This window comes from Scatophagus argus, chromosome 24 (assembly GCF_020382885.2).
Source record: "Scatophagus argus isolate fScaArg1 chromosome 24, fScaArg1.pri, whole genome shotgun sequence".
Taxonomy (NCBI): domain Eukaryota; kingdom Metazoa; phylum Chordata; class Actinopteri; family Scatophagidae; genus Scatophagus; species Scatophagus argus.
The window spans coordinates 5,001-270,000 of NC_058516.1; the positions used below are offsets into that span (position 1 = coordinate 5,001).

The following is a 265,000-nucleotide window of genomic DNA, read 5'->3' on the forward strand; positions in this document are numbered from 1 at the left end:
TGCCTCACACTCTCCCTGGCCCACTCTCCCTGCCTGCCTGCCTCTCACTGCCTCACACTCTCCCTGGTCCGCTCTCCCTGCCTGCCTGCCTGCCTCTCACTGCCTCACCGGCTGTCTGCCTGCCTGCCTCTCACTGCCTCACCGCCTGCCTGCCGGCCTGCCTCTCACTGCCTCACACTCTCCCTGGCCCTTATCCTAACACTCTCCCTGGCCCACTCTCCCTGCCTGCCTGCCTCTCACTGCCTCACACTCTCCCTGCCCCACTCTCCCTGCCTGCCTGCCTGCCTCTCACTGCCTCACCGGCTGTCTGCCTGCCTGCCTCTCACTGCCTCACACTCTCCCTGGCCCACTCTCCCTGCCTGCCTGCCTCTCACTGCCTCACTCCCTCACCGCCTGCCTGCCTGCCTGCCTGCCTGCCTGCCTCTCACTGCCTCACACTCTCCCTGGTCCACTCTCCCTGCCTGCCTGCCTCTCACTGCCTCACACTCTCCCTGCCCCACTACCTGCCTGCCTGCCTGCCTCTCACTGCCTCACACTCTCCCTGCCCCACTCTCCCTGCCTGCCTGCCTGCCTGCCTGCCTCTCACTGCCTCACCGCCTGCCTGCCTGCCTGCCTCTCACTGCCTCACACTCTCCCTGCCTGCCTGCCTGCCTGCCTGCCTGCCTCTCACTGCCTCACACTCTCCCTGCCCCACTCTCCCTGCCTGCCTGCCTGCCTGCCTGCCTGCCTCTCACTGCCTCACCGCCTGCCTGCCTGCCTGCCTCTCACTGCCTCACACTCTCCCTGCCCCACTCTCCCTGCCTGCCTGCCTGCCTGCCTGCCTCACACTCTCCCTGGCCCTTATCCTAACACTCTCCCTGGTCCGCTCTCCCTGCCTGCCTGCCTGCCTCTCACTGCCTCACCGCCTGCCTGCCGGCCTGCCTGCCTGCCTCTCACTGCCTCACACTCTCCCTGGCCCTTATCCTAACACTCTCCCTGGCCCACTCTCCCTGCCTGCCTGCCTCTCACTGCCTCACTCCCTCACCGCCTGCCTGCCTGCCTGCCTGCCTGCCTGCCTCCCTGCCTGCCTCCCTCTCACTGCCTCACACTCTCCCTGGCCCTTATCCTAACACTCAGAATCAGAACCAGAATCAGAATCAGAATTCCTTTATTTATCCCTGGAGGAAAATTCTTGGAGGGAAACTCCAATCCTAACCCTAAAGCCTAACCCTGCCTGCCTCTCACTGCCTCACCGCCTGCCTGCCTGCCTGCCTGCCTGCCTCTCACTGCCTCACACTCTCCCTGCCTGCCTGCCTGCCTGCCTCTCACTGCCTCACACTCTCCCTGGCCCACTCTCCCTGCCTGCCTGCCTGCCTGCCTGCCTGCCTGCCTCTCACTCCCTCACCGCCTGCCTGCCTGCCTGCCTGCCTGCCTGCCTGCCTGCCTGAGCCTCACTGCCTCACACTCTCCCTGGCCCTTATCCTAACACTCAGAATCAGAACCAGAATCAGAATCAGAATCAGAATTCCTTTATTTATCCCTGGAGGGAAATTCTTGGAGGGACACTCTCCCTGCCTGCCTGCCTGCCTCTCACTGCCTCACCGCCTGCCTGCCTGCCTGCCTGCCTGCCTGACCCTCACTGCCTCACACTCTCCCTGGCCCGCTCTCCCTGCCTGCCCGCCTGCCTGCCTGCCTCTCACTGCCTCACCGCCTGCCTGCCTGCCTGCCTGCCTGACCCTCACTGCCTCACACTCTCCATGGCCCACTCTCCCTGCCTGTCTGCCTGCCTGCATTCCTGACCCTCACTGCCTCACACTCTCCCTGCCCCACTCTCCCTTCCTGCCTGCCTGCCTGCCTGCCTCACACTCTCCCTGGCCCTTATCCTAACACTCTCCCTGCCCCACTCTCCCTGCCTGCCTGCCTGCCTGCCTCTCACTGCCTCACCGCCTGCCTGCCTGCCTGCCTGCCTGACCCTCACTGCCTCACCGCCTGCCTGCCTGCCTGCCTGACCCTCACTGCCTCACACTCTCCATGGCCCACTCTCCCTGCCTGCCTGCCTGCCTGACCCTCACTGCCTCACACTCTCCCTGGCCCACTCTCCCTGCCTGCCTGCCTGCCTGCCTGACCCTCACTGCCTCACACTCTCCCTGGCCCACTCTCCCTGCCTGCCTGCCTGCCTGACCCTCACTGCCTCACACTCTCCCTGGCCCACTCTCCCTCCCTCCCTCCCACCCTGCCTTTATTGTCATTGTGCAAGCATAACGAAATTTTGTGAAGATTCTCGGCTTAAAAGCACACTTATAAATAGCAGCAGAAAATAAAAATTGCACACTTAAGAAAATAAAAATATAAAATACAAAATGAGGTAGATAAAGTGCACTTAGTGCCAGTCTGTGGCATGCTGTGTGTGTGTGTATGCGGCTAGGCGGGGGAGGGTCTATGTGTGAGGTCCTGTAGACGGGTGGGGCGTGAGTGTGTCACTGTAGGGTGGGCTATTGCTTTTACGGCTCTGGGGAAGAAGCTGTCCCTGATTCTGTTCGTGCTGAGAAAGAAGAGCCGTTGTTGGGCCTTTTTCACCAGGTGTGAGGTGTTCACTGACCAGGAGAGGTCAGAGGAAATGTGGATGCTCAGATTTTAGCACACTAAAAAAGAGGATTCAAGGATTCAAGGAACTTTATTGTCATACCAGCTCACATTCACATGTTTATGGTACAAAATTAGGACTCAGGTCCCGGGAGCAGCAAATGGACTAAAAAAATATAAAGTAGGAGGTAACAAAGAATATAAGCTAAACAGAAAATAGAATATAAAAGAATATAAAACTAGACATTTAAATAAGCTCAACAAAAACTTAAACACAGGCTTGTCCATACTTGGTTGTAGGACCTCAAACAAGACATCTTCAAAAAGTCTTCTGTATATCCAAAGGGTTCCCTGAGAAACAAGAGAATTTGTTCAATACAGTGCAAAAAACTGGGTCAGAAAGATCCTATATGATCTTGTGCATGCTATACATTTATAACATGTGATTTCAGTTTAAGAAAGCATTAAAAATGGTAAAATATGACATTGTAGCTTAAATTAGGCAAAGGTAAAATTTTAATGTTATATACATTGAAACTTGGAAATAGCAATAAAGTTAGGCAAAAATACCAATTTATTATTATATACATTTAAATTTGGAAATAGAAATAAAGTTAGGCCAAAAATGCCAATTTACTGTCATATACGTTGAAACTTGGAAGTGGCAAAACTTGGAATTGGAAGGTGGAATGTTGGAATGGTGGAGTACCACTACCACCTAGTGGCCACTTCCAACTTCCAAAAACCCACTTCCAAATTCCAACTTCCAACTTCCAGCCTCAATATTAGCAGATTGAAAAGTGGGTTGGAATTATGGAAACACCCAATTTCTAATTGACGCGCCATTCAAAAACCCTATCCCTAACCCTAACCCTAACCCCCTAACCCTAACCCCTAACCCTAACCCTAACCCTAACCCTAACCCTACCCTAACCCTAACCCTAACCCTAACCCTAACCCTAACAAACACACACAGACGCACACTCACACAAAGACATGCACACTCACATAGACATGCACACTCACGCATAGAGACAAAGGACCTGGTTTCATCTCTCTACCACCTTCCTAGCCCAAGTTATTCCAGTAAAAGAGGATGGCAAATTTTGCGATCCTGCTTTTATCCCCTTAGTCTCTAACAACCAACTGCAAAAAAGGATGCTAACCCTAACCCTAATGGAGTATCCTCTAACAACCAACTGCAAAAAAGGATGCTAACCCTAACCCTAATGGAGTATCCTCTAACAACCAACTGCAAAAAAGAATGCTAACCCTAATGGAGTATCCTCTAACAACCAACTGCAAAAAAGGATGCTAACCCTAACCCTAACAAACACACACAGACGCACACTCACACAAAGACATGCACACTCACATAGACATGCACACTCACGCATAGAGACAAAGGACCTGGTTTCATCTCTCTACCACCTTCCTAGCCCAAGTTATTCCAGTAAAAGAGGATGGCAAATTTTGCGATCCTGCTTTTATCACCTTAGTCTAACCCTAATGGAGTATCCTCTAACAACCAACTGCAAAAAAGGATGCTAACCCTAACCCTAATGGAGTATCCTCTAACAACCAACTGCAAAAAAGGATGCTAACCCTAATGGAGTATCCTCTAACAACCAACTGCAAAAAAGGATGCTAACCCTAACCCTGATGGAGTATCCTCTAACAACCAACTGCAAAAAAGGATGCTAACCCTAACCCTAATGGAGTATCCTCTAACAACCAACTGCAAAAAAGAATGCTAACCCTAATGGAGTATCCTCTAACAACCAACTGCAAAAAAGGATGCTAACCCTAACCCTAACAAACACACACAGACGCACACTCACACAAAGACATGCACACTCACATAGACATGCACACTCACGCATAGAGACAAAGGACCTGGTTTCATCTCTCTACCACCTTCCTAGCCCAAGTTATTCCAGTAAAAGAGGATGGCAAATTTTGCGATCCTGCTTTTATCCCCTTAGTCTCTAACAACCAACTGCAAAAAAGGATGCTAACCCTAACCCTAATGGAGTATCCTCTAACAACCAACTGCAAAAAAGGATGCTAACCCTAACCCTAATGGAGTATCCTCTAACAACCAACTGCAAAAAAGAATGCTAACCCTAATGGAGTATCCTCTAACAACCAACTGCAAAAAAGGATGCTAACCCTAACCCTAACAAACACACACAGACGCACACTCACACAAAGACATGCACACTCACATAGACATGCACACTCACGCATAGAGACAAAGGACCTGGTTTCATCTCTCTACCACCTTCCTAGCCCAAGTTATTCCAGTAAAAGAGGATGGCAAATTTTGCAATCCTGCTTTTATCCCCTTAGTCTAACCCTAACCCTAACCCTAACCCTAACCCTAACCCTAAACCTAAATAAAAGGAAAAAGAAAGATCATACTTACCTGGAGGTCAGTTGGTCCGGATCTTCGGAGTGGAAGGATCGTCAAGGGGGTGCCATGGGGGGGACCTAGCATGTTGAAGCCTGAAGAAGACAAAACAAAGTCGAAACGTCGTTAATCAACATGCTAAGGAAAAATAAACAAATAAACAATAACAATACAACTAAGAAAGCAAGAAAAGTCAAGAAAGACAGAAAAAGTCAAGAAAAGACTAAACGAAATTCTAAATTAAGAAAACCAACTCAAATTAGAGAATAATTCAAAGGAAAGTAAGGGAAAGCTAAGGTGAAAGACAAAGACTAACTGAAGGAAAGAGTGAAAGAAAAATTTATACTTCATATAACCAAGGCGAAACTGACGCAGGGGCTGGGGCAGTGGTCATTGCCGAGTGATGGACCGTGCATCTCTGTCTCCCAGGAGGGAGGCAGTTCAGTCTTCAATCCTAACCCTAACCCTAACCCTAACCCTAATGCTAACCCTAATGGAGTATCCTCTAACAACCAACTGCAAAAAAGGATGCTAACCCTAACCCTAACAAACACACACAGACGCACACTCACACAAAGACATGCACACTCACATAGACATGCACACTCACGCATAGAGACAAAGGACCTGGTTTCATCTCTCTACCACCTTCCTAGCCCAAGTTATTCCAGTAAAAGAGGATGGCAAATTTTGCGATCCTGCTTTTATCACCTTAGTCTAACCCTAATGGAGTATCCTCTAACAACCAACTGCAAAAAAGGATGCTAACCCTAACCCTAATGGAGTATCCTCTAACAACCAACTGCAAAAAAGAATGCTAACCCTAATGGAGTATCCTCTAACAACCAACTGCAAAAAAGGATGCTAACCCTAACCCTAATGGAGTATCCTCTAACAACCAACTGCAAAAAAGGATGCTAACCCTAACCCTAATGGAGTATCCTCTAACAACCAACTGCAAAAAAGAATGCTAACCCTAATGGAGTATCCTCTAACAACCAACTGCAAAAAAGGATGCTAACCCTAACCCTAACAAACACACACAGACGCACACTCACACAAAGACATGCACACTCACATAGACATGCACACTCACGCATAGAGACAAAGGACCTGGTTTCATCTCTCTACCACCTTCCTAGCCCAAGTTATTCCAGTAAAAGAGGATGGCAAATTTTGCGATCCTGCTTTTATCCCCTTAGTCTCTAACAACCAACTGCAAAAAAGGATGCTAACCCTAACCCTAATGGAGTATCCTCTAACAACCAACTGCAAAAAAGGATGCTAACCCTAACCCTAATGGAGTATCCTCTAACAACCAACTGCAAAAAAGAATGCTAACCCTAATGGAGTATCCTCTAACAACCAACTGCAAAAAAGGATGCTAACCCTAACCCTAACAAACACACACAGACGCACACTCACACAAAGACATGCACACTCACATAGACATGCACACTCACGCATAGAGACAAAGGACCTGGTTTCATCTCTCTACCACCTTCCTAGCCCAAGTTATTCCAGTAAAAGAGGATGGCAAATTTTGCAATCCTGCTTTTATCCCCTTAGTCTAACCCTAACCCTAACCCTAACCCTAACCCTAACCCTAACCCTAACCCTACCCTAACCCTAACCCTAACCCTAACCCTAACCCTAACCCTAACCCTAACCCTCATGTTCTAACCCTAACCTTGGGTGTTTTTGAATGTTAACCCTAACCCTATTGTTGGCCCTAACCCTAACCTTGTGTGTTCTTTGGATGTTAACCCTAACCTATTGTTGGCCCTAACCCTAACCTTTGAGCTCTAACCCTAACCCTCTTCCCTAATCTCAACCTTTTGTACTACCCAATATTCAGTCATACCCCTAATCCTAACCTTATGTTATAACCCCAACCCTAAGTCTTTGTATTACCAGTATGTTAACCCTATCCTTATTTTTGGCCCTAACCCTAACTTTAACTCTATCCAGTCCTAATTGTAACCCTAATTGTAACCCTTAACATTAACCCTAATATTAATAAATAAATAAATAAATAAATAAATAAATAACATTAATATAGAGATTGCATGATTTAAAAAGAATAAATTAATTAAGATAAGTGATAACTTCAGTTATTACTTGATGTACTAGAAATAGTAATTTCATTTTGTTCACTTAAACATTGAAAATAATTTATAACAAATAAATACATACTTACTATTATTAAATAAATAAATACTTAAAAATATACATATATTATAAGTTCTTTATAGTTCATTTTCTTTGGTTTGATTTAAAACTGTTAAAAAGGAATGATAACAAACCCTGTCTGGCTTTTTTGAGTTCATTTAAAAAGTTAAAAAGGAGCAGGATATATTGGAGCGCAGGGTAATTTTCCTCACTTTGAGTTTGGAGAGCGAAGAGGCAACATCACGCACTACTTCAGCAACATTGCCTCTCTTGTGCCACAGCCTGAGGAAGACCTACGGAGGTCGAAACGTCGCTTTTGTTTTGTTTATTGGCACATATTTAATTTCATTTTTTTCTTTCCTATTTTTTGGAAAGCACTTTAAGTTTACATTTTGGATAAAAACAATTTCATTTCATTTTATTTTATTAAAAAGAACAATTAAAAACATTTTTCACTTTCCCAAACTTTGGGGAAAGCCTTCCTTAGTTGTTTAAAAACATAAATAACTTTTATTAAAAACAACAATAAATATATTTGATAAAAAATAAATAAATAAATAAATAAATAATCTAAAAATGGATCAGGGGTGGACAACGGTGCGGTATGGCCGTAGGCGCCAACGCACTGACCCACCCCAAAGGGATCGGGGTTATGGAGGGTCTTCTGGGTGGATGGACCGAGCACCTCCCTCCTCTTTTCAGAGGAGGGTTCAGTTTTCTCTCCCTAACCCTAACCCTAACCCTAACCCTAACCCTAACCCTACCCTAACCCTACCCTAACCCTAACCCTAGGAAAATTCTTGGAGGGAAACTCCAACCCTAACCCTAAACCCTAACCCAGCCTGCCTCTCACTGCCTCACCGCCTGCCAGCCTGCCTCTCACTGCCTCACACTCTCCCTGCCCCACTCTCCCTGCCTGCCTGCCTGCCTCTCACTGCCTCACACTCTCCCTGGTCCACTCTCCCTGCCTGCCTGCCTGCCTGCCTGCCTGCCTGCCTCTCACTGCCTCACCGCCTGCCTGCCTGCCTGCCTGCCTGCCTGCCTCTCACTGCCTCACACTCTCCCTGGCCCACTCTCCCTGCCTGCCTGCCTCTCACTGCCTCACACTCTCCCTGGCCCTTATCCTAACACTCTCCCTGGTCCGCTCTCCCTGCCTGCCTGCCTGCCTCTCACTGCCTCACCGCCTGCCTGCCGGCCTGCCTGCCTGCCTGCCTGCCTCTCACTGCCTCTCACTGCCTCACACTCTCCCTGCCTCACACTCTCCCTGCCTGCCTGCCTGCCTGCCTGCCTGCCTCTCACTGCCTCACCGCCTGCCTGCCGGCCTGCCTGCCTGCCTGCCTGCCTGCCTCTCACTGCCTCTCACTGCCTCACACTCTCCCTGCCTCACACTCTCCCTGCCTGCCTGCCTGCCTGCCTGCCTGCCTCTCACTGCCTCTCACTGCCTCACACTCTCCCTGCCTCACACTCTCCCTGCCTGCCTGCCTCTCACTGCCTCACCGCCTGCCTGCCTGCCTGCCTCTCACTGCCTCACACTCTCCCTGCCCCACTCTCCCTGCCTGCCTTCCTGCCTGCCTGCCTGCCTGCCTCACACTCTCCCTGGCCCTTATCCTAACACTCTCCCTGGTCCGCTCTCCCTGCCTGCCTACCTGCCTCTCACTGCCTCACCGCCTGCCTGCCTGCCTGCCTGCCTGCCTCTCACTGCCTCACACTCTCCCTGGCCCTTATCCTAACACTCTCCCTGGCCCACTCTCCCTGCCTGCCTGCCTCTCACTGCCTCACTCCCTCACCGCCTGCCTGCCTGCCTCCCTGCCTGCCTCCCTCTCACTGCCTCACACTCTCCCTGGCCCTTATCCTAACACTCAGAATCAGAAGCAGAGTCAGAATCAGAATTTCTTTATTTATCCCTGGAGGAAAATTCTTGGAGGGAAACTCCAACCCTAACCCTAAACCCTAACCCAGCCTGCCTCTCACTGCCTCACCGCCTGCCAGCCTGCCTGCCTGCCTGCCTGCCTCTCACTGCCTCACACTCTCCCTGCCCCACTCTCCCTGCCTGCCTGCCTGCCTCTCACTGCCTCACACTCTCCCTGGTCCACTCTCCCTGCCTGCCTGCCTGCCTGCCTGCCTGCCTGCCTCTCACTGCCTCACCGCCTGCCTGCCTCTCACTGCCTCACACTCTCCCTGGCCCACTCTCCCTGCCTGCCTGCCTCTCACTGCCTCACACTCTCCCTGGTCCACTCTCCCTGCCTGCCTGCCTGCCTCTCACTGCCTCACACTCTCCCTGGCCCACTCTCCCTGCCTGCCTGCCTCTCACTGCCTCACCGCCTGCCTGCCTGCCTGCCTGCCTGCCTCTCACTGCCTCACACTCTCCCTGGTCCACTCTCCCTGCCTGCCTGCCTGCCTGCCTGCCTCTCACTGCCTCTCACTGCCTCACACTCTCCCTGCCCCACTCTCCCTGCCTGCCTGCCTGCCTGCCTGCCTCTCACTGCCTCACCGCCTGTCTGCCTGCCTGCCGCTCACTGCCTCACACTCTCCCTGCCCCACTCTCCCTGCCTGCCTTCCTGCCTGTCTGCCTGCCTGCCTCACACTCTCCCTGGCCCTTATCCTAACAATCTCCCTGGTCCGCTCTCCCTGCCTGCCTGCCTGCCTCTCACTGCCTCACCGCCTGCCTGCCTGCCTGCCTGCCTGCCTCTCACTGCCTCACACTCTCCCTGCCCCACTCTCCCTGCCTGCCTGCCTCACACTCTCCCTGGCCCTTATCCTAACACTCTCCCTGGTCCGCTCTCCCTGCCTGCCTCTCACTGCCGCACCACCTGCCTGCCGGCCTGCCTGCCTGCCTCTCACTGCCTCACACTCTCCCTGGCCCTTATCCTAACACTCTCCCTGGTCCGCTCTCCCTGCCTGCCTCTCACTGCCGCACCACCTGCCTGCCTCCCTGCCTGCCTCCCTCTCACTGCCTCACACTCTCCCTGGCCCTTATCCTAACACTCAGAATCAGAAGCAGAATCAGAATCAGAATTCCTTTATTTATCCCTGGAGGAAAATTCTTGGAGGGAAACTCCAAACCTAACCCTAAACCCTAACCCTGCCTGCCTCTCACTGCCTCACCGCCTGCCAGCCTGCCTGCCTGCCTCTCACTGCCTCACACTGTCCCTGCCCCACTCTCCCTGCCTGCCTGCCTGCCTCTCACTGCCTCACACTCTCCCTGGTCCACTCTCCCTGCCTGCCTGCCTGCCTGCCTCTCACTGCCTCACCGCCTGCCTGCCTGCCTGCCTGCCTGCCTGCCTCTCACTGCCTCACACTCTCCCTGGCCCACTCTCCCTGCCTGCCTGCCTCTCACTGCCTCACACTCTCCCTGGTCCGCTCTCCCTGCCTGCCTGCCTGCCTCTCACTGCCTCACCGCCTGCCTGCCGGCCTGCCTCTCACTGCCTCACACTCTCCCTGGCCCTTATCCTAACACTCTCCCTGGCCCACTCTCCCTGCCTGCCTGCCTCTCACTGCCTCACACTCTCCCTTCCTGCCTTCCTGCCTGCCTGCCTGCCTGCCTCTCACTGCCTCACACTCTCCCTGGCCCACTCTCCCTGCTTGCCTGCCTCTCACTGCCTCACTCCCTCACCGCCTGCCTGCCTGCCTGCCTGCCTGCCTGCCTCTCACTGCCTCACACTCTCCCTGGTCCACTCTCCCTGCCTGCCTGCCTCTCACTGCCTCACACTCTCCCTGCCCCACTACCTGCCTGCCTGCCTGCCTCTCACTGCCTCACACTCTCCCTGGTCCACTCTCCCTGCCTGCCTGCCTGCCTGCCTGCCTCTCACTGCCTCACCGCCTGCCTGCCTGCCTGCCTCTCACTGCCTCACACTCTCCCTGCCTGCCTGCCTGCCTGCCTGCCTGCCTCTCACTGCCTCACACTCTCCCTGCCCCACTCTCCCTGCCTGCCTGCCTGCCTGCCTGCCTGCCTCTCACTGCCTCACCGCCTGCCTGCCTGCCTGCCTCTCACTGCCTCACACTCTCCCTGCCCCACTCTCCCTGCCTGCCTTCCTGCCTGCCTGCCTGCCTCACACTCTTCCTGGCCCTTATCCTAACACTCTCCCTGGCCCACTCTCCCTGCCTGCCTGCCTCTCACTGCCTCACTCCCTCACCGCCTGCCTGCCTGCCTGCCTGCCTGCCTGCCTGCCTGCCTGCCTCCCTGCCTGCCTCCCTCTCACTGCCTCACACTCTCCCTGGCCCTTATCCTAACACTCAGAATCAGAACCAGAATCAGAATCAGAATTCCTTTATTTATCCCTGGAGGAAAATTCTTGGAGGGAAACTCCAATCCTAACCCTAAAGCCTAACCCTGCCTGCCTCTCACTGCCTCACCGCCTGCCTGCCTGCCTGCCTCTCACTGCCTCACACTCTCCCTGCCTGCCTGCCTGCCTGCCTCTCACTGCCTCACACTCTCCCTGGCCCACTCTCCCTGCCTGCCTGCCTGCCTGCCTGCCTGCCTGCCTCTCACTCCCTCACCGCCTGCCTGCCTGCCTGCCTGCCTCCCTGCCTGCCTCCCTCTCACTGCATCACACTCTCCCTGGCCCTTATCCTAACACTCAGAATCAGAACCAGAATCAGAATCAGAATCAGAATTCCTTTATTTATCCCTGGAGGGAAATTCTTGGAGGGACACTCTCCCTGCCTGCCTGCCTGCCTCTCACTGCCTCACCGCCTGCCTGCCTGCCTGCCTGCCTGCCTGACCCTCACTGCCTCACACTCTCCCTGGCCCACTCTCCCTGCCTGCCCGCCTGCCTGCCTGCCTCTCACTGCCTCACCGCCTGCCTGCCTGCCTGCCTGCCTGACCCTCACTGCCTCACACTCTCCATGGCCCACTCTCCCTGCCTGTCTGCCTGCCTGCCTGACCCTCACTGCCTCACACTCTCCCTGCCCCACTCTCCCTTCCTGCCTGCCTGCCTGCCTGCCTCACACTCTCCCTGGCCCTTATCCTAACACTCTCCCTGCCCCACTCTCCCTGCCTGCCTGCCTGCCTGCCTCTCACTGCCTCACCGCCTGCCTGCCTGCCTGCCTGCCTGACCCTCACTGCCTCACCGCCTGCCTGCCTGCCTGCCTGACCCTCACTGCCTCACACTCTCCATGGCCCACTCTCCCTGCCTGCCTGCCTGCCTGACCCTCACTGCCTCACACTCTCCCTGGCCCACTCTCCCTGCCTGCCTGCCTGCCTGCCTGACCCTCACTGCCTCACACTCTCCCTGGCCCACTCTCCCTGCCTGCCTGCCTGCCTGACCCTCACTGCCTCACACTCTCCCTGGCCCACTCTCCCTCCCACCCTGCCTTTATTGTCATTGTGCAAGCATAACGAAATTTTGTGAAGATTCTCGGCTTAAAAGCACACTTATAAATAGCAGCAGAAAATAAAAATTGCACACTTAAGAAAATAAAAATATAAAATACAAAATGAGGTAGATAAAGTGCACTTAGTGCCAGTCTGTGGCATGCTGTGTGTGTGTGTATGCGGCTAGGCGGGGGAGGGTCTATGTGTGAGGTCCTGTAGACGGGTGGGGCGTGAGTGTGTCACTGTAGGGTGGGCTATTGCTTTTACGGCTCTGGGGAAGAAGCTGTCCCTGATTCTGTTCGTGCTGAGAAAGAAGAGCCGTTGTTGGGCCTTTTTCACCAGGTGTGAGGTGTTCACTGACCAGGAGAGGTCAGAGGAAATGTGGATGCTCAGATTTTAGCACACTAAAAAAGAGGATTCAAGGATTCAAGGAACTTTATTGTCATACCAGCTCACATTCAGATGTTTATGGTACAAAATTAGGACTCAGGTCCCGGGAGCAGCAAATGGACTAAAAAAATATAAAGTAGGAGGTAACAAAGAATATAAGCTAAACAGAAAATAGAATATAAAAGAATATAAAACTAGACATTTAAATAAGCTCAACAAAAACTTAAACACAGGCTTGTCCATACTTGGTTGTAGGACCTCAAACAAGACATCTTCAAAAAGTCTTCTGTATATCCAAAGGGTTCCCTGAGAAACAAGAGAATTTGTTCAATACAGTGCAAAAAACTGGGTCAGAAAGATCCTATATGATCTTGTGCATGCTATACATTTATAACATGTGATTTCAGTTTAAGAAAGCATTAAAAATGGTAAAATATGACATTGTAGCTTAAATTAGGCAAAGGTAAAATTTTAATGTTATATACATTGAAACTTGGAAATAGCAATAAAGTTAGGCAAAAATACCAATTTATTATTATATACATTTAAATTTGGAAATAGAAATAAAGTTAGGCCAAAAATGCCAATTTACTGTCATATACGTTGAAACTTGGAAGTGGCAAAACTTGGAATTGGAAGGTGGAATGTTGGAATGGTGGAGTACCACTACCACCTAGTGGCCACTTCCAACTTCCAAAAACCCACTTCCAAATTCCAACTTCCAACTTCCAGCCTCAATATTAGCAGATTGAAAAGTGGGTTGGAATTATGGAAACACCCAATTTCTAATTGACGCGCCATTCAAAAACCCTATCCCTAACCCTAACCCTACCCTAACCCTAACCCCTAACCCTAACCCTAACCCTAACCCTAACCCTACCCTAACCCTAACCCTAACCCTAACCCTAACCCTAACACACACACACAGACACACACACACACAAAGACATGCACACTCACATAGACATGCACACTCACGCATAGAGACAAAGGACCTGGTTTCATCTCTCTACCACCTTCCTAGCCCAAGTTATTCCAGTAAAAGAGGATGGCAAATTTTGCGATCCTGCTTTTATCCCCTTAGTCTCTAACAACCAACTGCAAAAAAGGATGCTAACCCTAACCCTAATGGAGTATCCTCTAACAACCAACTGCAAAAAAGGATGCTAACCCTAACCCTAATGGAGTATCCTCTAACAACCAACTGCAAAAAAGAATGCTAACCCTAATGGAGTATCCTCTAACAACCAACTGCAAAAAAGGATGCTAACCCTAACCCTAACAAACACACACAGACGCACACTCACACAAAGACATGCACACTCACATAGACATGCACACTCACGCATAGAGACAAAGGACCTGGTTTCATCTCTCTACCACCTTCCTAGCCCAAGTTATTCCAGTAAAAGAGGATGGCAAATTTTGCGATCCTGCTTTTATCACCTTAGTCTAACCCTAATGGAGTATCCTCTAACAACCAACTGCAAAAAAGGATGCTAACCCTAACCCTAATGGAGTATCCTCTAACAACCAACTGCAAAAAAGAATGCTAACCCTAATGGAGTATCCTCTAACAACCAACTGCAAAAAAGGATGCTAACCCTAACCCTAATGGAGTATCCTCTAACAACCAACTGCAAAAAAGGATGCTAACCCTAACCCTAATGGAGTATCCTCTAACAACCAACTGCAAAAAAGAATGCTAACCCTAATGGAGTATCCTCTAACAACCAACTGCAAAAAAGGATGCTAACCCTAACCCTAACAAACACACACAGACGCACACTCACACAAAGACATGCACACTCACATAGACATGCACACTCACGCATAGAGACAAAGGACCTGGTTTCATCTCTCTACCACCTTCCTAGCCCAAGTTATTCCAGTAAAAGAGGATGGCAAATTTTGCGATCCTGCTTTTATCCCCTTAGTCTCTAACAACCAACTGCAAAAAAGGATGCTAACCCTAACCCTAATGGAGTATCCTCTAACAACCAACTGCAAAAAAGGATGCTAACCCTAACCCTAATGGAGTATCCTCTAACAACCAACTGCAAAAAAGAATGCTAACCCTAATGGAGTATCCTCTAACAACCAACTGCAAAAAAGGATGCTAACCCTAACCCTAACAAACACACACAGACGCACACTCACACAAAGACATGCACACTCACATAGACATGCACACTCACGCATAGAGACAAAGGACCTGGTTTCATCTCTCTACCACCTTCCTAGCCCAAGTTATTCCAGTAAAACAGGATGGCAAATTTTGCAATCCTGCTTTTATCCCCTTAATCTAACCCTAACCCTAACCCTAACCCTAACCCTAACCCTAAACCTAAATAAAAGGAAAAAGAAAGATCATACTTACCTGGAGGTCAGTTGGTCCGGATCTTCGGAGTGGAAGGATCGTCAAGGGGGTGCCATGGGGGGGACCTAGCATGTTGAAGCCTGAAGAAGACAAAACAAAGTCGAAACGTCGTTAATCAACATGCTAAGGAAAAATAAACAAATAAACAATAACAATACAACTAAGAAAGCAAGAAAAGTCAAGAAAGACAGAAAAAGTCAAGAAAAGACTAAACGAAATTCTAAATTAAGAAAACCAACTCAAATTAGAGAATAATTCAAAGGAAAGTAAGGGAAAGCTAAGGTGAAAGACAAAGACTAACTGAAGGAAAGAGTGAAAGAAAAATTTATACTTCATATAACAAAGGCGAAACTGACGCAGGGGCTGGGGCAGTGGTCATTGCCGAGTGATGGACCGTGCATCTCTGTCTCCCAGGAGGGAGGCAGTTCAGTCTTCAATCCTAACCCTAACCCTAACCCTAACCCTAATGCTAACCCTAATGGAGTATCCTCTAACAACCAACTGCAAAAAAGGATGCTAACCCTAACCCTAACAAACACACACAGACGCACACTCACACAAAGACATGCACACTCACATAGACATGCACACTCACGCATAGAGACAAAGGACCTGGTTTCATCTCTCTACCACCTTCCTAGCCCAAGTTATTCCAGTAAAAGAGGATGGCAAATTTTGCGATCCTGCTTTTATCACCTTAGTCTAACCCTAATGGAGTATCCTCTAACAACCAACTGCAAAAAAGGATGCTAACCCTAACCCTAATGGAGTATCCTCTAACAACCAACTGCAAAAAAGAATGCTAACCCTAATGGAGTATCCTCTAACAACCAACTGCAAAAAAGGATGCTAACCCTAACCCTAATGGAGTATCCTCTAACAACCAACTGCAAAAAAGGATGCTAACCCTAACCCTAATGGAGTATCCTCTAACAACCAACTGCAAAAAAGAATGCTAACCCTAATGGAGTATCCTCTAACAACCAACTGCAAAAAAGGATGCTAACCCTAACCCTAACAAACACACACAGACGCACACTCACACAAAGACATGCACACTCACATAGACATGCACACTCACGCATAGAGACAAAGGACCTGGTTTCATCTCTCTACCACCTTCCTAGCCCAAGTTATTCCAGTAAAAGAGGATGGCAAATTTTGCGATCCTGCTTTTATCCCCTTAGTCTCTAACAACCAACTGCAAAAAAGGATGCTAACCCTAACCCTAATGGAGTATCCTCTAACAACCAACTGCAAAAAAGGATGCTAACCCTAACCCTAATGGAGTATCCTCTAACAACCAACTGCAAAAAAGAATGCTAACCCTAATGGAGTATCCTCTAACAACCAACTGCAAAAAAGGATGCTAACCCTAACCCTAACAAACACACACAGACGCACACTCACACAAAGACATGCACACTCACATAGACATGCACACTCACGCATAGAGACAAAGGACCTGGTTTCATCTCTCTACCACCTTCCTAGCCCAAGTTATTCCAGTAAAAGAGGATGGCAAATTTTGCAATCCTGCTTTTATCCCCTTAGTCTACCCTAACCCTAACCCTAACCCTAACCCTAGTCTCTAACAACCAACTGCAAAAAAGGATGCTAACCCTAACCCTAATGGAGTATCCTCTAACAACCAACTGCAAAAAAGGATGCTAACCCTAACCCTAATGGAGTATCCTCTAACAACCAACTGCAAAAAAGAATGCTAACCCTAATGGAGTATCCTCTAACAACCAACTGCAAAAAAGGATGCTAACCCTAACCCTAACAAACACACACAGACGCACACTCACACAAAGACATGCACACTCACATAGACATGCACACTCACGCATAGAGACAAAGGACCTGGTTTCATCTCTCTACCACCTTCCTAGCCCAAGTTATTCCAGTAAAAGAGGATGGCAAATTTTGCGATCCTGCTTTTATCCCCTTAGTCTAACCCTAACCCTAACCCTAACCCTAACCCTAACCCTAATGGAGTATCCTCTAACAACCAACTGCAAAAAAGGATGCTAACCCTAACCCTAACAAACACACACAGACGCACACTCACACAAAGACATGCACACTCACATAGACATGCACACTCACGCATAGAGACAAAGGACCTGGTTTCATCTCTCTACCACCTTCCTAGCCCAAGTTATTCCAGTAAAAGAGGATGGCAAATTTTGCGATCCTGCTTTTATCCCCTTAGTCTCTAACAACCAACTGCAAAAAAGGATGCTAACCCTAACCCTAATGGAGTATCCTCTAACAACCAACTGCAAAAAAGGATGCTAACCCTAACCCTAATGGAGTATCCTCTAACAACCAACTGCAAAAAAGGATGCTAACCCTAATGGAGTATCCTCTAACAACCAACTGCAAAAAAGGATGCTAACCCTAACCCTAACAAACACACACAGACGCACACTCACACAAAGACATGCACACTCACATAGACATGCACACTCACGCATAGAGACAAAGGACCTGGTTTCATCTCTCTACCACCTTCCTAGCCCAAGTTATTCCAGTAAAAGAGGATGGCAAATTTTGCGATCCTGCTTTTATCACCTTAGTCTAACCCTAATGGAGTATCCTCTAACAACCAACTGCAAAAAAGGATGCTAACCCTAACCCTAATGGAGTATCCTCTAACAACCAACTGCAAAAAAGAATGCTAACCCTAATGGAGTATCCTCTAACAACCAACTGCAAAAAAGGATGCTAACCCTAACCCTAATGGAGTATCCTCTAACAACCAACTGCAAAAAAGGATGCTAACCCTAACCCTAATGGAGTATCCTCTAACAACCAACTGCAAAAAAGAATGCTAACCCTAATGGAGTATCCTCTAACAACCAACTGCAAAAAAGGATGCTAACCCTAACCCTAACAAACACACACAGACGCACACTCACACAAAGACATGCACACTCACATAGACATGCACACTCACGCATAGAGACAAAGGACCTGGTTTCATCTCTCTACCACCTTCCTAGCCCAAGTTATTCCAGTAAAAGAGGATGGCAAATTTTGCGATCCTGCTTTTATCCCCTTAGTCTCTAACAACCAACTGCAAAAAAGGATGCTAACCCTAACCCTAATGGAGTATCCTCTAACAACCAACTGCAAAAAAGGATGCTAACCCTAACCCTAATGGAGTATCCTCTAACAACCAACTGCAAAAAAGAATGCTAACCCTAATGGAGTATCCTCTAACAACCAACTGCAAAAAAGGATGCTAACCCTAACCCTAACAAACACACACAGACGCACACTCACACAAAGACATGCACACTCACATAGACATGCACACTCACGCATAGAGACAAAGGACCTGGTTTCATCTCTCTACCACCTTCCTAGCCCAAGTTATTCCAGTAAAAGAGGATGGCAAATTTTGCAATCCTGCTTTTATCCCCTTAGTCTACCCTAACCCTAACCCTAACCCTAACCCTAGTCTCTAACAACCAACTGCAAAAAAGGATGCTAACCCTAACCCTAATGGAGTATCCTCTAACAACCAACTGCAAAAAAGGATGCTAACCCTAACCCTAATGGAGTATCCTCTAACAACCAACTGCAAAAAAGAATGCTAACCCTAATGGAGTATCCTCTAACAACCAACTGCAAAAAAGGATGCTAACCCTAACCCTAACAAACACACACAGACGCACACTCACACAAAGACATGCACACTCACATAGACATGCACACTCACGCATAGAGACAAAGGACCTGGTTTCATCTCTCTACCACCTTCCTAGCCCAAGTTATTCCAGTAAAAGAGGATGGCAAATTTTGCGATCCTGCTTTTATCCCCTTAGTCTAACCCTAACCCTAACCCTACCCTAACCCTAACCCTAACCCTAACCCTAGTCTCTAACAACCAACTGCAAAAAAGGATGCTAACCCTAACCCTAATGGAGTATCCTCTAACAACCAACTGCAAAAAAGGATGCTAACCCTAACCCTAATGGAGTATCCTCTAACAACCAACTGCAAAAAAGAATGCTAACCCTAATGGAGTATCCTCTAACAACCAACTGCAAAAAAGGATGCTAACCCTAACCCTAACAAACACACACAGACGCACACTCACACAAAGACATGCACACTCACATAGACATGCACACTCACGCATAGAGACAAAGGACCTGGTTTCATCTCTCTACCACCTTCCTAGCCCAAGTTATTCCAGTAAAAGAGGATGGCAAATTTTGCGATCCTGCTTTTATCACCTTAGTCTAACCCTAATGGAGTATCCTCTAACAACCAACTGCAAAAAAGGATGCTAACCCTAACCCTAATGGAGTATCCTCTAACAACCAACTGCAAAAAAGAATGCTAACCCTAATGGAGTATCCTCTAACAACCAACTGCAAAAAAGGATGCTAACCCTAACCCTAATGGAGTATCCTCTAACAACCAACTGCAAAAAAGGATGCTAACCCTAACCCTAATGGAGTATCCTCTAACAACCAACTGCAAAAAAGAATGCTAACCCTAATGGAGTATCCTCTAACAACCAACTGCAAAAAAGGATGCTAACCCTAACCCTAACAAACACACACAGACGCACACTCACATAGACATGCACACTCACGCATAGAGACAAAGGACCTGGTTTCATCTCTCTACCACCTTCCTAGCCCAAGTTATTCCAGTAAAAGAGGATGGCAAATTTTGCGATCCTGCTTTTATCCCCTTAGTCTAACCCTAATGGAGTATCCTCTAACAACCAACTGCAAAAAAGAATGCTAACCCTAATGGAGTATCCTCTAACAACCAACTGCAAAAAAGGATGCTAACCCTAACCCTAATGGAGTATCCTCTAACAACCAACTGCAAAAAAGGATGCTAACCCTAACCCTAATGGAGTATCCTCTAACAACCAACTGCAAAAAAGAATGCTAACCCTAATGGAGTATCCTCTAACAACCAACTGCAAAAAAGGATGCTAACCCTAACCCTAACAAACACACACAGACGCACACTCACACAAAGACATGCACACTCACATAGACATGCACACTCACGCATAGAGACAAAGGACCTGGTTTCATCTCTCTACCACCTTCCTAGCCCAAGTTATTCCGGTAAAAGAGGATGGCAAATTTTGCGATCCTGCTTTTATCCCCTTAGTCTCTAACAACCAACTGCAAAAAAGGATGCTAACCCTAACCCTAATGGAGTATCCTCTAACAACCAACTGCAAAAAAGGATGCTAACCCTAACCCTAATGGAGTATCCTCTAACAACCAACTGCAAAAAAGAATGCTAACCCTAATGGAGTATCCTCTAACAACCAACTGCAAAAAAGGATGCTAACCCTAACCCTAACAAACACACACAGACGCACACTCACACAAAGACATGCACACTCACATAGACATGCACACTCACGCATAGAGACAAAGGACCTGGTTTCATCTCTCTACCACCTTCCTAGCCCAAGTTATTCCAGTAAAAGAGGATGGCAAATTTTGCGATCCTGCTTTTATCACCTTAGTCTAACCCTAATGGAGTATCCTCTAACAACCAACTGCAAAATAGGATGCTAACCCTAACCCTAATGGAGTATCCTCTAACAACCAACTGCAAAAAAGGATGCTAACCCTAATGGAGTATCCTCTAACAACCAACTGCAAAAAAGGATGCTAACCCTAACCCTAATGGAGTATCCTCTAACAACCAACTGCAAAAAAGGATGCTAACCCTAACCCTAATGGAGTATCCTCTAACAACCAACTGCAAAAAAGAATGCTAACCCTAATGGAGTATCCTCTAACAACCAACTGCAAAAAAGGATGCTAACCCTAACCCTAACAAACACACACAGACGCACACTCACACAAAGACATGCACACTCACATAGACATGCACACTCACGCATAGAGACAAAGGACCTGGTTTCATCTCTCTACCACCTTCCTAGCCCAAGTTATTCCAGTAAAAGAGGATGGCAAATTTTGCGATCCTGCTTTTATCCCCTTAGTCTCTAACAACCAACTGCAAAAAAGGATGCTAACCCTAACCCTAATGGAGTATCCTCTAACAACCAACTGCAAAAAAGGATGCTAACCCTAACCCTAATGGAGTATCCTCTAACAACCAACTGCAAAAAAGAATGCTAACCCTAATGGAGTATCCTCTAACAACCAACTGCAAAAAAGGATGCTAACCCTAACCCTAACAAACACACACAGACGCACACTCACACAAAGACATGCACACTCACATAGACATGCACACTCACGCATAGAGACAAAGGACCTGGTTTCATCTCTCTACCACCTTCCTAGCCCAAGTTATTCCAGTAAAAGAGGATGGCAAATTTTGCAATCCTGCTTTTATCCCCTTAGTCTATGCTAACCCTAATGAAGTATCCTCTAACAACCAACTGCAAAAAAGGATGCCCTTTCATCTCTTCCCAGGAGATTCAACAACTTAGCCTCTAAGAACCACTGCCATTCACAAAGGACCCCATGTGGCTCTAACGACTGTCGTTATAACACAATCGAGCAGTAACGAAGTCGAAACCAACTTCACCATCCCCAACGACTGTGTCTCAACGACTGTCGTTTGGCACAATGGGACACTAAACGAGCCTATGACACCACTGGCCATGTGAATGCCTCCACAGAGGTTAAATACCTGGGTCTCCACACCAGCTAGTTGGACTAGTCCCAGCCTAGTCAAGCGAGCATGAACTGATGAAGCCTCTTGGATGAGAGGTGAAACAACTTCAAAGACAAATAACTAAGTCCAGTTACTTTCGATTGAATTTCCTTGAGATAACCATGACCTGGATGAATGAGAATATTCACAGGCTCTCTACACGACATCACCTCGTGTGACCCTTTGCCACCAATTTTCTAAAATGGCTACAATCAACATAAAAAAGAAAGTTGACTGTCAGGGTTGACGCTTCAAGGATGGATGGAAATTGGACTATTTCTTCACTGAAATACGCAACAACTGTGTCTGCCTCATTTGCAAAGAGACAATGGCTGTTTTTAAAGAGTACAATCAAGCGACATTACTAAACGAGATACGCTGACATGTACAACAAGATTACAGGGAAGGAACGCAGCGAGAAATTGAAACAGCTTGAAGCTAATTTAATCTCACAGCAGCAATATTTTGCAAGAGCCCGAGAGTCAAATGAGAACGTCACAAAGGCTAGTTACGAGGTAGCAGCACTGATCGCAAAGCATTCCAAACCTTTCACCGAGGATAAATTTATCAAAGATTGCGTGATGACTATGATGAAGAAAATCTGTCCTGAGAAGCAACAAGAGTTTGCCAAAGTATGCCTGGCACGTAACACTGTGGCACGCAGAATTGAAGAAGTGTCATCAAACATCAAAAAACAATTGAGAGTCAGAGGAAAGGAGTTTGACTTTTTTTCACTGGCTTGCGACGATAGCACAGACGCCTCGGACACTGCTCAGCTACTTATTTTTTGAGGGGAGTGGACAATGAAATGAACGTTACTGAAGAACTACTTGACCTCCAGAGCCTGAAAACCCAAACGAGAGGAACAGATTTATTCTCTTCTGTTTGTGCTGCTGTGGATGACATGAAACACCCGGGAAATAAAATTTCTGGGATTATTACGGATGGCGCACCATCCATGACTGGCGAACGAAATCGATTAGCAACACTTATAGGTAACAAAGTAAGTGAAGAAGGGGATAAAGCTGTAAAACTCCATTGCATCATTCATCAGCAAGTTCTGTGTGCCAAACATCTCCAATACGAACATGTTATGAAACCGGTGATAAAAACTATTAACTATATCCGCTCCAGAGTGCTATGCCACCATCAGTTTCAACAGTTTCTAAGCTGAAGAGTTCAGACAACGCTTTCGGGATTTTGCAGCTATCGAGAAGAGAAGAGAGAAGAGATCGCTTTTTTTTCCTCACCTTTTTCCGTGGACACAGATGATGTTCCAGACCATTTGCAGCTGGAGCTCATTGAGCTGCAGTGTGACGCCAAGAGCCGCAGTCGACACCAGCAGCTTTCTCTCGCCAACTTTTACCGACAGCTGGATAAGGACAGGTCTCGAGAGATTCGAGCGTTTGCGAAGAAAATGCTGAGCTTGTTTGGGTCGACGTATTTGTGTGAGAAGACGTTCTCAGTTATGAACTTAAATAAGAGCCGTGTGAGGACACGGTTAACGGACTCTCACCTGCGAGACACCTTGCGCATCAATACCACTGCCTTCGAGCCAGACCTGGCCTTTGTGCTGCAGTCCAGATCTCAGTATCACCCATCACATTAATGCAGGCAAGTCATTTATCATTTACAATAATCAGAATCAGAATCAGAATCAGAATTCCTTTATTAATCCATGGAGGGAAATTCTTGTTTCTACAGACAATTGCACATGCAGTATTCCCGACCAAGAAAGGAGAAAAGTGCAGAGTATAATAAGTCTCTACATTAATTTTTGTTAAGATAAAACCAGTCATAAATTCAGACAAGTTGTCAGTTTTCACACAGCATAAACTTTTAAAAGTTAAATCAACATTTTAATTTACTGATATGTCATATTTCAAATGATCCCTGCACTTGTGGATATGTCTATTGCTTGCTCATTTCTCCTGTTATTTTATTCAAAACTTCTGTGAACATTGAACATCCATGGTGATACATTTCATGTTTCAAATGTAATTTGCACTCGAGACTTCTGTTTAAGAAAAAAAGTTAAGTGAATATTCAGTTGCATGTGATATGCATGTTTCAAATGAACCAAAAGACATGTTTAAGATTGTTGAAATTAAAATAAAAAGGCAAATGTGAAACACAGAATGGCTTGCTAAAATTTATTTAAATATATTGTTGTTCTATGTAAAGAAAGTCAGCCAAGGTCGGCCCTCCCACATTTTACCACATCAAATCTGGCCCCCTTTGCAAAAACTTTGGACACCCCTGCTCTAAGAACCAACTGCAAAAAAGGATGCTAACCCTAACCCTAGTTTGATGTTGCAAAAAATCTAAAAATATAACTAAATAGAAAAATCTAAGCCAAAGAAATACTAAACAAAACAAGCTATATTTAACCTATAAAAAGGAAAAACACTTACCTTCAGTTGGTCTGGATCATTGGAGGGACAAGACGGAACAGTGTGTGCCATGGGGGTTGTGTGCTTGGCCTGAGGAAGGGCAGAACAGCACACAAATAAAAAGGGAAAAAGAACAAACAGATGAATAGACAATGAATAAATAAAAACATCCATCCATCCATCTTCTTCCGCATCATCCAGAACCGGGTTGCGGGGGCATCAGCTTGAGCAGGGATGCCCAGACTTCCCTCTCCCCAGACACTCCCTCCAGCACTTCCGGGTGGACCCCAAGGCGATCCCAGGCCAGCTGAGTGAAATAGTCCCTCCAGCGTGTCCTGGGTCTTCCTCGGGGCCTCCTCACGGTGGGGCATGTCCGGAACACCTCCCCAGGAAGGCGTCCAGGAGGCATCCGAAACAGATGCCCGAGCCACCTCAACCGGCTCCTCTCAGTATGGAGGAGCAGTGGTTCTACTACAAGATCCTCCCAGGTGACAGCGCGCCTCACCCTATTCATAAGGGACCGCCGCGCCATCCTGCAGAGGAAGATCTCGTTCTTCCGGTCATGACCGAAAGTTGATGACCATAGGTGAAGATAGGAACGTAGATTGACTGATAAATTGAGACCTTCACCTTACAGCTCAGCTCCCTCTTTACTGTGACAGACCAATACAATGACTGCATTACTGCTGTTGCTGCACCAATCTGCCTATCAATCTCACGCTCCCATCTTCCCTCACTCGTGCCCGAGATACTTAAATTTCTCCACTTGAGGCACTCCTCCAACCTGGAGCATCCAGAGCCTTATGGTACCCAGGACACATCTCATCCACTCCAGTACTCTGCCACTGAGGAGCTTCCCAACTACCTCAGAAGCTTCAGCTTGGGTGATGAGTGGATGAGTCCTCCAGCCTCTGCTTCCATGATGGAAGACGCGTCAGCAGGATAGAGGAGATCCTCGAAGTATTCCTTCCACCTTCTAACAATATTCACAGTCGAGGTCAGTAACTCCCCACTTTCACTCTAGACAATATTAACAAGGCACTGCTTACCCCTCCTGAGGCGCCACTCAGGCTGCAGCACGCTTGGCCCTCTGATACCCGTCAGCTGCCTTGGGGGTCCCACAAGCCTTTACTTCCGGTGCCCACCACTGGGTTTGGGGATTGCCACCACGACAGGCATCGGAGACTTTAAGACCACAGTTCTGAGCAGCAGCTTCCACAATGGAGGTGGAGAACATGGTCCACTCTGACTCAATGTCCCCAGCCTCCCTCGGGATCTGGTTGAAGTTCTTCCGGAAGTGTGAGTTGGAAACCTCTCTGATGGAGGGTTCCGCCAGATGTTCCCAGCAGACCTTCACAATGTGTTTGGGTCTGCCAAGTCTGTTCGGCTTCCTCCTCCTCCAGTGGATCCAGCTCACCCCCAGGTGGTGATCAGTTGACAGCTCAGCCCCTCTCTTCACCCAAGTGTCCAGAACATATGGTTGAAGGCCAGGTGACATGACCACGAAGTCGATCATTGATCTCTGGGCCCAGGGTGTCCTGGTGCAATGTGCACTGATGGACACCCTTATGCATGAACATGGTGTTTGTTATGGACAATCTGTGACTAGCACAGAAGTTCAACAAAAGACCAACAAACACCACTTGGGTTCAGATCGGGGAAGCCGTTCCTCCCAATCACGTCTCTCCAGGTGGCACTGTCGTCGCCCACGTGGGCATTGAAGTCCCCCAGTAGAACTATGGAATCCCTGGTCAGAGCACCTTCCAGTACCCTTTCCCAGGGATTCCAAGAAAGCCGGGTACTCTGCTGTTCTCCCTGCTGTTCGGTCCATAGGCCCAGACAACAGTAAGAGACCTATCCCCGACCCGAAGGCACAGGGAAACGACTCTCCCGTTCGCTGGGGAGAACTCCAACACATAGCGGCTGAGCTGGAGAGTTATAAGCAAGTCTACACCAGCTTGCCGCCTCACAAAATGGGTGACTACAGAGTAGAAGAGAGTACAGCCTTTTTCCAAGAGTTGGGTTCCAGAGCCCAGGCTGTGCGTGGAAGTGAGCCCGACTGTCTCTAGCCGGTAATGCTCAATTTCCCACACTAGCTCAGGCCCCCCCCCCCCTCCCAGTGAGGTGACAATCCATGTCCCCATAGCCAGAGTTTTTGTCCAGGGTTTGGGTTTCCTGAGATCCCCATCCACAGCTGTCACCCAAATCATATTGCACCAGCCCCTTCTGAGTGGGCCCACGTCGCTTGTTCGGACTGTACCCAGCTGGGTCCCATGGGCAGAAACCCGGCCACCAGACGCTTTCCTGCAAAGCCCAACTTCAGAATAAATAAAAACAAATTTTTACAACTTCAAAGAAAGAAAAAAGTCAAATAAAAAACAAAAGACAGAGCTCAAATTAGAAAAAAAAACTAGAAAGGAAACTAAGGGAAAGAGAAGGGGTGAAAAAGACTAACCAAAGAAATTTATTTTAAATTTGTTATAGCAAAGGCAAATCCTGCAGAGCGTGGGGGGCTGGGGCAGTGGCCATACCCGAGGGTGGAGTGTGCATTTCCTGTCTCCCAAGAGGGAGACAGGCTTACGTTAAATCTTGACATCCCTTGACATCTTTGCCAGACTTTCAGACCAACATGCAAGCTCTGGCAAAAGTGTTTGGCACTAGGAAACAGTCCTTCAGTGAAAGGTCCTCGCAAAGAGTGTCAAGAGGCCAGGCACCCGTCAGCCTTCCAGGTGGATGTATTGATGTCAGAGTTGACATGGGTATGTCTGTGTTCTGCTTGTACAGATCTCCTAGAAGCACTCTGACAAGAGCAGCCCTTGCCACTGATGGTGCTGCATCCAGTGTCTGACAGAGAGGGAGAAGACACTCGATGCACATCTTTTGGAGGTCCTTTCTGGTCCAATGATGAAATAGTGGTGGTGTTTCCTCAGCACTTGCACTTGAATGAGGTACCAGGCCAAGAAACCCTCTCTGTTTGCTGAGACTCTTGTCACTCACCGTACTCAAGGACACACTGAGTTGGAAATCCAGCGGTGATAGACAACACCTATATATAAGCTCCACTAGGGCAAGCTCATATTGGAATGCCTTCCATGTGGCATCGTAGCGTGCCACTCCAACATTGTCGCGATACACTTGTGTCAGGTTATCCACCAGAAAATGCAGCACATCACTGAGGACTGACAACAGATCAGCATTTTAATTGTCCTTCAGTGGCACAAGGATTGCATATTCTTCCAAGAATTAGGCCAATCTCTCCAAACTTAAGTGTTCTGATGGGTCGAGGCTACACAGCGCTCTACCCTCAAACCTTACAACCTGTTCGATCCGGCATCCCAGTTGACCCACCATCCTGTCATGTAGGTCCACTCATGCACCTCAGGTAGTTGCCTGTCTGTGAAAGAAGGACTGTTTGGTAGGATTAGACAAATCGCATGTCACTATAGCACCACTTACAGGATGCTTGTGTGATATCTGAATGTGAGTATGTGATGAGTCCACATACTGCTTAACCCTAGAACACTAACGTCGGGTGATTTTCACCCACACAATTTTGAAGTGATCGAATTTTACAACCAAATGAAGGGATGTGTTGATACTTTCGACCAAATGTGTGCTCAGTACAGCTGTGAAAGAAAAACCAAGAGGTGGCCACTGTGTGTCCTATATGGCATGATGAACGCTGGTGTGATAAACTGTATTTTATCCAAGATATTATATCGGGTAAAATATACCCAACGTTAGTGATGGTGTTACTAATTTTAACGTTAGTGTTCTAGGGTTAAGTAAGGTGAGCTTGCCATCTTGAAGAACGGCCATCAGTGTGTACAAGTCTTTCTTCAGCAAACTAGTGTCTGGGTTTGTTTCACTTGCTTGGATCACGGTTATCAGGAGATGGTATCCATCATCTACATAATTAAGCAGTCAAAGCACAAATAACACAGGTTCAAAGTTAGCGTTTCACTTGAATAACTCACGATAGGAATGTGCTAGACTTGAAACCAAGCTCTATTACCTGTTATCTATTCCGGGCTTACCAACAGTGGCAGCCCCTTCCCCATGCAATGTTGGAAAGTGAGCATAAATTGCGAAAAAAATAAATAAATTTTGGCCGTATCTCAGGAACAGAAGATCGTAGAGACACGGGACCAAGACTGCCGTGTTCAACATAGCCGAATTAAGGCACATGCCACCCACTCCCAAGTCTCTAGTAGAGAGAGAGAGATGAGACTAGGCACAAATGGAAAGCTTGTATCTGAAAATGGGGGGTAATTCAAATTCCCATCTCTCTGTCTCACTCCATTCTAAAGTGATCAATTTTGATCTAGGACATTAACCCTTCCCTTTAATTTTCAATCCTAATCCCTTACTCCCAAACATATACCGATTAAGTATGTAGAAAAGTAATAACATAACAATCCTGATGGGTTTCATTTTTTGATATATAATCTGCCTGGGTCTTCTCAAAATAGTAGGACCAGTAGCAAATCAAAACTTAGGCAGAGAATGAATAAGATGAAAAAGAAGAAGGAAAAACATGCAGGATAACAGGAGTGCCACTAATTAACACATTCACTTGGCAGTACACTTGACAGTTGACAATGCACCTTCACATTAAGAAATACAAAATAGTTACCTAATTTTTCATTTGGCAATGAGCTATCCAACACACAACACTATCCACACTCCAATCAGCAGTACTCTAAATTCATTCACATTCACACAATTCCTTTACATTTCACCATACAAAAGAAAAGTGGAGAGTTATGATATGACAGAGCTTGAAACATTGGCCCAGTATGGCAACATTGACGACTTCCTACACACTGATTTTCATATCCCTGTGCACCCAACCATTTTGACACACTCCTGGACTTACCTTGCCTTTTCATTTGATGTTGACAGTATGGTCATCCAGTTAGACCGAATCCAGGCAGGTGTGCACAGACTCTCCCTCCTCATACTAGTACCAGTAACTGAAGAAACACTTGGACGTGACCGTGTATTCTGATGATGGCATGATGGCCCTCAGAAAATGTGTTGACCATAAGCTGGCAGATGTGGATGGTGGCTACATATTGACTGTGACAGTTGTCCCTACTGACACCACCAATACCAACAAGAGGCTCCTGAAACAGCACCTGTACAGGATTTTGGCTGCAATGTTCCTGATCACCATTGGTGACAACTTCAGGTTTCTCTGTGGACTTTCTAAAAAAATGAGGCCAACCATCCAAAGACAGAAGACCACCAATCTGGGAAACTTAAAGAGTCCTCAGTCAAGAAGTCGTCTTTATCCTGCACCTGCTGGATGAAGCATTAGCACAAACCAGCTGCCACCACCTCAGGTTGATGGTGACCCTCAGCTTGTTTGAGCATAAGGACAAGGAGCCACTGAACCTCACTGACGTGGTATCTGTCTCCGTCCACGTGGCTTGAAAGGCAATGAGCAAGGATCCCACATACACCCCTTGATTTCATGTTACAGTTTGCAGGACCTGGTTGGAGAACGGGGGTGCTGTTTTCATGCCTGGGTATGCATGAAGCAGCAAGAAGCAAGAAATTCTGGGCGTGCTGTCATAGACAGGCAAGGTGACATTTCGCCAGCTTTATGTTGACTACCCACATGCACATGTTCTTCAGACACCCAATGAGTGGGGCTCTGGTAACATGTGGATTGTCACACCCTGGATTCTGTGATTTCAAGGGTAGCTAAGTATATTGCACATACATTGCACATAAGCTAAATTCATTCATATTTTCATCTAAACCAAGAATATGCCTCTTAGACTCCATCCCAACTAAGCTGCTCAAAAACATTTTACTCTTACTTAGATATGACCAATCTGTTCCTAATAACTGGCTATGTACCCCAGTCCTCTAAAGTAGCTGGAGTCAAACTTCTCCTTAAAGAGCACACACTTTACCCGGAGGTTTTAAGCAACTATACACCGATATCTAACCTTCCATTTCTTTCCAAGATCCTTGAAAGAACAGTCGCCAATCAGCCATGTAACTTTCTTTATAATAATAACTCATTTGAGAATTTTCAAGGAGATGATGCAGGTGGAGGTTTGTGCCGGTGAATGGAGCTCTGGAGAAATCTGTGAAGACACAGAGAGAGTGGAAGACACCAAGGCCAGACTACACAGCATAACAGATACAGACGGAACAGCAAATGTATAGAAGGAGAGGAGAGGAGATGGCTCCTTGTATCCTGATGAGTCCCCCAGCAGTCTAGGCCTATGGCTGCATAGCTCTAAAATGGTTCAGTTACCTGAGCAGCCCTAACTATCAGCTCTATCATAGAGGATTTTTTTCACTCTGGACCTAAAGCTGGAGAGAGTGTCTGCCTCTCTGAGCCATGGAGAGAGTTGGTTCCACAGTAGCTGAACAGTGGTGAAGGCTTCACCTCCCAGTCTGTTTTTAGAGGTACTGGGAACCACTAGCAGATCTGCATTCTGGGAGTGAAGTGTTCTACTGGGGCAATAAGGAACAATGAGGTCCTTGAGATAGGACGGAACTTTATTACTGAGAGCCTTATCAGTCAATAGAAAGATTTTGAAGTCTATACTATATCCTACAGGAAGCCAATGGAGGGAGGCTAAAACAGGTGAGATATGTGCCCTCTTAAAGCCAGGGATGCTGCGTTTAGGTCAGGTGATAGAACGGCACTCAGGGCGGCAAGAAGAGAGCTGACGGCAGGAGTGAAGAGGGCCAAGACCGCATACGCCCAGAGGATCCAGGGACACTTTGCGTCCAACGATCCACGGAGCATGTGGAAGGGCATTAAGTGCATCACAGACTATAACACCAAAGATGCACAATGCCCCAGGGACCCCTCTCTGCCTGAAGCTCTCAACAACTTCTTTGCCCGCTTTGAGGACCCGGACGCCCCCCTCAGCACCAAACTCACCCCCCCACCTGGTGAAGAGCCCCTCAGCGTGACCTCAGCAGAAGTGAGGAGGACCCTCCAGAGGATAAACTCACACAAAGCTGCAGGTCCCGATAATATCCCGGGGCGGGTGCTGAAGGGCTGTGCACATCAGCTCACAGAGGTACTGACGGACATCTTCAACACCTCTCTCCAACAAGCGATGGTCCCCACCTGTCTGAAGACTGCTACAATCATCCCCATTCCCAAGACCTCCACAGTGACGAGCCTGAATGACTATCGGCCAGTAGCCCTCACTCCGATAGTCATGAAGTGCTTTGAGAGACTGGTCATGGCCCGCATCAGAGACTACATCGACGTCACTGTGGATCCACACCAATACGCATACAGGAAGAACTGATCCACAGAGGATGCCATATCTTCTGTGGTCCACACAACTCTCACCCACCTAGAGAATAAAGACTCCTATGTCCGCCTTCTCTTTGTGGATTTCACATCTGCCTTTAACACGATCATTCCGCAGACACTGATCCACAAGCTCAGTGCTCTCGGTTTGAGCTCCACCCTCTGCAATTGGGTCCTGGACTTCCTGACAGACAGGCCCCAAACAGTGAAGATACATGACATCTCCTCCTCCCCCATCACCCTCAGTACCGGCTCTCCCCAGGGCTGTGTGCTGAGCCCCCTCCTGTTCACCCTGCTAACACACGACTGCTCAGCGCAACATCCGAGCTGCCTCATCGTGAAGTTTGCGGATGATACAGCTGTGGTTGGACGCATCGCCAACAGCGACGAGGCCGACTACAGGCAGGAGGTGGAACGCCTGGAGGGTTGGTGCAGAGAGAACAACCTCTGCATCAACGTGAAAAAGACCAAGGAGATGATCGTGGACTTCAGAAGGGGCAGACATCTCCCCCTTCCTCCCCTGTACATCGGAGGGACAGCGGTGGAAGTGGTCTCCAGTTTCAGGTACCTGGGCGTCCACATAACGGACGACCTCACCTGGAGCAACAACACTTCCTGCCTCATCAGGAAGGCACACCAGCGCCTCTACTTCCTCAGGAGGCTGAGGCGTGCCGGACTGGGGAGTTCGGTCCTCACATCCTTCTACAGATGTGTGGTGGAGAGCGTCCTGTGCTCCTGCATCACTGTGTGGCACAGCAGCTGCTCTGCAGCAGAGAAAAAAGCTCTGCAGAGGGTGGTGAAAGCTGCACAAAAGACTGTGGGACACAGCCTATCCACCACCACAGACATTTACACCTCCAGGTGCAGGAAAAGGGCCTCCTGCATCATGAAGGACTCCACCCACCCCTCACACAAACTGTTTGCCCCTCTCCCCTCAGGCAGGAGGCTGCGGAGCATCAAGAGCAGGACCACCAGACTGAGGAACAGCTTCTTCCCAGAAGCTGTGAGACTGTTGAACTCTGGTGGTCCTCTGTAGCCCCTGCTGCCAAACTCACACTCCACATACCAACAAACACACAAACAACCACACATGGAACATTTTGCACAATGCAGCATTTGCACAGAACTTTGTCATTTGCACTACCCTGTCAGCCATTTGCACTACTGTCTATACTGTTTACACTGGTGTTTATATCATCTACTGTTTTCTTTTTATATTCCACTGCTCTTATATTATATAGCATTGTGTATATTTATATTTATTTTTTTTGTTAGGCAATTTGGGCTTATGCTGGGACCGGGGAAACTAATTTCGTTCCACTCATGTTCTACGTGTGTGAAATGACAATAAAGCTGCTTGAATCCTTGAACTCCTGTCAATACTCCAGCTGCAGCATTCTGGACCAACTGGAGACTCTTCAGAGAGTTTTTAGAACATCCTGACAAGAGAGAATTGCAATATTCCAGCCTAGAAGTGATGAATACATGGACCAACTTCTCAGCATCACTCTGAGAAAGGATGTACCTTAATTTAACTATGCTACAAAGGTGAAGGAAAATAACTCCAAGGTTCCTCACCGCTGTAATAGAGTTAAAGATGATGCCATCCAGGGTGGCAGCCCGGGTAGAAAAAGAGTCCCTGAGATGTTTAGGTCCAAATACAATAACTTCTGTTTTTTCTGAATTAAGTAATAAGAAGTTGAAGAACATCCAGAATTTAATGTCCTCTGGCTAAGTAAGCTAGCGATCTGACTACATGAATATAGACCGGTCAATGAATACAGAGGCAGTTTTCTAACAAGCTTGTGGACTAAGCTCAGGTTGATGTAGTGGCGTTAGACGCTATAAAAGTTACAAAAAGCACAAAATATGTGGAGAGTGTTTACTACACAGCAACAGAGCTCTACATGCACAAACAAGGAATAAATGATGCAATATATACTCACTGTGAGTCAGAGGAGGAGGAATCTCAGTCGGAGATGGTTTAATCCTCTGGAGTCAATGGACGCGCCGGCGAATTTTGTTAATGTGTCAAATAAAACCCAAGTTATGATAAACAATGTATGTGAGGCTATTTCCTGAACATTGTCATCTCATGTTTGATGCGAGTTTTATGCAGGAAGACACAGTAAACACCGGCCATTGTAAGGAAACACCCTCGACATGACACCCTCTTTCCTGTTGGTGAAAAAATGCACCACAAGAACCAATCACAATGGGTGTATGACAACACATGGCATTTTGCTGCTAAGGAAAAGTTGTGGGAGAAATGGCAGCGAACAAGAGAGTGTGATGATGACAAAGTGTTTTGAGATTTGAGAGATTTGTGACAGTAATTTTTCTGTTTTTTGGAGTAACCAAATAACGTGTCGTTTATTTCATTGTGACAACTGATTGTGTTGTAAATAGTTGTAAATAAGCTATACAAAAAACACCTGAGGCATTTCCTGCATTTTAAGGTAAATAGTTGTAAATAAATTGTTTGCTAAATTTGTACATATATATTTTTTTTTAATTTATAATTTATATTTGCATTTCAAGTCATAAAAATGGTTTGTTACACATTTGTGGTTTTCACAGTAAAAAAAAAAAAATCAAACTTTTTCCCACTCAGATTTTATATTTTTTGTGTGATTTTAGGTCCAGTGTGTTAATACAGCATTGTCAAAATGAAAAAAAACAAAAAAAACAGTAAAGTCACACTTGTGAGGTTGTGAAAAAGGTTCCCAAACAAGGCAAGGTAAACTATTTTTAAGGTGAAATATAAAGGTAAAACCAAAAGTAGTCAAAAATGGACAATTGTACACGACTCCATGTCCGTGTCCTTTAACTCACACATAACACACATTTCAAAGACTGCATTCTTTCTCTAACCCCCGAATGGAATTTAAAATTCTTCCCCTCACATATAAAACCGGAGCCAGAAGGATTTGCTCAAGGAATGAAGTCATCTCAAGGAAATTCAATCGAAAGCAACTGGACTTAGTTATTTGTCTTTGAAGTCGTTTCACCTCTCATCCAAGAGGCTTCATCAGTTCATGCTCGCTTGACTAGGCTGGGACTAGTCCAACTAGCTGGTGTGGAGACCCAGGTATTTAACCTCTGTGGAGGCATTCACATGGCCAGTGGTGTCATAGGCTCGTTTAGTGTCCCATTGTGCCAAACGACAGTCGTTGAGACACAGTCGTTGGGGATGGTGAAGTTGGTTTCGACTTCGTTACTGCTCGATTGTGTTATAACGACAGTCGTTAGAGCCACATGGGGTCCTTTGTGAATGGCAGTGGTTCTTAGAGGCTAAGTTGTTGAATCTCCTGGGAAGAGATGAAAGGGCAGCATTGTAAATTGGAGATAGGTGGTGTCACAGACCTCCTCCTCTGTTGAGAGACGGTTTTTCTAATTTCACACAGATGGCTTCTTTTACTCCTCTTTCAAACCATCTATCCTCTCTGTCCAAGATGTGAACATTGTTGTCCTCAAAGGAGTGAGCTTTCTCCTTCAGGTGTAGGTAAACGGCGGAATCTAGGCCTGAGGAGTTGGGCATCCTCTGCCGATACATGCACTTGTGTAGTGGTTGTTTAGTCCTAGTCAAGCGAGCATGAACTGATGAAGCCTCTTGGATGAGAGGTGAAACGTCTTCAAAGACAAATAACTAAGACCAGTTGCTTTCGATTGATTTTCCTTGAGATAACCATGACCTGGATGAATGAGAATATTCACAGGCTCAAGGAATGAAGATTTCACAGAAGCTATTCAAACCGAATTCAAGGCATTAAAACAAAGAGGGTACTCTTGAATGTTTTTGAGAAATTCACTCATAACATTCTTACAGAACAAAAGGCAGGTTTCAAACTCTTTCACCATTCTTTTACCATTCATCTCAACATTTTCATCAATCAGTGTGCAACTAAACAGATTGGTTTTTGTTGAACAATATGTTCACAGATTTTTACAAAACACATTCTTACCAATATACAACGTTCAGCCTACAAGAGGAACCAAAATATTAAGGACTTCTTAATCCGTAAACCAAATTGGCAAATTAACAGAATTAAATGCTATAGTTTCTAGAAATACTTTCATCCACTAAGGTGGGTAAGAAACAATAAGACGTTTCAAATTCACGGGATTAAATACATTCAAAGTTCAAACCTCTTAAGCAGTGCTTGTCTTATCAAATGAAAAGTTTTTGCCAAAAAAATATGTGGAAGAGACTAAAAATACAATTTAAATCAGGCTTAGTCAACATAGATATAACATTAAAAATTGAAAGGAAACATACACACACACATTGTCCAACACTTTTTCAACAATGATTTGTGTCACCTTAAGGTTTCATGTCTTGAGCACAATTGGTTTTGGTCAACAAAACGACACAAAACAGCTGAAATATGCTGGGTTAAATACCAAGTATTCTGGGGTCTCAATGACTAGAAGGCAGTGCTGACTCAAGCCAGAGAAGGACCGTGCCTAACCCAAGCAGGTTATTCTGTAACCCTGGACTGGGATCTTTTTCAGTCCCCTAACCCTAATCTTTGGAATAAAAAATGCAACAGAATTAGAAATCTTTAAATTCCTGATTAAAATTAGTCACACAGCTGCTGCAAAGCTATGCATTCAGGCATAGCTTCTGCTCATTTTGCTCACTCTATTTTCCAGCAAGTCACTAAAACTGCAGCACCATCTCCTGGCTAAATAGCATACCTGCATATTCATCACTACATCCATAACAACACCACAGTAACCTCTCTGTCACTCATATTTATCGCTATACTCTTACCCTGACTCAGTCATGGTCAACTTCTTAAATGCTCTATGGGCAAACATACCTGAAAAGATTTCTGGGAGGGTTTCAGATCCTGCTGGCGCTCCTATCTTCCGTAACCTTTTGACATAGAACAGAATAAAGGAAATTTTTGAATTAAATAGGAAACTGAAACTCACCGTCACCAGATGTCTTTCAAACAAATAGGTTTGCTTTTCTTAACAAAGTGTCATCAAGAAATGCTGTCAATTGACATGTGGCCTAAATGTGTCCAACCTCCACATATTGACCTGTTGTTTAAACTCACATTCTGTTGAAAATGTTATCTTCAATCTATATTACTATTGTTCAAATTATTATTGATGTGTTTCTTTCACTTTTCCATTGATTGTATAAATTGGTACACTTCACACAAATGGTAGTGTGCTAATGTTGAAAAAAAAATAACCTTTGTCACTCTTCCTTTTCAATAGTGATTCATCATTTGCAGATATGGAGTTTACACCTGTATCATCAAGTCATTCTTGAGGATCTGCAGCCTTGTTGACAGTTTGCAGCAATCAATAACAAATACAATGCAATTGACTTAGTTTTAATTTTTGCTTAGAGGTTTAGAGTTTTGGTGTCCAGACCTCTTACATTACAGGTGTGTTTGATACACCTGCTCCACCCTCCTCCACCTGATCATGCTGTCAGAGCTTTGACCTCCCTAACATAAAGACAGCAAGACACACACATATCTGTATTGCCCCCTGAAGCTTACAAGAACCAGCATTAGCTAAATGCTTAAATTTAAATTTCTTCTCCTCAAATATAAAGCCTTGAACGGTCAGGCACCATCATATCTTAAAGAGTTGATAGTTCCCTATTATCCCACCAGAGCTTTACGGCCCCAAGAGGCAGAGTTACCTGTGGTTCCTAGGGTCTTCAAAAGAAGATCGGGAACCAGAGCCTTTAGTTATCATGGTCCACTACTGTGGAAGTATCTTCCAGTTTCAGTCCAGGAGGCGGACACCCTCTCTACATTTAAGAGTAGACTTAAAACTTTCCTTTTTGATAAACTGGTTAGACTGGTTTAGGCTGGCCCCTAGTTATGCTGCTATAGACTTAGACTGCCGGGGGTCCTCCCACAATGCACTGAGCTTCTCTCTCCTCCTCTAACTCTCCTTTTGCACACATTTATGTCCCATTGATGCATGTTTCTAACTCAACTTCTTCCCTGGAGTCCTTGTGCTTTTGGACCTTCTGCTGCAGTTCGGCTTGAAACCTACTGCAATTACTACTGTTTGGTCATAATTTATTTTTATTCTTTTACTACTCTGTACAGCTACTACCATTACTATTGTTACTACTATTGCTATCATAATCACCATACTTCATTCTGTATACTTCATTATCATTATCTACAACTTTTGTTGTGAATTGGCACTATATAAATAAACTGAATTATTCAATTCAGTTTATTTATATAATGGCAATGAAGCTGAGAACCTGCAGGAGAGTGTAAGATTGTTCACGTGCACAGTCATGTACTCACACTACATTACTCGTAGTTCATCTGGCCTCTAATCAAACACCATGTCCTTCAAACATTTTGTCTGTCGCCTTTTTACTTATTTCCACAGTCATAGAGCAATGTTCAGGCTCCAGAACATGCCACACATTTCCATTCTTGTCTTATGTGAAGCTTCCACAAAAGTTAAGCATTTTTGGTCAACACAATCACCAAAAAACAAACTGAACTGGATGAGCACATGAACTTCACATTATCCGTCTGCTCTGACCCTAAACACTGCATTGACACTAACTGCTTGACCTGCAGTTCCGTTTTATGGATTTAATTATGAACAGTGTCATAAAGACCATTCTACTGGGCAGCTCTTCGTGTCTGACATCTCAATTTTTTAAAATCCACATAAAGTTTGTCTAAATCAGTTCAGCACACACGACTCACGATGTTTGATACAAGGTGAACTTCTGATAAAACATTAAAACAAATCTTTTATATGCAATACTTACATTTAATCCAACAGCACCTTCAGTTGGTGAAAAAAAAAAAACTTTTGTTGCATTCTTTCAGCCACAAAAATTAAAGAGAAAACAGAACGACATTCCACCTGGTGGTATCCTCTCCATGGGCATCTGCACCGCCCACTGTCAATTAACGCCAGACACCCATGAAAACATTCCAAATAAATTAAATAAAACAAATAATAAAAACAAAATCTTATTAAACCTGCAACTGATGTAAACTGTTAAAACATAAAAAATGTTGTGTCTTAAGTGCATAGGTATTTATCACTTAAGTACTGAGTACATAATCTGCCCAAAAAGTTAAAATTAATCAGAAATTATGACCTTCAAAAACACAAAAGAAAGTAAATACAACTGGAACTCAACAATTTTAAGTTAGCAGAAATTCCATTCAAAAAGTTTTCACTAATCAATTCAATTAATGAATTTGAATTTTCAAATTTACAGTGACCTCTATTACTTACAAAAAAACCAAGCCATGATGTGGTGGTGACTCACCGCAGTGACAGACACACATGCATGCACGCACACACACCCACCTGTGGTTTCAATTTCACACTAATTCCATCTTCTGTGAGCAGAATGTCTGTTGAATGATTCTCTGAAAACACAGTGGAGACCACGACCGTCAGTTAAATGATGGTAGACATTCCTGCAGCCAGCAGACCAGCCAGGAAGCAGCTTTCAGAGGAGCCTTTCATTGTGATCAGCACACCTGTTCAGTGATCAGGTTGTTTACTCACCATACTGATATGCCACACCTGTCAGGTGGGTGAATTATGTCGGCAGAGAATAAGAGCTCACTTGCCACATTTGACCAAACTAATCCTTAATTAATTCTTATTGCTTTTGTGTGAATAAAAAAGTGAAGTTGAAAAGCTGAAGTCAGCCAGCCTCAATCAGCAGCTACAATCAAAATGTGTTTTCTATTATTGCAAAAAATCTTCACAGAAATTAAACAGTCTAGATTATTTTTACACAGCAAAACAGACTTAACCCTAGAACACTAACGTTAAAATTAGTAACACCATCACTAACGTTGGGTATATTTTACCCGATATAATATCTTGGATAAAATACAGTTTATCACACCAGCGTTCATCATGCCATATAGGACACACAGTGGCCACCTCTTGGTTTTTCTTTCACAGCTGTACTGAGCACACATTTGGTCGAAAGTATCAACACATCCCTTCATTTGGTTGTAAAATTCGATCACTTCAAAATTGTGTGGGTGAAAATCACCCGACGTTAGTGTTCTAGGGTTAAGAGGGACCAAATATGCAGTTGTGGCTTAGTAGGACAGGAGACATAAGAAAACAGTAAACACTGAAGTGTTTATGTCAGCATTCTGACTTCCATATAAAAACACTGGCACATTTCAGCTCACTGATTGGTTATACATTCAGCATTCAAACAAAAATACAAGAAACAGAAAACAGCTGATCAGCAGGTCACCTGGTGATCAGCTGATCACGGCTGCCCTGATTTTATGATCAATCTGTGGCTGCGGTCAGTGAACAAACAACAGCCTTTTCCTTGACCTACACAGAAAATGACTTGGAGTTCACCTGTAACCCTGTAATGAAACAGGCTGTCAATGTCACAAGATGATGTTTTGTTTTTATAAACAGTAAAATGGTGTCACAATTTAAATGTCATGAACAATGAATCATAGGTTAAAGGAGACAAGCAAGGAAGACCCGAAGCACCTTTCGTTTGCCTTTAGAGAGCTCGAACAGCTCGTAGGACAGCTGCTACGTCAGTACTTCAGGGTCACTTCACTCAGTCAGAAACCTTTCTGCAGAAAAAAAGACTATTTGACCACAACCAGTCAGGGAGTGCAAGTACATTTCCCAGAATGCATGAGTCATAATAGCCAGATCTCAGCTGCATTCTAAACCACCTGCTTTTCCTTTTTTACTTTAAGTACATACAGCAGCTTCCTCTGCAGACTGTACACCATTGCATGCACTTTGCATATGAAGACATGAAGTAAAAACACAAAGTATGTCATCAGGAACATGGCTGAGGAGTCTGTGTTCTCTCTGGAAGACTCAGTCAGTGTCGTGAATCTTCCACTGTGTGAGAGGTTGAGCGTCAGAAAAACATGCTGACTTTCATACTGCAAAATGCAGCCAGACGCAGTAGGATGGTCCTGGTATGTTAGCCATACTGCATTCAAATACTGTGTACTGGGATTTAACAAATCCTTTTCTGTAACACTTAACAGTATGGCAGCGTGGGCACCACGACCACAATGACTACCAGCTAAAACTGAATAACACATGAAGCTTTCCTCTGCTACTAAACTTAATAAGGCTGGACATTATGTGTGAGGTTGCCATGGTAACAATGGTACAATCAGAAGATACTGCTGATTTTGTTTGACAGCATGCAGTTAAAGTGAGCTAGTTTTCACATTTCAGTCCGTCTTGGACAGGAGTTCAAAGGTCTGCCGGTTTACATTCAGACCTCAGCAAGTCGATGGCTGCTGGCAGAGCCTCAGTTACAAACACCGAGGTTTCTGCTCTTAACGATCCAGATCCTCAACTCGGTTTCCTCCATTGTTTTCCTTCTCCTGCTCCTTCTCTTCCTTCTGCTTAATCTTTTCTCTGTCCTCATCCTCATTTTCCTTTCCTTTCTCCTGCTGCTCCTTCTTCCTCCCTGTCTCCTGCTCCCTCACTACACCCTGGTTCTTCAAGTCCTGAAAGAGCTCAGTGAAGAAGTGAGGGTCGACATTGATTCGCAGCATGTCAGCACTCAACCGGTTGATCAGTTCCAGCGCTCGTTCCCAGAATGCATCACGACTGGGCTCCACCAGAAACGGTTTGAGGGGATACGAGATCTCATTGCCCAAGTAGGAGTAACCCAGGTAGAGACAGGTGAGGAAGGTGGCATGGAGCTCCTGCTCAGAAGATGTGTCCTCATCCACAGCCTCTCTGCACAGCAGGTACACAAAGACGAGACTGGCAGGACTGATGAAGCACTGGTCCTGCAAGGGGACAGGACAACTAGTACTACAGGGAGAAGAGTACTAGTACTACAGAGAAAGGACAGAAGAGAACAACTCCTCACAAAGAGAGAAAAAAAACAAGATAGAAAATGAGTACTGATATTGTGAAGTCACATTTTAAATTTATTTACATGAATTCCGCAGAAACTTTAGTCCAAAGTGTCACAGAGTTAATGTCTTCAAGATCATCGGATTTTTTCACACATGAACTTTAAAAATGTAAAGAATAATCTTGAAGGCTGTAAGGATTATGTGGTTTACAGCCAGTGTGGAAAACAAGCAATTCTGCTGTCCTGACATGACTGGAGAGCACATCCATCCCCATTTGGGTAAGAAAAATCATCTGGACCCTGAAGGAGACACAGATAAAGAGTTCTGGGGACTGCATGCATTTGTCTGGTTTTAGTAACAAAACACTGACCTGCCAACCCTGAACCAACAGTGCTCTGTCGACGTTCCTGAACCACACAACGATCTGATTGGACGACAGATCCTTCAGTTTGACACAACGACGGCACAGAAAGTCAGAGAGACAACGGAGAAGCTCACCTGTGGATGCCTGCATAGGAGACAAGAAAAAAGAGACGAGGAGAAAGGAGAGGAGAATACGACCATGACATTTAGCATTGGATGCATCATATTATTATAGAGAGTATTCAGAAGTCCTGAAAGTATGAGTTTGAATACTGCAACTGATACACTAATACTGAGATGCTTCATGTGACCTCAGGAAGTTAAGTTATTGCAGTTTGGCATCTAATTTCACTCCATCCTAATATAACCTCACTATCAGTCAGAGACGAGTACTACTTTTGAAATGAATTCCTAACATTATGTTCACAATGGCCTGAAACACTGATAAAGAACTGATTAAAGAATTTCCCCTCGGGGATAAATAAAGGAATTCTGATTCTGAGTCTGATAACTGCAGTATGAAACTCCTATAGTTAGGGCGGGCCTAGGCCGGCCCCCAGTTATGCTGCTGTAGGCTCAGACTGCCGGGAATCTCCCATGATGCACTGAGCTTCTCTCTCCTCTAGCTCTCCTTCTGCACACATTTATGTCCCATTAATGCATATCACTAACTCAACTTCTTCCCTGGGGTCCTTATGCTTTCTCGTCTCGCAGGTTCCCATGGATCGTGGTTGGACCTCCTGTTGTGGTCCTGCTCGAAACTCGATTACTACTGTTTAGTAATAATCTATTTTAACTATTACTACTCTGCTGCAGCTGCTACCATTATCACTGTTACTAATAATAATCATCACAGTACCTCCTGTATACTTCATTATCTACAGTTCAAATATTTCTAGTATTATTACTGCTGCTATGCATCTCTGCTTGTGTGCTCCTTCTCTCACCCCCCTCCCCCCTCTCCCTCTCTCTCTCACTTCTGTTCTCTCAAAACCCAACTGGTCAAGGCAGATGGCCGCCCATCTTGAGCCGGGGTCTGCTCCGAGGTTTCTGCCTTCTAAAAGGCAATTTTTCCTCTCTACTGTCACCAAGTGCTTGCTCAAGGGGGAATGTTGGGCTCTCTGTATTACAATTTAATTAAAGAGTTTGGTCTAGACCTGCTCTAATTGGAAAGTGTCATGAGATAACTTTTGTTGTGAATTGGCGCTATATAAATAAACTGAATTGAACTGAAATAAATAAACTGTCAGCTTCACAGTGGGATGTTGAGTTGGCTGACGTTTACCTGCTCACCCACAGCTCGAAATTTATCTGTAACTTCACACAGTTTCACCCTGTTTTTATTTACCATACTTCAATCATCTTTGTTCTTCCTGCCAGGAGCCTTGAAAACATCAGCTCATCCTGAACTTGGCCCTCACAACACATGGCTGCTGGACCACTAGCCATCGATCATTCAGACTCTCCACCTTCAGATCCCATCTGAAACTTTTAAACTGACACACGGTCCCATCCTGACTGCTGCAGGTAACCTTGCGTTAAGGATTGTACTGATGTTGATGTCACTGTGTTTATTTGTTATTGGACATCACAGTCCAGTTTTACTCTATTTTATACAAAGCCACTTGTTTTTAAATAGGGGGCTCGTGTGCTGTGAATTATTATCATTATTATTGTTTTATTATCCTGTCATCTGCTTTCTGTTAACCCTGAGAGGAGTTCATCAAGCCAGCGGTGGAAGAAACATTGAAAAAACTCAAAGGTGTTTGATCATGAGGGTGATCTGTCTGTCTGTCTGTCTGATCACATGAACAGCAGTGGGTGGTTTATACTACCACTACTGCAGTATGTGATGTAGAATTTCTAAACTCTGATCAATGAACACTGAAAATAAAATACATCAAATTATGAATATGAGAAAATAATTAGTCATGTCAGTGGGCCTCCACTGCCTGCAGTTTAAACGTGAGGCAGGTGTGAAGAGCAGACGGTACAGCACTGAAAGCACAACTGACAAAACAGAAAAATACATCAAATCAAAATAATTTTAAATACAACTTAAACAGAAAATTGTAGTTTGGTTGGTGGAATTTGAAGTCAAAACTAAAGAAACTGCATCTTTAAATGTTTTACCGACATGAACGTGACAACCGAAAAGTCATCACTATCATCGTCATTATGAACGAGGCGAGTTCATATCACAACGATCGTCTCACAGACTGTTAAAACGATTCAAATCTGTTTTGATGTTGATGCTTATCAGTCGTCGTTACACTTGACGAAGTCCCAGATTGTGTTAATAAAACATTACTATTAATAAGTTAATGTCACCGGCGGTCGGAAGCCTTTTTTTTTAAAAAAACCTTTACATGACCGACTCGCACACCCACCTGCACCACCACCCTCCGCGGTGAGAGGACCACGTCCGGTCGGCCCTGGTTTTGGCTTTGCTCTGGCACTGTGGGCACAGGTACCGCGATAGGTCCGTGTCTGTGTGCGGCCTTCGGCGCTCTGTGGCGGGTGTCTGTGGTCACCTGCTCCCGCTGTACCTGCCCGGGCTCGGACACCGCAGGCTTCACCTTCTTCCCGCCCTTCCTCTTGGCTTGTGCAGCTACGAGGCGTTTTTTCCAGCTGAGCGCCTGCAGCAGCACCGGATGCCGCTTCTTCTTGTTCTTCTTCTTCCCGTCCTTCTTCTCCTCCTCTTCCTCCTCTCGCGGCTCCAGAGGCTTCTGCACCGCGACCTCCGCGGGCTTCTCCGGCCCTCCACGAGCCGCAGACTTCCGCGAGCCCGGAGACAGAGACATCATCGTTCCCATGACGACAACCGGGACCGCCCGGGACGAGCCTCTCTGCAGTACCGGAGGAGCTTGTCTGCCTGTCTGTCTGTCCGGTCCGACCCTTAAAACCTTAAAGATAACAAGTCATCGAAAATCTGTCGGCAGCTCCATCACTGTCCTATAGCCTGTCTGTCTGCTTCAGTGTGCCTCTACTTGTTTCTTTCTCTCTCTACCTGTCTCTCCGTCTGTGTGTGACGCAGCCTGGTGGTCTGAATCAGAGGGGGAGGGGCTCCTGCTCAGACTCTGTCCACGGTCCTGAAACAGGTCAGAGCTGGGGAGGTGCTGAAAGCATCATCTTTACCACCATCATCAACATCACAATTATTATTATTTTTATCTATGAACCGTTGTGTTCACAGCTACAACAAACACATGAATCCATGTAGCACGAACGCACATACAGTCTGACCTTACCCACAATGCACCTCTCTGGACAAGGATGTGTTGTTGTAGGCTGGAGGAGGACCAGACAGAAGGAACTGAGAGGAGGTTTGGTTCACATCTTTCCGACGTCCTCTGCGTTTAGCTGCGAGCCTTTAGGTGTCAGCAACAAACTGATGGTTCTTCTGTCTGACTGACTCTGGATCAGTCCTCAGAAAATAAAAACTTTAAACCTCATTGATTCATTTGATCTCTTTTGTCCTGAGCTGTTTGGTCTCATATTATTAGTACTGAACTCAGATTGGACTATTGTATTATAGTCTGCCGCACTCACACTATAAAGTATATACAGTATAAATACTGCATCCTCTGTGCTTTACTGAAGAACACTTTACTGAAATGTTTTATGGCAGCTGATCCAGAATCAGATTATACACACCTTTCTTGCTGTCAGTTTGTGTCTCTTTCCTTGTGTGTGTGTTTGTGTGTGATGGGGGCGGAGCCTGTGGCAGCAGAAGGCTCATTGTCTGAGGAGGCAGAGAGGGAGAGAGGGAGGAGGGAGGGTCGAGCGACTTAGACAAAGACTGCAGCTGCGTGAAAGAGAGAGAGAGACAAAGAGGAGGGAGGCCGACTCGCTTTCTTTCTTCATGTGGGGGAAGAGAGGGGGAGGATTAACCGGCTGATCTGCGACACATACACATTTCATATGAACACGAACACACACACACACACACAACGACACAGTATCAGAGCTTCATCTGGATCATCATCATCATCAGCAGCAGCAGCAGCATCGGCGGCGGCAGCAGCAGCAGCAGCAGCAGCAAAGAAGGGAGACAAAGAAACTCAGACAGACAGAGAGAAAGACCGGACGTGGAAGAGGACAGTCCTCACTGTCTGACACGAGACAGGAGCAGAGAGGGACAGACAAGAGGAGAGAGAGTAAGACAGACAGGCCTTAAGCAGCTACGCCGCCTGTCTGTGTTCAGCGTGTGATGGCCGACCACATGTTCCTGCTGCTGTGTGTCTGAGTGTGTGTGTTGTTGCAGGTGGGTGTGTTTGGTGTGTGTGTGTGTGTGTGTGTGTGTGTGTGTGAGAGAGAGAGAGAGAGAGAGAGAGATGGGGAACGCAGAGAGCATGGAGAGTCAGCTGGCGGTGATCCGGTCCAGAGCCGCTCCGGTTCGACTCCCAATGCCCGACCCGGCTGAGCTGGAGGAAAGGTTTTCCATCGCACTGGTAAATAATACACAACACACACACACACACACACACAATACACACTGGACACACACATACTCAGACAAGAGACAGGTTATATAGTACAAATGTGACTTTAAGTGATTTACAGGCTGTCAAACAGAAACTGAATGAATGATGGACTTCAGGTCTGTTAGCATCGTGCTAACAGGCTAACATGGGCTAATTGTCAAAGAAGTCAAAGTGCTGCTGAGGCTGATATGAGCTTCATCAGCTCAAAGTGTTGGACTCATGAACAGCTTGACCTGAAGGTGGCACTAAAGTCATAGGATCACCAGAGTTACTGCAGTTCATCCTGAAGGGATCATGAATCAGTCTGGATCAGTGCAGAGGACCAGCAGACTCAAAGTGAGCTCTCTGAGATTCAGAATCAGAACTTTGTGTCTATATTGTGGCCTCTATGAGGATGATGTTGGACTATGTGTGAACCTGCAGAGATGGACCTGAACCGTAAAATATCCCTGCAGGTGTGTCTGCACTGATCAATCTGGTCTGGTTCTGGCCTTGTTCTTTTTGTTGTTCCAGTCTTTTCTTCTTCTCTGATGTTTGCATCCTTCACGGGGCCACAAATGGTCAGGATTAATCACAGCATCTACAACAAAACATCAGAATCACTGGTGGTTCCTGAAAGGTTATCTTTACCAGGACATATATGTGAAAGAGGTGACTGAGAATCTGAACAGAGGTCTGAGTCTCAGGTGGGCTCAGGATTTGGGTTCATGTCTGTTGTCTGTTCTTGCTTGTGGTATTTAAACTGTGTTGATGCATATAATCTCTTGGTAAAATGTGAGTCTGTTTGATTTAATTTCATCTTTCTCTAAAGGAAAGCAGTATAAAAAAATCAGGTTTTCATGTATGGATAAGGGGGCAGTCTACTCCTGTCTGGTCTGTGGAGAAACTGGTGGAAGCAGTGTTTCCTAGCTGAAGCTAAAATGTCACAGTGTTTCCTAGCTGTGTTTCCTAGCTAGGAAGCTAAAATGTCACATGAGAAGACATTCTGACATCCTCTGGTTCCACAGAGTGGACAAGATCATTAGTTCAGAATCAAAAAGCGTTGAACCTGCTTTCACTATGGTGATTTGGTTCATTCAGTCTGTAGTGGTCTTTGATTCTGGTCTTGTTCATGTTCACGCAGAAGCTCTGTGGATAATCTGAACTCCACAAACTTTGTCACTTATACAGACTGACAGCTGACTCACTGATTGCATAGTTTTGGTGATGTCATCGTGACATGATCAGGACCATAATAGGGTAATCAGAGTAGGGTGACTGACAGCAGGGCAGTCTTGCCTTTAAACAGGAAACAAGAAGATCGTAGCGACCTCAACACCTCAGCTTAACTGATTCTGTCTAACGAATACGCTAGCTATCACACAATTTCCATGAATGTACAGTTCAAGTACCTCATACTCAGATTGATTACAAGATGGCTGATCAGCAGACTGATTTATTAGTTATCACACATCAATCACCAACGCTGTTTGACCCCATATGTCCGGCCCTCACTGATTCTAAACTTGTTCTGTGTGTGTGCCAGAATTCGATGAACCTGCCTCCTGACAAGGTGCGTCTGCTGCGTTCCTATGACAACGAGAAGAAGTGGGAGCTGATCTGTGATCAGGTGGGCGGTGTCAATAAAGTTACTGAGTCTGAATCTTGTCCTACCTGAAAAAGCAGAACTTTATCTCATCAAGACTCTACAGGAAAGATCAGACACGTGTACCTCAGCTACTACACTTCATTATATGTACTATATTTCAGTATATTGTACCTTATTCCAGGCTCAATGACCAACTAAACAAAGTGGGAAACCCTCAGGGGCCACAAACAACCCAGATATCTGTCTTTGCTCAGACTGCAGATCAGATCTGTGTCATAAACCAGAATCTTTAGAACCAACTGTCCTCACTATGAATTTAAAGTGATCAGACTGATTTCATTCTGTGAAGTTTGAGAAAGCAAACTGAGCAGGAAGTTCAGCAACATTAATCACGTGTTTACGATGGTGAGGAAGAAAACTGTGGAGTGCTGAAGACTGAGTGAAGACATCAGTGTTTGGTCACATTTGATCATTTTTCCGTTTCTGATTTAAACCAGAATTTCCTTGAATTTGGAGAAAAACAAAGTAAGCTATTGTTTGAGTATCAACTTTGTACTGTGACACCACCTTTTGTTTATGATGAAGTTCCTACAGGTCTAGTTGTGGGAGGAGTTTCCTGTCTGATGTCATCATATTGTGTGTGTTTGATGTAGGAGAGGTTTCAGGTGAAGAACCCTCCACACACCTACATCCAGAAACTGAGAGGCTTCCTCGACCCAGCTGTTACTCGCAAGGTGTGTCGATGATGTACAACAGCAATGATGTCACACTTTAATAATGACATCACAGGAAGTCCAGTCTCACTATGTTGAATGTAACCTGTCTGTCTGTCCGCAGAAGTTCAGAAGAAGAGTTCAGGAGTCAACTCAGATGCTCAGAGAGCTCGAGATTTCTCTTCGCACAAACCACATTGGGTATTATTTTGCATTTCGCTGCCTACCTGTCTCTCTCTCACTGTCTGTCTCTCTCTTTCTCACCCATCTGTCCCTCTCTTTCTGTCTGTATATAGGTGGGTCAGAGAGTTTCTGAACGAGGAGAATCGAGGTCTGGATGTGTTGGTCGAGTATTTGTCTTTCGCTCAGTACGCCGTCACGTATGTCTGAGTTTTAATCAGAATTAAATGTTACTTTGAATTGTCTCAGTTTGAACATAAAACTAAAAATAAACTTCACATGTTCAGTGTCTTTTTCCATGACAGATTCTGATTTTTAAAGTTACATGTTTAATGTATCAGCGGCTAGTCAAACAGTCTTGTTGTCACCGGTAAAACAAGTGGATCTGGACTATGATGGATCCACAAACATTTCCACGTGGTTTCAGATGTTTGTTGTTTACTTTATATCTTGTGAAACACTGTGAATCCTTCATTCTTATACAGGATGTGGTCACACACACTATTCACAAAAATTTTAAACATCATTTGTGTATTCAGGTTTGATGGCGAGCAGTCGGAGGCTGGAGGGGAGGTCTCATCCATCGACTCTCCCTGGAGTCGTTCCATAGAGGATCTCCATGGCGACTGCAGCCTCCCCTCACCATCCTCCTCCGTCCCCCGAGCAGCTCGACACTCCATCAGGTAACAAATCTATAACAGGTAAACTCACAAGTTAAAGTCCTCCATTTCTCTGACGATGTCTCGGTATGTTTGTAGTTCGACTCTGGTGACTCGATCCAACACTCTGCCAAGTCGTCGAACTCTGAAGAATTCACGACTCGTCTGTAAGAAAGACGACGTTCATGTTTGTGTCATGTGTCTGAGGGCCGTCATGAACTACCAGGTAACACTTTAATGTTTTAATGCATGTAGAATGCAGAACACACACACTCACTGTGTCCTATCAAGTCTCCAATCACTGACAGGTTTGTCCCATGTCCCTGTTTACCCTCAGGACAGCAATGAGACAACCTGTAAAACCTTTTTGACAACAACACAAAGAGAATATTAATCTTTCACCTCATCAACATCACTGAAAAATCTGTTCATTCTGTCTGATAATAGCAACATGTTTCAAAACAGTCAGCTGTGGGGCCGCCCTCAGGTAGACTGGTTCACAGGTAACAGGTGATGAAGGATGTCATCACATGGGCTCAGGAAGATTCAGAAACTGTCAGTATACACAGTTTGTTTTGGGTTTACAAAGCATCACAGTTGAATCAGGATCGTGTCTTTCAGTTCTGTCACCATTTAAGACGTCATGTTAGAGATCACAGGACGAGAAGACAAGACATGAGAGAATATCTTATGAATTCTGACAGGAAATGATTTCATACAGATTTAAATTAAGATTTAGTGAAGGAGTTTCAGTCTGAAGTTTGGGTTCGGGTTTACCCTGACCCCGTACTTCATGATGAGTACGTACCCCAGTCAATGAGGAAGATGATGGGCGTGATCTTCATCTGTGTCCTCCTTCTCCACAGTATGGATTCAACATGGTGATGTCTCATCCTCACGCTGTCAATGAAATCGCCCTTAGCCTCAACAACAGAAACCCCAGGTCAGCACTGCACACGGGTACTACTGGCTAAACATAACTACACAAAAACTACAACTACTGTAGAATAAAAAATACAAAGTCAAAGAAACTGAAGATCCAAACTACAGTGGAAAAATTAAAAGTAAAAACTAAAAGTATGACAGAAAACTGCAAAATACAACTGCAGAGAGAGAGTAAAATCTAAAGAATAACTACAGACATGTTTCTCAAAATGTTCAAAAATGAAATTCAAATTCAGAATTGTTGGGCCCTAAAATGTCATTCTAGAATATTTAACCCTGATTACCTGTCTTTCCACCTGTCCATGTCTCTTCATCAGGACAAAGGCTCTGGTGTTGGAGTTGTTGGCAGCAGTCTGTTTGGTCAGAGGAGGACATGAGATTATCCTGTCAGCCTTCGACAATTTCAAAACCGTAAACATCAACACACAGACACACACACAAAACTCATAGCATATTTAAAATCAAGTAATGAAGCTGAAATACACTTCATCAGACCAGAGACCAAGTGAGCCAGGTGATGTCATGCTGCCAGCAGACAAGTCCATGATCTGATTGGAAATCATGGACTGACTTATCACACTGCCATCAGTTGACCCGTTAAGGCCAATGAAGCCAGAAACCAGAAAGAGGCTGATCTCACTTCGCAGTGCAGGCCTCTGGTCGTACAAATCTGAAACAGAGTCATATATACAGGATACTACAGACTACTGCATTGTACTGCAGTACAGTACACTACAGACTATGATACAGGTAAAACCAATGAAACAGCTGGCTGATTGATTGATTGATTGATTGATTGATCTGTTGCAGGTATGTTCAGAGTCAATGCGTTTTGAGAAGTTGATGGAACATTTTAAGAACGAAGACGACAACATCGACTTTTTGGTATAACTTTATCAGAACTTTATTTTGTAAATCAGCTCACTGTATTAATGTTCGTGTACTTCATGTGAATGACTTCAGTGAATTTTTGCTTCTGAGTCAATCTTCCTCACCTTGAAACAAATTTGATTCACTTGAAGCTTCTGTTTTGATAGTTTCAAATCAAAGTTTAAGCTTGATGTGTCACTCGACAGTCACTTCATTTTAAGCTATTTCATTTTTTAATATAATCTGGGCTGTAGTCAGCTGTTACAGGTCGTTATTTACCTTAAACAGATATTTATCTGTTGTACGTTCGAGGTATTTGATTGATTACCTGGAGAAAACCCACATATCATATCTAAAAATGTAAAGGTCCAGTGTGTAGGACTCTGCTGAAACTTAATATTCATTATGATGTTAGATAGATAGATATTTTATAGATCCCGAGGGAAAATCAATCATCCAGTAGCCCATTACAGCAGTGTGGCTTAGTCAAAAGTAAGCAAACAAACAACCAAATAAGGCCTAACTGTTAGTGGGAAAAATAGACTAAAAGTATACTAAATAAACTAACATGTGCTACATAAAGTACAACAGAGTGCAGAGAAAGCAGGTCGACCAGATTGACTGTGTGTATAAAACCAGAGACTAAAGAGCCACAGTGTGAACATGTGTAAACAGATTGTTACTCAGAAATGAGTTATAAAGTGCAGGTTAACTGTGCAAAACAACATAAGGTGCATAGTGGAATAAATGTGATTTTTACACCTGATGACTGCTGCTGGGATCGTGACCCCTGAACACCCAGAGATGTGCTGTGGAGTCTAATGGCCAGGGGGACAAACGAGTTCCTGAGTCTGTTTGTGGAGCAGGTCAGAGACAGCAGCCTGGTGCTGAACACACTCCTCTGACTGATCAGAGTCCTGTGCAGAGGGTGGGAGGCATGGTCCAGGATGGACAGGATCTGATCCAGGGTCTGTTTTTCTGCTGCTGACACTACAGAGTCCAGCTCTGTGCCCACCACAGATCCTGCCCTCTACACCAGTCTGTCCAGCCGTGTTGTGGCCCTCTTCTTCTTCTTCTTTTCATCAGTGTTGGATCGAGGAGCTGCTGATGAACCTCCACAGAGAAGGCAGCTCCTCCTCCTCCTCCAGAATCCATCATGTTTTACAGTAGCCTAAGAGGGACAAATCAGTCATTGTCTCATAGGAACCTTCATGTTTTTAGTGGTTCATGCAGGAGAGGGTGAGATGACGGCTGTTCAGTCAGCTGCAATCTGCAGCATCACCACTAGATGGCACCAATGACAGCTTGTTAACAGACTGTCTGTCTAATTGGTCAGGTGGCCTGCATGCAGTTCATCAACATCGTGGTTCACTCAGTTGAAGACATGAACTTCAGAGTCCACCTGCAGTATGACTTCACCAAACTCAACCTGGATGAACACCTGGAGGTAACAGGGTCACACAAGGGCTGATGAGAAACAAGAAGGCTGTGAAAAAAAGACAAAGTGCACTGTACATTGTTAACCTGTCTCCCTGCTTGTTTCTCTACCTGTCTCACCTCAGAGGCTGAAGCACACGGAGAGCGACAGGCTGCAGGTTCAGATTCAGGCCTACCTTGACAATGTGTTTGATGTGGGGACATTGCTGGAGGATGCCGAGACCAAAACTGCTGCTCTGGAACGAGTTGAGGAGTTGGAAGAAAGCCTGGCCAGGGTGAGACAAATGGGCGGACAGGTAGACGTGTCATATTAAGATCTCTCTCTCTCAGTTCTCAGATGAGAGACCATCTTCTGCATTCAGAGATGGAAGTTAGAGACAAATAGAGACAGAAGTCGAACAGAGAGACGTGTTGTACTGATCTTTACCTGTCTCTGTCTCGGTCCACAGATGTCTGAGCGCCTGTTGGATGTGGAGAATGAAGCAATGCTGAAGATTGTCGAACTGGAGAAACAGCTGATGCAAACCAACAAGGAGCTGGACCACATCCGGGTCAGAACCAATGCAAAAATTTGATCACCATGGAGACAGAAAATATTTTGTTTGATGATGCGAACTAGAAGTTATTCTGTAGGTGTAGGCTCTCAGTCATCCAGGTCATGGTAGTTACAGTGCTAGAAGCAAAGACAACCAGATATCTTTAGGTTGTTGAAGAACCTGAACAACCTAAAGACATCAGACCTTCACTTCTAGTACTTCAACTAGAAGTTATTTTCTGTTTGAATAGTCTGACAGTGTAGAAAAGTCAAATCTGTTGAGCACAAATGTTTCATGAAATATTGTACTGTTTCTTTAATGCCTGTTTTAACATTATTTCTTAAATCTAATCCCACCTGCCACAAACTCCCCACCTGTTACATGTGCATGGGGGTGTACTCTAACTGTGCACTTGTTCGAACATATTCTATTGTCTCTTCAAGTTCTGTTACCTGCATGGTAAACTGTACTGTTTTGAATACCTATCACCTGGCAGGAGGTGTATGCAAATGCCAACTCTCAGGTCCACACCTTGAGGCGGATGGTTCGGGAGAAGGATCAGACAATACGACGCCAGAGCCGTCTGGAGCGCCAGGCTCAAGAAGTCCAGCAGGCTGGAGGACTTGGGGCTCCTCAACCCCAGAGAGGAGAGGGGGATGGAGGGGTGGCTGACTCCACTTCCCCCTCACCTCCGCCCTGCCCTAACCTGTCCCCCAGGTGAGGGATGTCACTGCAGCTGAAGAGACGGATGGTACCCTCAGGAGCTGGTGGAGACCAAAACTTAACAAAATCATAAATAGAGCTTAAAGAGGGCAAAGAATGAACTCTCATTCTTCAGGTTGAGTCCAGGCTGTTCTTCTGTTCTTCAGGCTACACATCATGTACCTGGGCATGGGGCAGTGTTCACTAACACAAAGTGGACAGAAAAATCAATTAATATATTTTTGACCAAGTAGTTACAAAACAGTAAGCAGTGAATGATGTGGTGCTGACTGACTACCTGATTGATTTCAACAGTCCGGAGACGGTAGCCTATCACAGCACGGGACCAGGCATGAGTGGCACTCCCGGGATGCCAGCACCACCACCACCCCCTCCTCCACCACCAATGCAAGGCACAGGTGAGTTTCAACTCCACATTCACAAAGCTGATCTAGATAATTAATAATGAGCTGCAACAAAGAGAACCAAAGATTTCACTGAGATCAACAAACTGAAACAACACGAGGACTTCCAGATATCACTGAAGGGTGAAAACACAGAAAACACTTACATACTTGTTTCCATTCTTCTTTGTCTTTCAAGTGTCCAATGGGTCGTACCCTATACCGCCTCCTCCCCCTCCCCCTCCTCCCCCTCCTCCCCCCTGTCGGAGCAGCGAGTTGTCCTCCTCTGTCCCCATGCCACCCCCTCCTCCTGTAGCTCCCCCACTCCCAGGGTCTGGAGGATCACCCACAGTCATCTTCAACTCTGGACTCGCAGGTAAGCCTGAACGAGGTTTTAAATGAGTCAGGTATCTGATCATAGTGTCTGGTTATAACAGTTATTCCACACCTTTCAGACAATCAGGATGCAGAATCATCAGTTAATATTAAGTATAATCTGTTCTGAATTGAGTTCCATTATACTAATGTATTCTTTTTCTCTTTTTTGCTGGCAGAGGGTCCTCTCAAGTTATTCTGTACGTTCACTTTGACTTACATTTCAGCACCAGGCATTTTCCTGCTTTGACCATCTTTCTGTGTTTCATCCTTCAACATCACCCTCTCCAGGGGCAAAGATGTGATATCAACTTTACAGGCAGCTTTCTTCAATATGATTCCTAAGGAGGACACCAAAGTGGTGCCGTAACTCTAACAAACCTGGGCAGCTTCAGGACAGTGCAAATTTCTCCCTCTGGGTCTAATACAAACACCTCCTAGCACTAGGTTGATATTACTGTTAAAAATGTTCACTAACAGCTAACGAACCATTTTCATTTGGTTCTTCATTGGGTCTTGGCCAAACAAAACCACCAAGCAGAACAATGGACAACCAGCTGTACACCATAGCCGCCTCTTTCTCTTTCTGTTCTTTCGTCCGCCATCATTGTCTATCCTGTCTCCAAGCCTCGCTCATCCCTCCATCATCCGGAAACTAAAAACCCAGTTGTCTTTCATTAATGTCATGTTTGATTGCACTGGTCAACGCCTTTAATGTGTGTTTAGACTGAAAGTGAAGGACGTTTTAGCACAAAGACACAAGACCTCAGCTTCAATCATGATTTACACCTTTGTGAGTGTGCAGAGACAAGTGGAAAAACTGGTAGGAAATAAGAAATCAGTCGTAATCTGCAGAGTCCATATAAAGGTCAGTGTATCTTGTTCAGTCCTGCTTAGCTTCCACCACAAGTCCTGTTCATTGCTTATGACGATGTTGGTTTAGAGTGACTGGTGAGGGGAGCAAAAAGGAGTAGACCTGGAGAACACCAGCCACTGCAGCCCTGGGTCTTAGAAACTCAGCTGTTTAAAAATAAAGTAATTATCAATGTTTAAGGTTGAGGTTATCGGTCTGATGTCTAGACTATTCAGTTGATATTTTGGACCTTTGTGGTAAACAAACAAACTGCATTCAAAAACAACCTGAAGAATTCACTTAATTCTCAGTCTGAACACACCTGCAGACTTTAAACCTTCAAATAAATCTGACAATCTGACTCCATGCTCTTCTCTCTTCCTTCCTGCTGTGCAGCGGTGAAGATAAAGAAGCCAATCCAAACAAAGTTCAGGATGCCAGTGCTGAACTGGGTTGCCCTGAAGCCGAGTCAGATCAACGGGACTATCTTCAACGACATTGACGATGAATCCATTCTGCAGGTCAAACACACATATTTTAAATATTTCATTTGAATCCGACAACTAAATTCAAACATTCAAGATTCAAATATGTATAAACAGATTTCAAAACACTTTAAGGAGGCCAAAGAATGCAAATACTATATACCTATAACATTAATTAAACAAGACAAGAACTTGGGTCCTGGTGAACAGACTGCATCCAACTGTGAAACTGATATATGCAAAAAAAAAAAAAAAAAAAAAAAAAAAAAAAAATTGGATAACAAAAAAACATACTTCAAAACTAAGCTAGTCAAGAAAAAACAAAATAAGAGAAGAGAGTAGCTGCTGAGAAGGAGCTGAAAAGTTATTACATCTTGACCTGTTAATGTGCAACGTGGAGAGAACAAGTTGTGGAATTTTCTTTGCCTTTGTTTATGCAGAATTTAACACCAGTGACTGATAAGTTCTCTGTGACCTGAAAACACTTGATCCCTTCATCCAAGCACAAAGATTGAAAATATGTTATTGAGAAACATGAAACTAATCTTTTCCCTTCATTCCATGAAGCAAACACTGCATCAGAATTTGACACACAAACAGGGACTGAGACTTCAAGATGCAATCAAGTGCACTTGACCTCACCAAAAATAAAAAACTTCAGTTGAAGGTTGGGTTGAATTATTCAGGAGTCAAAACTCAAAGTTTAGGACTGGACTTGACCTCAGACTTGTCTGTCTAGACTTGAATGTAACATGGGACTTCAGTACAACGACTTGAGACTTACTTCTGCTGTTTAGCTACATGTCCCTCTCTGTACCTGTCTCTCTCTCAGGATCTGGATGTGGAGGGCTTTGAGGAGCTGTTTAAGACAAAGGCTCAAGGTCCAGCGGTGGACTTGACGCTCTCCAGACAGAAACTTCCTCAGAAGGGTCCATCCAAAGTTTCTCTGCTGGAGGCCAACAGAGCCAAAAACCTGGCCATCACTCTGAGGAAGGCTGGTCAGGGGTCAGAGGTCATCTGCCGTGCCATCCAAATGTAGGTTGAAGTCCTCCAGTTGCAGCAGAAACAATAACACTAGTTCAATAACCTCCACCGTAATTCCATGAGTAAGAACCCGTTCCAGTACACAGGTGATTGATCAGTCAGGTGGCTGACTGACAGGTGTGGGCAGGCTACTGATGAGCTACCAGAGGAGTTAAGGTCTGTTTAATGTCTAAATTATTACCTGCTCCCCCCAACACTCTGCTTTGTCTTTCCTCAAGGTTTGACTTGCGAACAGTTCGTGTCGATTTTGTGGAGTGTCTGATGCGTTTCCTGCCAACGGAGGCTGAGGCAAAACTCCTACGGCAATATGAGAGGGACAGAAAACCTCTGGAGGCTCTGAGCGATGAAGATCGCTTTATGATGCAGTTCAGCCGCATTGAAAGACTCAATCAGCGCATGTCAATCATGACTTTCATGGGCAATTTCACCGACAATGTCCAGATGTTAACTCCGGTAAGACAGACAGTCAAGGAGAGACAGACAGGCCTGTAAAGAGTCAGACAGCTGTGCTGACAGACAGTTGTAGCAACAGACCTGTCTTACTGTGTTGTGTTTTCTTTCAGCAACTCCACGCTATGATCGCTGCTTCAGTTTCTATAAAATCATCTCAGAAGCTCAAGAAGATCCTTGAGGTTAGTTTATGTTTGTTTACACAATGTGTATCTCATCTGCAAAGATACAATATGTACATTACATGTACTCCATAGATACAGTACATACAGTACATGTTTGTAGTTTTCTGTGTGTGTAAACACATCAATATTATCTGACTTTGACTGAGTGTCACAACTGTTAACTGTCTTAACTGTTTCTGTTGTTGCTGCTTACCCAAAGTTTTTTTAGGTTAACTTTAAATTAAAAAAGACAATTTAATATATACTTAAATAATTTTGAAAAAATCATTGAAAAATAGGTCTGTGTCTACAAAAGTAACAGAAATGAGTAAAATAAGAGAGATATCTTTGTTCATCTGTAAATGTGTTTGTTCCAGATCATCTTGGCTCTGGGGAACTACATGAACAGCAGCAAGAGAGGAGCTGTGTATGGGTTTAAACTGCAGAGTTTAGACCTGGTGAGACAGACAGACAGACAGACAGACACACACACACACACACACACACACACAGGGTCAGGTGTGATGATGTTAATGTGTTCTGCTTTCAGCACATTTAGTTTAAACCACTACATGATTAACTGCAGTCTGTTCATCTGTGTTGAACACTGAAGTTCTCAGGATGAACTCCCTCATGTAGGAAAGGTGAGGATGTGATAAAAATGTGGGGTCCTGTTTGTGTACAGCTGCTGGAGACCAAGTCAACAGACAGGAAGCAGACACTGCTTAACTACATCGCCAACGTGGTGAGAGAAAAATATCCTACAGCATCCCTGTTTTACAATGAGCTGCACTACGTTGACAAGGCTGCTGCAGGTGAGTCTGTTCACCAATCAGATCGCTGCTGACAGGTCAGGCTATGGGACACTCACCTGTGCATCTTCACCTGTACAGTGAGTCTGGAAAACGTGCTGTGTGACGTGAAGGAGCTGCAACGTGGCATGGAGCTCACCTGGAGAGAGTTCAGCATCCAACACAACAGCACACTGAAAGACTTCATCAGCAGGAATGAATCGAGACTCAACAAGCTGCAGGAGGATGCACGCATTGCTCAGGTGACACACACACAGTCATTCAGTCAGAGAGCAGAGACAGACTTGTTGTCAATCACATGACTAAATACTGAAGAATAACTTCTTAATGATACGTCGGAGTCCTGACTACACTGTAAAAAGTGATGAGGTGATAAAATTTGTTCCGACTCATTGCAGGATGCATTTGAAGACGTGGTGAAATTTTTCGGGGAAAGCTCCAAGACGATGCCACCGTCCGTCTTCTTCCCCATCTTTGTTCGCTTCATTAAAGCCTACAAGGTGAGTGAACATGACGCAGTTCAGACTTAGCGCTGACGGCATGGCCTGAGTCTGAAGCAATGACTCAGCACTTATCCTGACGCCAAAACACATCAGAGAGAAGTGCATATAGAGAGTGTTGTGTCTGTTTGTGTTCAGCTGGCAGAGGAGGAGAACGAGCAGAGGAGACGCCAAGAGCAAATGCTGTTGGAGAAACTGGAGCAGGAGGAGCAGCAGGAGGAGGAGGAGGAGACCAAGGTGAGACTGTGACCACTGACCTCTGGGGGCTTGGGTTCAATGTAGACCTGAGGCTCGAATATCCAGGTGAAACACCTGCACGCTATCTGGCTGAGCTGCATCACATCTCAATGGGGTTTTGGTGAGCTTCTGGTTGATTTGGGGATGTCATGACATAATTATCATAACATTTCAGAAGTGTGGCTCTTGAGATAACAGACATGACGGACATGATGGTGAATTTAATGATCAGGCTCAACGCTCTCCCCCCTCCTCCCCTCAGTCTCCTTCCCACAGGGGGAAGCGGCAGCAGCAGGAGCTGATCACTGAGCTCAGACGGCGACAGGGAAAAGACAGTCGCCATGTTTACGAAGGAAAGGACGGCGCAATCGAGGACATCATTACAGGTAAATCATTATCTTTTGGCTACATGATTTCACTTACCCTAACAATTGCAGTGATGGTAAGATGTCATGTGAAGCTGGATGGCAGGATTTTCCACAAAGCACACTGACAGCAAACAGGAACTGTTGGCAGCACATCACCAACAGAAATACTGCAGAGAACAGACAGATGAAATTAAACACGATTTAGGTTAAAAGCAGAAAAAACATATCAATATATTAATTATTAAAGTGGAATGTCATTGAATGTTTTGTTTCTATCTGGTGCAGCGCTGAAGACTGTCCCCTTCACGGCTCGATCAGCCAAACGCAGCTCTCGATTCTTCTGTGACCCTGCCCACCCCGAGGAGCACTACTGAGACAGACAGACAGGCAGGGACACAGAAAGAGTTTATGCGAGTTGAGGATGATGACATGTCCTCTTCAGCTGGCCATGCCCACTTCTATCTAATGGGACCAATTAGCACTTTGAACATTTCCAATCTTTAAGAGCTGATGACATGTTTTGTATGTTATTAGTCAGTTTGAACACAGACCAAGACATCACTTGGCCTTTGACCTCTGAACTTTGGGTTTTGTTTCCAGGTTACATGTTCTTTATTCCAGAGGTCATGTTATGTTCCACTCTGGCCTGACTGCTGCACCAAACTCCCTTCAAAAATTTGCCAAATGAAAGTATCTTTACTGACAGAGCTGGAGAAGGATGCCATTACCATCTTGATCTTTTATAACCAGAAATGACCATATTTGGACAAGAGGGAGGGGCTGGTGAGGACATCCTGATTAGATCTAACCATCCTCTGAGTGCACGCTGTGATAACGACTTGAAAGGTGGCCCTGCCCTAAAGCGTCCCCAACACTAAGGTCTGTGAGCACCTCATAACAACGGCTGGAAATCACCGGCTAAAAACTTAAAAGAAACCTCCGGGTCAGTCAATTCCATGGGGAAACTGCAGGTCTTAAAGTGCCTGCCCCCAATAAAAACAAAACCCAAGTCCTGGTTGTGGTTCAGCAGGTCTGTGCTTCTGGGTTCCTTTTGGTCTGTGTCGACCTGTGTCTGTAAGTGGATCTTGAACAGGGTTCTACTCTTTCACTACATTGTGCTCTACTGTGTTCTGCTGTATTTAGTAGCCTTACCAGAGCCTGACATGCACAGAGTGTGACACCTTTCTAAGGGGTCCAGGTTAACTTTTCCTTAAATGTTGAACAGAAAACAATGCCAGGATGAAGCTTTCCAGTCACACACAGAATAAAGTGTCAAAATGTTTTGTCAAACTCTAGTTATCTGTGACCCTGAATCTACCCGACTGGCTTCCCAGGACGCCTTCTTTCTGTGCATCCCTGTAGCCCTGCTGGCTCCAGACGCACACCATTGGGAACAGCAGGTTTTATCTGGGAACATGTGAGCGCAGACAGCTAAAGCTTGTCGACTGCGTCTCAGGTGTGAGGCATAGTTTGATGAGTCACAGTGAGGGGGCACTTCTGCTGACAACAGAACAAGTAAACCCTTTAGATTGTTTGCCCAGCTTGTCTCCATCTCCCCACAGCTGGTTCACATGTTTCAAGTTCAAAATAACAGACAACAGACTGACCTGAGTGCTGGTTTACTGATGAAACTGTGGAGGAAAACTTCTGTCTACAGTTTGTATCATGAAGCAGTGAACGTGCGGTCAGTCTGCTGGTGAAGCACCTGGACAAACCTACAAGACATGGACACACCTGTGAAACATTAGACAGACCTGGAAACACATGTAAAAATATGGATAAACCAAGACAAGACCTGGAGACAGACGTCCTCTGGACAGTGCAATAGTGTTGTCCTGTATTGGTTCTAGAGTCTCTGTTAGCCAACAGTCCAGTCTCAAACTTCAGATTGTCACTAATGTGTCCAGTCCAAGCAGTCCTGCATCACTTCTTCTCTCTCCCCCACCTTCATCTTCATTTCAGACTGAAATCTCAAGTAAAGACAAAAAAAGTGAAAGAGCACAACGTTTTCTACATGTACATACATTTTCTAAGCAGTCATATTGCATTTGCTTGTCTCTGTTTGATGTTTGTTGGTTGTTGGTGGTGATTCTTCACTTGGTGGTGTAAATAAAACACACTCTGACAATATGCTACTGTCTCTCAGTCAGTTAAAAGTCACCCAACAGGTTGGTGAAGGTGAACAGGAACACAGGAGTCAGTCAGGATGGAGAAACTTCCTTACACAACACACAGGCTTACTGAAGCAAGAATAAGAAAATTTAGTTCCATCTACTGTTGAGTTGTGTACACACAATAAGATTTGTTGTGAGAGAGTCTCAGCTGGGACACGTTTCAAGAAGGAGGTTCAACAAACTCTGGGTTAAACTGTGAACTCTGAGTTGATTTACTAGGAGATCGAAAATTCTGAGTTTCCAATTTCAGAACAGCTGATCTGAGTTAGTTCAACTCTGAGTAGGTTGACCGTGCATGAGTGGAGCCCCAATGCTCAATTCATCATGGCAAAGGCCAGTGAGAAAAAGAGCGCCTCCTAGTTTCTGCCCATAGAACTACAAGTCCTCATGCAGGCACATGTCATGGATAAAGCAACATAGGAAGAGAAACAAGAGAAAGACACCAAGGAAGAAAAATTGTACTGCTTCACTAAGAAGTCGTCAGCGCAAGACAAACAATCCGGTCTGGCCTCAAAATCCTCTTCCAACTTAAATGCAACTCCATGCAAACTAAACTAACTTCCTGCCTCCTAATCTACAGGATCCTCAATAAAAGAATCTGCCATTTCAATAATAATTACTCTGTCGCTCTCCGCTGAAATGTGTGACTGACTGAATGAATGAAGAAATGAAGCAGCAGGCGCTGTAAAGCGGAGGAGATGGACAGAAACTCTGGGTTTATTGAAGAAAACCTGCTCCTGACCAGGTTATGTTCACAAACTAAGTTACTAGCCTGTTACTAAGACTGTTAATTACTCTAAGTATAAGTAACCTTCTTTGTGAAACGGACTTGAGTTACTCTGTCTCAGGTTTGACTTACCTTCCTTACTGAAACGTTTAACCCAGAGTTTCCCTCATTTCAGGCTTAACTTTAAGTTAAGTACTTAAGGTTTCATTAAACCTGCTTTCTGAAACGGGCCCCTGGAGGTCACCTGGGAACACCTGGTGGTTGGCTGTCACCTGTCACCTTCATACCACGTTGCTCTGTATGCTTGATAAAGCTACACGAGATTCTCCGAAGCTGAAACTTTCTCTTTGTAAATTAGACATGCAGAGGATTGGGGCCTCTGAATGAAAGCCGTCTCTGAGATGGTCAAACAAAAGGCAGCTGCGGGTCCATGGATTAACTTAACGATTTATTAACTGAAATTACAAACCCTTTTGGTTTCGTTCTATAAAGAAAACGGTAAACACAAAAATCACTCCCCACAGTCTGCCTTTGCAGTCAAAAAACTGTTCTACTTCCCTGTCTGACCAGCGTCTCCCAGGTGTCACTGACTGACGCACTAAATACCTGCACGTAGCCGTTCTCAGGAGAGGAGGGTGAGGGGCGTGGCATCATAACACAAGTCATCACAAGGAACAAAGTGAAAACTGTAATTCAAGATAATTTGGCCCCAACACAGAGCATCTTTGAATTTTACAAAAACATTTTGTTTCAGGTGCTGCAGTCTTTTTATACAATAAAATGATTCAACTTAAATTAATAAGTCACATGAAATAAGTTTTATTTTATTTCCATATTATATATAGTTCCATTTAAGAATTCACTGATTTTGTTTAGCTGTTGAATGTCTGTGTCACATATTTTTTTTGCTTTTAATTGGCTGTCAGTCTCTCCATTTATTTATCTGCAGTTGAACACATGGAAGTTTCACCTGACTGTTTACTACGTCTTATCATTAGTGACCCAATTGAATGATTATTGATTGCTAACAGCTAACAGTGAGCTAATCAGTCAAACTGTTCATTTTCTGTAACTAATCCGCACTCTGATTGGCTGGTTGATTCTCCTAAAGATCATCCAGAAAACAAGTTTGAAGGACGACCTTTGACCCCAAGTCCTGTCACCTGTGGACAAACATATACACACTGTCAGTATTGCCATGTGAGTCAGTGAATCAACAGGTGAGTTGATGACTGAGTCTGACCCTGAAAGTATCTCCTGCCAGCGGCTGCCGGTGCTTCTCTGATTGGTCAAGGCCCATACTGGCTGAGGTTACATAGAGGTCAGTGTAGTCCGGACCTCCGAAACAACATGAGGTGGTCTTCGTCACTGGCAGTGAGATAGTCTGGAGCCGCACACCTGAAAAAAAGAAAACAGGTACTTCCATCTTCAGCAGTTTAAAATAAGTGCACATACTGCGACCTGACCAGCTGAACCAGAACCATCTCCATCATCTACACAGTAAAACCAGGAGAACTGACCAGTGGCAGGGTCAATATTGATTACTCTTCCTCCATTGTAACAGGCCACCCACAGACGACCTTCAGCATCAACCGTCATCCCATCTGGAAGCCCCTCGCCCTCCTCCATGTGGTACACCACACGCCGGTTACCTAGGCAACACACACATGAACTTCTTCAACATGTACCACAGCGTACTCAAGTACAAATACACATACATTCAGAAAGTACTGAAGGGTAAGTTTACCCATGTATCCTGTGTTTGAGTCATAGTCGAAGGCATCAACAGTCTGAGACAAACTGTCGATGTAGAAAAATGTCTTCTGGTCCAAAGACCAGTCCATCCCATTAGAGATGTCCACCTGAGAGTGAGACAGACACAGACAGGACAACAGGTAAAGAGAGAATCGCAGGTACAGACCGACCAACAGAGACAGGTGACGTTACCTGGTCAAAGTGTTTGGTCACAGTGAGGTCAGAGGTCACAGAAAACAGGGATCCTTGTTGTCTCTGAACCTCGGCGGGTCGCACCTCCTTCCCCATCGTACCTGAGATATCACAAATGGTTGTCATGGCAACATTATGTCAGACAGACAGGTAAACTGACAGATAGACAGGTAATTCAATTCAATTCAATTCAATTCAGTTTATTTATATAGCGCCAATTCACAACAAAAGTTATCTCATGACACTTTCCAATTAGAGCAGGTCTAGACCAAACTCTTTAATTAAATTGTAAAATAGAGAGAGCCCAACATTCCCCCTTGAGCAAGCACTTGGCGACAGTGGCGAGGAAAAACTGCCTTTTAGAAGGCAGAAACCTCGGAGCAGACCCCGGCTCAAGATGGGCGGCCATCTGCCTTGACCGGTTGGGTTGAGAGAGAGAGAGAGAGAGAGAGAGAGAGAGAGAGCAGGAGAGCGACAGAGAGAGCAAGGGAGAGAGGCAGAGGGGGTGGGGCGTGAGAGAAGGAGCACACAAGCAGAGATGCATAGCAGCAGTAATAATACTAGTAGTAATCAGTTACCTGCCAGCAGGCGTCCAGTAGGATCCACCTTCCCGTCGTTTAGACGGTTGTTTGGTTTGTCCTCATCAACTTCTACTAGTGAGGTCACTGTTTGAGTCGACCAGTCAACAGTCACAATGCTGCGGCCCACACCTGCAACATAACCACCTGACATGCAAGGAACTGTGAAGCCCACTGTGTCACCTAAGGACAGACATACAAGTTGCAGGTAAGAGTGACTCATCAATTTATTTCTCATGGATAAACTCTGCAGTTTTCTTTGTGTTGATTGGTCAACCTGTCTCCACAGACTGGATCTGATTGGTTGCTGGACTCCAGCGGTGGATTTTCCGCCCAGCAATGTCAACAAACAGCAGCGTCTGTTCTGACTCCTCCCACACTGGCCCTTCACCAATCAGAGCATTCGTCTTCACCACACACTCAATCCTCACTGATGACATCACTAAAGGCCTGGACAGGAACACAGGCGGAGCAATCAGAAAACTGTTGAAATGCAAACAGCCAATCATATCCCTTGATACTGAAGCGTGCCACAAGTGACAAATAGCCAATCACGAACTTGGACATGAACATGCAGGGTGGGGGGTACCTGCTGCCATGTTTAAACCTCCATCTCAGCTGTCGCTCAGTATGTTATCTATTTTAGTGGCAGGTTGTTTGGTTGTGTTCCAGTAACATGAACAAGTCAATTAAAACAAACACCCAAGTTTTAAGCCCTTAAAATTAAAAACAGTTGTTTGATTACATTTATAATCACAGAAATTTTTCTCCTGGTCTTTCTGGTAAGTCAAAACGATCAATTATTATCAATATCAACTGGAAAACAAGAAAACAAACATTTAATCATGATCAAGTTTTCAGCTGTCTCGCCCATGTTTGTCCCAGATCACCGACGGGTCAACAAACTCTGTTTCCATGGATACAACAGGAAGTCAACTGGAATTTGAACTGCATTAAAACTGCTGCATGTTGCACTAGTATAACTTATACTATTGCATGGTCAGGTACTACAGAGTAACACAAAATACTGTGTCAGCTCATCATAATAATACACGTACACAACATGAGTACTACATATGTGGCTGCACACTAGCTACAACATGCAGTACTGTGGTAAATGTTATACCACTAAAGGATATGATCTAATCTGAGTGCTACACATTACAAATCACTCAGTTAAACTGCATGTTCAGTTTAATGTAGCCTGACACAGGATAAATACTGCAGTATTCTGACACTTTACTGTTTCTGAACTAAAGCGAGTCACTGAGTTGCGTTTCTGTCGCCAGACTCGAACAATCGGTCACTTGTGTCTTTTCTTATCGACAGTTCACAGACCTGCTGCAAACTCTTTAAAAAAGTTAACCCTTCTGTTTACCGTATTCGCCTCTCAAATAGCACAACAAAACTTCACAATGAATTCCAGATTTTTTTGGAACATGTTGTATGTTTTCTGATGTCAAAGCGCAGTAATATTTTACAGTAATTTAGCGGAATTAGGTCCAGTCTGGTGGATTGATGAAACTCGGAATCAAGAGTCTCGGCGACTTACAAAATAATTTCTCTTCAATAACTTCGACAAACGGAGAGACGCCATAAACTGACTGGTATCGAAATGGACCCTGGCTTCTTCCAACCGCTGTACTTTTTAACGCATGTAGTACAACTTCAGGTTGCTTTGCAACTTTACAGCCGCATGCGGTACAACACGTAAAGTATACTTCTTGTACCCGACACAAGAAACAGAAGTAAATCCCACCTGTGGTACTTACACTACTCCACTCCTGGGTGTTTTGGCTGTAGTGAAGTACTTGTACGCGGATCCAACACGTTTCTCGTGTAACTTCGTTCCTCACCGCGACTGGAACGCCCAACCCCTAAATCACCCGACACTGAACGCACCATACCAGATTAAAACGCTGCGTCAGCAGTGCGTGGACACAGATTTAAAAATAACGTAACAAACTGAATTTATGAACTATTATTAGTCATACTGTGGAACAGATTATATCTTTTCTCATTAAAATTTAAAACTCAAACAGTTTCTGCCACCTTCAGTCACAAACAAATGAAATAATTAAAAATGTTTCAGGTGAAGGAGATTGTATTCAGTTAAATAATAAATCTGAATGAAAGTCTCCAATGAAAATTATTTACACAAAGTTAAAGTGTCCCAACTGACCTTCGTCAGACCTAAATGGAAGACAAACCTGACATATAAACTTACTTTCATTCCTGGAAAAATATGTTATTTGTTTAGTACATAGTACATATAAATATATAATTATCTATATTTTACATAACTGAATGATAACTTATTTTGACTCCACATGAGCTTAAAACCAGAAAAGTCTGATATGTTGAACGTGACATGTTTTTAATGACAGTTAATAATTTCTGCATTCATTTATATAATAACCTGGTGTCGGATTTACAGGCTGTTCAATGACTGCAAACACACTCAAACAGGAAAACAAGTCTGACATGGACAGGAACCAAACTCCACATCTCAGAGACACAGTAACCCCAACTGGGACCCGACCCCAAGACTCCGAGACACAGCTCTGTTACATTTTTTCTGTCCCTGTTACTGCAGCTCCATGTATATCATGAGGGACAGATGGAGGTCAAGTTCAGTTACTGAAGGGCTTGCGGCTTTTTATTCCAACCTCACAAAGACACATTTTAAATCAGCTGGGTGATCAATAAATCACATCACTGATAATATGATGATCTGTTTCAACTCTGACATTAAAGCATATGGTGAAACTGCAGCTCTGGTTGCTAAGGTAACGACTGTCCACTGAGACCATAAATTGAGGATTGTTTTTTGGCTGCTTAACCCTCTATTCTCTTCGTGCAGATCCTGACTGGAGTATCACTTTTTGGCAGCAGAAGCTCTGGCTCGGTTCAACCTGTCAATCAACAGCCGATCGGCGGCAGAGCACCTGGAGAGGACCGCCGCCATTTCTGAGTCGTTCTTGCGTTCAATCGCAGCATCTGCTGCCCCCTCAAGATCACTGGGAGGAAGAGGAAGAGGAGAAGAATGGTTACCTGAGCGGTCAGCTCTCACCTGTCCGATGATGTCACCAGTGCTCTGAGTCCTACCTGATGGCCAGGTGCGCTTTGACCTTCTGCTCAGGTGTTACCTTAGAAACGTACTTCTTGGCCTCATACTTGTTGTTATTCTTCATGCAAACTTCAACAAAAGCCTGGAGAAGAGACAGTGATAAGGATCATGGGTAACAGTTCTGTATTTATTTCAGATAACCAGTTTTACAACACAAAAAAGTTTAAATTTTTATTTAAGGGGTGGGCTTGTTTTTACCAAGTAGCCAATCGGAGACTTCCTGCTCTTTGAGAACTTCTCTAACTCGTCCCACTCCTCTTTCTCTGCAAGAGACTTCAGTTTTAACCACCAGTACCTGCACAGGTAGACAGACTGTATGTGAATTGGACGAAGAGTGAAAGGAGCTGAAGTGAGTGTGATGATGTCGCCATTCAACACTGCAACAGAAAACACAATGTGCTGAAAATAAACAATATGAGCTGGTTAACAACGTTCTGAATGTGTTACCTGAAAGCTTCAGCCAATCACAGCAGAAAGACCAGTGAAATTACTTCCTGAATGTCTCACCGTTTGTCTGGAACTTTAAAGTCTCTGTAAAGTTGTTCTGCTTGTTTGTGAAGTCCTAAAGCAAGCAGGGCCTCCATCGTCGCCTGCAGAAACCGACACACAGGAAGTACGGTGAACCGAGCTACAGCACCAAACTCATGTTAGTCCAGAATTCAGCTACAGTCCTGAACCCCAGAGAAACCACCCAGAGCTGAACAGCAGCAAGAAGCACATGTAAGAGTAACAGAGCTGGTGGAGTTATAATTACCTGCAGTACCTAAACTATATACAATGAGTCCCAGTAGCCACGGCCCTTTACGTACCTGTAGGGACAGTCCCAATAGCCCCGCCCCTTTCTCATCATCCAGTTTTCGTTGGAAACGAAGGAGGCGCATCTCGTCCTCTGTGGCCTGAAAACAAAATATTTCATTTAAAGGTCTTACAAAAGGAGGACCAATGAAAATTTTTTCCAGCTGTCTAATTCAAACCCCAACTAGAGCAGTGCTACCTGTGAGGTTCATCATTGAGGTAAACTCAGTCCACCTTAGAGGAGCAATTACATTCTTCAGTAGTCAGTAAAACGGTATTACATCAATCATTGATCCTGGTCCCAGAGACAACAACCCCCCCCAAACTATGAGGCCTTACAAAAAAACACATTATGTTAGTGAACGTGAGTCGTGGTAAGTTACAAATGCAACCACATTTCTATGACACAGGGGGTCCTCAGGTAAGAGCAGGTGGCAGACAGAGCTGAGAGCTGACAGTTTAATATATTACACATTTCAGAATCAGAATCAGATCAGAATCAGAATTCCTTTATTTATCCCTGAAGGGAAATTCTTGTTCTTACAGACACTGCACATGCAGTATTCCCGACCAAGAAAGGTGAAAGGTGAGGAGTATAAAAATAGGATAAGCAATAAAAATAGAATAAACACAAACTAAAATCTCAAACTACAGGTATTTACAAATGTGTTCAAATTTTTTAAGAAAATTTAAAAATACAGGTATGTGCAAGTGTAAAAACCCAATATATACATACCTTTGATCATTTTAATATGACAAGTTAATATTACTGGTGAGTGAGAGTTTTACCTTAACAGCAAACTCATTCTTTGCCTTGTTGTATTCATCTACAGCATTCTGCAGGAGAGACAGGCGGCTCTCTAACCTCTGCAGAGAGAGACACAGACAGTCAGTCAGTCAGTCAGTCAGACAGACAGTCAGCCAGGCAAAAGAAGGTTTTGTGTCTAAGAAGGCTCCTGCTGTTCTGTAGATCTGAGGTCCGTGGGTGTCTTAGTCCGTTTTTTCAGTCCTCAGAGTTTTCTCACACGTTTCACACCAAATCAACCAGGTTTGTTACCTTTTCTCTGTAACTGACAGTCATGTAGTAGTTTGCGAGTTCCTGGTGATCATCATCCTGGTTGTAAAGATCCTTCAGGGTTTCCTGTTCCTGCAGTTTACAGAACTGACAACACACAGATTGATAATCCAGATCACTAAACCACATGTCAACAGTGCGACACGTTCACTTCATATGGAACAAGAAAAAGATTTTCAAACATTTACTGTCATATCAGAGAGGCCTGATGTGGACTAAGAGAGACCCCATCAGCTCGGGTCTTTACCTCAGATCAGAACAAAGACTCTGATTATCTCCTCAGTGGTGGAAAAAAAAGGTCTGATCCTTCAAATCTTTCTGAGGTGTAATAGCAGGACTGAACCGCTGAGTTTAGAGTCTGATGGTTAAAATCTTTTAGCCAATTAAAACCTAAAGATAAAATCAGCAGGATCTAAAGACATGTGAAAATGTGTCTTAGAAACTGCAGAAAATCTCAAATTATGACAAATCCTTTAAAGAATTTACATGCTTCAGTTTACCAGTTCATCATGGGATCTGTGGAGGCTGAAGAGGAGGAAGATAACGGAGAAGATGATGATGAAGAGTACCTGTCTGTAGAGGCTGAGTGCGACTGGTTGGTTCCTCAGTGTCATGAAGAAGTCTCCACGGTTCATTTCATTCTTCAGGTACGTCACCACTGTGTAAACTGAAAACGCAGGAAACCATCAGTGTGACATCATCCACCTGAAGAACAGGACTACGGATGGAGCAAACAGACTCACCCAGGTCTGTGTCTCCACTCTCCACAGCTTTACTGAGAGCCAACTGACTCCTCTTCATCTTCAGCAGCAGAGGAACCTGTTCACCAGACCGAGCCTCAAAGTCCAGCAGCTGAAACAGAGACAGAAAAGAAATCCTGTGAAGTATGAAACAGAAGTTAATATTCAAATAGCAACTGAGTCCAGGATCACAGAACTGAAGCAGGAAGTCTGAAGGGTTCCAACAGGAGGAACGCAGTCAGCAGGTTCAAACTGGATGCGAGAACATATTTCATGTCTAAGTCATTAACTGCTGGTCCTCTACAAGTTTCTGGTTGCAATGGAGCTTCAGTCAATCTGTCTGAGGCACCTGAGGTGAGGTACAAGTCAACAGGTGTTCTCAGCCCGACTTGTGGTGCTGCTCAGGACTTACAGTAAAGACCCATTCAGCAGTCACATTTTGAAGACAAATAACTTACTGCATACGCGTATTTGATAGAAATATTGCATTTGTGAGAGTTCCAATTGAGCATGTGAGAGAGTGAGCCACAGGGGGAGGATGATTATTTTTCACAGCTAATATTTCTCACACATAGTTACACCTCCATATTATTATTTTTAAAGTTAAACTTTTTTTTTTTTTTTTTACTGAAATGGCATCAGAGAAGCAGCATCAGAACAAGATTACTGTCACAGCTGTGCTTGCTACTAAGAACTCTGAGCATGCTAGCACTTCATCTGCAGCACTTCTCCCCTGTTAAGCTACCAGTGGATTTGGACTTCTTCGTTCTGCTTTAATGTCTGATCTAACATCTGCCATTACTGTTCAACTTAAAGTGGCAATAGACACTGCTCTGGCTCTGATTCTCAAGACCGCCACATTGTTGATTTGGAGGAACACCTTGGCTCTTACAGCAACAGAGTTGTGATGCTAGAAAGAGCAGTGGAAGATAAAGCTAACCAATAAAATGGAAGACCTAGAATCCCGCTCCCGCCGCTGCAATCTCCATGTCATTGGCATACCTGAGGGGAAAGAAGGAGCTGATGCTGTGGCGTATATGTCCAGTTTTTTGCCGACATTTTGGGGACAGATGTATTCCAATCACTACCACTTCTGGATGGAGCTCATCGCATTGGCCCTAAACCATCGAACCTCAACACCGCAGGGCTAAAACCGAGGGTCTTCATCGTTTGGTTCCACTATTATCAGGACAAGGAGCGAGCCTGGCGCTACGGGATTGTCAACAAGAAGCAGCTTACTCATGACGGTCGTAAGGTCTACATTTTCCCGGACTTCAATGCCAGCATCGCTAAGAAGAGGGCTGCTTTCACCAGTGTGAGACGCTGTCTGAAGGAGAAAGATGTGCATTTCTCCCTGCGTTTTCCTGCCCAACTTCGTATTGACCATGGCAATGAGAAACGGGACGCACAGAACTGGTTTGACAGCAAATTTCTTTATTCTTTATTTCTATTATTCTAGTTTAAATACCAAATGGTGTGTATTTTTGCCGGGGAGCCTCTCTGTTCAGAAGAGGTGACTTGTTTTGTTTAGATACATCGGAATCAGATGAGGAGTTTTTCCGCAATTTCTCTCGATTGGGGAGGGGGATTTAGGGACTTTGGGAGGGGAGGTAAAGGGGGATACTTTTATCTGTGTGCATATGTGACTTTGTTTCGTTTTCTGGATGCGTTTATTTCTTCTTTTATTTGTTTTGTTTTGATATTTTTAACCTTACAGTTTTTTGTTTATATAGCGGTTGCTCTGAAATTACGCCTCCTAGCTGAGGTCCTTTGGTTTTTGCCAGGTGTATGGGCTGTATTTCCAGCTTATTTTTCATACCCATCTTGCTTTTTTATTCACCCTGATTTAAGGTATGGATGATTGTGTTAAAACTGATTCATCCTTGAGATTCTTGAGCTGGAACTTAAAAGAGATGAACAGCTCTGTGAAGAGATTTAGAGTGTTCTCTCACTTACTGAGGGTGCATGTGGCTTTTCTTCAGGAGATTCACCTGCGTGTTAAGGACCAACACAGGGTAAAACTCCCTTGGGCTGAGCATTATTTTCACTCTAATTTTGATTCCAGGTCCAGAGGAGTTGCCATTCTAATCCACAAAAACTTACACTTTTCCCCAGCTAAAGTTGTAGCTGATAAAAATGGTAGATATTTAATCATAGTGGGCTCTATTAACCACAAACCTGTTCTTCTGGTGAATGTATATGGCCCTAATTTTGATAATTTGGAATTTAGGAAAAATATTTACTTCTATTTATTTATTTCAGGTGACGCTTCTTTGGTTCTTGATATCGACTCAAATTCCCACCATGTGGACCGAGCTCCATGGAGCCTGATCCCCTTACTTTAATCTGACCCTTCTTTCTGTGAATTAATTTCTTCATCCATTGACACTTTCCTTTGGATAAACAAAACTCCTAACACTTCTTACTCTTTACTATGGGATACCCTCAAAGCCTACCTTAGAGGATACATGATATATTGTTTCTGTCCGACGAAAAAACGTATCTCCACTTTTTAAGTATTGACATTTTACATTGTACGGCATGTCCGCATTCCTCCCTAGCAACTGATGTGTTGGGTATTTATACAACCAATGAAAAAATGTCTAAGCTGGCTAAGCTGTTAGCTACCCACACTGAAAATGTTGTTCCCAGTATAATATCTGATGAGCAGATTGGTTTCAAAAAAGACAGACATTCATTTTTCGATATCAGAATGCTGTTTAATATTATCTACTTCAAAGACACAAGTCAACTCCCTGAGGTAGTTATCTCTCTGGATGCTGAAAAGGCCTTTGATAGGGTCGAGTGTGAGTACCTTTTTACTGTTCTGAAAAAGTCTGGCTTTGGGAATACACTAATATCTTGGATACGCCTCTTGTACACCTCACCCCTAGCCTCTGTCAACACCAATAATATCAGGTCTGGGTATTTCAATTTATCTCGTGGTACTTGCCAGGGCTGTCCACTTTTTCGCTTGCTTTTTGCATTTGCTGTAGAGCCCCTCTCCATAGCTATCAGAAATTCACCCTCATTCCTGGGGGATAGCCCGTAGGGGCGTTGAACACAGGCTTGCATTGTATGTGGATGACTTGCTTTTGTATATCACCTACCCTCTTTCTCAACTACCCAACATCCTATCTTTCTGGGTACAAGCTCAATCTACAAAAGAGTGAATGCCTCTCTATTAACTCAAAGGTTCTCCTGTTTTCTCAGTCTGATCTACCATTTCATCTGAATAACAGTAGCATCAAGTACACTATCTGCTCAGACGCAAATTTTACCCCCCTACTCAGCCATATGGGGGCTGCTTTCCAGAGATGCCGTAATCTGACCCGGTCTATGCTTGGTAAAATTAATGCAGTTAAGATGAACATTCTTCCAAAATTTCTATATCTTATTCAATGTATCCCCCTATTTCTGCCAAATTAATATTTTAAATCTATTGATCAAGTTGTCATTTCCTTCATATGGGGAGGAAAGACTAGGATTAGGAAGTCCCTTTTGCAGTGGTGCCCATTCAGTGGAGGGCTCTCGTTGCCAAATTTTATGTATTATTACTGGGCAGCAAATATCCATAAATTTCTGTTTTGGGTACATAACCCCCAACCTCCATGGTGCCAACTTGAGTTGAGGTCCTGTGTGTCATCTTCTCTTTCTGCTCTTCTCTTCTCACCACTCCAAAGATCTCTCTCTCATTACACAGATAACCAAATTGTCTGTACCTCCTTGAAGATTTGGTATCAATTCAGGTGCCATTTTCAGTCATACTCCCTCCTACTCTGATGCCCATAACCCACAATCACCTTTTCCCACCTTCTTTTTTAGACCCTGCATTCTGCTTGTGGGAGAAAAATGGCATAGAGATGTTCAATGAATTATACAAAGGCAGTTTTTGGTAGTTTCACAGACCTTTCGGTTTCACATGATCTGCCCACAACACACTTATTTAGATACTTTAGATTTAGATCATTGTGTCTAAAACATTTTTTCTGACTTCCCCTCTCTACCCGCTAAGCAGCCACGGGAAGACTTCTTTAAGATCAAACCCAGTCTGAGATCACTTGTTTCCCAACTCTATCAGGCTCTCTTGTCATTTAACACAGAGCACTGCTGTAAAAGCACTGCTGCCTGGGAGAAGGAACAAGACGTGGAGTTTGAGGAAGACTTCTGGGAGAGAGCCATCAACATTTTTTGTTTTTCATTTTTAATAAATTTGCAAAACATTCAAGCAAACTTGTTTCACTCTGTTACTATGTGGTATTTTGTGTAGCATTTTGAGGGAGAAATTTAATTTAATCCATTTTGGAATGAGACTGTAACATAACAAAATGTGTAAAAAGCGAAGCGGTGTGAATACTTTCCAGAAGCACTGTATCTATTCTCCTCAATGGATTAACTGTAAAGTCTTCTAATTCCTCACTCAAGGGCCTCTAATGACCCTCTGGTTAGATTATCACAAACGCACCATAACTGTGACTGTTATGCAGCCAACCACCAATGACCTGCTCACCAATGACCTTTTCAATATTTACACTGTTAAATTTGGTATTTGTGCTTTAAAAATTTAATTTAAAAAAAGAAATATTGAGTTTGTGACGTCAACATGAAGTTACCTTGATGGCAAGCTCAGTGCGTCCACACTCATAAGCTTTAGCTGCAATGTCCGAGTAAGAAACACCAGGTGAGTCTCCCACCTTCACACACACGGCTCGGGCTATGGCCTCGTCTGATAGGTCTTTCTGCTGCACCTGGACACAACCACATCGCACAGGTGAGTTCAGCAGTTGAATCAGACTGAGAAAAAGCCAGGTGGGATAGGTTAGGTGGGAGGAGTCAAGACGGGCAGGTGAGGTGGAAGGAATCAATTGGACAGGTTACCTTGCATGAGGCCCAGTGTTTGAGGACTCTGCTGACTCCTTGATAATCTGGAATCTTCAGGTAACGACAAATTTCTATTGCTAATGGATAAAACTGTCGATACACCAATCTGAGAAATAGACAGTACAGAGAGAGGCAGACAGGTGAGAAAAACAGACAGGCAAAGTGTGCATGCGTCGATATGTGTGCACTCTGTTACAGACATTCCCAATTTTCTTCACCGTTTTCTATTGTATTTTTATTATATTACGCTACTCTTTTTACTTTCTATTACTTTGGACTACACTTTTTCCTACCCACCACACGCCAGGAAAGTTGTAGGTCTTTTTAGTGTTTTTGTTCATCTCTGAACTACTCTTTTTGGTGCAGCGATGCAACTCCTCGCTGCCCGCATTGTTTACATTCGGGATTAGATGACTGACCTGAAGCCGGCCAAAGCTCCAGGGAAAACACCGAGAGTAATCCCTGCTGAATGCTGGTTCAAAACTCATAGAGGATGCAGGGGAAATAAAAAGCTACGGAGGACGGGGGAAGCTTTGAAACAACGGAGGCTTATGACTAGGAAGTTCAAGCCGTGTCTCCCCTCTATCGTCATGGGAAATGTGAGGTCACTCGCGAACAAGATGGACTCACTGACGGCTCACTGACTGTCGCAGAGTCAGAGGGAATACCGGGAGTGCAGTTTGATGTGCTTTACGGAGACATGGCTGCACCAGGACCTACCCGATGACAATGTGACAGTAACGGACTTCCATACGGTCTGTGCGGACAGAGACTGCGCTGCTAGCTGTAAGCACAAAGGGGGAGGGCTTGCCGTGCTCGTTAACAACCGGTGGTGTAATCCAGCCCACATTAACAGTGAAGGAACACATCTGCAGCCCAGATGTGGAACTGTGTGCCGTTGGACTATGGCTATTCAGGCTATTCAGGCAATAGGGAGGGAAGTGAGAGCTATTCAGCGAATCCTGAGATTAAAAATCAGGGAGGCCAAGGAGAGGTACCGGAGGAAGCTGGGGTGGAAACTCCAGCCGCACATGAGAGGTGTGGCGTGGCATGAGGATCATCACAGGTTACGGGCCAAACAGCGTAGGGGGAGTTGATGGCGGTGTGGACAGGCGAATGAGCCGAATCAGTTCTTTAACAGATTCGACACAGTGACCTGAACTCACGCTTCAAACGACTCCTCAGCAGTATGGCGGCAGCAACTAGCCACTCCACTCCCCCCCCCCCCCCCATCTGGATGGCATCAACAGAATCCTCAAGAAGGCCGCCATGTTGTGGGAGATAAACTGGACTCTCTGACAGTGGTGTCTGAGAGGAGAATGTTGTCCAAAATAAGGGCGATACTGGACTTTCCCTCTCACCCTCTCCACAATGTGCTGATCGGCTACAGGAGCTCGTTCAGCTACAGACTCTGACTCCCATGATGCACCACAGAGCGACACAGGAAATCATTCCTGCCTGTCGCAATCAAACTGTTAAACTCAGCACTGGATGGATGGACACGCATACTTTCATATATACAATGTATATATGTACACATGTAAATACTTATATTTTTAGATTTATACTTATCTTGTTTTTGTTTATCCCATTTTTATATCTTTCACTTTCTTTCTTGGTAGGGAAAACTACAAGTGCAATGTCTGTACAAAAAAGAATTTCCCCTTGGAGATAAATAAAGGAAATCTGGCACAAAGAGAGACAAACAGGTTGGATGAGCTGACTCACCTGTCGATCAGGACCTGCACAGTCATCTGTTTGAATCTGAGGTCAGGTGTCAAGGAGCTCGTCGAGTGAGATTGATTATACTGAAATGCAAAGACAAGAGACTGATCTGACATCTGATTGGTCGGTAATCAAAAATCAGATGATGACATCACAATCACATTAACTGCAGATTAAAAGCAGACTGAAGACATTTCCCACGACTTTGTGAGGATACTGAGTGTGGGTCAGCGGCAGCCCGACGCTGCTCTCTCGGACAGCATTCAACACTCGCAGTTCTCTGCAGGTCAACACGAATGAGTCCGGACTGAAGTCAGTCAGAAAACACTTCCCAAATGACGCCGCCTGGTGGAAAAATCATAGTGTTACAGCAGGGAACACTGACACAGAACCAACTGAGAGAACAGATTGTTCTCACCCTCAACAGGGATTTCTGAATGTTGGTGTCATATTCGTGTCCTGCTGCCTCCACACACTGTCGCACTGCCTCTCCCAGCATGTTTTGCTCCTTGATCTCCCTCAGGTACTCATCAGCCTTCTGACTCGACTTCTGCTCAAAGACAAGCATACAAATGATCTGCCTGTGTGAACCCGCAGACCTTCTTCAGATCAACAGTTTATGATTCAGTCGGAAGGCAAGACAGACAGGTTCTCACCTCATACTCCCTGTGGGCTTCCAGCAGCAGCGCTCCAGGAGCCATGGAGGCAATCTTGAAGATGTCCTGACAGACCAAAGGAACCTCCTGAAGCAGCTCCTGATTGGTCGAACTGATGAGTCGGACTCCGTCCAGCTCACCGACCAAAAAACACTGATCCTCTATGGGGAACCTGAGATCAAGGGTCAAGGTTCAAGGTTCAACTGTACTCAAACTAAAAAGAGTTAACCTAAAAGAAATGCACAAGATTCTTTATCCTGATACCATAATGTGCCCTGGAAGAACCATAACAAATTTCAGTAGCACCTAAATGAGCCTCAGGAAGATCCTAAACCATGACATGATCCTAGAGAACCTTAACAAACCCCACAAGAATCTTAACAAGTGAACTTTCACAAGACACACTGGAACCAGATTCAGGAGAACCTTATGTAATCTGGTTTGACTGTGGTTCAGCCTGAACTGGTTTAAAGGATACTGGATCATGTCATTACAGACACCGGCCACAATGAGCAATCTGTCCCACATCAGCACCACAGACGGCTGCTGACTTTTTGGTCTGCGACACCTGGACAGGTAAAGAAGGGTCAAATGGGTCAGTGGACAGACAGATAAGAAAGAAAGACTCAGTACAAAGCTGTGCTGCGACACCCTTTACTTCGACTCTGCCAAAGCTCACTAAGTCGCCTGCTGGGGCAGAACATGACGGACAGATTAATCACAAAGAGAAACAAACTCATCACTCCGGTTTTAGCTAAACTTCACTGGCCAGCAGTCAAATTTCAAATTCGTTTTATTGGGAACTTGTATAGCTCTTCATGGGCTTACACCTCGCAACCTCATTGAGCTTTTAACCCCACATGTTCAGGTCGTCACTTAAGGCCTTCAGACAGGGCTCGACTGGTTGTTGCCATTACATCATTGCTGTTGCTGTTTGAACGGGTAGTCAGATGACAGACATCTAAACATGTGGACCAGCAGACAGATCTACATACCAGACCATCTGTTTGGGAGGCGTTGACTTTTTAGTGTCAATTTCACTCAGTTTGTCCTGCAGAAACAGAATCACGTGTCAATCATCCAACTCCACCCCTTCAGGTTATATCAAACAGCTGATCGGACACAGGCTCACCTGGAGCTGGGAGGAGCCCGTCCACAGGTGCCCAGTGTCCGTGAAGAGAGCCAAGTATTTATAGCTGAAAGACACTGACATGTGGATGATGCTGCCGGCCTGAGGACTGAAACCTGGTGGACACTGAAGACAGACATGCAGATACTGTTAGAGAGCTGTCTGTCTCTCTCTGTCTACATATCTGTCGTTCTCATTGTCTCACCACAGCAGTGCAGGATGTGTTGTCCAGAATGTAAAGTTCAGGTCCGTTGGACAGGAGGACTTTAGTCTGTCTGTCCTGAGTGAGGACGGCCCAGCAGGACGGCTTCCCCTGCAGGCCTGAGGACAGACAGGTGATCAGAGAGACAGACAGAAGGATTTCAGGAGGTTCAAAGTGAACCTCGTGAAATCAGAGGTGTTACCTGGGACTTCAGGTAATCGCCGGAGCTTCAGGTCATCAATGTTGGTCGCCAAGGTGAAGCGGGAGGAGCCAGTTACTATGGCGACACCAGTTCCATATGGAGAGTGGAATACTTTGGCTTCCAATACTTGACTCTGGACAACTTCCTGTAAAAAACAACAACACCTGAGAGGTGTACTACGAAGGGACATACATGTGTTAGTTGTGTGTACGGAGCACAAACAATAACCTCATCACCACGGTAACATACTGCACACCTCACCTGGTCCACAGAAGGTTCTGTTAGTTTCAGATTAAAATCTGGTAATATTAACATTTTCATTTTAAATGCACGAAAGAACAAAGGCACCTGACTCACCCGACCCACACTGTACTGGTCTGTTGACAGGTTAACTAATAGACAGTTTAACATACTCACCTGACCCATGCTAAAGTGTCTCTTGAAGGATCCAAACAGGTCGTAGATGAGAACTGATCCATCTTCCTGGATACACAACAGTTCATCACTGACCGTCCAACCCAAATGTACCACAGGACCGCTCTTCCACTAAGGAGACAGACAGACAACTCTTTACAAACTGTCCAACTGGACTGTCTTATTAGAAGAAGAATAATCAGCTTTATTGGCAGTATATATATATTTTTTTTTTTACATACACTGAATTTTTCCTCTGCATTTAACTCACTGAACACACATTCAACACCAAGCAAATTACATGCATTGAACACACCCACAGGAGCAGTGGGCTGCCATGTCAGGCACCTGGGGAGCAGCTTGGGGGTTAGGTGCCTTGTTCAAGGGCATGTCTACCATTACTAATGGAGGGGGAAGAGCACTGATTATTAAAGTACTACAGAGTAGATACTATACTGCCAGCTGTGCCACAGGCTGTCTGGGGGTGTCTAGTTGAATTTGGACACCCCCAGACATTATAGTACAAAATACGACATAAACATGTGATGCCAAACATTAACATGTCTTTATTGTATTCATGTGGCACAAATTCACCCAACATGTGACGATTGAGGACAGAATCTGATTGATTAACAGTGAGGTGAATATTTACCGGAAAGCTAGTGATGGTGACTCCAGACGCAGAATACATCTCTAACTGAGGACGAGAACTGGGAGAACGTCTGTGAGGTTCTCTGAGGAAAGCTGAGAGAGAGACAGACACACTGAGAGGCAGACAGACAGTTCTTGTTTTATTTGAGATTTGGGGCTGGTTGATCACCATCAGAAATGTGTTTTAATGTTTGATATGTTTCTGTTGAATGTGTGTGTGAATATGATACGGATCGGAAATTTGTGTGCATGTGGACTGGTTTTGGTCAACAGAATTCATAATGCCTTGCAATACTGTGTGTGTGATGTGTGTACCTATGGGTCCTCCATATGGAGCTGCAGCCACCAGACAGTCTCTAAATCCGTCCCTCAGATTCCAACACATCTCATACAGCTCAGTTTTACTGAAGAGACACACACATAAACAACATTAGCACATACCTCAAACACACTGCGTCATAATGCATGTTCATTTCAATCCCTATAAAACTTTCTGGATTCTTGTTGTGTTTCACCAGCCTCCATTAGAAGTTCTACCATTTTAAGGTTTCTGTGTTTCTCAGTGAAATTAGCAACACTTGTTAACCTGTTTGAACTCAGATTCTGATTGGCTATATGTCTCTGCATAATTCGCCATGAAAGTTACTCACTTGTTATAATGTGTTGTAATTAAATGAAGATTACATACTTCGAGCTTGCATTAAAGACACTTTGTTGCCATACAGAGACACGGAAACTACAAAAGCTAGCGGAAAGCTAACGTTAGCAGTGTCACATGATCAGTAGGACAACAATGCTAAAACCGGCGGCTAGAACAATTCGCACTCTGTTCACACGTTAAAACACAATAGATTATAACAGATCTTTTCGTAGATTTTATGTAAACTGCAGTGAGCTAACAACTAACGCTTGATGTCTGACGGTTTGCAGCCGCAGGGCTAACGTTAGCTGTCGACGCCACCAACTGTCTGACCGGTAAACTAGAGATAAACTGACCGATAAAATGCTTCTCCCAGTGGGTTCCAGTTGGCTGTAATGAACGCCATGTTGTTTCCGGCCGGAGAGATAAAATGTCTCCAATCTGATGATGATTCTCTGCTCGTTTCAGCTTTAAATCATTCAGCTGATCATCATAACAGCAGATGCTTCTTGTTCTACGGTCACGTTACAGTCTTCAATAGCATCAAGAGTCTTTGTCGCCTCCTAGTGTCTGCTGCTCGACAACCTTTGAAAACAATATAAAGAGAGAAATAAAGTCATGAAAACTGAATAAAATTAATAAACCAACAATAGACCAATAAAATTAACAACAAAAAAAACTGTACAAAAAACTGAGATCAAAGTCAATCCAAAATAACATTTCATTAGTTATGCGGAGGAGAAGTAGCTGTGACTTCCACAGTCAGGTGGTCTCCAGCTACAGGTACCTTGGTGTGCACCTAACCGAGGACCTCACCTGGAACACCAACACTTCCCGGCTGGTCAGGAAGGCTCACCAGCGTCTCTACTTCCTCAGGAAGCTGCGGCGAGCTGGGCTTGGGAGCTCAGTCCTGAGGAGCTTCTACCACTGCGCGGTGGAGAGCGTCCTCTGCACCTGCATCACTGTGTGGCACGGCAACTGCACCGCTGCTGAGAGGAAGGCTCTGCACAGAGGACCATGGGGGGGCAGCCTCCCCACCACTTCAGACCTCTACGCAGCACGATGCAGGGGGAGGGCCCTCCGCATCATGAAGGAATCCACCCATCCTGCACATGGACTCTTCCAACCCCTCCCCTCATCTGGAGCAAGACCAGATGAGGGGAGGCTCAGAAACAGCTTCTTCCCCGAAGCTCTGAACTGGTTGTTCCCCAAACTAAACTGTGTGTGTGTGTGCGTGCGTGCGTGTGTTGTTTCTTACAGACTGTGGAGGGGATTCTTTATGTTTCAAAGGAACAGTTACAGGAAACCTCTCCTCCATACATAACAGAACACACTGATGAGTGTATTGTGTTTTTATGAATCCCATGATGTTAGCGTCTCTTCCTGTTTCCACCTCATTACCCTGCGGCAGAACAGTTCTCTGTGTTCTAACACATTCTCAAGGATTCAAGGAGCTTTAATGTCATTTCACACATGTGGAAACATGAGGTGGAACGAAATTAGTTTCCCTGGTCCTGGTATAAGCCCAATAACCTACAAAATACGTAAAATAACTATAAATATAAAACAACACTATATAAATATAAAAACAACCAGGATTCAAGAATTTCCCTCCAGGGATTAATAAAGGAATTCTGATCTGATTCTGATAAAAAAGATATAAACAGTGACAGGGATGGCCACAATATTTACAGCGGTATTGTACAAATGAAAGAGTAGTGCAAATGTGAAAGAGCAGTACAAATCTGAAACGAGTAGTGCAAAGTTCTGTGCAAGATGGCTGCACTGTGCAATGTTCCATGGGTGGTTGTCAGGGAAGGGAGAGGGAGGGTGATGTGTGCTCCAGAGCAGAAGAAGCTGTTCCTCAGTCTGGTGGTCCTGCTCTTAATGCCCCTCCTGCCTGAGGGGAGAGGGGCAAACAGTTTGTGTGAGGGGTGGGTGGGGTCCTTCATGATGCAGGAGGCCCTTTTCCTGCACCTGGAGGTGTAAATGTCTGTGGTGGTGGACAGGCTGCGTCCCACAGTCTTCTGTGCAGCTTTCACCACCCTCTGCAGAGCCTTCTTCTCTGCTGCAGAGCAGCTGCTGTGCCACACAGTGATGCAGGAGCACAGGACGCTCTCCACCACACATCTGTAGAAGGATGTCAGGACTGAGCTCCCCAGTCCGGCACGCCTCAGCCTCCTGAGGAAGTAGAGGCGCTGGTGTGCCTTCCTGATGAGACAGGAAGTGTTGTTGCTCCAGGTGAGGTCGTCCGTTATATGGACGCCCAGGTACCTGAAGCTGGAGACCACTTCCACTGTTGTCCTCCAATGTACAGCGGAGGAAGGGGGAGATGTCTGACCCTTCTGAAGTCCATGATCATCTCCTTGGTCTTCTTCACGCTGATGCAGAGGTTATTCTCTGTGCACCAACCCTCCAGGCGTTCCACCTCTTGCCTGTAGTCGGCCTCGTCGTTGTTGGCAATGCATCCAACCACAGCTGTATCATCTGCAAACTTCACGATCAGGCGGCTCGGATGCTGTGCTGAGCAGTCGTGTGTTAGCAGGGTGAACAGGAGGGGGCTCAGCACACAGCCCTGGGGAGAGCCGGTGCTGAGGGTGATGGGGGAGGAGGAGATATCATGGATCTTCACTGTTTGCGGCCTGTCCGTCAGGAAGTCTAGGACCCTATTGCAGAGGGTGGAGCTCAGTCCGAGAGCACTTAGCTTGTGGATCAGTGTCTGTGGAATGATTGAATTGAAAGCTGATGTAAAATCCAGTCTTTATTCTCTAGGTGGGTGAGAGTTGTGTGGACCACAGAAGATATGGCATCCTCTGTGGATCGGTTCTTCCTATATGCGTACTGGTGTGGGTCCACAGTGATGTCAATGCAGTCTTTGATGCGGGCGATTACCAGTCTCTCAAAGCATTTCATGACTATCGGAGTGAGGGCTACTGACCGATAGTCATTCAGGCTCGTCAGGTGGTGGTGGAGGTGTTGGGGATGGGGATGATCGTAACGGTCTGCAGACAGGTGGGGACCGTCGCTTGTTGGAGAGAGGTGTTGAAGATGTCCGTCAGTACCTCATGCTGAGGGGCTCTTAACCAGGTGGGGGGGTGAGTCTGGTGCTGAGGGGGGTATCCGGGTCCTCAAAGCGGGCGAAGAAGTTGTTGAGAGCTTCAGGCAGAGAGGGGTCCCTGGGGCATTGTGCATCTTTGGTATTATGGTCTGTGATGCACTTTATGGCCCTCCACATGCTCCATGGATCGTTGGATATAAAGTGTCCCTGGATCCTCTGGGCGTATGCGGTCTTAGCCCTCTTCACTCATGCAGTCAGCTCTCTTCTCACCGCCCTGAGTGCCAGTCTGTCACCTGACCTAAACGCAGAATCCCTGGCTTTCAGCAGAGATTGGACCTCCGCGTTCAGCCAGGATTTCTGGTTTGGGTAAGTGGTTACTGTCCTGGTACTGGTGATATCCTCTGCACACTTGTGGATGTAACGGAGGACAGCAGATGTACAGTCCTCCAGGTCCACCTCTCCCTCACGGACAGATGTGGTCAGAGAAGCCGTGTTCAAGGTGGGGGACAGCTCTGTATGCGTACACCAACCTTTGTTAACGTAGACGTAACGTAACGTAGGTAGAATTGGCCTTTAGACCGACACAAAAAGTACAAAAAGGGTGCTTAAACCCAGGAGAACAAGAAGCCGCTGCACTACTGTGCGCCGCCATCTTGGACTCAGTGTGAAGACACACACTCTGAAGCTCAATCTGGTGTATTTGGGTTCAATAAACAGAACATGGTCTCTCTGGAAGAGAACATTTCACTGGAGCTCCAGCACTTCTGATGTAAACCAGAAAAGAACCAATACTCCCCTCAAACAAGGGTTCCTCACAGATCCACAGTGGAACAGTGAAAATCTGAAGGCTGCCTAAGGCCCTCCTCAGTCCCTTTCATTCTCTTGAAATTTCACCGTGGTTCCCCTAGAATTCTTTAATATTAATTCTATAATTCCTTCAGCATAACGGAGGATGCTTCTTGTTCCTCCCACAGTTACCCTGAAATTCCACTGTTTGGAACAGTTCCACCCGTTTGGTTCCCTGATAACTCCTCTGAGGTCTTTACACCAATTTCCATGTTTATAAACCTTTAAAGGCTCTGGATCAACTAATCACAACTCATAACTCGTCAATCCTCAGACAGCCAGACTGTGTACCAGATCCCATTCAAATTTGTCATGTTTTAAGACCTGATCTTTACCAACAAACAGACAAACCAGCAGAACTGAAAACCTCCACAATGGAGTCAACAAACAGCCAGTACAAAAACCTCTTTTCACTTTTAACATCTGCTGTTTCTGCATTAGCACTGTGAGATTCAGTCAAAGAAGCTTATAAGAAGGTTATAAAGAAGGTTATAAAGGTTTATGAATGTCAGTGCAGTTCAGTGCTTTGATGAAAACAAAACAGAGGGCGAGAGACATTCCTACAAAAAGAGGAAGAGAGAGAGGGGGGAGGTTTCCTTCCAGATGACTTCACTTTAAAAGCATGACACTGTGTGCGTGTGTGTGTGTGTGTGGAGAGACACGCACACAAACACACACACACACAGAGCGTCGTCATAGCAACAGGCGCCTCCCCTCTGGGTGTGGCCGATAGACACTTAGCTGCACAATCAGAGTTAACCCCTTCAGTGCCTGATTAAAACTGCGTCATGTTGAAGTTGTTATTAATTCAAATCGGAATGTGATGAAACTTTCACACATTCATTATTTGTTATTTTATTAGAATTCATTTATTCTGTAATTCTAATTTATTTATTTATTTTACATTAGATTTATAATATTTATGTATTCATTTTTTTGTTATTAAATTTGTGTTTTGATATTTCTGTAATTTGTTTTAATCATTTTTTTATTAAAAACTCTATAAGCAACATTAAATTCTAGTAAAACTCATTTTATTATTATAAAACTCACAAACATTTAAAGTTTCTTTGTGTTGAGTCAGATCAGTAAAGGTGCCGTCCGTCAATTTCCAAAGTTACGAACAAAGAGCCTCTCAAAGTTTTACTTTACTTATGGGAGTGAAGGAGTTAAAGGTGTGGACGTTTCCACAGTCTGAAAGTTTTCCAGCCAATCCAAACGCAACACACACACACATACACACACACACAAGCACTCAGAGTGGGCAGGCGAAGTCGAGTTTCCAGAGTTTTTTCTGCAGCAGGGAAAGTTTCTGGTGTTTTTGCTTCGACTTTTGAGTCGTTGTGTGAGGACGGAGTCATCATGGTGACAACAGAGACCCACCAGAGCCAGGACCTACTGGTCCCCCCACAGAACCAGGACCAACAAGACCAGCAGGACCAGCAAGAGGAGAACCAGACCTCCCCATCATCCTCCTTAACAGGTTTCAACCCTGAAACCATGAGTCAGGGTCCTGTCAACGCCATCACAGTTCTCACTCTGCTGGACAAGCTAGTCAACATGCTCGATGCAGTGCAGGAAAACCAGAACAAGATGGAGGTGAGCCAGGGGCGGGGCCACACCCTGAGACCAGGTCTGAGTGTGGGAGTCTAAAACGGACACGTTTCCAGGCTCAGAGCCACAGAAAATTTATCCAAACCAAAGTCAACAACAAAAATAATATTAATACTACTTCGACTGCATAAAAGGAGAGTACAGACAAGTTCAGTATACATAAGTACATTGTAGTATTACAACATTAGCGACATTATTCCACTAAAATTGTTTATTTGAAAATATTTTTCTGTCATTGTACTCCTGTCAGTTGACTTTGACTACACTTCACTGAAGAGACAAACTGGTTTGAACTGATTTCCAGGTTGAGAAATTCCACTTAAAAAACTTACAATTTAGCTGTGAGTGTAACAGCTGACTTACTGTAACATTTATCATTAATTTATTTACTGTTCACTGGAACATTTTCAGTCTGTTTTCCTCATAATCTTGAGGACAAAGATCTAATTTAGTCAGACGCCACATGAGCCACAGCAGCACTCAGTGTTGCAGGTAAAATCAGCTTGTAAGCAGGAAGGTGAAGCTTCTTGACATATTTGTCATATTCAAACTCTCTGGTGCCTGAACTGCCCAGAAAAACAACTGAATTTATAACTTTGGCCTTTGACTGAATTTAGAGCAAAAGTGTTTTGGATGAAAACTAAAACTCCTGAACTACTTCCCATTCCTGTTGTGTCGTAGTTTACAGTTCAAAATGATCTTTAATAGCATGTTAGAACAGGTTTTCTGTCAAACTGGCTCTCACAGCAGCAGGCTGATTTTCTTCTATCAGAGTTTAAACTGCTGCACAACAAAGATGTTATTTTCACAAAGTTAGGGGACGACAAGACATCGTGCGGTTACAATTTTCAATAATCTGACAACCGAGCAACAGGCTAAGCTAATAAGCTACCAACTCTGAAGTATAAGTATTCTAAACAGAAGAGGAAGATATTCAGAGACAAACAGACTGAAGCAGCACAGCTTCGTATTCCCTCAAGATGTTCTTCCCCACCGCAGTAAACATCACACTTAGAGTCACAGCATCCAGGCTGAGGTCTGATTGTTGGCTGGATGTGTTCCAGGTGCATCAGGTGGAAATGGAGGGCGTAGTCAGAGGGATCCAGGCCGACATGACAAAGCTGTCCAAGAGCCACAGCCACACGTCCAACACTGTGAGCAAATTGCTAGACAAGAGCCGCAAGCTGTCTGTCACCATGAAAGAGGTAAAGACTTGAGTTTCACTGCCTGTTTCATCACACCTGGAGCCACACCTGGTACTTTAAACGATGCTGTTTCTGCAGGTTAGGGATAAGATGGAGCGTCAGGGGGTCCAGGTGAAGAAGCTGGAGGCAAACCATGCCCACCTAATCAGCAGAAACAACTTCAAGGTCCTCATCTTCCAGGTCAGAGTGATGAACACACAGACAAAGTCAAGAGTCAGAGGTCAGGCACAGGCTGATTATGTGAACCAGTACTCTATGGTCTCCTTCAGGTCTGATGGGCCCTCATCAGACAATCATAAATCAGAACTGCGGCAGATTTCATCCAAAATCCAGAAATGTGAGACGTACAAATGAAGACTATTTCACAAGCTTCTGCTTCAAATAAACTTTCAGTCTGAACTTTAAAGCCAACACACAGATTTGAAACACAAGACATCCTGACTTTCTGTCATGAAATACTGGATCTTACATTTCCTGCTAAAAAACCACGTTTAAACTACATACCTCCAGCTTAGATGTAGAAGTCGTAGTATTCATACTCCTTGAGATGAGAGAACTGAGCTGAGGAGACGTGTGAACTAACATGGGAACAATGAATTATATTAAACTGAATTAAAGAAACGTTTCAGCTCTGACAGTCCTCATCAGTAAAGTGCTCCATCAAAGTGGAATGTTTGTTGTCTGTCCTGGTGTGCTGGTGATTTCCAGTCTGTGATCATATTTGGTCATGAGCTGCTGTAGGAACTGAACTGGAAAAGCTTTATGGAAAACAGACAGAGCTCAGACCCTGTACTGACGTGGTCTGATTCTGAGTAAATCAACTGTTCTCAGGTCTGTACTGGACTGGCCTGGTTCACACTGAGACCACAGACCTGCTTAAATACGATCAGCAGTAAATGAGCCACAGGCTAACAGGTCAAAGTGAGTCTCATCTCCTCCCAAACAAACAAGCTCAAACAAGAGAAAGAATATAATTAAATGTTCAATATTGCTCGGTTTGTCCAGTGTGAAATCTGAAACTCACAGACTGACAGAACGATGAGCATAGTCTGCAGGTCAGCTAGTTAGTAACTGCACAGTCAGAGCTAACAGCGGCTAACAGAAGCTAATAGGGGCTAGCAGGAGTCAATTTCCTCCTCTCAGTCAAACAAACTCTGCAAGTGTAGTAAAACTGTAACAAGAAACCAACCCCTCTGTAGTACTGCAGTGTCAGTGTGTGCATATGTGTTTTCTGTCTTGTCTCACTGACACTAAACATTCCTGTCCTCCCTGAAATACGCAGCATTTCTCAGTGGGTGTGGTTCTCTGGAAGCTCTGCTTTTTAACCCCCTCAGCTCTACCTTCCAGGTCTTTATCCTCCTTTGTGTGTTTGAGCCAGTGTACTGAGCCAGTGTGTGTGTGTGTGTGTGTGTTGACAGCCTCATTCACATACTTTGCTGAACTTCAAAGAGAGAAATCTTAATGATGTATCTCTTAAAAGATATTTTAAAAGATAAAATAAAAACTGGTCTGCACAGAAGCCGGACCTGAACCCGTTTACATATTACACTCACACATCAAGTGTTCAGCTGTCCAAATAGTCCGCATCCCTCTAAGGTTCTTAAGGTTGCTGTTGCACCCCCCTAGAGTTTCTTCAAAGCCCTCATAATATTATCCTGTTGTTCCTTCAATGCTCTCCTACTAAGGACTCTGTTTTCAAGGTAAGGTTCTTCAAATATTTACAAGCTGTTTCTCCTCTTCTGTCCTTCAGGAAGAGAACGAGATCCCATCCAGTGTTTTTGTGAAGGATCCTCCTCCTTTTCCTCGTGATGAGATTTTGGCAGAACGTGATGAATCAGCCCCAGATGCTGTTGACGGTAGCCGTTCCCTGGAGGGAGGACTCCACACCATCGACTTGTCATCTGATGAGGATGTCGGGCTGGAAGCAGAGCTGGAGGAAGAGGAGATGTGGCCTCATGATCTGGAGAATATGGAGAAATCCAGAGCTGAGAAGCTGAAACGCTCCAGTCTGAAGAAGGTGAGAACCAAACACAGGTGTGCTTTCAGACAGTCAATGTGAAAGGCGTGCAGTCAGAGAAGTGTGACTGATTATCTCTCTGCAGGTTGACAGTCTGAAAAAGGCGTTCTCCAGGCAGAACATCGAGAAGAAGATGACAAAGATTGGAACAAAGATTGTTTCTCAGGAGCAACGAGAAAAGATCAAACAGAAAACTTCCAGCCTGAAGGTTTCACCGTTGACGTTCAACATCAGGAAGGTACAGGGATTTTTTCTGTTTTTTATTAAACTCCATTAATCTGAATATGATGGAAAATTCAATGTCTTACCCCAAACATAACCTCGGTAAGCCCAAGGTTCTCAATTTGTTATTTACATTCCCACAGATTTACCATAAGGTTCACCTAAAATGACATTTGTGCACTGAGATCCCTCCTTGGTTCTGCTGACATTCCTATTATATTCTTGTAAGGTTCTCAGATTTCTCAGATCTCAGATTTTCTCAGATCTCAGATTTTTCTGACACACCTTTTGAGATAACCTGAAGTTACTTCACAAGTTTCCTCCAATGCTGATGGTCCACTGATCAAACAAATCCAAACAAAACAGTGAATCAGACTTCAGTTAACGCCTCAAAGTGGTAAGCTAAGAAGACATCTACTGCCGTTTCGATTGTATTTAATAGTGTCAGGATGTCTTCAAACACACAAAAAATATCAGAAGACAAACAGCATGAAGTAGTGCTTGTAAAGATGACAAGAGGAGGGAGCTTTAAATGTTTGTTGTGAGATGACACATGAGGACAGATGTGATATTGCACCAGCAGTCCTGCTTTTTACAGCCATCTCTTTGATCAGCTTCGTCCAGCTGCTTTGTTTCTAGAGTCACAGAGATTATCCATCATGCAGCTCCGTTTCAGCTTTCAGGAAAATTACAGCAAGTTGATCAACTCTCATCAAACACAGATTAACATGTTTCTTCTTACCCATCTCCAGATGACTCCAAACAGACCAAACCAAGCCAGCGCCTGTGTTTGTTGGTTGTGTTTTCCTGTTAATCCACCTTCCATGACCTTTGGCTCCTGATTATCTCTGTTCTCAGCCTCGCAGCAGCTCTGACTCTCAGCTCCCTGAAACTTCCATTCAGACTCAGGAGTCGGTCACTACTGAGGCAGACGTCCAGCTGTCCCCACTGGGCAGCACTGACCTGGAGGTCCCCTTCACCGAGGTCCATGCCCAGCTGGCTCCAGCTGAGCAGGAGGAGAAACAGGAGGTGAAGGAGGAGGAGGTGGAGACGGGGGGTGAGGAGGCCTCCGGTGTGGAGGTGGATTTGTCAGTGGTTTCTGAGGGAGTGGGTGAGGAGTACGCACTGTCCTCCACCCTGCGTCATGAGGATGAAGGGGAGAAGGAGAAAGAGGAGGAGAAAGAGGAGGGGTCCTAGACAGTCATCAATATACTGATTTATGGAGATTCACTGACTACAAATCTGAGCAGATTAATAAAGGAACAGGTCAACAGTTAGCGAAACTTTCTCTCTGACAGTCAGTTCAGACGGAGCTGAAGTCAGTGAGAGCATTTCACCAAGTGAGCAACTGTTCCTTCAAACTTCAGAGCTGTTTTGTTATTGATAAATATTTCTTTTCTGATAAACCACACACACACATACAAGTTAATTCCTGAGTTAAGATTTCTATTCACGTGTGCTGAGAACTCTTGTCTTTACAAGTGACCCTGAACTTTTTATCTCCAAAATGACAACTTTTAAAGACAAAACAAACATTCTCTGACCTGTTACATCTCATTTTAGGTCATAGTTTTGTATGAAGTCAGAAAATTTAAAATTTTCAACTGATCTCAAGACTTAAAAAATGATCACACTCCAGTTGTTTTAACTGGACAGCAAGTATTTTCAAGCTAAACGTTCCTCTTATTTTTTGTCTAATGCTTACTGACATTGTAACTAATAATCAACATATTTCTAACATTAATGTAGTGTGAAAATATTTACATCAGTGCAGCCCAACAGAGAGTCTGAACTTGATGAGGCTCTCAGACAGAACACTCACAACTCAGGGACTACTGAAGTGAACAAGGTGCTAAATAGATCCCTGAAAAACCCATTGTTCCATTCTTCTGATATTCCTGTTCATAACTAACTAACTAACTAACTCAAGTCATACTCGCCTTGAGGTTCCTCTGAAGTTCTGTTTGCCAAACATGCCCAAAGGGTTGTCTGAAATGCTTTGATCATCTGATTGTTAAGTTGACCAGTTTAGATCCTCTGAGGGTAAACACTGAAAAATAACCAGCCTGCTTGTTAACCACACAGAAGTGTTAAGAACTAATAGTAATCGTAAACTGATCAACAGACCTGATCAAACAAACTGCAAAACAACCAGAAACACCCACAGTTAAAGAAACTGAAATATCCATAAATGCTGAAAACATGCATTCTTTATATCATGTTTCAGAGTGTTTCAACTCTTTGTTGTTTTCAGGTTTAAGTTGCTGTTTTTCTTTTATTTTAATGCACATTGAAACTTTCTGCTGCCAAAGAGCACTTTCTGTTTGACTTATGTTACCTGTGAGATCAGTCACCCAACAGGTGTGTGAGAATCACCTGAAATCTAAAATAAAGTGTAACCACATTTCTGTGTCCTGGCTCTCATTTAAACTTGATCTTCTGTTAGATCACCCTGGTCATCTGTACTGCATGTCAACATGGATTGTCAGTTGGAAAAGGAAGGACAAAAAAGGAAGTTTGGACTGATTTGCCTTGCAGACTGCTCACCTGTCCAAGATGTGTTCAGTGGTGGAGTGTGTCTCCCCCTGCTGGACAAACGTTGACATTGACTCTGTCCCTCTGTTTCAGCTGCTTTAATTTCTCAAACTCAGTTTTTATTTATTTAATGTATCATTTTAATATTGTTTTCTTTGGAACTTAGACCAGGCTAAATATTTATGTAGACATTTTTCACAGCAGATGAATTTCTGAAGAAGAGAAAACACCCTGAAAATCTCCAAAGTAAAAAATATTTTACTATACGATATTTTTACTTTAAAACCTAACTGAAACAATCACTGAGTTATTAGAACTGTGGTTCTGTTTATATGTCTGTTTCTTTGTCTCTAGATGAGACATAAGCCGTCACACAAAAGTAGAAAGCCTTGATTTCAAAATGTCTGGTTTCCACTGAGACTTTTGACCTCTGCTGGAAGGGGGCGGGACCATGGAGTGGGATGTTCTCCTCAGAAGCGAATCAGGGGGCTTGGACCGAACATAGCCAATAGAGGAGAAGGGGCGTGACATAAGATGTCTTTCCATATTCACAGTTTGAGTCCTGAGTCCTCATCCTGAGTACTGCTCTGTTTGAATAGAGTACCGCCCGGAGCGCTACCTGTACTGGGTGTAATATTCTTGCCTCCACATTACCACATCCCTCTTCTTCTTGAACAGCAGATGGACTCAGTAGCACCCCCCTGCCTCTCTCTGGTCTCTGTCGTGTCTCTTTTGGCATGTAGTGTCCAGGTGTTAGCAGCCGCCCTACTGACACACAGGTATGGTAGGCGGAGTTCTGCAGTGGACAGATGGATCCTGTTGTGGCTTTTCTATGATGTCATTGTCCACCTGACACTGGTAGGATCAACTGACACTAGTTTCATATGTCTTCAGTTTTTACTTTCTTTTATTGCTGTTTAAGATAAGATGTTTGTCCTCAGGAAGGTCCATTTGTCTACATGTCCCTGGTTGGGACGGTGGAGACGTCTGAAGGTCCATTGGCTGAACTCTGTGAGTTTTTTTGACTTCTTGTACTTTTTACTGATAGCTGGAGTACTTTTGGAAAGTACTTCTGTAGTCCTATTTAAGTGAATTTTAAAGGTAAAAGCATTTCCGTCTGTGGTGCAGTTTTGCTGTCTTTTTCACAACCTGTCTCTTTCTTGACTTGTCTTTCTCTCCACCCGTCTTTCTGTATCCAGGGAAGGAATATGGAAAAGCTGACAAACGATGGCTGATTTCTGATCCGACTATTGTGTCCATCGAAATTCTGACTGTCATCCTTGACTCTCTGCTGGCTGTGCTACTCATACACGCAGTACTGAAGGACAAATACTACAGGTAGTACAACAAATGCTACAGACCGGACTCTGCTGCTCATATAAGCAGTACAAATACTATAAGTAATACCACAACAGTTACAGTCAGTACTGAATGAATGAATGTACTGTATATTTACAGGCACTTCCTGCAGATCACTCTGAGTGTGTGTGAGCTGTACGGCGGCTGGATGACCTTCTGTCCTGATTGGCTGGTTGGCAGTCCCCACCTGAACACATCCAGCTGGCTCTACCTGTGGCTCTACCTGGTCTTCTTTAACGGGCTCTGGGTCCTGGTTCCAGCTCTGCTGCTGCTCCAGTCCTGGCTCTCTCTGAGGAGCCTGCACGCGCTCAGACCAGACAATGATGTAAACAGGAAGAAGATGTAGAGACAACTGCGTTGAATCGGTGTCTGCCTGATCCCATGACGTTTTGATCACCAATCAGTGATTTCTGCTTTGAAACTCGTTAATGTAAAATCTGATGTGAGATCAGCAGGAACATTAATCATATTTGTCTTCGTTGATGTTCATGAGCCCAGTTGTAAACGTGTCATTCAGTATGGGACAATTAATTTGTAGACATTTCATATTTCAGCTTTGTTTCTATGCTGATCTGAGGTCATTTTCACTCCTGTAGTGAATCTGGTCCAAAGACAAAATGGATTCCATTGGATTCCAGACACAGGAAGAGACAGGAAGTGAGACCAGAAGCTGATGGATCTGATCAGGACGTGTCACAAGACCCAGGGAGACGTGAAGTCACATGACTGACTGCTGATTCAGTCTGGTGTCTGACAGAACACACCTGAGTTCACCTGAACAGGTGTTGTGTCAGGCTTTGTGATTAAATGTCTTGTTCAGCTGCAGGATTTTCAACTTGAATCAAAATCACTAACGACAAATACAATCAATTTAATGATCAGATTCATGTTTTTAACTTTTAATTTATGCAACCTACCAATTTATTGGTCAGAATAAGACAATTATTGACAAGTTAGGATTACTGTCACCAGGCAGACTTTAAAAAGTAAAATGGTGCATTTTGAATGGCTGGAAAATATTTGACAGACTCTGAATTAAAACAAGGGAAAATCCTTGAAATTATCCTTTAAACCTCCTTAAAGTGCAGTTATCAAACAACACACTTAATAGTATATTTATGATTACGTTCAAATAGTTTTATTCAGTATAAATAAATGTTTTAAAAAGTTTTAGTTTTAATCATCTCCTTCCCATCATTTCCCCCTCCCCCTCCTCCTCCTCAGCTCTTATTGATTAGTTTGTTGACAGACAAGAAGGCCTGCTGCAGGCCGAGTCCCTTCAGAGCACTGCAGGCCTGAATCTCCCACAGCCGGTTGGTGTAACTGGGCAGATCCAGCTGGTTGGAGATCTGGAGGGGAGGAGGAGGTACAGAGAGAGAGAGAGATGGAGGAAGAAGAGGATGAAACATCTCTGTCTCCTTCATCCTTGTTCCCTCATTAGGGAGCTTCTTGTGTCCTTGCCTCCAAGTCAATCCCCCCATTGCTTCTTCCATCATTCGTCCCTTAATATGAAGACTGTTTGATTTATGTGACTTATGTGATTTGTGGGTCATCTGGACCAAGATGGACTGGTTTACTCTAAATTGAATCAGTGTAAAATTGTAGAGCTTATCTTTGGGTTCTAAATCTTTTAAAATCTTTTACGTTTTTTCCAGCCGTTTAAGAAGTCTAGCGATTCAGGGTCATGTGGGCTGGGTTTCCTACCTCTCGTATGGTCATCGACTTTGGCAGGTCCTTTTTGTTGGCCAGAACCATCAAAGGGATCCCTTGTAACTTCTCATCACCCAGGACCTTCTTCAGGGCTTTCTGGGCCTCCGGCATCCGGGTTTGGTCACTGCTGTCCACCACGAAAACCAGAGCCTTACAGTCGTCCAGGTAGTGCCTGAAGAGTTCGATTTATTAGTAACAACAGAAGATTGATTTGTTTGTTTATGTTGCTCAATTCTGTTCTTGTGAGCTGCCATGACAAGTGAATTTCCCCGCTGTGGGATCAATAAAGTTCATCTTCTCTTATCTTGTTTGCTCGGAGGGGGTGTGGTTTATATTTACCTCCAGTTGGGTCTCATGCTCTTCTGTCCTCCAACGTCCCACACAGTCAGAGACGTCTTCTTGTCCAGGTCCAAAGTTCCCACGTTGAATCCGATGGTTGGCGATGTTTTCATCACCTTGAAGTTTACAGACGGTCACACTTAGTGATACTGATGTTAACATCCAACATGAGATGTCTGCTTGCTCAGATGAGACTCACCTGTCCTGTTAGCAGTCTGGCCAGTAGAGTTGACTTTCCAGCTGAGTCCAAACCCATCAGGACCACCTAAACAGACAAGCACATACATGTTCCATTTCTATTCCTGTTTGAGGCCAGATCCTTCACAGATACACTAAGGTGTGTCCCTGCCACCCTCTCAGGTGAACACTGACCTACACATAGAATCAGTAACATAAAGAGGTGATCATCTAATCTGCTCCTGTACACCTGGAACAGACTGGAGCCTTTAACAGAGAACATTTAATGAACACGTTAAAAAGGATGAAAATGATCATTCAGATCACTGATGGTGGAGGTAAAGAGAGTTTAATGTCGGAGTCTCCATCCATACCTGGTGTTAACACCTGATCTGTCGTTTAACTGCGACCTGTGGTGTCATGTGACTTGTTTCTGCAGACCTCAGGTTAGTTGCTGATCTGTTACAAACTAGAAATACTGATTCATATCCATGTTGACTGAGACGGGTGAGACCTGGAGGACATCCCTGTCAGTCAGGTGAATTCAAGCGTGTTCCGATTTACCTGAGTGGAGGTTGAGCTGCGAGCTTGACCCATTGTTCTTCTTCTGTCCTGAAATCTTCCTGCTGGTCAAAACTCAGCCAACATCGACCTTCACACCCACTGATCTGAGCTATGAGTCTGACTGAAACTCGTCTGTCCAACATCTCTCAGGTGTGTTCAGGTTCAATCAGGCTGTCAGCCAATAGCACAGCAGGTCATGCAGCCCTGTGACAGGTCTGGCTGCATTGTTTCGTTCAAGGCAGGTCCAGCAACCATAGGCTGTTTTTAGCAAGAAACGTCACAGTGTCACGATGCGTGTTGGTTTTTATTTACATCAAATAAAAGCCTGAAGACAAAGACTTCCTGTGCGGTGATTTACAGCAGCTGTTGGCAGACTGCTGCTCGTTTGGAATCAAAGTTTAGTAGTAATAATGAATACTGCATGTGAGTTAAGTTGTGTCACAGACTGTTGTAATTTTTTTCATTCCAACCATTAAAAAGTGTTTCTCATATTTTTGTCTTTTATATTTTTATTTCAAGCCTTGTCCAACACTGTTTTATCTTAGTGTTACAATGAAGATGAACGAAGTATTTAACAATAAAAAATATTCTACCTAAAGTGGCTTACCATAGATTTTAGTGATTGTATTTTTTTATTCAGCATCTATTTTAATTTTTAAATTTCTATTTCAAATGCGTTAAATTAAGTTAATGAAATAAACAGAACACCTGTTTGATCCCCCTGGCTTTGACTTTTGTTACAAACAGACGTTTCCAGTTTTATTTATTTTGCTGTGCATTAAGAGTTAAAGAGAAACAAACTGAATCTCCACTTTTGTGCTTTAGGGTTAGGGTTAGCCTTCGCTTCTCCACTTTAACCTGAACTTTAATTTGAAACGTTTCTTTGAATGCGGACTCTTACTCACCATCTTCCTCCTCCAAGTCAGCGCTGAGGAGGAGGAGCGGTGTCCGCTGAGGAGGAGTTTGTCTCCGGGTATAAAACTGTCTCCCGTCTGCTCTCCCCTCCTTCTTCTTGCTCCTCCGCCGGTGTCTGCAGCTTTCCTTTCATTATCATGGGTTTCGGTGACCTGAAATCGGCCTCCGGCCTCAAAGTACTGAACGACTTCCTGGCAGAGCGCAGCTACATCGAGGGGTCAGTACATTAGAGACCACGATAGAATCCAGTAGAAACTTTAGTTCTGCGCTGCAGCTGCCGCCGCCGGCGCCGCCATCTTGGCTCCGCGTAGAGCTAACAGTTAGCTGGCAGGTGGTTAGCGGCGCAGAGAGTTTAAATGGAAAAGTGAAGTAGTGTTTCCGGTTCAGATTGTTAAAAAAGGATGCGAGCCGATAACTGAGGGATTCAGTAGTAGTTTGATTCGTGATGTTGCTACATGCTGTCGTTAGTTAGCATCGAGTCACGTGGTGCTAAGCTGCTAACTGCCTCCACGCTGCGTGTCGCAGAAAAGCTGCTGTTGTTCAGTTTTCACTGGTAGTTTTCAAAACTACGTTCACTAATAGTGAATCAGTTAAACTCGGACAGAAACATCCTGCAGATCGATTCTTTAGCAGTGATTATAGAAGTGTTGAAATGTAGATTATATACATGAATACTGCAGGTCATGTTTTAAAACGAGATGTTCATATGACAAAAGAGGTTAACAACTTGTGTGTTGCAATGAAAACAAGCAAAGCGTGTACACAGTTTGTAACTGAAGAAAGCAGGAGAAAAATGTTGCCAGTCGTGTTAATTTGTCCCTGATTTATCATTTGCTTTCAAATGTCAGAATTTGCAGAACATGATAATTTCCCAGAAGACCTGACATGCTGGAGAAGCTGAATGTTTGGGAGGTTTACGATCCCGATGCTGTCGTCCACAGATGTAACGACGACCTGTCAGGTGTTTCCATAATCCTCAGAGGTGTCGTTTCCTGTCCTCAGGTATGTCCCTTCTCAGGCCGACGTGGCTGTCTTTGAGGCCATCTCATCCCCGCCCCCAGGTGACCTGTGTCACGCCCTCCGCTGGTACAACCACATCAAGTCCTATCAGAGCCAGAAGAACAGGTGAGGACGATGATGTTACCAGAGTGTGGGCACACAGGTGTGTGTGTAATCGGTGGAGTAAGCCCTCCCTTCCCCTGTCAGTCTTCCAGGTGTGAAGAAGCCTCTGGGTCAGTATGGCCCTGCAGGTGTGGCTGACACCACCTCTGGCTCTGCCCCTGCTGCTGCCTCCAAGGATGATGATGACGAGGACATCGACCTGTTTGGTTCAGACGACGAGGTGAGGACACGGAGACTTCTTCATTGTGCGTAATTATTCTGTTGGTCTTTATGGGAATATTCCCTGTTTGTTTTTTTTTGTCTTGCAGGAAGATGCAGAGGCTGCCAGGCTGAAGGAGGAGCGTCTGGCAGAGTATGCCGCCAAGAAGTCCAAAAGTACGTGAGAACACACTGATCACAACCAATCACATCAGCGTGTCACATGGTGACCAACAGGATGTACACTGATCACTGATTTCTTGTCTGACCTCAGATGATTTCTAGGCCTTAATTTTAACTAACCTGATCTGGGAGAATGTTGTTTTTTTTTTCTTTGTCAGTTAAATTTTCTGTCTGAAATGTGAACCATTAAGTTCTAATTTGGACATCAGTTTTCTTACAACATATTTTAATTTAAGAGACTCGATCCTGCCCGGTGGAAGTTTTTCAGTCTGGAAGCAGTGACGGTCTGAGTACCTGCACAGTCCCTCAGTCAGTCAGATGTCACTGAAGCAGCAGCTGAACACTGATGGAACCAGTGACAGTCGCTGAGCGGCTGCCACCTGGCAGTTGATCTTGTCCTCTGCTGCAGTCAGACTGTAGAACAGGTGCACTTCAGGGCGGGGCCTCGGCTGACTCTTCATGATGATTAACCAATCACCATCTTTCGGCTGATTGCCTGATGGACACCTTGTTTACCTGAGAGAGTCTCCAGCTTCCTGTTTGTGTTCTGTAGTTGTTTTCATGGTGACTGACTCTGCCCCTCCCCCCCAGAGCCCGCCCTCATTGCCAAATCTTCAATCCTATTGGACGTCAAGCCTTGGGACGATGAGACAGACATGGCAAAGCTGGAGGAGTGTGTTCGCAGTATTCAGATGGATGGGCTGGTCTGGGGACAATGTAAGAATACTACAAAGTACTACATTCAGCAGTATATCCAACACCTGACTCTACACAGTACTACTACGTATAGCATGGTGTACAAGAGTGTTCGCAGTATTCATTCTGTTCCATTGAAAACATTTTGTTGAAGCGACATTTAACTGTTTAACACTCGAATGAACCGCACTAAAGTCAACAAAGTCCGAATTGCCGCCGTGCTTCAATCTGTCAGGATTGTCCTGAGGAACACGATGAGAACAGGAGGAACCATTACAGATCAATAATGATTAACTATTGAGTCTCTGCAGACTTGAGGATGATCTAACTCACCATCTTTCGGCTGAACATGAGATGAGACTTTACGATCTGAAAACTCTGCAGAGAAATATTATGCTCAAAGTGACACGTTTGTTTAGATCTTGACTGACTATTGTTTAGTGATCTGAAGTTCGACCTGTTTAATGATATATATTTCCTTTCTGTAGCCAAACTGGTTCCAGTAGGTTATGGAATCAAGAAGCTGCAGATCGGCTGTGTGGTCGAAGACGACAAGGTGAGCAGATTTCCTATGTTACCTGTGATTTTTGATTTGTCCTGCTGTAACCTCATTCTCATCTGTGTGCTATCAGGTAGGCACAGACATCCTGGAGGAGCACATCACGGCCTTTGAGGATTATGTTCAGTCGATGGATGTCGCTGCTTTCAACAAGATCTGAAAACGGCAAAAATCATGTTAATAAAATGCACTTGAACAGAAAATTGTTGTTCCTGGTTTATTGTGAGACTCAACGAGCAGGACACGTTTGTTTAGAAATCAGTCTTAATGTGAACGTGGAAAGCCTGTCGGTCTGAGATCAATGATTTTACCAGTAAAAGTTGACGGGAAAACCCGATGGTTCAATGACTGAAATCTTTTTAACTGCAAAATGTAACCGTGTTTGAGTTGACAGAATCAGTTTGTGAAACTCTCAGATAATTTCCGCAGTTCTTCCTTTCCAATTAGTCAGTATTTTCTCTGTTCGGCTACAAGAAGTCTCAAACTGTCAAAATTTTAAAGCAGAAGATGGAATTTTAGACTAGTTGTGAAAATCCTCATTCATATGGAGTCCAAAAAGACCTTAAATTTGAGGTTTTATGACATCAGTTGCATGTATGTTAGTTGTCAACCACCATTAAATATATTTAGAATTTAAGAAGGTCCAAATGTGGCCACAGAGTGAAGTCTGTGTCACAGCAAAAGATAAAACTTAAGGTGGTTGGGGAAACACAGGATGTCAGTTTTTTCGCTGTTGTCCCCGCTCTGGCCTGTCGGAGGCAGCAACACTCTGCTGTAGTGTGACTGTTTCCCGCCCGGCCGGAGATAGAGCAGCAGAAGAAGACTCAGACCGGAAACTAAACAGAGCGGCGGAACAGCGCGCGGCGGAAAAAGACTTTAATCTGTGTGAAAATAAAGAGCAAACAAACAGCAGCAGGTAATCAGACAGATCCAAGATTGTTCATTATCTGGGTCATTACCCGAACCAGCCAATCAGCTTCTTTGTAGAACAGCTCCCCTGCTAACTGGCTAACAGTATGCTAACAGATACCCGGCTGCTAACGCTAAGAGCTGCTGAAACGGCGGAAACACGTCACCATCAGCAGCGTCACTATAGTAACCGTGGGTCCGTTTTAACCCGGCGTTAATCCAGTTTTTATGAACCGGTTTAGACTGGAGCCATTAGCGCTGCTGACAGTAAACCTCACTCAGCTAGCCAATCACAATCCGGTGTAGAGCCCCATCCAATCACAGCTGAGTTCCAGCTGTAGTCTGATTGGTCTACGTCAGAGCAGGTTCCGATTAGATTTTTATAAACAGCTTCATTTTAGTTGGAACGTTTTATTTTCATTTAATTTCAATTTAATTTTCAATTTTACATCAGGTAATTTCATGTGTAACAATAAAAGGTTTACAGTTTGTTCAGTTATTTTTTAGCAATTTATGTGCAATTTAATTTTTTTAGCCTTCCTCTTGTTATTGTGTTGATATTTTTACGTTTTTAACGCAAATACCTTGTGTTTGACATTTCTCCTTGCTGCTTGTTAGTGTGTCGAGTTTAATAAAATTGTGTGACACACTGCGGCTGTGAGTGAGCCGATCAGATAGTTTGATAAGGCAGACATACTGACTTGCTGTCCCTGATTGATCAGGATTTCTGACCCTAACCTGGTTTTGTTCAGATGGCCACTGATCCGGTTTTCTTTACTTTGGCTGCATTGACTGATTTTTATAAACCAACAAATGCGACAAACATCAGTGATTTCATGTCTCACATACGTATTTCAGTTTACATGACTGAACATCAGACTGACATAAGGTCTCTGCTGCTCCAGCTGCCTTCAGTTTGTTTGTTTGTCTTCAGGCTCATGGACTCTGCACCTGAAACACTCACCTGGTTACCGTTGGTTACAGGATGGAGCACTCTGATTGGACGGGGCACCTACTGAGCGCACTGCCGGTGAGCTGCCAGGTGAGCTGTGTGAACATAATGAACGTCGTTAATATGATGGTGCGTTACCATGAGTTTGAACAGAAATGAATCAGACCTTCAGCCATGTTGGTTTGGATTTCTGTTTCACATTCTGTTATTGACGCTGATATTTTGAATCTGAGTGTTGATGTGTTTCAGATCTCCAGTCAGCAGCAGGATGTCAGACTCCTCCAATGAAGGTAAAACACACACACACACACTAGATACTTGAGTTTGTCTCATTCACTGTACTCATACTCTGTGTGTGTGTGACAGATGACCAGAAGAAGGCAGAGTTTACCAGCAGGTGAGTCTACCTGGTGCTTATTTTCATTATAGATCAGGGAAGTTAAGTCCAAAGGTCATGAGTTCACATTCCTCCACCAACCAAACTCTGTTCAGTTCATTTGTTCATTTAAGATAATTTGCCACACACATTCTGAATTATCTGATCATTTATTTGATCAATAAAACGTCACATACCATCCAATCCTGACATCTGTCTGACAGGATGTGGGCAGAGTCTCAGCCGGGTCCGTCCAGGTGTCCGCCCAGCCGACAGGGTTACTGTGGATACTGCCGAGTCCTGTACAGCAACCTGGACCAGGTACAACTGAATGTGACATATACTGATACTGAGCTGCTGTAATGTGACCTGAGATGTCCAATCAGAATCAACAGCATATTATAACAACATTATACATCTCCTGTATCAGCACCTGTCCAGTCTCAAACACCTGGATTCTGTCCGGGCGTCGTCCCGAGGCTCCAGCACCATCTCTTCTGTCAGGAGCAGCAGAACCAAACTAACCCTGCTGGAGCGATTCCTGCAGGACGTCCTGCAGCACCACCCGCACCGCTACAAGGACCCCAGGTAGCTAAAACAAGCATACCTGTCCTGCCATAACAGACACCCTGCACACCCCCCTGCCTCATGTGTGGGATTCAACTCCAACTTCAGGCTCACTGACAGCATAGCCGTGGTTCACATGTCAGCAGAAGGATGTGGAGGACAGGATCTGAACTGCTCCCGGACCCCCACCCCAGTCCTACACAATTGTTACTGACACCATCACAGAGTTTGAATCAACTGTTTTCAGTTTTCATGTCACTGTTATAACTGACTCACAACTGCTTTTCTGTCAGGCCATCTCATGCCGACCTTCCATCAGTCTCCGCCCCTCCGCTGCCCAGGGAGGTGCTTGATGAGCTGCGTTTCTCTGACAACGACAGCCGGTCATTCGGCACCCGCGAGCACCTGCCCAGCTCTGACGACCTATCCTGTCAGCTGACCAATCAGGAAGATGACCGTCAGCACAGCCAATCAGGAGAAGGAGTCACAGAGGGGGCAGTTCAAGAGAGGGTGTTTACGCCAATCAGAGAGCCGGAGGAAGGAGGGGCTGCCTTCGCAGGCCACACACACTCCTCACACACACAGGCTCCGCCCCCTCACGTGCAGGCCACATCCCCTGTCCACAGGAAGGCCCACAGGAAAACAAACAGGAGGAAAACCAGCGATTCCTCATCCACTTCACCGCCCCACGGTGGTCTGCACCCCAGGCCCCAGGCCCCCTCAGAGCTGAGGCCCTGGCTGAGCTGGCAGAAGGAGAGGAAGGAGGCTCAGAAAGAGGAGGCATTCTCCTCAGACCGTAGCGACCCTCTGGACCAGACCATCGAGGAGGTTCGTCTTTCTGTCACTCTGTGTTGTTTGTCTTCAGGTGTTGCGTACAAAATATCTGGTGTTGTTTACACAAGTTATTGTTAGTTTTCATCTGATCAGCATTAGATATCATCTGATCAGTCAATCGTGTTTACATCAGGTGATCCAGATGTGTTGCTATGGCATCAATTCCACTACCTGCCAGCAGGGGGAGACAGAGAGTGTCCACTTCAGCCTTCCTGTCTCCATGGAAACACAGAGTGATGACTGGGACTCACACGTACAGGTAAAAGTTAGTGAGGATGCAGTACATGAGAAGACATTGTTTAGATTTGTTCTAAAGCTGACATGTTTCTCTGCAGGTGGTTCTTCAGCAACAACAAACACTCAGTGACACACCTGTCCAGGTGAGCCAGACGGAGGAGCAGGACCTCAGCCGTCTGATGGACGTTCAGGTGGACCTAGAGGACCAGGCGTACTCACACCAGCTTGACTCTGCCCTCCATGGCAAGCAGCAAGCAGGGGGCGGGGGGCAAGACGACGGCTTCTGGACTCTGCCAGTAGAAGAGGTTTTGCCCGCCCCGGCACATATCCCACAATCGTTTAGGGGGAAGACCTGGGCCCAGATCGAACAAGAGGATGAGGAGAAGGTGGACAAACTGGTGCAGCAGTTCAGAAAGGAGACATTCATCTGCTACTTTGACAGCGAGTCTCTCGCCAGGTAGACCAACCTGTTTTAACCTGTCGTCCAACATCTGCTGTAATCACATGTTTAAGCTCTTCAGCACTAAACATTAATCATCAGACAATCATTTAGTTCACTTTGTCTGCTTCAGAGCAGTTTGAAAAGGCTCCACATGATGTTCTCAGCTCTACTAACCATTTTCATGTTCACTTAGATTGTATACAACATCACTGTGAGCGAATGAGCCTCTGTGCGGGCTCACTGCTGGACCTGCTGACTGCTGGACCGGCTTACATACATCAGTTCACTGAGTTCACCGAAATGAAATGCTCCTTAAACAAGCTCATCTTATATTTGGACTCTTCGTGTGTTGTTGATATTTTACCGCTGATGTTACCTCTTGTTCCTGCTGTCAGCACTGTCGTCTTTCTGTTCTCTTATGTATCACAGACTCACAGTACTTCTTCGTCCACCCTACAGTCCTTCACTTTACGTCCCCCATCCACGGCATTGTGCATCACGAATCATCTCCTGCGTATTTTGATGTGCTTTTTTCTGACATCACTGGCGTTTCTGACCTTTTGTTGTTCTCCTGATGTCACCGTTTGCAGGTATGGGAGGAGGAGCCGAAATAAAAAGATGCATGGTGAGAGCAAGGAGGTGGAGCCACACACCGGCGTCCTGTCCTTATTGGACTGCGATGAAGAAGACTCTCTGTACATCAGGAAGAGAAGAAAGAGGCAGGCCTTCAGAGTGGCATCCAGGTGTCAGGTGAAAACACTGGCAGCCTTCACTAGGTGGGCTCTCATTGTGTTGGCAGAAGACTGTAACCTGTTTTTGCTCTTTCAGGTGGTCAAAGTTAGTCACAGCACTCAGACTGTGCGATTGGTCGTCCCAGCTGTTCATCAGTCAGTTCCTGAAGCCCCTCCCGTGAGCATTCCTACAGCCAATCAGGAAGCAGCAGAGAGAACGCCTGATGTGCAGACGTGGCGCTGCCTCCCTCCGTCATACTCAAACATCATCACGCCTCTGCAGCCACGCACCTCTCTGGTCTACCTGCTCTGTTCCCCGTCAGGCCCTGCCCCCACCTACACACCTGCAACAGGCTCCACCCCCAAACGCTGCAGGAAGAAGAAGCGGCCGCTGGACCTGCAGGGGTTAAAGGTCAAATATAAACAACTTCCTGTCCGGTTTTATGACCCCAGCAGCAACCGCATCCTGAAGAACCCCCCAAAAGGCTTCCCGTGGCGGCGATGCTCCACTCCCTCCAGCCTCCCGCCACCCTGCGTCCGTCAGCTGTTCAGAAGTCTGAGTCCAGACCTGAACACTGACCGGCCACTGGAGGAGGGGGCATCAGGGTCCTCCAGGGTCAAAGGTCAGAGGTCATCAGACACAGCCTTCAGCCATGCCAACAGTTTCCTCCTGACCACGCTCAGTAGGGACTCGGCACAGACCAACAAACAGGACACAGTCAGGAGGCGGAGCAGGCCGTCTCAGGCCACACCCCCCTCACCTCAAAGCAGGTCAGAACGGGGAAGAGGAGGGAGAAGGGAGAGGACATGCCCACCACCCTCCAAGAGAAGAAGCAGGGCTCAGGCCCTGCAGCCCAGGAGGGAAGGCCTGCGACGGGCAGGACCCAGCAAGAAAGTCCCCAGCTCCACAGGCCTGCCTCACCCTCCCTCACAGCGCCGGGGGAGAGCCCGCAGGGGGCGGGGCTGCGACAGGTCTCGGAGGTAACACGATGCACCTGGGCAGGTAGCAGCCTTGTTTATACACACGTAAAGTCAGGAGATTCGGTGAACACTGACGATTATTTAAGCTGGTAGGATCAATAATCAGATTTATAAACAAGGCTGCTGGACTTAATATGAACAGTCTGCTGATGTCAATAATAAAATCAAATCCTCTTACTTTATATTTATATGTGCAAGTCGGACCTTGTTTTCATTAAAAAGTTTCATCTGACACGTTCTGGTTAAATGTCAACACTCAGCTTCAGGTTTTATACACCACAAGGTTAAAACTACGACTAAAAGAGTTTAGATTAATGCAGACATAAAACATCATGAGCATCTGAAAAGAATTCTATCTGATAAGTTGTCATACATCTCAAAATTAAATTTTTTAGGTAAAAGTCTGAATTTTAAGTTTATTAGGAATCATTCAATTATTGAAACAAGTTGATTTGAATCTTCCATGTCATGAAGATAACCATTAAAATTGGATTTTACATTTTTTAAAGTAGAAAATGTTTTTTGAACACATGTACACAAATGGAAAATGAAACTTGAATTCAATAACTTTGTTTGGCAGCTATGACTCCAGGACACTGAATACACCTGAGGCTCGTGTGTCAGGTGAGACAGCCTCTCGTACCTTTTCTTCAGGTGCTGAATCTGTCATAACTTTGTACTTACACTCGTTTATTTAACTGTCAGTGCGTTCACGTTGAATAAACTTTTATAACCTGAATGTGTTGGCTGAGTCTCATTTCACTCTGAACACACCTGATGAGGACCACCCTGACAGGACGAGCTCACCTGTACCTGAGCAGCGTGGAAACTAGCTGAAACTCAAGATGCGTCCGACAAGTTTCAGACCAGCTGTTTCCTCTGCATGCAGAGACAGGAGAGCCTCTTTGGCTGGACACGATGTCACCACCTGCTCCTCTTCATCACCTACACACCTGACTGTCTCCAGGTGTCGTTTCCTGTGTGGTGAACTGTTGATTAATTCGTTGCGTCTTGTTGGACGTTCTTTTTTCTTTCTAATCCTACTGCTGCAGTCTCCACCCACAAGCTTCATCTCTCATCATTTTCATCTTCCCCTCCCTCCAGCTGCTCCCTCCAGCTGCTCCCTCCAGCATCTCGGCGGCTTTCTTCATTTCCAGGTGCGCTGTGATTTAGGTGGTGCCTGCAGGTGCGCTTCCCCGTCATCTTCCTGCGAGACTCCTGGTCATTTCTGAGTGTTTTTCCTCACAGCATCTACCAGCTGGTGTATCGAGTCTCCCACCTGATCTGCAGACTGCAGAAGCTCCGCCCTCCTCCCCTCACCTGGACACAGAACAATAAAGATGATTTTATGGTCCTCCAGCATCAGGGTTTGTTTTAATGACTCGAGTGACCTTCAGGGCACATACAGACAGTCAGTAAAAACCAGCGTCTCTGTCACTCATGAACGTGTTGAATATTCGCACTGAGACCCAGCTGATCAATATCAAAGTGATCAATAAGTCCAACAGAATCCTTCCTGTTCACACTGAAAACTGATTCAGAACCAGTCGATTTCTTTTCATTATCTCTGCTGACTTAACGATATGATTTGATAATTTACTCATTTCTGTTTATTGTCATAATGTTCAGTTCACCATCGGTGAAGTTTTCGTTTGATTTTCTCTTTCAGTTTCAGGTTGTTTTAACTTTTATTTCCTGTCCCGCTGATGAAGTTTCCATTTTTTAATGTGATTTAATTTGATTCTGTTAATTCCAATATTTGTGACACTCACCTGTCTGTCTCCATCGCCACCTGCCTGTCTCCATCACAGTCTTCAGTCTGTCCACAGTCTCCTGCAGCAGCTCCTCTGGACTAGACATCCCACAATGCCCTTCTTCAAACAGACAGGTGTCCTCTTCCTGTGGCCACACCTCCTCTGGTGCTTCCTGTTGTCCTGTTGGACCACAGAGGAACCTGTCACCTTCACATTCCTCCTCTTCCTCACAGGGGATGTCATGTGACAGAGGTGTCTCCTGGTGCATTGTGGGAGATGGAGTTCGCTGTTCTTCCTCACTCCACTCATCCGCTGTCTTTGGCCACACTTCTTCATCCTCCTCTTCCTCGTCCCCTGTGTCCAAGGATGGCGTGACGTAATTTCCTCTCTCGATGTCAACACTCTGCAGTGTGTTGTTGGTGTGTTGTTGAGCCTCCATCTTGGTGAGAGCCTAAAGGAGGAACGATGAACAGCTGAAGTCCCAGGTGCCTTTGACTAACAAACAGCCAGTCACTGAGCTTTCAGCTAACTAAGCTAAGTCACCTAACTGACAGCTTTTGCACCTGACTTGAGACCTGCAGGCAGGTGAGCCATCTGAACAAGAGCCCGAGCAGATGAATCTCACATTTTCGAGCTTTATGTGACCGTGTCCTTCAGTTTGGTTTTATTTTGATGTAATCTCGACATGAAGAGAAAAACTCAAACTAAAACTTTTCCCAGCAACTTTAAACACGTTCAGTTCGTTACAAAACAAACTCCATCTGCGGATGTCATCACACCTCACAGCCGGACTCAGTGTGTCCACCTGTGTGTGTGCGTGTGTCTACCTGTGTGAGCATGCTCTGCAGACAGACGTTGTCTTCTCTCAGCTTCTCCATGTTAACCTCCATCTCAGAGCACCTGTCCTCCAAAATGCCCTGATCTGATTGGACGGTGAGCCTCCAGGCCTGCAGCTGCTGCTCCAACAACCTGAAGACAAAGAAGAAGATGATGATGAGGTGTAACACCAGACCGGTCTGTGATTGGCTAATTTTGACTTCTCACCATTTGTCTCTCTGCAGGTTTCTGACTTCAGCGAGCAGAGCTGACGCCGTCGACTGACCAGCAACAACACCAACAACACATCATTATTAGAAATCAGCACACATTTTATTTTATTTTATACACAAGAATGACCCATAGTGAGATCACCAGGGGTCACCAGAGGTCACCTGCTGAGCCTGCGGCTCCTCATCAGTCTGCAGACATTTAAAGGAAATTGAGCCGGGAGGAGGTTGCACTGAGGCATCGTGGGAAACGTCTCTGTCTAAGGAGGGGTTGTGATCGATTGCTGAGACAGTCAATCGTGTTGAGGGATCACTGGGGGGCGGAGCTCTGAGAAACAAAAGAGTGTTTCATAAGAACCTTAAACTGATAAAAACTGTGTTGACTTTAAGTCAAAATGTGCAGGTCACCCCTAACTCACCTGTCCTGAGTCTCTCCAGGTTCCGCCCACATCAGGACCCTCTTCCTGTCAGCCTCTCTCTGAGTGTATCGCTGCGGTAACAGGGCATGACGGGTGACGTGCAGTAACGAGGACAGAGACTCTCGCCAGGTGGGCTGACAGGCACAAACCCAAGATTAAAAAGTCAGTCTGAAAGGTAACAAGCTGTCTGTACCTGTCTGTTATTTTGCACCTGTCTATCTGTCTACCTGTGTGTTCCTTACCTGTGTGCAGAACTCAAGCACTGGATGGTGAGTTTTGTGTTTCTTTGTCTGTCTGTCTGTCAGGAAGCAGCTCTGACACACATGGATGTTCACACACTTCATACAGCGATACCTGAACACACACACACACACACATCATCACTGGTTTAACTTCAACAGAGTCCAGTTAAAGCTTTAATAGAACCACCTGAAATTTTAGTAAAAGTTTTTTGGCTACATTCTAAAGAAGTGCTCTGATAGGACGATGCCGGGTCACCTGAGTCCAGTGATGGGGAAGGTCTTGCAGGTGTGGCAGCGGACACCGTGACTGACGCTCTGACTGATAGACAGGCGATACAGAGTGGGCAACCATCGCAACAGGTGTGGCTCATTCTGCAGCCATGACAACACATGTTCTTCAGCTGCTGTCTGGGTCAACACCTGTGAATACACAGTCAGTTTATCGCCATGACAACCACCAATCATGCGAAGCTGAGATTTTGTTGTTTTCGCACCCCATTAAAACACGACTTCACTGCCACCTCCACGCCACCAAAAACTCCTGCTTCCAGTACCGCAGCAGGAACCTGAACACACACACACACACACACACACACATTAGAGTGAGGGATGGGAGGACAGAGGCATGCTGGGAAATGTAAAAGTTTTTACCTGGCTGACATTCTGCAGGACAGACCTGAGTCCAGATCTGCTGACTGATCCTGAACTGTTCACTGCAAGACTAACCAGAGCTGCAAGGTACGAAGAAAGACTGTCAGAAAGACAGGTAGACAGGTAGTCAGACAGACAGGTAGTCAGACAGACAGGTGATTACCTCTGTATTTCACCAGCAGGGTTTCGGCTGACAGGGCAATGAGTGCAGTTTGAAGAGAAGCAGCTGACACACAACCAGTCTGACTGCTGACATGTAAACAGATAAACACAAACAGGTGTTTACAGGTAAACATCTACAAATATGTACATTGTGTACACACTCAAACACACACGTCTGTACGCACCTGTCGAACAGTCTGAACATCAGACTGCACATCTCCTCAGGGGCCTCCGCAGTCACATGACCTGGCACTTCCTGTGACACGAAGTGAAACATCCTGTTCAGAGTGCAGCTCACCTCCTCCCTGTTCAGCCACACGTCCTGCTGCAGGTGAGCTCCGCCCACTGACGAGAGGGCCGCCAAGATGTGTCGAAGAGCCACAACATCCACTGAAAACACACACACGCTGCAGTCACACACGCGTGTTTAAACGGACACGGGAACTAAAGAGAGGACGCAGTTCTGTGACTCACTGCGATAGAGTTTCTGCAGGGACAGGAGCTTCATGGACACCCTGTAGACGGAGGGACGGATTTCATTCAGTCCTTCTGAAGGAAACCAGGAAGAGAAACACAATGTCTTCATTTGTGTCCTCACAGTCAGAGCAGGACGTCCACCAGCTGTCCGTCTCAAATGGTTTTGTTAGCTCTGTTTGATACTCAGACGTGGGTCACATTAAATCAATTCTGTTGTGATAGCACGCAATCATCCAAACGATGAATTAGTGATCTGTTTCACACATGTAAACTTCAACACTGTTTTGTATTCACTGCAGACTTTAAAAGTTTGTTTAGTCCTTTCAGTGTGGTCTCAAAAAGTCAGACTCAGGTTGGACAGGAACACGTTCACCACGTGCTGCTCAACAGAAGGCAGTAGAGGACAGTGGAGACGAGCTTACCGATGCTGTCCAGATCCATGATGAGCCTCGTCAGCCTGAAGGCAGCAGGAAACAACACAATCAGTACAAGATGATGTGAGCTGTGTGTTCTCTGAGGTTCTGAACAGAACCGTCCTGGTGTCTGGTTCTGTACACACAGCAGATTACAGTCCATCTTCTCACATGTTAGAATCCACTAACTTCAAACATCTGATGGTTTCAACACGACCTCTGAAGACTCTCACTCTGGGCTCCTCTTTTCTGTTTTCTCATTCAGTGAGATTTAATGATGAAAATAACTTTTCATTTTTCTGTCTGAGTTCTAAAAACACGTTTCTGCCAACATCGAGACAAGAAAGACAAACTGACCGACTTTCATCTTACCAAGCAAACCGCACAAACCTGAGTGTAAGTTGGACAGAAAAACCACATCTGACCTCACCTGAAGACGGAAAACGTTCAGAAAACGTTCAGAAAACAAACTCCAACAACTGAGTTCAGTAGAATCCAGTGGAGACAGACTCACCTCCTTCCTATAAGAGTTGAAGCTGACTAAGTGAAGCTGCTGAATTATGAACAAGGTTTCATTTATCACCTGAGCGGCCTCTCACCTGTTACCTGTGAACCAATCAGCAGCAGGCAGAGTGCTGGCATCACTGTCATTGTAAAGGAACATTTGGACTTTGAATCAGTCTAAAACATTCATGAGGTCTACAGCAACATGTTCATCTTCAGGTGTTTTCACCAACAACACACTCAGAACACGTGAAGAAGAAAAAGAAACACAGATGAGTCGAATAAAAGAGTTTCACCGAGTTCACACAATTTTCTGCTCTCATGTTGTTGGTTTCCCGGTTTTGTCCAAATGTGTGAGTGTTGTTTGGGGTAATCAAACGGTCTGTCTCTGATTTCTGGTCCCGACGTGTTGTTTTCTGGGTTTGGGTTTGGGTTGCAGCAACTGAGAGGCTGACTGTGAGGGCGAGTGGCCTGATGATGATGATGATGAGGCTGTGAAAGCAGCCTCTGTGCTCTTTGTTTGTCCTCACACTGAGGCCGATTGTCTCTTTGTTTCTGAGCTTTCTTTGTTTCTGGATCGTCCAAGGATTCGACACTGCAGCGTTTCTTCTTCTGCACTGAGACAAACGCTGAAACACAGAGCCTCTCATCCACCATCATCATCATCATCTTCATCGTAGCTGCACCCGGACTAACAGGCTGCAACCGTCAGCTCTGTGAACCTGGACATTAGCACACTAACAGGTTAACAGTTAGCCTGTTAGCATCATGCTAACATGAGCTAATCATCAGTGAAGTCAGACAGCAGCTGAGGCTGATATCATCAGCTCAAAGCTGACCTGAAGGTGGCGCTAAAGTGAGAGTATCACCAGAGTTAATACGGTTCAACCTGAAGGAAACATGAATTGCCCAAACCACGTCTCATCACAGTCCGTCACACACGCAGACAGGGAGAGAGAGAGACATGGAGACAGTCTGTCACACAGACAGACAGACAGGACACTGCTGATCTCTGATCAGTTTGTCTATGGGTGGTGATGTTCACCATCCACCTTTGTGACATTCCAACAGGTTGTTGCTGCTCTGTTTTGTGCAGATGAAACAGGACGTGAGGGTGTGGGTGGTCCAGGTGCGCTGGCCCTGCCCTCACAGGTGAGTTACACCTTTTTCATTTTGTCAACATCACCTTAGTAACAAACATTTAGAAAATTGATTTTTGATATTTGTGAATCCCAGAATTAATTTTTCCACCACACAAGGACACAAAGCACAATGGGAGGCGACAGAGGACCAGAGTCCAGAGTCCTGGACACGCTGCTGACTGTCCCGCATGTCCTGCAGGGTGACAGTATTTAACACTGAGCTCATCGTTACAGTCTTCTGACTTCAAACTATCAGGACAATGAAGACAAAGACAGCGATTATTGTCAAACACGTAGAGATGGGCTCCTCCTGGTGGGCGGGGCCTAACGTGGGCGGGGACTCCAGGGGCGAGGCCTCACAGCTCCAATCTGCTGTCAGTCAGAGACAAACCACTTTGTCTCCTCACTTCTCAAACACAACAGTACTGCTGAGCTGCAGTATTACTGCTGCTGCTGCTGGGTGAGTACACGCTGTGTCGATGTCAGCCAAACGTTTGTTCAGCGTTTTGTCTCATCTGAATGAATGTGCTGCTGTGGACTGACTGATTCCAGATGAGTGTGTGAGCTGTGCTGACGTGAAAATGAAGCGCTCTCTGGGGATCTGTCTGCTGATCTGCTTCGCTCTGATCGGGCTCGGTATGTTTGATTTCACCTTTTGCACCTTCTATGTACTTCATACGTACTACAGGTACACTTGTGGTGTGCTCGAGTATCCACTTGTCGAGTCTCAGGCCTCAACATCTGCCAGGTTCTGGTTTCTGACTTGTGCCAAGGCACACAAACGTTTGTTGTTGGGAGACTGTGGGCCAGACTTGTTTTTCATGACCTTCATTCACACATCAGTTTATTTTTCACACAGACTGTGAGAATCACTCTCTAAAAAACAGTCAAATTTCTGTTTGGAACAAAGAATTCAGGCATCGGCCAAGCAGACTGGTGGTCTTCTAATGACCTTGTCAGCCTGTAATCAGTCGGGCAGCACCACCAAAACCTGTGATGATATGCTCTGAACAGAAGAAGAGGAGGGTGAAGGTCCTCACCCTCTTTTGTCTCTTTGCTCTCATCTCATGACGTCCACGTCCTCCTGCCAGTTTGGTCGTTCTGATGAGAAACATTAAACATTGAATCAACTTCAGCTAACAAACTCCTTAAACTTCGAAATGCTAACGTCCTCGCAATCTTGGGCGAGGAAAACTTAAAAATCAGTTTTAGTTTTTATCTGTTAACAACAAAATCAGTAGAAAACATCTGGGAACTTATTGACTGCTGATCAGAAAACTAAAACAGATTTCATGGTGTGTGTTCAGGATCGGCCATCCGGTGTTACAGCTGTAAGGACTACACGGGCAGCTGCTCCAAACAGCGAGACTGCAGCTACGACGATGCCTGTCTCACACTCTATGAGAGAGGTACCTCTGCACTTGTACACCTGGACACCTGTGCACCTGTAGCATAACCACACTGTACTACATTCTGATTTGACTGCCAAACCCATCGTGGAAACTTCTTCCAGAGATCCACAATCGGATCAGTCCGTTAGCTTCAGGGGTTGTACTGAGATTCTGCTGTTTGTCCCGCAGGTGGGATGACTTACCGTCAGTGTCTGAAGTACTCAGACTGCGAGTACAGCCGACTGGCCCAGATGTTCCCACAGGTAACAGCTGCCCTCCCCTACCTGCCACCTGCAGACACACTGAGAGCCCCGCATACATGAAAAATAATCAGCGAACATCAGCTGAACGAAGCTTCAGGAAACATTCAGCCAACAGTAAGCTGAACGTATCCCAATATGACGGAAATATTCTACGACTTCAGTGTTCCTAAATCTATCTGAAAGCTAACCAATCAGCATCAAGCAGCAGGTACCGTCAGATTACAAACGAGGAAGTTTGATCAGCTTTACACATTAACAACACGTAAAGAACACACGAACACTTCGTAACTCTCAGCATGTTGACAAGTGAGTCGGGATGTTTCGTGTTGAGCAGCCACACATTACCGATTCTGTGTGTGCCTCCTCGTCAATAACTCTGTTAATCATTTCCAGGTTTCCAGCTTTACCTTCAAGTGCTGCAACTCTGACCTGTGTAACTCCGCCCCCTCCTCTGCAGCCAGCTCTGTGATTGGCCTGCTGTCCTCGGTGGCCATCATGTGGTGGTGCGCCCACTGAGGAGTGCTGCTCTGTAGCGCCTCCTGTGGCTGCTGTCAGATCCTCTAACGCCTTCATCGCTTCACGTCCAGCCGTCATACTGAACATGAGATAATTATTTATATGATGTGAAGAAATATGAACAGTTAAAATGTCTGAGCAGTTTAACAAGTTCTCAACTTTCTCACTTTTTGTTTGGGTTTGAAAGAAATAACAAACAACACATTTTACAGGTCCAGTCACTAATCAATTAAAAAGTTTCCTGGACAGAATGGAAAACTTTTTATTAAATTCATTTAATTTTTAAAAAATTATTATTGTTGTTAATAATTTGAACTTTTTTTCTTCTGTTTTAGTCTCTTCATGTTTTTATTTTCAGACTAAATTTACGTGTTGTTTTCAGAGACGAAGTTTGATTCTTGATGCAAACATTTCAAAAAGAATGTCTAATTCAAAACTAATTTGAATCAACATAAATATTCATGTGTTTATTCAAATCTTCTTAACGTACGTTTGTCTCTAATTGAAACCACACAGGAACAGGAAGCTGCTCATTTAATGACAGACCTGTCAAAGTAAAGCATTGATCTCTGAGAGCTTCACTCTGTGACTCATACGATGTGTGTGAATGAACATGACATGAATAAACGTTGACAAACTGGAAACACAAAGACTCTCTGATTGGCTTGATTGAATATTGATCATTGGTAATAAGTGTTTGTATATCACATAGAAACCTGCGGTTTCAAACAGCGGAATAAAGAAATTATTATATGTTATTGTGCTGCAGGAGATTACTGATTATTATTATTGGTTATTAAAATGTAACTCTGAAGAAAATGTTGATTAAAATATCATAGAAGAGCTTAAGTTGGAGCAGCTGGACTTCAGTTTAAAAGACAATTCACCTCTCATGTATACACTATATTGTCCATTGCACTAGTGATTTATAGCTTAATTTAACATCTGTAAATATCATTTGTAAATTGTGTTATAGTTTCCGCCTACACTGGATGCACATTAAAGCACATATCCATCTGTATAGGATGATCATAGTACTTAGAATCCCTGTATATTATGACAACTACCTGTATATCATGTTTATAGTATATCTGTAGCATAGACACCTGTACATACCCTGTACATACTGTAAATTATTGTATATCTGGCACTTGCTGCTTATTGCACTTCTGGTTAGATGCCAAACTGCGTTTCGTTGCATTGTACTTGTACATGTGTAATGACAATAAAGTTGAATCTAATCTAATCTAATCATCCAAAAGGGTTCTTCAGCCGATTAACATAATGAATCAAAAAATAACAGGAACTTATTTGGCTAAAGTCATTATCTTAATTACGCAGTTCGAGTCACATTTCATCCAGAAGAACAAAGTGATTCTGACACACCTGACGAGACAGAGAAAGACCTGTCAGCCAGTGAGGACACGCCCACGACCAGGTTACCCAGGTGAAAACACCAGAGTGAAGGGAACCAGGAAGGCAGATTTTTCTGAACATGAATGCATCAGCAGCAGTGTCGTCGGGTTATTTTTACAGTGCATGTTTTCAGGAAACGCCTTCCTGCCCTCAGGGATCCGTGTGGAAACTCCTCAGCTGTTCCGGGTGTCTGATGTCGCTTACGTCAAGTTTTCAGGTTAAAACGTTAAAATACAGGAAAGCGGCAAACACGTTCAAAATAAAAGCACCACGAGTGTTTCTCGACGGGAACAATGTGGCATTAGGATTACTGTCATGTTAGTGATGAAATGTCTCCATTTTTTAATTGTTTAATTTATTTCAATGCATTGACAGAGAGTAAGAACAAACGTTTCGATTGTTTTGTGTTTTTTCTTTTCAAATCTGTTCAAATATCTCGGAACAAGCAGTGCTTTTATTGTGAAATCACACACAGGAAGTCGCGTGAGTGCGGTTCTAAGCGCGATGGAGAAGTTCTAGGTGGATCGCACAGAAGCAGACAGGATGAAGCCTTGATCAGAAATCGAAGTTGAGGACGTTATCATGGCTGTGAAGGTAAGTCAGCTCACCTGTGACGGATCTTTTGACCTGTGACCTTCACCTGTGACCACCTGCTGATGTTGATCGTCGGGCGGACGGCAGATCCGAGCAGCAGCTGCCATCTCCTAACCAACGGTCGGTCCGTTCAGGGCTGAAGCATCGCTGAAGTGACAGAACTTTTGTGCTTGATGCTCTCAGGCTTCTTCGTGAAACAAAACACAAAAACTACAGAAACTCGCTTTTGACAAGACAACATGTGGGAAAAAACACGTAAAATTCCACAGGAGTCTGGTGGGTGTCGTCCATCTGCCGAGCGAAGGACAACAACGAAACATTCTGATAAACCTGCACAGAAAATATCAGACAGACATTCAGAAACCTTCACTTGGGATGTCATGGATTTTGTTTTTATATTGTTACATTTATAAGTAAGCTCATGTAACAACACTAAAATGAGCCAAATATCCAAATATTTTCCAGGTTGTATGGATTTTCTAAATAAACCAAAAAAACGAACTAAAGTGATAAATAATTCAGTAGGAATGAAGAATCGGTACAATCAAACGCAGTCAGGTTTTTACTGCAGATGTGTGCACAAACATTATAAAGTCCAGCTGTGCTTTAAAAGAAAAAAAACTTTATGCCTAAAACCAAACTGAAAAACAAAACTTCATCAGAGTTTGGTTGGATTGTTTGAAAACTTGAGGGAAAGACAAAAACAAAAACAGTTTGTTAGGACAGACAAACAAACAAACATCTGAAATCAAACAGAAGTCTGGTGGAAAGCGCCTGAAGCTGCTGACAGTTTGGTTTTCTGGTCCGAACAGGAAGTCCTCTGGGTGTTCTGGTCCGAACAGGAAGTCCTCTGGGTCTGTGTGTCTCTGATAAGCAGACTCTCAGAGAGACGTTCTTCTATGCTACTGAGGACACGCCTTCAGGTTTTGTTTGTTTTGTTGTGTTTCAGGCTCAGGTCCTGTACGACTTCACGGCTGAACCGGGAAACAACGAGCTGTCGGTCAGACAAGGAGAGACGCTCACTGTGCTTGACCAGGTACTCACTCGCCTGTACAGGTGATATGCACAGTGTACAGGACACACACTCAGCCACAGTGTGTGTGTGTTGTGTGTGTGTCTGTGCAGACTGTGGGTGGAGGCTGGATCGAAGCCCAGAACTCCAGTGGACAAACCGGACTGGTACCTGAGGGATATTTACAGGTGAGCCCTTCATTTCACCTGACGTCATCAGGATGGTCCTCTCAGAACCAGAAGCCTGCTGACATTTCTGCTGTCCGGAATCGGAACTCATCGGCACGTGTGGAGGTTTTGCCTTCAATAAACCACCGCAAGGAAACTGTTGATGACTAAATCCAGTACCACCTGGAAACCCTGACCCACTGTGGTCGGTGGGGGGGTCCTGATGTTGATGTTGTGTTTCAGGTCAGAGGCAGCGGTGGTGGTAGCGGCGAAAGAAGTGGAGACTCTTGGTCAGGGGGCGGGGCTTATGTCAGCAACACACCAGAAGTATGGGACGATCAGGGACATTCACACTCACAACAAGGTAACACGTGACAATTCTGTCAGAACCTGATGGTGGTTCTGTGATCAGTTTCTGGACCTGACAGAAATCTGTTTCTTGTCTCCAGTGGTTGTCGATGATGATGACGCCGAGTGGGATGATGACTGGGATGTCGAGTCTGTGAGAGGTTACCGTGTAGACGATCGGGTGGATGAAGGTGCTGGGGCTTCAGGACGGAGCGCCCACAGTCCCTCCATGAAGATCTCCCTGAACAAGTAAAGATATGAGCAGATCTCACAGTAGATTCCTGTAGGTAGAGCAGTAGACACCAGTAGATCACAGCTGGTCCTGGTGGGTAGAACACATCCACATGCCTGAGTGGATCTCAGTGGATCCAAACAGGTCGCGGTAATCAAGTCTAACCGGCTGCTGTGTTGTCAGGTTCTCTTTCTCAAAAGGTCCGAGCCCCGAAGTCTTCTTGTTAGCCAAACCTCCAGCCAACAGCAGTCTGCCTGTCTACGTGAGTACTCAGCTTCATGCATCACTGTATCACACTGCACTGCCCATTGCCACACTCTGATTGGCTCCTGCTCATCCTCCAATCAGATGGGGGAAGTGGGTCCAGTCTGGCTCTACCCGCTGGCTCCTCTGGACTGTCTGATCGCTGATCCGAAGAAAGAATCCAAACTGTATGGACTGAAGAGCTTCATCGAGTATCAAATCACCTCCAGTGTGAGAAGTCACAACAGTACACGCAGTACACGCAGTACACACAGCGTACAGTAATACACATTCTGTCTTTCAGTCCACCAACAGACCTGTCAATCATCGCTACAAGCACTTTGATTGGCTGTATGAGCGTCTGCTGGAGAAGTTCGGCTCAGCTCTGCTCATCCCCCCACTGCCTGACAAACAGGTGACAGGTGAGCATCGCACCTGTGTGTATCAGGTGTTATCAGTGAAAGGCTGAGTGTGTACTTGTGCTCTCAGGCCGCTTCGAGGACGACTTCATCAGGATGAGAATGGAGCAGCTGCAGGCCTGGATGACTCGAATGTGTCACCACCCCGTCGTCTCTCAGAGCGAAGTTTTTCAGCTCTTCCTCACCTGCAGAGATGAGAAGGCAGGTCAAACTCCGCCCTCTATAGATGTACATCTGTCCTGATTGGCTGAAGCCATGTTCTGATGTTTCAGGAGTGGAAGGTGGGGAAGAGGAAGGCGGAGAAAGACGAGACGGTGGGACCGATGATCTTCAGTCTGGTTGAACCTGAAGCGCCGGAGCTCAGTCCTGCTGAGGTGTAAGTTATTCAACCTCTGAACCAGCATCTTCTGCCTGACCTGCTTCCAAAACCAGATCAGGGTCCATAAATATGTTGATCCGGTCACCGAATTCATCAGGCTGTCTGATGAGCAGCACAGAGTAAAACACGGTTCAATTACCCTCAGTTCTGTCTGTCAGGCTGCCTGCTTTACCCTCCCATTGGTTGAACCTGTTGGTGCAGCCTGACAGGAAGACCTGAGGACCAAAATCCCACCAGCAGGACACCCAGACGAGTCTGCTGGGGTTCAGTCAACTCGTCATTAACTTATCAGATGAGATGGTGTGAAGTGAATCAAAGGAAGTGTGTTGATTGGCGGCTTTAGTCTGAAAATAATTTTACCCCAAAATGTCAGAAAGAGTCACGATGAGTGTGCGTTAATGTGTTTCTGTGTGTGCGTGTGTGTGCGCAGTGAACAGAAGTGTGAGCTCTACAGTCGGTTCACAAAGTCCATGGATGACGGAGTCAGAGAGCTGCTGAACGTCGGACACACACATTGGAAACGCTGCATCGGACGTCAGTAGATACATGAGCACACGTTTAAATACACGCTGAAATGTCAGCACACACACACAGATGTAAATACACACGTGTACTGCTGTGTGTGTGTGTGTGTGTATGTGTGTGTGTGCAGCACTACCTAAAGAGTACAAGCGAATTGGTCGAGCTCTCAGGAACCTGTCGACTGTCTTCATCAGCAGCAGGTATCCAGGTGAGAAGGGGGGAGGGAGGAGGGAGGAGAGGAGACAAAGTAGTGGTTGAGCCTCATCCTGCTCGTTGCTCCAGCGCCCCCTTCAGGCGATCACGTGTGGATGATTTCCTGTGTTTCAGGAGAGGAGACGCTGACTGACGCTCTGACAGCTGCAGGACAAGCCTATGAGGAGATTGCAGAGATGGTCGCACAACAGGTACATAAATACTGCAATACTATGATATGTTAAAATGATACTCCTACACATTGTATTCTGGTTTAAAGTTATTTTACTTCTGTTAAATCTGCCGACACCTCCAGGACCTGAAGTCCAGAAATCTGAAATCCATCTGTTTCACTTCAGATGATTCAAACAAAATACTGATATGATGTATTTATGTGCAATACTTTAATTGTGTTGTATGTGTATGTTAGACTAAGGTATTTTAAATACAATAATTATAATACCTGGTGACCTCTGATGGCCTCTGCTCAGCCTCAGAAGGACCTTCACTTCCTGTTGGAGACAAACAGCGAGTACAAAGGCCTGCTGGGATGTTTTCCAGAAATCATCACCATACACAAGGTACTGTAGTACTGAAACATGGTATGGTATTTGGTATTGTGGAATTTGTTTGTATGTTGTGTAGAAATAACTTTAAACCTGTTTTAAAAGGTTCTTACATGAGACCTGGCCACCTGTCAAAGGGCAGCTCAAAACTAACAGGGCAGCACATCGTCACCACTTCCTGCTGTTAGCTCGTTAGCTCACTTAGCCCTGTAGCGACCAGGCTGTTAGCCCACCAGGTGAGTGCAGTCAGTTCAACTCAGGTGTAAAACAGGAAGAACAGACAACTGACCTGAGAGGCAGGTGAGCTGATGGCAGACAGGTGTGTGTGATGAGCACAGCCAGCAGAACGAGGAGACCATGCCCACCCAACACACACACACACGACAGCCAGGTTAGCTTTTAGCAAGGATACACACTGCTGTGTCTGCGCTCTCTGTAGTCCTGACAGACATACTGAACCTTGATGAGAGGGGGTGGGGCATCAGCCGTGGTGGCGATGTCACCTGATGGGTGTGGTCTCACCTGTGTGTTCAGGCTGCAGTGGAAAAGGTGAAGGAAGCCGATCGTCTGGTTTCTGCAGGAAAAATCAGCAACAACGACAGGACGTGCATGAACCATCGAATCAGCTGCATGAGCTACGCGCTGCAGGGTAACAGTACACACAGTACAATACTACAGTACAGTACTACACACAGTACCACATAGTGTATCATTGCAGTAATGGGGCTCTTGTGTCTCCTCCAGCTGAGATGAATCATTTCCATAGCAATCGTATCTATGACTACAACAGAGTGATGCAGCTATACCTGGAGCAGCAGGTGACCTTCTACCAGCAGGTGAGCAGTGGGGCGAAGGGGCAGAGCATAGGATTGGTGAACAGCTGTGTGATGTCATCTCCTGTCTGGTCTCTAAATGGTCAGATTGCTGACAAGCTGAGAGGAGCTCTGAGGCAGTTCACCACACTGTGAGGATGACATCTTTGATGACTTCACAGCCCGATGACATCGTTGTTACATTTTAATTAAAAAAGTTTTAATGAATGAACACATTTCGATTATTATTAACGTTTCATATTGTATTTGACATTGAAATAACAAAACGCTTTGTGTTGTGAACACACTCGAATTATTAATAAACTTGTCTTCATTCCGTCTGTTTTAATATTTATGATTCATCTTCATCATTTATATTCAGCACTGAAGACTGAGCTGAGGGTCAGGTGGGTTACCTGGTCATCCAGGTGTTGTAACAGTGTTTGCATTCAGAACAGGAATACCCTGAAAGGTTTTCAGGAAGACCCAGTTGATCTCTCTGTCCCTGTGAACATCAGCACCCAGCAGAGACCATCTGAATCTGGCAGAACTTCAGACTGAACTTCAGCCCACCATGAGACCACAGGTGGGCAAGTAAGAGCACGTGGTCTTGACGTGGTCTGGACCCAGCTGTAAACGAGTCACAATCAGCACACAGATGAGTTTGTTCAGATCTGAGCCCATGACTGACAGCACAGTGAACCAGCCAGTCGAGACAAGTTCAGAGAGATTCAGTAAAACACTCTGATCAAACTGCTGTTGGTGTTAAAACATCTGAGCCTCTGATCAAAGCACACAGACAACGTCAGAGTTTGGCTGCAGGAAGAAGAGGAGGAGACTACTTCCTTAACTCAGACATCATCAGCAACACGTTTGTGTGACCAGGTTCATTTTGATCCCGACTGAGCTGCAGACCGGACGATAGGTCTGCCTCCCCAACACTCTCATCCTCAACAATACGGGCCAATCAGCAACCTGAATGTGCGTGTGTCATGACGTGTCACACCTGGTAACATCACTGCTCTGTTTTTAACCTGCTTTCATTCAATCATAGCTCATTTTTATTTACATTGCGTTTATGTTGTGATAGAAATGACTGAACTGCTGATCTCATGGAAACTCAAAGGCTGACTGTGAATCAGCTGCAGGAGGTCCCACTCTGATCCAAACTGTTAGAACAAACCTGAACCTGAAGGTCAGGACTTCCTGCTGAGTTAGCATCTGACTGTGACCTCTGACCCTGAGGCAGGAAGCAGAGAGGCTCCAGGAAAACTTCATTATCTGCCCTGATCAGACTGGTTGTATCAGGTTGTGTTTCAGAGAATTTAAATGTGAAAACACTGGACAACAACAAGCTGTGGTTTTAATACAATCCTTACCTGACAGACACGCACCTCTTTATTCAAACTGTCACTTGTCAACTCCAGGAAGCACAAACACCTCAGTCCAGTCTGCAGACACAGAGCCATAAAAAATTTCACCTCACTTCACGCCAAACTCCATTTAAAAATTCTGTCATTTTACAGTAGCTAACTTCAGTGATCAGGAAATTCTTTTTCATCAAGTTTTGTTGTTAGTATTTAAACTCTTTATTGAGGGTTTGGGCCGATTACCCCGATTCATCAACAGAGATGTTCTTTACACCAACCACCAGAACTCCATCCTCCATTTTAGGAGCTTCTCCTAAACCCCAAACTTGAGAAAAGAGAGAAAGATTTAATTGTTGCCCTGACGAACCAGTTCCAAACCAGGAGGAGTCCAGTTTAAACTTAGACCAGCTCAGCGTCAGTTTTACTCTGTGGCCTTATTCAACAGTCACAAGTTTTAGGTAGAAAACTTATTTTCTTTATCTAAAAAAATATTTAGAGATATGAATTTAGTTTGGTTCCATGAACATGTAAGTTGCACTGTGTAAACTGTAGATTTTATTTAGAAATATTAAGTTGTATTTTTAGACTTCCAGGATTCACTTGTATTAATTTTACCACATCCCTCTTTAACAGTAAACCTCTAAGGTTGTTTCTTTTAAACATTTTGGTTATGAAAGTTTCCATCTTTAACTCTTAAATCATATTAGAATTTAATATCAGTCTTCTCTAAAGCACTGCATATTAAAATGTTCAATGTGATGCAGCAAAACAGCCAGTAGGGGGCAGCACATATTTAGCTCTTCTTTTGCCTTTAAAAACACTGGAAACCTCCACCCAAATCACATATGGCTGCACTTCAGCTGCTACCTGACAGGAGGCAAAAGATGGACTAATCAGGGTCCAGATACTCCAGGCTGTTGTAAGGTGTTTTCCATGTAGAAACAGTTCTGTTCCAGACTGTCTCAGGTTTCAGGGCATGTGAGGCTCACCTTGAAGATCAGGTGCAGCAGGTAGACAGCACCTCGTCTGCTGGGGCACCTGGTGCTCAGGTGAGCAAATGGCATGAACCAACATCCTCTTACCAACTCTGGACGGACCAACCAGCAGCAGAGTCTTATCTTTAATGCCAGGACCTTCTCCAGGATCCTGGAGGGGAAATCAGGGACCATGTTAAGTGTGTGTGTGACATCACAGAAGTGAAGGATGATGGGAAATCTCCTCCAACAGGTGAAAGAGAAGTTCCAACATCACAGCACAGATATTAACAAATATTTTTTAAAAAACACCAACAGCCTGTATTGATGAGTTATCGATCAGTTAGTGACTCAGAGGGAAGATGGATAACAGATCAATATTCACCTGTCTGAGGGCGGAGCCCAGGTGTTCACCTGGCCAGACAAGTCAGACAAATGAGACAGACAAAGACGTGAGGCAGATTAATTTAAAGCGCTGAAAGTTACAGTTTAAACAACAAACTGTCGCAAATAATATTTAAAACTCAGTTTAGGATTTAATGAAAACAGGTTCAACTTTAAAACCTTCTGCAGTTTCAGCTGTTGTCCTGTAGAGGGCACAGTCAGTTAATGATCAGCAGGAAAAACATCACCAACGAGTTGGAGTGCAATTGTTCTGGTTTCAGTGAGTTACAAACACAAGAAGAAATAATAAGAATCAATACTTTTATGTTGTTGTTGTTACTGATGTAGTCAGAGAGTTTGATATTCATTGGCTGGATGAGGAATCAACTCTGACTGACTGTAGAGACATGAGAGAAGAACCAATCAGAGCACAGCAGACAGAGACAGGAAACAATCACAGCTCTGAGAACCTGTCAATAGGAAAACTCACCTGTCTGCTCACAGGTACTTCTCTGTCTTTTTATTCTTGGCTATCAGCTACAACAACAAACACACTGATCTCATTAAATTAACTATAATTTTTCACAGTAAGAGGAGCCAATCAAAGACGATCTTTCCGTTTCCTCTCCTTGTCATCCTCTTTGTTTTGTGTTTTGTTAACAGACAGTTTAAGGTTTTTCAACTCCACTCTCATCAGCTTGTCCACCTGTTAATAAAAAAATCAAATGCACCCACAGCTTCTGAGAACAGAGACTGCACTTTGAAATTATTCCAAAATACTCCAAAACCTCAGCCTGTAAACCTGGAAACTGACTAATAAGAGCAGAAGAAAAATTTGTTTATAGTTTAATACAAACCAGAGGACCCTGACAACCACCAACAGCTCAGACATTTGGACATGAAGTTTAAAAGGACTTTACTTCCTGTCTCTTTGCCACGACACGGGCTGAACACACAGAAACAGGAAGTGTCAGGTGTGTGAGAACCTTCTTTTTCTCATGATAAGACAGGAAGTGTAAAAAAAACACATGAGCTGATCCAGGTGCACATGATTGTCCTCACTGGCTCCCAGGAGCAACTTCCTGCTGCTAGCAGCTCCACTTCCTGTCTGGAAGTGTGTAATTCCTGCATGAGCAGCGGGCTCAGAGCCAATCACTGAGCAGCTGGTCAATAAAATCATAAACAAAATCAGTAAAGTGAAGCAGGTGTGACATCCTCAGATGAACTTCTTCATTAGTTAAATTGATATTTACAGAGATAAATCTCAGTCAGTCATTAGCCAGTCAAAACTTCTCCGATCAGTTTATAATCCTTTCTCTGGAAGTTTTTGTTTCTCTGTGACTCAGTGAACCTTTTCAGTCTGCTTTCAGTTGTTCTGCTGGAATTCCACTCTTCATACACAGAATGTTAGCTGCTTATGTTAGCTGCTTATGTTAGCTGCTTCTGTTAGCTGCTTATGTTAGCTCCTCCTGTTAGCTGCTCCTGTTAGCTGCTTCTGTTAGCTCCTCCTGTCAGCTGCTCCTGTTAGCTGCTTCTGTTAGCTGCTTATGTTAGCTGCTCCTGTTAGCTGCTTCTGTTAGCTCCTCCTGTCAGCTGCTCCTGTTAGCTGCCCCCCTTAGCTGCTTCTGTTAGCTCCTCCTGTCAGCTGCTCCTGTTAGCTGCTTTTGTTAGCTGCTCCCCTTAGCAGCTTCTGTTAGCTGCTCATGTTAACTGCTTTTGTTAACGGCTTCTGTTAGCTGCTTCTGTTAGCTGCTCACATTAGCGATGTAGCCATGGATGTACAGACAGCCATCACTGGATTACTGTGATACTGAAGACAACTTAAAACATGGAGATGAGTTTGATTCCTCACTTTATGATAAAAGAAGGTGAAGAATTCAAACAGCATCACATGTTCACCAGAGTCTTCGTCTTCTTCTTCTTGTGTAATAATGACAATACAGTAAAAACAAAGAAGATATAAACTTCAGAAAGGAAATGGCTGAGAGGATGCATCAAAATGTCATCTTCCTACAACAGAACAGACCACAACAGACCACAGAAGGCCGCAACGATTGAATGACCTAAGATTTTATCGGTTTATTTGTAAACCAAACCTCTCTTTGCTCTATCTTTCTCTTCTTTTCTGTCCTGTGTTCTTTTTCTTCTTCTCTGGTCCTCCTGTCTTCTCTCACTCTCTCTGTTCTTTCTTCTTCTTCTTCTTCTTCTACTCTCTCCTCCCTCACTGCCAACTCAGCTGAAATCTGGTGACACAAAAACATCACATTTATTTCTCGTGTATTTGTGAAAAAGCAGCAGAATAGAAATGTTTCACATGAAGAAGACCTGTGGATCACCTGTTCAGGTGTTTTCTGGGTGAATCTAGAAGCTGATCGTCCAATTTTCCTTACATCCCTGCAGACAAAAAGAGATAAATAAATAAATAAATAGTTATTTCAGGGGCTTTTATTCATCCAGACAAACTTAATTTTAGGACAAATAATATAATCACCTGCAGAAATAAAATTAAATAAGTAAATGAAAAAAGAACGAGGAAGAAGGAAGAGATTACCAGTAGGAAGAGGAGGAGGAACATCAGAGGTCTTCATCAGCTCTAATCTATCACGCTCCTAACGGTCAAAGGTCAAAACCTTACGTGGGCTGAAAGCTTCCACAGAAAACTTCTCCTTGAGAACTTCCTGGAGGACACCATGAACCTCCACTCACTTCCTGTTAGAGGAGCCGAGGCCCAATCAGAAAAGATTTAAGATGCTGAGGTCAGAGTGAACCAACTTTAACCAAAACTCAACAGATATCGAGTCAGTACCAGTTCTCAAATAGATCCAAGAGATTCTGGCTCTGCAGGAGATTAAACAAGAGGGACCAGCTGGACTTCACTGTTTAAAGGGGGGAAGGTACGTGGGTGGAGGAGACCTGACTGATCTGAGGACATTTACAAAAGAAAAGAGAGAAAAGACAAGCAGAAGTGTGAAGCTCTCAACATGAGCAGGGTTTACTGAAGGTTTCGGTCTGATCAACACATTATAGCAACAAACTGTTCATGAGTGTTCATGTACAAAAATATTTTCCTCAAAGCATGAAGTTAGATAAATTAAAATCTTTACATATTCATCCATGAAGACATATTTGACACACTGTGGTTACCTGTGTGATGTCATCACATGAAGCAAACAGCACCTGTCGGATGTCACTGGTTTAAACACAGCAGATCAGATGGTCAGAGAACAGACTGGGGCCTGATGGTCTTCTTCTTCTTCTTCTTCTTCTTCTGTCTGTGCGGCAGGGCGGAGCCACAGGAAGAGGAGTCCGGCCCTGCCTCCGTTTCTCTAAATTTTATTTAAATGATCTGAACTATAGTTAAACTCTGAAGGTGTTGAACTTTATTTATACATATTTCAATATTTTTATAAATTACTTTAATTACTTAAATTAATTATTAATTACTTTCACAAGTAAACTTATTCAGACTTGTTTGTTTGTTTGTTTTATTCTATTCAAACATGTTTATTCTTATCTTTATTGTGCATCTCATTTTTTACTTGTCAGCCTATTTTATTTTTCATTACATTACTGATTTTAAATTCAGTATAATTATTTGTCTGTTTTTATCGAACACAAATAATTAAATGAGAACACTTCAGGTGAAAAACAAATCAAAGTTAAGATTCTTTAATCAGTTTAGACTTTAGAGTGAGGTTTAAATGACGACAAATAAAAAGTTATGACAATATAAAACGAATTAAAGTCACACCGTCGCTTATTTGAAACTCTGAATGAGTCTTTGGATATAAAATCTCGCTGAAGCTGCTGATTTAAACTCTCTTTTCTTTTCTTTCAGTCTGTTTTCCGCAGGATTTGGACGTCACGCATCTGTGACGCTTTTGTTTGCGGTTTCAATGGAAATCCGCACATCCTTCAGTTGTTTTGTGCCGCAGCTGAAGGCGCAATAAATCACTGCGGAGCAGCCACTGTGGGCGTTTCTTCATCTCCGACTGCAGCTCATTAAAGTGCAAGAGGAGGAGGAGGACTCGGTCAGTCCGGCTCACTCTCTCCGCCGGACGCAGTGGACTTTAGCTCGACTCGGACCCGAACTCAGCCCGATCAACATAAAGTCGCCCGTTTGCCCTGTAAGTGTTTTCAAGTCTTTGAATGCTAAAAAACGAAGTAGAGTTTGGTTCCTTCCCATCTCGCATGTTTATGCAGGCAAAACCGAGTCGCTCTGCGTTTAAAGACTTCAACCCAGACTCCCTTCAGAAATGTGTCATTTGTGAAGATTTGACATACAGCAGATGTACGAACTTTTGTAGGAAAATCCTTGGATGTAATTATTAAACATCAGTGACAAGTAATGAGTACGGCAGATCAATGATATGAAATCTTAACTTCTTTTAATTGATTATGTTCCTCCGACGTCCCCATGGAGGAATTACGACAGCACATCCTTCAGCCTGATTTAAAGAGTTTTCATGGATGGACGTCCTGTGATGGTGTTTCAGGTGGGAGCCGAACTGAAGAAAGCACCACGACTGGTCTTTCAAATCATTAATTATTGTGTTATCACTTGTAAATATTTGACGGTTAACAAAGAAACCCCAATATGCTGTTTCTTCCGACTGTGTTTGAACCTGTTGTAGTTCACATTCTTTAATCTTAAGATTCTGAATCAATTATGGAGCCTAAATAATGACATTACCTAAACCAAGAACCACATCCCTTTGTGTTGCATTGAAGAGACTCCAAGCCAGACTCTCCATAAAAATACGTTTTACGCAAAAATTACGTTTTCTTAAGCAGGCAAATGGTTGTACTTCTGCAGCAGAACTGCTAAATGTAATCAATGCTTTCTGGTGGATTCGTCTCATTAGACTTTATAAGTCTCCTACCAAACATCACGTAATGACATCTCATTGTGTTCGTTGTTTTTGGTCCCTAAACTTCCCACAGATCAAAGTTGTGCTTGAGGTTCACTGTGTGTGCTGCACTGTTCAAATGTCTGTGAATGAGGTGAGATCCCTTAAATCTTGAGATTTTCAGGCGCAGTTCAGCGACTTGTTCATGGCGGCGTACGACCGCGGCTGTTGACGGTGCATTAAACGGGAGTCAGACTTGTTTTTGTGGCACTTTGAGAGCACTCAGCAGAGCTGTTATGTTTGATGGTGCGTTCAGGCGCCTCTCAGCTTGTGACCAACACTGTGTGGTGTAACACTGTGTGGCAGATCTGGTTTCACTGTACGTGTGAGAGCAGAACGGACTGATTAACATGAGCCCGAATGAGTCCGTGAACGCACCAACACTGACTTCGGGCTTCAAAATAAGTCAGATTGACAGATAAACTGGTTTCACTGGAGAACATATTTGACTTCTGATGCTCAACATCAAACGATTTGGTTTGTGAGTCTGAGCAGAAACATAAAGACTTTAAACTCTTCATCAGTTCTCTTTTCTTCTCCGCCTCCTCTTCTCTGTCCTCTGACTGAACCACTAATTGTCTTTTTGTTTCAGCTCAACAGTAAACCTTTATTTTGAAGGTCGTGACCTTTCAGTTTGAAGTCTCCAGTTGGGTTTTTATTTCAAACTGAAGGTTCAATAAAACTCTTCCTCTTTGTATCCTCCTCCTCCTCCTCTTCAGCAGATACTAAATCAAAATTATTTTATGAGATTAGAAGGAAACTTTAAAACTTTAAGACAAGTTTATGAGAAAATTTGTTTTGACTTTTTGAGTAAAAAATTATGAGCTTGTGGAGCTTTTTAAAATATGTATGTATGTAAAATTAAATGAAATTTTAATTTTGTACATCTCATATTACTGAATAACTAACTGCTTTGTCATTTAAATTTGTTGATGAGTTCATAGGAAGGTCAGAAAAACGCTGATTATTTTCATGTTCCTCCTGCTGAAGTGATGTCATTAACGTTTAGTGAATTATCTGTCTGGCATGTTATTGATTTCTGTTGAATAAACCTGGAAACAGGAAGCTGAAAAGTTTTGGTCCAACAGATTGCAGCTCTAAAACCTTCAGTATTTTATCTCCTCTGGTCTTCAGATTTACGTCCTCACTGAGAACTAAAACTAAAAGCTGATTTATTTCAGTATTGATCTGTGATCGTCACACACTTCCTGCTTATTGTTCATCTGTCTGCTTCCTGTCAGTTAAAAAGTTTGACTTTTTTAATGATGGCTGGAAGGTTTCACCTTCTGTGACCTCCACACATCCGTCTGTCCATCTGTCCTGTGTGTGTGTGAGTGTGTGTGGTCTGTGTGTGTGTGTGTGAGAGAGAGTGTGTGTGTTCAACTGAATGGACAGTCTCTATAATGACAGACAGTCTGTGAGTTTTATGACCCGCAGCGACACGAGGCAGCAGCCTGGGACTCAGATCAGTTTGTTGTTTGTGTCAGTAATAAACATTTTGTTTTATGGTGTGTGTGTTTGATCTGTGTGTTATGTTTATTCCTGTTAATCAACAGACAAACAGAATCTTTAATTTGAGCAAATGTTCCATCGGGTCTGGCTGGTTGTTGACTGAGATTTAGTTTACTTTTCTTGTATTTTCTATTTATTTTTGTGTGACTGATTTATTATTCATTAATTTAAGTCCAACAGGTCAGAAGTTTTTAAAAAGTCCGACAAACATCAGGTATCAAGACGTGTCGCTATTAATGAGGTCCTCGTTTAGACCAGACTTTGGTCCTGATCAGGTTCTGATCCATCCCTTCCTGTTTTCCAGGTGTGAAGTCAACCTCACCATCATGAGTCTGAGCACAAACGACCTCACCGAGCTCATGGAGCTGTGGGCGGAGCTAAACCTGACCACCGCTGAACACTACAACCTCTCCCATGTGGAGACGCTGCTGTGTTCAGGTGCCGTCAGCCATGCCACCTTCCTGCAAGTCCTCTCCATCCTCTACATCTTCATGTTTCTGGTGGGCCTGGCTGCCAACAGCCTGGTGGTCTGGATGAACCTGCGCTCTGTCAGGAACCACTATGAGACGCACCTGTACATCCTGAACCTCGCTGTGGCCGACCTGTGCGTCGTGGCCACTCTGCCAGTGTGGGTGACCTCGCTGCTGCAGGGCGGTCGCTGGCCCTTTGGAGAGGCTGTTTGTAAACTTACTCATCTGGTCTTCAGCGTCAACCTCTTCAGCAGCATCTTCTTCCTCACCTGCATGAGTGTGGACCGCTACCTGTCCATCACACTGCTCGCCGACACCCCAGAGAGCCACAGGAAGAAGGCGGTGCGACGGCTAATCTGCATCCTGGTTTGGTTGCTAGCGCTGGTGGCGTCCACCCCTGACACCTACTTCCTGCGGGCGGTGAAGTCGTCACACCACGATGGCTCCGTGTGTCGGCCAGTGTATCCACCTGACCACCCTCGAGAGTGGATGGTGGGCATCCAGCTGAGCTTCATTGTGCTCGGTTTTGCTATCCCTTTCCCGGTCATCGCTGTCTTCTACCTGCTGCTGGCGGCGGCCATCCCTCCCAACTCGGATCAGGAGCGGCGCGACGGCCGCCGGATCATCCTCACCTACATTGTGGTCTTCCTGGTGTGCTGGCTGCCGTTCCATGCTGTTCTCCTGCTGGACACCCTGTCGCTACTCAACCTGCTTCCCTTCAGCTGCCAGCTGGAGAACTTCCTGGATGTGGCGCTGCACCTGACACAGTGCTTCTCACTGGTCCACTGTTGCATTAACCCAGTCCTGTACAACTTCCTCAACAGAAACTACCGCTATGACCTCATGAAGGCCTTTATATTCAAGTACTCCACCAGGACGGGGCTCGCTAGACTCATCGATGGTTCGCACGCCTCAGAGACTGAGTACTCGGGGGTGGCCACAGAAAACAGTGTTATGATGTGAACTCATCTTCAGACTCATGAATACTTTTCAAGACTTGGTGAACCTTCTCTGTCTCTGTCCTCTGTCAGTGTCCCTGTATGAACTTTGAAGACCTGGGAACACTTCTTAGTACTTATAAACTGTTCCTGGTGGTGGCAGTCCAGCACCCTGATGGTCTGTGGTTGGGCTGATGGACTTTTCAGATGGGGATGCTTGACTTGCAAAAACTTAGTGCTTCTTGAGGGTTGGGAAGACATCTGAAGACTTGCAACTGTCTCTCAGTTTGAAGTAAATTACATACATAACAGGAATTTTCAGTAGTAGTGGTTTGAATTCAATCTCCTCAGCAAAATTTTTTGCCATGGCTCTGTGTTCTCCTGGACTCGTGAGGACCTTCATCTGAAGCTCAATCACGAAAACTGGTCCCAGGCCAGAACGGTTCTGTCAAGTTACTACGTATGAGTATTTCCATGTCCTGCTCCTTCATACTTCCATGTCTCAGAGGAAAGTACTGTAGTTTTTACTGCCCTGGATTCGTCTCACTTGATGATGTTTTGTTTATGATGTTTTACTTCCACCACTGGATCAACAGGACTCAAAGGCACGTGGAGTGAGGTGTCCACAAACTTTTGGCCTGTTAGTATGTTATGTTACGATGAAGCAGTTTGTCAACAGAAGCCTGCAGCGATTCTTCCTGACAGTCAGCAGTCAGGGCAGAATGTTTTCATGTTTGTATTCTGTGATTTGTTTTAGTGCTTTATGTTCTTTTAACTTTAACTGAATATTTTTAAAGGAATTTGAACAGAAAACTGAAATTTTAAAAAGTTTAAAATTTAGTGTTAAATAGTTTTTAATGTGGAGAGTTGCTTTAATCCACTGATCAAGTTGTCTATAGATAAACAAACAACAAAAAGAACTGGAAAATAATAATTAATTATTATTTAGTTGTTTTGTTTTGGGTTTTTTTTTTTTCATTTTAGAAAAAGTTATATTCTGTCACAAATTTGTGCCAAGCTACATTTTTAAGTCCAGGGAACATTATCATGTAGCCCTGAAACTGACAAAACGTGAAGTGTTTGAATTGAATTCAACTGAAAACCTGACAATAAAATAAATGAATATAAATATAAATATTTATACTTTCCTGTGACTGCTTCCAATCAGGTGAAAACTTTTTTAAATAATCCAGCATGTGTTCACACCAAACTCAAGAAAAAAACAAAACAATTTTATCATTTGTAGTTTCTCAGTTTCACTCTGTTGAAAACCTGATTTAACAAAAGAAAATCTTCAAGGACCTCTGGAGCCCCTTCAAAAACCCCTGGAACATTTTCAAGGACCTCTGGAGCCTCTTCAGGGACACACTGAATAATGTATTTCTTCCCAGTTACTTTTCCTGTTGTCAGTTTGGTGGCTCCAGACTGTTTTGTCTCGTTGCAGGATGGAGTGTACACCACACACAGTATGCAGTATATATACAGTACTTGTATATGTCACCTGTCCATATGTGTATCATGTGTCTGTGAGCGTGTACTGTCAGTGTAGAATACCGTATTTTCCGGACTACAGAACGCACCTGAGTATAAGCCGAACGCACCAAATTTAAAAAGAAAAAAATATTTGTACATATACAGGCCGCACTTGACTATAAGCCGCAGGTGTCCACATTGTAACATGACATACGTTTTCGAGTCCGGGCCGTCTGCTTTTATTACCTCTGAAAGCTTTTGTCGTCTTTTTGCATTGCGTCAGTTCTTCACGCTGCCGTCTCCAGCGTCTCACCGTTGATTCATTTACGCCAAGCTTACGTGCAGCAGCTCTATTTCCTTCTTGGACAGACAGTTCCATTGCTTTTAACTTAAAAGCTGCATCATATGCGTTTCTTCAAGTGTTTTACATGATGAGGGTGTGTGCATGACGCGCAGAATGACTGTTGAAAGTTACGCTTAAAACTAGTGTCTTCCTCTTCGCATCACCGGGCCGTTAGCCCGTAAAAATCTATAGATTAGCCGCATCGTTGTTTAGGCCGCAGAGTTCAAGGCGTGGGAAAAAAGCAGCGGCTTATAGTCCGGAAAATACGGTAAATAACAAGCTGAAAAGTGTTCTTTACACTCAGCAGCTCTTCACATGACCATTTCAAAGTCCTGAAAGACTGATGATGAGTTGACTTACTGAAAAACAAGCTGACGCCCACTCGGTGGTCTCTCTGGTCCCTGAGACTGGGTCTCTACCTGTCCATCTCCACAGGTGTTTCACATGTTTACCTGTGGGAAGACACACCTGTGTGATCATCGACTGCAGGTGTGACAGCCTCAATCACAGAGCTGGGAAGTGACAGAGGCACCACTTTGACTCTAAAAACAAACATCAGATAGAGACAGACATGCAGGCAGACAGACAGATAGACAGACAGGCTGTAATGTGCAGCTCTTTTATAATAAAACTTAGAGAAAAGAGACCAAATTCTGTGCACAGAAATTAATTTTAGTTCAGATTTTTAGTCTTCTCACAGCAGGCTGTTCAATACAAATTGATCAGACTCAGGGTAATAAAGAACAATCATAAATAATATTCCAAGAGCTGAACTGATGCCATAGAGGCAAAGAGGTCGGACTGAGCATGCTCAGTGGTGATAATCTGCAGCAGGCAGCAGGAGGAGGCCCCCATCGGGCCCCCCGTTTTCCCTGCGTGTGCGCTTGTATGTCCCTCTTTGTTTGATGTGTTGGTTTTGGTTTGGAGGCTTCGGCTCAGTTCAGACTGAGGAATGTGAATGAGGGTCCTCACGAGTGTGCAAGTACAAACGTGTGTGTGTGTCATTATCTTCACTCAGTTGCTGCTGAGAGTCTTACATCCTTCAGTTCAGTGAGACAATGTTCTAAACTGTAATAAAACTGATTCCAGAACAGTTCAGCAAATATAAAAATACTCAATTTAACAAATGCACCCTACTCCATTTAAGTTTCCAGCCATTTTAATTCTGCTACTCGCCTCCTTCAGAATATCACTTCGAATGTTTCAAATGTTTCCACCATCCTTTGCTCTCTGTTGATTCTCTGACAAGACATCGGATTCAGATTGATGGCTGATCTCAGATCTGTTAGAAGGTCAAATAAACATCCTGAACACTCAGAGTCTCTCTGCTCAAACATCCTGAAACTCTCCAGGGACCTCTGGAATCCCCTGGAATCTCTCTCTGAAGATCTCTGGAAACTCCTTAAACTGTAAGAAACATCTTCAAGGGCCCCTTGAATCCTTGGGAAAGACAATCAAGGCTCAATGGAACCTCAGGAATATTTCAACTGAGCCTTAGAATCTCTTCCTGAACTTTTCAAGGACTTTTGGAACTTTTTCAAGGACCTCTGAAAACCCCTTCAAGAGTCTTCAAGAACCCACTGGAAACTGTAAGTGAATTTCTGTAAGAATTCCTGTTTTAATTTAGTGGTGAACTAAAGTTTGGAAAGGAGCTTAAAATAAGTACATTTTTTAATGATTTTCTGTGTGGAGATGGACTGAGCCTGCAGCAGAAAATAAATCAACTTGGAACTAAAGGTTTAGTATGAGCACGCTCAGTGGCAGAGATCACAGTATGATGTGACCTTTGACCTTCCTGCAGTTTACCACCACAGAAGAAGAAGATGTGAACAAACTAAACACCTCAGTGTGAATAATCAGCTCTCTGTCGACCTTTGACCCCACATGGACTCGTGTTTACTGTCAGCACATTCCTTACCTCCACTCTCCACGGTTACATGGAGTCCAGATGTCTGATTGGCTGAGAACATGGCATGGAGATCAGACCTGAGATCAAAGAAGAAGAGATATGATCTGTTTTTCTTCTGCTGTTTTCATTTTTCCTTCCTGTCTCCAAAATAAAAGCATATCTTCATGAATGTGATGAGTGTGTGCTGGATGATTTAGAAACAAACCTGCAGGCTTTGTGATGATGATGATTATGATGAAGCTGAACATGTTGAGCTCTTAGTGTTCAGAATCAGTCAGAATGTTAACCCCCTGAATGTGTTTGTGATCATGTTGAGCTTGGGCCTGTTGGTTGGACTAAACAAACGTCGTGCAGGAGTCACTTTGGGACCACATGTCTCACTATTTTCACCAGTTTGACAAACCAAACAATCAGTGGATTCATGGAGAAAACAATCAGCAGGTGAATCAGAATGAAAAGAACCACAAGCTGCAGTCAAAATGAGTTTCAGCTCAACTCCAACAGGAAACTGCAGGAGTCACAGTCAGCTGGTCTGAGGTCAGATATGACAGTCTGGATGAATATTGGACTCTGCTTGGCTCTGGGGTGTCCATTAGTTTCTGACAGACACCTGAACATTAGAAACAAACAACATGAAAAACAACAGTGAGTGTAGTCCTGCAGTACCTCATCCTCACCACAGGATGGCAACTGTGACACACAATATACTTCCTCTGTGGACTTTGTCTCATAAACAATCATCTGACGTCCTAGTCGCTGTTCAGCTCTGTTTCAGACTGAGCACACATGGACCATCGCCTTCAGACTGATCTGGGGACAGTAAGATGGCTATAGCAGATTCTGCTCACTGATCAGGAATCACTCTTGCAAACCACCAAAAGTCCTCGAATTACCTCAAAAATCCAAAGAATGACTCCTCCTTCTCCAAGGATTCATACAGATCTTCTCAAGGAGTTCTGGAACTTGACTTCTTCTTCTGGACTCCAGACTCAAAATGGAAAAAGGGAACAGTGACACCTGGTGGCTGAACAGTGAAACATGCGGCAGTTATTAATGAGTTCAGAACTTCATTAACAAAAAGGCAAATTTAAGAAGGTAACTATAGTTGAGCTGCTTTCACAATTGAAAACGAGACACATCAAACGAGCTGAAACAACGTCAGAAGAACTAAAAGATACTTTTTGTTCAAATAAAAACAATTATTAAACCCAGCAGTTTCAGAGTCTCTGGCAACTTTATTCTGAGGTTTTAAAGAAAAGAAAGGAATAAAGAAAAGAGTGTCTGTCTCTTAAAACAACATGAAAGTGTCAAAACTGTTTCCAGGTGTCTCTGAGGATGAGTTTGACCCCATGTTGTTGTGGCTCATGTCAGTTACGCATGTGTGTGTGTGTGTGTTACGTAAGTGTTGAGCATGTGAGGGCTTTCAGTAGAAATGTTTTGGATGAAGTTGTGTCAGAGGTGAAACCTGAAGCTGTAAACGCACTGACTGAAAACACGGATTTCAAAGCAGATTCTGGTCACCAGCAGCAAACAGATGCTCCACTAGTCTGAACCAAACCAAACCAAATTAAATCATGATGGGAAAGGCCCGACTGTCACCTGATCAAAGAGCTGATTAGTTTTTAAAGTCAACTTTGTAAGTCTTATAGAAACTTTTGCTTTTGCTGAATTGGAGAGATTTTGATTTCACTTGTCTGAATCTGAAGGTGTGTTCTGTGAACAGAACTCATGTGGCTGAAGGTGACATTTAGCAGAAAGGCATCAAAGAGAGAATGAACAAATATTTGTTATATTCTGCAGACAGGACAGGTGTACAGACAGGCCTCAGGAACATCAGGCTTTAATGTTGACATGTTCAGCAACACATAAAGTGGGTCACATCAGATGTGAAGCCTCAAAGTCTAAATATATGACAGATCAATATCCAAAGCCGTTGCCTTGTATTTCTTTCCTCTATGTCAGACTTTTAATGGTTTCAGTGTATTTGTAGGACAGGTGTGCCCAGCCAATCAGCTGCACAGTATTTCCACAGCTGGTGTACAAACTAACGTTCAGACGTAGTTGCACAAGCTGCTGCTGGTCTCCACAGTCCACATGACTGAATGTTTACTGGACACATGGCTGCTGTTGTGAAACACACACACACATACACTCACTCATTGTGGGGAGGGGGGGGCTGCTCCTCAGTTCGACATGTGCAGCAGCAGGAGGGGCTGCTGGGGGTCTATTTTCTCTTTCTGGCTGTGACAAACAGCCAGCTGACAGGGTTGGGTGTTTGAAGGGTATAAAGGCTTCTGACGCGAACAGACTGAAATAAACCGCAGAAGAAGACACACAAAGTGGGTTACAGAGAGAGGGAAGGACCAGAAGAAGATGGACATCCAGACGGGTCAGTTGGTGCGTCCTGTCAGCGCCATGGAGAGTCTGGAGAAGCAGCTCAGTTGTCCGATCTGCCTCGACATGTTCACCAAGCCGGTGGTGATCCTCCCCTGTCAACACAACCTGTGCCGCGGCTGCGCCAACGACCTCTACGAGTCCAGGAACCCCTACCACTTCTCCGGGGGAACCTTCCGCTGCCCCACCTGCCGCTTCGAGGTGGTCCTGGACCGGCACGGCGTGTACGGGCTACAGAGGAACCTGCTGGTGGAGAACATCATTGACATCTACAAGCAGCAGCAGGAGAGTCAGGGGACTGACAGCGAAGACCCTCCTCTGAAGGATAAAGACACCAAGGAGCCAAAGTGTAAAGAACATGAGGACGAACGCATCAACATCTACTGCGTCAGCTGTCAGACACCCACTTGCTCCATGTGCAAGGTGTTTGGGCAGCACAAGGACTGCCAGGTGTCCCCGCTGCACACCATCTACCAGAGCCAGAAGAACGAGCTGCGCTCGGCCATGGAGCTGCTCGCTGCTGGAAACAGCTGCGTCCAGGTCGTCATGGCACAGATGGAGGACACGTGTAAGCTGATCCAGGAGAACGGAGAACAGAAGAAGAGGCGGCTGGGCGAGAGCTTCGACCTGCTCTACGCCATTCTGGAGGAGCGTAAAGGCCAGCTACTGGAGCAGATCAGCAGGGTGGAGCAGGAGAAAGTGTCCACACTCAGAAAGCTGGCAGAAGAGTACAAGCAGCAGCTGCAGCTCAGCAACCAGCTGCAGGAAAAACTGTCACACAACCTGCAGTTCTGCAGTGCCGCAGAGTTCCTGCTCACCGCCAAGCAGCTGCAGGAGGAGGCCCAGCAGGCCGCCCGGGCCGCCTGGCTTGAGAGACTCGAGCCAGGCTACGAGAACATGGAGCACCTGAGCCTGGACACCCAGGAGGTCGAGGCCCTGCTCGCCCGCATGGATTTCAGACAAGGGTACGACGACGGAGACCAGGATTCCGAAACAAAGTGACAGCAGTAAGACAAGATGTCAGAAGAAGAAGCTACTGCTGCCTCAGGAACTTCAGGGACAGGAAACGGAGATGTGCAATCCTTTCATTTTTTTTTTACTCGTACAAAATGAAACATTTTGTACTTGACTTTTTATACCTTTCTATGTATGAATGTTTTTCTCACTCATTCTTCACGTCTGGACAAAGTCTAGTCAAGAAGAGTCTATTTATTGTGTTCGGGATGTTTTGTCACTTTGAAAAACTGAAAACTTGAACTGCAAACTCTCCACTTGATTTCAGACTCTGCTGTAACTCTTGGGAGTGTGAATAAAGTTTTGATTGTTAACTTTGTTGTACTCGTTTCTCTCGCAGCATCAAACCTTCCATAAAAAAAGAAAAAACATGAGAAAAAGAACAGATTTTAGTCTCCTTCAAAACTGTATTTTCAACTTCAGGTTCAACTGTCACTTTAAGGTGTAAATAAAGTTTTATTCTGGTCTGTACTGTCCTCATGAGCTCTCAGGGACTCTCCCAGCCTCAAACAGACTCTGTATTTAGAGGTGCACATGTTTTCCTATATTTACCAGGGACAGTGAACGGCTCCTGGCCTTACTTAGTGGTCTGTCACTGTAAACGGAGGCTATTTTTACTGAGTGCTGAGAGAACAGGAATAACTCTGTCAGGAGGGTCGTGTTTCTGAGGGTGACCCCACTGGACTGAGGAATGCTTGGAAACAGACTGTGGCTGTTATCAGCCCTGTTGGTGGATGTAAAGAGTGTGTTAAAAACACCACAGATAAAGTGCTGCAGACCTGCAGAGATTTCTGACGATGCTCAGTGAGACATGTGATCATCAGACATGTGAACGTTCTCGCGCTGTGCTCTCCACCTTCTTGTCTTATTCACCAGAGGATTCTATTAATCTCAGATGTGCTGACTCATCACATACTGTTCTTTTCTGAATAAATGATTAACCTGAGTTGCCTTCAGAAGCAAAGTCTGTACAAAACACTTTGACACAACGATGTTAAGGTTTCACTGGGCTCATCAACTGACTCTGGACCAGAGACCAGACCAAGACAGTCTTTAATTAGACAAAAGAAACAGGATGCTGACGGTCAAGTGGACTGTCAGAGTGTTTGTGTCCACCTCACGTGAAAGACAAATCGTCTTGAACATGTTTTCATGAAACTGTGTAGGGATAAAGTTTATGCGCTCCACGTCATTAACTTGTTGAAGTTGTGACCCACATTTCCTGTGCAGCTGCTTTTCTAATGGCTTCTATTTTAGAGCCGCAGCCTGTGAAGGCTGACTGAGACGGGATGTCAGACTCACCCAGGATTCAGTCCAAACCTTCTCAGGTTGTTTCTGCTGCCCGTCTGCCTCATCATCACTTCCCATGGTTGGACTTTTGATTTGAAAAGTCTGCACTGGAAGACTTCCTGTCCACAGTGAAACAACACTGAACATGTTTCCCCTTGTTTATGTCATGCTTTTACTGTGACACTTTCCTGAAGGAAATACTTTTACTTGACATTTTCTGGAAGGCTGAAAACCAAAATTCATGGTGAATGAAGTATTCAGAGCCTTTACTTCAGTAAAGTATTATGAACTATGTACTCTGAAAATACTACAAGTTCTGCATTCAGGCTTTACCAAAGTAAAAGTATGTCATTGTGATGTATATTCATGTGGAAGAAGACAGAAGCTTTCTTCATCTCTGAAAGAAAATCTTGTTGACACACAGAACAGGAAGTGATGAAGATGAGCTGACCTTTAGTCTATCGCATGAACAGAATGTCTGGTGTTGAACTTCCTCTGATTATCTGTAGATTACTGCAGTAAGAAAACCTCACAGCACCCCCTACTGGTCACCCCAGGAACGAGTTTTTGGACCAGAAACAAGAGCCAGATTAGAGCGTTCAGACTGTGACCTCCTCAGCCACAACAGAGTGATAGTGCAGTCAAACAGGAAGTGTAACCATGGAGTCGGTGAGTTTGGGGGCAGCCGTGGCCTAGAGGTTGGAGAAGCGGCTTGTGATCGGAGGGTCACCGGTTCGATTCCCCCACTGGACGGGCAGGAAAAATTTGGGTGTGGTGGAGTGATTAATGCGAAAAATACTCCCCCCCTCTATTAGCCGGCTGATGTGCCCTTGAGCAAGGCACTTAACCCCCCAATATGCTCCCCGGGCGCCTGATGCTGCCCACTGCTCCTGTGTGTGTTTCACTGCATGTAATTTGCCGGGTGTTGCATGTGTGTGTTCAACTAAGGATGGGTCAAATGCAGAAGACGAATTCAGTGTGTGTATGTAAAAATATATATACTGCCAATAAAGTTGATTCTTCTTCTTCTTCTTCTAAGAAGATTCTTCTTCTTCTTGCCGTAAGCTTCGACCTGAGCACGTTTAAATTCAAGTGTGCTGAATCAGTTAGTTAGATGTTACAACTACGCCACCTGGTGGAGCTGCTGGTCAGTCACCACCCGCGACCACCTGCATGTCCAGCAGACAGGTGGGAATCAGACAGCTGCTGTCAGACAGTTTGGTCCATCAGACTGTTTGTGTTTGGTTGTAGTTGTTGGATATTGAAGATGAGTTTTGAGAGCAGCAGCCATCAGGTTGAACACGTTTCACCAGGTTTAATGATCCAAATCATGTCGTAATGTGTCCTCAGGCTGCTTCACTGATAAGCTCCTCATAAAGGAGGAAAAGGACTAGACTGTTGAACTGTACGGTCTAACAGCAGTGGGAATGAAGGACCTGCTGTAGCTCCTTCTTGTACAGGGCATTGGTGTGATGTCATCAGTCCAGTTAATGGTTGAGGGAGACACCCAGACACTTAAAACTGTCCACCATTGTTTAAGCACTGGTGGTTGCACTCACACCAGTCCACAAAGTCCATGATGGCTGACCTGTACTCCATCTCATTCCCCTCAGACACACAGCCAGCAATGGCTAACTGATTATATTTTATGTCTTTATCATCTGCCACACAGCAGCCACTTTATCACAGCTTATTTAGTGCAGCTCAAAGATCAGTTTAATGTTTAACTGTTGCCTCCTCTTGGTGATTTAGTTTCACTTTGCAGTGATGGCCCAGTTTGCTTTCCTCCTGTGAAGCTCCAGCTGAAGGTAACGTAACAGCTCTGACATGTTTTAGTTGTTAACACAAGCTGTCGGTACTTTAGCTGTCGGTACTTTAGTATAGTTTAGTTTAGTTGCAGCAGAAATCTGCCGCTTCAGACTCATCAAACAGTAAACTCGAAGCAGCCGCCATTGAAGACATCCGCCATGTTGTGTGGATGTTTGGGAGCTCACACGGTGTCCGGACAGCCGCCGGACAGCAGCGGTTTGTGTCCACTACAGGACTGATGTGGAGACAGTGTGGGGCCGAGCTGGACGGGATAAACTCTCTGAATATGCCCTGTGCCTTGGCGAGTCAGTCTCTGGAGCCTGTTGGCCTCACTGACGGGCTGACGGTCCCACAGGGAAAAGTCTGTAACGCGCTGTGGGGCCGCTAAGGGGCGCTGCTGAGTGTCGGACTTTCCCAGCACGTCGCGGTGCCTGAGTTTTAAAGTTACATTTTTGCATGTTCTTCTCAAAGACTGTTGGTTTCTTCCTCTCATGTCTTCATCTGAATTCTTTCATTAGAAGAACCAGCTGAACTCTGTCTCTGTTTGAACCGATAATCAATGCAGATAATTTGAGTCCTTTACAGGAAAGTTTGTTGGTGATTGTGAGGAGTTTTCACTGCCATAAAAAGTCCATATGTTGTGTTTTTATAAATGATGCTTTTATTGACGGGGAAGTGATTGAATGTTATTATGCCGCAGTCTTCATCCTGTGAAGTGATCAGCTGCTGCATCGAGTCCTTTTCTACACTGCAGATGAGATTCTGTCAGATCACATCAGTCCATCTCAGTCCTTCTGTGTGTCAGTGAATGCACCGTGTGCTGGGCTGCAGCTCTCTGACTCCATCTAGTGGACTGATGGTAGAAGTACAGCAGCTGATGGCAGCTTCCTCTGCCTCACACTGCTGTGTGACTGCATTGAACAGACGCTGACAGGAAACAGGAAACGACAGCCAATCAGAGGAGGAGCAGCTGATGTGTGGACAGGAGAAAGGACGTAAAGATGATTTCAGTGGATGTGCACATGAATGATTTGTGTTTCCTGTGCAGATCAAAGTGTGTGTGAGCTGAGCAGCATGGATCAGTGTGAGGACAGAGAGGAGGGAGTCCCTCCCTCTAAAACCACTCTGTGTGGGGAACCTGGCAGCCAGACCAGAGCTCAGAGGTGAGATGAGGATCTCTGACTGTCCAGGACTCTTCTCCATGTCACAGCTCAGCACTCACATCACTCCACCATCATTATTCACACTCAAAGCTGTGTGTGTGTGTGTTGTGTTGAAGGCCAGAGCTGCAGCACAGACCAGACTCTGCTGGACCTGGATCTGGACCAAGCTGTGTGTCCTTCAAGAGTGACTGGTCAATTGACTGTCTCATAGATTTCAAAGGACACCAACCTCCTGCTATAAAAAGGTGAGCTGTTAGTCTCATTAAAGCAGAACTGATTCATGGTTTCTTCTTTTGCTTTCCGTTGTTCCCTTCAGGTGTCGCCACAGCGAATCATCTGCTTCCATCTCACCCTGTCCTCTGTGTCTTCTTCCCTCACACCAACTGCCTTCATGTCCTCCTTCACTACATCCATCAACCTCCTCTTTGGTCTTCCTCTTGACCTCCTGCCTGGCAGTTCTAACCTCAGCATCCTTTGACCAACATATTCAGTATCCCTCCTCTGAACGTGTCCAGATCATCTCAGCCTGGCCTCTCTAACTTTATCTCAGAAACATCTCACATGAGTTGGTTTTCATCTCTGTCTACCAGGACTGATGGACCAGCTGGACCTGGATCTGGACCCAGCTGTGTGTCCTACAAGAGTGATTGCTCAATGGGTGGCCTCATAGATTTCAAAGGACACCAACCACCTGCTGCAAAGAGGTGAGCTGTTAGTCTCATTAAAGCAGAACTGATTCATGTTTTAACTGTTTATCCTGAGAAGTTTTTTCAGTCTGAATGTTTATTTTCAGCTTCATTCTTCACACACATTTCTGTTCTCACATCTGAAAGCTGCCCAGTAGAACCAGTCTTCAATTCTTCATGATTCCTCCACAGAGTCAAGCAGGAGAGCTCAGAGGTTCCCAGTGGTCAGCAGCATCAAACACACCTGGACTCCATATTTATGGTGTGTACATGTACAACAAGTACTTTCACATCTGCTCTGTTCACAATAATCTCCATGCTGCACTTTGTAGACCAGCAGACTGTCAGTCTGGCCAACATGGATCTGATGTTTGACTCCATGATTTTAGTCTGATTGTGTCAGTCATATCATATTGTGTTCCAGCTGCTGGAGGAGGACATTGTCAGGTTTGTGAAGAAGGAACTGAAGAGGTTCCAGAAGGTTCTGAGTTCAGATTACCCAGAAGAGAGTCAGAGGGAGGATGAGGAGGTGTTGGACGGTGAGGATGAAGAGCAGAGGAGGAGCCGCAGAAAGGCATTTCTGAAGATCACACAGCACTTCCTGAGGAGAATGAAGCAGGAGGAGCTGGCTGACTGTCTGCAGAGGAGTAAGAGGGTTTCTCTAAACATTTAACTCTCTGGACAAATGAGACGTTCACTAAAGTCTCAAGAGATGGAGGAAAATCTGTTTCCATGTGCTCTCTTTACAGGAAGGAAGTTGAGGTCTGTGACTCACCAAATGATCTTATTTGTTGTGTTTTCATGCAGAACATCCAGACAGAAGAGATTGTCAGCTTAACCTCAAGTCTAACCTGAAGAAGAAGTTCCAGTGTGTGTTTGAGGGGATTGCTAAAGCAGGAAACCCGACCCTCCTGAATCAGGTCTACACAGAGCTCTACATCACAGAGGGAGAGACTGGAGGGGTCAATGATGAACATGAGGTCAGACAGATTGAAACAGCATCCAGGAAAACCAGAAGACCAGAGACAACAATCAGACATGAAGACATCTTTAAAGCCTCACCTGGAAGAGATGGACCAATCAGAACAGTGATGACAAAGGGAGTGGCTGGCATTGGGAAAACAGTCTTAACACAGAAGTTCACTCTGGACTGGGCTGAAGACAAAGCCAACCAGGACGTCCACTTCACATTTCCATTCACTTTCAGAGAGCTGAATGTGCTGAGAGAGAAAAAGTTCAGCTTGGTGGAACTTGTTCATGACTTCTTCATTGAAACCAAAGAAGCAGGAATCTGCAGGTTTGAAGAGTTCCAGGTTGTGTTCATCTTTGACGGTCTGGATGAGTGTCGACTTCCTCTGGACTTCCACAACAATGAGACCCTGACTGATGTCACAGAGTCCACCTCAGTGGATGTGCTGCTGACAAACCTCATCAGGGGGAATCTGCTTCCCTCTGCTCGCCTCTGGATAACCACACGACCTGCAGCAGCCAATCAGATCCCTCCTGAGTGTGTTGACCTGGTGACAGAGGTCAGAGGGTTCACTGACCCAAAAAAGGAGGAGTTCTTCAGGAAGAGATCCTGGGATGATGAGGAGCAGGCCAGCAGAATCATCTCCCACATCAAGACATCACGAAGCCTCCACATCATGTGCCACATCCCAGTCTTCTGCTGGATCACTGCTACAGTTCTGGAGGATGTGTTGAAGACCAGAGAGGGAGGAGAGTTGCCCAGGACCCTGACTGAGATGTACATCCACTTCCTGGTGGTTCAGTCCAAAGTGAAGAACATCAAGTATGATGGAGGAGATGGGACAGATCCACAGTGGAATCCAGACAGCAGGAAGATGATCGAGTCTCTGGGAAAACTGGCTTTTGAGCAGCTGCAGAAAGGCAACCTGATCTTCTATGAATCAGACCTGACAGACTGTGGCATCGATATCAGAGCAGCCTCAGTGTACTCAGGAGTGTTCACCCAGATCTTTAAAGAGGAGAGAGGACTGTACCAGGACAAGGTGTTCTGCTTCATCCATCTGAGCGTTCAGGAGTTTCTGGCTGCTCTTCACGTCCATCAGACATTCATCAACTCTGGTGTCAACCTGCTGGCAGAAGAACAACCAACATCCCAGACATCTGAAACAAGAACAGGTGAATCTGCAGAGACACAGTTCTACCAGAGTGCTGTGGACGAGGCCTTGCAGAGTCCAAATGGACACCTGGACTTGTTCCTTCGCTTCCTCCTGGGACTTTCACTGCAGACCAATCAGACTCTCCTACGAGGTCTGATGACACAGACAGGAAATGGCTCACAGACCCATCAGGAAACAGTCCAGTACATCAAGATGAAGATTGAAGAGAGTTCATCTGTGGATAGAAGAATCAATCTGTTCCACTGTCTGAATGAACTGAATGATCGTTCTCTGGTGGAGGAGATCCAACAGTCCCTGAGGTCAGGAAGTCTCTCCACAGATGAATTGTCTCCTGCTCAGTGGTCAGCTCTGGTCTTCATCTTACTGTCATCAGGAAAAGATCTGGACGTGTTTGACCTGAAGAAATACTCTGCTTCAGAGGAGGCTCTTCTGAGGCTGCTGCCAGTAGTCGAAGCCTCCAACAAAGCTCTGTAAGTGTGTAGAGATCTTCTTCATTTTAGAGAGACTTCATGTGCTGTTATTGATTAAAATGGCAAGAATTTTCTTTTTCTTCTCATTATTGTCCCTCCAGACTGAGTGGTTGTAACCTCTCAGAGAGAAGCTGTGAAGCTCTGTCCTCAGTTCTCAGCTCCCAGTCCTCTAGTCTGAGAGAGCTGGACCTGAGTAACAACAGCCTGCAGGATTCAGGAGTGAAGCTGCTGTCTGCTGGACTCAAGAGTCCACATTGTACACTGGAGACTCTCAGGTCAGGATTAGTTACTGCTAGTTACTGTTAACGTACTGTTAGCTGTGATTCAGTCACTGTATTGTTGATGTATCTGTCGGCAGTCTCTTCCCGACTGATACAGCAGTACCCTCAGATGATCCACCACATGTGTTGTTTTGTGTGTTTGCAGGCTGTCAGGCTGTCTGATCACAGAGGAAGGCTGTGCTTCTCTGGCCTCAGCTCTGAGCTCCAAACCCTCCCATCTGAGACAGCTGGACCTGAGCTACAATCATCCAGGAGACTCAGGAGTGGAGCTGCTGTTTGCTGGACTGGAGGATCCAGCCTGGAGACTGGACACTGTGAGGTATGAAGAGGCCTGCTGCAGCCTCAGTCAGTCAGTGTGATGGAGGAGAAGAGCTGGAAACATTTTCTCAGACACATGAAATGATGCTGTTTGTGTCAGAAAGAGGTTTAGTGAGTCCTGTGAGGAGGAGGTGAAGAGGTTCAGCAGGCCCCATGCACATATTGTGTCCAGGTGTCTGACAGTAATGTAACGTCCATGTTTGCATGCTGAAAGAGGACGTGCTGCTCTGACTCTCCTCCTCCTTTCAGGGTGGAGCCTGCTGGAGTCCGATGGCTGACACCAGGTCTGAGGAAGTGTAAGTGTGTTTTTCTTCAAAGTGTGACATCATTCAGATCTGTGATGTCATCATCCAGCTGTCAGTAAATGAACAGATGATAGATGAAGAACTGCAGCTGTATTGTGTCTTCTTCTCTCCATCAGATTCCTGTGAGCTCACAGTCGACACCAACACAGTAAACAGGAAGATCAAACTGTCTGATGGCAACAGGAAGGTGATGTTTGTGGAGGAGGATCAGTCGTATCCTGATCATCCAGACAGGTTTGACTGGTGGCCTCAGCTGCTGTGTTCAGAGGGTCTGACTGGTCGCTGCTACTGGGAGGTCGAGTGGACGGGAGAGGTTTCTATAGCAGTGAGTTACAGAGGAATCAGAAGGAAAGGACAGAGTGGAGACTGCAGGTTTGGACTGAATGATCACTCATGGAGACTGTGGTGCTCTGATGATGGTCATTACTCTGTCTGCCACAATAAGACATCAACACAAATCCACTTGCCCTCCTCCTCCTCCTCCTCCACCTCCTCCACCACCTCCTACAGAGTTGCAGTGTATGTGGACTGTCCTGCTGGCACTCTGTCCTTCTACAGAGTCTCCTGTGACAGTCTGATCCACCTCCACACCTTCAACACCACATTCACTGAACCTCTTTATCCTGGCTTTGGGTTCTGGTCCTGGCTCCCTGGTTCCTCAGTGTCTCTGTGTTCTCTGTAGGAGGGAGAGTCTCCTCCTCTTGGAGAAACACATCAGCTGAGTCTTTAGATGAATGAACTTTGTACCAACTGATTCTCCTCTCACTAACTGTGTGTTGTCATGTGACTTATTTTTGTACATTTAAGAGCAGATCTTTCAAATAGTCTCAGTCTTGACTTTTCTTATTAACTTTGTGGTGATTCTGTTGTAAAATCTGTGTGTCTCAGTGTGTAGTTGTGTATCAGTGTGTAGTTGTGTTTGTTGTCATGAGGATGCTCATCATGTGATCAGCTGATTCTCTCAGTTTAGACTCAAACATTTCATCAGTTTCAGCTGCCTGAGCACAGAAACACGGTGAGTTTATTCTCCTCTTTAATCACATTCATTACGTCACTTTAAACTTGAATAACATTTCACTAAAACATTACAGTAAATTGATTTAATTCAGTTTGACTGTAAAAGTCTTTGTAACCCTGAGAAGGAGACGTTTGTTGGTGTTGAAGTATTGAACAAAGCTGCTTTTCAATGTTTGTTTTCATGAATTTGTTCTTTATTTTTGCTTTCATTAGCTTGACCTTAAAATGTCAAATTTCATCACAAAAATGCAAAAATTTGTCAAATAAATCAACAAATTTGTTTGAACAGTTGATAAGTTTCAGTACTTTAAATGAACTGAACCTTCATTTTGTTCTTGGCTTCACTGACTCGTACTGTAAAGGTTTTAATCAGCTGTTTAGTTTTAATATGCAGTCACACATTAAAGTTAAATCAAAACACATCTGGGATGTTCTGTGGGTTTTGTTTCCGGAGTGAAATCATCAGTTGTGTAACGTGTTTCTGGGTGAGGTGACAAACTGCAACTTAAAAAAGGATGAGCAGCTCTGAGAGTCTCTGTGTTTCATATTACAGCGACATTAACTGAGGGCAGCGCAACTTCTGGTAAATTATCAAGTTTCCATGATTTAAATTGATTTGAACTGAATTTAGTTTTAAGAATGCAGTTCTAATGAAGTTTGAACTTTTAACACCTGTAATTTGGATTTGAGTTTTTTGCTTTCAGTTTTTAACCTTTTCAGTTTTTTCAGCAGTGGAAGAGCGAGGTCTGGTGTCTTTGGACAAATAAACCAGCATGTTTTATGTTATGTAAAATGAAAAATATAAGAGACCAACAATAGAACCCTGATGAACACCACAAGTCATTATTCATACTGTCAGAAGTTGCTCTTTGTCTGCTGGCTTACACTGATACTTAATCTCCATGTGACTTTGACTTAATAGGTCAAAAAGCTTACCAGCATAATGCCAGTACAAATTCTTTAACAGTTTAATGGGTTTTGTTTGTTTCAGCATCATGGAGCGAAAACTGGATTTATCTCGTCTGACGGATGAAGAGGCCAAACATGTCTGGGATGTGATTCAACGAGACTTTAACCTCCGAAAGAAAGAAGAGGAAAGACTCGGGTACGTACTGAGCATCCGTCCATCTGTCCGTCCGTCCGTCCGTCCATCTGTCCCTCTGACTCCTCCTGCAGAGAAAAACCACAAAGAAATAGTTGTTGATTGTATTGAAACCACACGGGGAGCTCAGATATCAACACGACAGATCAAGTATTTAAATTGTACATTTTGTGTTACAAATATGTGTTGGCTGCCCTCTGCAGGCTGAATCCCTGACAAGTGAATGCTTTGAGTGGCTGATCTGGAGCTGATGGGTGTTCATTGCATTGTATAAAAACATGCAGGTCTACATAAATATTATCATATATGTACAGAACAATTATTTCAGGTACATTTCAGTGCAAAAAACAGGTGTTAGATTGAAACACGTGCCAAGATTTTATATTTTATATTATTTATATTTATATTACAATTGACTGAATGTCTTCATTTGTTGATCAGCATTTTGAGCACTTGAATCGACTCATTCATGTGAGCATTAGAGGAATGTGGTGGTGAAAGACATCGTTGTTGTCTCAGCTGATCATGACTCGGTCACACGGGCGAGTGTCCTCAGGAGAAAACAGGAAGCTCACAAAGATGCTCTGTGTTCCCTCTAAAGACTCCAACTCCCATCAGCCCCAGAGCAAACACACTCAGAGAGACAGACAGGAAACACATGTTTCACATTGTGAACTTCTTCCACACAGATTTCTAAATTCCTGTCAGAGAAGTCGGAATTGGTAATAACTGAAAATCAATGAATCAGCTTCTGCCTTCAGTCCAGATGAATGAAGAACTTGTCTGTGATGGCTGGAAGCTGCTGTGATAATCTGATTACAACCATGACAATCACATGTACACATTCAACAATGACCATACAACAGCACATAACAGAGACACAACAGCAACACACACGTAATGATAAGTCAGTCAAAATCAAATAACTGCCCTGATGAGAAGAGGAAGGTCACAGTTTGATTTCTGCACTCTAAAAACTCTGAGTTTACCCTGAACACACCACCGGTTAGCACTGATTTAATCTAATTATGATGACTAATATTGAAAGTGATTATTTGTCAGATGTTTGTTTCAGTGTGTTTTGACTGCTGGTTTTTCATAAGGACGCTTCAGGATCTGGAACATTTTCAGTTTTTTATAGACCAGACATTGAATCCATCAGGGGAAAGTCTGGAGCTTTCAGTGTTTCGGGCAGTTTTCCTGGATGTTACCTCAAATATTCTTCGATGTCAGTCATTTTAATTCACTCCTCAGGATTTGTTGGCTGAACTTGCAGCATCGCAAGTAAACCAAAAATAAAATCACCAAGTTGAAATCTTTGATTTGGTGAGGAACTTCTGAGTCCTCTCTGGTATTTTTGATTTTGTGATCTGATTTGTCCTTCCAGCACTTCCATGATGTAAGTGTGGTGTGGATGTTTGTCGCATTAAGCAACATCAGATCCACTGTGGCTGGATGAGGTCACTGAACACTGCGGTTGTTTTCAAGCTGCACTTCAGCTGCTTCGAGGTGGACGTTCAGTCACATGAAACACTGAGAACAAACTGGTCTTTCACAAGATGTTCAGCTGCTTCACCATCTGCTCACTGAGACTGTTAACATCAGTCAGCATCAGAGTCAGCATTAAATATTTACCAGAAACACATTCCCATGTTGTTCAGGACTGTTTCCTTTAATAAAACAGTCACCAGGCAAGTGAACTGGCTGTTAGCAGCTCCTGTTAGCAGTGTAGCTGTGGATGTACAGACAGCCATCATTGGATTCAGCTGATACTGAAGAAAGCTTAAAAACGTGATGATTCCCAGGCAGGTTCAGGAGCATCTAGTGCTCCGGCATGAGACTAAGGAGGTCACACCGACTCTAAAAATGTGTGTTTGGTGTGTATTCATATTTGATAGGAGGGATTGAGTTTACCCTCAACATGTCATGGATTTTAAAAACTGTCAAGGATTTTCTGCACTTTATCCTCTCTCTCCTCTCGTTTCCCAGTGAATTGAAGACTAAAATCGAGAAGGAGGGTTCGAAGCGAGAGCTGCTGGGTGCTCAGAGTCAGCTGTCCGACTCGCTCTGTATCTGCTGCCTGCAGCCCTTTAAGTTCCTGGTCAACAGTAAACGCCAGTGTTTGGACTGCCACATGTACACCTGCAAGTCCTGCAGCCGCTACAACAAGAAGGAGCACGGCTGGGTGTGTGACAACTGCCGCATGACCAGGTGAGACATGGCTACTGATGTCCCAGGTGAGGAACACTGACTCACCAACATGAGCTCAGAGCTTACACAGAAACACCACATCGGTGATCACTGGAGCCTGTCATCAGCCTTAATTGTGTATGTTAGCATGTTTTCAATAGCAGTAACTTAGCACCACAGTGTTTATTACCAGGGTACCTGTTAGTTATCCTTTAAAGTATGTTACAGCTTAAGTATGTTGAATAGTGTTTGCTAATATGTTAGCATGGAGCCTGATATATAAACACCTTTTTAGTCTTACATAAACACATTGCTGTCATCTGATGTAAAGCGTGATGATGAAGTAGCTTAGAACAAACTCACTGTAAGATTTGCTAGGTTTCTGCCACCTGCCCAGGTGATCAATCATGTCAGAATATTTGTTTTGGGCATATCTGCAGGGTGGTGAAGATTGGTACTGCTGGTTGGTACCACGACAACGTGAGAAACCGTTTCAAGCGCTTTGGGAGCGCCAAAGTGATGAGGTCACTGTACAAGAGGCTGAATGGAGACGGTGAGTCTGCTTGGACATCACTGTTACCTGCAGGACTGACAATTTTATTGTTATATTATTATTATTATTGTTGTTGTTGTTGTTGCAGCAGGTATTGAGCAGACACTACAGAAAGCTACAAGAGGAGAGAAGAGAAAGCATTAAGTATGAAAGAGGGAAGAAGCTGAGTTCTTAACATGCATTAACGAGACATAAATGTGTGCAGAAGAAGAGGAGGAGGAGAGATCTCAGTGCATCATGGGGGATCCCAGGCAGTCTAAGTCTATAGCAGCATAACTAGGGGACAACCTAAGCCAGTCCTAACTATACGCTTTATAAAAAAGGAAAGTTTTAAGTCTACTCTTAAACGTAGAGAGGGCGTCCGCCTCCTGAACCGAAACCGCAGGATGGTTCCACAGTAGAAGAGTTTGATAACTAAAGGCTTTGGTTCTTGATCTACTTTTGAAGACTCTAGGAAGCACACGTAACCCTGCATCCTAGGAGTGTAGAGTCCTGGTTGGATAATAAGGTTCTATGAGCTCAGACTGATCCCGTTTCCTCCTCAGGTGGTCGTGATGACGACACTCAGAGTATGCCAGATGTTCGCAGCCGTGAGTCACATTCTTAATTATAATTTTAATGTTAACATCTCAGAACATCTGCCTAATCCAGACTTGTGTTCTTCGTAGACGTGTATAACGGTTTGGAGGATGACCATGGAGACGCCGACGCTCAGCGCTTCAAAGCGGTAACATGAAAATAAAAACCTTTTGATTGTGAATAAGGACATTTGAAAAGTATTTTTGAAACTTTTAATTTCTTCTTCTTTCAGATGAGGAAGAACAAACGTCTGCTGTCAGTTCATCCGATGGACTTTGACTCAGAGGACTATTTCCCCTATTCACGACGAGCGTCTGTACAGGTGCAACAACTAAAGTACACAACACCTGACTCCTCACAACGACTCCTGAAATAGCCAATACCTGTTTTAACAGTGTTTCAGTGACTGTTTAAATCTACTACATTTGGTGCAGTGGCTAAAGCAAAACTGTTAAACGCTGTACAGATTTTCACTCTGCCTCTGAGGAAAAAAACATTTGTGTTGCAGATTCAGGAAGATCGAGGTTACAGGAACGATGTAGACTACGACATGTACAACCACCGAGTGAACCGCAGAAAGAGTCTGGACCGATACGCCATGAGACCTGGTACATGTACACAGTACCCACAGGGTACAAGGAAACACACACATGGTTCAGACTCAGTCACACCAACAGTAAAACAGTGTGCTGAGACTCTTGCTGGCTGCTTTAGGGAGGCAGTTACAGAGCTCCCTCTGGTGGCTGACAGAAGAACTGCTGTTCCTCCAACATGACACTCAAAACAAGGCAGCTTTATTTGTTCAGTGGAAGCTGCACAGACAGAAACACACGAAAAAGCCAAATGCATCTAAGACATCAAATTAGACACAGATAAAATGACAGACCTAGAAATACAGTAACAGTGCAGTACTGAGTACAGTACCTTTAATCAGTGTTGCACTGAGCACAAACAGCTCGGTGATCACAGCACCAAGCTGTCCCAAATGTAGTAAAGGAAACAAAAGTGCACTATTCACCTGTCTGCAGTTACCCATCTGCTTTCACTGGTCTGCATTCACCTATCTGTAATCACCTGTGCTGTCAGATGACTATGGAGAAAGCAGGATGGTCCGGACTCGTTCCCTGTCTAAGATCAGCTCCTCGGTGGCTCGGCAGCAGTACGTTGACACTTCAGACGAGGACGATTACCCGAGATACCCCCCCATGTATCAACAACCTGCCTACCGGCGCCGAAACAGCAGAGCTTCCTCCCAGGAGAACCTTGGACAAGCCCCGCCCGTAAGAAAAATCATCCAATCACTAAGCATGTTTCTGATATTAACAAGGCATTTTCTGTCCAATCAGCTGTTCTCCTACTCAACATAACACAGTATTTCACAGGAAATCCACACAATGACAATTGCAGCTGTTTTTACATGATATCTGGAAATACTGAAGCCCAAGCCGGAGATCATCATCATCGTCATCATCATCATCTCTCCCTTGGTTTTTACTGTGCAGATGAACGAGCTGAACAAACGCATGTTTGCCATTGAGAGTTTGCTGAGTCGCCTGGAGGAGAAGATGACGCCTGCTGATGAGGTGAGACGAGATGGTCCAGAATCAAAACAAGTCCGTCATTTAATTAAAACTTCACCAAAGTTATGCGTAGAGAAATCTTCATGAAGAAAGTTCTTTGAGAAGAGAATCCTCTTATTTTGATCTACTGCTATGAAAATCTATACTTTCTGTCTTCCTGCAGACATCAGCGGGTCAGAACGAAGAGGAGAAGCTGAGGAGGAAGCTGAGTGAGCTGGCAGGTAACCTGAGCGATAAGGGCCTGTCGTCGGATGACGAGGCCGTGAAGAAGCCTTACTCTATGGGCAAAGGTCTGTCCAGCACCAGGGGCGGCCCGGCAGTCACACTGGACTCTCTGAAGGACAAAGAACTGAGTTCGTCCAGCGACGAGATGCCCACTGAGGCTCAGAAGGTAGGAAGGAGGTCAGCTTGGGTCACCTGAGCTGACTGATTTATGGCTTCAGGTTCAGGCTGGAGTTCAGAGCAGATGGGAACCTGGAGATTAATGTTTCTGACTAACTTGTAGCTCACATAGCAACAAATTATTCACGAGTTACAACCACAGACTATGAGGTCACTCGGGATTCTATCCTCAGTCTAGACCAAGTTCCTGTGTTCAGTTTTTAGAATGTTTTGTTAATGTCCAGGATCCCACTTGTGCTGAATGCAGTGAAAGATGCATGGCTCAGCTTATTCCCAGAGAAAAGGTCCTAATCCATCAGGAAAATGTCTAAACAGGCATTTGAAACATGTATGAAGTGAATTTTAATTTTAATTGAAGAGTTTCACTCCAAAATAAGATTTTTCTGGAAGCAAATTGTATTCACTGAACAAAACCGCATTATTAACTTAACTGCAAATAGAACAAACTAATATCGGATAAGCAGTATAGAAAATGGATTGATGGATGGATAACATCTGATGTTTTCTGCAGATCTGAGCCGACAACATTTCAGTGAGTTTTCTTCCTGAAAAAGACATTTTGAAGACAAACTCTTTCTGGTTGAAGCTGTAAACTTGCAGCATGACGTCGTCTTCACTAACCGACTGCCTCCTGCATTGGTTAACGACCTTCAGAGGTCAGCAGGTTGTGTGAACATGAAGGTCAGCAGCTACCTGCCTGGACCAGGGCAACAGCCACACAGGCCTTCTTCTGTGGTGTTCACCTCATTTACACACACCATCACCACATCAAAACGATCCCTGCAGACCTCCCACCTCATGTACCAAAAGTTTGCTTTTTATCCAAGAAACATCTGTTTTGTTGAATCTTCCTGAGATCGGAAACAAAATATTCTCATCTAGTTAGAACAACATGGATCTAAAATATCGTTCTTGTTCCAGTTGTCATCTTGTTCTAGGAAGTTAGAACTTCTTGCTCTCACAAATTAAACCTCTTAATTGGTAAAGTTTTGTTTGCTTCAGTTACTATCTTGTTTGTGTAAGACAGATCTGATATGTGGTTTGCATAGAGGATCTTCAGATCCGACAGATGACGTTTTCCACAACAATATTTTAATTTCAATCCAGTTGCCAGAAGAAATGTTGTAAACCAGGGATATTGTTTCTGGAGAACCTTGTCGTTTCTTTGCATTTCAGTTTTCAGTCTTGTGCTGTGACACATTGCTCTTCAGGTCTGATCAGGTTTAGGGGCTAGAAATACTTTGTTAAGGTTAGAAAACCTTGTTTTATGGCTCAACACAGCTGGTTCTGTAGCCCAGAATGCAGCTGGAGAGACAAAATGTCCCAGTGTTCACTGAAATCAGCCAGTCAGATCTTTGGGTGGAGTCAAACCTGCCCTCCACCTCCAATGACGAGTTCAGCTTGTATGTAATCAGGCGTGACAACACGTGTTTCATATGAAACAAACAAAACCAACAAACAGCCATGGTTTGCAGAAACACACACTTCTAACCTTTACTTCCACATTTTCTACATCACTTACACATTGATGTTTACACACACGCGAATGCTGCTCTTCATCCACAACGTAGCGATTAATCCTGTGAGACCAGAGCTTCGACTGTCACCCCCACCAAACTGATCAGAACGCCTGGACATGTCCAGGCCGGTAGCTGCTGCAGGATCAGACGATGTTTTCCAGCTGCTAACATCTGTCCCTCTACATGGCTTTCAGAGATCGACTGCCGCCGCCCTCTGTGACCTCACCACTGAGGTCCTGAGAACCATTAATGCCACAGAAAATGCAATGGTCGAGTACGGCCTCTCAGAGCCAGTCGACAGATCCCACTTAGTAGGGACTGACGTTAAGCAAGCAGATGATGCTTTCAGGGAACTTGAGGAAAATGTAAGCTTCCAACATGAACTGCACGCCTCGTTTTCCTTTAACCTCTTTTTGTCTGAAGGTAGAACTAAGCCAAACCCTCCCGGCTCGTCTGAAGCATGACAGAAATGTCTGGACTGGCTTTAAACCTCCCCGACTGCTGTGTCCCAAACAGGACTGGGTATCTGTGAAGCAAACCGATCAGTGCTGGTTCCAGTTCGGATCCAGCAGAGTCTGAACTTAGAACATGGTTGACAAGTTCAGCTATTTTGGCTTTTTTCCATCAGAAATGACAAAAAGTCAACAAAAATGTTTTGTAGTAAAGTATCTGGTAATTATCAAAACTGTCTGGGTTCAAGATTTGTTTGTCAGGAGACAAACGACTTTGTGTTTTGTATCTGATGAGAAAGAATATTTGGTCATTTTCAGATTATTTTAATTTTCTCCATTTCCTGCAATCCGACCAAATCTTTACCCAAAAGGAAACTCAGTCACAAGATCATAACAGTGACATTATTAATTGTTTGTAAAATTAAGAGATTATCCTGCTCTGATAAACTGTGTTGGAAATGTCAAAAGGTTTTAATTTGGATCTCATGAGACCGCAAACCATCAGTTTGCTGATCTCAGTTCAGCTGGTTGTCACCATGGACTCCGTCACTCTGTTTTGCAGTCATACGCAGCCCTGTTGATTTTACTGTCGCTGTCAGTGCTGTGGAGGTGTGTCAGCGCCCTCTCAGGTGACGCAGCTGTCTGTGTGTGGTGTTACCTGTCCAGGTGTACATGGCGGCCGGCCAGTCGTATGAACTGGAGACGAAGCTGCGACGACTTGAGCAGAGTGCCAAGAACCACTTCGGAGGGACGACGGACTCTGAGCTGTCGGAGCTGGAGGACGTGGTGGCCCTGACGGCCGCCAGAGTCCAGAGCGCCGAGAGCGAGGTGGGTGGATCCGCACACCTGTATGAAGAGAGAACACGATTGGACCATTAGTGGTTCAGTCATCCAGCATGATTACGAGATCTCATCGCTGACAGAAAACACTTCATTATTACAGGATCTCTGTTGTCTGGTGATTAGAGGACAGGAAAGTATCTGAAGAGAAAAGACTGATTATTGATCATGTCAAACTTTGTGTTTCTGACACCCGTCTTGAGCAGGTGTCTGACATCGAGAGTAAAATCGCTGCTCTGAACGCTGCAGGACCGAAGAAGAAGGTCAGTTTGTAGTTGTGCTTTTATTTTGAAGTCAGAATGATCAGACAGACAGGTATAGACGCATGTCTACAGGACAGTTGGGACAGATGTGGTCATGTGATCTCAGGTTGTGTCTCACTCCTCTTCGTCACACTTCAGCTGTAGATAAAAAAAATATCTGATTTTTAATGTCATCTTTACCTGAAGGTTATTTAATAACGATTCCTTTGCATGAAAACAGGTGTCTGGATCCATTCAGAAGAAGAAATCAGCACAAGACTTCCCCAGTAAGAAACACTTGCAGATTTTATTCTTAAACAGTTAACAAAGTGCGATAAACAGTCTCACTGCTGTTTGCTGTGAAACAAGTCAAACTGACTGACAAACTTTCTGATTATTGTGACTTTAAAGTGACTCATCGATGAAACGTTTTGACCAAACGTCTTGTTGTTTGTGTCAACAGAAAACTCAAATGGAGCTCAGTGGAGATCCAACAACATGTACTGACGGGTCGTCGCACCGAAAAACGTCTTCATGGCCTCGCGACAACGTTTTTATTGTTGAGGCTCAGAGGAAATAAGATGATTTGTTTCTCATCCTTAGTAATAATAATAATAAATACGTGAACTATTTTAGATGAAATGTCCAGCAGGAGAAAACTGCTGCCAAATTCTGACACTAAAGTACCAAAGAACCTTTGAAAAGCTCCAGAGAAACTGAAGAAATTTAATCTGCATTAAGTCACAGGGCACAAAATGACACACAGCCAAAAGAAAACAAATAACAAGAAGCAAAAGTGTTGGGTTGAAGTAAACCAAAGATTAAACATGAATAAAAGATATTAAAATCACAAAGACGTTCATCATGTCTTTACGCTAAAATATTTTCATTAAAAGTTTATTAAAATAAAATATTAAAATAAAAATTGACCTGAAATACTGAAAATAAATGTATATTATCAGTTCATAATATTCAACATTATGAAAAATGTAATGATTAGATACTAAATGCATTTCATCAATAACTATTGATCGGCTGTTTTCATAAATGATTGATTTGTTTCATGTCGGATCAATAAACACCCAGAATCAAAAAGCATTTTGATTGTACTGACTGACTGACTGCTCATTGGAAACTGGATATTATTGATTAGTGTTTCTAACATTTGATGTTTTAAAATTAAAAATGTTTAGTTTGTTTGATTTATTGATCACAGATGAAAGGAAATACTGTATTGATCATCAGTGATAAAAGTTGGATGTTCTGGACCAATAAACTGTAAGATAAACTTTGAGATGGTGGCCTATTGATTCTGCTAAAATAAAATACAAACTTGGATTCTCGTTTTATCTTGAAGCAAGAACTGGAAGCAGCATGAATTATAACTTGCATTTGTTTATAAATGAACAAATGTGGGAAGTGTGTGGGAGCAAACTGTTATTTCGTAAGTCCCACAGGAAGTAGATTCATTAAAGCACTTGTGTACGTATTGCAGAAGTGAACCAGCGAGCCTCCAGGAGAGGATGAAGGTTCATCTAGAACTTTATTTCATTTCATGATAATTAAGAAAAAGTTGATTCTACAATTTAAATGTTTTGATTTAATAACAACAACAAAAATGTTGATATTTGTTTCTGACTCATTTCACTAACAGGTGCCACTATGAGTACTAATACAACAGTAATACTATTCACTTCAGTTTATTTACAACAATAGTTACCTCATGACTCTTTCCAATCAGAGCAGGTCGAGACCAAAGAGAAGCCAGCGCTCCCCCATGAGCGGCCAAAGAGACAGAGACAGACAGAGAGAGACAGAGAGACAGACAGACAGAGAGAGAGAGAGACAGACAGAGAGAGAGAGACAGAGAGAGACAGAGAGGGTGAGACAAAGAGAGACAGACAGAGACAGAGATGGACAGAGACAGACAGAGAGAGAGAGAGAGAGAGAGACAGACAGAGAGAGTGAGACAAAGAGAGACAGACAGAGACAGAGATGGACAGAGACAGACAGAGACAGAGAGAGACAGAGAGGGTGAGACAAAGAGAGACAGACATATACAGAGATGGACAGAGACAGAGAGAGAGAGAGTGAGACAAAGAGAGACAGACAGACAGAGAGAGACATGTGTGTACATAAACCCACTCACTGCTTCAGTCACACTCTTGACCTTGTTCTGACATGTGGCATTGAAGGAGAACATTTAATAGTCTTTGAACAAAATCCTCTTTTATCTGATCACTTAATAACTTTTGAATTTGTATTACTTGACTGCATACCAAGAAAAAACTCCACCAGAAACCTGTCTGATGGTGCTGTGGCTAAATGTAAGGAAGCAGTTTTACTGTCATTTACTTCAGTTTCATGTCCCGATACTGCAGAACTTTACAACACTAAAGAAAAGTCTTACGCCAACTGTAGTCCCTCTCAAAATCGACCATTTTGTGGACAGTGCTGCAAGTTCTGTCTCTCTCTCTCTCTCTCTCTAAATGAGTTAATATTGGACAATAATATAGATTTATTCTGTCTAACTGAAACCTGGCTTCAGCCAGAAGAATATGTCAGCTGAAATGAATCCACCCCTCCGGACACCAGCCGAGGAGGTGGACTTGCAGCCATTTGACCTCATCCTGTCACTCAGTCTAAAGCCTAAAGTCAACTACCATTCATTCGAAAGCCTCATTCTTAGTCTCTCACACCCAACCTGGAAAACAGTAAACAGTTCTTATTGCTGTAGTGTACCGCGCTCCTGGCCCGTACTCTGAATTTCTACTGGAATTTCCAGAGTTCCTATCGAGTCTCGTCCTTACAACTAATAAAGTAATTATTATGGGCGATTTCAACATCCACGTGGATGATGGTAACAATATCTTTTGTACAGCATTTACCTCTTAATTGGATTCAATCGGCTTCTGTCGGCTGAGGAGCATCTGGAGCAAGACCACCAGGCTCAGAAACAAGCTGTTAGACTGCTGAACTGTGGCCATGCCCTGTAGTCCCCCCCCCCCCCAACACACACACACCCCTGACCCCCCCCCCCCCCCCAACACACACACACCCCTGACCCCCCCCCCCCACACACACACACACACACACCCCTGACCCCCCCGTCAACACAGAACTGCACTAAAAACACTTTACACCCACAAGTGCAGTACTACAAGTACAAGTGCAATCGGACTTACAAGTGTAATACAGACTACTTTTCTGGACTTCTTCACACTAGCACACACTTGTACATGCATATTTATGCTGCACATGCTAACTGGCTTCTTATTTATTTATTTTTATTATTTATTTATCAGAACGTTTAGTTTTTTTATATTGAATTTGCTCTTAGCCTATGTACTCTATTTTTACTGAGCTTATACTTCTATTTTTTTACTCAACTTTTCATTTCATATTTTTTTGCTCCCAGGACCTGAGTCCTAATTTCGTACCATAAGCATGTAAATGTGAGCTGGTATGACAATAAAAGTTCCTTGATCCTTTATGTCCTTATCCTTATCCTTAACGTTTATAACATAGTTGAAAACAAAATATCATAAAACAGTTTAAGAAAATATTTTAATTATTTAAATGAATCTGGTAGATTGTTGAATTTTAAAGATTTAAAGAAGTCTATAAGAACTATATTATTTTCTATACATAATTACAACTATTACTATAATTTATATTTCATTTGTTCTTGTGATAGCGTTATAGTTTGATAACGTTTGTCTGTGACTCTATATATTTTTAATGTTATTTTTAAAATGTATGGTAAAATTTATTTACACAGAAAAATTATTTTTTCATTTCAGATTTGGAATCAATTCTAAAAATATATATTAATATATTTTGATCAGTTTCAATTTACAGATCTACAAAAATAAAATGACAATTATTTACATGAAATTGTGACATTCATCTTACCTATTATGCCTATGGGCATTAATAAAGTTATATGTAGTTATTTATATTTTTACCCAGTCTCATTATATTCATCAGTGAAGGAAGCCTTTAATGTACATTTCAAATAATGATTCAGTTTTTATTTTGAAAATAGTCACTTCCTGCATTCATCCAAATGTGGATAACTTGACGGAGTGAATATCCTCCCCACCACAATAAAAGCTTCCTCCCTCCTCTCTGTCACACTGCGGAATGTCAGGGTGCGTTTACGGTCCGGTACCAGCCCACCTGCGGCTCACCTGACAACGTAACCAACCTGTGTTTACTTCAGGGCCCCAGAGGAAATAAAACCGGTTCCTTTTTTCTCTGAAGCTTTAAATGTTGCAGCGGCTGGTCACAATGGCGGATTAACGAGTATTGCTGACTCTGCGGTGACAGTTTCTCCTCACCGCGGGATGTGAACGGACAAGGCAACCGCGACAAAAACCGGTAGTTTTTCATATTTTTGCTCTTGAACGTTTCCGGCTGTGAGGTTTGGCAGCTGGCGAACGTAAGCCAACTGAAACACGATGAACGGCGGCTCGGCCCGCAGCCGCTCCGGACGTCCTCTGGCCGCCGAGTAGCATCAGAAACCGCACAGAAATTCATCTCAGACACCTTCGTTTAATATTTAATTTCCGAGTACCCGGTGCGGATGTCTGGGACGAGCGGAGACCTTTATGAACTGTTCGGATGCCGGTCATAACCTCCCGTGCGATGGACACTTAGGCATCTCAAACCGAGAGAAGGTGACCGCCGAACAGCGTCAGAGAAACACCAGATTTTAATCTCGAACGGAATTACTGAGTGTTTCGCCTGCTTCTGAGAACCGGGTTTGTATGTTCCGGACTACAGGAGACTTCTGTGCATAATTCGGCCCCCGGTGAAACCCAACTGAACGATGGGCACTCAGGGACCGGGCAGGAAGAGGATCCCGAACCGGGAGAAGCTGACGGCCGAGGACGATGCTCTCAACCAGATCGCACGGGAGGTGAGGCTGCTTATCGATATGATTATTGATATGATTATTGCTTTGATGTAGGAGGAGAGCAAGTGTGTGTGAGTGTGTGTCACACTGCGGATAATCCAGCCGCCGCAGGTTTGTACGGTTTCACCAAGTCATGCTGTAACGCAGCCGCAGACTGGACCACAAACAGCTGATGGAGGGTCGACCGAAGTGTTTTCCACTGACTGGTTGTCAAGGAGACCGATAATCAATATTTTTTTACTGATACGCATCCGAAGTCAAACTGAAGATCTTCCTGTCAACATTTAGAATAACCAGTGAGGAAATGTAACCGAGTATAAGTTACTCAAGTGCTGTGCAAAGTACAGTGTTGGGGTACTTGTACTTCACCTGAGTATTTCAGTTTCCTGCTACTTTGTACTTCCACCGTCTGCATTTTGGACGCACACACTTTAATTCCGTTTACTTGATCACCTGCAGTTACCTTGCAGGTTGAGATTACTCAGTGCTGATAGGCTGTTAGTCGTGACGTGTAACCAATCAGATCGTGTTGGGGGCGGAACCCTGCGCAGAAAACAACTTGAAACTATTTTATCTGCACGAAACAAAGAAAACGAAATAATGAAATGGAAATCACTTAATAAAACTTTACATTGACGGACATCAACGATGAAACAAAAACCCGAAGAATCAATAAATGAATCATGTGAGAAACGACTTCTTCGACGATTTCTGATTCTGAACGCGTCTGTTCACACTGAGGAAACGGAAGGAGTTTCATTTGTTTCTGTTTGTTAGTTTGGCTTACTGGTTGATGTTTTAAACGGTTTTATTCAGGTGGTTATCTTCCGGTTTATGGATATCATGTCATCAGTGCAAACCAGCTGACTGTCTGAAGGTGAACTCGTTTCTTCTTCTACACGAAAACAACGACACTTCTTGACCGCGAACATCAAACTGCGGCAAACCGGAAGTTAATAATGACCTCGTTGACTCAATTGTTGTGACAAAAGCTCCTTTATGTTCAGGCTGTGTGTGTGTGTGTGTGTGTGTGTCGTCCTACATACTGAAGCTGGAATGTGAGACTAACCGAATGAGCCGCTCGCTCTTCTTCTGTGGTGGTTGTTGTGTGAACTCTGTGCTCGTCATTATCCACCTGCTGACCGTTTGCACTGTTTCACCTACTTGCACGACTTCCACTCTGTACTACCTCACTTTTGTACCACCTCCAGAACATATTTATTTGACTTATTTTATTTTGCTTTACCTTATTCTATTCTATTTTATTCTACTATTACATGTTACTCGTTCTTACGTTCTATGTTTGCACCAATCACCAAGACAAATTCCTAGTAATGTGAAACCTCTTCACTTACATGGCAATGAAGACGATTCTGATTCTGAAGCAGCACTCAAGGCGTCTCCAGGAGTCCTTGAAGAGATTCCAGGGTCTTTCATGATGATTTCACTGCTGTTTGATCCTGTGGGAAATCCACAGGGTTAGTGATGTGCGACGCCACAGGAAGTGAGTTTGTCTTGAGCTGAAGGACAGGACAGTTGACTTTCTGTGTAAAACATAATGATAATGAGCTTGTCTCAGCAGCATGTCTCAGTCCTGATCTGCACGACTCCCTGACTCAAATGATCGGCTCATCATGCAGCTGTGATGACGAGCTGATCATTAGAATCAGGTGTGTCGGAGGGGCAGGAGGTCTAAAACATGGAGGTCAGGAGGATCAGTCTGCATCAGTCAAGACTCAAACCCACAACCTCAGACACCAGAAACCAGTCCTGATCCTGCTGAGCTACCTGCCAAGTACTCAACCATGAGTGCTCAGCTGTAACACAGGACTCCTGGTCAGCAGGATGCTCTGCTTTTCATTTCACTGATCTGAGAGCAGCTGAATGTTTAAACTCCAAAACCTGTTGAGTCACATGACTGAGCAGGAAACTGCCTGTCTGTCTGCTACACATACTTCACATAACTGAGTCATCTTCATCTTTTATCGTCTTCATCTCTAACAACATGTTACTTTTCTAGTTTGTGATAAACTTTTTCTCAGTGTGTGAACATCTCACTTTTCTGTCTGGTAGTGATTAACAGTCTGGGCGTGTTCGACTGCTGCTCTTTAAATCATGTGATTTTTGAATGGAATCTGGTGAGAGTGAAGTGAGTCTCCTCCCCTCACTGATGGTGACCTACTGGGAGAGCAGGCACAGACCAGTTTCTGTCTGCGTGTGTGTGTGTGTGAGTGTGATTGTGTGTGTTTGTATGTGACCTCCATCCTTTAATCCTGTGCAGCATCACAGACATGAATCTAACGCTGACACAGATTTGGATCAAACCGTCACTCATCTTCATCATGTGTCTCTAACTGATTTATTTATTGGCTTCACACACCACACACATCAGGCTTCAGCCCACATTTTAAATAAAGTTTGAATAGAGAAAAAGCAGCAGGAGCAGCCGTTAAAAAAAGAAAAGACAAGTAGAACACATGAGCAGAGACTGGAGTCAGATAAAAGAAATGAAGCCAGGCTGTTGACTTTGAGAACCAGTTTGTCCTTGTGTGTGTGTGCTGTTGTCATGGTGACAAAAGGTGTGTCTCCTGCTGTGAAGACAGGTGGATGGACCACATTCCTCCTGTGGATGCAGAGAGACGCCCCCTGCTGGAGGAAACCCAAACTGAACCATAGAACCTGATGATTTATAGATCTGATCTGATCAGTTTGTATTTTTCATTGAACACGATCGCTTCTGTTTGTTTACGTGCTGGTCAAACAATGACAGTGTGATGAGAAGGAGTCTTAATAACATTGTGTGTGTGTGTGTGTGTGTGTGCGTGTGTGTCAGGCCGAGGCGAGGCTGGCAGCGAAGCGAGCAGCGAGAGCTGAAGCCCGAGAGATCAGGATGAAGGAGCTGGAGAGACAGCAGAAAGAGGTACTGAGGCTTTTAATGTGAAAGAAACTCTCAAGTCACATCCTGTCACCTGATTGGTCCACAGGGTTTGTTGAGCTGCTGCTGACTGGCTGAATAATGAGCTGGAAAGCTGTCTTTGAAGCTGTGAAACAGTGAGAGCAGCTCCAGGTGAGTTTACCTGTGGAGGTCAGAGGTCACACCTTTAATCATCAGTCAGTCAGGCAGCAGCTTCACGGCGTTCAGACCGTCCGGTTCTGGTGAGTCACTTCTTCACTTTCACTAAAAATCAGACCTGAGTGTCAGTCAGCCTGAGACTGAAGGCAGCAGCAGCCAACACGTGGAGAAAACACGGACAACACGCGTGTTTTCACCTTCTGGGCGGGACTGAGTTCAGACGTGTTGGTGTTAGGATTCAGGTTGGGTTCCCTTCAACTTCTAACTGGCACCACCAGCAGCAGCAACAGCAGCAGCACCAGCAGCAGCACCAGCAGCACCAGCAGCAGCACCAGCACCACCAGCAGCACCAGCAGCAGCACCAGCACCACCAGCAGCACCAGCAGCAGCACCAGCAGCACCAGCAGCACCAGCAGCAGCACCAGCAGCACCAGCAGCACCAGCAGCAGCACCAGCAGCACCAGCAGCAGCACCAGCAGCACCAGCAGCACCACCAGCACCCAGAGGAGGAGCAGGCTGCTTGTTGACGTGGAAGCAGCTGCAGGCTGAGCAGACTCAGTGTGGGACTGAATGAAACAAACTGCTGAGTTCTGTTTCAGTGCGAGTCGCTGACATGAGATGTGATGAAGAGCAGTGAAAGACGATGAAGACGACTGAAGTTTGAGGACCTTTTGAGTCTCATGTTTATCATCAGCTTTTCAGCTGACGCGTTTTGTCCGAAGACATTCGATCCACTGGTCATTGATGATTGGAAACAGTTTGAGCTCTGCCATCAGTCTGATAGGAAAGGAGTGAAGTCACTGATACCGTTCACCGTTTATCACACGCATCCTGACGGCTCGTCAAGGCCCTCTGTTCTCCTCACTCAGCGTCAATCAGTCTGATCAGACCTGATCTGATCAGGCCTGAATCCACAGGCCTTATTCAGCACGTTTCCAGTCAGTCTTCATCTTTAATATCTGAGTTTGCTGCTCCTCTTCCTCTCTAAACTCAAACACACACTCACCACAGGATCTGACCTTCAGCTGATCTACAGTCAGATTTAAAGACTCTTCATCCCTGTACAGTCACAGTCAGCTGACCTGGGACCTGCTGTTTCTAACTTTCTCTTCTTGTTTCTCCTTCTGCCTGCTGCAGCTCTTTCACAGCCACAAGGTACGACTAACACACACTGCTGCGTTTGTTTTACTCCTCTGACAGCTCCAGCCGGGCGGGGTCAGAAAACACTGAGAAAACTTAGCCAACTTCACCCATCTGCCACACCAAGAGGAATAAAACAAACGCACCCATTTTTGTCTTGAAACCTGACGTGATCTTTGTCATCTTGTTCTAACGTTTTCTCCTCCTCCTCCTCCGCTCACAGAAGGGTTATGGTCTGGACAATAAGTGGGGTCACATTGAACAATGGATGGTAGGACTGGACTGAGCTGCTGTCTGACTCATGAAAACCAGTTCAGGGTCAGGCGGGTAGGGTTTGGTGACCTCTGCTGGTGAGGTTGTAGACTGCGACCAGCTGAACCCCACCCACATCAAAGCTCTCCTGTATAGCCTTCACCTGTCAGAGCTGGAGGCTCCGTCCAGGTCTTTACTGTGGAGGTGCTGACCGGCAGTGGGGGTCAAAGGTCAAACCAGTCCAACCCAGCGGGACAAAGTCCAGATGATGGTTTTCATGTGTCAGCGCTGCATACGAGCATGATGGCAGGATGTAGTGCTGATGTGTTTGTTCTGCACGCGCTCAGACAGACTCACACATGGATTAACAGCCTGTTTAATCCACGCCTGCAAGATAATCTGACCTCAGACTACTTTACCCTCCCCCCTCCTCCTCCTCCCCCTCCTCCCTCTACTCACCCTCTTCTCCTTCTCCCGCTCTTCCTCCTCCTCCTCCCTTCTCTTGGTTCTTCTCCTCCTCCTCTTCCTCCTCCCCCACTTCTCCTTCTTCTTCTCTTCATCCCCCTCCTCCTCCTCACTGCTTCCTGTTGACTGCGTATTCTGCCGCTGCCTTGTTGCTGCATGATGATGGAATAGTTAAACATGTTTATGGCATGTTTGTGTCTCTACACGTTTTGTGCAGATTGATCTTTACTCACTTTACTCTGTTTTATCCAGTTTTTATTTTTACTTATTTTTACATTATGATTGCCAAGTCATTATTTTATTTTTTGTTTAATTGATTTTAATTACAGCATTTAGTACAGATTTTATTTTTTAAATTTTAAGTCAAATTATTATTTTTTATTTATTGATTCATATTAATATAAATATTGATAGACTTTTTGTTTTTCTTTATTTATGTGAATGTTTTAATTTGAAGGGTTGTGTTTTTGGGTCACTCTGGAGTCACATGACCTGCAGGCTTTAGTGCACAGTTTGCCCCGCACTGTGTCTGACAGGTTTGTGCCGGTCAGCCTGTGTGTTCATGAGTCTCTTCTTCTCCCCCTCCAGTTTCAGCTCTTTAACGTGTCTGTTGTCTTTCTTCTTTGTGGCCTTTCAGGAGGACAGTGAGCGCTACTCTCGCCACTCACGGAGACACGCTTCGGTCTGTACCTCTGCTTGTCTGTCTGTATGTTCTCTTTCTATGATTTCCTGTTCCGTGTCTGTCACTTCCTGTTCCCACACCAGTCACAGGTTAACAGCTGATTGGATGGCTGAATCCGAATTAATGAATTAGCATCGAATGAAACAAACAGAGAAGCTGATCAGACGTCCCATTGGATGAAAGCCTCCTGCTGTTGGTCCAGTTTGTGGCTGATTCCAGTTCAGCTGAATCGGTGCTGGACTTAATTCACCTCTCTGACACCAAAACGTGCTGTGGTCCCAAGCTCCAAATCAATACTGTGATCCAGGGTCACAGCAGGGATCAACACCTGGACCAGCATCTGGACCAGCATCTGGAGGTTTTAGACTCATCAGTCGATCAGAAAGTCCTGAGACATGAAGCTCCTCAGCTGAATACGATCACGTGTTGACCTGCCAGGTCTTCAGCTGGAGGGATGAAGGAAGCAGGAGGAGCAGGAGGAGCAGGAGGAGGCTGGTACATTTCGTCTCAGTCTGTGTGTTAATCTGTGTCTGCGTGTGTGTGTCTGCAGATGTCAGATGATGAGGAGAGGATGTCTGTGGGCAGCCGAGGAAGCTTCAGGGTGAGTAACACACACACACACACACACACACTTACATGAGCACACACACATGAGCACACACACAAACACACGCGTTTCATATACTCTACTGAAGAAGAAGAAAAGTCCTCTGAGCTGAGCTAAACTCCACTGTCTGTCGGACTAAAATCATCTGTTTTCTGAGTGAAGTTTGGTCTGTGGTTCTCGTCTCCAGACCTCAGTGCTGTTCACTGAAGCTCGACAGTGTCTGTGCTGTCAGTAGGTGGTACAGAAAGGGAGTGAGCAGATTCAGATCTCTAAACGTTGAGTTTAAGTTCACAGAACAAAATCTGAAATCATCACCATGAAACCAATGAGCTTCATTGATCCTTCATTTTCTGTTGATCGACTTATTGACATCCAGACAAATTGATCACTACTAACTCAACTCTGCTCCCTCCTTTGCTTTCCTCTCCTCTCTCTCTCCTCTTCCTCCTCCTCCTCCTCTCTCTCTCTCTCTCCTCGTCCTCCTCTTCCTCTCTCTCTCTCTCTCCTCCTCCTCCTTCCCTCGTCCTGCTCCTCATCTTCCTCTTCCTCTCTCTCTCCTCCTCGTTGTCCTCCTCCTCCCCTCTCTCTCTCTCTCCTCCTCCTCTCTCCTGCTCCTCCTCCCCCCTCTCTCTCCTCGTCATCGTCCTCCTCCTCCCCTCTCTCACTTTCCTCCTGCTCCTCCTCCTCCCCTCTCTCTCCTCGTCCTGCTCCTCCTCCTCCCCTCTCTCTCTCTCTCTCTCTCTCTCTCCCTCTCCTCCTCCCCTCTCTCTCCTCGTCCTGCTCCTCCTCCTCCCCTCTTTCTCTCTCTCTCTCTCTCTCTCCCTCTCCTCCTCTCCTCCTCCCCTCTCTCTCCTCGTCCTGCTCCTCCTCCTCCTCCTCCCCTCTTTCTCTCTCTCTCTCTCTCTCTCCCTCTCCTCCTCTCCTCCTCCCCTCTCTCTCCTCGTCCTGCTCCTCCTCCTCCTCCAGCCTTCAGACTACAGTGGCTTCCTGGCCTCCGGTTCTCGGGCCTCGTCCAGAGCCAGTTCAGCTCGTGCGAGCCCAGTGGTGAGCTTTTGTCTCCGTCTGATCTTCTCTGCTTTCACTCTCACTTTAATCCCATTTTCTGTTGACACACGACTCATCAGCACCTCCTCATCAGCACCTCCTCTCGGACTGCCATGTTAGTCCAGAGTCTGGCTCCACCTGGTGGCCCGGTTGTCCTCATGCAGCCTCAGTCTGTCAGGTTTATGTGAAGCCGATCGATAATCAGTGTGATCAATCAGTAAATTGTGTATTTGTGTGTTCAGGTGGAGGAGAGACCCGACCGAGACTTCCTGGATAAAGTGAGTCCACTTTCAGGTCTCTGCTGGGTTCTGCTTCAGTCAGAACCTCGTCAGCAGAACCAAAGTTTACTTACAGAAAGAAACATTTTGAAGTTAACTTCATGGTTTTATGTGCCAAATCTTTTCCAATCATTTTGTAAGTGAGTGACGTCAATCTGCAGACTAAATGTTTCATATTAGGATTTTGTTCTCTTAAATTAAAAATAATTACATTTAGTTTTGTAGAAAGGTTTGTGTAGTTTTGTTACGATAAATTAAAATCAATTTTAAAAGCAATTTTCAATTTTTTTGTTTCAGTAAATCGTGTCAACTAAAATGTAATTTTTTTTGATTGTCCTCGTCTTCCTCAGGGTTCGAGGACGGCGTCCACGCTCTCCGCCGCCACACTCGCCTCTCTGGGCGGAGCTTCGTCTCGTAGAGGAAGCTGTGACACGTCGTTCTCCGTGGAGACGGAGGCGTCCATCAGAGACATGAAGGTCATTAGATACTCTCACCATGTATCACAGAGTAATGACAGAATCAAAGTACATTTACACAGTAGTATTACTGTAGTCGTGTACTAGCAGTTTGTCATCTGTGTATTCGTGTCAGGACTCGACTGGAAATAAAAATGATTTTATCTCCGTCAGCTCCGTCTGACCGCCTGGTGAAGTAATGAAACCAGTAACTCTGCTGAACGCAGTACTAAAGCGGTTGGTGTGTTCAGGACTCTCTGGTGGAGCTGGAGGAGAAGTACCGCAGAGCGATGGTGTCCAACGCTCAGCTCCACAACGAGAAGTCCACCCTGATGTACCAGGTGGAGACGCTGAGGGAGGAGCTGAGCGACATGGAGGAGCTGCTGTGGGAGTCACGGCGGCAGAGTGACAACACCAGCAAGGTCAGGGGAGGGAACCGGGACACACAGGGGATTCACACTGGGGGGAACTGGGACATACAGACGACACACAGGGGACACACACTGGGGGAACTGGGACACACAGGGGACACACACTGGGGGAACCGGGACACACAAAGGACACACAGGGGACACACACTGGGGGAACCGGGACACACAGGGGAGACACAGGGGACACACACTGGGGGAACCGGGACACACAGGGGATTCACACTCGGGGGACTTTTCTTGTTAAACTTAGATTTTGTTTTCGTCATGTCGTGCAGAGGAGTAAATTAAAAATGAAAGTAAGTTTTGTAGCTGCTCCTCTCTGGTTCAGGATCAGTTTTCTGTCCATGTTGGTGATGATGATGATGATGATGATGATGATGATGATGTTGATGATGTTGATGATGATGACGATGATGATGATGATGATGATGTAATCATGGACCCTTTGCTTTGTGTCTCAGGAGTTTGAACGTGAGCGTCAGGCTCATCGTGTCCTTCAGCTCCAGTTCAGCGAGATGAAGGAGACTCTGAGACAGACTGAAGAGCTGCTGACGGTTAGTGACAGTGAGGACGGGGTTCATGTCCACCTCCACCTCCTGTTGGAGGAGGACTCTGATCTGATCCTAACAGCTCATTAACACTTTGTGTCTCACACTCATGGCGTCAAACACTCTTAGTTAAAGGTTCAGTTCACCCGCTTCATGAAGACCGCATGTTACTTTAAAATGGTGAACTTACCCTTTAATGGAGCTCAAACTTCTTCATCCTCCTGCAATCTTTTGTCCTTCCTTTCCTCCTGTCCTCCCTCCCTCCATCCCTCAGGAGGTGTCTGTCCTTCGGCTGAAGACCAGCAGTTACTGTCAGGAGGTTTCTGACCTGCAGGAGGTTCTGCAGTGGAAAGAGAAGAAGATGGCGGTAGGCTGAGACTGCCTTAGATTAGGATCTGTTAGTCCCGTGACACACCTGTGAGCTGCTTCTCCAGGTGACCACGACCCAACTTCCTGCTTCCAGCTTCCTCCTGTCAACTTGCAGGAAGTTTCAGGCCCCCTGAGGAAGTCTGGACAGCAAAAAAACAGAAACCAAATCAGATGTTGTGGAGATAAACAGAAAGATTAATCACACAGATTGATGATGTCGTTATGTCTTCTTGTGCCTCTCAGAATTTTTCTAAAACTTTAACTGCTGCTTCAAATTTCCTGTCTTTTAGTTTTTAATATTTCCTGTTTCACTTCTATGCTGCTTCACCATCACTGCCTCCACGTTTCCTCTCCTCTCCTCCTCCTCCTCCTCCTCTTCTCCCCTCCTCCTCTCCTCTCCTCCTCCTCCTCACCGCTCCTCCTCTCCTCACCCTCCTCCTCACCCTCCTCCTCCTCCTCACCTCTCCTCCTCACCTCTCCTCCTCCTCTCCTCTTTCTCCTCCTCCTCCTCTCCTCCTTCTCCTCCTCCTCCCCTCTTCTCCTCCTCCTCACCTCTTCTCCTCCTCACCGCTCCTCCTCCTCCTCCTCCTCTCCGCTCCTCCTCCTCCTCCTCCTCCTCTCAGGCCTTAGAGAGGCACAGAGAAATCTCCGAGGTTGTTCGGATCGAACGTGATCGGCTCAGAGAAGAGGTGGTCCGACTCACAGATTCACTGAAGGTATTCCGAAGAGGAAACTATGAGGTCACTTCCTCCCCCGTGTGATGTCATCACTGATTGATCACCTGAATATTCGTGATCTCAAGCGAGACAAGAACTTCACCCTGAAACTGATTAAGCTGTTTTATGTCTGGATTTTTGTAAACTTAATGGAGTGAAACTCATTAACTCGCAAACTAACTTTTAACTAACAATGACTACTAATTAACATTTGGTGAACGAGGTCACAGCCTTCACCTGCGTGATGTCACTGAATATTTCACGTCTTCCTGACCGTAATTCTTCCATATGTCCGTCTGAAATGTGAGGTCTTCTGTTCATTATTAATGACCTCATCATTTCCTCCCAAACAGAAACACGGCATCGTCGTCTCTCCTGAGGTCTCCACCAATGGGGAGACAGGACGGGGCGAGGATGAGGACGACGTCGGCACTGAGCGAGCTCAGGGTGGCAGGGAGAGCATGCTGGGTAAGAACAAATTAAACCTGAGGACAGGTGACACAGTTATCACCTGACAGATTGAGGACACATTATGTCACAGCTCTAACTCTGTGAATCTTGATAACCAGATATGAAGATGAAGTTGTTAGATATTTTACTTAGTAGTAAAAAATGTTTGATCAGGTATTCAGTAAAAAAATTATAAAAGATAAAAATAAATTAAAAGGTTTGACATTTTTCATTTCATTAGCTTTTTCTCTTGACAAAGTGAGCAGCCGTTAAAACCAAGAATTAATCAAAGTTCATTTTTAAAGTGTGTTTGTGTGTGTCACATTTGAGTAAAATGCACAACATTTATGTTTTAATGTTTGAATGTGTCTTCATAAACGCATGCCTCTTAATAACTTCTGCTCAATGTTCTGACAACGTTAGCCGAGATCGATCAGCCGACCTCCTAACACAGCAGCTCGGCCCTGCAGGACAATCAGACGTCTCCTCTAACCCCTCTGTGATCAACAAGTTCATCTCTCGTCCACTCGCTTCGGGCTCTTTGCCGACTTTCTCTTTACGTCTGTAACCGGTCCGTCAATGTCTCCTTCGTGGTCTTTCAGGGAAAGTTGGAGAGCAGCCGCCAGCAGAGGCCAGCGAGACATACGACAAGGATGAAAGGAAGTACAACCGCTGTCAGATTTACAAACGTTCACAGTCACTAAACGTCGTTTCCACCAGCGAACGAACCAAAGCAGAAGCTTTAAAACCGGCAAAGAGGTTAGAGAAACTGGCCAGACAGAGACGAGACAGAACGGAAGAACCTCCAGGCACAAACGATGGAGGCAGAAAACTCAGAAGCAACGGAAGTGAAAAGGATCTGACCAAGAAATGTCAAACCAGGCAAAATGGAAATTCTTTGCTTAGAAATGAAGGCATGAAAAAGCAGCAGAGTAGAAATGAGCCCAGAGCTTCTGCTCAGATGTGTGAATCAAACTCTGCTCTGTCCCAGTTTGTTATTGATGATTGGACTTTCACAGGCAGAACCAAAACTCACAGTAAATCTGCAGTGAAATCTGAAATGGAGTGCTCAGTCCATGACCAAATGTGCTCGATTCACATCGGTCACAGAGGAGCTCAGCTGTTTGCAGATCAAACTGAAATCCAGGCAAAGTGTGTGGAGTTTGTGTCGCCTGTTTGCAGAGCTTCAACTGAAAAAGCCTACAAATCCAGACTTGTTCCACCTCGACCTGTGAAAGACATCATCCTGGACAACAAGGCAGCAGCGTCGAGCGTGGCGGCTGCTGGCAAACGAAGCTCTCCGACTCATCAAAACCTAGATGTCCTGGATGTGATGGGAATACGTCTCTTCAAGGATCCAGAGAAAGACGGATGTGCAAACCGAGACGGAGAAACAGCTGATGCTCCAGCTGAGGTATCAAACAAAAATAAAATAAGTGAGAATAACAGTGAAGGCTGTGATGGACAAAGTTTGGAAGATGAAAATAAAGAAGTTTTTACTGATTCTGTAGAAAACAAGACAGTTGTGATGGTGGATGAGATCTCACGAAGTTCTGAACTTGACCAACACACATTTTCAGAGAATTTGGGAAGACCCCTGAGGGAAGACGACACCTTAAAAAACATGAGTGATTTAAAAGGTCCAAATTTTGAATCTGAAGAGCAGGCATCAGAGCTTTGTGCTTTTCTACCAGCAGATGCAATCTTAGCTGAAACATCTGGTACACCTGAGAAACTCAAGAACTGGAGGACTTATGAAGAGAAAGCAGGCAGAGAAGCTGCTGAGATTCAGATTCGGGATGGTTCATCTAAATGTTTTAAATGCAGCAGCCAGAAGGAAACACCAAAGTCCTCAACTCTGTCACCTTTCCCAGTCCACATGTTGGAGGGCTGGAGTGGGTTGGAAAAGATGATTCATAACACGTTGAGAGGATTTTTTGAAAGTCAGGGTTTTGCAACTGAAATCTCAAGATGTTTTCCAGGCGTCCCAGGATCCCTCTGTCAATGGGTTTCACACTCGGAGGAGACACTAAAGCAAGTAGCAAAAAATGTGTCTGCTACCATTATCCAAGAATCACAAGGCCAAATGACGGATATGAAAGTCGGGGTGGAGGGTGAGCTGCCACTAGAAAGAACTAAAAGGGCCGAAGATCCTGAAAGCGTGGAACAGAGTGCAGGACGGTCTGGGTCAACTACAGACTGCCTGATCTCGAGGATGGACTCGAGTGTCCGTGAAGATGTTCAGTATCGACCAGCAAGTGAAGACCAAGAAGCAACAGGAAACACCGCAGAGGTCATGTTTAGTGTTTGTAAATCTGAGGTGGAAGTCAGTGGATCCCGCCCAGAAGAAAAGGCTGCAGGGAGGTCTGTTGGCGTAGAGGAAGGAAACCAAAGCTGTTCTGAGGAATTTGTATTTGTTGAGTCTTACTTTGCTGAACCTGCAAAAACCAAAGTGGTGGAGTCCAGATCAGATCAGGGTTTGGTGGCTAAAACAAATAAACCAAAAGAAATCGTGAGCAGCGGTCAACTCAAAAGACATCAACCATTAACGACAAACTCTCACAACAGTCAAAGCTCAAAGGTCAGAAGGCTTATAGAAATGACTGCAGATGAATTTAAGGCCATGACTGTTCCAGAACTGGTGCTGCTGAGCCTCCAAGAAGAGAGAATTATTGATCGACAGGCTGATAAGTCAGCAGTATCGTACGTGTGCCTGGAGAAGCTGTCATCTGGAGACATGGACAGCTGCGAGGAGGTTGACGAGGAGGACGCACAGCAACCAGCAACACAACAACATCAACCAGAGACAAACGTCACTGTTGTCCCAGTGGCGAGCAACCCGAGAGGACAGAGAGGACTCAGCTTGGACAAAAACAAGACTGACTGCAAGGTTTCATAAGTTCACAAGAAATTACAGCTAAGAACATCACATCCAGAACCATATTTATTTTATTTTATTTTACTTATCTTATTTTATTTTGTTTTACCTTATTCTATTCTATTTTATTTTATTCTACTATTATATGTTACTCGTTCTTACGTTCTATGTATGCACCAATCACCAAGACAAATTCCTAGTAATGTGAAACCTCTTCACTTACATGACAATAAAGACGATTCTGATTCTGATTCTGATCACAGCACGAATGTCCTGCAGGTTTATCTGACTCTGCAACCAAATTTAGTTCAACTTTGTTGGTACTTCAGAGAAACATTTTGACATTTACTGAAAAAGGGGAACCAGCTGTCCCAACTCTGTCCAAAATCCACCCAGCAGAACCTCTAAAGCTCACCCAGCAACACCTGGTCCAAACAGGACCAAACGAGTCTCTGAAAGTGCAGACACTGAGGGAGAAGGTGAACAGAAGAACATTTAATCAGTAGACTTACTCATAAGAGGAAGAAAAGCGAACAAAAGGCAGCTGGGAGTCCAAAATGAAGAATAATCCAAATAAAACTGAGAACACACACCAGGAGAGCACAGGTGTGTGCAGACACAGGTGACAGCAGTCAGGGCGGGGCCATCAGAACAGGAGGGAAAACAGACAAAGACAGGAAGTGGAAAGCTAAACATGACATCAGGAGAAAAAAAACTACAAAATCAAACAGGAAACTAAACAGAAAGTTCAGGTCATGTCAGAAAGTTTCTGAAATCAGCCTCATCACCAGAGTTTTGAATAAAATCTTTGCTGGTGTCCTCTGACTGCTCAGTATGAACCAACAGAAGAGAATCTGATTGTTCTGAGGCCACAAACTGATTCTGTTTGAAAACACTTCAATAAAACAGAAATCTCACCTTGTCCAAACAGGTTTCAGTTTATTATTTTATTGAGTTTATTGAGATTATTGTTCAGAATCTTTGAGATGTTTTGGCAGTGAAATCACAACATGAACACACTGGATTTATTATCTCGTCTCTTCTTTGGTGAATAATTTGTGAGTTTCATTTATAATTTAATTTCTATATTGATCATTTTATTTACTGTTATTGTGGGAAATAACTTCATGTTGGTTAAATGTGCTCACGCATTTCTGTGCACTTCTGTGCTTTGATATTTTTAGCAAATTAAGAAGCTGTTGGTTAAAATTTCAAAAATTCCTTTTTGGCTTCACTCGTACTTGTGTGTATTTCACCAACATAAATAACATTAATCTCCACCAAACAAAGTATTTTCACTCTATGAAGTCTCACCTGTGAGCCTGTCAAGACACACACACACATTCACATGGCGACACACGCTGTCTCGGCAGGTAAAAGCTCAGGTGGAGGAGGAGAGTCGGTCTTGGTGCCACTGGATTCATTTGGAGAGAAATATTTCAAGCCAAAGCGAGATGAGACGTCAAGCTTTCGTTCAGTTTCTCTCCGAGTGTCTTATGGCGGGCTTTCTTTCTGATCAGCTGTTTGCTGTTTCCTGTTTCAGAAGTGCGGCTGAAGAAGCTGTTTGAGGAGAGAGAGAGTTTACAGGACCAGGTGAAAAACACCTCACATGTCACTCACATGTCAAGCCAACCTGAGAGATGTACGAGACGTACGAGTCGCTCGCTTTGTGTTTGTGAGCAGGTGAGGCTGCTGAAGTCTCAGCTGAATCAGAGAAATGGGACAGAAGGAGTCCACAATCCAGAGGGGGACAGTATGGAGAACGGGATGAACTCTCATCTTCTGGACCTGCAGAGTGAGTCTGTCTCCTCCTCTTCCTCTTCTTCCTCAGCCGAACTTTTCTTTGTCTCCTTTTCCATCTTGTTGTCTCCTGAATCGTTGTCTTCATCTCATCGTCTTCATGTTCTTCTTCAACATGAAAATCGTTAGCGTTAGCACTGGTAGCACTAACGTGAAGAGTTCAGACAGACAGGAACCTGATTATGTTGTGTTTCCTTCAGGAGATGCCAACAGACAGATGAGTGACCTCAGGTTCAAGCTGGTGAAGTGTGAACAGGAAGTCACCACTCTGGAACAAAACGTAAGTGTGCACACGCTCAGACGTCGCTGTTCGGCGCAAGGCGGACAACATGAATGAGAACGTGTCGTCTGCGTCTCTAACTCAGGTGATCCGGCTGGAAGGTCAGGTGACTCGATACAAGTCGGCGGCAGAAAACGCAGAGAAGATTGAAGACGAGCTGAAGGTCGAGAAGAGAAAACTGCAGCGAGAAGTGAGATGGCGTCCAGCTGCCGCCCATTCAGTCTCTTTTATTTTAAGTTCATGGTTTTAAATGTGCTGTCATTATTATTAACTTTGTGATTGTTATCCGTTTTGAGGACAAGTTTCCAGTAAATTTTTCAAAATATTCAGACATGTTGAAGGTCACTTCCTGTCTCCCTGCAGCTCCGCTCGGCTTTGGACCGGATCGAAGAGCTGGAGGCCAGCAACAACCACCTGTCCAAACGTCTGGAGAAGATGAAGGCCAGCCGCACTGCGCTGCTGACCCAGCAGTGAACGTCTGCTCACCCCGGACGGACTGACAATCAGCACTTGGTTTTACTCTGCATGCAGCACCAGACGGGTGGAGTTAAATAAAACAAAAACTCAGAATCTGAAAAGACAAAATGTGATGTTTGAAAGATCAATGAACCGTGAACGTGTTCATGGGTGGAGTTCATCTTCCAGTTCCTGCTTTTGTTTCTGTGAACCACTGAGCATCAGAGAAAAAACTTAAAGGATCAGAGCTGTCATACAGTCGGTCCTGATGGGGTAAACTCCACCCGCCTGGCCCTCCCACACTACGTCTGCCTCATCAACCCTCAGCTGCTCCATCTGTGAGGAGGATGGCAATACCTGACCCTCCAAGACTCAACTACAGCAGAGAGACCGGGACAGACTTGATCAGACTGAGACAGACTGGACTGAATCAGACTTGGACCGGGACTGACCTGGACAGACTGAATCAGACTGAGACAGACTGGACTGGATCAGAGTAGGACCAGGACCGACTGGATCAGACTGAGACAGACTGGACTGGATCAGACTTGGACCGGGACCAACCTGGACAGACTTGATCAGACTGAGACAGACTGGACTGAATCAGACTTGGACCGGGACTGACCTGGACAGACTGAATCAGACTGAGACAGACTGGACTGGATCAGAGTAGGACCAGGACCGACTGGATCAGACTGAGACAGACTGGACTGGATCAGAGTAGGACCAGGACCGACTGGATCAGACTGAGACAGACTGGACTGGATCAGACTTGGACCGGGACCAACCTGGACAGACTTGATCAGACTGAGACAGACTGGACTGAATCAGACTTGGACCGGGACTGACCTGGACAGACTGAATCAGACTGAGACAGACTGGACTGGATCAGAGTAGGACCAGGACCGACTGGATCAGACTGAGACAGACTGGACTGGATCAGACTTGGACCGGGACCAACCTGGACAGACTGGATCAGACTGAGACAGACTGGACTGGATCAGACTTGGACCGGGACCGACTGGATCAGACTGAGAGCAGCTGAGTTTTTAACTTTATTTTGGTTCTTGGTGCTTTGTGTTTTTTCCCTCCTCAGTGGTTTTCGTGTTTCCACGTGTTCGTCTTGTTTTTAGCGTCACGTTAGGTGGGGTTGGATGCTGAGACACCAGTGCAAAGCGAGACTGTGGATCAGATCAAATCGCTGTAGTGTCAGACTGGACTGTGGGAGGAGAACCAACACAGCAGCTGTGAGCTCATAAGAGGACACAGCGTTCAATCAGCATCCAGCCCCAACCCCCGTGATGTCATACAGGTAACTGAAGGGGGTGTGGCCTCTCGTGTTTCTGTAAACGAGGTGGAGGCGCACCTGATTCAGGAATATTCCACGTAATGTTTGTTTGGCGACTTTAGTGGCACTCGGGATGCGACATCACCAGCTTCATGTCTGTGAAGACACATGAACGGATGAAGAGTTCGGTCCCAAATCAACAAACTGATCCTTTAAAACACTTCAGGACTCAACACTAATTCTGTTCACTTTGTTTTGTGATGATGTTGGAGTCTGAAACCTGATGAGGGTCAAACTTGTCGCTGACATCAGATCAAAATGTTTTCTGACTAATGCGCCACGATGACACTTTGCTTTCTGAATGTAAGAGTCGCTAAAACTGTCATGTAGATGAGAAACATCAGACATCATCTGGTGGAGCCAGACCAGCAGGACCGGACCGACTGTGTGTCCATCTGACGGGGGACAACTTCAATCTGTTTTATTGTCCTATTGATTAGGATGTGGGCTATCAGATTATCAGTGTGTGATCCTGAACTGATGGGGTTTATCGATCGGCGTGTCGGGTGTTCAAGCACTATAATAAACTGATGAAGAGTCTCGGTTTCGCTGTGTGGTCCGGAGTCCACGGCTCTGAACATCCGTGTGGTCACTTCACATGATTGTCCATGTGTGTTCATATTGTCATACATACGAACATCATCTGGATTTAGTACAGAAGAAGGCAGCAGCTTATCACACGTGAGGATATTTACAGTTCGGTTCACATAGAGTCGAAAAGGAATTCATTGAGCTGACCTGAGGTCTGTTTCTTCATCCTCAGGTGAGACAGGTGAGACAGGTGAGACAGCTCAACGCAGTCCAAAGCTGCACTTTTTCCACTCAGCCATTTGCCACATTTTGCCAGGGCTGATTCTAATTTAGGTAAACAGGAAGTGACCTCATCCAGGGTATGAAAACTGAAGCCAATTCAAAATAAAACTCAAAATAATCTAATAATAATGATAATTACAATAATTATTGCAAAGGTGCCAAATGAGTCAGGATTTTGTTTGATAAACACACACGAGTGAGTGAGTCCAGCTCCAGCACATTTTCAGGCCTCTCTCTTTAAAGCTCAGCGTATGCTTGTCAGGTCTGGATCGGTTTTCCCACGAGTCAGTCTGGGACCAGATCCAGCCTTCAGATCCCCAGTTAACCCATCACTGGTTCTTTACTGGCTGAAAGAGGCTGGAGAGCTTCTCTCTCTCTGGCTCATATTTACGATCTGTGCGACGTGACCTGAACACGGCACCCATCATTGCTGTGGTTGCCATGGGAACAGCCCTGTGGGTTGTGTCACTGTGAGACTGAGGCAGCCAATCAGAGCGCAGTCGACACTCCTGACCCCCCCAGCAGAGAAAAAGGAAACTTTGACTTCCACAGTAAACTGGTGGAGCCCCTCAGATCCCAGTTCAGCAGTCACTAGTTGTACTGGGACGCTCCCAGCCTGGTGCGTGGTGGGAAGACCAGGATTCTGGGAAAACATTGTTGATTAGACTCACAGACTCATCCTTGAGCAGGACAAATAAAACCTGAAGTGAGGATAAGCTGCTGAACTCCTGCAGTCAGCAGGAAGGGAACGCTGGCCCAACTGGCTCCTCCTCACACCTGGGACAGGTAACACCAACTGATCAGCAACTGTCAGTCAAATCCACAAGTCACAGGGGAACGGCAGAACGAGCTTTTTTTAAAACGGTCAAATTTTACACAAAGTTTGGTTTGATTGATCTGATATGTGAGTTCGGAGGAAAACTCTTCTGTTTAATTTCAATTAAATGTTTCTTACTAGGAGAAAAAAAACAGATTAATGTTGAATATAAAATAAATAACATTCATTTACTTGTGAAACAAACAGCATCGTGTAACTGTCATCTACTGATCTATATTGTGTAAAATAGTTTATTTTGATTATAGTATTTTGCATTTAAGAAGTGTTAATTTCACTGATTATATTTTAACAATACAAATGATTTTATCGACTTTATTTGTTAATCTTAACTCAACAGAAACGTTAAAGTCTAAAGAAAAAAATTAGACAAACAAAAAAATAAATTCTACAACAAGCATGTTTTATTTGTGAGTAAAGAAGAAAAGAAGTAAAGAAGGTTGGAAAGTGAGACTGTAGGAAGGAGACCTCCATGTGTCCTGGTCTGACTTCTGCCCCCCACCCCCACCCAGTATGAAGCCCTACAGGAAGTGGCTACTGGCGGTCCTGCTGGCCTGGCTCCTTCTCTTTCTGTCCTTGCTTTATCACTTCCTGGACCTCAGATCCTCCTTGCTGCATAGGTCCAGGTCTGCTGCAAATTCTGGACTCACTGGGACCAAAATCCGCTTCCTGGACTCTGTTCAGGTGGGTCCCACGGGACCTGCTGGGGTCTCAGAGAAGGACTGGAGGAGGAGGAGGATTGACTTTAGATCCAGATCTCAGGACTACTACAGATCCAGGTCCTTGGAGATCCTGCAGAGACTCTGGACTGGGAACCTGACAGTGGGGATGCTGAGTCCTCGTCTCCAGAAGGTCCTGAAAATCCAGCTGACTTCCAACAAGCACCAGGTGGTCTACCAGAGGTCAAGGGGGTCCCGCAGATCTGGTACGCAGCTGTACTGCGAGATGAGGTGGAGGACCAGGATCCGGACTGTGGATGGGACTGAGAAGCCTTTCTCTGATCTGGGCTGGGCCCGGCTGGTGCCTTCACTGCCCCTGCAGGAGCTCCAGACATCTCAATATCAGAGCTGTGCTGTGGTCATGTCAGCCGGAGCCATGCTTAACTCATCTCTGGGGAGGGAGATCGGTGAGTCCACATATCGGACCGGGGAAAATGACCTTTAATGACCTGGTCAGGTGAGTTCAGGTGCAGTTTATTTTTTGCTTTTACCTGCTAATGTCTTCAAACTGCTCTTCTCCTCTTGGACTCAGATTCCCATGATGCAGTTCTTCGTTTCAATGCTGCCCCCACCAAAGGCTTCGAGAGAGATGTGGGGACCAAGACCACCATCCGCATCATCAACTCCCAGGTACAGACTCCGCCCACAGCCTTCACCTGTAGCTCACCCGTTTTCTTAGCTTTAGTTTGTCTGTCAGCCTTCTGAAGTTTTCCGGATGGTCTGTGTGATGAAGCAAACGAGGTCATCAGGAAAACTTAACGAGCTTTGTTCATTAAGATGTTCCAGCACGATGTCTTCTTCTGTGGTTCCATCAGATTGTGGCTCGGCCCAAACACGAGTTCAACAGCAGCTTGTTGTATCAGGACGTCACTCTGTTGGTCTGGGATCCGTCTCCGTACTCCTCCAACCTGACCCAGGTCATCTGTGACTTGTTGTAAACTTTATTAAACAGCTCACTCACACTGATGTGAGATCAGGTTGATGGTTCACTCTGTGACCGGCGTGTTGTCGCTCTTCAGTGGTTCGAGAAGCCGGACTTCGATCTGTTCTCGGCGTACATCAGACGCCGTCGCCTCCGACCAGAGCAGCCGTTTTACATCCTTCATCCAGAGTTCATCTGGAGTCTGTGGGACCTGATCCAGGACAACACTGAGGACCAGATCCAACCGAACCCACCCTCGTCAGGGTTCACAGGTACCAGCTGCAGTACTACTACAGTACAAATACTGTATGTGAATTAATATGTGAATGACAGAAAGGAAAAAAAAAGATTATCAGTGCAGACGCACGAGTTCACACAACTTTATTCACAAGACGTTTTCACAGCAGCAGACGGAGCACATGAGACCATAGAAAAATATTCACCTCACAGCTGATCTTTATGAAACGTCTTCCATCATGTGATTCTCCTCCCACCGCCCGCGTCCTCATTGGTTTAAAGAAACACAGCCGAGTCAGCGTCACAATGACAATGTGCTGAGTCAGACTTTGTCCAGCGCTGACACAGCAGCTTGTGAGAGCGATAAAAACACCTGATGAAGACGTTGACGATGGTGTTTGGCTTCGTTCTCAGGTCGTCCATCTTCATTTGACAGTCAGTGGATGAAACACTCACTGCACCAACACACAGTGACATCACACACACACACACACATCAGCGACACCAAGAGGCGGGACCAAGGCAGCACCTGACACAGGTGGGGGCGGGTCTGTTACTTGGCCAGTGGAGGAGGCTTCAGGAGGAGGTTTGTCTCGCTCCCAGGAAGCAGGCCTTCCTGAGCCTCCTGTTGGCTCCATGAGACAACGACGACGAGCTGCGAGTGACCGACACACTGAAAGCTGTGAATCTACCAGCGTGTTCAACATCTAATAGCTCAGTTTAATCACTGGCAGGCTTCAGCTCTCGGGCCTGAGCACCAGGTTGGTTTCATCAGTGAAAATCAGCCCGTTACTGGTTACCAAAACAACTGTGAGTGGTTTAAACAAATCCAAACCAGCAAGAGTTTTTCCCTGCACCACAACAACAACGACAGCAGCCTGGTGGTTTGAGGTCTCTGGTGGAGGTTTCAGGATGAGGTCTCTGGTGGCTGGGCACCATCAGTTCTGTCAGACAAGGCGGCACTGGTACCCTCTATGTCAGGCGTAGCAGGCCCGGTGAGCGGTCTGGAGGCGGCGGTGGATCCGCCGGCGGCCGGGCCACCATCACAGCCGCGGCGGTTGAGTTGGAGCATGGTAGTCTTTGAGGGCATGGAGGACTGACCGTTTTCCGTCAGTTGGTGTTCACAGTGGAACAGGATCAGGAAGCAGCGGTAGAACTGAGGAGCAAAACATAAGAATAACAACATGAAATTTTTCCTCTTTGATTTTTGAAACAAATTTCTGTCGTAAAAATATCTCTTATAATCTGATTTCTTGTTTGATGACACTATGATGATGTCACATGTTTCAGGTATCCTCCTGATGATGTCACTGTGCCGTGAGGTCAGCGTCTACGAGTTCATCCCATCTGTCCGTCGGACCGACCTGTGTCACTACTATGAGCGTTATCACGACGCCGCCTGCACGCTGGGGGCGTATCACCCGCTGCTGTACGAGAAGCTGCTGATCCAGAGGATCAACCAGGGCCACCAAGACCAACTGAGGAGGAAGGGCAAAGTCACGCTGAGGGGGTTCAGCACGGTCCAGTGTGGGCCCTGACCCGGGCTCAGCAATGTGGGTCCTGGTCTGAGTTCAGCATACTGTGGGTCCTGGTCCAGGTTCAGCACACTGTGGGTCCTGGTCCAAGTTTAGCACCCTTTGAGTCCTGGTCTGGGTTTTACACACTAACATACAAAACTTTAACAAATTTCTGCAATTGTCATCACTTTGATTTAAGTTTAGTTGTGAAAATTCATTTTTATTTTATCTAAAACAACAACAAAATGTTTTTCCCTGACGTTTTGACCAACCAGATCTCAGGATTCACATTTGGTGAAAACTCAGAATGTCTTGAAGTAGAGATTTGGTGAGCATGTGACACCTTATTTCCCCGTCAGAATCAATAAACGTCCGCCAGTCCTCTCACACTTGCTGTATTTCTTTCATGTCCGCTGAGTGGGACTGAAGGCTCGTCGAGTTCATTAGCTTTCTTTAGCTTTTGTCCTCTGCTGCTCTGAGGAATCTGCCCGACATGTTCAAGGCAGTCAGCTGTGACAGAAACCCGCCACAGACAGAAGCTCAGCCTGGATGAGACAGTTAAAGGGGCGGCCAGTGAGACGCTGCTGGACGTTTAAAACGACTCGAGGCCAAACTCGGTTCATAAAAGTCTGAAATTCTGTTCTGCAAAAATGTGTTCAGTTAGAATCAGCAACAGGAAAGCTTTTGTTTTTGTTTTTCCACAAAAGAAGCAGCCAAATAGCTCATTTAATCTGCATTTACCAAATACTGCAGAGTCCAAGTGGTGTCTGCTAAATGGGCTAAAAACAAACAGACGTCTGGTCCTGTAAGCTGAGGACATCTGAATAAAAATCAGACTCGTAGGTCGTAACACGCGTGTCTCCGATTTGTCCAGCAGCTCGCTCACGTTAGCCAGTCAGGCTAATTAATGAGCTGAACCGGAAACTCGTCACTGATGCCCCACAGGAAGAACGAGTTTTGATTTTTCTGTTTGTCTGCCACCTCAGATGAAACGACAGGTGTGCGCCACTCACCTGTTTGTTCATGAGGATGTAGATGACAGGATTAATGACGGTGCTGCTTTTGGCGAGGATTGATGGGACGACGCTGGCGATGGGGGTTATGACTCCCGGACGGCCGAAGGTGGCCATCATGGCGACAACGCCATACGGCATCCAGCAGAGCAGGTAACACACCACTGTGGTGACCACCATGAACAGGATGTGAAACTCTCTGCGACGAGCCGCCGTCCGCCTCACATGACCCACCTGAGAGGCAAAACACAGGTGAGAATCTCTCTGGATTACAGCTGGATTACTGTTATCTGATGAAAAGAAGGTCATGTGTGACCTCATCACCAGAACAGGTGATGTTTGATGATGTTATGTGGACTTCAGTGTCTCCACATTCTGCTTGTGAGTGAAGAATAAAAACAACACCATGAAATTAAAATGGAAAACTGCAGGAATGTGTACAAACCAGGTCTTATCCTGGTTCTGGTTTTTCAGTGTTTCACTAACTGTGAGGAATGTGACTTTGATCATGTGACCCTGCAAACTCAGACACCTCAGCGGCCGCGACCCAAACGACACTGAAGTGTTTCTGTTCGCATCTGAAGTCTTAAACGTTCAAATACCATCAAACACAAAGAAACCTTCAAAAACATGAACTTAAAGGAGGAAAAGTCACCTGTTTGACGGCGTACAGCAGGCGGCCGTAGCAGTAGACCATGACAAGGACGGGGAGGCCGAGACAGAAGACAAACAGACAGATGATGTAAGAGTGAGAACTGGAGGATTTCTCAGTCCAGGTCACGGAGCAGCTGGTCCCAGCCCCCTCCAGACCATAACTGCTCCAGCCCAGCAGGGGGGGCAGCGTCCACACCAGAGAGTACAGCCAGGACCCCCCCACCGCCAGGAGGGGCCTCCTGTAGTCCGCGGTCCGCTTGTTGTACACCATCAGGGTGCTGTAGCGGTCGTAGGACAGGACGGCCAGAGACACCAGAGACACGATGCCTGATGGAGACAAAGACAGGAAGTGTTCAGGTAAACCAACACACCTGAACTCTGCAACATCCTCGTTAACTGACACGGGGACGAGAGGAAACGAGCAGTGACGAGACCACATGAACGAAAAGCCTCACAAACACAAACTGTTCTGGATTAGCTGTTTGAAGTTTTCTCGCTGGGTGTCAAAATAAAAACCGACTCGTTCAGTCCAAACTAAATTTGACGTCTGACAGAAACACACGTGTCTCATTTCTCTTCACTTTCCCAGCAGACTGATGACCTCTGATCCAGATCTCACTAATTCCATCTTTAGGGGGCTCCTTAAGTCCTGGACCGTAACCCCACCCCCCCGGGTCGGATCCGCTTCAGCAGTGCAGAGGAATCAGCACAAGTCCCCCTGAGTCCGAGAGCCGAGGACGTCGGAGAGTCTGTCTGTCTGTCCGTCTCGTGACATCTGTCTCACAGCACGTTTAGCTTAGCTTAACACCAACAGCAGGACTGCTGGCTGATGTGGGACTGAGTCCTGACCCGCGTGTCCACCTCCAGACCCAAGACCTGTTCCCACTGCTGCACCACACGGAGCTAAGAACACATGCTGTGCTCCCACACACACAGACACACTCACACACTGAGCTTTGTGAAAAACTGTGTGTGATGTCTAAACATACTGCAGTACTAGTACCCTCAGTACACTGTGTACTGTGTTTCACTCACACAGCAAACCTCCTCCTTTGCTTCCTCTCTGGTTTTGCTTCTGTTCTTCCTTCCCGTCTCATTTTCTGCTTTTCTCTTCCTTCGTCCTTTCCTCCTTTGTTTCCTTCCCTCCTTGTCGTTTTGCTCTCACAAACTGTTGGACTGATGGCGGCCATCTTTGGCCTCCAGGTGAGGATGATGATCACACACCTGGTCAGCTCAGATGTTTGCTGTGGTTCTTATCAGTCACCTCCACCCTACTGATGACACACACAGGTCATGTGACCCACAGGCTCGAAGATAGGGGCCCCAGAGGGAGGTCTCACCTGCTGAACACAGCAGAACCAGCAGAATCCTGGTCCTGAAAGACCAACAAAACGTGACAATCTGCTCGCCCTGTTGTCGTCAACAGAACACAAAGACAAAGTGCTGAATGTCAGACCTCATCTGTCCGTTTGCCAGCAACACGTCGACGTGTCCGAGCAGGTGAACTGCGTCAGCTTTAGTACTGAAACGTGTTCTCAGTACTGCAGTACTCTGAGGTGTTTCTACTTGTTTCCATTTCATGCGACCTCATAGATTTTGTTTTACTTCATTTTAAATTATTTTATTTTATTCACAGGGATGCTTTGCATTGGCAGTTAGCGTCGCAGTTTCATAATCGATTTAACTTAAAACGTTCCGATAATAAAATCAGTTTAGTAAATAATTACATTCGTTTATTAAGATTCGGGTGAGTTTAACTTGCACACACACACACACACACACACACACACACTCCGTCCTCTCACCGAAGCAGGAGTTGACGAAGCCGTACCACATGCAGCCGTGTCGGCCGTACAGCCAGCGGGTTCGCAGGCTGGAGGCGAAGCTGAGCGTCGTGCCGCACACGCACACCAACATGTCGCTGACGCTGATGTTGAGCAGCAGCATGTTGACGGGGGTCCGCAGAGTCTTGAAGCGGCAGAACAGAATCAGAACCAGCAGGTTGTTGAGGAAACCGAACACCATGATGGAGCCCAGGAACACCGACACCACGCGGTGTCCGGTGCGCGACAGCCGCTGGTGCGGCGCGTCGCTCCAGTTCTGCTCCAGAGACGACAGCGGTTCGCTCAGGTTGGACGTCAGGTTGACGGCGCTCAGCTCGGAGAACATGACGCCAGGTGGATCCGCTCAACTCTGCGCGCGGATCAGACCTCTGAAGGAAATCAAAAATCACCAGAAACTTGTTGGACTTCACATCCTGAGGACTCAAAGTTCTGCAGTCCGACCGCGGTCGTCTGCTCCATCCTGCGCCCGAGCAGGATGACAGAAAACCGCAACAAATCAGAACCAGGAAAAAAAAGGACCAATAATCCGACGGCGCGTCTCCTCCGAGTGATCAATGAGCCGCTCAGCAATCCTGCGAGATCACAGCGGAAGTTTCTGTGCCGAAGTGACGCTCCGCTCCGCGCGCCGCGCTTTAAGTACGCTGCGCGCTGTAAGAAGTGACCGGCTGAGCACGTGACCACATCCACAACACACACACACACACACTGTACACAGTATGTACTACATGTACTGTAGACTACACACACACACACACATGAACCGGAACAGTGAGGCTCCTGGACTGACTGGATGAGCAGCACTCATTAAATTTTCAGGACTCACCTTCCCTAAACTGGGAACAAAAACATGTCCAAGGAGGTCCAGGAGGCGAAGACTCGTCCTCCTTCATGACCCAAACTCACATTTGATCTGACAGGCAGCTTAAACTCAGACAGTGAAGTGAACATGAAAGTAGGTGGAGGCCGTGGGCCTCTAAACTCCCAGCATGCATCTTGTTGGTGAGCAGCAGTGAGGCCGCAGGCGGGCGTGACTCCTGCTGCGGCTCACTGCCTGCAAGGCATCATGGGAGATGGAGGATGGAGGGAGTCAGCTGGCCTCAGACGTCCTCTGTCCCCTCGAGGTCAGTCCCTCCACTTTAGACCTGGATGTCCTTTCTGAATGTCAAAGCTGCTCCATCGGAGCAGCAGGAGTTTAGATGAGAGCAGCGAAACGTCCCACGCTGTGTGTGTCCCCTGAAGTATCTGTGCACTCAGTGAAGGAGAAGACAGCCAACATGGAGCTCCATCTGGAGACCACAGCTGTCACCACCTCCAGCCTCCACGTGACCCGCGGTCAGACCTGGACCCGGCTGACCCCAGTCCTCAGACCAGCACCACTTCGTACACTAACACGAAGATGAAGAAGGTGCGAGTACAAGTACACAGGTGGTGTATAACGTGTCTCATGATGACGTCTGAAGCCGTTTTTATCATAAAAGTCTGTCAGAACAAAACAGAAAAGATCAGAAAATTCAAAATGAATTAAAACAAGATGCAGCAAACGATGTGGGACTACGAGTCACTGTGCTGTGTGAGTGTGTGTGAGTGTGAGAGAGTGTGTGTGTGAGAGAGAGAGAGAGAGAGAGTGTGTGTGTGTGAGTGTGTGTGTGTGTGGCTGCTGGCTGTTCGATGCTGTCATCTATTTTCACACCAATTTGGCCAATCAGATTATTTTTATTTCTGCCTCCAGAGCAGCTCAGCAGGAGGAAAACACACACACACACACACACTCACAGTCTTGAAATGTGATCACATGATCTTTACCGTATGATGTATTTATCGTGGCTCCTGATTGGCTGGAGGAGGTGGAGGCTGAAGGTGACAGTCAGAACCATAAACATCAAACTTCCTGTTTGTTTATTCAGTCAGATTTGGTGACTGATGGACCCGAATCCACTTCGAATCTGACAGTTTGAGTCAAAAACCCGTTTTTAGGTCCTGATGGATTCACTTTGTCACAACACAGCAGTTCAGAAAAGGTTGAACATGTGGACTGTGATCCACGTTAGGCTGAGATCCAGACTGGACAAGCCTGTCACCTGAGAACTGACCTTTTGGTAGAGGTCTGACCTGATCCAAAACAGTCCTGTGAAAAACCTGCAGGATCCCAGCGCTTATAGAAACCCAACAATGGTAGGAATTGATCCAAACCTGACCTCAAGACAGAAGAACGCCAAGGAGGCACCCAGCAGGTGTCAGGATCGGGATCTGGTCTGACATGGAGCCTGAGGACCTGTTCCTGTCTCCGGTGTTTTATGTCTAATAACAGCGGAGTGTTGAGTTTCGATGTGTTCTTGATTCTCGGTGACATCACGCTCCTTCCTGAGGATCACATTTCCTGTGACATCACCTCCTGAAAGTCAAACCGCCGAGGAAGTTCCAGCTGTGATTCGATGTTTGTCTGTTCATGCCTCAGGGGGTTTCGGACACCCGAAACATTTGGGCTGTCTGTCCACTGTGACACCGTCCCCCATCCAGACCGACCTGAGGTCAGAACAGAACCAAACCAGCTGTGCCCTGAGCTGATCGTCTCACACGTCACGTTCATGTGCACGAACAGATGGTCAAACATCTGATCTGAAATGGGCTCCGGGTCTGTAGGAGGCAGCATCCTGAGGCCCAGTGGCGCCGTCCTCGTCGTATTGGTGCTGATGTCCCTGGTCGGAGGAATGCCATTGGTCCATCCAGTGCGAGAGGTCCGCCTCCAGCCTCTGAAGCATCAATGAAATTTGTTCGTGACATTTCTTCAAAAGTAATTCCAATTCTCGGTCACAAAGGCAGCGCAGCAGTCAGAGCTGCTGAGGGTAAAACCTGACCCAGATCACATGAAACACATCACGTGAACTCGTGGCACCGCCGCCCCATGTCCCACGTTCATGAACTGCACCATCCGCTGCTGAACATCTGGCCTGCCGCGGTTCCTGATGTTAGTTCTTGGCCTCCGCAGTCGGTTCAGGAACCTATTGGCCTGATCGGGGGCCTCTGCCACCGCCCGACCATCCACCTTCGGACCAACACAACAATCAGTTTGACTTTTCACAATAAAAGCTGTGGTCACAGTAGATGTGAAGGTCAGGCTGACTGCAGTCCCTCAGGCTTCATCATCATCATCATCTTCAGCTCATCTAAATACAGATGTTGTGTTTGACAGCCAGCTGAGCCGTCGTGTCGCTCGTCACATCAGTGTCAACAGGAAGTGTGAAAGCCTAAAGTGTGATCGTCCTGCGGGCTGATCTGAGAGCAGCGACGTCTTTCACTCGACTTTCACCTCCTCTCAGTGTTTAAAACAGCCTTCATGGTCCAGTTGATCAAAACATGAAAATGAGCAGAAGGTGTGGAGTTCGTTTGGTGTGTCGGGCCGAACGCTGAGTCCACGTCCCTCCAGCTGCTCCTGTTGTCCTTCTCTTCTCCCCCTCAGACAGGCTGACTCGGCACGTTTACTGACATGTTCTCCTGCTCTGCTCCACCACAGAGCTTCACTGATCAGTCAGCGGGCTGATTAGACCAGCTTGAAGCTCTAAATCTATAGGTTGATGATTTATTAATGAATGAATGATTTAACTGATGAGTGTGTGGACCAGCAATGAGTCTGAACATCAAATGTTTCTCAGCAGGACGTTTGTCCCTGCAGCCAAACGGAGTCACTTCCTGTTGTCATCGTTATCCTCCTCGGCTCAGATTTCCTTCAGTTAACTCTTCCACCACCGTGCGTCTCCTCAGTCAGGATAATGAAGGAAAAGGTCAACAGGCAGAACGAGCGATTTTCCTCTGAATGAAAGTCTTCGTCCTGAAGACTCTGCAGAATCTGGGCTACGACGTCAAACAGAAACACCTTGAGGCAGCTGCAGCGAGTCATGTTGCCTGTGGTGGACCAGAAGAAGAGCAGAACCAGACCAACTGTTTCCGGTTTCAAACATTCCTGCTGCAGCTGGTCCAGGTATGTCCTCTCACCTGAGGGGCAACTCACTCAGGGGAGCGTCGGGTTACAGGTGGGGTGAGGGGTGTGACCCTCAGCCTGAAGTACAAACTGTTTCTCCTGATGGACCCAAAGACATGCTTTTATTCTGAAAGGTAGATGATCCAGTTGCTGTGATCAGTCGACCTGGTGAAGTTTCTCCACACGTGTTTACTGACCTCAGCTCAGACAGAAACACAGCAGCTGCTCATTAAAGCTTACCTGAACTACACGGACCACAATGCACCTGTGCTTCACCTGCTGTGTTTGTGACTCGGCTTCATTCAGTCCTCGACATCAAAGTGTCGTTTATAAAGAGTTCAGCTGAAGTTATGATATAACACAACTTCACACACAAACCAACTGAACTCATCTTTCCGTGCAAAACCTGAAATAAACGTTTGATTCAGCAGGAAATAAAACCGGATGGTGTTTAATGTGTTTTCCCTCTGGTCACACAAACAAATAACCACACGACACAAAACATTAAGTTACATAAGTTAATATTTACACATCGCATCACACGAACCGGTCATTTCACATATATTTTTCTTCTGTCTGTTGAGTCACCTTTCCCAGCAGCACCTGAACGCATCGTTTCACGTCAGCAACTCTTCAGACGTGGTGGATTCTCTCGGGTTCGTTTTCTGAATAAAATTCGATTCTAAGAAGTGAGTCAAACGTTCAGAGAAGAAGCAGAATGTGATTTAAAGGAGCAGTCCGTGGCTTTGCAGAGGAGGGTCAGGACTGAAGCGCCTGCAATTTGTTTTCCATAGACGATGACGGCGCTTCGATGACTTCGCCGCACACAAACGCATCCTGAAAGACGAGACAAACCGTGATGAGGACTTCCTGTCAGCTGTGGGATCACGTGACCAGATAAACCCAGTTCTCTTCAAAATCTGAACAAACGAGTTTGAAGGAAAGTTAAGTCGCATTTTACAAACAGATCATTCTCGGTTTTGATTCAGGGCCACAAAAAGATGAAAGGCTGTAAATTACTTAAAGTTATTTATGACTTCAGTGCTGACCTTGTCATAGATGACTTTGACGATGAGCGAGCAGCTGGGACACGTTGCCACCTCCTCGCCGTTCTCCAGATCCTCCTGTCAAAAACAACAGACACGATCATCAGTGCTTCACACAAACACACACAGTTTGCACGTCTGGACTCCACGTCCTGTAGGGACAAAACGTGTAGTTTTGTAACATGTACAGAAAGAGATCACACGTTACAGTATGTTTACTACTGAAGAAAAGGGGACAGCAGGGCCTCAAATGTCAAACCAAACTCCACTAAAAAAACTACACATTAGATCTCCTTAACACCCTGAAAACCTTCAACAAGATGGAGACGCTCATGATGAGACGTGACATAAATTTTGACATTCAGTAGCACTGAACATATGGTGCATGTGCTGACAAACAGAGGATCCTCTGATCAGGACAAACGCTTTCTGGTTAATGTAACTAAGCCGCTGATGAGGCTAACTTAAAATGACACGATATTTAGACGAAGTTTGGTATGAAGTGCTTCAATTTAAATCATCCTCTTCAGTTCCCACTGGTTACAAAACACGGCGGCATAACGTCAGTTCGCTGTTAGCCTTCAGTTACTGACCTTAGTTATGACAAACTTGTCTCCGCAGGGACACGGGAAGGAATACGTCTCCGTCTCCTCGTCATATTCAAAGTCTTCGATCTCTATTTCGTCGTGATACACGGACATTTTGTCCGAAGACCGAACACAGAAGACCACGGTAGACTGCTTAAAAGCGCTACATTTCAGGAAAGCGTGAGGCCTGGCGCAGAATAAATACGTCACTGCAGTCGTCTCAAGCGTGTGGCGTAACTTCCTAGTTCGTCTTTTGACGTTTATTGGCGGTCGGCAAACAACGAATTGACGCCTTACCGCCACCTTCTGGTATGGCGGGCGGCTCGCAAAGTTTGAAAGTGACGTATTCTTCAACAAACTGAAACAAACGGAAAAAGCGTCTCAGTCAAATGAGCTACTCTGAGACACTGACATAAGATTTGATAGCATTCATTTCGTCACTTTCGACCTTGTTATCTGTTAAGTCAAAGTGAACTTTTGACTTTCTGAAGTTTTGAATCAGATGCCTTCTTTCTGCTTCAGATTTCTGACAGGTGACGTACAGCGTGTTTTACTGTTTCTTCCGGCCCACAGCGGTCACGTCTGTACTGTTTAGTCCATGTCCAAATCCAAGTCTTCTGTTTTCTCTCACACTTTTCTTTCAGCGTGTCCTGCAGTTCATTTTCCCCCGTGAACTTCACCAGGCTGACGTCTGCTTGTGCTACTCGCAGCTGACCGCCAGAGGGCGCCACGACGCAGCAGCTACCACTCAGACTAAACTTTTTCTAAATGATGTTTTGCAGCGAGAGGAAAAGAAACGAGTTTATTATGCGAACGGTGGACTCCGTAAACAGGGAGAAGACTTTCAAACCTTCTTCCTTCTTCTTCACGCAGATTCCCACTGAAAATTATTTATTACTTGATATTGCACACACACACACAGTTTAAATGTTTGGATATGTTCTTCTCATTACAATAATAAACCAGACTTTGTTTAAATGCATAAAGACCTTCATGTTTCTGACAATCCCAAATTTTGTCAGGTCGGATTCTGTGTAAATGCGTCTACAATGTGTTGAAGAAGCACACTGATCAAACAAGCCATTTTATTGCAGATTTAACAGGTCTGATTCAGAGACTAAAGATGTGTTCAAACATGCAAAACTTAGAAGAAATATATTCTCAAACATCATTTCACACACTCAGAGTCTGATTGTTACTCGATGCTTTAACATTGTTCTGAACAGAAAGACAGGACAATAAAGTTGGTTTGAATCTGCTCTCTGGATGTTGGGTTTGAGGTTTAGATGGAAGCCCAACATGAACAAAGTCTGAGCAGACACTTAACCGTGTGTGTTTGTGAGGTTTGCCTGGCGACCTGTGGGGGTGGGTGTCAGTGTGGGAGATGTGGTGGGGGGGTCCCTGTGGGGGGGGGGCTCCCACACAAAGCAGGGAAACAGCGAGAGCGATGCCATTAACTTCAAACGTTTTTCAGACAGATGTGAGCGTCGATAACATCCTGCCTGCATTTGAACGACATCCTGTGCGCATGCAACCTCACAGATGGCTGAATGATGCTGTTGTTTGCCAGCCAATCACTTTCTCCCGTCTGACTGGTGGGGGGGGTGCGCTTGGCAGGGACACGGGTCCCCTCTCAGTGAGATGAATGTACTGAGGGCTTCCGCCGGAGCTGGCAGCCCGCTCAGGATATTCCCTGGAAGGAGTCATGGACCGATGAGGAGCCTCCCTCCCCCCCAGCGAGGCAGGCAGGGACGTAAAGAGTGGGACCGACAGGAGACCCGTGGATCCTGAGATTCTGTGCGGTGCCAACATGGACCCAAGTGCTCACGCTCTGGAAGTGTCAGGGGTGTTGTTTTCAGTGGGGGCCTGGCTCTGCTCGCTGGCCACCACCCTCATGTCCACCTGGCTCACCCTGTCCACCGAGCTGCTGCCCACAGAGAGCTACGAGCTGGGGCTGTGGGAGACCTGCGTGGTGCAGGAACTGGGGGCGCTGGAGTGCCGGCCCTACGACAGCCTCCTGGGCCTGCCACCGGACATCAAACTGGCCCGGATCCTCATGTGCACGACACTGGCTGCTGGGCTGCTCGGACTCCTGCTGGCCATCCCCGGCATGCACGTCGTCAACAGCTGCGACGACCGGCTGGAGGACCTCAGCTGCAAGAGGGGCCTGAAGATGGCAGCGGGGGTGCTGTGCCTGGTGGCCGGCATCCTGGGACTCGTCCCGGTCTCCTACATCGCCCACCACACGGTCCTTCGGTACTTTGATGACACGGTGCCGGCGGTCGTGCCACGCTGGGAGTTCGGGGACGCTCTGTTCTGCGGCTGGACGGCGGGAGTTCTTCACCTGGTGGCCGGAACGCTGCTGCTCACTTCCTGTTTGTGTGTGCAGAAGCAAACCCGTAACACACCTGCGCCCCCCATCCCTCTGGTGAAGGTGCACCCGGGACGGCCCTCTGTCAGGACCAGGTCCGAGTACGTCTGAGACCGAGTCTGTTTCTACATCCCCTCTTCTCGTTTAATTTGTCTAATTAGTCACTCAGTCCAAAAGCCCCAAAGTCCCCACAGAGAACAAACTGTTTTCTCCACAAAGAACAAAACCGGATTTTCATTTCCAAAACTCAGAATCTTCTTGTGAGGTTTTCAGAAAAGCAAAAGCAAATGCGGCCAAACAGATCAGAAACAGAATATTTTTAGATCCGTCCTGATTTAATCGTTAAAGAAAACACTTTTCCAGGTGTCAGTTGTTTCCACCTCCTGCAGCTCGCGACTCGACTCGAGTCCAGCCTGACAGACTGCAGGAAACTTCAGGTCTGAAATCTTTAAACTGTGTGTGAGCACTGAGAAAATCAGCACTTTTATTGTGTTATTTAGAAACTTTTCTCTGAATTTAAAGTTTCAACAAAGTTTGGCTGCTAAAATTGAAATGTTAAGCTTGATGAATGATTTCACAGGTTGAGGAGCTTTAAGAGTTTGGTCGTTTCAGAAAACGTGTTGCTGTTTCCTGTTTGTTTGATTCTGTTTAAACGTGTCCTCATGTGCAGAGGAGGTTTTATCAAAGCACATTCAAATCCTTTTTATCTGCGGCATCACTGCTGTAAAAATATCCCATCGACTGACTGTAACATATGAAAAGGGAACAATTGATGAGTTTAATTTGACATAAAACAAACGTGGATCAGACAAACTGCAGCTGAATTTGTGACTGAAAGAAAAAGAAGCTGCTGGTGTGTTTGTTGCCTTCAATCAGACGCAGAATGAAGATTGTTAAGATCACTTTTTGTTTCTGAACATCATCAGCAGACGATTGTGAAGATGAGTGAATGTGAATAAAATGAATTAAATCAGAGTGAACCCTGATTGTGTTGTGGCTCATTGGGAAAACATTCAGAGCTGAACGAATATTTTCTGGGAAATTTAATCCCTCTGAGAAAAGAGCGAAGACCCTCCTCTTCGTGGTTTCACTGGAGGCTCCTGACGAATCCACAGCATCTAACTGGTGTTCACACGGCGACACGGCGAGTTTCAGGTCCTGGTCTCACTGGACGCCTGCAGCCTGAGTGCTGCCTTTGTTCTGCCTTCACAATACACTCATTATCCCCCCGTCAGCCCCCCACGGTCTGACTATCTGCCTCCAGCCAGCAGCTCGGTCCACATCAGTCGACCACGGCAACTGCATCACATGACCTCAACATGGAGAAGTCAGCAGACCAACAAATTCAAAAACTCAACTTCAAGCGGATCAATCAGAGAGTAAATTCAGATCAGAAACTTCTGCGTCTGTGCCTGGCGTCGTCGCTCCTCCTGAGTTTAAGAACCAATAAAACAAAGACTTATGGAAAGGCAGACGCAGGCGCAGATGCAGGCACGGATGCGACGCAAACGCAGACGCAGGCATGGACGCAGACGCCAATGTTTGCTCCCTGATTGGGTCTTATTGGCCGCGATGTGTCCTTCCCTGATTGGTCACGTGAGCCTTTTAAAGACAGATAATTCAACAGGATGATGAAGATGTGGTTTAAATCTGACAGATGATCAACCATAAAGAACATAAAACACTTGATGGTGAACATGTTGTCATGTTCCTCCTTCAGCAGGTCCTGACAGCAATACGGAAACACGAAAGAGCCGGAGCTGCGGTATCTCAGCCCGCCGGCTTCTCTTTAATTGCTCTTTTCCTGTCTGGGACAATAGAGGCGTGATTGATCAACAGGAGTGGACGGACAGGAAGCGAACCCGTCGCCCTCACATTGTTTCACAGGGAAACGCTGACGGACTCGAGACGGTCCTGATCGACGCAGGACGAACAGCTGAGGACACTTCTTACCCTTGACAAATGATCTTCAAACAGCGAATCCGGACTGTTTCACACAGCAAACAGTCTCAAATGGCCGACTGCAATCGCACAGCAGGGACGAAGGAAGGAAATGAATCAAAGCTAATCTGCAGGAGCCTCGTCGGCTAACCAAGACAAAAATAAAACCATAAATTACATTAACTTTATAAAACTCTTTTTAAATGCTGGCAGCTGAGGAAGCACACGGAAGGCGTATTTCAGGACACACTCATCAATAATCACATCCTGACTCTGTGTATTGATTTCTTACAACAAGTAAGAGACGTCAAAGATGATAAAAACTCTGCAGACTGGACTGAGGTGTCACATCTGGAAACATCAGCCTTTAAAGGGAAAATCTGCATATTGTGAAGGGACCTCAGACACTGGACACACCAGGAAAACCACATCAGCATGAGGCTTACGGCTGAGAAAACGCAGTACCAAAGTAAAACCACTGACACCAGACCGCCAGTGCAGCAGCCGACCAATCACGATGAAGACATTCCTCCTACAACCACACTTTGAAAAACCTGAATTGTTCCTTTAATCCAGAACCAGTTTCACTCATGATGCACGGGTCTCGGCACCCACAAAGTCCAATAAATAATGAAAATTCACACTCCAATGTGAATTATGGGGACAAAACTGAAGTTCCCACAACGTAAATCATTAAGTATAAGAGTGATGAGGTGCTTTAAGGTTAGGCTGAGGTTAGGATTAGGTTCAATGTATATTGTCATGGTCAGGAGGTGGTTAAATGAATGGAAGTCTATGTGATGTCCCCACAAGTGGATGGAAACACAACTCATTGTGTGTGTGTGTGTGTGTGTGTGTGTGTGTCATTGTTCCCTGGGAAGCAGCGTGTGGACCAGAGCTCCCAGTATTGTAACAGTTGGAACAAAAGAGGTTGTTTTCATCAGAGTCCAACAGCAGCAGAAGACAGGAAGTCATTGAGAGGATCACATGTGCGTGTGTGTGCGTGTGTGTGAGCAGATGACAGGTATCTGAGTGCAGCTGTATCACTGACACTCGGTGTTTGCAGACTTCGGGGCAGAAAAACATGTTTGTCTTGTCCCTCAGAGACCGAGAAGACTCCCGTCCCGTCAGCCAGACCTCACGGCTCAGACTAACACTGATGTTAGCTCTTACACACACTGAATTCATCTTCCTCATTTGACCCATCCTTAGTTGAACACACACATGCAACACCCGGCAAATTACATGCAGTGAAACACACACAGGAGCAGTGGGCAGCATCAGGCGTTTGAACCAGCGACCCTCCGATCACAAGCCGCTTCTCCAACCTCTAGGCCACGGCTGTGCCAAATCACAACAAAAGCTGTCTCATGACACTTTGAATTAGAGCAGGTCGAGACCACAGACTCAAGTCCAAAGACCCTGAAAAATCCCACAGCCGTGACGTCAGCGTCGGTCCTGCTCGGATATCTGAAGCTTCACAAAAGATGTGGACATGAGGACTGACTCGTGTGTGCTGCCCTCCAGTGGTCACACCGAGACATTACAACACTACGTCACAGAGACGGCACTCAGAGCCAGGTGGAGCTTTTCACAGTGACAGTCAGCGTGACCAAAGCGCATCACCTGTTGGTCACGTCTAACGGCGCCGTCCCTTCAGGTATTTCTGACTACAGAAGCCCTGAGAGACAGCTGAGAAAACCAAATAGTGGGCACTACTTCTTTATTAGTCTGTAAAAGTTCTGGTGAGTGGTTTTCTTTTTCAAATGTTTGTTTTTGTAAAACTCAGATGTTACTGACAGCAACCACTGGGGGGCAGCACACACACAATGGACCCTGTTGTTGTGAAGGCAGAGACGGAGACAGAGAGGGTCATGGGACCCTGTTTGCTCGTCCTCAACCATGAGAGTCATATGAGACAGCGGCAGAGAGGAGCAGTGAGTTAGAGACGAAGAAAAGATGGAGGACTTGTCCCGGTGGGTGCAGGAGGCTGGGAGGTGGGTGAGGAGGTGCTGCTGTGGTGAGGAGGAAGAGGATGAGGAGGAGAAAGGGAAGAGGGAAGCAGAAGAAGATGAAGAAAAGGAGGAGGAGGAGGAGGAGGTGAAGATGGAGGAGCTTCGCTTCAGAAAGAGCAGGAGTTCAACTTCCCTCCCATCTGCTGAGGTATCTGATAAAACTGAAGGAGTACAAGTACTCCTGTGTACTGCAGTAGAACTCCTGTTGATATAACGGGACTCCTGTTTGTCTTGTTTCAAGTTTTAACACCTTTAAGGTTTTCAAGGTGGTGTGAAAGATGTTTAAGGTGGTCCCGCTGATCTGGTTTCTGTCTGTGCGTCCCAGTCTGACTCGTCCCCCTCAGGATCCCAGCCTCACTGGTTCCACACTCTGCAGGTCCGACGTCTGCGAGTGCAGCGAGGACGCAGCAACAGCGACCCGCTCGGAGGGAAGGACTGCGAGCACCACCACACCTGGGTCAGAAAATACTTCACCTGTCAGCCATTTTAAACCAGTTCAATAAAAACTTGTTGCATGTCTCTAGCTGTCCACCGGGTGTCCTCAGACTCTCTCACCTGTCCCTGTCACATGACCCCGCTTTTGATCCCACGCTGCCAAAGTAAATTATTGATCTGTTAGCTGGTGAAAAGTAACTGAAACATGAACAGATGAAAAAGTGTAAAAGTGCGAAGTCTTAAAGGTCTGACACGTGACCTGATGTGTAACCTGTGTTCTCCGCTCAGAAACCAGCTCTCCGGTTTGGAGCTGCTCATTCCTATGTGAGTCTGGAGAAACTGGGTGAAGGAGCCTACGCCTCCGTCTACAAAGGAATCAGCAGGTCAGTCAGTCCGCTTCATCCGCTCACCACAACTCGAGACAGGAACCGAAGCAGAACTCGAGACAGGACTCGGGTCGAGCCACATTAAAGGCTCTGAGTCCTTCTCCCGGATCTGGAAACAAATACTGACTTCTAATTTTCTTCTTGTTGAGGATAAACGGGCAGCTGGTGGCTCTGAAGGTGATTCGTATGAAGACTGAGGAGGGCGTCCCGTTCACCGCCATCCGAGAAGGTGATCAACGCACACACACACACACACTGACTTCGTACAGAGCATTGCCTGGTTGTCACGTTGTAAGTGTGTGTGTGTGTGTGCGCAGCCTCTCTGCTTAAACGTCTGAAACACGCCAACATCGTCGTCCTCCATGACATCATCCACACCAGAGAGTCTCTGACCTTCGTCTTTGAATACGTGGTGAGAAACGTGAACGTGAATACCGAGTGCACACGTTTGTTGGGACACCTGATGATGTGTGTCTTCTTCTTCTTCTTCTTCTTCGTGTCGCTGCAGCAAACAGACCTGGCCCAGTACATGAGCCAACACCCTGGAGGACTACACTCACACAACGTCCGGGTTCGTCCGCACCACAAACCAATCAGCACAGACCAGCATGTAGCTGCTCACACATCACTTCCTGTGTTCATCAGAGCCATGAAGAAAGAATCCAGAATCCACAAACAATTCTGATCGGCTCATCACCATAACACACAGCTGCCGATTGATCACGTTGTTCACATGAAGCAGGGTTATTGATCTGTTGAATTTTGAAAATGACTTCAGCTGGACTTTAACCGTCATCGTGTTGTTGTCGTAGCTCTTCATGTTCCAGCTGCTGCGAGCCCTCTGCTACATCCACAGCCGCAGGATCCTCCACAGAGACCTGAAGCCTCAGAACCTGCTCATCAGCTACCTGGGAGAGCTCAAGATGGCCGACTTCGGTCAGGGGAGCCGCCACAGTCTTTATCGATTGTCTCTCATTAATAAAAAACAGAAAACTGGTCAATAATCTGCTGAGAAGATAAAATGTGTATCAGTGGCAGTTAGCAGCTAAACTATTGCTATTCAGCACCAACCACCGACGGCTCGAAAGATGGCCGACACGTCTCCACTTCCTGTCACTCACGACGTTTCAGCCCCTTTTAACAGCATCAAATAACTCAATCAGACCAAACTGATCAGAAAAATGAACTGAATGACAGAAACCATCTTTGTTTATCTGTCGTGTACTTACAGATCAGCATGTCCGATTCCTCACGCCGTTCTCCTGCCGAGAGACGGTCCGTCAAGTTTCTGGCGGGTGGACAGACATTCAGCTCTTCTTTACTGCTGATTTTTATTGTGTTGGTACTGACTGATGGACCTCTGTGTCTGCTTCTGGGTTCAGGTCTGGCTCGCTCCAAGTCCATCCCCAGTCAGACCTTCTCGTCGGAGGTGGTGACGCTGTGGTACCGACCCCCCGACGTCCTGCTGGGATCCACAGATTACTCCACAGCTCTGGACATCTGGTCAGTCCTGGACACAAACGGAGCCCTCAGATCTTGCGGCACATTAAAATCCCGTCGCTTAAGAACTTTGAATTAACAACTTCAGGTCCTTCGTCTTGAAAAGAAAGTGAACGAAAACAACAGGCAGTTTGCCTTGAACGTATGGCTTTTAGTTCGATGTTTGTTGGATTAAGTTGTTTGTGTGTGAATCAGGGGAGCTGGTTGTATCTTCATCGAGATGCTGCAGGGGGCGCCGGCATTCCCTGGAGACTCTGATGTGTTTGAACAACTCCAGACAATCTGGACGGTGAGTCGACACAACAAACTCACAGATATGTGATTTACAGAAGGAACAGTCGTCTCTTTCATATTTGATGGTTTTAAACGCATCACTTCCTCCTCTGCTGGACGACATTCAGTCACTGATGTCCAATCTGAAAACAGAAGGACAGCAAAGCGGGTCAGAGGAGACGACCGAGTGTTTCCCTCTTCTCAAAGGAAAAGGACAATAAAACAACAAAACTGGTTTTACTTCTGCTTGTGTTGAAGCAAAATTTGTTAATTTGATAAAACAAAAGCAGAGATAAAGTTAATGTCAGCGTTTAGCGAACGATGACGTCCATCAGCTGCAGAGTGACAACTGGATTTCACGGACAAACTGTCCCTGCAGGTCCTGGGTGTCCCCTCTGAGGACAGCTGGCCTGGAGTCAGCCAGCTGCCCAACTATCGCCCAGGTCAGTCTACTCCACCCACTTCCTGTTTCTCTTTTCATTTGCCACTGATCAAACTGTTTGCCTTATTATTGTGAGTTCATCATTTACTTATTTATTCTTATTTAATATATTAAATTATTTATTTAAAAATATTCTAGATCATCACTTTCTTACAATTATTTATGTGAAATATAAAATTGTTATTTTTAGATTTATCATTTCTTGTGAAGCAAAATGCAGAATAAATTATTTTAAATTGTTCATTTAATTTTTCAAATTAATCTTTTGCTTTCCACTCATTCACCTGTCCAGTAGCTTCACATGTTTTCCACAGATTGTCGTGATTTACTGATTGACTGACTGATCAGTTTTCAGGGTGGCCCTCTGCAGCGTGTCCACCAGGGGGCGACATCACACCATAAACCGCTGAGCCTTTGACCTCACGCCTTCCACAGCTGAACGTTTCAGCGTTCAGATTACTGAGGAGACAAACGTGAATGTTGAAAATGCACTCACTGCTGTGTTAAACTATTTTCTCAGAAACCCGTCTGTGAAATTAATCTTTCGGAGTCAGAACAAAGCGAGAGTGAGCTCAGCAGCTGGATGTTAGTCATCACAGCTGGACTGTTTATTAGTCAGCTCCACCCTGCATGGACGGACCTCCACCCACACACACTCAGGATTCATCATCGCATTCTTGTACACGTTAGAACAGTTAAGGTCCGCAAGTGTTCAATAAATCAAAGAAAACTGCTCCTCAGACTCAGGGCTCTGAAGTCCGTCATGAACCGATCTGATCTGTTCTCTTCACCATCTGTCCAGTCTTCTGGTCATCACGGTTCATCCTGAGGGGAACACGAACGTCTGAAGCACAGTTCAGGAACGAATGTCAGTTGGTTGTTTGTTTGCTTTCTTTCCTCAGGGTGGTTTGTTCACCGCGAGCCGAAGCAGTTCAGGACCGTCTGGAAAAGGTCTGAAAAAGAAAACAAAGTTTAATCACAGCCAAGCTGTTAGCGTGGATCAGGTCGGACCAGGTCACTCTGTCTGTGTCTCTGTGGATCAGGTTGAACCAGCTGCCCTACAAGACCGAGGATCTGGTCCAGCAGATGTTGAAGGGGGTCCCTGCAGACCGGATCTCAGCTCAGGACTCCCTGCAGCACCCGTACTTCAGCACGCTGCCTCCTCCCATCATGCACCTGCGAGACAGTGAGAACTTGCTTGCCAACATGCTAACAGAGCTACATGCTAACACAGCCTCAGTGTCCCACAAACCTCTGATCTCGCTGTGTCTGAGGGCCGCTTTGAGGATCTGCTTCCACGGATCAAACAAATGCTGTTCACATGAAGGATTTGGGTTTTAAAGCTGCACCAAACAACATTTATTTAATTAACATAAATCATGAAGGAAGAGGCTGAAATCTTTTCTCCTCAAGTGAAATGACAAAAATATTTTTAAGGACTCGTTTTGAACTTGTTGGTTGCACATTCATAGATTTTACCCATTGAAATGTAGTTTGGTGCTGGAGCCACACACCTGTCCATCAGGTAAACACATTTCCAGATCCTTCAAATGCCCAAAACAACACATTTTCCAAACTTAGACACTACAAAAGCACAGGATGTTTTTATGATTTTAATTTTTGATGAATTTATTCCCTGATCGTGTATTTGAGTTTTATTATTTCTTTATCGTTATGATGCATTTATTTCATGAAAATTAAATACAGAAAATAGCGATTCTGAACTGAAATGTTATATTTCTTGTTAAACAAATCTGACGTGTAAAAGTCCCCCAAATCGTTGATTCTCTTCTTCTCTCTGATTGACAGCGGTGTCCATTTTCAAGGTGCCGGGCGTTCGTCTGGAGACGGAGGTCAAAGACACCTTGAACCCGGGACGGCGGGTCAAACCGTCCCTGCTGTCCTCCACCAAGTGCTGGTGACCGGAAGTCAGACCGACCGCCATCAGACCGTCAACCTGACGCGACGAGCGCCGCAGAAGAAATCCGCTGCAAACCTTTGGCTCAGATTAGCTGCTAGCATGACGCCGAGTGCTGGCTGTCGCGTTGAAACTTGTCTCACGTAAATCTGATTTCATGGCTGCGTTTGTTGATTTGGATGCAAAACGTTCCCTTCAGGACGTCGGTCTCAGCAGGCTTCCTGTTAGCATTCGTTAGCAGTGCTGCAGCAGATTCATGAGGATTTATTCCCCTGAAACACTCATGAATAACGAGCGAGTCTTCATTTGTTGTTGTTCTGCATGTTGACACGCTGACAAATAAAAGCTTGTCAGGTTTTGTCGTCTGTCCACATGTGAAGGTTAAACGAGTGTTTTCAGCTTCTTCTTGTTCATTAAAGTCTTCATCAGGACGATACAGCAAATCACTTGTCCCCTGAAGTTAAACCACATCATGTCCTCGGTGTATTCAGTGACTGAAATAAAGATTTACAATCAAGTCACTTTTTAAAAGTGTTTTTAAGGTGTTTTAACTAAAACGCTGAATGATTCCAGAAGTTCTGCATGTGGGAGCAAAATTTTGAATTTTCCTCTTGGCGGATTATTGATCTGGAGTGCAATCGCTCTTTGCAGATAATTTTGTAGATCTGCAACATCTGCTGTCTCACAGTGACGGCAGTCTGTTCTGGTCTCGGGTCTTCGACTGAACCGAGTGCAGCTGATTTATGACTCAGTTATCACCGTCAACTGTTTCCTTCTGTGTGGCTGATGATCTTCTCCTCCTCTTCCTCACGACACCTCAGCACCTGTCCAATCACCTCGCACTGTGAAAAACGGACACCGTCAACAGGGCAGGACTTTTTACAGTGTACATCAAATGTTTTGTTGTGGGATTAAAACTCCTCCAGGTGGATTTTTTTGCAGTGTAGTTCAAACTGAAACACAGCAGGTGGGGGAGGGTCTCCATGGTGTGTTGGGGGTCTCTGGCTCAAATGCACTACCCCCACCTCCTCCTCTTTTTAGCCAGCAGAGACCAGAAACCCCCCCCCCCCCCCCCCCCCCCGTGAAACTGAGCCCTGATGAGGCCCATCAGGGGGCCAACATCAACACCGCGTCTCCTCCTCAGGAGTTTCTCGCACACGTTCTTCAGACGTTTTCCTGAATTTTGCTGACTGCTGGTCAGACTGGAGGTCGACTTTGTTTGATTTTAACATTTAAAGTGAGAGCGGCTCAGCTGACTGCAGCTCCTGTTAAAACCTCGTCAAGTGAGTCACGAGAGGAACGTCGGGCCTTCAGTCTGCTCGAGGTCTTCACCACAAACCAAACCTGATCAGAGAACCACAGATTCACACAAACACAAAATGAGATAAGAACAACAGATTTTATTAATGTGGGGCTGAGACACTGATTAAATGCTGTTTCTTCAAACATGCAGCTTTGATTTGCTCTTTTGTTTTGAGGAGGCTTGTGGCACAAAGAAGAGCCAAAAACACATGATCAAATCAAAACAGAAAAAACTGTCACTCAAACCTTCAGAGAAACAAGAGGAAATATCAACATGAAACAAAAGAGGAAGAAAAAGTGAAAAATCCAAGTAATCCACAAAAATCTCCTAAAATCCTACTGAGGTTTAAGAGCTCCAAGCGTTCATCTCGCGGTGTAATCCGGCCTCCTGCTGCTCCACCTGAAGCCTCCCAGTTCAGCTCCCAGACACACAGACCTCAGACCGGCTGGACCAGTCGCTCGTCCTTCCCAGTGAGCTGGGAACCCCAGTCCCACAGCATCAGGGGACTTTCTGCTAACAGTGCTGACATTGCTAACACCACAGTCTGTCCGGCTCAGCGGCTTCGCTACACAAACACGAAATCATTGTGATTGGCTGCCGTACTGGAACAATTTCAGTTCAGACAGATGATGATCGGTGTGTTCAGGGACAATCTGTGAAAAGTACTATCCTCACTTTGTTACACTCAGCTGCCCAAACATGAAAAGACAAAACGACATCGGAGGAGACGTTAGCGTGTTTGTGGGCGTCCCTGTAAGCTAGTCAGTGGGACATGCTAACAGCTGGAGCTGGACTGTAACGTTATAAGGTGTTCCTCACACATTAGCTTGTGTTTTTTGGGTTTAAAAACTAAAACACAAACACATGCGCATAAGAAGCTTGACGTCGAGTTTTAATACAAACAAGAAGCAACAACAGCATCAGCTAATAGCTAGCAGTTAGCAGTTTGTTGTTAGGCTGATATCTTCTGGTAGAACGCGATGTTCACATTAGTTAGCTCAGCTCTGCGATTTCATTTGATTCTTCTGTATATTGGATTACATTTAGCTCCAGTTCTCCATTTGCTTTGTGGTGTAGTTCATGTGGGCGTCTGAACTACTCCTGAATGCTGATGTTGATGTGCGAAGGAACAAAAACATAACTTTTTTTAAAAAAGTTTCTTCTCATTTCACAAATTCTCAGAAAATTTTCTGTTTGCTCGTTTGTTTTCTGTTTATCTCCAAGTTTGTTTGTCGGCAACTTCAAGCGACCGCGTTGTTGCGACTGAAACAACAAGCTCCAAAAACTCGTCCGACATGTTCATAAATAAATCAATTATTTGTCTGATTCCTTTGATTGACAGGGAAGCAAACGTAGTTTTAAAGTGGAGGTTTGATTGATTGGAGAGATAAAAGGTGTCGGTGCATATTTAAGTGTGTTTGTGTTTGACATACGTCTGAAGTCGTTTGATGAGAGAAAATTCATTCACGACACTTGAACAAATATGATCATAAATAAATCAAAATGCACAGCAGCCTTTGATATGTGCCCCCCCGAGAATCAGACAAGTTAATTCAATCTCAAAAACTCTTTTTGTTCGTTTTTTGTTTGTTGTCTGTCAGTGAAGTTTCATCACTGCGGATGTTATTCTGCGCCACAAAGCTAAAGTTTGTTTCAAACTTTAAGACGTTTTTGTGTCTGTTTCACCACATAAAACAAAGTAGGAGGTGAAAACCAAACCGAGTCAGCTACAGAACCAGCCAATCAAGTCAAAGTTAGCTGTTAGCCTTAGTGGAAGCTAACGATGAAAGACATATTCAGTTTGGTTCCACACAACTAAATCAGAGTCTACTGCTAAAGCTAACTAACTAACTAACTAGCTTAGCACAGTTAGCTGCTGTGTTAGTGTCTGAATTCACAAAATGTAAGCTGCCTGAAAATGCAATTAATGTCTCATGTTAATTAGCAAAATGAAGCTTCTGAACTAACAAGTTCAAATAATCAAAAGTAGCTACGGCATGTTTGACTTAAAGTTTGACTTAAATATCACAATATAATATATCCATCCATCCATTTTCTATACCGCTTATCCATCAGGGTCGCGGGGGAGCTGGAGCCCAGCTAACATAATGATATCCCATACACAAACACAAACACAATTCATGTCAATAAAATAAAAAGGCTTACTGGGTCTGAGAGTCTTGTGAACATCATTAGTATCACACTGAAGTTGTGCTGCTGGTGTAAAAGTACCATGCAAGATTCCCATTCTTGTGACTCAGGTGCTGCAACACTTTTGCTTCTCTGACTCTGTGGTGGCATCAGCCATCTTTTATGCTGTGGTCTGCTGGGCAGGCAGCACAAAAAGAGGCCGGACAGACTGGTGAGGAGGGCCGCCTCAGTCCTGGGCTGCCCCCTGGACTCGGTGGACGAGGTGGGTGACAGGAGGACGATAGCCAAGCTGTCGTCCATGCTGGAGACCCCCTCCCACCCCATGCAGGACACTCTGACAGCACTGGGCAGCTCCTTAAGTGACAGACTGCTCCACCCGCTCTGTGTGGAGGAGGTACCGCCGCTCCTTCCTGCCCCCTGCTGTCAGACTCCACAACAAGCACAGCTGATAGACTGGATGTTTTAAAGCTGATGGATGTGTTGACATCACAATAACACATATGCAATAATGGGACAAATGGTCACACCAGATAATACATGTGTAATAGTAACTGTGCAATAATCCGTACTCATGTAACACTACTACAAGGATCAGTACATACATACTGTGCAATAATCAATCCATCCACTAATCATAACTTGAGGGACTCTAGTGTGAACAGTCTTTTTCTTTTCTGTACTGTGTACAGCTGCAGGTACTTGTTTCCTGTGTATTTATTCTTTCTGAATGCTCATCCTTCTCTTATCCCTGCATGCTTTGCACCCTCCATATCCTGTTTGCTGCTGTAACACTGTCATTTCCCAGTCATGGGACTAATAAAGGATTATCTTATCTAATTTCAGAGAATTTTGAATGAATTCTGGTTTCTGCTGTTTTTCAGGCTATCTGAACATCACAGCTGATCTGTGAATAGCAGGTAAATACAACACACATCCTGCATTAGTAACACATACACACACACACACACCTCTCCACAGGAACTCTGGGAAGTGAAGGAGACGCCGTAAATCACTGCAGCATCACACACTCCTCATTCGTCAGTGTTGTTTATGTGTCGTGTGTTTGATGTAACGTGACTGAACGAGACATACATGATTACAGAGTTTGTCCCTCGCCGGCCTCACGGTCCCGTTAGCCTCTTCTGTCCTGATCGGTTTCAGTGAAGTCACCAAGTCCTGCATTTGGGTCCTCCTCCTCGTGTTCCTGATGCTCTGCCGATAACGGTCTTGACGAGCACGACCCCCGGCCAATCGCATCACCGGAAACGCTGAGTCACCGCTCTACAGGAACCCAAGAGGGACAAAAGAGTTTAAAATGAAATGCAGAAGTTCATGGATGCACCCCCTCACACACACACACAACCTCTATGTGACTCGCCCTCTCACTGTGATTAGCTTCTGCCACTTCCTGCTGCTTTCTCCCCACACACACACACACCAGAGCTGTTCACAATCAGCAGGCTGGACTGCCACTAATAATTATTTTCACTGATTGATCCGTTCTGGTTCATCATTTTAAATACTACAGTACAACTACTGCAGTTTTTCAGGGCTCATGTTTTCATTTCACTGCCCGTCACTTCATCAGCAGATCCATTCGCTGACCCGAGACGCATATGAAGGTGAACATACGAACATTTCAAACCTGAACGGTTTCTGTTTGCTGCCATCATGTGAGCTGCGTTCAGGCGCACTCTGCTGCAGCAGCTCAGCTGACACACTGTTGTCCCTGAGACTAAATGTAATAAGAGGCTGATTGGGATCCACATGATGCTTACTGCTCACACTCCAGTCTTCACTCGCTCACAGACTCAATTCAGGGGACAGTCGTGGATCAGCGGTTAGGGTGTCGGACCACGAATTTCGTTGGAGTGAGTTCCCTCCAATGACAAAATATGTCACTTTCATCTTTCATCTTTCAGCCAAAGTCGGCTCACTCAAGGATCCCGGGAACCTCTTCACGGCCCAGCTGAACCTCCAAGCACCTTCTCAAGGGCCCTGGTAAACACCTCAGGGATTCCCAAGGTCTTTCGGGAAACTTCTCAAGGATAGCTGGAAGCTCTCAAGTACCATGTGATCTCCTCAAGGATCCCTGGAACAACTGAAATGATGGCAGGAATCTCTTCAAAGTCTTCAGGAAATCTTCCAGCACCACCATTTGAAATATTCAAATGTATTCAAATATTATTAATAGCAACTCTTAAATGCTACATTGGTTGTGTTATTGAATTCCAGGCCTGGGTCTTGCACAGAGTGAGTGTGTTTGTGTCTCCACCGTGACCTCTGACGTCTGCTGACCTCGAGGGGTTTTTAAAGGTGTGATATCTGAAGGTTGTGGCAGACGTTCCAGTCATGTCAGTAAAACACAGATTGACTTTTCCCACAAAGCTTTGCTGGGTGTGTTCACATGCAGACTGAGCGGTGGAGCTGGTTGAACTGGGTCTGGTCTGAGTCCAGCTGGACTCCCTCTGCTGCTGCAGCGGAGCAGAGTCTGGACTGGATTTAAAGGGTTAAAACTTTTTGCCCAAACAGATCTCAGCTCGACCCGCCTCCCTCTTTGTCCTCTTTTTACCCCCTCTTCTTCTTCTTCTCCTTCTTTTATCTCCACTCTTCTTCTCTGCTCTGACCTGTGGGCGGAGCTCCTTTGTCCCCGCCGTCCCAGAGTGCATCTGGGCCCCCCTCCAGGCGGCTTGTCATGTTAATGTGTGTGAATGGGATGGTAATAGGATGTTAATATCATCTGCTCTTTAACATAGCTTCCACTGTGCAGGAATCCCCCTCTGGACCCTCCCGGACCCCCTTCACATGGTGGCTTTTCATCTGTAAAGGTTGTTTTATTTCAGTGGGGGAGACGGGGGAGACGGGGGGGTGGTGAACCTCATCTTGAGGGCGTGGATCGTCTTTAAAGAACTGGTCTCAGAAGGCATTTGGATTCGTGTCACAGAGGGTGAAGCAGGTGAACGAATGAAACGCACCCTGTGAAGTGTGACGGCGAGAAGGATGAAGAGTTTTCGGTTTGTTGCATCAGATGTCAAACCAAAAACTTTGCAGGACGACACGGAGACAGAAAAAAGACTGCAGAACTAGAAGTCACCAGTCAGAAGGAAAACATGGCAGATTTTCAGAATAAGAGAACTACTTTTTCTCGACTTACCAAAACTTTTTCTCTCCCAAATATTCAGGCAACAGACAAAGTGTGAATGTTGGAGATTATACTTAAGACCGCTCTGTCTGGAAAGTCCAGCGTTTAATTCATTTTTTATCAGTCTGATGTAAACAGGGCAGCAGTGAGCTTCACAATAAAAACCTGAACGACTCAGCTGTTGATCAGGGTTACACCATCACCTTCCATCATCTCCATCAGATCAAACCTCACGCAAATCTTCTGTCTCGGCCTGTCAACACATTCATCATACAAACCAACACATGCAACAGTTGCATCACACACGAGCGCATCAGCAACACAACAGAAACGACCTCCATGGGAAACTCGCAGACGCATTAAGTGCGATCAAGAGTTCAGAGCAAACAATCCCGACTCCACCTCCGAGTCGAACATCAGACGGCTGCAGCCTTTGAGTTTACAGCACAGAAAGTTTTCTGAGAGAACAGAGGAGAGATGGGGGAGGGATAGGGGAGAGAGATGGGGAAGGGATGTGTGTGTGTGTGTGGGGGGGGGGTGGGGGGTCACATCTGGTTAACGTATCAGGAGGACAATGGATCCCATCCAGCCTGAACTGATACTCGATACAGCTGAGAGACTCTGCAGCTCGTTAGCCTGCTCATCTGCCAGCAGGTCAAACTGACTGCAGGTCAAAGTGGTTTTCTTTAAAGGATAAAGTCACTTTAAAACCACCAAACATCATGTTGTGAGGCAGGAAATGTTTCAGATGACATAAAAAAAGACAGCAAATGTACTTTCAACATCAATCCTTGAGGACTGAAGAGATTCTCCTTTTACAAAGGCTAACAGGTTCAGATGTTTTTAGTTTCCCTTTGCTTCCACCATTTGTGCTAAGCTAAGCTAAACAAGAATTCCAGTTCGAAACATGAGGCTCTTACCCAGCATGTTAGACTGTTCCTTTCCAGCTGTTACAGATGTGATTATTACCCCGACAACATCCACCCCTCAGGCAGCTCTGACATGAACCGGGCCCAGATTCAAACCCTCCCTCATGTTACCCAGAGAGGGGGGAGGACGGGGGAGACGAAGCCCCTCACCTCTGTCTCTGGTTTTCTTCAACACCACTTTCTCAGGAATGTAAGAGGAGATGAAAAGATGAAGTCGGGGGGGGAGGGGAGCTGAACACACGACTGCAGCAGAGATGTAAGAACGATGACAGAAACAAAACGACGACCATTAAATATTGATCGATTTCCTTTCGTGCTTCTGAAAGACGTTTGTGGGAGCTCGACGTCGAAATATTCTCAGAATAAAGAAAGACGAGTCAGAAGATGGTTGAAGTGTTAGAAGCGAAGGCAGGCCGATATCTTTCAGTCAGAAGATGAATCTAAAGTTGAGCTGGTGTGCAGTAAAAACAGAGAAATTAACATTTGACACATAACAACATGCAGAATTTAAATAAGCTTTGTTTAGAGGACTGTTGTTAAACATTTAAACATGAAACACAGATTTGTTCAGCTGCTCACATCTCTCTTTGTGTCTTTCACCCCTCACTTTAAACATCTTCTTCGTGTTTTCTGGCTCTCTTTTATCTTCTCTTCCTTTCCTTGTTGCTTCTTTTCTCCCCCTCTGCTACAGTTTAAGCTCATATCAGTCAAACGTGTGAAGGTAAACAGCAGAAGAAGAGTGGATGGAGGGCACAGTAACAGATGGTCCATTTGAAGCGTTCAGGTCTTTTATTTTGAAGAGGTCTGGCCTAAAAAGGCGTCGCGGCGTCAGCTGTGTTTTGTTTAAAGCTGCTGGGTGTTTATGCTCCGTTCACTTCACGTCTCTTCTCTCAGCTCTGAGGAACGTTGGAAACTCGTCTGTCGAATAAATAACGAAGGGATTCGGACTGTGGAAAAACTGTCAGAGTGAGACTCACACAAAACGTCGGTTTGAACGTCGTTCATCTGTCTCATCTGCATGATTCATGGTTTTACATGTTTAAAATTTTGTTTGATATTCTCAAGTCTTTTTTGTGTTTCATCAGATCTTTTTTTTGAGTGAAACTGATTTAAAGCCTGTTTTCATGAGTGAAACCAGTTTCACACCCGCTCATTAAATACACTGAAGCAGAAACGTGTTTAATGTGTCCAATCAGCAGCTCATCTGTCACAATTTTCACTGTTTCAGCCGTAAACTCATCCCGATCTGCGCTGACTGAACTCACGGCCTTCCTGTAAACCTCCTCAGGGTGTGGTGGATCTGGTCCCGGATCAGATTTACGATCAGTGAGGGGTTGAAGTGATGAAAGTTTACCGCCAACAGCCGATGGAGACAAAAGATAAAAAACAAGTTCACTGTGAACAGAAAATCTATTGGAAAGACTTGGAATCAAAACTGATAGCAGTTTTCATCAACTTAACTCAATTATTTAAATTATAAATAAAATTTCAGGATTCGTCAGATTGATGAAGCTTCATTAAATCTCGAGTCAACCAATCAGAAAGCTCCTGTTGTATCTCAGAAAAATAAAACATTAATGATGAAAACCCAGCAAACGATGTGAATTGATGACAGGCTTCAGTTATTGATTAATTTAACTGATATTAAAAAAGGAAAGACACCCCCTCTTCTTCATGTAAGGAGGGTTTTAAAAATAGATCACAGCCTGAGCCCCCCCACCAGCACCTCCTCCATCTTCATATGGAGATGAGACAGAGGGGGGAGGAGGGGGAGGAGGGGGGAGACTGCGACTCATCAGGCCTGCAGAGACTGGAGTGTCTGAATCAGAAAGTTCATCGCAAAGACAAGCTGAGGAAGAAAAAGTGTTAAAGCTTTTTTAAACTTTGTTGGCCTTTTGGGGTTCAGTCCTCTGCACGGGTTTTCGTCCACACCATTCAGTCCAGTCTGTCCACTGCGTTTGACTCGTGTCAGTAACTCGAGTCCAGCCTGAGGACGAGGACTGTGAGCTCGTCCACATTCCAGCAGCTCATTTCAATCCTCATGAGTGTGTGTGGAAGCTCCTCAAAGATCAGTTTCAGGTCTCTCAGCCTTCAGGATTCAGACTGAACTGATCTGAGACAGCATCAGTCACACCGAACTGAAGATGTGACGCACACGTTGATGTGATGGACTGATGGACTGCGATGGACTGAATCCTGACACTCGGCGTACTGAGCTGTGAGCAGGTCTCCTCCTCCAGAAAAACCGAGGTGAGAGAAACAAACGGTGAGAGTGAACCTCCCCCGTCCTCCCCCCTGAGAGCTGGGTGACACAGGAGCACATGTGGTCGCCACAGCCGTGTTCACTGTGACGCTGCTGCGAGGACAGGGACGGCAGGAAGTCCAAAGAGCTTCGAGCCGAGGCAGCCTATAAGGTGGACTTTAAGGTGGACCGTTGGTGCCGAAACAGGGGACTCTGTGTGCGCTGATGACTCACCTGGACTCACCTCTGTGCTGACACGTCAGTCAGGTGAGTCAGGTGACCGGGTTCACCCCTTACAGGAGTGAGACACACGCAGCATGTATCAGTGATGAAGAGGAGGATGAAGAGGGACATGAAAGCAGAACAGAAAGAAACCTTTCTGAGAGGACGAAGACATCCAGACCGAAAGACAGACGACAGCCACAGACTTGGCTGCTGCGTCTCCTCGTCATCCTTCCGAGTCTCTCTGTGATTGTTTGAATTCTTTATCTGCGTGTTCTCCTGGTCATCTTGGGTCTTTGGATTCAAGGATTCAAGGATTCAAGGAACTTTATTGTCATACCAGCTCACATTCACATGTTTATGGTACGAAATTAGGACTCAGGTCCCGGGAGCAAAAAGTAAAATATAATAATATAAAAATATAAGAGTACGAGGTAATAGAATATAAGCTAAAAAAAAAAAAGAATTTAAAAAGAATATAAAACTAGACATTTAAATAAGCTAAACATTTAAATAAGAAGCTGGTTTTAACATATAGCAGCCTAAGTATGCATGTGCAAGTGTGTGCACTTGTGTCCCTGGATGGAGATCTTCCTGTCAGGCTCGAATCTGATCCCCCTTCGAGCCCAGCTGATCCTCACGGGCGACGCCACAGACGTCTCATAAGGACCTCAGACGAACAGACTAAACTGAACGATTACATGTGAACACCTCGTTTCTTCGTCTGGGCAGAAATGTGTTCGTCACTCCCACAAATAATTCAGTTTTTGAACTGATTAAATAAAGGAGATGCAGGGTGCGGCCGGGACTCTTCCTCCTCTCGGTGTCTCAGGGCGGCCGGTGAAGACCTGTGGGGGTTTTGACGACCTGTGGGCTGCAGACCGAGGCTCATGACTCCATCGGGGTCATGTCTGTGTCTGGAGGACGTGGGACAGGCCTGCAGTCCCTGCAGAGCCACATGGAGGCCGTCCAACATGTCCGCCCTGCAGACGGCTCGGCTGTCCGTCTGTGAGACTGAAGAGGTCCTCCTCGCGACTGAACCAACTGTGTGAACTAATGCTGATGTGCTCTGTCCAGATACTGGACTGTTTGCTGTCAACAAATCGCTCTTCGTCCGTCTCTGCTTCAGACTGCAGTGACGGGACGAGCAGCAAAGCGTCGCGGTGGCTTCCTGGTTTTGAACACATGGTCACACACTTCGCCCTCACACTGTTCACATCTCACCAAAACGCAAAAACATTTTGTAAGTCGTTGGTTTCAAACAAAACGCAGAATTTAGTTTTTCCACCCACCGTAAAGAAGCGACAGCCTGAAACCTTCCTAAAAACTAAGAACAGAGGCAATGATTTCTGAAAAATTAATTAAATCATATTTCCATAAAATAAAATGAAATCCACGAAATAAATATATATGATCACATCATTTATTCATAGACTTTTTCAGAGTGAAATCTTTTCTGTTTTTAGTTTCATTTGTACTGCACTACTGCACACAAAATATCAAATAATTACCTCTGATTGCAGAGATGCAGTATAAGATCAGAGATAGATCAGATCATTAAAAATACTTTAAAACTGTGTCCTACTCATCTACGTGCATTCTGCATAGTATTTGTTACTTTAAGTACATTGTGTTGAGTTAGAGTAGCACTTAAACTTGGCAGTATTTGTACCACGTGGTATTTGTAGTTTGAGTTAAGTACATGAATATAAATTGCGTGCTACAGTTTTGAACGGCAATATGAAAGCTATTCACTGTGAGGGTTCCTGCGCAATGCCCCGCCCCTTTTAGCTCTACTGACCAATCAGCGGCGACTCGAGCGACAAAACAACTCGTCTGATTGGAGGAACCAAGCCGCGGAGGCGAGTTTCAAGGCGCCCCTCCTGCGATGCGGGGTGAGTAGCGGGGGGCTCCTGGAAACCGGCCCGGCAGAGTGTGGAGTCGCGTCCCGACAGACGCTTCGGTAACTGACGGGCAGCTTCTGACTGAGCAACACAACTTTTTCAGCGCGAGCTTTGGACACTTGGACGGAGGAGGAATCTGCTGAGGACTTTTTCCGGGGACTCGGATGTCTTTACATGGTGCGCAGCCCGGCGGGAGACTCTGTGTCTCTCGCCTTTACGAGCCCGAGGAGTCAACAGGGGTTGATGTTTAAAGGTTTGTCTGAAAGGTCCATGACTTGATGCGCTGCGTGTGGACTCTGGGCTGAAGTCTGAATGCAGTCCGTTTTCCACCATTTGCTGTGAGAGTGTGTGTGTGTGTGTGAACAGTAAAGGAATGCAGCAGTGAAACACACAGTCGAAGACAGGATCTGCAGCAGCTTCACTTGGTTTCATTCTTCTCCGCTGCTGGTGAACATTCAGAGCTTTTTGGAAACAACCTTTTCCTTTGCTGTTCGGGGTTCCCGTCTGTCATGGCAGTGCAGAGAAGCTGGCGCTGGGTTTGGATGACGGGCTGTACTCTGGTCGCCGCGCTCCTCTGCCAGCCCTGCGCCTCTCAGTATGAGAAGGGGATTTCCATACCTGATCACGGCTTCTGCCAGCCCATCTCCATCCCGCTTTGCACAGACATCGCCTACAACCAGACCATCATGCCCAACCTGCTGGGGCACACCAACCAGGAGGACGCCGGGCTGGAGGTCCACCAGTTTTACCCACTGGTTAAAGTCCAGTGCTCCACGGACCTGAAGTTCTTCCTGTGCTCCATGTATGCGCCAGTTTGCACGGTTCTGGAGCAGGCCATACCACCCTGCAGGTCTCTGTGTGAACGGGCACGGCAGGGCTGCGAGGCGCTCATGAATAAATTCGGCTTCCAGTGGCCGGAGAGGTTGCGCTGTGAGAACTTCCCGGTCCACGGCGCAGGAGAGATCTGCGTGGGTCAGAACACGACCGACACAGATGGCCCCACGTCAGACCCGACTCCCAGCCTGTCCGAGCTCGTGACCCTGCCGCCATACGCCCGGACCAACCAGCACTTCACCTGCCCCCTGCAGCTCCAGGTGCCTCCCTACCTCAACTACCACTTCCTGGGAGCGAAGGACTGCGGTGCCCCCTGTGAGGTCGGCAAGCCCGGCGGACTGATGTATTTCCGGGAGGAGGAGTTAAAGTTTGGCCATCTGTGGGTCGGCACCTGGTCACTTCTGTGTTGTGTGAGCACCCTCTTCACTGTGCTGACGTATCTGATAGACATGAGACGGTTTCGGTACCCAGAGAGGCCGATCATCTTCCTGTCAGGATGCTACTTCATGGTGGCGTTGGCCTACGTCACCGGCTTCCTGTTGGAGGACAAAGTGGTGTGTATTGATAAGCTCAATGTGGACGGCTACAAGTTGGTGACCCAGGGCACCAAAAAAGAGGGCTGCACCATTCTCTTCATGATCCTCTACTTCTTCGGCATGGCCAGCTCCATCTGGTGGGTGATCCTGTCACTCACCTGGTTCCTGTCAGCTGGCATGAAGTGGGGCCACGAAGCCATCGAGGCCAACTCGCAGTACTTCCACCTGGCAGCCTGGGCCGTGCCAGCGGTTAAAACCATCACCATTCTGGCAATGGGGCAGGTGGACGGCGACCTGCTCACCGGCGTCTGCTACGTGGGGATCTACAATGTGGACGCTCTCCGGGGCTTCGTCCTGGCACCGCTGTTTGTCTACCTCTTCATCGGCACTTCCTTCCTGCTGGCGGGATTTGTGTCACTCTTCCGCATTCGCACCATCATGAAGCACGATGGCACCAAGACGGAGAAGCTGGAGAAGCTGATGGTGCGGATCGGCGTGTTCAGCGTGCTGTACACGGTTCCCGCCACCATCGTCATCGCCTGCTACTTCTACGAGCAGGCTTTCCGGCCGCAGTGGGAGCGCACGTGGCACATGCAGACGTGCAAGCGCTTCGCCGTGCCGTGTCCAGCCGGAAACTTTGCCCCGCTGACGCCGGACTTCACCGTCTTCATGATCAAGTACCTGATGACCATGATTGTGGGGATCACGTCAGGCTTCTGGATCTGGTCTGGGAAGACGCTGCAGTCATGGCGCAGGTTTTATAAGAGACTGAGCGACGACAAGCAGGGAGAGACGACAGTGTAGAGGACGCTGGTCGTTTCCCAGACTTTCTGAGGACGTTTGTCAGACTGAGAGGACGGATGTGGCCGCTCTGAATTTTCACAACTCAGTGGGACTATGAACAGTTGAGGACCGCGTTGTGGACCTGATGATTTCCAGCTGCAGCCACAGTGCGTCTGAATCCGCCCCACATGAGTTCTCCTCTTGTAGCTCTTTACGTTTTCGTTCACGGACACGGGATCACGAGGGAGTCGCGTCGATCTGACGGGTCTGTAATTGCACTGGAAGCTAACTGGGGAAACTGGGTTTGAAAGTTTGATGCAAATCTTTTGTCCTCGCACTCGACAAAGCAGTGGGTTAAATTACAGGTGAGGCGAAAGGGACAGCAGCTCGCAGGAAGTTATGAATGTGGTTTGGCTCGCAGTTAAAACACACTTCACCTCCTGTTCACACCTGCAAAGCATTAACGGAGACACTGAAGAACATATCAACATGTGTTTATCTTTTCAAAATGAACGTCTGATCTCATTACCAGCTCATGATTATTATCATCGCAGCTGTTCTGTTTCTTCCCTCACAGCAGCCACGATGATTTCAGGCCCGTCAGATTAAGATTAAACCAGGACTGACTGTGTCTGTGCTATTGGCTGTTTTAAAGCGTGGATGTGTTTGACGTGTGCGTCTTCTCCTTTCTCATTATTGTGTAAAGAAGAAGAACTTGTGTATTTATGATAGTTTTAAAGTCATCGTTTCAGCAATGGTTTTGGCCTTTTATGATGCCCCCCTGCTTGTATTTGTACAGTTTTTCAGAATAAAATGTTAAAGTTTTAAAAAGCCTGACACACTTATTTAATCTGTGAGTGTTGCAGATTCCTGCTGACATCTGATCTCTTTGCTTTTCCTTTTGTCTGGCTGTACAAATCGTTGCTGAAACCCTCCCTGCGCCTCAGACCCTGAAACCAGAGCAGTTTGACCTCCTTACCGAAAACACTCATTTAATGTGTACGAGCGTTTCGTTCAGCAGCAGTGAACATGAAGCACACAGTGAGTGACGTTCACACACCGCATCATTACATTACAGTTCTCAGGTTTTAACTTTTCTCTAACTGCTGATTCAGCTCACTTTGAATGGTGAAAGTACACAAGTATGACGAGTTTCATGTAGCGCAAGCACAGAAGTACTCTCACTTCATTTCTCTGCAGTGATGGAGATGTAGCACCCTCTGGTGGTGAAAAGGTAAACAGCAGCAGTTCAAAAGCACTTTGTGAAGCCTGAGTCTGCTGACTGACAACAAGCTGCAAGAAGTTCTTAGTTTACTGCGTTCACGAGGCACCATAACATCACATCAAGTCCCAACAACGCGAGGACACGGCGGTCTGCGACACCAGCAGCATCGACGACAAACCTCTGACATCACTTATAATCAATACGAAGCAACTCACCCACCATGTTTTCATCCAGTCAGGGTGAAGCTGCTGCAGCCACGGGTGCAGATCGTCAGGGCGGAGGGGACGTGTCCCTCCCAACTTCTGAAAAACATCAGGGTGTCTCCTCAATTATTTCTAAATAAATCATGAAATTCAAAACACACATTTAGAGAGAAGAAGCTGACTCCACGTCCGAATTAAGTCTCAGAAAAACAGTCTGAAGGTTTCGTTTCCTGCCCAGCGACCTGAACTGTTTCAGAGCAGGCACGCGTCACGTCGTCCGTCGGGTGCAGTGACGTCAAAGTGCCGACACACAACACAAGGTGGCACCACATTTAAAGGCTGCCCTGAAGAAGCCCGCAGCTTCAGGGCGTAAGCAGACACTAAAAATGATCAACTGTGGCCAGTCAACACATCTGTGGCAAACCCTTCATCACAGACGAGTTAACGATGTCACTGAGTGAAAGAAACGAGAGCCGACTGTGACCCGAGAAAAGAGACTTTAGTTTGTAAAATATGGTCCCTCATAAATCACCCGTTTTTAGAATGGAGTTTGGTTTGACAGGCTGACTGACCTTTTACCTGTTCCTCCTCAAGTTGGGTCAAGTTGTTGGTGCTGAGAAGCAGCTGGCGAGCTGAACACGAGGTCCACGACGTCCTTCCTCTTCCTCATCCTCCTCAGCTAGTTTGTCCTCCTGTTAGCAAACACAGACAGACATCTGATCTGGAAACAAAAACACAAAAACTTTACTTCATGAACGATGATTATTCACAGCTGAATCCTTAAAAATTAATCTACAGATGAACAATAAACAGCCTCTTTGGTTTTACAAATGATAAATCAGTACACATCCACATTTAAAAGTTTTATTAACAACTTCTAAGTGCTTACAAAAAGTTTATACAACAGATGAAAACACGTGTCTGCCGTGAGAATATTATCACCAGTTTACAGGCTGACAGGAGGAGCTGACAGGAGGGAAATGTCCTGCAGCCAAACTGCAGCGAGCTGAGCCTGTTAAGGAGAAAACAACACTGATGTCGATTTAGTTTAGTGAATGAGTGACTTTAATCTCCGAGAATTTCTGTTCTCAGATTGTTACCAGCTCTCAGGACTTCAATCCTGTTGGAAGAAACTGGCTCAGTGAGCATCTCTGCAGCTTCATTTACTCCTGCTGCTCTCACCGACACATTTATGCGTTTGTATATGAAAAAACTGAGTGAATCTTTTATCACAAAACACCGCAACGAACTGCAACCATCTCAGAGCTGCACTGCCTCCAAATCCTTGACCACAAACCTAACAGCTGAATGGTTTCTCCTCAGTGTGAACCACCATGTGTTTGGACAAATTGCTTTTGAAACTGAAACTTGCTTTACAAACTGAGCAGGTGAAAAGTCGTTCTTCTGGGTGAAGTTTTGAGTGTGCAGTCAAAGCTGAGCGACGTTCACCTGTTCGATCACAGACAGAACTGACAGGCGTCTCGTCTCTGTGGGTTTTCATGTGTGTGGACAGATAGCTTTTGCGACTGAAAGTGGCATTACAAAGCGTGCAGGGAAAAGGTTTTTCTCCCGTATGACCTTTTAAGTGTGCGGTCAAAGATGAGTTTTGTGTGAATCTTTTCCCACAGACTGAACAGCTGAAGGGTTTCTCTCCTGTGTGGATTCTCATGTGCTGCACAAACTCTCCTCTCCATGGAAAAGTTTTCTTGCAAACTGAGCAGCTGAAACATTTTCCGTCAGCGTGAAGTCGCATATGAGCAGTTAATGACTTCTTCCAGTTGTATTTTTTACCACAAAGCGAACAGCTGAAGGGCTTCTCCCCACTATGTTTTCTCATGTGACTGAGCAAAGTGTCTCTGAAACGGAAACTCGCTTTACAAATTGAGCAGCTGAAAGGTTTTTCACCTGTATGAAGTCTTAAGTGTGAGGTCAAACCTGACTTTCGAGCAAATTGTTTCCCACAGACAGAACAACTGAAGGATTTCTCCTCTGAGTGGCTGATCATGTGCTCTTTGAGACCTTTCTTTTGTGCAAATGCTTTACCACAAACTGAACAGCTGAAGGGTTTCTCCCCTGAGTGGAGTCTTGTGTGCTTCACAACATTTCCTTTGCACTGAAAACTTTTTTTACAAACCGAGCAGCTGAAACGTTTTCTTTCTGAATGAAGTCCCATGTGATAAGTGAAGGATCTCTTACAGTGGTATCTTCTCCCACAAACTGAACAACTAAATGGTTTCTCTCCAGTATGCTTCCTCACATGTGTGGACAGATTGCCAGGGTCTTTGAAACTTGCTGGACAAACTGAGCAACTGAAAGGTTTTTCTCCTGTATGAACTCTTAAATGTGAGATCAAAATTGGCTTTTGTCCAAACCTTTTACCACAGACACAACAGCTGAAGGGTTTCTCTCCTGTGTGGGTAGTCGAGTGCTGTCTCAGAGCCTCCTTTCGTGCAAATCTTTTACCACAGACAGAGCAACCAAAAGGTTTCCCTCCTGTGTGGACTCTCATGTGCCTCATGAGATCTCCTCTCCATTTAAAGGTTTTTTGACAAACTGAGCAGCTGAAACGTTTTCCTTCTGAATGAAGCCTCATGTGAACTATTAACGATTTCTTCCTGTGGTATCTTTTACCACAAACTGAGCAGCTAAATGGTTTCTCTCCTGTTTGGAGTCCATTGTGTTTCTGCTGATGTCCTTCATTGTCCTGCAGAGGGTTTAAACCTGACCGAGGTTCTCTGCTGTCCTCCCAGTCACAGCTGTCATCAGTCTCACAGTCAGAGGAGGTTGAACTCTTGTGGTCAGTATCTGGTTGGGTATCTGGATCTGAGCTCCTGGCTGGTTCTGGTCCTCCACAGTCCTCTCCATCAGCTTCTGTTTTCATCTCTTCAGTCTGTCTTTGATGAAGCTGAGAGGACTGAGGTTTCTCTTCATCGTCTTCTTCACTCTTCACAGAGACAGGAGTGAACGTGGCCTCCATGACATCAGCCTCCTCCGGCCCTCGAAGCTGCTCTCCCTCCTGACCGGTCCACAGTTCCTCCTGTTCCTCTTTAATGTGTGGCAGCTCTGGTGGATCCTCCTGGACCAGACTGGGGCTCCAGTCCTGCCGCTCAGGGGGATCCTCTCCTTCACTCACCGACCGCAGCTCCACGTCTGTGGACAAAAATCAAACACAAACATAAAAACTGTCACTTCCTGTTCATATTCAACCTGCTGACGGCACTACTGTCTTAAATGTGCAGAGAAATGCTGCAGTTTGTCCAAACCAAAAGTATATTGTGAGATTTGCTTTCAGTCAGAGCAGAGATGCCATGAAAGGTGAAGCAGACTCTGACTCAATGTTCATGATACGTGCACATGTAAACCCACCAGGTCAGAGTTCAAATGGTTTCACTGAAGCAAAGGATGTGAATGTTGTCCCAGCCGTTCAAAGTGAGAGGAACAAGTGAAGTGTACACACCTGCTCTGTGTAAGCGGACTTCCGGATGGAAAACTGCGTCCAGTAGTTTGTGTGACATTTTCACAAAGTCACAGCAGCATCTTTTCCTCCACACACTCCGTTAAAACCAGTTTGGTCACTCCGACGTGCTGCCAAATCCCGTCCGCCTCCGTCTGTTTCCAGCTAGCAGGCTAAGTTAGCTTCATTAGCTTCGTAGGACACCAGGAGACTCAGATGTTTCGTTTCTGGATGTTTCATGTTAGCAAGCTACGCTAATTTCCGTGAGCAATGTCGGCTAACAAGAGATGAATCTGGGACGAAACATCCTGAAGGTTAACACAAAGTTCACTAAAACATGTTCATCCACACTTACAGACTCTACACTCCGACTGTACCTGATTGCAGCGTTGAAAATAGGCTAGAATGCTGCACACGGGAAGAGAAGTATATTTGCTTCCGGTACTGCTCCAATTTGGATTTTCAAAATAAAAGTAACCCTGCGTTTTACAAGAGGAATACTAACCATCGTTCAGGTTCATGTGGCCACCTGCTGCAGCGGAGTGTGTAACATCATGACTTTGAAATGAACTTCATGTATATTCTGGATATTAAACGTGTTTTGCTTCTGTTCTTCCAAACTAATTTCTAAAATCTCTTTATTGCACATGTGCATTAAATGTCATGTCAGTGAAACAGGAGGAACAAACTGAATTCAAACAGATCTGTTCTCTGATTGTGACTCCTGCATGAACATAACCGCAGGACTGGATTTGGGATTGTGGGAGGAAGCCTGGAGAAGTACCTGGAGAAAACCCATTCAAGCACAGGGAGAACATGCAAACTCCACACAGAAGGGCCCAGACTGGGATTCAAACTGCAGCCCTCTCGCTGTGAGGCCACAGCGCTAACCGTTGCGCCACCCCATAAACATGGTTACATAATTTAAATTCATACAGTTGATAAAGGAAATGCTTTCAATATACCAACTCTAATTCAGTGAAGGTCTTGTTCTCATGAGGTTTTCACTTCTTTAATTTGTTGTTAATTTGTTTGTCCCAGAAAACACCGCACAGCGTCAAACAAAACAGAACATGGAACTGAAGAGACAGCAGTATTTTGACTTTAAAGCAGTAGTAGTACAGTTTTATACAAGTACTGAACTGAAGTTTCTGCTATTGTGACACTGAACACTTGAGCTGTTGGAGCTTTCAGTTTGTCAAAGTCCACTGACCCTCACAACAAATGAAAGCATCAGCCATCTCACAGCTACAGATGATCAACAAGTGACTTATTGATCCAGAAGCACCAGCAGCTGAAGACACACAAATCAAGCGGGGATCTTCTGATCTTCTGTGTTCTTGCTGATCCAGGATGGAGGAATACGTCTTGGTGGTCACTTGGGAGGTTTGTGGCCACAACAAAACAACTGCAGTAAACAAACAGAAGTGCTTCTCTGCTGCGTGGAGTCTCGAGTGTTTTACAGCATCTCCTCTTCGTCTAAAGGTTTTTTGACAAACCGAGCAGCTGAAATGTTTTCCTTCTGCATGAAGCCTTGTGTGATACGTTAGAGAGTCCTTCCTCTGGAATCTTTTCCTGCAAATTGAGCAGCTGAAAGGTTTCTCCCCCGTGTGGATTCTCATGTGTTGTGTCAGTGAGTCAGTTTAGTGAAAATTCCTCCACGGACAGAGCTCTCTCATGCGTACCACAACATCTCTTTACTGCTGAAAAGTCTTCAAGAAAGTCAAGTCTCCAGTAAAATCGAGTCCGACCTGTGGGAGAATTTCGGAATTATCTCAGATAACGAAAACAACGTTGTTAAAGGCTTCACTGCATGTAAAACATGCCTGAAGGTTGTGTGTATGATAGCCGACCTGGTGCCAGATCTGTCAAACCATGTGCTTCCATTGAAAACTTCTTCCAGAAGAAAATAGAATTGAGGGTGCCTCGCGACGAGGACAAGGACACCATAACCAGACTGTGTGTGAATTTTGTATGCAACGATATTCGACCTTTTGAAGCAGTTCATGGTGAGGGATTTTTTGCATTAGCGCAGGGGCTGATAGATGTTGGTGCTCGGGCTGGCCGTATGGATGCTAAGCAACTGCTACCTGATCCTAAAAGTTTCTCGTGGAGTGACCAGTATAGTGGCCCTTTGTCACTATCCGCGCATGCTGGTGGTTTAAAAGGCTTGTACGTGTACCAGTGTAGGTGCATGCAGGTGTAAATGCATAACACAGCCAATGTCCAAACACTACTAATTCTGTTCCAGGTTTATTAGACTACATACAGCCGACTCAAAAGTACTCACTTTCACCATAACACGTAATTCTGACCTGTGAAGTTACACACCATGGCACGATCAAAGACCGTATGGATTCCCGCTGATTAACCCACCTCCCCACATAGACTCAATCCATGGCCTAAATAGATACTGCCATCTACTGGCAAAAATGCGTACAACACTTATGAACACAGAAAATGACCAATTTGGCTCCGACAACCAGATATGCGGAGGAGATTCGTCAACAGACAATCCCGCAACTCAAAAGACAGCTGACAGACAACAATGAGGCAGTTACCTTGGACATGTGGACGGATGACTACAGAAATATCGGCTATCACTGTGTCACTCTGCACTACATCGACAACAAGTGGGAGCTAATTGAACGAGTGCTCTGTACTTCAGAGTGGGACAGTTCACTGTGTAAAACGGCAGACAATATCCAACCAGCCATCATCAGTGCGTTAGCTACATCTGGCATCGACGAATTCTACTCCAAACTGATCTACGTGACAGACAGGGGCGCAAATATAGCTGCAGTTGCATGTTCCTTCACCCCAAACTGAAAAGCATGAAGTTCCTTCAGACAGCAGTGACCTGGAACGCGTGCACAGTGAGATGCGGCGCCTTGTGAAAGACATAAGAACACAACATAATTTCATTTTATTTTGCATTCATCATGGATCTCAAGGACAAGCATTGAAGTCCTGAGCAGTGCCGCCGCCCCCCACCTGAGAAGCGAGCTCGAGTGACAGCTGACACGTTGTCAGACGTGGAAGATTCCAGGTACAAGGCCGCGCAGGATCAGGGTGACTGATTACAAAACACCTAAAGGTTACTCCTTTGACGTCTTGTCTTGGTGGAGAGAGCATGGGCGTTCGTTTCCCAGTGTTGCTCATATATCTTGAATTTCCCTCGGGATCAATAAAGGATCTATTTATCTATTGCGAGATCTATTCTCGCTGTTCCGGGATCCAGCGCCGCAAGCGAGCGAGATTTCTCATGCGCTGTATGTCATCCAGGACTCAGCAGAGGTCATCAACTGTGGATAATATCCTCTTTTTACATAGTGATACAAAGCACCACACCAAACACTAGCCTGTGCTTTGCGCAGGAATTCCAGTCGGGTAACCAAACTGAAATGGACAGGTGGCATTGTCCTCTTGTAGTTTATAACCTAGTAACGTGTAGGGTACAATTTATATAATTTTAGTTTTATTAACACATTTGATTGCCAGTCGGTACGGCTATTTGTGCACATGGCAGTATCAAAGTTTTGCGTTCAGACGCAGTCTACTACAATTTGTTTGCTTATTATTAGGCTTAAGCAACGTTTGGCGATGCCTTTAACTGAAATTGCACGTCACTGGTCGTTTGTCGTGGCAATAAATTTTGTCTTTAATTTTGGCTGTCTGACTGATTTTCATTCGGGTGCGGGTCGGGTGTCGGTATTTATTTATAGTGGGTCAGATCGGGTGCGGAATTATATTTCATTTCTGTTGAAAGGCAAGTGATCTGCCGGCTCGGTTTCCTAGCTGATTGCTTTATATAATAATTCGTCCAACCTCTGTTTGTTTTGATTTAAGGATTTTGAATGGAATCTCTTTAGTTTGTGTTGATGCTCCAGGTTTTTAAAATTCTCTTCCAATTCAGACTGTATTCTCTCTTCTCTTTCAGCTCTGTGTTCTCCTTCCAGTTTAATCTCCACATCCGCCTGAAGCTCCACTGTCATCCTGAAGAACTCAGTTAAGAAGGGGACAGTTTCCTTTCCCTCTGCTTCTTCGAGGATGTTTTTGCGCCGTCGCCTGTTCTCCAAGTCCTTCTGTTTAGCCGTGAGCTTGGCCTCTCTTTTCAGCAGGGAGCCGAGAGCTCTCTCCTGGCGTATACCCCTGTCTTCTCTCCTGACGTATACCCCCGTCTTCTCTCCTGACGTATACTCCTGTCTTCTCTCCTGACGTATACCCCTGTCTTCTCTCCTGGCGTATACCCCCGTCTTCTCTCCTGGCGTATACCCGTCTTCTCTCCTGGCGTATACCCGTCTTCTCTCCTGACGTATACCCCTGTCTTCTCTCCTGGCGTATACCCCTGTCTTCGGCGGGGCGGGGTTCCACCGTGGTTAACCTTTCGTCTAATTTTTCCATTTGCTGTTTTATTTCGAGTCTGTTTATGGAGTGTTTGGTCTCTCGGAAGGCGTCGCCATTCTCTTGTCTAAGTTTCTTTAACTCTGCAAGCAGTTCCGATTCCCCGCTTTTTTCACCACTAGCCACGGTAGCTTCTAGCATTAGCTTCTGGTTAGACTTAGTTTCTTCATGTTTTCCGGTTCTATACTCCTGCTTGTTCTGTTTCTGGTTGGCGCCCATTTTGGTGCACTGTTCATCACTCGGTTGTGTGCTCTTCTGTCAAGTTTATTTTTGTTTAGGAGAATTTTATTCTTGGGTCAGAAAGCGTCTGCTTTGGGCATATCGGAAACCGCAAGTCCAGCAAAATGTATTATGTATTATTATTACACAAATTAATGTGTGATACATCAAGACAGACAACTCGAACTACACAATTATACTACATAGTATTCCTATATACACTGTTATACCTGGTAGGATCAGAGTACTCTTACACATGTGTGCACTGACTGCTTGACTTTCCACTGACAACTTCATGCCTTATGATTATTTACACTGGAGTCGTTTACAAAAGAGTCCAACTGCATCATTTCAGCAAAATATGTTTATTATTATAAATATGGACACTTAGTATAAAGGAACATTTGACTTCAGTTTAAGCAGCAGTTGTTTTCTGTGCTGTTGGATCGTTCAGTCGGTCAGCATAACTCAGGTACTGTGAACTTGTACGGAACATTTAAATGTGAAATAGTTTGCATGTTTATTCTTTTCTTTTTTAATATTCATAATGTTTTCCCTCTGTGATGAGCAGCTCACACATCGACCACAGAGTTCAGTTTAACCTTCCACCACCAGGTGGCACCAAACTGTTGCTGTGCTGCAGCTTGGCTGAGCTCATTTTGAACAATTTTGAAGCTAAAAATTATTTTCATTCTGAATTCATCTGCTGATTATTGACTGTTTGGATAAAACAGAAAAGATCAAAGAAAAACAAAATTAGATAAATCAGCTCCCCAAACTGTAAAAAACAAAAAATCAGCAGAGCAACTTGCCCTTTTCATTTACACCTCCAGGTGCAGGAAAAGGGCCTCCTGCATCATGAAGGACCCCACCCACCCCTCACACAAACTGTTTGCCCCTCTCCCCTCAGGCAGGAGGCTGCGGAGCATCAAGAGCAGGACCACCAGACTGAGGAACAGCTTCTTCCCAGAAGCTGTGAGACTGTTGAACTCTGGAGGTCCTCTGTAGCCCCTGCTGCCAAACTCACACTTCACACACCAACAAACACACAAACAACCACCCATGGAACATTGCACAATGCAGCCATTTGCACAGAACTCTCAAACTACTCATGTTCTCTCATTGCACTACTGTCTTTTGCACTACCCTGTCAGTCATTTGCACTACTGTTTATACTGTTTACACTGATGTTTACATCACTGTAATTACTGTATTTTATACATACATACTGTATTTTTTTATATTCTACTGTTTTTATATTACATAGCATTGTTTATATTTATTTGTTAGGCAATTGGGCTTATACTGGGACCGGGGAAACTAATTTCGTTCCACTCATGTTCTACGTGTGTGAAATGACAATAAAGCTCCTTGAATCCTTGAATCCTTGACATGACGGGCATGAGAGATCATCTCAGAGAGGTATAAAACACATAAACACACTGAAATAAACGCTGTGACAACAAAGAAGAGCATGTGGGACCCGTTAGAAGTCAAACTTGTTCAGTGTTTAATCACATCCTGCTGGAACAAAGTGGCTCGACGAGCAGCTCTGCAGCTTCATTTACTCCTGCTGCTCTCACCGACACACTTGTGTTGTTTCAAAGTATGACGCTGAGTGAATCTTTTATCACAGACGCTGCAACCAAAACGCTTCTCCCCTGTGTGGACTCTCATGTGGTCTCTCAAATATCCCTTTTCTGAAAATTTTCTTCCACAGACAGAACAGCTGAATGGTTTCTCTCCTGTGTGGATTCTCATGTGTTTTGTCAGAGTTTGCTTTTGTGCAAAACTTTTACCACAGACAGAGCAACTGAAAGGCCTTTCCCCAGTGTGAATTCTCATGTGGCCTCTCAAATGTCCTTTCTGTGAAAATTTTCTTCCACAGACGCTGCAACTGAAAGGCTTCTCTCCAGTGTGGATTCTCATGTGGTCTCTCAAATGTCCATTTTCTGAAAATTTTCTTCCACAGACAGAACAGCTGAAAGGTTTCTCTCCTGTGTGGATTCTCATGTGTATCCCAACTTGTCCTCTCCACTGAAAGGTTTTTTGACAAACTGAGCAGCTGAAACGTTTTTCTCCTGAATGAAGCCTCATGTGATCCGTTAACTTGTCCTTCCTGTGGAATCTTTTACTACAAACTGAACAGCTGAAAGGCGTCTCTCCAGTGTGGATCCTCATGTGTTGTGTCATATTTGCCTTTTGCGTGAAGCTTTTATCACAAACTGAGCAGCTGAAAGGTTTTTCCCCTGTGTGGACTCTCATGTGCCGCAGAAGATGTTTCCTCCACTGAAAAGTTTTTTGACAAACTGAGCAGCTGAAACGTTTTCCTTCTGAATGAAGCCTCATGTGAACCATTAACGAGTTCTTCCTGAGGTATCTTTTACCACAAACTGAGCAGCTAAATGGTTTCTCTCCTGTTTGGAGTCCATTGTGTTTCTGCTGATGTCCTTCATTGTCCTGCAGAGGGTTTAAACCTGACCGAGGTTCTCTGCTGTCCTCCCAGTCACAGATGTCATCAGTCTCACAGTCAGAGGAGGTTGAACTCTTGTGGTCAGTATCTGGTTGGGTATCTGGATCTGAGCTCCTGGCTGGTTCTGGTCCTCCACAGTCCTCTCCATCAGCTTCTGTTTTCATCTCTTCAGTCTGTCTTTGATGAAGCTGAGAGGACTGAGGTTTCTCTTCATCGTCTTCTTCACTCTTCACAGAGACAGGAGTGAACGTGGCCTCCATGACATCAGCCTCCTCCGGCCCTCGAAGCTGCTCTCCCTCCTGACCGGTCCACAGTTCCTCCTGTTCCTCTTTAATGTGTGGCAGCTCTGGTGGATCCTCCTGGACCAGACTGGGGCTCCAGTCCTGCCGCTCAGGGGGATCCTCTCCTTCACTCACCGACCGCAGCTCCACGTCTGTGGACAAAAATCAAACACATACGCGCGTCACTTTCCACCTACTTTGCAGTTTTACCTGTGTGTGTGTGTGTGTGTGTTTTATCTCTGGAGAATCTTGTGTGTGTGAATATTCGACCACCCCAGCAGTTTAAAGTGAGAGGAACAAGTGAAGTGGACAAACCGGCTCTGTGTAAGCGGACTTCAGGCTGGAGAACAGCGTCCAGTAGTTTGCGTTGTCGACAAACTTCCTCCTCGTAGTCTGCTATCGTTCTTTCAAACAGCTCAAAAATCTCTTCAGCGGCCAAAGTGAGTCGCTGGTTGACAAAAGCTCTCAGCGTTTGGACTTTAGACATTTTTACAAACTCACAGCACCAACTTTTCCTCCAGAGAAACAGATCCCGTTCACCTCCGTCTCTTTCCAGCTAGCAGGCTAACTTAGCGCCATTAGCTTCGTAGGACACCGCAGAAGAATTCAAATGTTTAATATTTTCAAATAAAGGAAACACCTCTGAGTCCATTCAGACAGTTCTGTCTGGGCACTTTGACTCCGTATAAAAGACAGTCTGGTCTCTATGGACGCGACTCAGACCAGCACTGAAACAATTTCATCTATACATACAGACTCCTCTGCTTCAAGAAGTAGCTTGTTAGCCACAGGAAGTACATTTGCATCCGGTGCCACTTCTTTTCAAAATAAAGGTCACCAAAGTTTTATTTACAGGCTCATAACACTTTAAGATTTAACGTTGTTGGAAATATGCAGATAGTTTACTCGTGAAAATATAGAAATGCTTCAAAGTAAAGTGAACAGGAGCAAAACATAATGTCAGCAGGGTGTACTTACTGTTTATGAATGCAACCCAAAGAATAATGACATAATTCTACAACGAGTTTAACTACAACACCGGTTGTGGCTACTGAATAAACTTTATTTGTGCAGCAATTTTCAAAAAAAGTGATAAAGCGCTTTGTTTGAACCAATTTTAAATGCTTGAAAGACCAAATAAAATCACCACCTTTCAGCAGACTTACACAGTGCTCTTGACTTCACGTATATAATTACCCAAAATTGATTACAAAACAGAATAGATGCCAAAGTTTTCCAATTGCAAACCAAAACAATAATTTTTGATAAACAATGACCTTATTAAATTGTTACTTGTTTCATTTCATATTCAACTACATCATGATATAGATGTATGTAAAATAAGCATTACAGAAAATTAAAAATCATTTCATGATTGCAGCCTTTCAGCCTGTCCTTCAGCAGCTTGTTGTGCCGTCTAGCACACTCAGTTGTGATGTGATGACAGTGAACACATCACAGCGTGTGACTGAAGACTGATATGGGCCATACCCATACATATTTCCTACCATTTTGGAATGTTGCCTCTCTTGGCCATTATTTCATTCTGTCTTCACTACATTTGGTACAAGCCATATTCATCCCGCTGGCTCGACGAGTAGCTCTACAGCCTGTAATTATAATTGCAATTTCTTTGTATTCACCTACTAGAGATGCCCCACATCCTGCTTTCTCACAAAGAATTTCCCTTCGGGGGTAAATAAAGAAATTCTGATTCTGAAAGAGACCACGTCCTTTTGTGTTTAAATTATCATGTCCAGACCTCTTCAACCTCCCACCTGTATGCAAACCCTGCAGGATACCCCGGGTGTAAGTCACACCCCAGGGAGTCAGTGCCGATACCGGCAGCAGACAGAAGGGTGTGAAACATACCTGAGGGGGCGTTCCTCAGGTATAAATGTTTAGGTCTCCCCATGTTTGGTGTCTTTCAATCATTCTGACCACTCGTGTTGATTGACCTTTTCTTTGCAAAGAAAACAAAAACCTTGTTGGCTGGCTCTATTCGTCCACCCAGTCTCTATTTCATAAAGTAACTTAAATTCTTCACCAGCAGCAGAGAATTTCCACAACAATGGTCATGTGTCGTCTCAGATGTGCCTTCTGTGAAAATCTTTTACCACAAACTGAACAGCTTCATGGTTTTTCCCCTGTATGCATTCTGATGTGTTCGGACAAAGTTTTTCTGAGGCCGAAACTTGTTTTACAAACTGAGCAAGTGAAAGGTTTTTCTGCTGTATGAACTCTTAAACGTGAGGTCAAATATGAAGTTTGCACAAATCTTTTACAACAGAAAGAGCAACTGAAGGGTTTCTCTCCTGTGTGGATCCTCATGTGCATCACACCATGAGGATCCAAACCGAGCAGCTGAAATGTTGTCCTCGAGAATAGCAGTGAGAACACTCCTAATAGTTCTGATTTCTTTCCCAGACGCCACCCGTGACTTGCCGCTGAGGGATTCATTAGAAATTCACATCTGAGAGCCTTGACTCTTTCTCTGCGCATTCCTTTCATGAGTTCTGCAAACTCTCTTCGTGGTCCAATGAAATTGGTTCCTTGATCACTTCTAAGTTGGCGAACACTATCTCTTATGGCAATGAACGTTCTCAGTGCTTTGATGAATGCATCAGTCGTCAAGCATTTCTATGTGTATGGCTCTCAAACATGGACAGGTAAGTAAAAGACCACATCTTTTAACTTCTTTCCTTCCTTCTTTTACATAGAAAAATCCAAAGCAATCTATGCTGGCGTAGGTGAATATCAGGAGCTGTTTCCATTCTATCTTCAGGTAAGTCACCCATTTTTTGTTCTTCAGTTTGTCTTCTATACTTTCGGCACTTGACACATTTATTGATATGTAATGATACTGCACTTTTGCGTCGCAGTCCATTAGCTCGCACTTCGTTTATTGTCATTCCACATCCCTGATGATGAACCTTTTGTGAAAGTGCAGGGCTGATATGTGACAGTTTCTTGGAAATATAACTGGATGCTTTATGTGTGGGTGCAACGTGGCTCGACTTAAAAGTCCTCCCACTCTTAAGACTCCAACTTGTTCAGCTTGCTGTATTTGGTCTTTGCAATAACCTACCTCACTTTCAAGTTCTTTGTCTCACCTGGGAACGCTTCCTCTTGAACTAGTTTGATGATAGCAATTTCTGCTTCTTTTCTTTCTTCTAGACTGGTACTCTCATTGGTTCTTTGTTTCACACCTCTGTGTTTTTTGACCTGTCGTTTCAATCTGGCAACTGCTCATACTACCCTCGACCAATCAGAAAACTTCTCAAGGCGGTTCAGTAATGACCTGTCTTCCGTTGCCTCCGTGTTAAACACTAAAGCTTTTCAAAGTTCAGGGTCATCTTTCTTAACTTCCCCCACCTTGCTTTCTCTGTTAGGTGAGAAGCAATTGGAGTTCTTAAGTTGCTCTGCAGTCAACCCTTGAGAGACATGGTCTGCTGGATTGTCCTCAGATGCAACGTAAGCCCATTGCTAGGGTTTGTGCTTGACTTAATTCTGTGTATTCGATTAGCTACTAACACTTGAAAGCTCATTTCAGAGCATGTCGCTGGTTCTACTACAGCAGCCGAGAGTTCCGATCTTGGTATCGTTGTAACTTTAGTTGGAGAGACTCTTGATTTTCCCATCACTAGACTACAATGGACTTCAATGGACTCGTTAACAGCTCACAGGTTTTTATTGTGAAACTGAACACTTGAGCTGTTGGAGCTTTTCAGTTTGTCAAAGTCCACTGACCCTCACAACAAATGAAAGCATCAGCCATCTCACAGCTACAGATGATCAACAAGTGACTTATTGATCCAGAAGCACCAGCAGCTGAAGACACACAAATCAAGCGGGGATCTTCTGATCTTCTGTGTTCTTGCTGATCCAGGATGGAGGAATACGTCTTGGTGGTCACTTGGGAGGTTTGTGGCCACAACAAAACAACTGCAGTAAACAAACAGAAGTGCAAGATGAAGACCGATTACAGCAAACAACAGGTACAACACAGCAGCCACATGGAAACGAGCTGCAGAACCCCGTGGCATAAAGCCAGCACCAGTCGTCTCCAGTGAGACCTTCTCTCAGATTGTGAAGTTCAGCTTCTCATCAGCTGCTGCTCCACATTTTGGAGACGTATTAGCACTGAGGGTTTTCTAGACAGCTGAATGGTTTCTCCTCAGTGTGAACCCTCATGTGTTTGGACAAATTGCTTCTGAAACTGAAACTTGCTTTACAAACTGAGCATGTGAAAAGTCGTTCTTCTGGATGAAGTTTTGAGTGTGCGGTCAAAGCTGAGTTCACACCACAGACAGAACTGACGGGCTTCTCTGCTGCGTGGAGTCTCGAGTGTTTTACAGCATCTCCTCTTCGTCTAAAGGTTTTCTGACAAACCGAGCAGCTGAAATGTTTTCCTTCTGCATGACGCCTCGTGTGATACGTTAGCGAGTCCTTCCTCTGGAATCTTTTGCTGCAAATTGAGCAGCTGAAAGGTTTCTCCGCCGTGTGGATTCTCATATGTTCTCTGAGAGTTTCCGGTTTTGCAAATCCTTTACCACAACCTGAACAGGTGAAGAGCTTCTCCTTTGTGTGGATTCTCATGTGCCTCACAACATCTCTGCTCCGCTGAAAAGTTTTCTGACAAACTGAGCAGCTTAATCGTTTTCCTTCCGAATGAAGCCTCATGTGAGCCATGAAGGCTTTCTTCCAGTGGTATCTTTTCCCACAAAACGAACAGATAAATGATTTCTCCTCAGTGTGAGTTCTCATGTGTTTGGACAAATTGTGCCTGAGTTTGAAACTTGCTTTACAAACTGAGCAGCTGAATGGTTTTTCTCCGGTGTGAACTCTGAGGTGTGCAGTCAGAACTGGTCTTTGTGAGAACCTTCTACCACAGACAGAACAGCTGAAGGGTTTCTCTCCTGTGTGGGTTCTTGTGTGTCGTCTCAAAGTGTCCTTCTGTGCAAATCTTTTTCCACAGACAGAGCAACCAAAAGGTTTCTCCCCCGTGTGGATCCTCATGTGCCTCACAACATCTCCTCTCCGCTGAAAAGACTTCTTACAAACTGAGCAGCTGAAATGTTTTCCTTCTGAATGAAGCCTCAAGTGAGTCATGAAGGATTTCTTCCTGTGGTATCTTTTACCACAAACTGAGCAGCTAAATGGTTTCTCTCCTGTTTGGAGTCCATTGTGTTTCTGCTGATGTCCTTCATTGTCCTGCAGAGGGTTTAAACCTGACCGAGGTTCTCTGCTGTCCTCCCAGTCACAGCTGTCATCAGTCTCACAGTCAGAGGAGGTTGAACTCTTGTGGTCAGTATCTGGTTGGGTATCTGGATCTGAGCTCCTGGCTGGTTCTGGTCCTCCACAGTCCTCTCCATCAGCTTCTGTTTTCATCTCTTCAGTCTGTCTTTGATGAAGCTGAGAGGACTGAGGTTTCTCTTCATCGTCTTCTTCACTCTTCACAGAGACAGGAGTGAACGTGGCCTCCATGACATCAGCCTCCTCCGGCCCTCGAAGCTGCTCTCCCTCCTGACCGGTCCACAGTTCCTCCTGTTCCTCTTTAATGTGTGGCAGCTCTGGTGGATCCTCCTGGACCAGACTGGGGCTCCAGTCCTGCCGCTCAGGGGGATCCTCTCCTTCACTCACCGACCGCAGCTGATGCACAGCTGCAGATGAAATCAGTCAACAGAACATCAAGCAGTTCAAATGAGCTTAAACATATGCAACAATAAAATGCTACAGACACGTGAACAAGTGAAGTGTACACACCTGCTCTGTGTAAGCGGACTTCCGGATGGAAAACTGCGTCCAGTAGTTTGTGTGACATTTTCACAAATTCACAGCAGCATCTTTTCCTCCACACACTCCGTTAAAACCAGTTTGTTTGCATTCCTCCCCGTTTCCGGTTAGCAGGCTAAGTTAGCTTCATAGGTCACCAAGAGAGAATTCAGATGTTAAACAAAAAAGACCACAGAGGCTGTTGAGACTGTGTGGACAAACAGACATCCTGCGTCCGTGAAAATTACAATTTGGTCTCCACCGAGACCGCGCTATGAGACCGACTTCCGCCTCCGGCTAACGCTAACTTTCTTCAGGATCGTCGGCTAACAGGAGATGAAACATCCCGAAACTTCACGCAAAGTCTGCTCAGATGACTTTATCCACACGTCCATCTCAGCTGTTTCACTTGGAGTATGTTAGCTATGCTAGCCACGGAAGGTACACTTGCTTCCGGTCCCACGACTGTCCGATCTTTCAAAATAAAGTTGATTACACACGCTCATTCCTTGAAGAATTTAAAGTGGGAGAAATACTCAGATACTTTACTGAGAAAATGAGACAAACTAAAGTGAGAAAGTAAGAATAAGCAAGATAAAAGCAACGAAAGCCAAACAAGAAACATAGGTATATTTATTATTTTACACATTAATGTATACATCTTAGGACACACAAGTCAAAGATAACTAAGACAAGATCTTTATTGATCCCCAAAGGAGAAATTACTGGGGAGTTCCAGATCGAAGCATGAAGTGAAGCCCTTTTTCTCAACAAAAACATCATAAAACTACATAACATTCTGATGTACACTGATTTAAAGCAGGAAATTCTTGCTGCTTCTGACCTGTTCTTTGAGGGTCACTCACTGTGTGAAGTTAAACAAAACAATTCCCACAACTTAATGATTACATCTTCACTTTGGACTTTAAACGAGTAACCTTTTCATCAATCAACTGGAATCATTTGGAACAAAGCTCATTTACTGCAAAGGTTTCTGTGACTGTGATCCTGTTCAGACTCAGCTGATGTGTTTCTCCAAGAGGAGGAGACTCTTCCTCCTACAGAGAACACAGAGACACTGAGGAACCAGAACTTAACCAGAACCCAAGGCCAGGATAAATAGGTTCAGTGAATGTGGTGGTGAAGGTGTGGAGGTGGATCAGACTGTCACAGGAGACTCTGTAGAAGGACAAAGTGCCAGCAGGACAGTCCACATACACTGCAACTCTGTAGGAGGAGGAGGAGGACGAGGAGGAGGAGAGGGATGTTGATGTGTTATTGTGGCAGACAGAGTAATGACCATCATCAGAGCACCACAGTCTCCATGACTGATCATTCAGTCCAAACCTGCGGCTTCCACTGTGTCCTTTCCTTCCAATTCCTCTGTAACTCACTGCTATAGAAACTCCTCCTGTACACTCGACCTCCCAGTAACAGCAGCCAGTCAGACCCTCTGAACACAGCAGCTGAGGCCACCAGTCAAACCTGTCTGGATGATCAGGATACGACTGATCCTCCTCCACAAACGTCGCCTTCCTGTTGCCATCAGACAGTTTGATCTTCCTGTTTACTGTGTTGGTGTCGACTGTGAGTTCACAGGAATCTGATGGAGAGAAGAAGACACAATACAGCTGCAGTTCTTCATCTATCATCTGTTCATTTACTGACAGCTGGATGATGACATCACAGATCTGAATGATGTCACACTTTGAAGAAAAACACACTTACACTTCCTCAGACCTGGTGTCAGCCATCGGACTCCAGCAGGCTCCACCCTGAAAGGAGGAGGAGAGTCAGAGCAGCACGTCCTCTTTCAGCATGCAAACATGGACGTTACATTACTGTCAGACACCTGGACACAATATGTGCATGGGGCCTGCTGAACCTCTTCACCTCCTCCTCACAGGACTCACTAAACCTCTTTCTGACACAAACAGCATCATTTTATGTGTCTGAGAAAATGTTTCCAGCTCTTCTCCTCCATCACACTGACTGACTGAGGCTGCAGCAGGCCTCTTCATACCTCACAGTGTCCAGTCTCCAGGCTGGATCCTCCAGTCCAGCAAACAGCAGCTCCACTCCTGAGTCTCCTGGATGATTGTAGCTCAGGTCCAGCTGTCTCAGATGGGAGGGTTTGGAGCTCAGAGCTGAGGCCAGAGAAGCACAGCCTTCCTCTGTGATCAGACAGCCTGACAGCCTGCAAACACACAAAACAACACATGTGGTGGATCATCTGAGGGTACTGCTGTATCAGTCGGGAAGAGACTGCCAACAGATACATCAACAATACAGTGACTGAATCACAGCTAACGGTACGTTAACAGTAACTAGCAGTAACTAATCCTGACCTGAGAGTCTCCAGTGTACAATGTGGACTCTTGAGTCCAGCAGACAGCAGCTTCACTCCTGAATCCTGCAGGCTGTTGTTACTCAGGTCCAGCTCTCTCAGACTAGAGGACTGGGAGCTGAGAACTGAGGACAGAGCTTCACAGCTTCTCTCTGAGAGGTTACAACCACTCAGTCTGGAGGGACAATAATGAGAAGAAAAAGAAAATTCTTACCATTTTAATCAATAACAGCACATGAAGTCTCTCTAAAATGAAGAAGATCTCTACACACTTACAGAGCTTTGTTGGAGGCTTCGACCACTGGCAGCAGCCTCAGAAGAGCCTCCTCTGAAGCAGAGTATTTCTTCAGGTCAAACACATCCAGATCTTTTCCTGATGACAGTAAGATGAAGACCAGAGCTGACCACTGAGCAGGAGACAGTTCATCTGTGGAGAGACTTCCTGACCTCAGGGACTGTTGGATCTCCTCCACCAGAGAACGATCATTCAGTTCATTCAGACAGTGGAACAGATTGATTCTTCTATCCACAGATGAACTCTCTTCAATCTTCGCCTTGATGTACTGGACTGTTTCCTGATTGGTCTTTGAGCCACTTCCTGTCTGTGTCATCAGACCTCGTAGGAGAGTCTGATTGGTCTGCAGTGAAAGTCCCAGGAGGAAGCGAAGGAACAAGTCCAGGTGTCCATTTGGACTCTGCAAGGCCTCGTCCACAGCACTCTGGTAGAACTGTGTCTCTGCAGATTCATCTGTTCTTGTTTCACACTTCTGGGATGTTGGTTGTTCTTCTGCCAGCAGGTTGACACCAGAGTTGATGAATGTCTGATGGACATGAAGAGCAGCCAGAAACTCCTGAACGCTCAGATGGATGAAGCAGAACACCTTGTCCTGGTACAGTCCTCTCTCCTCTTTAAAGATCTGGGTGAACACTCCTGAGTACACTGAGGCTGCTCTGATATCGATGCCACAGTCTGTCAGGTCTGATTCATAGAATATCAGGTTGCCTTTCTGCAGCTGCTCAAAAGCCAGTTTTCCCAGAGACTCAATCATCTTCCTGCTGTCTGGATTCCACTGTGGATCTGTCCCATCTCCTCCATCATACTTGATGTTCTTCACTTTGGACTGAACCACCAGGAAGTGGATGTACATCTCAGTCAGGGTCTTGGGCAGCTCTCCTCCCTCTCTGGACTTCAACACATCCTCCAGAACTGTAGCAGTGATCCAGCAGAAGACTGGGATGTGGCACATGATGTGGAGGCTTCGTGATGTCTTGATGTGGGAGATGATTCTGCTGGCCTGCTCCTCATCTCTGGATCTCTTCCTGAAGTACTCTTCCTTCTGTGGGTCAGTGAACCCTCTGACCTCTGTCACCAGGTCAACACACTCAGGAGGGATCTGATTGGCTGCTGCAGGTCGTGTGGTTATCCAGAGGCGAGCAGAGGGAAGCAGATTCCCCCTGATGAGGTTTGTCAGCAGCACATCCACTGAGGTGGACTCTGTGACATCAGTCAGGATCTCATTGTTGTGGAAGTCCAGAGGAAGTCGACACTCATCCAGACCGTCAAAGATGAACACAACCTGGAACTCTTCAAACCTGCAGATTCCTGCTTCTTTGGTTTCAGTGAAGAAGTCATGAACAAGTTCCACCAAGCTGAACTTTTTCTCTCTCAGCACATTCAGCTCTCTGAAAGTGAATGGAAATGTGAAGTGGACGTCCTGGTTGGCTTTGTCTTCAGCCCAGTCCAGAGTGAACTTCTGTGTTAAGACTGTTTTCCCAATGCCAGCCACTCCCTTTGTCATCACTGTTCTGATTGGTCCATCTCTTCCAGGTGAGGCTTTAAAGATGTCTTCATGTCTGATTGTTGTCTCTGGTCTTCTGGTGTTCCTGGATGTTGTTTCAATCTGTCTGACCTCATGTTCATCATTGACCCCTCCAGTCTCTCCCTCTGTGATGTAGAGCTCTGTGTAGACCTGATTCAGGAGGGTCGGGTTTCCTGCTTTAGCAATCCCCTCAAACACACACTGGAACTTCTTCTTCAGGTTAGATTTGAGGTTATGGTGGCACAAGGCAGGAGATCCTGAAAGTACAAGTATCATCACTGAGTGGCAGCTTTCCAACAACAGTAATTTATGAAAGCAAAGCAAAGCAAAGACAGACGTCAACGTTCAACATCAAAGTTCTTGAAAATGTTCACAGCAGAAACATATAGCTGCTGAAACACACAGCAAGTTAGCTATACGCTAGTTAGCTCCAAACACAACTCTGCACCAAAGATGTCTTTGTGATTTGGTATCTGTGGTGGATGTAGTGGTGAAAAGTCTCATGATCTCCTGACGATTCTTTGGGAATGTAAAGCAAACTGAATGCACCAGTCAGGACTGAGACTTGGACCTGAATTTACAACAGCGAGCAAAGGTTTGGAGACACAGCAGGAAACACAACAAATAAAAAACATGCAGAAGGTCAACAGGAGTTTCTAAATGTGACAGACTCCCATTTGTCCAGAGAGTTAAATGTTTAGAGAAACCCTCTTACTCCTCTGCAGACAGTCAGCCAGCTCCTCCTGCTTCATTCTCCTCAGGAAGTGCTGTGTGATCTTCAGAAATGCCTTTCTGCTGCTCCTCCTCTGCTCTTCATCCTCACCGTCCAACACCTCCTCATCCTCCCTCTGACTCTCTTCTGGGTAATCTGAACTCAGAACCTTCTGGAACCTCTTCAGTTCCTTCTTCACAAACCTGACAATGTCCTCCTCCAGCAGCTGGAACACAATATGATATGACTGACACAATCAGACTAAAATCATGGAGCCAAACATCACATCCATGTTGGCCAGACTGACAGTCTGCTGGTCTACAAAGTGCAGCATGGAGATTATTGTGAACAGAGCAGATGTGAAAGTACTTGTTGTACATGTACACACCATAAATATGGAGTCCAGGTGTGTTTGATGCTGCTGACCACTGGGAACCTCTGAGCTCTCCTGCTCGACTCTGTGGAGGAATCATGAAGAATTAGCTCACGTGATGTCTGTCCACACAGAGACAAACACAAGCTAAAGGTGAGTTAAAGTGTTAACTTCAACTTGTTGGAGGTGAAGTGAGTCAAACATCAGGAAAAAATGAACTCAGTGGAATCAGGGTTAGCCTGTGTTAGCAGCTAGCATCTGTTAGCCTCAATGAAATCTGTTTGATCCTCATCAGACAGTCAGAACGTGTGTGAGGACAAAATGTTAAACTGAAGAGTTGAAGACTGGTTCTACTGGGCAGCTTTCAGATGTGAGAACAGAAATGTGTGTGAAGAAGAACGAAGCTGAAAATAAACATTCAGACTGAAAAAACTTCTCAGGATAAACAGTTAAAACATGAATCAGTTCTGCTTTAATGAGACTAACAGCTCACCTCTTTGCAGCAGGTGGTTGGTGTCCTTTGAAATTTATGAGTCGATCAACTGACCGGTCACTCTTGAAGGACACACAGCTGGGTCCAGATACAGTCCCATATCCCAGTCCAGATCCAGATCGCAGTCCAGATCCAGTTCCAGGTCCAGCAGAGTCTGGTCTGTGCTGCAGCTCTGGCCTTCAACACAACACACACACAGAGCTTTGAGTGTGAATAATGATGGTGGAGTGATGTGAGTGCTGAGCTGTGACATGGAGAAGAGTCCTGGACAGTCAGAGATCCTCATCTCACCTCTGAGCTCTGGTCTGGCTGCCAGGTTCCCCACACAGAGTGGTTTTAGAGGGAGGGACTCCCTCCTCTCTGTCCTCACACTGATCCATGCTGCTCAGCTCACACACACTTTGATCTGCACAGGAAACACAAATCATTCATGTGCACATCCACTGAAATCATCTTTACGTCCTTTCTCCTGTCCACACATCAGCTGCTCCTCCTCTGATTGGCTGTCGTTTCCTGTTTCCTGTCAGCGTCTGTTCAATGCAGTCACACAGCAGTGTGAGGCAGAGGAAGCTGCCATCAGCTGCTGTACTTCTACCATCAGTCCACTAGATGGAGTCAGAGAGCTGCAGCCCAGCACACGGTGCATTCACTGACACACAGAAGGACTGAGATGGACTGATGTGATCTGACAGAATCTCATCTGCAGTGTAGAAAAGGACTCGATGCAGCAGCTGATCACTTCACAGGATGAAGACTGCGGCATAATAACATTCAATCACTTCCCCGTCAATAAAAGCATCATTTATAAAAACACAACATATGGACTTTTTATGGCAGTGAAAACTCCTCACAATCACCAACAAACTTTCCTGTAAAGGACTCAAATTATCTGCATTGATTATCGGTTCAAACAGAGACAGAGTTCAGCTGGTTCTTCTAATGAAGGAATTCAGATGAAGACATGAGAGGAAGAAACCAACAGTCTTTGAGAAGAACATGCAAAAATGTAACTTTAAAACTCAGGCACCGCGACGTGCTGGGAAAGTCCGACACTCAGCAGCGCCCCTTAGCGGCCCCACAGCGCGTTACAGACTTTTCCCTGTGGGACCGTCAGCCCGTCAGTGAGGCCAACAGGCTCCAGAGACTGACTCGCCAAGGCACAGGGCATATTCAGAGAGTTTATCCCGTCCAGCTCGGCCCCACACTGTCTCCACATCAGTCCTGTAGTGGACACAAACCGCTGCTGTCCGGCGGCTGTCCGGACACCGTGTGAGCTCCCAAACATCCACACAACATGGCGGATGTCTTCAATGGCGGCTGCTTCGAGTTTACTGTTTAACTCAGAGTTTGATGAGTCTGAAGCGGCAGATTTCTGCTGCAACTAAACTACCGACAGCTAAAGTACCGACAGCTAAAGTACCGACAGCTTGTGTTAACGACTAAAACATGTCAGAGCTGTTACGTTACCTTCAGCTGGAGCTTCACAGGAGGAAAACAAACTGCGCCATCACTGCAGTCCAAAGTGAAACTAAACTCTGAACAGGAAGCCACGCCCACAGAGAAGACAGCCAATCAGCTTTAGTACATTTACGAAATCAAACATAATAAAATGTCGTGCTGTCAAACTTTCAGCATTCAGGCTTCATTACAAACAGAAGCTGCAGTGTGAACGTGTTTATTGTTTCTGCTCTGAGCCTTGATGGTGAAAAGTATTTTATAAGCATCTTTATCACAAAGCACTGAATTACTGAGTGTTTAATGAGACAGGAAGACGAGACGGACCTCCTGCAGCCTGTCAGGCAGAACGCAGGGCAAACTGTCAGGTTTTATATTTTACGTGTTTCCTGTTACAAAGACGTGAGGGAAACGAGGCTGCAGCTGAAGGGAAGTGAGATGAAGCCCTGGATCCTCCTGAGTGTCACGTCCTGTTGTAGTGACTCCGTGTGGCCACTGGAGGGCAGCAAACACCCTGACTTTGGTTTTTATTTCCATTTCTGTTTCACCTGCTTTGTGAAGATGAAATGTGTTTGTTGGGAACTAAATGGAAAAGCCTAAAATGTAACTTAAAGTAGTTGCACTCAAGTAAAAGTTTAAAGGATTTTGTCTCTGTGAAACTAAACTGTCACTTGTCAAAGACGAAATCATCCTTTATTGATCTGGAACACATGTTGGAACAGATTGATTCTTCTATCCACAGATGAACTCTCTTCGATCTTCATCTTGATGTACTGGACTGTCTCCTGATTGGTCTTTGAGCCACTTCCTGTCTGTGTCATCAGACCTCGTAGGAGAGTCTGATTGGTCTGCAGTGAAAGTCCCAGGAGGAAGCGAAGGAACAAGTCCAGGTGTCCATTTGGACTCTGCAAGGCCTCGTCCACAGCACTCTGGTAGAACTGTGTCTCTGCAGATTCATCTGTTCTTGTTTCACACTTCTGGGATGTTGGTTGTTCTTCTGCCAGCAGGTTGACACCAGAGTTGATGAATGTCTGATGGACATGAAGAGCAGCCAGAAACTCCTGAACGCTCAGATGGATGAAGCAGAACACCTTGTCCTGGTACAGTCCTCTCTCCTCTCTAAAGATCTGGGTGAACACTCCTGAGTACACTGAGGCTGCTCTGATATCGATGCCACAGTCTGTCAGGTCTGATTCATAGAAGATCAGGTTGCCTTTCTGCAGCTGCTCAAAAGCCAGTTTTCCCAGAGACTCGATCATCTTCCTGCTGTCTGGATTCCACTGTGGATCTGTCCCATCTCCTCCATCATACTTGATGTTCTTCACTTTGGACTGAACCACCAGGAAGTGGATGTACATCTCAGTCAGGGTCCTGGGCAGCTCTCCTCCCTCTCTGGTCTTCAACACATCCTCCAGAACTGTAGCAGTGATCCAGCAGAAGACTGGGATGTGGCACATGATGTGGAGGCTTTGTGATGTCTTGATGTGGGAGATGATTCTGCTGGCCCGCTGCTGATCATCTCTGGATCTCTTCCTGAAGTACTCCTCCTTCTGTGGGTCAGTGGAATGAGCATTTTGTCACCTCTGCATCTTATTTTTCTGTCCTTCTTTCTGTAGGTCTGTGACCCACCAGGAACACCTTCACTGACCAGTTAGTGCTGATCTTAATGCGACCACCTCAGTGTAATTCAAAACATGCCAAATCTGCTTCATTATTATCATTGTTGCCGTTAAACTTTATTTTTTATTTTGTGTTAAGTGTCTGGTTTTATTTGTGTCAGTCCCAAAAGGTTTTAAGTTTGTTATCATTAGTATATGTACAACTGCTGTTGTGCTTAAGCTAATGTATCAATACCAGCTCAAAGAAAAGGACACAGTCACGAGTCGTGAAGTAAATAAAATATACTACATAAATATAGTATGCAGTCCATAGGGGTAATATGATACTGTTGGACATAACAGCGTATCATGCTATTACATAGCAATTATACTTAAATTGTCTGAAAATGTATGCCAACATTAACATGATTAATCATTTTACTGACATTTTGAATTGTTTCCATTTACTTTGTGGATTCCTTATATTTTCTTCAGGCTCTGTGTGTTTTTTAATGTTAATTCGTAACAGCGATATGAGCCTGTAAAGAAAAGCTTTAAGATTACTTCGATTGATTTTATTTTGACAACGAAGCGATACCGGAAAGAAGTGCAATTCTCGCGATAACGGTATTCTCGTTACGTCCTCCGTCCGTTGTCATAAACCGGAGTTAACTAACAGTCTGTAAAGCCTTTCTGTGGGATACTTATTAGGATTTCGTTGGCCAGCATGTGTGGATGAACTTGCTTTCGTGACCTCATCGTCTGTTAGCCGAGGATGCTAAAAGAAGTTAGCGTAGCTTGCCAACAGGAAACGGCTGGAGACGGAAGTGGGTGTCACAGTGCTGGTCGGAGTCGCGTCCATAGAGACCAGACTGTCTTTTACACGGAGCCAAAGTGCCCAGACAGAACTGTCTGAATATGAAAATATTAAACATTTGAATTCTTCTGCGGTGTCCTGCGAAGCTAATGGCGCTAAGTTAGCCTGCTAGCTGGAAAGAGACGGAGGTGAACGGGATCTGTTTCTCTGGAGGGAAAGTTGGTGCTGTGAGTTTGTAAAAATGTCTAAAGTCCAAACGCTGAGAGCTTTTGTCAACCAGCGACTCACTTTGGCCGCTGAAGAGATTTTTGAGCTGTTTGAAAGAACGATAGCAGACTACGAGGAGGAAGTTTGTCGACAACGCAAACTACTGGACGCTGTTCTCCAGCCTGAAGTCCGCTTACACAGAGCCGGTTTGTCCACTTCACTTGTTCCTCTCACTTTAAACTGCTGGGGTGGTCGAATATTCACACACACAAGATTCTCCAGAGATAAAACACACACACACACACACACACACACACACACACACACAGAGGTAAAACTGCAAAGTAGGTGGGAAGTGACGCGCGTATGTGTTTGATTTTTGTCCACAGACGTGGAGCTGCGGTCGGTGAGTGAAGGAGAGGATCCCCCTGAGCGGCAGGACTGGAGCCCCAGTCTGGTCCAGGAGGATCCACCAGAGCTGCCACACATTAAAGAGGAACAGGAGGAACTGTGGACCGGTCAGGAGGGAGAGCAGCTTCGAGGGCCGGAGGAGGCTGATGTCATGGAGGCCACGTTCACTCCTGTCTCTGTGAAGAGTGAAGAAGACGATGAAGAGAAACCTCAGTCCTCTCAGCTTCATCAAAGACAGACTGAAGAGATGAAAACAGAAGCTGATGGAGAGGACTGTGGAGGACCAGAACCAGCCAGGAGCTCAGATCCAGATACCCAACCAGATACTGACCACAAGAGTTCAACCTCCTCTGACTGTGAGACTGATGACATCTGTGACTGGGAGGACAGCAGAGAACCTCGGTCAGGTTTAAACCCTCTGCAGGACAATGAAGGACATCAGCAGAAACACAATGGACTCCAAACAGGAGAGAAACCATTTAGCTGCTCAGTTTGTGGTAAAAATTACCACTGGAAGAACTCGTTGACGGCTCACATGAGGCTTCACTCAGAAGGAAAAGGTTTCAGCTGCTCAGTTTGTAAGAAGTCTTTTCCATGGAGAGGGGAGATCGTCAGGCACATGAGGATCCACACGGGAGAGAAACCCTTCAGTTGCACCGTCTGTGGTAAAAGATTTGCACAAAGTTCAGCTCTGACCTCACATTTACGAGGTCACACGGGAGAAAAACCTTTCAGCTGCTCGGTTTGCAAAGTCCGTTTCAGTCGCAGAAACTATTTGTCCCAACACATGAGGATGCACACCGGAGAGAAGCCCTTCATTTGTTCTGTCTGTGGGAAAGGATTCACACAAAGCTCAGCTCTGACCTCACATTTACGAGGTCACACGGGAGAAAAACCTTTCAGCTGCTCGGTCTGTCACACAAGTTTTAGTCGCAGAAACTATTTGTCCCAACACATGAGGTTGCACACCGGGGAAAAACCATTTAGTTGTTCAGTCTGTGGTAAAAGATTTGCACAAAGCTCAGCTCTGACCTCACATTTACGAGGTCACACGGGAGAAAAACCTTTCAGCTGCTCGGTTTGCAAAGTCCGTTTCAGTCGCAGAAACTATTTGTCCCAACACATGAGGATGCACACCGGGGAAAAACCATTTAGTTGCACCGTCTGTGGTGGAAGATTCACACAAAAATCAACCCTGAACTCACATTTAAAACTTCACACCGGAGAAAAACCTTTCAGCTGCTCGGTCTGTCAGGCGGCTTTCAGTCGCCGCAGCCATTTGTCCCAACACATGACGACGCATGCAGTCACAGTCCGTGGCGATGATTCTCAGGTGACAAAACATTTCGGCCTTGTTCAGACTGCAGGCGCATCGCATGTGTAAGACAGACTGTCAGCTGGGTGTTTTGGAAGCCATACAGCTCGACTGTACACTGACGTGAGGTAACTCCAAACTGTACTCAGCTGGAGTACTTCAGTGCACGTGTTTACTGCAAACTTGTGTTGTCAAATTAAATACAGTTTGGTGTTGAGTTGTTCTCTTTGATTGTTTTTATTATTTTTTGGAGCAACACGATCCCTTTCAACGTTCGAGCCCCTGAAGGTCCCTGAGGGCCAACAGACCCACCAGAGGGGCTCAGCGAGATCAGCAGCTGAGGTGGTTGATGTGGCAGAGCTGGAAGGATCAAGTCCAGGCTGACAGTTTGACTTGGATTTCCGCCTGTTTCTTAGAGTTTTTCCCTCCTTCATCTGGCTGTTGCGTGCTGTTGCTGTTGAGATGTTTATGTCTTCACACCGGGTTGTGGACTGCGATTCTGTGAGTCTCATGAGGACTGAACCCACAACCTGTTGGACCTCAGCTAAAAGAAACACGTTCGACCACACCTGCAGGCTCTGCTGGTTCACTGCAGAACAGAAACAGGTTAGCATGTTAGCCACAGGAAGTTCACTTTCCACCTCAATGCTGATTTCCAATAAACCAGACTAAAGCTGAGCTCACTGACTCACCTGTCTCACCTGAACAGGTCACAGTGGTAGAAATACTGAAGTATGACTGAAGTATCTGTCCTGTACCTGAGTTGTTTTTGTTGTACACACAATTATTTTGCACAAGCTGCTGTTCCATTGGACAAAGTACTCATAACAGTTTTCTTCAGCAAAAGTACAAGTACCACAGTGTAAAAATACTCTGCCAGCCAGCAAAATGTACTTCAAAGTATTTAAAGTAAAAGTACTGAGTTTAAATACCTCAGAGTACGTAATGCACGTCACATGAGACTGAATACAGTAATACACTGTGGAATAAAGCCGACTGATGAAATGCAAAGTGTCACATTGAATGGAGCTGCGGTCGCTCAGATGCTTCAGCGTTTTGCTTTTCATTTGTCAGTCAGCAGAATTAAAGCTGAACTCGATTCCGTTTATGTGCTGCTTGATTTTCTGCCACTGCGATAAAAATCTGGTCTGGTTTTCCTGCAGTTTCAGAATCTCCTCCGGACTCCGGTTTGGTTTTCAGTCTGCTCGTCCGTTTGCTCTTCAGAGTTTAATTTTAATGAGTGATGCTTTCAGGGGAACAAACCACGAGAGCAGCTGGTCCATAAAGAGCTTCCACTCGTCATGCGTCTTTGCCTTGAGTCCAGCTCGTCGGACTTGTGCTTCATCATGCTATTACCGCTTCCTCCCTACACATTGGCGTGTGTGTAATGGCTTGAATGGAGGTTCAAGGCCATGAGCGCAGTCTAATGGGTTTATATTTACCTGCTCGCCTCCAGAAGCTGTTCAGATTGTTCCATTAGGAAAACAAAAAGCAGCAGCCCTTCAGAGAAATGACTTAATGACTTTACTGTGACTGAAGGACTGAAGCTTCAGCTGAGCTGCACAAACAGCCGTCACACAAAACAGTTTGGATCATCCAGCCAAAGCACTGCGGCAGGCTTCATGTGAAACACTCAGACTGCGCTCACATGACAGGAAATCAAATAAAAAGAGTTTTTATCTCCTGCTGCCTTCACGTGTTTTACACCTGAACACCACAAAGAGTCACGAGACAACACAAAACCATGATGATCTAGGATGAATGAAGATCAGAGAATCCAATGAGACCACAGGACGTGTTGGACACAAGAAGAGCCCTGAAGAGCCTCTGAGTCCACCGGGAAGCTCCGAGTCTCCTTAAAGGAAACGTTTCAGTGGAGGTGAAGCCTCAGAGCGGCTCCTGGTGGATGTGGAGCCCTCAGGAAAAGCTCAGGAGGTTATTGGTGGACAAAGAGCTTTAAAGTTATTGTCTGGTGGACAAGAACCAGATCCAGATCTTAGTGTGGACATTCAGGCCCTTTAAGCTTCTTTGTGGACGTGGAGCGTTTAGGAGGCTCTCGTGGCAGACAAGCAGATCCAGGAGGAGAGTGGACGTTTATTGGCGTCAAATGAGATAAACCCCGCGCACGGCGCCGTTAGTCTCAGCGTGGCTGCAGACAAAAGGAAGGAGCTGCAGCAGGTGTGAGCGTCCACCCTCACCCACAGGTGTGAGTCCCGTCCCTCCAATGACGCCATGTCGGCGTGGTGTTGATCCACCGACCTGCCAGCTGACATTTAAACTGAGGGCAGCAACGCCTTCATTTGTTTTAGTTTACTCACACTTTTGTCTCAGCCGGTTCACAGGTGGTTTCCTGTCCGCCGGCAGGTGAACCGCAATTCACACACTTCACACACCTTCACAGTGAACAGACTGGAGGACAGACAAAAAGTCCAAACTCAAAGTGAGCAAATGGACATTTTCACTGTGTGTGTGTGTGTGTGTGTGTGTGGGAGGAGGAAGAGGAAGAAGAGGGGGGAGGCGCATCTCCGTGTGTTTATGAGCATGAATGAACGTTAGTGATGACATCGTTACTTCTGTGTGTGTGTGTGTGCGTGTGCACATGAGCGTGTGTGTGTGTCCTTGGCTGACAGACTATAAAAGTCGTCCTCCACGTTGGAGCAACAGAAGAGGACAGAAACGAAAGAAATCTCCATCAACGGCCAAACGACAGGACGACTCGAGCAACGAGAGAAAGAAGAAGAGAGACGGACAGTGTGGTGAGAACCTGCGCCTTCATCATCCTCAGCATCATCATCAGCATCATTAACAGCATCATCATCCTCATCATCATCAGCAGCAGTAGTACTAGCAGCAGTACCAGTAGTACCAGTAGTAGTAGTAGTAGTAGTGGTAGTAGTAGAAACCATCTAACGATAATTTTAAGTTAAAAAGTAAGAAGTTTGGAGTCATAAATCAGACGTGAAACTCAAAAGAGAAAAACATCCTCTACATCACCGTACTTCAGTTATGAGCCCGTTTGACTTGTGTTATATTACGTGATAGTTTGTTGTACATGTTTTTGTACAAATGTTACATGAGTGAATATAAAAACAGCTTTTAGAAACACAAAGACGTGTCGCACCAGAAACGTAAAAGGATGTAAAAACTGCTGCTGCTGAAATCAAGGTGAAGTAAATCTTGATAGTATTTAAAGAATTCTGATTCTGATCTGATTTAATCATATTTATAGCATGAAGTATTTGATGTTTGTATGGTTTGTGTACTTGTACCTTAATTACATGTGTCCCACTGCAGACTGAAGTACATCGTGTACGCTGCCACCTGTCCTGCCCGATGTGTCTGATGTGTTCTTGTCTCCGATTGGCCGGCAGGAGCATGTGTCCTGTGTGGCTATTGGTGGCTGTGGCGGCGGTGGGCGTGGCCAGAGGAGTGGCCGCTCGGTGCTGGGAGCATCGGAGCTGCCAGGAGTTCAGCTCTGAGAGCAGCGTGATGGTAAAGCAGCACACTGACCGTCACACTCACCGGCGAGCACATTTCTCTGTCCTCACGCCTCCTCCTCTCCTGCAGGAGTGCATCCGGCTCTGTCGCTCCGACCTCACCGCTGAAACGCCCGTCGCCCCAGGCAACGCCCACCTACAACCTCTGCCTCCACCTGACCCCTCCTCCTCGTCTCCTCAGGCCAAGCGCTCCTACTCCATGGAGCATTTCCGCTGGGGGAAGCCCGTCGGCCGAAAGCGTCGCCCAGTCAAGGTCTACACCTCCAACGGCGTGGAGGAGGAGTCCGCCGAGGTCTTCCCCGGAGAGATGAGGAGGAGGGAGCTGGCCAGTGAGCTGCTGGCGGCGGCGGAGGAGGAGGAGGAGAAGGTGCAGGAGTCAGCAGGGGAGGTGGAGGAGGAGCAGCAGCAGCTTCTGGGGGACGTCCAGAAGAAGAAAGACGACTCGTACAAGATGAAACACTTCCGCTGGGGCGGCACGCCGGCCAGCAAACGCTACGGCGGCTTCATGAAGAGCTGGGACGAACGCAGCCAGAAGCCGCTGCTCACGCTCTTCAAAAACATCATCAACAAAGACGGACAACAGCAGAAGTGAGACGAAGACGGAGGAGGGACACCACGTCTCCCACAGCTGACAGTCAGACACATCAGTGACCAATGAAAAGACACCTCTGTCTGTGACTCGACCCTGAAGCTTCTGATATTTACTCATTCATGTAAATAACTGGAAATGAGAATATAAACACAAGTTTGCAAGCAAAGGAAGACGCGTGTTTGTTCTGTCACACAACCTAAAGTCTCACACAGCCTCACAAACCGTCCTCACCAGGCCCACTGACAACGCTGACACAACACTGACAGAACATTAACACGACGCTGACACAACACTGACAGAACACTGACAACGCTGACACAACACTGACAGAACGCTGACAGAACGCTGACAAAACGTGAACACGACGCTGACAGAACACTGGCAGAACATTAACACGACGCTGGCACAACACTGACAGAACGCTGACGTTAACACAACGCTGACAGAACGCTGACAGAACATAGCAGTCACATTCACAATGAAGTCCTCTGGCTGAATGGCTAAAACAGTCAGAACAGTAAGAATAAAAAGCAGCAGTTTGATGATGAAAACATCCAAACCTCTAATGTGAAAAGCCTCACCGACTGTGAAGGTTCAGAGTGAGTGAAGGTCTGATTAGTTCAGCTGGTGACCACAGCTCACGAATAAAGAAAAAGTAACAGTAAAATATCAGTTAATGATTTTATTATTCCAGTCTGAGTCTACAGCGAGCAGTTTGTGTCTGGACTCAGAGACTCGAACAGACGACTTGCTCACTCAGGTCAAAACAATAACAAGTGCTGCCATCAAACTACAAACAACCTCCTCACCTCCTTCCTCATCTCCTTTCCTGCCTCCTCACCTCATTTCCTACTTCCTCATCTACTCCCGTCTCCTCCCTCTTTGTCTCCTTTCCTCCCTCCTCATCTCCTCCCCTCTCCTCCCTCTCCGTCTCCTCTCCTCCTCTCCTCTCTCCCTCCCCATCTCCTTTCCTGCCTCCTCTCCTACCTCCTCCTCTCCTCCCTCCCCATCTCCTTTCCTGCCTCCTCTTCTCCTTTCCTCCCTCTTCATCTCCTCCCCTCTCCTCCCTCCTTGTCTCCTCCTCTCCTCTCTCCCTCCCCGTCTCCTCCTCTCCTCTCTCCCTCCCCATCTCCTTTCCTGCCTCCTCACCTCCTTTCCTCCCTCCTCATCTCCTCCCCTCTCCTCCCTCTTTGTCTCCTCTCCTACCTCCTCCTCTCCTCCCTCCCCATCTCCTTTCCTGCCTCCTCACCTCCTTTCCTCCCTCCTCATCTCCTCCCCTCTCCTCGCTCTTTGTCTCCTCTCCTACCTCCTCCTCTCCTCCCTCCCCATCTCCTTTCCTGCCTCCTCACCTCCTTTCCTCCCTCCTCATCTCCTCCCCTCTCCTCCCTCCTTGTCTCCTCCTCTCCTCTCTCCCTCCCCATCTCCTTTCCTGCCTCCTCATCTCCTCCCCTCTCCTCCCTCTTTGTCTCCTCTCCTACCTCCTCCTCTCCTCGCTCTTTGTCTCCTCTCCTACCTCCTCCTCTCCTCCCTCCCCATCTCCTTTCCTGCCTCCTCAACTCCTTTCCTCCCTCCTCATCTCCTCCCCTCTCCTCCCTCCTTGTCTCCTCGTCTCCTCTCCTGCCTCCTTATCATTAATGGCAGCTCATCACATGAATGAAGGTGGTGTTAACTTGTTGCTGAACGAGCCTGAGGGTCTAATAGACGCAGAGGTCTGGGAACTTCATCTCGTGAAGCGGCGTGGAGCGAGGCGGCGAGTGTCTGGACGGAGACGGAGGAGGACGTACGATCAAATCGAACACCTGATCCAGTTTGGACTGAAGCAGAGACGTCTGGAAGGAGACAGAGTTTGTCCTCATGAATATCAGAGACACGTCAGAGGACTTCAACACGCACACATGATGTTGCGGTGCTTTTACCGAAGTACAAATTTAAAGTACTTTTACTTGTTCTTGAGTTTTTTCTTTTTGAGCCAGTTTTGTACTTCTGCACTTCATCTACCTGACAGCTTTAGTCACTTCACACATCTGTTATTGTTATTGTACCTGCATATGTTTACTGAAGGAACATTTCACTTGTATTTGTACTGTGTGGTATTAGTACTTTTACTGCAGTAAAGGGTCTGAGTGTACACAGAGATCTCAAACGATTGTTCAGATTTGTTTTGATGATGTGGCTGTTCAGTTTAGCTTCAACAACAAAGAACTCACTGGTCACAAGTCACAGTTCAGAGGTCAGAGGTCACAGTTCAGAAGTCACAGTTCAGGGGTCAGAGGTCACAGCTCAGGGGTCAGATGTCGCTCACCTTGGCTCCGCAGTGAGCAGCGATTTCCTCAAACGGAGCCGTCTGAAACTTCTCCACCACCAGCATCCTCCTCCTCCTCTCCTCCTCCTCCACACCCCCTCTGTCCTCTGCACAATTTCAAAATAAAACATCATATAAAAAATAAGAGACAAACCTGATCAGAGAAAGTGCAGACGTGTGCAGAAGAACAAAACACAAACACGAGTGGACGTTTTGTCACGTGAAAAAGATGAACCAAAGATCAAAGCAAAAGTGCATCAGATCATCCGAGTTCATTGATCTGCAATCGATCGGCTTACCGATGGTGTTCTTCAACGACTCAAAGGTGATGTGCTCCGTCTGAGGACGCTACAGGACACAGAGACAGACAGGCTGTGAGACAGACAGACAGGCTGACAGACAGACAGACAGGCTGTGAGACAGACAGACAGGTAGATCAACAGACAGGTACCTGTTGAGTATCAGGACAGGTCTCGGGGTCCATGTCTATCTGCAGAGAGATCACATCTCCAACGCTCTTCCTCTTCGACAGACGATCCTCATCTGAAACACACACAGCAGTACAGTCTGAGTACAGCCTGAATACTAGCAGTGGTAGTACTGTGAGTACACTTTGTGTGTGTACCTGTAAGCTGAGGTGTGTATGATGTGTTGAAGCGTTCGGTGTGTGCACTGTAGCTGCTTCCTGTCAGAGCCTCACACATCTTTGACTGGTCAAACAGAAAGGCTTCGTCCACCTTCAGGTCACCTGCTGGCAGCCTGACACACGCGCACACACACACACACACACACACACACACACACACACAAATACATTTACTCAAAGAAGACATCAGAGACCAGGTGTCACTGTGTGTCTATGTGTCTGTACCTGGGGTTGTCACAGAAGACGTCTTCAGGCAGCAGGTGTGGAGCGTCCCTCTGACGGCGCTCTATGACCTGCACACACACACACGATACACTCTGTATATGACACAAACACACACCTTCGTATGCTGCCCCTCACACACACACACACACAGTCCGTCTGCTCACCTGTGTGACGTGTTGGCGGAGCGACGCAGGTGGACCAAGCTGGGACAGCAGGCTGAGGAAGGCGGCGCAGACGGCGTGAACACCACAGCGGTTAAACACTGACAGACACTCATGATTGGACAATGCCAGATCCTGACCAGCCAATCACGAGAGAGAAAGAACAATTATTCACCTGATTACTTCTGTACAAACAATCAACAAAGACATAAACAACAACAAGCTCCGCCTACCTGCAGAGCGAGGACCAATCGGATCAGGTCCACCACCACCTCCTCATTGGCCAGTTCCACACTGACAACAGCCAGCAGGGTGACGATGGCCTGGTAGTGGCTCCGCCCACTGCTCTCCTCTTTACAGGTGAGGTAGACGTGTCTGTAGAGACGCTGAGCATGCTGTGCACACACCACGAAACGGTTTGATTTCACCTCCACATTTAAAACGTCACTGATGACGAAGAGACTCACCTTCCTGATGAACAGGTTGTCCTGTCGAGAGCATCTGTCCTCCTTCAGGTCCAAGACGGAGACATCAAACATCACACTGAGGACACACACAGTATCTCATGAGCCTCGTTAGTCAGGAAGCACAATTTAAAATGAGCTCAGACATGCAGGGTGCAGTAACAGCTGACTGCCACAAGGTGGTGCCACTTCAATCCACTGTAACTAAACCCCCACCCCAGTCCACCCACAGGAACCAGTACTCTGTGGTTTCTGGGTATGTGTGCTGTCTGCAGGGATGAGACCTGGCAGCGGTGAGTCTGGCGGCGTTGTGGCGTCTGTCAATGAGCGAGGTGAGGATGGACAGGACCAGCAGACGGATCTCTGGATCCTCCATCAGGGTGAAGGACAGCAGAGGCTCCAGGAAGGACGAGGGCAACGCCGTCAACAGATTAGTGCTTTCGTAATGCTCCGACACCTGAGGCAGGGAGGACGAGACACGGCACTTCAGACTGTGAGGCTGTCACGCTCACCTGTGCACCGCAAACACCAAGTCAAGTTTCAGACTCGCCTGGAGGAGGGACTTCAGCAACATCACCTGGATCATTCTGCTGCCTTCAAACCTGACGTGGACACACAGACGGAAGCACCGTGAAACTCGTGCATTTCTCTGGAGTTTAAAACATTTAAAGGCTGGTGGCGTGGGAGGAAGTGAACTGGTGTGAGTGGTACCCAGCGTTGGGCAACCCCAGCGCCGGGTAGATACCCGGGACCGGGATCTTCCCCATGATGAACAGCATGACCTCTGACCTCTGGTAGACAGGAAGCGTGTTGGCGAAGGATCCTGGATGGACAACACAGACTCCGGTGAGACGACTGCCTTGAAACTACTTAACGACGACGGGAAGACAGCAAACCGCGCGAGCCTTACCGATAGTTTTGATGACGGCGTCCTGCAGTGTCTTCTCTTCACTCGAGGTGGTTTTGTGTTTCCCAGCGTCGTCGTAGTAACCAGTCAGCTGGTAGTCGACGCTCTGTCTGAGCTGCCGCAGTAACGTGTTGAACACCTCCAGTACTGTGGGACCTGCAGCACACACGAACAGAGGATCGGTCCAGTATGGCGGGATTATACTGCACATGTGAGAATACACAGATGACGTAAGCCGACCGACTGACCTACGGATCCTGTGGCTTCTATCACAGCAGCTTCAGACAGAACCTCTACGATCCCGGCCCTGACTGAGGCTGGACTCCTGCTGTTGGCGTCCAGGTGACCCAGCAGCTGCTGGATCACCAGGTGTGAATGCTGGGACTGAGGAGGACAGAGTTGGACTTCAGCTGCCAGGTCAAGTGCGGTTGAACACAAATACTCTAAATGAACTTCAGTTCTGCTGAGTGCAGCAGGACTGATCCAGGACAGGACTGATGCAGGACAGGACTGATCCAGGACAGGACTGATCCAGGACAGGACTGATCCAGGACAGGACTGTCAGTGTGCTTCCTCACCTGGATGGAGTACATGATGATCTGAAAACAGTGAACAGCAAAGCTGCGTCCCTCCCAAAGACTGTGACTGTCCAGGTGCCTGAGAACACACACAGCATACGAATCACAGATCTGCTGCTGCTTCTGCTACGACTACCACTACTAGTACTACTACTGCTGCTACTACTATCACCACTAGTACTACTACTGCTGCTTCTGCTACACACAAGGTGTGTCTTACATCAGCACAGGTCTGATCGCGTTGTTAATGTGTCCATAAGCAGCTCGGCCCAACAGCTCCCTGAAACACACCTCAGTCTGCTCTGCTGGAGACTCACTGCACACACACACACACACACACACACACACACACACACACACACACACACACACACACACACACAGACGGAGTTAAAGTAGCTGAGTGATACAGACGTGAATCCATTCACCTGAGAAGTCCACCTGCCAACCAAACTGTACGACCTTCTGAGTGTTTAACATCAGTCACATTTGATTCACTGGTTAAACTGCTCACATGAGTCTTCTGTGTGTCACACCTGTCAGTGTGTGTGTGTGTGTGTGTGTGTGTGCACCTGTCAGTGTGTGTGTGCTGCTGCAGGTTGACCAGCAGGGCGGGAACAATCTGCTCCATGTGACGCGGCTCCCAAATGTTCACCTGCAGCTCGTCGTCCACCGTCTTCCTGATGACGCCCTGCAGACCACGGATCCCCGACACACGGATCCTAAACACACACACACACTCCTGGTCAATGAAACTTTTCAGTGACAATAATTTTTTTCAATCAATCTCAAACGTCTGATTCATCCTTAAACTGTGGCGCTGAAAGGCAGGAAGCCGTGTGGTTGGCTTGTCTTACACCTGACGCAAAGAAGCACCAGCCAGAGCTTTCAACAAGAGGTGAAGGTTTGGTCGTACAGTTCAGATGATGTGAGGTGTGTATCGGCGCCTGGCGACTCGGCGGGTTGCTGACTGTGCCAGCTGCAAACACACCGACCTGCTGCGGACGCCGAGGTCTTCGTGCTGGGAGTGACACATCTCACTGAAGCGAGACACAAAGAAGTCGTAGCTGCGGTGATACGACGCCGTGTCCTCCTCGATGTTGGCGAACTTCACAAACTACAGAAGACAGTGACAGAGTTAATGCGTCCACACACACCTCAGGCAGCGATGCTGACACCAACACACACACACACACCAACACACACACACAGGACACACACTGAAGGAAGACAAAGCTGCCGCCTCTGATGACTCCTGTGTGTGTCTGAATACATCTGACACATCAAGGATTAAAGAGAACATACATGCACTGGCTTGTGGTTGAACCAAAAGGTTCATCTCCGCAGGAATCCTTTCCAGAGTACTCACAGTACGTGTAAATGTACTGAGTTGCAGTACAGTGCGTGTGGTGCTTACAGAGCTGGTGGCGAGGACGTGAAGGTGTGGTTTGTCGGCCTCCAGCAGCAGACGCAGCGTGCTGAGGAAACTCTCCACCAGCAGGTTGATGCTCTGACAGTGACAGGCCAGCAGCAGCTGCTCCATCGCCTCCATCGCAATGCACACATACCTACACAGCCACACCTGTTAATCTGATGCTGCGCGTGTGTGTGCGTGTGTGTGTGTGTGTGTGTGTGTGTGTGTGTACTGACCCATAGCGGTGGCGGCTCAGCTCTCTGGTCAGTCGCTCTGACAGGTACGCAGCGATGCGGTCCAGTTTCTCAGGAGCCGACAGGGCAAAGAACGTCAGCTTCTCCATGTTGGCTTTGACCAGCCCATCCTGCACACACACACACAGGTGACACACACAGGTGACACACACACACAGGTGACACACACACATACACAGGTGACACACACAGGTGACACACACACACAGGTGACACACACAGGTGACACACACACACAACACACACACAGGTGACACACACACACAACACACACACAGGTGACACACACACACAACACACACACAGGTGACACACACACAGGTGACACACACACACAACACACACACAGGTGACACACACACACAACACACACACAGGTGACACACACACACACACACAGGTGACACACACAGGTGACACACACAGGTGACACACACACAGGTGACATACACAGGTGACACACACACACACAGGTGACACACACACAGGTGACACACACAGGTGACACACACACACACAGGTGACACACACACAGGTGACACACACACAGGTGACATACACAGGTGACACACACAGGTGACACACACACACACACACACAGGTGACATACACAGGTGACACACACAGGTGACACACACACACACACACACAGGTGACACACACACACAGGTGACACACACACACACACACACAGGTGACACACACACACACACACACAGGTGACACACACACACACACAGGTGACACACAGGTGACACACACACACACACACAGGTGACACACACACACACCCTTTAATCACATGGGACAGAGAAGTTACAGAGTGTGTGTGTGTGTGTGTGTGTGTGTGCGTGTGATTACTTCAGGGTCTTCTGGGAAGATATTATCAACCAGACGCTTGTAGCGAGGACGTAACGCCCAGCAGCAGCCGCACAGACCTGCACACACACACACACACACACACACACACAGAGAGTTCACATTAGCACCACACCTGTACAGGTAAGTCTGTCTCTGCTCACACCTTCACACCTGTCTGACTCTCAATAAATGAAGACTGAATTCATCTTCTGACTGAATATAAAACTAAGGTGTCCATGAAGAGGGACACCTTTAGTAAATAATAAATATATAAGAATAAATAAGAATAAATAAACGAATGAGCCTTTGGCCTCCAGGGGGCAGCAGTGAGCCTGCAAAGTTTAAACTTCATTGCTCCACATTTTCCTTCAATCTTTCATCTCTCTCCATGTTCAGCATGATGAATAGTGGGAGATTAAATGTGAGCTCTGACTGACTCAGAACACACACACACACACACACACACACAATAGCGTGTGTGTCTTCAGCCTTAATCCCGCGGCAGCTTGCTGTTGCGTCATGTGTTTTAGGTTGAGTCTCTGCACAGGAGACATGTGAGCTGCTGAAGTGCTGCTGAGCCAAGCACTGAACAGGTGAGCCTGAGCAGGTGTGATGCTGTGGCAGGCAGTGATGACCCGAGTCACAAAGTAAACTGTGACAACAGCAAATAAAACAACAACACAAGACAACAACTCATCTGGTTGTTTCACCTGCAGGATAATTTCTGCCCAGAACACATGAACACCTGAGAAATCTCTCATGACTCTGACTTTATTTAGTTTTGATTTAGTGAGTCAAAAGGTTTCTTAAAATGTTTACAGCAGTTTAAAAAGGCTGACTTTTAATTTCTGACTGCAAATCAAAACATTTTCATTCACTCGTGTCACATTAGAATATTTGAACTAACAGAATAAATTAGTTTCATTGCTTTTTGTGCCTCCAGTCCAGCAGGTGGCAGTAAGTCAATAAAAAGCAGAGAAGATTTCAGCTTTGAAAATCGATTTAACTTTTGTTATTCCCATTATTTCACCCGAGTGTTTCACTCCACTGAAAAAAGCAACGGATTTAAAAAATCAGGTGTAAATAAATAAAGAGCTCCCATCCTTCTGTCAGAGCTTTAAAGCCCCAGTTTGAATAGAACCACTGCTGAATTAGTCCATCAGTTAGAAATGCCACCACATGAAGACCCTGAGGTCCACGCTGACCGGTGAGACGGACTTTGATTTTAAACACGTAACACAACATGTTTTTATGAGTTTTAACGCCGACAACACGACCCTGAACTGCACGTCACAACACTCAGAAAACTGAAGGAAAAAACGAGGAAAAGATCAAACTTCTCACCGTACATGAAGACGACTCCCTCAGCTCGCATCCACACTGTCACACACACACACACACACACACACACACACTGTGGTTAATCCCCTCCACACACACACTCACACACAATAAAGCCACCTCCTCTCATCCACCGTCAGTCCAAGTCCTCGTCCCTCCACCTTCTGGGACTGATGAACCGTCAGCAGATGATGTTGGCAATTTAACTCTCCTGTTTGTCTTCATTATTCATGTTAACATCCTGTTTGCTGCCATAAAACGGATTTAATACAGTGTGTGTGTGCGTGTGTGTGTGTGTGTGTGTGTGTGTGTGTGTGTGATCCAGGCCATGTGCAGCAGCTCAGCGCTCTGTAATCTGCTCTGGATTTATTCATCATTCCAGCAGAAACAGAAAAATCCTGTCAGTAACCTGCAGAACTGAAGCTGATTTAGCAGTACTCAACGCAGTAAAACTACTCTGTGTTTACTGCGAGCAGGAGGACACAAAACTACAGTTACTTCAGTGAACGCCAGCAGACTGAACGTCATTCGAGTTCAGGCAGTGCAGATGTTTTCTGATAATCCACGAACAGTTTGAGGTCTGCATTCAGTCCTGCAGTCAGACTGAGTATCTGCTGGTTTTATTTGTCCCGGGGGGGTTTGGACGAGCACTAGAAGACATTTTGTCTGACTCGGGACTGAAAAGACCAGATTCACACACGTGAGCAACAGAATGTGACTGTGAACGCAGCCTGAACATCTTCAGGCTGCTGGCCTCGTGCACTCAGACCTGCTCTGGCTCTTAACAACACAAGTACGAGTAGTAGCTGCAGTACCGGCTGCAGTAGTATCAGTATCAGCAGTACTACCCGTTACCTCCAGGAGTCTGGTGGTCCAGCACGGAGCAGCAGTCCTGCAGAAGCCTCCGAGGAGCCTGGGATACAGTCGACATGGCGACCGGCCTCGGCAGCGACATCCCCCTGGGCAGGCTGGGTATGGTCACACCTCGCGGCAGGCTGGGAGGACTGACGCCTCTGGGCAGCGAGCTGAGCAGGGCAGGGACGGTGGGAAACCTGGGAAGAGTCCCCAGCATCTCTGTGCTCACCTGGCTGAGAGAAGACTGTGGTCCTGAAGAAGAGGAGGAGGAGGAGGAGGAGGAGGAGCAGCAGTGGTGGGATGAAGGAGGAACTCCGAACAGAAGTGGAGGAGAACATGAAAAGCGGGACTGAGGTGAAAAAGCTTTTCCCTCCTGCAGCCACACATTCCTCCCAGTTTAACCCCTGCAGCCCAGCAGGTCAATACGCTGGCAGTAAATACACAGTAATACAC

At 45.6% G+C, this 265,000-nt stretch overlaps 27 protein-coding genes, 4 long non-coding RNA genes and 3 pseudogenes across 70 annotated transcripts in view; 18 read left to right on the top strand and 16 right to left on the bottom strand.

The window, feature by feature from the left end:
- Positions 1 to 39,736: 39,736 nt before the first annotated feature.
- LOC124055685 (cyclin-dependent kinase 5 activator 2-like) lies at positions 39,737 to 45,798 on the bottom strand. 6 transcript variants are annotated; one of them, XM_046382732.1, is made up of 5 exons: positions 45,095 to 45,798; positions 44,854 to 44,935; positions 44,234 to 44,749; positions 41,851 to 41,988; positions 39,737 to 41,408 (listed from the first exon to the last, which is right to left on the bottom strand). In XM_046382732.1, exons 3-5 carry the CDS (start codon positions 44,657 to 44,659, stop codon positions 40,947 to 40,949), a joined length of 1,026 nt encoding a protein of 341 aa, XP_046238688.1. In that variant the 5' UTR covers positions 44,660 to 44,749; positions 44,854 to 44,935; positions 45,095 to 45,798; the 3' UTR covers positions 39,737 to 40,946. The 6 variants fall into 6 exon arrangements, with proteins under 6 accessions (XP_046238688.1, XP_046238687.1, XP_046238683.1 ...); XM_046382731.1 differs by having other exon boundaries at positions 44,854 to 44,951; XM_046382727.1 differs by having other exon boundaries at positions 44,854 to 44,962.
- Positions 45,799 to 46,161: 363 nt separating this feature from the next.
- On the top strand, positions 46,162 to 62,184 carry fmnl2b (formin-like 2b). The gene is made up of 28 exons (XM_046382866.1): positions 46,162 to 46,297; positions 47,856 to 47,939; positions 48,572 to 48,652; positions 48,756 to 48,832; positions 48,928 to 49,011; positions 49,351 to 49,494; positions 49,570 to 49,696; positions 50,337 to 50,413; positions 50,733 to 50,826; positions 51,226 to 51,300; positions 52,622 to 52,732; positions 52,848 to 52,997; positions 53,172 to 53,273; positions 53,755 to 53,975; positions 54,276 to 54,379; positions 54,564 to 54,740; positions 54,919 to 54,939; positions 55,989 to 56,113; positions 56,910 to 57,112; positions 57,340 to 57,574; positions 57,685 to 57,753; positions 58,113 to 58,193; positions 58,421 to 58,550; positions 58,629 to 58,789; positions 58,946 to 59,047; positions 59,186 to 59,284; positions 59,547 to 59,670; positions 59,938 to 62,184. The coding sequence occupies exons 1-28, from the start codon at positions 46,181 to 46,183 to the stop codon at positions 60,024 to 60,026; spliced, it is 3,264 nt and encodes a 1,087-aa protein (XP_046238822.1). The 5' UTR covers positions 46,162 to 46,180; the 3' UTR covers positions 60,027 to 62,184.
- Positions 46,280 to 52,109, bottom strand: LOC124055754. 2 transcript variants are annotated; one of them, XR_006842781.1, is made up of 6 exons: positions 52,048 to 52,109; positions 50,700 to 50,768; positions 50,279 to 50,393; positions 49,748 to 49,833; positions 49,523 to 49,635; positions 46,280 to 46,910 (listed from the first exon to the last, which is right to left on the bottom strand). It is a non-coding gene; the product is annotated as an uncharacterized LOC124055754 (long non-coding RNA). The 2 variants fall into 2 exon arrangements; XR_006842782.1 differs by lacking the exon at positions 52,048 to 52,109 and having other exon boundaries at positions 49,742 to 49,833; positions 50,700 to 50,824.
- Positions 52,621 to 54,670, bottom strand: LOC124055752. 3 transcript variants are annotated; one of them, XR_006842779.1, is made up of 6 exons: positions 54,536 to 54,670; positions 54,259 to 54,430; positions 53,790 to 54,164; positions 53,150 to 53,395; positions 52,899 to 52,988; positions 52,621 to 52,726 (listed from the first exon to the last, which is right to left on the bottom strand). It is a non-coding gene; the product is annotated as an uncharacterized LOC124055752 (long non-coding RNA). The 3 variants fall into 3 exon arrangements; XR_006842780.1 differs by having other exon boundaries at positions 52,899 to 53,074; positions 54,532 to 54,656; XR_006842778.1 differs by having other exon boundaries at positions 54,532 to 54,655.
- Positions 55,423 to 58,841, bottom strand: LOC124055755. Of its 2 annotated transcripts, XR_006842783.1 has the most exons (4): positions 58,687 to 58,841; positions 56,862 to 58,190; positions 55,915 to 56,107; positions 55,423 to 55,759 (listed from the first exon to the last, which is right to left on the bottom strand). It is a non-coding gene; the product is annotated as an uncharacterized LOC124055755 (long non-coding RNA). The 2 variants fall into 2 exon arrangements; XR_006842784.1 differs by lacking the exon at positions 56,862 to 58,190.
- Positions 62,185 to 63,348: 1,164 nt separating the features above from the next.
- Positions 63,349 to 66,997, bottom strand: rgn (regucalcin). Of its 4 annotated transcripts, none has more exons than XM_046382858.1 (8): positions 66,851 to 66,997; positions 65,356 to 65,528; positions 65,079 to 65,261; positions 64,501 to 64,601; positions 64,301 to 64,415; positions 64,074 to 64,205; positions 63,797 to 63,951; positions 63,349 to 63,716 (listed from the first exon to the last, which is right to left on the bottom strand). In XM_046382858.1, the coding sequence occupies exons 2-8, from the start codon at positions 65,516 to 65,518 to the stop codon at positions 63,666 to 63,668; spliced, it is 900 nt and encodes a 299-aa protein (XP_046238814.1). In that variant the 5' UTR covers positions 65,519 to 65,528; positions 66,851 to 66,997; the 3' UTR covers positions 63,349 to 63,665. The 4 variants fall into 4 exon arrangements, with proteins under 4 accessions (XP_046238814.1, XP_046238813.1, XP_046238811.1 ...); XM_046382857.1 differs by having other exon boundaries at positions 65,356 to 65,561; positions 66,851 to 66,995; XM_046382855.1 differs by having other exon boundaries at positions 65,356 to 65,561; positions 66,838 to 66,994.
- Positions 66,998 to 67,436: 439 nt separating this feature from the next.
- vps16 (VPS16 core subunit of CORVET and HOPS complexes) lies at positions 67,437 to 82,317 on the bottom strand. 3 transcript variants are annotated; one of them, XM_046382831.1, is made up of 25 exons: positions 82,135 to 82,313; positions 81,675 to 81,903; positions 80,994 to 81,082; positions 80,680 to 80,771; positions 80,031 to 80,159; positions 79,614 to 79,758; positions 79,415 to 79,530; positions 79,213 to 79,335; positions 79,076 to 79,131; positions 78,559 to 78,648; positions 78,081 to 78,252; positions 77,843 to 77,974; positions 77,642 to 77,769; positions 77,428 to 77,463; positions 75,697 to 75,805; positions 75,432 to 75,566; positions 70,822 to 70,930; positions 70,648 to 70,745; positions 70,061 to 70,165; positions 69,793 to 69,870; positions 69,018 to 69,104; positions 68,716 to 68,798; positions 68,407 to 68,503; positions 68,187 to 68,290; positions 67,437 to 68,098 (listed from the first exon to the last, which is right to left on the bottom strand). In XM_046382831.1, the coding sequence occupies exons 2-25, from the start codon at positions 81,722 to 81,724 to the stop codon at positions 67,957 to 67,959; spliced, it is 2,505 nt and encodes an 834-aa protein (XP_046238787.1). In that variant the 5' UTR covers positions 81,725 to 81,903; positions 82,135 to 82,313; the 3' UTR covers positions 67,437 to 67,956. The 3 variants fall into 3 exon arrangements, 2 of the variants coding, with proteins under 2 accessions (XP_046238787.1, XP_046238788.1); XR_006842776.1 differs by having other exon boundaries at positions 68,054 to 68,098; positions 68,407 to 68,585; positions 82,135 to 82,317; XM_046382832.1 differs by lacking the exons at positions 81,675 to 81,903; positions 82,135 to 82,313 and having other exon boundaries at positions 80,680 to 80,791; positions 80,994 to 81,079.
- Positions 82,318 to 86,442: 4,125 nt separating this feature from the next.
- On the top strand, positions 86,443 to 92,684 carry cavin2b (caveolae associated protein 2b). Its single transcript, XM_046382849.1, has 6 exons — positions 86,443 to 86,821; positions 87,901 to 88,041; positions 88,120 to 88,221; positions 89,792 to 90,058; positions 90,144 to 90,296; positions 91,139 to 92,684. Exons 1-6 carry the CDS (start codon positions 86,585 to 86,587, stop codon positions 91,475 to 91,477), a joined length of 1,239 nt encoding a protein of 412 aa, XP_046238805.1. The 5' UTR covers positions 86,443 to 86,584; the 3' UTR covers positions 91,478 to 92,684.
- Positions 92,685 to 92,837: 153 nt separating this feature from the next.
- Positions 92,838 to 96,187, top strand: ebpl (EBP like). Its single transcript, XM_046382862.1, has 4 exons — positions 92,838 to 93,673; positions 93,757 to 93,826; positions 94,015 to 94,153; positions 94,274 to 96,187. Exons 1-4 carry the CDS (start codon positions 93,497 to 93,499, stop codon positions 94,518 to 94,520), a joined length of 633 nt encoding a protein of 210 aa, XP_046238818.1. The 5' UTR covers positions 92,838 to 93,496; the 3' UTR covers positions 94,521 to 96,187.
- On the bottom strand, positions 95,290 to 97,103 carry arl11 (ADP-ribosylation factor-like 11). 2 transcript variants are annotated; one of them, XM_046382863.1, is made up of 5 exons: positions 96,965 to 97,103; positions 96,423 to 96,488; positions 96,224 to 96,339; positions 95,879 to 96,056; positions 95,290 to 95,523 (listed from the first exon to the last, which is right to left on the bottom strand). In XM_046382863.1, the coding sequence occupies exons 1-5, from the start codon at positions 96,995 to 96,997 to the stop codon at positions 95,395 to 95,397; spliced, it is 522 nt and encodes a 173-aa protein (XP_046238819.1). In that variant the 5' UTR covers positions 96,998 to 97,103; the 3' UTR covers positions 95,290 to 95,394. The 2 variants fall into 2 exon arrangements, with proteins under 2 accessions (XP_046238819.1, XP_046238820.1); XM_046382864.1 differs by lacking the exon at positions 95,290 to 95,523 and adding an exon at positions 95,684 to 95,752.
- An 862-nt stretch (positions 97,104 to 97,965) lies between these two features.
- Positions 97,966 to 100,840, top strand: eef1b2 (eukaryotic translation elongation factor 1 beta 2). 2 transcript variants are annotated; one of them, XM_046382860.1, is made up of 7 exons: positions 97,966 to 98,096; positions 98,882 to 99,004; positions 99,086 to 99,221; positions 99,310 to 99,376; positions 99,974 to 100,099; positions 100,567 to 100,634; positions 100,711 to 100,840. In XM_046382860.1, exons 1-7 carry the CDS (start codon positions 98,017 to 98,019, stop codon positions 100,795 to 100,797), a joined length of 687 nt encoding a protein of 228 aa, XP_046238816.1. In that variant the 5' UTR covers positions 97,966 to 98,016; the 3' UTR covers positions 100,798 to 100,840. The 2 variants fall into 2 exon arrangements, with proteins under 2 accessions (XP_046238816.1, XP_046238815.1); XM_046382859.1 differs by lacking the exon at positions 97,966 to 98,096 and adding an exon at positions 98,184 to 98,432.
- A 571-nt stretch (positions 100,841 to 101,411) lies between these two features.
- Positions 101,412 to 107,405, top strand: zdbf2 (zinc finger, DBF-type containing 2). 2 transcript variants are annotated; one of them, XM_046382834.1, is made up of 11 exons: positions 101,412 to 101,553; positions 102,481 to 102,588; positions 102,748 to 102,788; positions 102,865 to 102,895; positions 103,099 to 103,195; positions 103,305 to 103,462; positions 103,735 to 104,269; positions 104,409 to 104,534; positions 104,611 to 104,969; positions 105,545 to 105,704; positions 105,783 to 107,405. In XM_046382834.1, exons 3-11 carry the CDS (start codon positions 102,767 to 102,769, stop codon positions 106,668 to 106,670), a joined length of 2,376 nt encoding a protein of 791 aa, XP_046238790.1. In that variant the 5' UTR covers positions 101,412 to 101,553; positions 102,481 to 102,588; positions 102,748 to 102,766; the 3' UTR covers positions 106,671 to 107,405. The 2 variants fall into 2 exon arrangements, with proteins under 2 accessions (XP_046238790.1, XP_046238789.1); XM_046382833.1 differs by lacking the exons at positions 101,412 to 101,553; positions 102,481 to 102,588 and having other exon boundaries at positions 102,629 to 102,788.
- A 151-nt stretch (positions 107,406 to 107,556) lies between these two features.
- On the bottom strand, positions 107,557 to 115,701 carry dytn (dystrotelin). 4 transcript variants are annotated; one of them, XM_046382839.1, is made up of 18 exons: positions 115,560 to 115,701; positions 115,071 to 115,169; positions 114,517 to 114,577; positions 111,840 to 111,874; positions 111,415 to 111,455; positions 111,126 to 111,330; positions 110,942 to 111,027; positions 110,779 to 110,858; positions 110,622 to 110,693; positions 110,384 to 110,547; positions 110,128 to 110,239; positions 109,886 to 110,019; positions 109,632 to 109,794; positions 109,465 to 109,517; positions 109,248 to 109,389; positions 108,721 to 108,871; positions 108,439 to 108,600; positions 107,557 to 107,986 (listed from the first exon to the last, which is right to left on the bottom strand). In XM_046382839.1, the coding sequence occupies exons 3-18, from the start codon at positions 114,538 to 114,540 to the stop codon at positions 107,889 to 107,891; spliced, it is 1,722 nt and encodes a 573-aa protein (XP_046238795.1). In that variant the 5' UTR covers positions 114,541 to 114,577; positions 115,071 to 115,169; positions 115,560 to 115,701; the 3' UTR covers positions 107,557 to 107,888. The 4 variants fall into 4 exon arrangements, with proteins under 4 accessions (XP_046238795.1, XP_046238792.1, XP_046238791.1 ...); XM_046382836.1 differs by having other exon boundaries at positions 108,439 to 108,871; positions 110,942 to 111,024; XM_046382835.1 differs by having other exon boundaries at positions 108,439 to 108,871.
- On the top strand, positions 113,834 to 116,290 carry LOC124055749 (CD59 molecule (CD59 blood group)). Its single transcript, XM_046382865.1, has 5 exons — positions 113,834 to 113,936; positions 114,029 to 114,112; positions 114,784 to 114,885; positions 115,057 to 115,130; positions 115,524 to 116,290. The coding sequence occupies exons 2-5, from the start codon at positions 114,058 to 114,060 to the stop codon at positions 115,644 to 115,646; spliced, it is 354 nt and encodes a 117-aa protein (XP_046238821.1). The 5' UTR covers positions 113,834 to 113,936; positions 114,029 to 114,057; the 3' UTR covers positions 115,647 to 116,290.
- A 1,219-nt stretch (positions 116,291 to 117,509) lies between these two features.
- LOC124055737 (sorting nexin-9-like) lies at positions 117,510 to 122,885 on the top strand. 2 transcript variants are annotated; one of them, XM_046382840.1, is made up of 17 exons: positions 117,510 to 117,656; positions 118,606 to 118,692; positions 118,782 to 118,856; positions 119,079 to 119,199; positions 119,285 to 119,432; positions 119,599 to 119,677; positions 119,764 to 119,889; positions 119,963 to 120,080; positions 120,148 to 120,278; positions 120,350 to 120,453; positions 120,887 to 120,990; positions 121,109 to 121,186; positions 121,306 to 121,382; positions 121,662 to 121,751; positions 122,271 to 122,385; positions 122,481 to 122,572; positions 122,657 to 122,885. In XM_046382840.1, exons 1-17 carry the CDS (start codon positions 117,645 to 117,647, stop codon positions 122,702 to 122,704), a joined length of 1,605 nt encoding a protein of 534 aa, XP_046238796.1. In that variant the 5' UTR covers positions 117,510 to 117,644; the 3' UTR covers positions 122,705 to 122,885. The 2 variants fall into 2 exon arrangements, with proteins under 2 accessions (XP_046238796.1, XP_046238797.1); XM_046382841.1 differs by lacking the exons at positions 122,271 to 122,385; positions 122,481 to 122,572; positions 122,657 to 122,885 and adding an exon at positions 121,842 to 121,981.
- Positions 122,886 to 129,035: 6,150 nt separating this feature from the next.
- ackr3b (atypical chemokine receptor 3b) lies at positions 129,036 to 134,689 on the top strand. 2 transcript variants are annotated; one of them, XM_046382853.1, is made up of 3 exons: positions 129,036 to 129,403; positions 129,700 to 129,772; positions 132,003 to 134,689. In XM_046382853.1, the coding sequence occupies exon 3, from the start codon at positions 132,025 to 132,027 to the stop codon at positions 133,129 to 133,131; it is 1,107 nt and encodes a 368-aa protein (XP_046238809.1). In that variant the 5' UTR covers positions 129,036 to 129,403; positions 129,700 to 129,772; positions 132,003 to 132,024; the 3' UTR covers positions 133,132 to 134,689. The 2 variants fall into 2 exon arrangements, with proteins under 2 accessions (XP_046238809.1, XP_046238808.1); XM_046382852.1 differs by lacking the exon at positions 129,700 to 129,772 and having other exon boundaries at positions 129,040 to 129,403; positions 132,003 to 134,688.
- A 4,408-nt stretch (positions 134,690 to 139,097) lies between these two features.
- Positions 139,098 to 140,553, top strand: LOC124055743 (E3 ubiquitin-protein ligase TRIM63-like). Its single transcript, XM_046382854.1, has one exon. It carries the CDS (start codon positions 139,205 to 139,207, stop codon positions 140,225 to 140,227), a length of 1,023 nt encoding a protein of 340 aa, XP_046238810.1. The 5' UTR covers positions 139,098 to 139,204; the 3' UTR covers positions 140,228 to 140,553.
- A 2,908-nt stretch (positions 140,554 to 143,461) lies between these two features.
- On the top strand, positions 143,462 to 150,147 carry LOC124055733 (protein NLRC3-like). Its single transcript, XM_046382830.1, has 10 exons — positions 143,462 to 144,501; positions 144,618 to 144,664; positions 145,106 to 145,205; positions 145,380 to 145,449; positions 145,612 to 145,834; positions 145,995 to 147,804; positions 147,906 to 148,079; positions 148,231 to 148,404; positions 148,653 to 148,699; positions 148,825 to 150,147. The coding sequence occupies exons 1-10, from the start codon at positions 144,365 to 144,367 to the stop codon at positions 149,388 to 149,390; spliced, it is 3,348 nt and encodes a 1,115-aa protein (XP_046238786.1). The 5' UTR covers positions 143,462 to 144,364; the 3' UTR covers positions 149,391 to 150,147.
- On the top strand, positions 149,594 to 161,001 carry mlpha (melanophilin a). Of its 3 annotated transcripts, XM_046382846.1 has the most exons (16): positions 149,628 to 149,723; positions 150,279 to 150,308; positions 150,717 to 150,830; positions 152,817 to 153,038; positions 153,458 to 153,570; positions 154,116 to 154,160; positions 154,239 to 154,297; positions 154,382 to 154,471; positions 154,658 to 154,757; positions 155,236 to 155,429; positions 155,652 to 155,732; positions 155,893 to 156,120; positions 158,770 to 158,931; positions 159,150 to 159,206; positions 159,427 to 159,472; positions 159,649 to 161,000. In XM_046382846.1, the coding sequence occupies exons 3-16, from the start codon at positions 150,721 to 150,723 to the stop codon at positions 159,690 to 159,692; spliced, it is 1,551 nt and encodes a 516-aa protein (XP_046238802.1). In that variant the 5' UTR covers positions 149,628 to 149,723; positions 150,279 to 150,308; positions 150,717 to 150,720; the 3' UTR covers positions 159,693 to 161,000. The 3 variants fall into 3 exon arrangements, with proteins under 3 accessions (XP_046238801.1, XP_046238804.1, XP_046238802.1); XM_046382845.1 differs by lacking the exon at positions 150,279 to 150,308 and having other exon boundaries at positions 149,594 to 149,723; XM_046382848.1 differs by lacking the exons at positions 150,279 to 150,308; positions 159,150 to 159,206 and having other exon boundaries at positions 149,594 to 149,723; positions 159,649 to 161,001.
- A 2,296-nt stretch (positions 161,002 to 163,297) lies between these two features.
- Positions 163,298 to 181,918, top strand: lrrfip1b (leucine rich repeat (in FLII) interacting protein 1b). Of its 3 annotated transcripts, XM_046382842.1 has the most exons (19): positions 163,298 to 164,109; positions 166,940 to 167,026; positions 168,317 to 168,334; positions 168,543 to 168,590; positions 169,674 to 169,718; positions 170,269 to 170,319; positions 171,292 to 171,369; positions 171,612 to 171,647; positions 171,998 to 172,123; positions 172,354 to 172,524; positions 172,995 to 173,087; positions 173,356 to 173,448; positions 174,074 to 174,166; positions 174,520 to 174,634; positions 179,038 to 179,087; positions 179,178 to 179,289; positions 179,495 to 179,574; positions 179,660 to 179,764; positions 179,938 to 181,918. In XM_046382842.1, exons 1-19 carry the CDS (start codon positions 164,020 to 164,022, stop codon positions 180,046 to 180,048), a joined length of 1,602 nt encoding a protein of 533 aa, XP_046238798.1. In that variant the 5' UTR covers positions 163,298 to 164,019; the 3' UTR covers positions 180,049 to 181,918. The 3 variants fall into 3 exon arrangements, with proteins under 3 accessions (XP_046238798.1, XP_046238800.1, XP_046238799.1); XM_046382844.1 differs by lacking the exons at positions 173,356 to 173,448; positions 174,074 to 174,166 and having other exon boundaries at positions 163,301 to 164,109; XM_046382843.1 differs by lacking the exons at positions 168,317 to 168,334; positions 168,543 to 168,590; positions 169,674 to 169,718 and having other exon boundaries at positions 163,301 to 164,109.
- A 140-nt stretch (positions 181,919 to 182,058) lies between these two features.
- Positions 182,059 to 187,109, top strand: st6gal2b (ST6 beta-galactosamide alpha-2,6-sialyltranferase 2b). Its single transcript, XM_046382867.1, has 5 exons — positions 182,059 to 184,152; positions 184,278 to 184,375; positions 184,561 to 184,662; positions 184,765 to 184,939; positions 186,195 to 187,109. The coding sequence occupies exons 1-5, from the start codon at positions 183,540 to 183,542 to the stop codon at positions 186,440 to 186,442; spliced, it is 1,236 nt and encodes a 411-aa protein (XP_046238823.1). The 5' UTR covers positions 182,059 to 183,539; the 3' UTR covers positions 186,443 to 187,109.
- LOC124055741 (pinopsin-like) lies at positions 184,830 to 190,547 on the bottom strand. Of its 2 annotated transcripts, XR_006842777.1 has the most exons (5): positions 189,894 to 190,547; positions 188,090 to 188,415; positions 187,435 to 187,668; positions 185,111 to 186,060; positions 184,830 to 184,971 (listed from the first exon to the last, which is right to left on the bottom strand). XR_006842777.1 is itself a non-coding variant. In XM_046382850.1 (4 exons), exons 1-4 carry the CDS (start codon positions 190,255 to 190,257, stop codon positions 185,812 to 185,814), a joined length of 1,173 nt encoding a protein of 390 aa, XP_046238806.1. In that variant the 5' UTR covers positions 190,258 to 190,547; the 3' UTR covers positions 185,017 to 185,811. The 2 variants fall into 2 exon arrangements, 1 of the variants encoding a protein (XP_046238806.1); XM_046382850.1 differs by lacking the exon at positions 184,830 to 184,971 and having other exon boundaries at positions 185,017 to 186,060.
- Positions 190,548 to 194,343: 3,796 nt separating this feature from the next.
- dph3 (diphthamide biosynthesis 3) lies at positions 194,344 to 195,768 on the bottom strand. The gene is made up of 3 exons (XM_046382711.1): positions 195,548 to 195,768; positions 194,958 to 195,032; positions 194,344 to 194,745 (listed from the first exon to the last, which is right to left on the bottom strand). The coding sequence occupies exons 1-3, from the start codon at positions 195,653 to 195,655 to the stop codon at positions 194,668 to 194,670; spliced, it is 261 nt and encodes an 86-aa protein (XP_046238667.1). The 5' UTR covers positions 195,656 to 195,768; the 3' UTR covers positions 194,344 to 194,667.
- Positions 195,769 to 195,875: 107 nt separating this feature from the next.
- LOC124055677 (putative claudin-24) lies at positions 195,876 to 200,204 on the top strand. The gene is made up of 2 exons (XM_046382710.1): positions 195,876 to 196,074; positions 196,186 to 200,204. The coding sequence occupies exon 2, from the start codon at positions 197,352 to 197,354 to the stop codon at positions 198,021 to 198,023; it is 672 nt and encodes a 223-aa protein (XP_046238666.1). The 5' UTR covers positions 195,876 to 196,074; positions 196,186 to 197,351; the 3' UTR covers positions 198,024 to 200,204.
- A 1,441-nt stretch (positions 200,205 to 201,645) lies between these two features.
- cdk15 (cyclin-dependent kinase 15) lies at positions 201,646 to 207,726 on the top strand. 3 transcript variants are annotated; one of them, XM_046382827.1, is made up of 13 exons: positions 201,646 to 202,016; positions 202,194 to 202,325; positions 202,592 to 202,686; positions 202,839 to 202,918; positions 203,007 to 203,101; positions 203,198 to 203,260; positions 203,502 to 203,625; positions 204,072 to 204,192; positions 204,385 to 204,478; positions 204,842 to 204,905; positions 205,807 to 205,855; positions 205,948 to 206,090; positions 206,714 to 207,726. In XM_046382827.1, exons 1-13 carry the CDS (start codon positions 201,813 to 201,815, stop codon positions 206,824 to 206,826), a joined length of 1,377 nt encoding a protein of 458 aa, XP_046238783.1. In that variant the 5' UTR covers positions 201,646 to 201,812; the 3' UTR covers positions 206,827 to 207,726. The 3 variants fall into 3 exon arrangements, with proteins under 3 accessions (XP_046238783.1, XP_046238782.1, XP_046238784.1); XM_046382826.1 differs by lacking the exon at positions 206,714 to 207,726 and having other exon boundaries at positions 205,948 to 206,546; XM_046382828.1 differs by lacking the exons at positions 205,807 to 205,855; positions 205,948 to 206,090; positions 206,714 to 207,726 and adding an exon at positions 205,253 to 205,333.
- Positions 207,727 to 210,991: 3,265 nt separating this feature from the next.
- LOC124055271 lies at positions 210,992 to 223,125 on the bottom strand. Of its 4 annotated transcripts, none has more exons than XR_006842593.1 (3): positions 222,876 to 223,125; positions 222,313 to 222,395; positions 210,992 to 211,557 (listed from the first exon to the last, which is right to left on the bottom strand). It is a non-coding gene; the product is annotated as an uncharacterized LOC124055271 (long non-coding RNA). The 4 variants fall into 4 exon arrangements; XR_006842590.1 differs by having other exon boundaries at positions 222,309 to 222,395; XR_006842592.1 differs by having other exon boundaries at positions 222,869 to 223,125.
- LOC124055220 (frizzled-7-like) lies at positions 218,720 to 221,818 on the top strand. Its single transcript, XM_046381835.1, has one exon. It carries the CDS (start codon positions 219,225 to 219,227, stop codon positions 220,887 to 220,889), a length of 1,665 nt encoding a protein of 554 aa, XP_046237791.1. The 5' UTR covers positions 218,720 to 219,224; the 3' UTR covers positions 220,890 to 221,818.
- Positions 223,126 to 223,208: 83 nt separating the features above from the next.
- Positions 223,209 to 226,159, bottom strand: LOC124055216 (gastrula zinc finger protein XlCGF57.1-like). 2 transcript variants are annotated; one of them, XM_046381827.1, is made up of 3 exons: positions 226,128 to 226,145; positions 225,754 to 226,043; positions 223,209 to 225,446 (listed from the first exon to the last, which is right to left on the bottom strand). In XM_046381827.1, exons 2-3 carry the CDS (start codon positions 225,809 to 225,811, stop codon positions 223,594 to 223,596), a joined length of 1,911 nt encoding a protein of 636 aa, XP_046237783.1. In that variant the 5' UTR covers positions 225,812 to 226,043; positions 226,128 to 226,145; the 3' UTR covers positions 223,209 to 223,593. The 2 variants fall into 2 exon arrangements, with proteins under 2 accessions (XP_046237783.1, XP_046237782.1); XM_046381826.1 differs by having other exon boundaries at positions 225,754 to 226,159.
- Positions 226,160 to 232,241: 6,082 nt separating this feature from the next.
- On the bottom strand, positions 232,242 to 233,931 carry LOC124055244 (annotated as a pseudogene).
- Positions 233,932 to 237,789: 3,858 nt separating this feature from the next.
- LOC124055249 lies at positions 237,790 to 239,468 on the bottom strand (annotated as a pseudogene).
- A 253-nt stretch (positions 239,469 to 239,721) lies between these two features.
- LOC124055206 lies at positions 239,722 to 246,773 on the bottom strand (annotated as a pseudogene).
- Positions 246,774 to 248,342: 1,569 nt separating this feature from the next.
- Positions 248,343 to 250,667, top strand: LOC124055225 (zinc finger protein OZF-like). Its single transcript, XM_046381847.1, has 2 exons — positions 248,343 to 248,930; positions 249,114 to 250,667. The coding sequence occupies exons 1-2, from the start codon at positions 248,759 to 248,761 to the stop codon at positions 250,517 to 250,519; spliced, it is 1,578 nt and encodes a 525-aa protein (XP_046237803.1). The 5' UTR covers positions 248,343 to 248,758; the 3' UTR covers positions 250,520 to 250,667.
- A 198-nt stretch (positions 250,668 to 250,865) lies between these two features.
- LOC124055254 (pro-opiomelanocortin-like) lies at positions 250,866 to 254,786 on the top strand. 6 transcript variants are annotated; one of them, XM_046381888.1, is made up of 3 exons: positions 250,924 to 251,056; positions 253,822 to 253,942; positions 254,018 to 254,779. In XM_046381888.1, the coding sequence occupies exons 2-3, from the start codon at positions 253,826 to 253,828 to the stop codon at positions 254,537 to 254,539; spliced, it is 639 nt and encodes a 212-aa protein (XP_046237844.1). In that variant the 5' UTR covers positions 250,924 to 251,056; positions 253,822 to 253,825; the 3' UTR covers positions 254,540 to 254,779. The 6 variants fall into 6 exon arrangements, with proteins under 6 accessions (XP_046237840.1, XP_046237844.1, XP_046237842.1 ...); XM_046381886.1 differs by lacking the exon at positions 250,924 to 251,056 and adding an exon at positions 251,133 to 253,615; XM_046381884.1 differs by having other exon boundaries at positions 250,866 to 251,056; positions 253,822 to 254,786.
- Positions 254,787 to 256,058: 1,272 nt separating this feature from the next.
- LOC124055210 (protein EFR3 homolog B-like) overlaps positions 256,059 to 265,000 on the bottom strand; it is a 9,791-nt gene continuing 849 nt past the window's right edge. Inside the window, exons 2-23 of one of the 2 annotated variants that reach the window (XM_046381815.1) lie at positions 264,548 to 264,799; positions 262,352 to 262,428; positions 261,473 to 261,600; positions 261,240 to 261,390; positions 260,818 to 260,939; positions 260,395 to 260,544; positions 260,043 to 260,138; positions 259,823 to 259,901; positions 259,493 to 259,628; positions 259,248 to 259,400; positions 259,049 to 259,160; positions 258,915 to 258,939; positions 258,622 to 258,794; positions 258,341 to 258,416; positions 258,107 to 258,268; positions 257,877 to 258,008; positions 257,713 to 257,780; positions 257,467 to 257,600; positions 257,293 to 257,384; positions 257,141 to 257,189; positions 256,842 to 256,948; positions 256,059 to 256,368 (exon numbers count right to left, since the gene is read on the bottom strand). In XM_046381815.1, the coding sequence (XP_046237771.1) occupies positions 256,234 to 256,368; positions 256,842 to 256,948; positions 257,141 to 257,189; positions 257,293 to 257,384; positions 257,467 to 257,600; positions 257,713 to 257,780; positions 257,877 to 258,008; positions 258,107 to 258,268; positions 258,341 to 258,416; positions 258,622 to 258,794; positions 258,915 to 258,939; positions 259,049 to 259,160; positions 259,248 to 259,400; positions 259,493 to 259,628; positions 259,823 to 259,901; positions 260,043 to 260,138; positions 260,395 to 260,544; positions 260,818 to 260,939; positions 261,240 to 261,390; positions 261,473 to 261,600; positions 262,352 to 262,428; positions 264,548 to 264,764 (2,574 nt within the window). In that variant the 5' untranslated portion in view covers positions 264,765 to 264,799 and the 3' untranslated portion in view covers positions 256,059 to 256,233. Of the gene's footprint in view, positions 256,369 to 256,841; positions 256,949 to 257,140; positions 257,190 to 257,292; positions 257,385 to 257,466; positions 257,601 to 257,712; positions 257,781 to 257,876; positions 258,009 to 258,106; positions 258,269 to 258,340; positions 258,417 to 258,621; positions 258,795 to 258,887; positions 258,940 to 259,048; positions 259,161 to 259,247; positions 259,401 to 259,492; positions 259,629 to 259,822; positions 259,902 to 260,042; positions 260,139 to 260,394; positions 260,545 to 260,817; positions 260,940 to 261,239; positions 261,391 to 261,472; positions 261,601 to 262,351; positions 262,429 to 264,547; positions 264,800 to 265,000 lie in introns of both variants that reach the window. The other variant, XM_046381814.1, reaches the window with a different exon arrangement.

What these genes read in the sequence shown, in the direction of transcription:
- LOC124055685 (XM_046382732.1), bottom strand. Translation starts at nt 44,659, where the DNA reads ATGGGAACGATGATGTCTCTGTCTCCGGGCTCGCGGAAGTCTGCGGCT. An exon ending in CGCGGAGGGTGGTGGTGCAG is followed by an intron (nt 41,989 to 44,233) that starts GTGGGTGTGCGA and finishes TCTCCTATGCAG; the next exon opens with GCATCCACAGGTGAGCTTCT. An exon ending in TGTTGGTTCAGGGTTGGCAG is followed by an intron (nt 41,409 to 41,850) that starts GTCAGTGTTTTG and finishes GTCCCCTTGCAG; the next exon opens with GACCAGTGCTTCATCAGTCC.
- fmnl2b (XM_046382866.1), top strand. Translation starts at nt 46,181, where the DNA reads ATGGGGAACGCAGAGAGCATGGAGAGTCAGCTGGCGGTGATCCGGTCC. An exon ending in AAAGGTTTTCCATCGCACTG is followed by an intron (nt 46,298 to 47,855) that starts GTAAATAATACA and finishes TGTGTGTGCCAG; the next exon opens with AATTCGATGAACCTGCCTCC. An exon ending in ACGACAACATCGACTTTTTG is followed by an intron (nt 51,301 to 52,621) that starts GTATAACTTTAT and finishes CTAATTGGTCAG; the next exon opens with GTGGCCTGCATGCAGTTCAT.
- rgn (XM_046382858.1), bottom strand. Translation starts at nt 65,518, where the DNA reads ATGTCATCAGTGAGGATTGAGTGTGTGGTGAAGACGAATGCTCTGATT. An exon ending in GATCCAGTCTGTGGAGACAG is followed by an intron (nt 65,262 to 65,355) that starts GTTGACCAATCA and finishes GTCTGTCCTTAG; the next exon opens with GTGACACAGTGGGCTTCACA. An exon ending in TACTGGACGCCTGCTGGCAG is followed by an intron (nt 64,602 to 65,078) that starts GTAACTGATTAC and finishes GTGATATCTCAG; the next exon opens with GTACGATGGGGAAGGAGGTG.
- vps16 (XM_046382831.1), bottom strand. Translation starts at nt 81,724, where the DNA reads ATGGCGTTCATTACAGCCAACTGGAACCCACTGGGAGAAGCATTTTAT. An exon ending in TCCATATGGAGGACCCATAG is followed by an intron (nt 80,772 to 80,993) that starts GTACACACATCA and finishes TCTCTCTCTCAG; the next exon opens with CTTTCCTCAGAGAACCTCAC. An exon ending in GTGCAGGTCCTGATCGACAG is followed by an intron (nt 75,806 to 77,427) that starts GTGAGTCAGCTC and finishes TCTATTTCTCAG; the next exon opens with ATTGGTGTATCGACAGTTTT.
- cavin2b (XM_046382849.1), top strand. Translation starts at nt 86,585, where the DNA reads ATGGTGACAACAGAGACCCACCAGAGCCAGGACCTACTGGTCCCCCCA. An exon ending in AACGCTCCAGTCTGAAGAAG is followed by an intron (nt 90,059 to 90,143) that starts GTGAGAACCAAA and finishes ATCTCTCTGCAG; the next exon opens with GTTGACAGTCTGAAAAAGGC. An exon ending in TGACGTTCAACATCAGGAAG is followed by an intron (nt 90,297 to 91,138) that starts GTACAGGGATTT and finishes CTCTGTTCTCAG; the next exon opens with CCTCGCAGCAGCTCTGACTC.
- ebpl (XM_046382862.1), top strand. Translation starts at nt 93,497, where the DNA reads ATGGACTCAGTAGCACCCCCCTGCCTCTCTCTGGTCTCTGTCGTGTCT. An exon ending in TCATTGTCCACCTGACACTG is followed by an intron (nt 93,674 to 93,756) that starts GTAGGATCAACT and finishes GTTTGTCCTCAG; the next exon opens with GAAGGTCCATTTGTCTACAT. An exon ending in CTGAAGGACAAATACTACAG is followed by an intron (nt 94,154 to 94,273) that starts GTAGTACAACAA and finishes GTATATTTACAG; the next exon opens with GCACTTCCTGCAGATCACTC.
- arl11 (XM_046382863.1), bottom strand. Translation starts at nt 96,997, where the DNA reads ATGGGTCAAGCTCGCAGCTCAACCTCCACTCAG. An exon ending in CCAGACTGCTAACAGGACAG is followed by an intron (nt 96,340 to 96,422) that starts GTGAGTCTCATC and finishes GTAAACTTCAAG; the next exon opens with GTGATGAAAACATCGCCAAC. An exon ending in AGTCGATGACCATACGAGAG is followed by an intron (nt 95,524 to 95,878) that starts GTAGGAAACCCA and finishes CCTCCCCTCCAG; the next exon opens with ATCTCCAACCAGCTGGATCT.
- eef1b2 (XM_046382859.1), top strand. Translation starts at nt 98,335, where the DNA reads ATGCTGTCGTTAGTTAGCATCGAGTCACGTGGTGCTAAGCTGCTAACT. An exon ending in TGCCGCCAAGAAGTCCAAAA is followed by an intron (nt 99,377 to 99,973) that starts GTACGTGAGAAC and finishes CCTCCCCCCCAG; the next exon opens with AGCCCGCCCTCATTGCCAAA. An exon ending in TGGGCTGGTCTGGGGACAAT is followed by an intron (nt 100,100 to 100,566) that starts GTAAGAATACTA and finishes TCCTTTCTGTAG; the next exon opens with CCAAACTGGTTCCAGTAGGT.
- zdbf2 (XM_046382833.1), top strand. Translation starts at nt 102,737, where the DNA reads ATGTGTTTCAGATCTCCAGTCAGCAGCAGGATGTCAGACTCCTCCAAT. An exon ending in TGGACCAGACCATCGAGGAG is followed by an intron (nt 104,270 to 104,408) that starts GTTCGTCTTTCT and finishes TGTTTACATCAG; the next exon opens with GTGATCCAGATGTGTTGCTA. An exon ending in GAGTGGCATCCAGGTGTCAG is followed by an intron (nt 105,705 to 105,782) that starts GTGAAAACACTG and finishes TTGCTCTTTCAG; the next exon opens with GTGGTCAAAGTTAGTCACAG.
- LOC124055749 (XM_046382865.1), top strand. Translation starts at nt 114,058, where the DNA reads ATGAAGCGCTCTCTGGGGATCTGTCTGCTGATCTGCTTCGCTCTGATC. An exon ending in CTTCGCTCTGATCGGGCTCG is followed by an intron (nt 114,113 to 114,783) that starts GTATGTTTGATT and finishes GTGTGTGTTCAG; the next exon opens with GATCGGCCATCCGGTGTTAC. An exon ending in TGGCCCAGATGTTCCCACAG is followed by an intron (nt 115,131 to 115,523) that starts GTAACAGCTGCC and finishes AATCATTTCCAG; the next exon opens with GTTTCCAGCTTTACCTTCAA.
- dytn (XM_046382835.1), bottom strand. Translation starts at nt 114,540, where the DNA reads ATGAGAGCAAAGAGACAAAAGAGG. An exon ending in CCTGCAGAAACTCTATCGCA is followed by an intron (nt 111,331 to 111,414) that starts GTGAGTCACAGA and finishes GTGTGTTTTCAG; the next exon opens with TGGATGTTGTGGCTCTTCGA. An exon ending in TTCCCCATCACTGGACTCAG is followed by an intron (nt 110,240 to 110,383) that starts GTGACCCGGCAT and finishes GTGTGTGTTCAG; the next exon opens with GTATCGCTGTATGAAGTGTG.
- LOC124055737 (XM_046382840.1), top strand. An exon ending in AGTATCAAATCACCTCCAGT is followed by an intron (nt 119,890 to 119,962) that starts GTGAGAAGTCAC and finishes TCTGTCTTTCAG; the next exon opens with TCCACCAACAGACCTGTCAA. An exon ending in AAATCATCACCATACACAAG is followed by an intron (nt 121,752 to 122,270) that starts GTACTGTAGTAC and finishes CTGTGTGTTCAG; the next exon opens with GCTGCAGTGGAAAAGGTGAA.
- ackr3b (XM_046382853.1), top strand. Translation starts at nt 132,025, where the DNA reads ATGAGTCTGAGCACAAACGACCTCACCGAGCTCATGGAGCTGTGGGCG.
- LOC124055743 (XM_046382854.1), top strand. Translation starts at nt 139,205, where the DNA reads ATGGACATCCAGACGGGTCAGTTGGTGCGTCCTGTCAGCGCCATGGAG.
- LOC124055733 (XM_046382830.1), top strand. Translation starts at nt 144,365, where the DNA reads ATGATTTGTGTTTCCTGTGCAGATCAAAGTGTGTGTGAGCTGAGCAGC. An exon ending in TGCTGGACCTGGATCTGGAC is followed by an intron (nt 144,665 to 145,105) that starts CAAGCTGTGTGT and finishes CTGATGGACCAG; the next exon opens with CTGGACCTGGATCTGGACCC. An exon ending in TGGAGACTGGACACTGTGAG is followed by an intron (nt 148,405 to 148,652) that starts GTATGAAGAGGC and finishes TCCTCCTTTCAG; the next exon opens with GGTGGAGCCTGCTGGAGTCC.
- mlpha (XM_046382845.1), top strand. Translation starts at nt 150,721, where the DNA reads ATGGAGCGAAAACTGGATTTATCTCGTCTGACGGATGAAGAGGCCAAA. An exon ending in CAAGAGGCTGAATGGAGACG is followed by an intron (nt 153,571 to 154,115) that starts GTGAGTCTGCTT and finishes TTTCCTCCTCAG; the next exon opens with GTGGTCGTGATGACGACACT. An exon ending in TGCCCACTGAGGCTCAGAAG is followed by an intron (nt 156,121 to 158,769) that starts GTAGGAAGGAGG and finishes TTACCTGTCCAG; the next exon opens with GTGTACATGGCGGCCGGCCA.
- lrrfip1b (XM_046382842.1), top strand. Translation starts at nt 164,020, where the DNA reads ATGGGCACTCAGGGACCGGGCAGGAAGAGGATCCCGAACCGGGAGAAG. An exon ending in CAGCTCGTGCGAGCCCAGTG is followed by an intron (nt 171,370 to 171,611) that starts GTGAGCTTTTGT and finishes TTGTGTGTTCAG; the next exon opens with GTGGAGGAGAGACCCGACCG. An exon ending in TCATCTTCTGGACCTGCAGA is followed by an intron (nt 179,290 to 179,494) that starts GTGAGTCTGTCT and finishes TGTTTCCTTCAG; the next exon opens with GAGATGCCAACAGACAGATG.
- st6gal2b (XM_046382867.1), top strand. Translation starts at nt 183,540, where the DNA reads ATGAAGCCCTACAGGAAGTGGCTACTGGCGGTCCTGCTGGCCTGGCTC. An exon ending in TCCGCATCATCAACTCCCAG is followed by an intron (nt 184,376 to 184,560) that starts GTACAGACTCCG and finishes TGGTTCCATCAG; the next exon opens with ATTGTGGCTCGGCCCAAACA. An exon ending in ACTCCTCCAACCTGACCCAG is followed by an intron (nt 184,663 to 184,764) that starts GTCATCTGTGAC and finishes GTCGCTCTTCAG; the next exon opens with TGGTTCGAGAAGCCGGACTT.
- LOC124055741 (XM_046382850.1), bottom strand. Translation starts at nt 190,257, where the DNA reads ATGTTCTCCGAGCTGAGCGCCGTCAACCTGACGTCCAACCTGAGCGAA. An exon ending in TGCTGTACGCCGTCAAACAG is followed by an intron (nt 187,669 to 188,089) that starts GTGACTTTTCCT and finishes TTTGCCTCTCAG; the next exon opens with GTGGGTCATGTGAGGCGGAC. An exon ending in ACATCCTCATGAACAAACAG is followed by an intron (nt 186,061 to 187,434) that starts GTGAGTGGCGCA and finishes TTTGCTCCTCAG; the next exon opens with TTCTACCGCTGCTTCCTGAT.
- dph3 (XM_046382711.1), bottom strand. Translation starts at nt 195,655, where the DNA reads ATGTCCGTGTATCACGACGAAATAGAGATCGAAGACTTTGAATATGAC. An exon ending in ACAAGTTTGTCATAACTAAG is followed by an intron (nt 195,033 to 195,547) that starts GTCAGTAACTGA and finishes TGTTTTTGACAG; the next exon opens with GAGGATCTGGAGAACGGCGA. An exon ending in TCAAAGTCATCTATGACAAG is followed by an intron (nt 194,746 to 194,957) that starts GTCAGCACTGAA and finishes CTCGTCTTTCAG; the next exon opens with GATGCGTTTGTGTGCGGCGA.
- LOC124055677 (XM_046382710.1), top strand. Translation starts at nt 197,352, where the DNA reads ATGGACCCAAGTGCTCACGCTCTGGAAGTGTCAGGGGTGTTGTTTTCA.
- cdk15 (XM_046382826.1), top strand. Translation starts at nt 201,813, where the DNA reads ATGGAGGACTTGTCCCGGTGGGTGCAGGAGGCTGGGAGGTGGGTGAGG. An exon ending in GTTCACCGCCATCCGAGAAG is followed by an intron (nt 202,919 to 203,006) that starts GTGATCAACGCA and finishes GTGTGTGCGCAG; the next exon opens with CCTCTCTGCTTAAACGTCTG. An exon ending in GCTCAAGATGGCCGACTTCG is followed by an intron (nt 203,626 to 204,071) that starts GTCAGGGGAGCC and finishes TTCTGGGTTCAG; the next exon opens with GTCTGGCTCGCTCCAAGTCC.
- LOC124055220 (XM_046381835.1), top strand. Translation starts at nt 219,225, where the DNA reads ATGGCAGTGCAGAGAAGCTGGCGCTGGGTTTGGATGACGGGCTGTACT.
- LOC124055216 (XM_046381826.1), bottom strand. Translation starts at nt 225,811, where the DNA reads ATGTCACACAAACTACTGGACGCAGTTTTCCATCCGGAAGTCCGCTTA. An exon ending in AGTCCGCTTACACAGAGCAG is followed by an intron (nt 225,447 to 225,753) that starts GTGTGTACACTT and finishes TTTTGTCCACAG; the next exon opens with ACGTGGAGCTGCGGTCGGTG.
- LOC124055225 (XM_046381847.1), top strand. Translation starts at nt 248,759, where the DNA reads ATGTCTAAAGTCCAAACGCTGAGAGCTTTTGTCAACCAGCGACTCACT. An exon ending in AGTCCGCTTACACAGAGCCG is followed by an intron (nt 248,931 to 249,113) that starts GTTTGTCCACTT and finishes TTTTGTCCACAG; the next exon opens with ACGTGGAGCTGCGGTCGGTG.
- LOC124055254 (XM_046381884.1), top strand. Translation starts at nt 253,826, where the DNA reads ATGTGTCCTGTGTGGCTATTGGTGGCTGTGGCGGCGGTGGGCGTGGCC.